The following is a 273279-nucleotide window of genomic DNA, read 5'->3' as shown; positions in this document are numbered from 1 at the left end:
GTATTACCACAGTGAAACTCAGACATTCCAGATCAAAAGCAATGCTCTCATCTCAGACACTTCAACATGTTATTAATTAATTTTGATCTATCATGTGACTAAATTGTGAGTTTTCATTGTTTTTGTCATCTGACCTGTCGAATACCTTGTCCAGTGTGGACAAGAACGAGGGCGGTGAGGTTGGTGAGCAAACTGCACACGGTACAGTGATGCAGACACAGGTCATAGGCAAAGAGAAGGTGAAAAGGAACGTAGTAGTAATTGGGGATAGTGTGGTTAAGGGTATTGACACTGTCCTTTGTCACAATAACAAAGTGCACAGAAGGGTGTGTTGTCTGCCTGGTGCTCGGATCCAGGATGTCGCATCTGGGCTGCAGAGGAACCTGGAGTGGGAGGGTGAGAATCCGGTCGTTGTAGTACATGTGGGTGCCAACAACGTAGGCAAAATGCGAACTGAGGATCTGGGGAGGGAGTTTGAAAAGCTGGGAATGGAATTAAAAAGTAGAACCGACAAGGTGGTTATCTCCGGACTACTGCCTGAACCGAGTGCAGACGGGCGTAGGGTTGATAAGATTAAGGAAGTGAATGGGTGACTCAGGGATTGGTGTGGGAGGAATGGGTTTGAATTTATGGGGCATTGGCATCAGTATTGGGGTAGGTGGGATGGGGTTGGTCTGAACTGTGCTGGGACCAGAGTCCTGGCTAATCGTGTAAATAGGACTGTAGTTAGGGCTTTAAACTAATTAGGGAGGGGAGGGTGTGAGGGTAGGTGACATTACGGGGTCTAAAGTAAAGGAGAGGGTGCAGGTAAGGGAGGAGGCCAAGGATGTCCCAATAATAAAAGGAGTAGGGGGCGTGAGTATGGTTGGTGGCGATCTGGCAAATAGGGTACAGGTGAAGGCTGGGATGAAGGCACTTTATCTGAATGCACGAAGCATTCGGAATAAAGTGGATGAGCTGGTGGCGCAGATCAGCACAAATGGATATGATCTGGTGGCCATTACAGAGACGTGGCTGCAAGGTGACAGGGACTGGGAGCTGAATGTCCAGGGGTATCAAGCGTTTAGGAAGGATAGGCAGGAGGAAAAAGGGGGGGGGGCGCGTAGCTCTGCTGATTAAAGATAGCATCAGGGTGGTAGTAAGGGATGATATAGGAACCAAAGAGCAGAACGTGGAATCGTTGTGGGTGGAGATTAGGAACAGCAAAGGGAGGAAGACGCTGGTGGGTGTCGTTTATAGGCCCCCGAATAATGATCTGGAGGTGGGGCAGGCTGTTAACGTGCAAATAAATGCGGCGTGCAGGAATGGGACGGTGATAATTATGGGGGATTTCAATCTACATATTGACCCATGTTGGACGCGGTGGGCTTGAGGAGGAGTTCTTGGAATGCTGCCGGGATAGTTTCCTCGAACAGTGTGTGTTGGAGCCGACGAGGGAGTGAGCTATCTTGGATCTGGTGTTATGTAATGAGGCGGGTAGAATTAGGGACCTTGTGGTGAAGGATCCTCTTGGGAAGAGTGATCATTGTATGGTGGAGTTCCTGATGCAGATGGAGGAGGAGAAAGTGGGTTTCCAGACATGTGTCCTTTGTTTGAACAGAGGGGAGTATGGTAGGATGAGACAGGAATTGGCGAATGTTGATTGGGGAAGCGCGTTGGAAGGTAGGTCTGCTGAGGAACAGTGGAGGATCTTTAAGGAGATCTTTCTTGGTGCTCAGCAGAAATTTCTTCCGATGGTTAAAAAGGATCGTAGGAGGAGAGATAATCAGCCGTGGATAACGAAGGAGGTAAAGGAAAGTGTTAAATTAAAAGCGGATGCGTTTAGAGTAACTAAGAGTAGTGGGCGAGAAGAAGATTGGGAGAGGTTTAAATGTCAACAAAGAATGACAAAGAAGTTGATAAAGAAGGGTAGGATAAACTATGAAGCTGGGCTAGCGCTTAATATAAAAAAGGATAGCAAGAGTTTTTATAAATACATAAAAAGGAAGAGGCTGGCTAGGGTGAACGTTGGACCCTTAGAGGATGAGAGGGGGGACTTAGCGGTAGGGGATGGGGAAATGGCTGAGGCCCTGAATAACTTTTTTGTTTCGGTCTTCACGGAGGAGGACGTGAATAATTTGCCGGGTGTTAGCAATGGAAAGATGGTAGGAGTGGAGGGCCTGAATGACATTATTGTTACTAGAGAGGCGGTGCTCGACAGACTGGAGGGACTGATTGTGGACAAGTCCCCAGGACCGGATGGAATGCATCCAAGGGTTCTGAAAGAAATGGCGGAGGTGATAGTGGATGCTTTGGTGATTATTTTCCAAACGTCGCTGGATTCCGGGGAAGTGCCGGAAGATTGGAAAACGGCTAATGTTACGCCGTTGTTTAAGAAGGGTGGCAGGCAAAAGGCAGGGAATTATAGGCCGGTTAGTTTAATGTCTGTTGTAGGAAAAATGTTAGAATCCGTCATCAAGGAGAAAATAGCGAGGCATCTTGAGGAGAATTGTTTGGTGGAGCAGACGCAGCACGGTTTCGTTAAGGGGAAGTCGTGTCTGATGAATTTATTGGAGTTCTATGAGGATGTGTCCAGGGCGGTGGATAGAGGAGGTGGATGTGGTGTTTCTTGATTTTCAGAAGGCTTTTGACAAGGTGCCTCACAAGAGGTTATTACAGAAGGTCGGGGGCATGGAGTTGGGAGTAGGGTGTTAGCGTGGATAGAGGATTGGCTGTCAAATAGGAGGCAGGGAGTGGGGGTCAATGGGTGCTATTCGGATTGGCGGTTGGTGACTAGTGGAGTGCCCCAGGGGTCGGTGCTGGGGCCTCAGCTATTTACCATTTATATAGATGATCTGGAGGAGGGAACTGAGTGTATGATGTCAAAATTTGCTGATGACACCAAGATTGGTGGAACGGCAAATTGTGCGGAGGGTGTGGAGACTCTGCAGAAGGATCTAGATAGGCTGGGCGAATGGGCCAGGAACTGGCAAATGGAATTTAATGTCGGCAAATGTGAGGTTGTCCACTTTGGTAGGAATAATGGTAGGAAGGACTATTGCTTACGTGGTGAAAAACTGCAGCATGCAACGGTGCAGAGGGACCTCGGGGTCCTTGTGCATGAGTCGCAAAAACCCAGCTTGCAGGTGCAGCAGGTGGTCAGGAAGGCGAATGGGATGCTGGCCTTCATAGTGAGGGGGATTGAATATAAAAGTAGGGAGGTCTTGCTGCAGCTGTATAGGGCACTGGTGAGGCCGCAGCTGGAGTACTGTGTACAGTTTTGGGCGCCGTACTTACGCAAGGATATTTTGGCCTTGGGGTGCAGAGGAGGTTTACTAGGCTGATTCCGGAGTTGAGGGGGTTGAACTATGAGGAGAGGCTGAATAAACTAGGCTTGTACTCGTTAGAGTTTAGAAGAATGAGGGGAGATCTCATTGAGATGTATAAGATGTTGAATGGGATGGATAGGATAGAGGTGGAGAGACTCTTCCCGCTCAGAAAGGATAGTAGGACTAGGGGGCACAGCCTCAAGATAAAGTGGGGGGGGGGCGGTTTAGAACGGAGTTGAGGAGGAACTTCTTCACTCAAAGGGTGGTGAATCTTTGGAATTCTTTGCCCATTGGTGGAGGCTGCCTCGCTCAATATTTTTAAGACGCGGGTTGATGGGTTTTTGATAGGCAAGGGGATTAAGGGTTATGGGGAGAGGGCGGGAATGTGGAACTGAGCCACGACAGATCAGCCATGATCTTATTGAATGGCAGGGCAGGCTCGAGGGGCTAGGTGGCCTACTCCTGCTCCTATTTCTTATGTTCTTATGAATATCTTGACTGTCCTCCAATGGACAGTTTGAGAATGGTAGAGAAAACTGCAAGATCAGAAAATAATTGTAAATGCACTTAACCAGCAAATGTTGGCAATCAATAGCACAGTGTGGATGGGCTTGGCTGTCCATCACCACTTGGAACCTTTTGAATGTAGATTCTTTTGAATGTAGATTCACTCACTTTCACTCTCAATGTAATATAAAGATCTGGCACACCTAGGGTTAACATGGGAGCATACAGAACTGCCCACACAGTGATGTAAGAGAACACACAACCCGCATCTAGGGGTCAGTTTAGCGTTTGATAGAGCCGTGTGCACAAGCAAGCATTGGAGACATCTCTTAGCCTGAACACCTTACTGTACCTATGTACAGAGTTCTTGCCATTAGTAAATACATACAGTTAACCTACTTCACACTATGAAGACTTCATTAAAATCTACTGAACCATATACAACACTCTACAACAATCTGGTGGCAGCTCTTGGAAAATAAAAACAAATCTCACAAAAGATGGAAAGAAAAACTAAAAGCCTGTAGGAATAAAGAAGAATTCGAAACAGCATTCTAACCTGAAGAAAAGCTCAAGAAGCAGACATATAGAGAAAAAATCACCAGGGAAAAGGCAGATGTTTTAAATTCCTCACTGCAGCAGAAGACTCCATGGATTTTGTGGAAGTCCAGCTTCAATTTCCAGAGTGCAGAGTCAGCAGACAAAACAAAGATGAGCCAAAACTTTTAAATTTCACGATAAAGCAAATCCTGAGAAACTTTAAATAGTTCAGTGATCAGAAATTGCCATTTAAAAACTCCATAGGAAAAATCAGATTCCCAAGCTGTTTCCTAAGCATGTGATGTCAGCACGCTCCAAGGGTAAAAGAAAATTCAGAAGAATCGCAACTAAATAAGCAACTTTAACGACCAGCAAATGCTAGATTCAATGCTTGTGTGACTCTAAGGCATAGTGGTAAAATAGAGAAATCTTCAACCAGTCAATTGTTTAAAATGTTTCAGGGCTGAGTGCAAGTGCCATTGCAGTGGGAGCCTGCTAGGGCCACTGGGCCTGCGTGCACCCTTTGTCTTCAAATGAATAGTGGTGCCATCTTGAATTTCATCAGATTCTTAAAGCTGGACCTACACTTCAAAATGTTTTAAGCATGGATCAAAAATCTACCCTTCCAGATAAATTTGGACTTATCCAAAGCCCAGATCAATTCCTTAGATACAAGTTTGCATCTGTCTGGACAAAGCAGCAGTAGGTGAACAAGTTAATAAATGACTTTCCTTGGTAGGCCCAATCGCCCGACATTACTGCCAACCAAGAAATCAACTAATCATGTGCTAAACTTGAAGTACTAAAATCATTCACTGTTTACTTTAACCAAGGAAGCAACAAAATCTTTGAAAGGTTAAATTTAATACAAGTGTCTAGCTGTCAGGGGACTATGTCAGCTCTTTTTCATCTGTACAGGATGGCTGAAGACTCAAATATGGAGACCTAAAATCTGAACTTATCAGGGGTAGAATAGTTGTAGGAGTAGCAGTCAATGCACTTTCAGATATGCTGCAAAAAGAGGAAAATCTAACCATCCAGAAAAGTATCAAGATTGTTAGTCTGCACTCCACATGCAGAAGAGGTCCAGTTTTTAGAGAGTAAACAAACTGTGGTACAAAGGAAACAGCACAGTCCAGTTAGTTAAACAGAACAGAAATAGAACACTTCAGGTCAAGAGAAGCAATACCCTAACAAACCAGCCGAGCAACTATTTCAGCGATGTGGATCAAAACAGGCGAGATCAGTGTCCTGTAACTTCAGCCCAACGCTTTCAATTTAACAAAATTGGACACTTTGGCAAAATGTGCAAAGCCAAAATATGTAAACAGATTGAAGAATCAAAGATGATTGATGAGGTCGAGACTGCGCACCAAGAAGCTGTGCTTCTTCATTGAAGTCAAAATCCTGGGTTTTCATTTTGGAATACATATGTTTTGGTTAACAGCCATCTCACCAACTTTAAACTTGATGTGGAGCCAGTGTTATGGTCTTATGAATAAAGAACTATGGCTGAGGGACCTCTGGCTTTAAATAACAGATACACCACTCTCTAGGTTCTGAGGAATTTGATTTTTGGTCATAGGCATGATTCTGGCAGCACTAAGTTTCACTGGTCAATGAAAAACAGGAGTGGGTGCCTTTTTCCTGAAGCCTGTATGCTTACTGGAGGTCTCCCACACAGTTTTGTCTCCCTGCCCTTGTCCACCCTTCTGCAAGCCCAACGTGCCTGCCACTCCCCTCATTGGGACCTAGCAGCCCAGATGTCCAGAATCTCCTGGGCCTGGGGTATGCATAGTTCGTCTTGCTTCTGGGCCTGTTGCATACCCGAAAATGGCCACCAATCCTGACATGCCCTAGAGCCGCTGGTCTCCAATGGGCTATCAGTTCAATGAGTTGGTATTTATTTCTGGAGATGGACAGAAGTCCTGCCTCATACTAATTAAAGGGCCATCATCCCAAAAATTAAATTAGGGAGAGCCAGTCAAGCAGAGGCAGACTCACTCCTGTAATTTATGTTGAGGTGCAGCGTCCACCTTCGATGTATAATCCAGCCAAAAGATTGATTGTTTTATTTCCGTGATGCCTGCACCTGCTTGGCGCATAACCACAATCAAGTTCGTTTCCCACAAATATGCCTCATAATGCTTCACATAATGATATTCCTGAAATGAGAACAAATAAAATAGGAGCAAGAGTAAGCCATTCGACCAGACTCCTTGAGCCTGCTCCACCATTCAATAAGATCATGGCTGATTTGATTGTGGCCACAACCCCACATTCCATCTACCCCCAGTAACCTTTGACACCTTTGTTCGTTAAGAATGTATCTATCTCTGTCCTAAAAATATTCAATGACCCTGCTCCCACTGCTCTCAGGGGAAGAGAGTTCTAAAGGCCTTCTGAGAGAAAAAAAATCTGGTCATTTCCATGGAAGATTTAATTAAATTTGATGTTGCTACATTGTTGCTGAATGCATTTTAGGAAACCCAGTACATACATTTAAGAAGTTTCTCAAAAATGTCATGGCCAGTATAACTATCCCAAGCAAGTGTGATTCTGTGAATTCAGAGCCAGGTACCACTGTATCACTTAAGATAGGTAAGTTTAATCAGTGTCTTTGCATGTTGTTTGTCTACTTCCCTTGTTGTAATATCAGCATGACTAATTTTGCTTGACATTTTGACAGACGTATAACATGATAACTATAGTCTTTGTCGTTGTCTTTTCCTCAGCTGTTGGATAGAGCAATAGAATATTACTGATCTCTGAAATTAGATTTACTTCATCCACTTTATTTACATTAAATGCATTGGAAATCAGCACTTGCCGTTATTGAATTAGTTCTGTAATTTATTTTTAGTCAGTTAATTTATGGATTTTATTGTACTTGCAATGACTATTATTTATAAATTAAGCAACTAAGTCTGTAAATTATGTGACATTATTTGGCATAATGTGACAGCATACAAAATTACATAAATAGATTTCAGAAAAGTCAAATTAAAATGCTGTCACTGCATGATTCCCATGTCTAATTATCTGGTTGGAGTGATGCAACAATATAACAAAATGCATATATGCACATGATTCCCTATTACTGGGGTGATTATCCAACATGTCAAATTAAATCAATTTAATTTGACAGAAGATAATTCAACTGAAAATGCAACATATGGGAATGATGCATGTAAGCAGGATAGTTATATCTTGCCACAAGTGACATAATTTAACTGGATGTAGTAAAATAGGAATTTTGACATATTTGGGTAAGTGGGGGCATTCACTATATTTTCTTCCATTAGTTAATGTTACTTTTTGATAAATATATGAAGTGGAATAATCTGGGTTTATAATCAACCTGACATTTCACTAACATTGATAAATGGAGGAAACCATAATTGTCTTAGGTACAACTGCCTTTGACAGCTGAGTGGTGAGGAGATTAGAGATATAAATTCAACCTGAGTTGGACACATGAAATATTCTAAATTTATCCATCAGAGAGATTTAAAATTTCCTCATTTTGGCTTCGAATTATACTGTTTCCCTTATTATTTTCTGGTTTGTACTTGCAGGATTAATTTTGGGTCACTGAATTCAAGTGTTGCAGTAACATAAAGTTGATGTTGATAATAGCCTACACTGGGAGAGGAAATGTACAAAGCAAGATCAAGGGAATATTCTGATCCACCACCATACTGTAAATATACTCCAGATAGCTACATTAAATCTTCAATTTAGATTTTTGATCACAAATTCAGGCCAGCTGTGACACATTATTTGTCTTGCTTCATTTTCAAGTCCTGCACATACAAGCCACAAAATTACTGCTTTTAACTGAAGAAGGTCTTTATACGATGATTAGAAACCTACTGTTAGTTTTAATATCTTTGAAATCCTTCATAAAGTTCCAATCAGCATCTTTTTGTTTTAGGCTCTATCTGTATCTCAATCAGTCACAAATCTATTAATACTTCTTTTCTCACTTGTGGAAAAGCTTTACTGTGTGCATTCCTCGTTCAATGTCCTCCACGCTCTCTTTATATCTTGTCACCTTTTCAGGAGAACAGGGCAAGCAACTAGATGCTAATCATCAAGTACTTTAATAGAGTTGGATGTTTTAGGTTTTTTTATTAGTGTCACAAGTAGGCTTACATTAACACTGCAATGAAGTTACTGTGAATATCTCCTCGTCACCATTCTCCAGCGCCTGTTCGGCACTCTGAGGGAGCATTTAGCATGGCCAATGCACCTAACCAGCACGTCTTTTGTACTTTGGGAGGAAACCAGAGCACCCAGAGAAACCCATATAGACATCGGGAGAACATGCAAACTCCACACAGACAGTGACCCAAGCCAGGGATCAAACCTGGATCCCTGACGCTGTGAGGCAGCATTGCTAACCACTGTGCCATCATGCTGCCCTGTGGGTACCAGAGAGAGCAGAGGGAGGCAGAAAGAAGGCACCTGAGAGCAATTGCCACATGGTCAGATGAAAAAGACTGAAGCTGGAGATGGAAAGGATTGGATCTGGGTTAGCAAATAGTGAATCTGGTCTATAAAGCCTCTGTCAGATGATCTTCTGATAGATCATGTCTCACTGATTTGAAAGGACTGTGGCATATTCAAGCAAATTACCGTATTGTTAAATAATCTCAAAGTGGTTTTGATGTAGCAGAAACACAGCTCCAGGTTTTAATGGAGATAAATCAAGGTATAGTACATGTCAACTACATAATTATTCTGTCAACAATCTGAACTGATTAAACCATCTGTGAATCACAATATTATTTTGGTATGTTAGTACCACAATTATGTATAATATCCTTTCATGAAAGTCCTTTTAAACTGTCTGTCATAAATGTTATCCTCCGAGTCTTTGAACACTTTATTTTAAATGTAGTTTATACATAAAGAACAAATATCTGGACAGAGTTGAAGATAGTAATCGAAAACTGCTATTTTTTTTGATCTACATCATCAAATCATAAGTGAATAATAGTCTTGCACCTCATCCAGAATAATTATCTAACGATATTTAGCTACCAAATGATCATTCTTGTACATTGTGAGCCTTACAATAGACTGAATTGTACTGTCTTGATTTGTCCGATCTAATTGATGTGCGTTATAATAGGCTCATTTACCACCTAATGCCAGCAATACTGAATCTTTAAAAAGTCTTTAAAATGCATTCATGTAAAATGTGCTTTTTTTTTTACCATTATGCTGAATTATGTCTGATTAGTACATTGGGCAAATTGCAACTTACTGGCTACAAATATTCTTTCTTTCGGAGTTTTAGCTCTTCACTAATGTGCTCAATTTCATAAGTATGTATAGAATGTGAAGTGATTCCTGATACAGTTATATCTAGCATATTTTCCCTAAAATTCCTTTCTATTGTAGTCAATATGAGAGATGAGCAGAGAAACCAATACTTCTGTCCACTAGAAGTAGCAAAACATGTATTAGCTCTCACCCATTTAGCATGCTGAAACAGTTTTTGTGTTGTTGCCTGATAGTCTGAAAAATCAGGCTGGTCCTGTACAAGTGGAATATATTACCATATAGCTAGTATTCCATTACAGATTGAAAGTAGTGTAACAAATTAAGCTGAAATCCTTTCTGTAAAACATATTCAGAAGTCATATTTGTACGCAAATATTTTTCCAGAGACGTTGACTATTATTTTTAGTAGCCAAAATTTCAGTATAATTAGATTATTCATTTGAAAAGCATTATAATGGGATGCTTGAGCAAATTCATGCAGATTTATCCCATATCTACACCACAATTAAATTAATTGAAAGCTCACACTTAAGTATATGAAATGAAAATTGGGAATGAAAGCTTCTTTTGCACCTGTGTATTTGTGATTATGATGTGGGCTTTAACAGCCACTTCATAATAAATAACTTGTATGATTACAAAGAAAGTGTTAAGAATGGCAGGTGAATATGTAAAGCATAAGTAATTGCATATCTTTATGAATGGTTACCATAGCTTCAGAGTGTGACAGTTAAAGAGTATTGACATTTACTGTCGAGACTGTGTTTCTTGGAATTAATATTTCATTTCAGTTCCATGGTTCACTTGCAAATTACTTCAATTTGGTATGTGTTTATTAGAGTTCCTGTTCGAATTTTAGCAATCAAATGTTCAACTAATTACAAGATAGTGTGTGTATTAATTTGAGGTAAATACTATATTTATAGTATTTCTTCAATTTGACAGCAGTAAATACAATTCCAAATAATTATGAATGAGCTCATTCTGATGCCATTTTAGAAAGAAGGGCCGCTTTATCCATATCATTTATTAAAATAAAGTGAGTTTATGTAAAACAGCAGTTGCAAAGAAAGCATAAAAGAAACTTCCTCAGATATTTATCAATAGTCCAAATTTCTGTGGAATATTATGCAATAAGAACATCGTTAATATATTTTGTGGAGACTCCACACGAGGATATAGATAGTAGAGTTTTCCTCCCCCTTTTAGAATGCCTTGGCACTTATTATAAGTAAATTGCTGCAAAATACTTGTAAATAACAATTCAAAATAATTTTACCACCTTGGAACAATAGTAACCATCTCACGTTTATCAAACTTACACCCTAATGCGACCGTTTGCAGCATTCTGTGACAGCATAAATGGACAGCTGTTCAATTAGTAAATATCTGGTCAATATCTAATCACTCAGGTGAATTACACTGACCCCCAGAGTAAGGTTACAAGGAGTATGGAAATTATTCCAGAATTGCCAGCTACAAAGAAATTCTGTATAAACTGAAGTTTGTGACAATCAATGTAGGCTAAGTATTTTCTCAGATTAACCAAACGTGTGTTATTTTCGATAACAAATTTTGTCCCATCTCCAGATCACATCTAAAATCAATGAATTATGCATTCTTTGCTCAGAAATATTCCAAAAAATTTACTATTTTTACAAAAGAGGTAGGTATTAAAGTAACAATTCCAAACTGCCGAGGGTGTTTTTGTGTATCATGACAATTTGGGGCAGCGTGGTGGCACAATGGTTAGCACTGCTGCCTACCATGTCAGGGACCTGGGTTCGATTTCTGGTTTGGGTCTGTGTGAAGTCTGCATGTTTTCCTTGTGTCTGCGTGGGTTTCCTTCTGGTGCTGTGGTTTCCTCCCACATTCTGAAAGACGTGCTGGTTCAGTGCACCGACCATGCTAAATTCTCCCTCAGTGTATCTGAACAGGCGCTGGAGTACAACGACTAGGGGATTTTCACAGTAACTTCATTGCAGTGTTAATGTAAATCTACTTAGATTTACATCTAATGTAAATATACTTAGAGATCTACTAATCTCTAATTAGTGTAGAGTAAAATCTACCCTAATCAGTAGATTATTATCTACTAATAATATTAGTATTTATACTAATAAAAATAAACTTTAAATTCGTTTTATGTCTAACTATTCATAGAACTTTCCTCTGCACTTTACACATTAGACAACATTCAATATTGTACATTGCCAAATACGAGAGAAAACGAGATAATCGCCTGGGGAAAGATTCCTTGTTTTAAAAAAATGTCAGGGACTGATTTAAAGGAACACCAATTCTGAATTATGGGAGTTACACGGAGATTGATAATGCAATGATGATTATCTCTTATTATAAACCACAGAGGTCTGAGGACTAAGATTTAGCATAGTTACTTAAATGGGAACTGGAAGGCTGAACACAAACCTGAATCAGCAAAAGATATTTTTAAGTTCACAGGATCATATTGTGATACAATACCAAAGGTGGTCATTTGGCCCATTAGACTTGTGCGGGCACTTTGGTACAGATACGCAATTAGGTCCACACTCCTGCTCTTTTTCTATAGCTTTGTATTGTTTACACCTTCAAGTATTTATCCAATTGCTTTTTGAAGGTTATTAATGAATGTGCTTTGATCACCCTTTCAGATGATGCATTCCAGATCACAATTTGCCACATAAAGAATGTTTTCCTCACATAACCCTGATTCTTTTGCCAATCACCTTAATTACAAGCCCTTGAGTTACTGATTGTTCTGCCACTGGAAAAGGTTTTCACTTATTTACTCTACCAAAATGCTTGATTTTGAACACTCCTTTCAAACTTCGTAACCCTCTCTGCTCCAAGAAGAACAATCATAAATTCTCTAGTTTCTACATATCACTGAAGACCTTTAACCCTAGTGTCATTTGGGTAGCATGGTTGGTGCAGGCTTGGAGGGCCAAAGGGCCTGTTCCTGCACCGTTATTTTCTTTGTTCTTTGTTTTAATTCTCTGCACCTTCTCCAATGCCTTAGCACATTTTTTTGAAGCGTGATTCTCAAAACTGAACACTACACCAACTGAGGCCTATCCAACTTTTTATGAGGGTTTAGCATAACTCTTTTTTTATCTTGCTTCTCTATTGATAAAGCTAAGGATCCTATATGCATTTTACGTCTTCTCAATTCATGTTGCTACCTTCAAATATTTGTACATGGACATTCCTAAGTCTCTCTTATCTCTCTTGTCATACATCTTCTTTAAAAATTGTATCATTTTGTTTACATTGCCTCCTCTCAATATTCTGACCAAAATTTATCACTTCACACTTTGCTGTGTTATAATTTATGGGACACATGTCTGCCCATTGCACCAATATACCTGAAATTTGTCACTATTCTCTTCATTGCTTACTACATTTCTGAGTTCTATGTTATCTCCAAACTTTGAAATTATGCTGTGCATACCCGAGTTTGGGTAATTAATACATATGAAAAATAGCAGTGGCCCTAATGGCATGCCTGGGGAATACTACTGTATACTTCCCTTCAAACTGAACACACTACTATTCTCTGCTTTGTGCCCTTAGCCAATTTCATTTCCATACTGCCACTGTTTAATCCCACAGGCTTTAAATGTGCTAACAAGTTCATCAAACATTTTTTTAGAAGGCCATATACATAACATCACCACAGAATACCAAGTAAGTAGGATTGGATTACCAGGGCTACTCAGGCAAGCCAAGGTAAGGGCATTGGGGATGGCAGTGATGACCTCTCAGTGGAATGCACAAAAATGAGGAGATACTCCCATCGCCATCCCACTCACCACCTCTCTCCTCTCCCAGACCCAGTTAGAGGCTCGATAGGGCTCCTAGCAGGCAGCTCATCTGCCAAACATCCCATTACTAGTGAAGTGGCATGGAAGTGGGAAGATGTTAAGCACCATTCCCGCTTCCCCCCCCCCCCCCCCCCCCACCTCTCCTGCCTTCCTGTGCCTTCTTGCCACCTCCCAGACTGAACCCAGAAGGCTGGTAAAATTAAGCCAATGTTCTGTAGATTATGTGGAATAATACAACAACAATATGTGTTTTTATAACATTTCATAACGTCTCCCTCATCACTTTTCTCCTCTAACTGGTGTACAACAACTTGTAAAAACACCCTAAAAGGCAAATGTTCTACAGTACACAGCTGATTTTTTTGTTTGGAAAGGGATGCAGCAACTTCCATATTTAATTTAAACATTGGCATGCTTTTGCAGAAAGTTTCAAGCTTCCTTGTGTACACCTACTTAATGATGGGAATTTTCAAGCACTGATTGCATTTCCTATTTCACACAATCGGTGCTCACTTCAGGATACAATTCTATACTTGACATTTTGAAGAAGACAAGGAGGGATTTTAGGATGTCAGGGTAACAATACTACGAGCTGAATTATATTTTTTTCATACCTTTAGGTACGTCCCCCTCCCTACAGAATTCCTTTCTACCTTTTAAACAGTTTGCTTAAAGCAACAGCCCACTCCTGCCTGCTTGCTGACACCAAGGGACAAACTTTCCTGTTCCACCCGCCACAGGAATTGTAGCAGCATGGGGTGGACCATGGAAAGGTCCATTGATCTCGGGCGGGATTTTCCAGTTTCTGGGCGAACATGGCAGTGTAATATTGGCTCAATAACAAGCTCAGGTTGCCAGGTTAATTATTTATTTTTAAGTGGTGAGAAGGCTGTTAACCCACCTGCTACTGTGTTCTGAGACCAGGTTGGGGAGTTGCTGTGAATGTGGTGGGTTAGCCATCATATTTCAGAAACCCTCGCCCCCACAAAGCATAAAAAGATCTGACATGAAACCATAAAATCCAGCTCTACACTTTAGAACAAGCTCCACCATTACACTGCAAACTGAATATATCAACCAAAACACAATTATCTTAAACTCACAGAGAAGCAATATGTGCAATGACCCAGATTTATTTGGCAGTTATGGCCTATTCGTGGCTCACACATTGAGGATACCTCCAGTCAGACCTGAAAGGAAACACTGCATTGTCACTGAAGGTCACAAAGGCCTTGATCATTTTTGCCTTGGGATTTTCCAGGCTGGCAGCAAGAACATTAGCAACTGTCAGTCTGCAATAGCAGGTGCATCAAGCTGATGCATTGTTCGTAAGAGTAAACAGTCATATTTTTTTCCCATGGGTAATATAGAACCACAGGAGAGAGCTGTACAATTTTTCCAAGTGGCAAGATTTCTTTGCTACTGCAAAATAGGAGTGGCTCATACATGACCTGCAAGCAGTTAATTAGTGCTCAGCTCATGCATGGCCATTCGTGTATGATAATACCAGCGAATACACAAGCTTGATAGCAACAATACCCCATTATTTGCCAATAATGAAAATGTCAAAGGTTGGATTCTGGGAAATGAGAGACACTCAATAGAGTATTGGATCATGATCCTTCTCTAGCATTTGTGGAGCACAGTAATGAGGAGATGCATGTCTCCTCCAACTGACTCATTATTGTACACAAAAGCATCCTCAAGTACTGATTCTAATGCCTTGACAGGTCAGGAGTATTCCTGGTTACAGCCCAACCATAGCTCTCACAATAATCACAACCTGTGTCATCTTCTCTGTCTTCACTATTCATATGCAGCCATGTGCATCAGTTGGAGCACAAACTCTCTTGACATGCCCCACAGCTCTTCTGGAAAAATCCAGTGGACAATTTCCTGCAGAGGAAACCACCTCTTAGCCAACCCATGCATCCTTTGTATTTTTTTTTAACAGTCTGCAATAAATCACCATCATCAACATTTTTACTGTTACCCCCCAGATTAAGAGTCAGATAGCCACTCTCCTTAATTGCATGTTTCTTTTTCACAGTCATACAAACAAAACTGTCTGCTGATATTGCGACTACAATGTCATCTTTTGTCTTTCAAAAAGATACGACTCTCTGGGCAGAGAGACCGGGCTCTCTGGGCAGATGGACATGGAGGTCTTATCCAGATTGCTCGGAACAGCTGATTTCACCTTCCCCACAAGATCACACACATTCACACGCGCACATACAAAGGGGGAAAAGAATTAGATTCATTTTCCGTTTTTGAAAGGAAATGCTGTGGTATGCAGGTTCCGTGGCACATTTCCCATTGTTCAGAGTAATGGGAAATTGTGCCCAGTTTCTCCTTGTAAGTTCACTAATTATGCACAGGCAAATAGCTCTTTGATGTGTGGGTCAAGTTGATTGGTCATGCTAAATTGTCCCTTAGTGTCGGGGGATTAACAGAGTAATATGTGGGGTCAAGGGTATAAGGCCTAGATGGGATTGTTGTCAATGCAGACTTAATGGGCTGAATGGCCTCCTGCACTGTAGGGATTCTGTGAATCATATGGCAGGTCATCCTCCTCAAATTTGAAGTTTTGTGATGTTGGCTATCACTCCTCCTATCTGGGCCAAGCTTTTTTGCATGAAGATGAAAGGAACGTGAGGAGAAAAGATGGAGCAGAAATATGGAAGTATGCAAACCCTGTGTGTGTGGTGAGTCCTCCCCAGAAAGGACTGAGGATGGAGATTGTGCAGCATGATAGCTGAAATAGGGATGTGAAAGTACCCGTGACCTTTAGTTCTGATGTGTATTTCCCATTAATATCATGCATGATCCCTTAAGAGTGTCACCCTTTTGTGCATAATGCATGATGAGAGTATGAGGTTGGAGATAATTGAAAGTTTACTTATCTTGGCAGTGCAGATGAGATCGTTCATCATCTTCCTATATTAGATGATATTTTGGGACAGTTGCCAGTCATGCTAACTTGGCTTATTGCTTCCCAGGCTGCAGAGATGAGGGTGGTGTGCTTCCTGGAGCTTTCCTATGGGTAAAGCACAACCCAATGTTGCCATTTTCCTCTTATAAATACCTTGTGGGAATCATGGCTAAACCTTGGGGTGGTGGTCTTCTTCTGCTGTCCAGATCTTGACAGGTCTTTTGAAAGTCAGCTGGGTTCGGGGGAATGAAATCTATGTGCATGATCTTTAAATACCATACCCAGAGCTTTGACAGTATTGGGTGGGTGGAAGAATCAGTTACTGAACTGCCATGTAATTCCGAGAGCTACTTGCCTGTGCACAATTAATGAGCTTACAAGCATAAAAATGGGCAAAATTTCTCGAGAGAAACATGCAGAGAGCAGAAATGCAGATCAGCCAGAAGATCCAGGGAGACAGGCAAAGGTTGGTGACTCCTTACCCTAAGCCTTTGGAGCAGTGGTGTTCTGCCAAGCATGGCCGAATGTCTGATACTGTGGAAGGTGAAACTTGAGTATGCGGAGATCCACGGGAAAGAAATATTGGAAGGAAAGATTGCGACCCTGAAGATGGATCCTTGTTAAAGGTATCTGACTAAAAGCACATTTGGGAGACAATTCTGGGCAGGTTCTTTGAGTGAGGAGTTTGGGAGCCTTTGTGAGAAAGGCAGAGTTTCAGTGAGACCAGTTAGCTCACGGTGTAATAAGCCTCTGGGGATGTGGGCATAGGTGTTGATGAGGAATCTATAGAATCTGCTTCAGTGGCACCTGTCACTCGGTTTTGGAGTGCATTGGGTCCAATCACATTTCCCTATTAATTCATTCGTATTGCATAGTTACCCTTAATAATAGGGAATAAAACAGATTTTGTAAATTATGTTATATTTTATGAATTTGTATCTGTAAGTGTATAATTGGGGTGAATGAATAATGTAATTTGACTTATTTACTGGTGTTTGTTTTTAAATCTTTCCAGTTTGTGAGTAGCATGTTCAATTTTCCTGTTTAATAAATGTCTTATTATTTTCTTGAAAGTTCATCAGCAGACTGTGAATCTGTTTAGCAACTACACTCCACGGTTTAAAAATAATAAAAGTTAGGATCCATCAAGCCAAGTTCCACTCTTGGATCTGACTTGTCCAGTAGTTACATCACTTGGGATTGAAGTATATTCATTTAAAATTTAACAGAAGTCAAGCTATTGATAAAGCTCCTGTTGAAAAAAAATGGGGGCCTAATATTCAAAAGTGAGTGAGAAGTCCCATGATATGGGAGTCTTCGCAGCAGATCCAAGATAGGAGGTGCCAACTGGCCATGGCAGCAGTTAAAAATATGCGCTTTTTCGAACTCCTTGTCAGCCAGAAGGATCAAGTGTGTCCCCTTTAGACCTCTCTAGACTTTTGATTCTCCTAGCAAGAATGATATTTACTTTCATCTTGTCTTTCCTCTAAATGGCTCAGCTACGGCCCTGTTGATTTCACCACACTGGCGTCTTTAATTATGGCACTCGAATTCCTCTTAATGTTGCTAGTTTGATCTGCAAATATTGGTAAATTTCATTAGGATTACCTCAATATTACTATAGTGGCCTGAAAAAATCCAAAATTTTAAGGCCCAGTGAACCTAGAGTTCAGTGCTGCTACTGTTTGAGCCAACCTGTTTGATTCTATTTTGCAAACATTCTACCAGCAAGACACCGCTTACCCAATGTTAACTTGAGGGAATTGAGCATCATGCTTATTCTGCTTGGTGCACTGATTTTTTACACACTAAAAGATTGAAGTCTTGAAATATTTGCTGAGAATTGCAAGAGGTCTAATGTCAAATGAACCTATTACTCAACTGACTGAGGCTCGGGAGCAGATTACTTGCTTATCCTTTCAGCTTGGGAAAGGTACAAATTAAGGATGGAACTAAAACTGAATAATAAGATACTAAATGATTCATTGAGTAAGTTTGGGCGAGTTTTTTTTTGGAGGAAAGAACACCTATTCTGTAATGGGGAGAACAGCCTGACCATGATGCTTACCCAAAGATAGGAATCAATGAATTGTGACCAATGCGCTTAGTTCTATAAGTTACTCTTGGTGATATCAGCAATCATGTAATGTGTTGGTCTGACAGTCTTCTGTTTGATATTTTAATACAGATATTAATCTAATTATTTAAAAGGGCAATGTGTTCCATACAGCTTCTACAAAATATGATATAACTGAGAGCAATGAATAAAAATATTTAAGTCTCAACCATCACTACAAGGTGAAGGACTCTAACTTTGTCCTACAAAGTCCCACATGGCAAATTTCTGATTTCAAGAGTGCTGTCAAGTGGCAGATGGTTGCTTTTGGGAAAGGAGTGAAACATACATCATCATGAAGCACTCTTGTGAAATTGCAAGTGGCCCAATGTCAAAAGTATAAATACTCAACTGGTTCAGGCTTGGGAGCAGATTATCTGCTTATCCTTTTCGTTTCGGAAAGATATATAAGGGAGCTAAAAACAGAAAAATAATGAAGTAAATCATGGCAAAAACACAAATAAAAACAGCACTGCTCTTGATTCAAAACAACCTAAAACCTTTTTTTAGTTTGAACTAATGCAAAAACTGCAACTTGTGTCTTTTGTTGTATGTCTAGGTGGGCTATGGAAAGGTGTATAGTACAAATCTACAGATTAAATATAATTCACACAATGCAACTGGGAATTTCTGCAGTGTAAATAATGCAGTTATCTGAATGTCTCAATTTGATTAATTTCAAAAGATAAGGGAGGAGCTGGTGAAAATAATGCAAGTTTGAAACAAATGAAATAGAAAATTAGAGCAATGGGTAGATCAAGGATGAAGAACGAATATAACTTAAGTAATAAAAGTAAAAGGATTAACTATGAACAAACTAAAACCAGTTGACCAACCTTAAAGCTTAAAGAAAAATAAAATTTGAGACACACAGACTCATTAAAATGCTTAAAAATGTTTCCATTTTTGTGAGGAGATTCATTATCCCAACTCCGTTATGCCTTTAGTTTACTCAACTCAACCTGCCCAATTTCGCTAGCTGATATTACCCACCTCCCCCCCCCCCAAAATGGACAGGAGGCCAGAGGATCTGGAGTTACAACTGCACAAATTACTACAAGTAACAACATAGTTTAATAAGATCATTGAAAATGTATCCAAATGTTGCTTTTTTAAAGAAGAGTTGAAAAGCAGAGCAGCTATGTTAAACTTATACATAACCTTGGTTTGATCACACTTGAACCATTAGGAACATTTTTGATCTCCATATTATAAAAATATAAACGGGGTGGAAAAGGTGCAAACAGGTTTGCTAGAACAATAACAGACCTGTGAAAAAATATGGCTCGGATTCTCCCAAGAAAATTCTAAGTTTGCAACATGTGGGAAAATGGGAGCAAATTCTGCTGGTTTTTTCAATGTGATTTCTAGAATGAATCTCTGACACTCTGTGCATCACAGAATCTCTCATTGGATTCATGCTGGAAATCTGTGACCCAAAGGCCAGCAGCATAGCATTGAGAGGGCCACTGAGCATGTGCCAATCTGTCAGCATGGAGATTGGCGCATGTGCAATGCAACCCCCCACCCCCGGCCAATCAGGGTGCTGGCCAGCCCTGCAAAATTCCAACCCCTATTCACTGGCCATCCGATCCCCCCACCCCTGATTCACTGGCCTCCTGGGCCAGCCCCAATGTTCCCCCCTCCTCTTCCCACCCACCAGCCTGATTCCCTGATCTACCCCCTCCCCCAACCAACAGTCCTAACCACAGCCTACGACCCAGCAGTCTTACTACCCCGACCTCCCCTCACCCTGAACCCCCAGATGGCCAGCCCCAATCACCCTCCCTCTACCGGTGATCCCAATGCAGAGTAGCAGTGGGTGCCCCCTACCTCACAATCACTCCCAATAGGCCCCACCCACTTGACTGCCTGATTCCCAGTGGGTAGTGCCAGTCTGGCACTGCCCAAGGGCCACCTTCCCCTTACCATTGACTTCTTGGGGGGGGGGGGGGGGGGGGGGCCTCAATGCCCTTTCTTCCCTCCTGCGGGGTCAGGCTGTCTGTTCCCCATTAATGGGGAGCAGGAGTAAACCCCGCTAGAGTGAACCACTTCTGGCAAGATGTGGTGGGGTGGGTTGGAAGGCGGTGGGTGACACTAATGGGCACTTCTGGCAAGAGGTGGTGGGTGGGATGGGGGTTGGGGGGAGGTGGAGTGGACAGACGCTAATGGGCCTGGAGAATTCAGTCCCAAGCCTGCTAATCAAATGAAAATCGTGATTTCCCTATTGTAATCAACTCCGTGCTGATTTCCAGTGTGGAGCTGATGGTGCTGAAAAACTTGGTCCCAGAGACACATGGATACCACGATACCCAGCAGGAAGTTTGCTAAACTGATGTCTCCCAGCTCGCTGTGCTACTTGGGAGAATCACCACCTGTATCTGTCAGGATACATTGAACAGGCTGGAGTTCTTTTCTCTGAAAAAGAGAAGGTTGAATGGTGAATTGATAGTGGTTTTTAAGATTATTAAAGGATTTGATAGGATAGTCATTGAGACATTTCCACTTGAGGATGGCACTAGAACTATGAATCATAAATAGTCACAGTGGCATAATTGTTAGCACTTCTGCCTCACAGCATCAGGGACCCAGGTTCTATTCCAACCTTGGTTGACTGTCTGTATGGAATTTGCATGTTCTCCCCATGACTGCGCGTGTTCCCTCCAGGTGGTCTGGTTTCCTCCAAGTTCAAAGATGTGCAAGTTACATGGATTAGCCATGATCAATGGACATGGTTCTGGGCATAGGGTGGGGATGAGTCTCGTAGAGTGCTCTTTCGGAGGCCTGGTGCAGACTCAATGGGCCAAATGGCCTCCTTCTGCACAGTAGGGATCCTATGATTCTAAAATGCAATTGAGAGTTCAGGAGAAACTTCTTTACGCAGAGAATTGTTAGAAAGTGGAAATGTGACCACAACGAGTAGTTGAGGCAAATAGCATAGACGCATTTAAGGGAAAGCAAGATACAACACAAATGGAAAGGAATAGAAGGATGTATAGGATTAGATAAAGAAGGTTGAAATAAGGCTTGTGTGGAATGTGAACAATGTTGTAGACCTGTTCAGCCAACTGTCCAGTTTCTGTGCTGTAAATACTTCATAATGTTTGGAACAAAGGTAGAACTGTCATTTTGTTCAGCATTTGCTCAATAATTAAGGGCGTGATAGCAGATGACACTGTGGCAGTAGCTAAAGAAAAAGTTTAAGAATAGCCATACAGCCAATACAGCTCGGAATAGCAGGCAGTTGAAGTTTTGCCATGACACGTGCAACCAAAGGGGCAGCTTAATGAAATAGTGCGTCAAAGAGTTTGGCAGGAGGGAAAATGAGGAATTTGCTTCATATTCTGCAAAGTCTTTCAATATGACACCCTTGAGTTGAAGCACAATAGTCTTACTGAATGTGATGTGGAGCAATTTCAGAGAAAAATAGAAATCTATTTTATTTTTAGACGCATATTGTTTACGCACAGTACAAAGAAAAATTAATCTTAATGTACTTTGCATCATATCTGTTCCATAGTTTTCCATTTTAAATAACATGTTTCCGATTTAGTAAAATATTTTTGTGTAAGTTTCTCCTGCTCATAGCAATTCTTATGGCTTGTACTTAAACTTATTTGTCGCCTGCAGTTACAAATGTAATTCATAAACTTGTAGCTTAGGTGAGAAATGTGTTATAAATCATGCTATACAATGCTAGTTGAATTCTGTTGTATCCAGTGCAACTGATAAACGCCAGAAGTTTAAAGAATGTTTAGTGATTTATTGTAACAAATTAGTTGCAACAACAAATTAATGATTCAAACTCTCTCCTGGTTTAGAATTCCACCTATCACTAATGTTCGAAATATTACTTTATTCCATGAGTTTAGGAGTAATTTTTGTAGAAATTATAACTGTAAATATCTGCATAGAACTTTAATAAATTTGATAGGGATTATTTACAATTTATTTTCCACCGGTCTTCATGTAAGAAGAGGAGACTGGGAAGGGTGAGTTTGAAATTGTTAAAAGCAAAGTGAGAGACAGAATAATTAAAAGGGAATTATTTAAAAAGTTGGTTAAAGTATAAGGACACATTTCTGGGTTCCTGCTAGGATCCAGCAGGCCCATGAGGGGAATGATGGAACAAACTGGGTAAAAATTATAGAGTTTTTTTAATGAATATAAACGATAACATTACTAAATACATAAACGAAGATAAAATAACTAGTGTGGAGACAAAATAATTAGCGTGGGCAACGTAGATTTTAGAAAGGAAAGTTTGGCTTGACAAAACTAATAATGTTCTTTGTCGTGGTGATGAACTTGGTGGAATGGAGAAATGCAGCAGATTGGATGTGCGGGTACTTTCAGAGATCCTTTCTCAAGGTACCATTAGTAGGAAACTATTAGAGATAATTGGAATAATCTGGAATAAACAGTTAGATAAGAAGAAGTATAGAAAAGGAGTCAAATGCAGGTTCTCAGATTGATTAGAAGTGGGTAATGTTAAGCCACAAAGTTCTGTTTTGAGTCCACTTCTGTTCACCGTGTACATCAATAAGTTACATGTAAGGCTGGAGAAATTGAAGCCCAAGTGTGCACATGATGCTAAAATGCATACTAAATTATTTTGAGGATTAAAGCAAGCTTTGAGGAGATATTGATAGGACAGGAGGGAAGACCAGTAAAACTTGGAAATTTAACTGGTACTGGTTCAAACTGAAGTTTCATTTTAAGATATACAAGACCATTACCAGTCATTTCCAAAGTTTTACTGGCTTTCCTCACTGAGTTGGAGAAATGGGGCAGATAGGGCTGGAAAATTGGGTGGAGAAATGGCAGATGGAATTTAATCCAGACAAATGGGTAGTGATGCATTTTGGTAGATCCAATTCAAGTAGGAGCTATAAACTAAATGGCAGAAGCATCAGGAGCATAGACACACAGATCTGGGAGTACATGTCCACAGATCCTTAAAAGTGGCAGCACACGTGGTAAAGGTGAAGATAGCATATGGCAACTTGCCTTCATCGGACGGGACTTTGAGTATGAAAGTTGGCAAATTATGTACAGTTGTATAAATGTTCATTAGGTCACATTTGGAATACTGGTAACACCCTACCAGAAGGACGTGGAGGCTTTGGAGACTACAGAAAAAGTCTACCAGAATGTTGCCTGGTATAGAGTGTTTAGCTACAAAGCTAAATTGAATAAAGTGGGATTGTTCTTCCTGGAAAGACAGAGACTGAGGGGCGACCTGATAGAAGTTCATAAAATTATGAGAGTTATGGATGGGGTGAACAGTTGGAAACCTTTTTCCAGGGCATAAATGACAATTACAAAGGGGCACAAGTTCAAGATAAAGGGGGGGGGGGTGGGTGAAGAAGGGGGTGAAGAAATCATTTTCCAACATTTTCATCTTTGGTTTCAGATTCCAGCATCCGCAGTAATTTGCTTTTATTAAGTGGAGAAAGGTTCGGTAGAGATGTGTGGGGGAAGTTTTTAACACGGATGGTGATGGGGGCCTGGAATGCACTGCCAAGTGAGATGGTTGAAGCAGTGACGTTAGCACCATTTAAGACTTATCTTGATAGACATATGAACAAAAGGGGAATAGAGGGATATAAACGGTTGGTCTAGATAGGTAAGTGTGGTCGGCGCCGGCTTGGCGGGCCGAAGGGCTTGTTACTGCACTATACCGTTCTTTGTTCTTGAAAATCATTTGAAGTCTAGACCTGGTTTTTCTCATGTAGAGTTTCTTAATAATGTCTACAATAATGGAATATTCAGTATTACAAGTACAAAGATTATAAACATTATAACTTAGTAACAGCACCTGAATGGTCAGGCCTGAGGTACATGGAATCTTCAGTATTGGATTTCAACACCACTGCAAATGAAACCAGGTAGCTTGTCAAAGAGCAACTGGAGATCAGACATTGTAATGCCAGCACAGGAAAGTATTTAAAAAGGGCAAGGGCATAAATCAGAAGAAGGGGCTACAGAAAAGGGTGACAATGAGAGGGAGTAGAGCAGTGATCAAGAGGGAGGGCAGTGATGATTTGGGTCGAGTGATGGTGTCTGGGATCAGCAAGTGTGGGTAGAGGACAGCAACGACTGTGGTAGATGGCAGTCAGCATTGGAAAGGGCAGCGTTGTTCATTTGGGGGCATATAAATTCAATGTAGAGGAGGTGGTGGAGTGCAGTAGCTGATAGCATTTCTACTCCTATATTTCTACATTGAGCTAAGCAAGTTTTGAATGTTTTGTTAGTGGTAGCCTGCAGTGACTTCTTTAAGAGCAAATTGTAGACTCCATGTAGATGTTATTTCTTGAACACAGTCAGCCCACCACTGGCTGTGTCCATGGCTACTCAATGGTGCAGATGTGACTTACATCAATATAGCAGTCAATGCACTTCCAGCTGAGAAATGAGCATGGCTCAACCAGTTGCAAGGCTCACATTCTAAAGCAAGCAAATGAAAATCAATTTCTAAATTTAGTTTGAGCCTTTAAGGGAAATTGCTTGAGATGCAAAAGAAGGGAAAGCAAAAAAGTCAAAGCCAAGTCACCCGAGGCTAATCTTGTGCGTGCCTTAACAGCTGAAGAGAACAACGTTGGCAGCAGCCAAGGAGCAAGCTTGTTAACACTCCTATGACTCGCAAATGATGTCTGATGTGATGGGGAAAGAGCAAAGGAAGGCAAATACCATTCTTAAAATTGCTTATTACTTTAGTAATTAAAGAGTTAAAAGGGCACAGCACTTCGCTGTCATTTTCATTATAGATAAACTAGATATTTCATTCAAAAACAAGTTTTTGTACAATGAAGCTGTTTCTGAGCACAATCTCAATGAAAGGTTATTAGACTTGTTCATAATCTATTTGTGATTATAGGTGGGATTTCCCAGCCCCATCCAGTCCTGCTGAAAGTCAACTGCTTGTCCGAAACATCCCCTGCCATGGGCCAGCCATGACGGGGCTGGAAAATCCCAGCCTATGTTTCATTGCGATTTACTTGTTTTCAAGAGGTCAAGTGTGTTATCTTTAATTTAGCCCCATGGTAGGGTTACCAAAAAAGTAGTTGCCTTTTTAAGAAATTAATGACATATTATAATTCTGTGGTATCATTGTACAATATGACAAGAATTTCACAGGGTAATGGGATAGCTGATCCAGGGAAATAATATAAAGGTGAAAAGAATGCATTGTAGGTAAATGCAGTTCATTTGCCATCATGCAGTTATTATAAAGCTAAATTGTTTCAACAAAAAAATGTGTTAAGTAAAGTCAACTAAGTCTGCTCTTCAGTGACGTATGTGATTTAATACGAGGAGAAGCATTTTATACCTCTCAAAGTTGTTTTTCACAAAGGATAAAGGGGGGTGTACAACGACTGTTTGTATTGCAGGAACACACTGACATGGTGGCAGCACAGATTTGATATCAATTCTTTTTTATGAATTAAGGTTAAGGTATTTATAGCTGCTTTTGCCTAAACCATAAAGGATAGAAATGTTTAACCAGAAATATCAAATATAATTTTACTTTAAATGAAACTAATTTTATGTTTTAAAAAACTATTTACAGATTCTATGCATTATTTTACCTTAAGCAATAATCACAGTTTTTACATAAAAGCTTTGCTGCGATAAAGTTATCATGTTTATTTAGCTGACCTGATAACAAGTTGTATCACAGATCGTAAGGATCACATGGATCTCTTTATTAAGTTAGACAAGAAGAAAAAGGAGTGTTGTTATAGCTGAATAATAATTAGACTAATGTCTTAAAACAATGACTTTTACCCTCACTAGATCTGTAGTAGCTCATGTCCATATGAACTATCTGTCTCTTTAAAGTTCACCATTGAAACGACTGCATTCCAAAATACTGTACTTCTAGGTCAATTTGTTGTGATGATATTTCTTTTTAATAGACCAAAATATTTGGCATCCCTGTTTATGTTTACAAACAATGCCATCATTGTCGATCACACTGATATAATTTATGAGATGTTAGGTTCTGGCTCTATCACTAGAGGAGAAACAAAGGAACCAGCACTGCAGTGTTGACGTTGCCATGATAAGTAGAGCTGCTGTGCTGTTTGTAGACAAAGCCACTCACTGCAAAATGTCGAAGTCTGATATAAAGAAAATCATGCCTTGAGTTTAGCAGTGAACTTTAAAGTTGATAACAGTTAATTATATGTTACTACTGTTTTAAATAAAGTGCCTTATTTTTGCTCCCTTTCCTCACAGCCATAATACACTTAAAATGATTTCATCTGCAATGTCAGATACAATTTGTGCCAGCAGAGTACTGAAATGCTATTGTTTGGGTTGCACGCTTAAGGCAGTAGTGAAAACATAAACTGAAAAATATTATTGAATTCTTCATTGATGATTGAATTTGAATACATTTAAAACTGGGGTCTTGTTAAAACATTAAATTATAATAGGTCTTAATCTCACTAAAATGTTGAACTAAGGAATTACTTTCATTATAAAAGATTATTTTATTAGTGAGCTCTTATTTTGAATCATTGTGTGCCGCTTGTTCCTGAAATCTGACATGAACAGTTCATTATTTATTCATTTTTCAGGCTCTAGATAGATGGAGTGTAACACTGGAACAAGAATTGTGTTCCTTTTGGAGAAAGCTTTGATGAATTTGTGCTCTACATCTATCTTGGTTTGCCAAATGACAAATACACTGGCCTCTGGGGGTTCATGCAGCCCACCCCCACCTGAGCATTCTGCTGCCTGCATACCATTTACTGTTTGTTGCAAAGCAGCACACAAATCCACATTTTGCAGTTATTGATTTTAGTGCTTGTTCATTAGTTGCAGAGGGAACTAAAGCTGCATTGGTAATCTATAATAGATAGGGATAGTCATGTGAGAAGTACAGGCTATCGTTTAAACATTAGAGGGCTTTATCTTATCAAATAGGCAGTAACCAGCTTGTCTACATTGCATTGGCATCACTGTGTGCCACCTCTTCTTTCTGCTAGACAGTTGTTTTCTATTTATGAATGTGTTGGTCTCTGTGGAATCCCCGCAGTGCCCTTAGAAGAATTAGAAATCAGTTCAGCTAATGCATTCACCCAGCACAATTGAACACAATAAACAATACCTAGCTCCTGCAAGCTACATGTTTGCTTAATTTAGAAATATTATATGGAGCCAGATATCATCTAACCTTAATCGACTGGAGAACTCTTCAAGGTTTCTTTGCTTTAATTTGTTGAAACTGCAGAACGGTCGCTAGTGTCAATTGGTGGTACGTCAGAGTAAAAATGATAAATTAATTTCAAATCAGACAATTTTTCTCCAGCTTTATCTATTCAGGTAAGAAATATTGTGCCATATAGATACTTGATAAGACATTTTTAAATCCCAACAAATCAGAGAAAATCTGATCCACAGTAATTTGTAATTTATTTTAAGTGTGCATTCTTATTGTATATTTGCATTCTTTCAATCACAAATTCTTCAGTCACGTTTAAAACCATTTAGATTGAGTATATACTTTTTTGAATTTTTTTTGTGATTGGTTCTTATGATAAGTTTACCTTTTGCACTAATACAATGCAAAATAAGTAATAGGAAAATTAATAAATAATTTTTTACTTATTAATATTCCCATTATTTTTAAATTATTTTATCCTATTCTCTTTTTTTTAGGGCTTAGTGTGTTTTGCACAATCCTAATGGGACAGGCAGCTTGCCATTAAGTATCTATCAGTGCTACTCCAAACACTTAGCAGACATCCTCCATCTTTCCTTTCTTCAGTCTGAAAAAGTCATTAACTTGCATTTGATTCTTTCCAATGATTGTGCGACCAAAATTCAGAAATTTTCTGTGTGGGAATTGAAAACTTGAACTGTCACTCCAAGGAACAACTAGGTTGAGCACAAATACATTATATTACCATGCCAATGCTGCAGCTTATTTTAAAGTTGTCCCATGAGCTTGGTATCTGGCCTGCCTTTCTTTGCCACATTCAAAACAACAATTTAGAAGACATTGTTAAATTGCTGCTTTTTCAACTTGTTCCCTTTTTGTATATAAATATATACAAAATATCTTTCATTTAGTTTCCTATTGTAAAACCTATAACTTAGCTGGCAAACAAAATAGTGTTCACTTCCATATTTTTTAAACAATAAAACACATGTTATGATGCTAATAAGTATATATAACATTGTGTTTGAAACATTAATTAAAAATTTGAATCTTTGAGCAAAATTTGCAATTGGAGCCAAACTTATGCAGAAATCTGAAAATGCTGGAAAATCTCAGCAGATGGGCAGCACAGTGGTGTATGTCAAATCTACAGACAGTTTCTCAGAGAACTTAATCTAGATTCTAAAATGTAATTCTCGAAGAACGTACATGGGTTTGCCACGCTGTGATAGTCATTCACAGTGCTGATAGTGGCTCCTTGAGAATGCAATTTTATTTGTAATTAAATGTCTTTGCTATTTCAAGTAGATAACTGAAGTATTTTTCACTATCAGTAAAATTCAACAATGTTACTATTTCATAAAACAATCGTGTAATATGTTTGTGTGTGTATTACATGTTCATCTTTGGGCTGTTGATTTAAGCTAAAAATACAGAGGTACAAAATTTTCATAATTTAAAGTATAAAAAAGTCAGGAAAACATTTTTAGCAATTAAAGTTCATTGCTGTATAGTTAATAAATTATCTTCAGGTGTAAAGAAAATGAAAATCAGTTACATCTGCAACTATACCACATATTTGTATTGAAATTGACAGATTTCTTTATGATTAGCAGTGGGATTCTTCTCCACACTCGAGTGATATTTCAGTCAAGATGTGGTAAAGCTGATGCTTTTCACAGATGTCAGTCAACTGAATTCTCTAGGAAAGTGTCCACTCACCAGCACCAGTGTACCTTGTCCACATAGAGACTGCTTGAAAAACTTTTGAAAAAGTTACCCACTGAGAGCTTACAACAAATATAATAAATCTCAGCAGGAATAAAATTGAAAAAAAATCTTAAGTACTTTACAAATAAACTTGTGAAAATCAATGGTGACTAGCAGACAAATTCCGTGATGGTCCCTACTTGTATTGCTAACTTCATTCCAAAGTCAATGAGAAGGTTTAAAGTTTTTTTTAAAGTTTATTTATTAGTCATAATTAAGGCTTACATTAACACTGCAATGAAATTACAGTGAAATTCCCCTAGTCACCACAGTCCGGCACCTGGTTGGGTCAATGCACCTAACAAAGCACGTCTTTTAGAATGTGGGAAGAAACTGGAGCACCCAGAGGAAACCCACGCAGACATGGAGAGAACATGCAAATTCCACATAGGCAGTGACCCGGGTCACTGACACTGTGAAGCAGCAGTGCTAACCACTGTGCTACTGTGTCACCCATTGCTAGCCTGATAGCATAGTGCAAATCAAATGTTTGCATCTATGACTGTAATATGTTGTATTTCTGTTTGGTGCAAGAAGGATGCAGGACAAGAAAAAAATTGCACAGAAAGTAATCCTGGATTGTTTTGTGCATCTTTTAATGGGCATTTCAAGATTGTTGTTGGCAGCAGCCTTGGAGGTCTTGGGCACGATCTGGAAATAAGTCATAAGTGTAGAACAAAAATGATTTTCAAAAATTTAAACAGCTTGTCATTGTGAAATCTTATTTTGTCACAGTTGAGCTATACAAAGTAGAGAGGCCCCAAATCATTGCTAGGTGCTGTTACTTGATCTCAGCCATGCTTTGTAATCGGAGTGCTGCAATTAGTCTCAGTACTTATGGGTTAGGAAGGTCTTGGATTTTGACTCCTGATCGGTATACAGCAATCTCAGCTGAAAGGTGCACTAGTATGATTATAGTGTTGAGCTTAACTATGCTGCCCCTGCGATTGACTCACATTGACTGCCAAGTTTCACAGGCATAATGATCACCTGTGTGAAGTATTCGAGTGTGATTGGGACCTACATAGCACAGGAAGGAGTCGATGTTTTCCAGAGAGGAGGTGAAAGGAGAGCTGAAACTCTGCAGAGAAATAAAAAAAAAGAAAAATTCAATGGAATCATTCTTATTCTTTTCATATTCAAAGAACCACAACTTTGTTGCATATTTTTTGCCTAAACTCATGGAACATTTAATTATAGAAATCTCACTCATATAGTCTGGCACTTTGATCACAAGGTTTCAATTGTGAAAGTGAGAGGTTTTTAAAATAACCTAAAGAAAAATGTTATGTCATTTCATTGTTTCAACAGAAAGACATTGGCTGCGATTTTCTGGGTCCATTATGGCTGCTAAGTCTCACACAAGGACCATTTTGGAATTTGTGGTGGCAAAATATCACTTTGAGATCTCCCAATGTAATCAGATTCATGCCCAGCAATGGTGGCAATCTGATTACCATCAATTTGAATACATTTAAATATTCTTAAATGGTATAATGCCCTTGCCTTTGGAGTCACTTGATGTCCCCCCCTCCCCCTCACGATGTAACATCCAAAAAGAAAACCAATCTTGATGACCATACTGAGATGTGGAGAGGCACCCTGGCAGGCACTCTAGTGAACCCCACAGAGTGGTGGTTATGGTGGTGGTTGGGTGGGGATTGCACTTGCATTGCGATGGGGAATGGGACAGGTACTGCTGCCTCAATGCTGGTGATGATTGGGGGGTGGGGAGGCATTGGGTCACCTGATGCCTGCATGGTGTGAAGGTGACCCAAACATCGAGTATGGGAAGGGGGGGGGGTGGGAGATTGCCCCTTTATGTTCGAGGGTTGGGGATGTTCCCCATGTCTTCTAGGGGTATCGATGGTGCCGGGGAAGAGTGGAGCCTTCGCTTCGAGATTTGGGGCACCGATTGTGGAGCTGGGCTTGCCAGAATGATGGTGCGAAACGTGTCCCCTCCCCGTGGTTTTTCTTTTGACCAAGTGTCTGAAGATCTGGAGCGAAAATCTGCCTGTGTAGCTGGGGAGAAACAGGCCGGTTTTCATTTGAAATCCAAGATATTTGCCAATTTTGTCAAAGGACAAATCTGCCCCTCGTCAATTTTACAAATTCAAGTGTGAGGCTAAGAGCTCTGATGAGGCGAGCATGGGGCTGGAAGCAGTATTTCCCAATGACGTGTGCTGCTGCAGCACAAGGAGGGGTGCCAATTCAGCTGTAATACATTTGAGTTTGATTGGGTTATTTCACCAGGTCGAATTAGATGAGCTCTGTACCTATTAAGCAGATGAAGTCGAGCTGTATCAGATCATGTACAATTGACAATTACTGGGTCATTTGTATATGTTGGGGACAGGCTTATTTGTGGTTGGGCTTTTCTAGCTGATTGGGTGGACCAGTTACCAGGGCAACCAGGCATGAGAGGAAGCTGGTCACGTGCCTCGCAGCGGCCTGGTTGGATCTGGAGTGAATTTGAGACGGGCATCGCAGCGACAGCGGTGTTTTATTTTCTCAAGTTTCATCATTATGTATTTTAAAAACATTTTTTCTTCCTCGACTGTTTACCTGGTGGCTCCCAGATAGCGATGTGTTTCACTCCCCTACTCCCAGCTGTATCATTTTTATTTTTTAAAACATTTTTTCTTCCTCGACTGTTCACCTGGTGGCTGCGTTTTTTTGAGGCGGGCCTCCCAAAAAGCGATGTGTGTTGTGTTTCACGAGCTATTTATTAATTATAAACATCAATTTTTCTTCCTCGACTGTTTACCGGTGACTTTATTCTCTCGCTCTCTGCGTTTATGCGGTTAACGATAATTTTGGGGGGGGGGGAAAGAAGTCTGAATGAAACATCTCTCCCGGTCTGTCGCTCACCCGCGCTGCCGGGCGTCTGAACCTGGAGCCGAGAACCGTTTTGTTTTTTTGAATTTATTTGGGGGGGGGGGGGGGGGGGGGAAGAGAAGAGAGCCAGAGTGGCGATCACATGATACGTTGGCGCTCGAGTTATAGGTGGGAGCAGTTGCCGGGCCAACGGGGGGAGGAGGCGGGACGGTTGGGCGCGCAGAAAGGGGCTGGAGAGGGGAGGAGGGAGGCTGGGTGGATGTTTGGCTGTGATCACATGTCAGCCAGACAAGGGTCAGGGGTCGCGTTTTCCTCAGCGCGATTAGCCTTCTCAGTTAGAACAAAATGGCTGCTGCAGCAGCACCGTTACCGACAATTCACTGACGGCGAGAGCGGAGAGAAAGTAGCTCAACTTTTCCCTTCCCTTCCCCTCCCCTCCCTCCCTCTTCCCAACAGCACCACCACTCTTAACGTTGTTTTTGTTTTGTTTCCCCCCTCCTTCCCTCGCTCTTGGATATTTTTTGCCCCTTCTATTTGCACTTTAAATTGATGAGGTTTGTAATTGTTGGCGGTGTGGTTGCTAAGGGTGTCTGTGTCTGTGTGTAGTGTGTGTGTGTGCGCGCTGTGCTGTCTGTTTAGGGGCTGCTGTTGGTTTGGAGGGAGGGAGGTGAGCGACGCTGCTGCTGGTGAACCCTTTACCCGTGTGTTTGTGTACAACCCGCCGCTGCTTCCCGTCGCCCATCCTGACCGCAGCTGTCAGCCGCTCTCTTGCGTGTTTTCAGAGTCTTGCCAAATTTATGGGTCTTTTAAAAAAAAGGCTTTTCTCTTCTTCCCCACCACCACCACCCCCCCTTCACCCCTGACCTTTCCAGAGAACCCGAGTTTAAAGCTGCCAAAGAGCCTCAGGAAGAAATTAAAAGGTAAGCCAGATGATTTGTGATTTTATGCCTTATTTTCCTTTATTTTTGTAAATAGTGGCGCAGGTTTTTATCTTGTAGGACAAGGCGGGTTTGAATATGTAGAGACGGATTGAATTGTAGAATTTTTTTTTCTATGTTGGAGCTGTCAGCGGCATGAAATGGCCAAATACTCTGTGCCCTGGTTTTTAGCCGAGCGGTCGGTGGAAGGCAACCTCCGGTTGGAGTTTAGCCTCTCTTCACGAAGCGGGACCTGAGGATCGTTCAGTCCGCGAGAGTAGGATTTGAAATCGACTGATGGAAAACGGAGCTTTTCGGTCTCCGTGCAATTTAGATCCAATGACAGCAGCACCGCAATGAGATGCGGTAACTTGTAAATTGACAAGCCACTACAAGATGGAATTAAAGTCTACAACATATTGCTGTACTTGTTTCACATTGAAATGCATTTTATTTCTCTCCCGTACAGAATGCAATTCACTGAAATGCCTGTACATTCCTAGTGGCTCACGAGTAATTGTATTTCTGTTTTTTATGCGTAGTCTTGAGCTTCAGTGTTGACTGGCTTGTGTTGTGCCAAAGCGCTGGCATTTTTGGAGCGCTGCCCACGTTTTCTCCCCTCTCCCTCTCCATGCAGTTCTACTGTACTTTATCATCCTGATGACTTCGGATGTGGAATTTGCCTTTGACAACAGCTGCCGTGTAGTGGCTTGTTCCAGCTATGAATTTTTTTATTATAAGCAAAATATGATTTAAAATATATGCGGAGGATTTCAATCTTTTGAGGATCAAAAGATTTTTACGTTTTTGAAACGTTTACTTATTTGCTTGTAATCTTTGGCGCATACAATTACAAATACAAAAAAAGTAGTAAGGTTAAAATATACATGGATAGGACTTGTCTGTTATGCACCAGAGCTGTTTAATATTGGTACAGAAACAAGTTGTATATGTTTGAATACTCATCTTTTGATTTTTTTTAATATCTTACGTAGAATAGATTATTAAAACTATATTTTTGTGATGTTTGCCGCAACTTGCATTCTGCAACAACGTGCAATTGGCACCAATCAATTTTAGAAACGTCATTGAGATTGCCCTATGTGTGAGAACTGTTCAGGAAATTCCTGTGACCCCTAATTTTTCATTGAGTTTGTATAATCCTTATTTTAAAAAATAAACTTTTGCTACATTTTATAAGTAACATTTAGACGTAATAATTGTATGTTTATAATTAAATGTTTTGTGTAATCACCTGCCAAAAATCCAAATAAGCTATTAGGATTTCCTGAAAACAAGTCACTTTCTTGCAATAATTTAGTAAACAGAGGTTTAAGGAAGTTATTGATTGCTGTACAGAAATTCAGTCAGTGTTTGGCACAAAAACAGTACATGGGCACAATCTTCAGAAAAAGCAGAGCAAACGTGTCACTTTTTTAATGAAATCTGAAGTTACTTTCTAGAAATTGATCCCCACTGACTTGAATGCAGTGTAAAACACTTCTTCTGTTCAGGGAGTTTGTGTGAATAGAAATTATATGTGCAATATTTTGGTGGATCAACGAGCAGTTTAGTTGGAATTCGGAATGTTCTGAAGTGATCTCTCAGGTTGTTTTATTGCAATATGCTTCAAAAACTCATGAATTATAGAAAGGAAGTTGGACCAGGACTCTGAATAATAATAATTATTATTATTATCGCCATCTTCAGGTGTAGGTTTGGGGATTGAACTTCGATAAAAAATTGTTTTCCAGTATTCGCCAATGGGGCAAAAGCAATTGAATGAGATGCAAACAGTAAATGGTGGCTATGCAACTGTAATCCAACAAGGAGTCCCTTCCTAAAGAGATGCAGAATGTGACAGACGCAGGATATCTGAAATATAAACGTGTTGGAAATAATGTGTGTGTGGTGGTGGTGGTGGGGAGAGAGAGAAAACCAGAGTTAACATTTTGGGTGAAAGTCCTTTTGTTAGAAAGTTCTGAAGAAAGGGAATTGACTTGAAATATTAATTGCTTCTCTCCACAGATGTAAAATACAAATTAAAATTATAGAGCAGCGTTTTAGATCATAGAACCCTACAGTGCAGAAAGAGGCCCCTTCAGCCCATTGTGTCTGCACCGATCACAATCCCACCCAGGCCCTACCCCAATATCCCTATGTATTATACCCACTAATCCCTCTAACCTACGCATCCCTGGACACTAAGGGGCAATCTCCTAGCATGGTCAATCAACCTAACCCGCACATCTTTGGACTGTGGGAGGAAACTGGAATACCTGGAGGAAACCCACGCAGACACGAGGAGAATGTGCAAACTCCACACAGACAGTGACCCAAGCTGGGAATTAAACCCAGGACCCTGAAGCTGTGAAGCAGCAGTGCTAACCACTGTGCTACCGTGCTGTTTTGAGTCTCAGATTCAAAACATTGGCTCTATTCTCTCCCCACAGATGCTGTCAGACCTGCTGAGCTTTTCCATCATTTTCTGTTTTTGTTTCAGATTCCAGCATCTGCTGTATTTTGTTTTAATTTAAAATTGTGTTTAATTAGGCCATACTTGTATTAAAAACCAAGCTCTGTGCCATGAAGGTAGCTAAAAGTATGATGATTTTAATGTGTTTGAATTTATTTTTAAAAGTAAATTACCTACCAAGAATCATTTTCTTTTTATAGTGACACCTTCGGTCTTAGCTGAATCCTTTTCTTTGAAGATAGAGATTTTGCAGTTGAGGACCTTCATGCAGCACATACTGTTTTTAACAGTTTCTATAGCGCAATGATCCCTGCATTTTGTTGATAAGTTGGGAGTTTAAAATATACCAGTACTTTAAGAATCTGTCCCATTTTGATATTCTGTACGTGGTAGTAAGTACATTGAAAATTTGTGTTTGGCATTCCCCCTTCTGTATTCCATTGACTGGATTAACTTTTAAACCTAGAATATAAGAAATAATAGCAGAAGGCCATTTGGCCCTTCAAACATGCTCATGAAGATGATGGCTAATCTGATTTTAGCCTCAGCCCCACTTTACTGCCTGTTCCTCGTAACACTGCAGTTCAAAAAAATGTCACCTGAATCTTTAATGTATTAAATTACTTGGTTTCCACAGCTCTATGGAGTATAGAATTCCAAAGATTAATGACCCTCGGAAGAAATTTTCCTCATCTGCCTTAACTAGGAGACTCCTCATTCTGAAACTCTGTCCCCTAGTTTTAAGTCCCCTACAAGGGGAAACATTGTCTCAGCGTCTACTTTATAAAGCCCTCTCGGAATCTTTTCTGTTTTACTAAGATCAACATTTATTCTCCCAGACCTCACTGAGAATAGACCCAACTTTCTCAACTTTTTCTCATATCTCCTTCATTCCTGAAATCAACATGGTGAACCTTTGCTGAACTGCCTCCAGTGCAAGTACATCTCTCCTGTGATCAAAATTGTATTGATGTCTGCTCCGATGATATTGTCCAAATCTGATTTGAATAGAAGTTAATTGAAAAGTTAATGGTAGAACATTGTCCATTATAGATATCAATTCTGAGCAGGAATATATGGATTAACTTGAAAATTAAATATAGTTCAATAAAGATAATAGTTTAAAATACTAGAATGGTTGAATACGAGTTCCAGAAGAAAAATATTTTACTTTTTTTGAATTAAAAATCTGTCAAACGTAAACCCTCTGCATTTGTTTGTGAATCACTAATATAAAATGTACAGTTTGAATAAAAATTGAAAATGGGTAAAATGTCATTGTATCTATAGGAATTCAGAGCAATATAAACAATCAATTTTAATAAAAACAGTGTGGCTCCATCAATGTGTTTGTGCCTTAATTGGTCTGATACAGAACATAAATGGAAGGTGAACTAGGTACTTGAGTTGGTAATAATTCAAACTTATGAATATCACCAATTAACCATTGCAGGGGTGATATTTTCTATTCAAAGTTTTTGAGATCTTCCCACTAGGAAATTCTCAACATTGTTTGGGAAGAGTGTTATGATGTTCTTTATTCCATAGATATGCAGAAAAGATGAAGATAAATTACTTTGAATTCAGGGAGGGACTATGCTGGAGCGAAATGCAAACAGAGTATGTAATTGGAAATTCAGTTCAAGTGGGAATTTGGTGTATGGGGCAAAGAGGTGCTTTTTTTTTACTTTTTCAGCCTCCAGTGGTTAGTAAGTCCTGCTTTTGTCTCCAAGCTAGCTGAGGCGACCAGTATTACTTTAAACGTGTAAACTATTAACCAAGTTTGGACAGAAATGGCAAGCCTAGTGATGTGCTGTGGCTACAGCATCTGGGTGTCTGTGGCATGCACCACAATGATGTGGAAATTCTGGTGTTGGATTGGGGTAAGCACAGTAAGAAGTCTCTCAATCCCAGGCACTAAATGTGCAGTAATGTCTGTGACTTAGACAACTTTGGCTTGGTGTTGATGAGCTAGAGTCTGAGCAGTGGAAATTGTGGGGTATCAGGAGGGTTACCTGGACATTTGTTCCAGGGGACAGTCACACCCTGTAAGTTAAGCAGAACTTTAGAGTTGGTCTATCATCAGAGACAGAAGGGTCTGACTGCAAGTGAGGCAGGTTTGGGCAACCAGCCTTTAAGAACATAAGAAATAGGAGCAGGAGTAGGCCATCTAGCCCTTCAAGCCTGCCCCGCCATTCAATAAGATCATGGCTGATCTGTCGTGGCTCAGTTCCACATTCCCGCCCTCTCCCCATAACCCTTAATCCCCTCGCTTATCAAAAACCCATCAACCCGCGTCTTAAAAATATTTAGCGAGGCAGCCTCCACCACTTCAACGGGCAGAGAATTCCAGAGATTCACCACCCTTTGAGTGAAGAAGTTCCTCCTCAACTCCGTTCTAAACCCCCCCCCCCCCCCCCCCTTATCTTGAGGCTGTGCCCTCTAGTCCTACTGTCCTTTCTGAGCGGGAAGAGTCTCTCCACCTCTATCCTATCCATCCCATTCATCATCTTATACGTCTCAATGAGATCTCCCCTCATTCTTCTAAACTCTAACGAGTACAAGCCTAGTTTATTCAGCCTCTCCTCATAGCTCAACCCCCTCAACTCTGGTATCAGCCTAGTAAACCTCCTCTGCACTCCCTCCAAGGCCAAAATATCCTTGCGTAATTGCGACAACCAAAACTGCACACAGTACCCCAGCTGCGGCCTCACCAATGCCCTATACAGCTGCAGCAAGACCTCCCTACTTTTATATTCAATCCCTCTCGCTATGAAGGCCAGCATCCCATTTGCCTTCCTGACCACCTGCAGGCTGGGTTTTTGCGACTCATGCACAAGGACCCCGAGGTCCCTCTGCACCGTCGCCTGCTGCAGTTTTTTTGCCACGTAAGTAATAGTCCTTCCTACCATTATTCCTACCAAAGTGGACCACCTCGCACTTGCCAACATTAAATTCCATTTGCCATTTCCTGGCCCATTCGCCCAGCCTATCTAGATCCTTCTGCAGAGTCTCCACACCCTCCGCACAATTTGCTGTTCCACCAATCTTAGTGTCATCAGCAAATTTCGACACCATACACTTGGTTCCCTCCTCCAGATCATCTGTATAAATGGTAAATAGCTGAGGCCCCAGCACTGACCCCTGGGGCACTCCACCAGTCACCAACCGCTAATCCGAATAGCACCCATTAACCCCCACTCTCTGCCTCCTATTTGACAACCAATCCTCTATCCACGCTAACACCCTACCCCCAACTCCATGCCCCCTTACCTTCTGAAATAACCTCTTGTGAGGTACCTTGTCAAATGCCTTCTGAAAATCAAGAAAGACCACATCCACCGGCTCTCCTCTATCCACCGCCCGAGACACATCCTCATAGAACTCCAATAAATTTGTCAGACACGACTTCCCCTTAACGAAACCGTGCTGCGTCTGCTCTATCAAGTAATTCCCCTCAAGATGCCTCGCTATTTCCTTCTTGATGACGGATTCTAACATTTTACCTACAACAGACATTAAACTAACCGGCCTATAATTCCCTGCCTTTTGCCTGCCACCCTTCTTTAGTGTAGGAAAACCTCAGCCCATCCCCTGACTTTGTCCAACAGGTAATAGGTGCTTGCTGTCTGTGTGGAGAAGGAGCAGGACTGCAAGTGGATGACTGGACTTGTCATGGGACCATGGTGAAGAACGTGCTTCAAATAGGAGAAGTGAAGAGAAATGTGGTTGTGATAGAAGATGGTGTAGTCAGGGAGAGAGATGCTGGTCTTTGCAGCCATGGCGGTGAGTTTTGAAGGTTGTGTTCTCTGCTCATCGCCAGGTTTAAGGACATCTCACAACTTTGAGGAGAACTTTGTGTAGGAAAGGGAAGATCCAGTTGTCATGGTCCACGTAGAAATCAATGACATAGTGATATTCTGCTAAGCGAATTTGGTGAGTTGGGTCCAAATTAGAAAGCAGACCACCAAAGCTAATCACCTCTACATTGTTACTGTAGCTACACACCTATTGGCATAGGGTCAAGAGATTAGAGAATCAAATGCAGAACTCAAGAGCATGGTGTGGGGGGAAAAAGGGGTTTTGATTCATGAGGCCAAGGCTTCACTACTTGGAAATAAGGTTTTTATTGGGATAGGCAGGTAATGAAAGCAGTTGCAGGACAGTAACCATTGGAGTACCACAGAGATCAGTGTTCGGACTGCAACTTTTCACAACATATATAGACGATTTGGAGGAAGGAACAGTGTACTGTGGTCAAATTTGTGGATGATACAAAGGTAGGAGGGAAGGCAAAGTGTAAGGATGATCTATTGTTTAGAGATATTTACAAGTTATGCGTGGGCAGAAAACTGGCAAATGGAATTCAATGTTGGGGAGAATGAGATTGTTCATTTTGGAAGAAACAAGTGGATTACTATTTAAATGGAAAGTGACTGCCAAGAGCTGCAACATAAAGGAAGTTTGGAGTCCTTGTTCATGAAACCCAGAAAGCTAGCATACAGGTGCAAAAGGTGATAGAAAAAGCAAATTGAATGCTGGTTTTATTTCAAGGGGCTGAAGTATTAAAACAGAGGTATTGCTGCAATTGCACATGGTACTACTAGTGAAACCACTTTAGAATATTGTGTACGGTTTTAGCTCCCTCATTTAAGATAAAAGGTGTATTATCATTGGAGACAGTACAACTCAGATTTACTAGGATGATCCTGGCACAGAGAGACTGCTACATGAGGAAAAAGTAAACAAGTTGTGTTTGTACTCCTTGAAGTTCAGAAGAATCAGAGGTGATATAATTGAAATGTATAAGGTTGGTACAGTGGTTAGCACTGCTGTCTCTCAGTGCCAGGGCCCAAGGTTTAATTCCGGCCTTGGCCTGTGAGACGTTTACCCGTGCTCACTGTGTCTGCGTGGGTTTCCTTTGGGTGTTCTACTTTCTTCCCACAGTCCAAAAATGTGTAGGTTAGGTGGATTAGCCATAATAAATGTGCAGGGTTACAGAGATAGGGCGGGGGGAGGATGGACCTGGGTATGAAACTCTTTTGGAGAATCAGTGCAGACCCTGTAGGGATTCTAAGCTTATAAGATTCTCAGGGATGAGGCAGGGTAAATGTTGGGGGGATGTTTCCACTTGTAGGAGAGTGAAGGACCAGAGGACGTAGTCGCAGAATAAGGGGTGCTCATTTAAGACAGATTTGAGGAAGAATTTATTCTGAGTGGTGAAACTTTGGAATTCTTTGCCCCGATGAGCAGTGGAGGCTGAGTCCTTGAAAATTCTTAAGACTGAGATCGATAAGTTTTTAATCAGTAGGGGAATTAAGAGTTACGGAGATGAGACAGGAAAATGGACTTAAGTGAGTGTTAGATCAAGCAATGATCTTATTAAATGGTGGAGAAGGCTCAAAGGGCTGAATTGCCTACGTCTGTTCCTATTTCTTATGATGGATGCGCTAATTCTGATTTTCCGAATTGCTTGGATTCGAAAATGATCCCATTAGATTGGAAGTTGTCAAATGTTACACCACTTTCAAAAAAGAGGAACAGCTAGTCTAACATCAATTATTGGAGAAATACTGGAATCTATTAGTAAGGAAGTTCCATGTGTTCAGAATGCTAATTTTTCTGTTGAGAATAATACTAGACAAAACTGTTTGTATCAGTTTGCTAGTAGAGTATTACTGAAAAATGAAGCTTTTCGTCTTGCACTCAAGGACAGACGTGAGAAAATATAATTTCAGAGGGAGCAACCATTTATCATGTATTAGGGAAAAAAAATGCTGATTAGTTGACAAGTGGATTCTGATTGAGGAGTTTCCATGGGGAATGCACCAGGGAACTTTGTCCCCCAAACATGTTTTTTTATTGGAAAAGGTGCAATAACTGGACATGGGCTTTCTGTTTTGGATGGAACAGAACTCCCTGCTTCTAGCACTGATAAGTAAACCACATTGTAAGCCAGACTGATGATCTTAAATAGGTTGAGCCAAAGCAAAGTCACATCAACAAGGCATTATGTCTGCTGCACAATTGAATAAAGTAGTGTATGAATTTCAGCTGTTTGTAACAGAGTACTGATTGTATTCAATCTGCCTGTACGTAGTGCCCAATATTAAATGTGATTCTGCAATTGAACAACAGTTATGAACATTGATTATACTAAGAATTACACTATCAACAAAGGTTACTCCACTGCAAGATTACCTGTTCACTTTCTAGATCTAGTTTGATATATATAGAGAATGCACAGTGGGATGCCAACTTTTACTGTTAGGTTACTCCATGTAAGACTTCCTCAGTTAGTGTTTATCTCACTTGCATGTAATTAAGTTGATTTTTATTTCTTTTATTAATCAATTTATTCATGGAATGTGGATATCACTGGCTAAGTGAGCATTTACTTCCCATCCTTAATTGCCCTTAGAGATGGTGGTGAACTGCCTTCTTGAAGCGCTGCAGCCTATGGAGTAGGTACATCCACAGTGCTATTAAGGAGGAGTTTTGACAGTGGTGAAGGAATAACTATAATTCCATGATGTGGAGGTGCCAGTGTTGGACTGGAGTGGGCAAGTAAAAAGTGAAGGAGTAATGCTCAAAGCTCGTGATTCCAAATAAATTTGTTGGACTTTAACCTGGTGTTGTGAGATTTCTTAATATAATTCCAAGTCAAGATGGTTTGTGGCTTGCTGGAGCGTGTCCAGGAGGTGATACTCCCATGTGTCTTCTGCCCTTGTGCTAATAGATAGTAGTTATCATGGGTTTGGAAGGTGTTGCCCAAGGAGGCTTGGTGAGTTCCTGCAGTGCGTCTTGTAGATGTTACAGTGTGCCTCTGTGGGTAGAGGAAATGAATGTTTGTGGATGGCATGTAAATCAAGCAGGCTGCTGTGTCCGTGATGGTGTTGAGCTCCTTGAATGTTGTTAAAGATGTATTCATCCAGGCAAGTGGAGAGTATTCCATCACACTCCTGACTTGTGCTTGATGGTAATGCCATTGAATGTCAAGGGGTGAAATCTATCCATATAGAGCAAGGTTTAAGGCTATAATTAGTTGTCACTATAGACGATTGCACACATTTTAGGGCATTGGTATAACAAAATTCTTTACAGCCCAGTCTAAAATTAGATTCTCCAGAGGTTCTTTTTTTTTGTAGCTTGTAACACTTGTTAACTTTTTCAGTAGGTATACTGCAGCTAACCAAAATCGGTAAAATTGGAACATAAGTCTTTTGACCAAGCTATTTACCAAAAGGTTATCATGTAGCAGACTGAAAGAATCAGGGAAAATAATCACCTCTGCCACTGAAAGTGGGCAGAGTTAATGTTTTCACACATCAGTCTCTGTCTGGACAATGCACCTTAAAATATAATGGCCTATTTCAGTGCAACTAAGTACAGAGGCTATGGCCTAAGAAAGAACTGATAAGCTTTTGGCTAAGATCGGAACTGGATCCTGACTTTTAGAATTTTGTGGATTCTCAGCTGCTGCTGTGATATTTGTCAGAGGTCAAAATATGAGCAGAATTTTCAGATTAGTTGGATGTAGGTTGATTTGTAGGGAAATAAAAGTTCTCGATAAAGCAATTTATTTTTTCAGCTTTGTATTAAGTAGCATCAACCTGGTGGGGGAAATCTTCAGGTGAGAGCTGTGCAATTGTAACATTGAGTTAACACGTTGTGGGGAAGTAGGTAATGTGCTCATTGTTATTTTTTTGCTTGTTCTGAATATGAATAGCTAAGCTAGAGAGAGTATTTTTCATTATGTATTTATTTGCTGTCTGTTGTAATTTGGGCCCACTCTGCCCGTTCAAGGGGATGTCAGAGATCTTCAGATGACTTGGTCTCTTGGCTAACTTTCATCCCTAAACCAGTGGCAGCAAATGAAGCAAACAAATTGTTATGCATAAAGCGTTCTTGGGATTTCAACTGCAGACATTAATGTTTTTGAAGACAAAAGTAATTGGAAGTGTTTTGGGATATCTCAAAGGCGTACAAGATCATAAGAATTAGGTACAGAAGAATGCCACTCAGCCCGTCGAGCCTGCTCTGCCATTCACCAGATCATTTTCTTTCCTGTTCCCCATTACATTTTGCGTTCCTTGTCAGCCAAAAACCTGCCTAATTACTCAGCGTTGAATATGTGCAACCTTGGTTGCTATCTGGGGAAGAGAATTGATTTGATTTGATGTAGTGCGGTCTAGTGTCTCAAAATGTCTGAGATTCAATTTGGCACTAGACCACAACCAGGTCAGAAGAGAGGTGACAAAAAAGTGTCGTTCACCAGGCAGGTTTTATGGAGGATTTTCCAGTTGCTGATTTAGGAAGAGATTTGGAGTCACCTGGATTAAGGGAATTCTGAGTCGATCAGGGTTTTAAGAGCAGGGTTTTAAGAGCAGGGACGAGTCCACTTGAACATATGCAATATGAAGTTTAGTTTAAGATTGCAAAAACCTTGCTTTAATTATGAACAAAAATGAAAGCTGTTGACCTAGTTTTCAATTCACAGCTGTTTTTGTTGATTTGAAGATGTGGGTAGGGCTAGTGAGGTTATGTTTGTTGCCCATTTTTATTCACCCCAAGAATACAGTGCAAGGCTGCTTTTTTTTTCCCTGTGATGATGCTAGTCCACGAATACTTGGTAGAAAATTTCAGTAATTTGACTTGGCACCAGTTTTTTTTGTGCTAATGTATTATTTGAACATATATGGTCTCCAATTTGGCCACTTCTCTGCAATTGCTGCCTTCAGAGACAGGGTAAATTCTTGCTGAGGCGGAATGGTAAATGTGGCACATGGCCTCTGTTGAGATGTCAACCTTTCTGCCCTTAAGTTATCTATCACTTGTTCCGTTTCTGTCACAGTTGGCATGAGATCATGCGGCTATAATTGGTTCAGTATTTGTATGTTGGTTTGGTGTAGATAGTAGCACTCTTAGTTGTGTGTCAGAACATTTTTGTACAGGTGTGGAGTTCAACGTCAGTGGCTGGAACACTACCATGGCACGGAATTGACGTGGGCGAGGGCCTGACAACAGAAATCTCCGTTGACCTCAGGCAGGAACTTCCTGTCTCGTCTGAGCGAGATTGTAAAATCCCGCCCATTGTTTCACCTGCTACACAAACGTGGCTTTCAACTAACACTAAGATGTTTGTTTATTTCATTGTCATTTGTTGCTGACTTGTGCCTATGCGACAAATATTTCATCCTCAAGGTAATTCATTATGTTGAGGTATTTGTGTTAAATCGTTAATATATTATTTTGAAATATAAAAGTGCGCTGAAAATTAAATCCTTTATCTGCTTATTGAATGGGTGCTAATACCTATCAGAACACAAAAATAGTTTACTGAGTTTAATTGGAATTAGCATAATTTATGTGCTAATGACAGGTTTTAACATTTCATGCTATGACTCAGTTTTTCTTCTGGAAGTTATCAAGTAATAAATGAAAACCACCTCTGTCATAGATCACTTCAGGGTGAAAGAGGGTTTAAAATATAAATCCAATAATTATGGATACAGCAACTATTATTTGAGAGCCAATATAGAATAGTTTAAAATTGGAACACTTGCTGCACGATGAATGTTTAAGAGCATAAATAGGAGTAGGCCATTTGAGCCTGACCACCTCCCGTAAGATCACGGGTGATCTAATTGTGGCCATAAACTTCAATTTTTTGCATGTCCCCCATAAGTCGTTGACTCTGCTGTTATCAAAAATCTGTCCAACTCAGCTTTTAATATATTCAATGACCTAGCCTCCACTGCTCGCTGAGGAAAGGAATTGTACACACTAGGTCAAGAAAAGAAATTCTGGGAAGAAATTCTTTGCTGTCCTCATCTTAAATGGGATACCCTTTATTTTAAAATGTGCCCCTCAGTTCTAGATCTCCCCACAAGAAGAAGCATCCTGTCAGCATCTACCTTAAGCCCCCTCAAATCTTTTACGTTTCAATAAGATTCCCTCTCTTCTAAACTCTAAATGAGTATAGACTAAACTGCATAACTTTTCCTCAACACAAACTTCTTATTGTTTGTGACTCATGTAGGGAATAGTGTATGTGGGAAGTGTCTTGTTTCTTTCCTCCTTTGTTTTTGCCCTCAACCTTTTTGATTAAATGTAGATCAGATGCAAATATGGGTATAAAACCCTTTTGTTCTTAATTTTTCATACTTTGTGTCTTATACGGCCTAGGACCAAAATATTCCTGAATCTGGCAGACAACTAGTCCCAAGCTTCTTGGCTATGGCATCCAATAACTGTATTCACTGGAGAAAAAAATTCAGACCTCTTGAATAGCTCCTGGAAAGAGAGATTTTTGTCAGCCTTTCCTTTTATAGCAGGCCTTATTTACAAGCTTGGATGGAGGATGTAATGGTAATTCTTCCCAAGATTAGCAAAGTTACAGAAAAGCTCAGAAGAAGGCTAATTTGTTCATTGTTCCTTTCTAATTCTCTTCAACTTTGACCTCGCTTCCCATGAAAGGTAAAAGTTGATGGATCACACTACCTTTTAAATGATAACAACATTCTACTCCAATAACTGGCTGTGATGAAGCATTCCATGCTTCAGAACTCCTGTGAAAAAATAACTGTTAACCTGTTAATTTTATGTTCCCCTGTCTTTATGCCTCTTTTTTCCCAATTCACCATTTGCTTCCTCGGTGACTAGCTGATATTGATGACCTCTTATTTTGCTCCTCCCTGCAAGTAGAAACATTTTTTGTCTGCCATACCACAGCCTTTTAAAGACCTCTATTCGATCATCCCGCAGTCTTCTAAGTGTTCTTTTCTGATGTATCCTACCTATTTCAAGAAAGGATGAGCAGGTTGTGTCTCTCTTCACATGCAAAACTCCGTCTCGTACAAATCCAAAATAATTCCCATTTAAAAAAAAAAGCTGCCTCTGTGTGAAACCTAAAATTTCGTCCAAAGTAGTTGTGTTCCCACCACTTTGAAGATCAGTATCTGCACCTCCAGATCTCTGATGCTGCACTGCTTTGTCATATTTAATTGTATACTCCTTTTCACTATTCTGTTTCTCAAATTGCACAGATTCACATTTCTCTGAATAGTATCTGTCACCTATGCGCCCAATCCGTCAACATATGTTCTGTACTTTCCTCCTTACAGTTCGCCTGGTCTTAATTTGACATAAAGAATGATATAACCAAGAAAGTTCCAGGAAAGATTTTTGAGGCATATTAATATCCATATCCTGCCAATATTCAAAACTTTAATTTGTCCCTCCTCTATTATCCTTGCACTTGACTCTTTCCACTTGCACCTCCTCCCCCTCTCTTTCTCTCTATTTCTCTCTCCTCCCCAGACTGCCAAACAAACACTGACTCATTTCCTTTCCTTTTTTAAGATGTGTGCTTTAACTCTTGTAGTGAATCTTTAACATGCATGCAGCAATGTTGGTCGCTTCTGTAAACCATTTAAGTATCTTGTATTTAGGACTGAGTGTTTAACTGCAGTAGCATAATTGCAGAATATACTGGATTGGAAATGGTTAATCATGTCTTTTGCAAGTGCCAACGTGCATGCTTGTGTAATTTTTTTGAAGGTAAACTGTGAAAATATTTGGTGAAGTAACATGAAGTTCCATATACGTGTGAATGTACAAAACAATAGATATGATCAGGCACACTTGTCTTTATAGAGTGATACAAAATAGTGAACACGTTAACCTCTAAAAAGTAAGGTCGCCATAGTGCCAGATTGACATAGGCTGCTCTCTCCTTTAACTTGAGAATCACCACACCTCAGGTGACGGGCAAGGTCGAGAAGGCGAGCTTCCATGTGTTAGCTACATGCTGATTATCTTGCTCAACTTCCTCCTATGTACTAATCTCCTTGTGTTCATAATAAGGGATAGAATCACCTGCTTGAGGACCTGGATCTGAGCACTTTCCAACACAATGGAAATAAGACATTTATTGATTTATCCAGACAAGTTAATAAATTTCTTATTGTTTCTGGACTTTGAGTAAACTGTTTCAATTCCTAGTTCATTAACATTTTAGCCAGCTTTTCTTTCTCTGTTGTAGGAACAGTACCATGTTAAATTGTCTCAAATGGTTTCCTTTGTGATTCATAATGAAAATATATCATTTTTTGGTGATGCCCAAATGATGTAAAGTTCAGCTCTCAAAAGGAATGCTAGGAAATAAATAGTTAATACAGGCTTTTGTGGGTTCCTTTACAAGGGAGAACACTGCTTCTGCACTGACTTGTTGGAGATGTTTGAGACATGGGTAACTGTTTGGTAAAAGTAGCAGTCTTCCTCGATTTCTGTCGTAATCAGAAGATGACTTGTTGAAATACATTCACCTAGTAGGTGTAAGTGCTCTATGTAATCAGTACAAGGTATGACATTGTCAGAATTTAGAAGCTAAATTATGGCTACACTTAACTATTGTTTGCACTGCTGCATTACTCACTTTCTTTCCTTGGGTCTCAACAGTTAATAACAACATGAAGAAAGTCAGCACTCCTAACGACAGCATGAAGAAACTCAACAACTCCACTCCAAAAGCTGAGAGTTTCACTAAATGTGAAAAGCCTTGTGTGAAAGGCAAGTTTAGTCAGATCCAAAGATCAATGTTAAATACAGCTTTTGGAGTGCTGAGTTGATTAGTTTCTTCATGTTGTTGCTAATGGTTGGGACCCATGGAAAGAAAGTGAGTGATCCAGCCATGCCAGCTATGAGTATGAGATTCTGCTTGCTCCGAACACTACTAATCACATGCAGAGCTATTTGATAGACTGTCTATTTAAAGCTGTGAGTAATCTTAACTTCTAATCTCTGACTCTGGTCACTATTATAGATGATATTTGTCCATTAGTACACATTGGTGGTCATGCACTAAATTTCCTTGTAATGCTGCCTTTCTAAATAACTGTCAATTAATATTTTTCTACTCAGCTGGTAACTGATTATAATTATGCATATCCTGTGGTCTGGCTCATTTCTTAACTTTTGGTAAGAAAGAGATAATTCACTCAGTAGTAGAAGAGTAACCTAATCAAGAGAGAGAAAATTCATTTTGATCCAAACTGGTTACTTGAAGTCGGTTAGATAAACTGACGGTGGAATTATTAATCCCCAAACCAAAGTTTGAATGTTAAACTCCAGTTGCTCCCTAAATTAGAGGGAATTAAAGATCTGTCTGTTTCCTCAGCATATATTTGTCAACTTACCTAATCCAACTTTCTTATGCTTTTTTTCAAACTTGTGTGATTTTGCTTTGTTTTAGAAACCTAATTTGCCAAACTCTTGTTAGTGGAAAAATGATCAAGAATATTGCTATTTGAAAAGCATCTTGTCAGATCCTTCCAGAAATCTATATGTACAGCATCTAATGTACTTCTTCTATACAGTACATTTTGCTCTGAAACGATCCAGTCAAATCTGAACAAAGCTTGATGATCCTGGTATCTTTCCAAGTGTTCACTAACCTTATGCTATATTATATTCACTAGGAGTTTGCCCGCAACCGAACTGTAATATCCTGACATTTTTTGCACGTTTGCATTTGCCGTCTCCTATTCCTTTAGTACAATTACATTTTCGCTGGAAGTTATGAGCACTCAGCTCTATCCAGACTTAACATCGTTGTGTATTGTGGGCCGGTAATACCTGGGATTGGTTACTGGTCATCATGTGGATGTGCTGGCGTTGGTTACTGGTGCCATTAGACAAATTCATTAAGGTTACTTGGTAAATTGATCTACTCTTCCTGACTTAAGGAAGATCTTTCTGAATACCATATAGGAAAGCTTATTGATCCAGTTGAAAATCAAATTTGGTGCGTGACCCAATGGATGCTTTCTGGACAGCGTTGCTCCCTAATAAAACAGCAATGATTTAATGACCTGGTTCTCTCTCCCAGACCGAGTTTAGCTCGTCCTGGTGCTTGAATACCAGTCAATAAACACCTAAAATTTTAAATTCTCATTTGTAACCACGCCACTTGCTATCTCTACAACATACTCTAGTCCCGCAACCCTTCTGGAATTCTGTATTTCTCCATCTCTAGCCTCTCGTACATCCTCCAAGTCCTGTCTTCCCAGCATTGAATAGTATATGTCTGAGTTTCCGAAATGTGTCCTGATAAGCAGTGGTCCCTGCAAAGTGTACTTTGTTCCGATAATGTTGAATGGAAATGCCAAGAACACTACTACAATCTTCAGACACATAATGCAATGCTGTCAGATGCTATTGACTGAGGGCCATTGAATTAGCTATAGCTATTCAATGCAACCATTATCGGTTTGTGGGTGTATCATGAAAGAATATCAAAGGTGTTTGTGTGGGGGGGGGGGGCCATAAATGTCCTAACTCTTTGGGTTGCATAAATGTCCTAACTCATTGGGTTGCTTCGGTGTATAGCTGCATAAACTCTTGAGTCATTTGAACCATTTTTAAAAATCCTAGCTTCAGCTTGTACCTGTATGGAAAATTAGTGACTTAATTTCTTTTAGATTCCTATAATTGTTCTTGCAGGCCTTGCCATCTAACTCATACAAAAGTAGTTTTTGGCTTCCATTGTGAAGCAACAGGAGTAAGGTTTTATTCATCTCAGACTTTCATTGTTCCCACAATTATAATATGGTTGATACTTGTGGGCATTTGCCTGCTGCAGGTACAGATTGAAAAATGTTTGGTTCTGTTTTCATAGAAGACCTTGGGAAAGAGGATGGATCATAAAATGCATCTACTTATGTTGCTTTCTTATCAGGAATCACCAGGAACAGTTAACACATCTTATTTAAAGGGTGATACATCACACAGAAGATAGTTTGAGGCATTACCTGCTTTTTGTGATTTATAATGATGGTGAAACTATTGGTCCTCACTACCACTATAACTATGCAAAGGCAGAAACCTTTGTTCGTACATGTGCAGTAACTTGCGGAAATCTGCTGTCAGTGATCTGTTGAATTTCTAAGATTTAACATGAATTTCTACTTATGTTATTAATCACACTGTAAAAATCCTGGAAAAAGTTATGCCTTGTTGAATGAAGTGTAACTGCACTAAGATTGTGTCACAGTAATTATGACTTTCTGGCTGTGAAACAAATTTCTATATTTGTGTAATGTCAGATTCTTCCATTATGATTTAATTCTGTGGATTTTTAAAATAATTGCACATTTTTGATGTTTATGATATTTAAACTTCTACTTTAATCCCATGTATTTTATTTTAGTTTTATTTATTAGTGTCACAGGTGGGCTTATATTAACACTGCAGTGAAATTACTGTGAAAATTCTCCAGGCGCCACCCTCCAGTGCCTGTATGGGTGCGAGAACGGAGAATTTAGCATGGCCAATGCACCTAACCAGCACATCTTTCGGACTGTAGGAGGAAACTAGAGCACCCGGAGAAAACCCACGCAAACATGGGGAGAACATGCAGATTCCGCATAAATAGTGACCCAAGCTGGGAATCGGATCTGGGTCCCTAGTGCTGTAAGGCAGCAGTGCTAATCACTGTGCCATCATGCTGTCCTGCCCAATCTTTAATCATTTTGGAGAGGAACAGGAGCCACCAAGAACACTTAACATGTCTTTAGGCTAGTACGTCCCGCACAAGATAGCCTAAAAAAGTGAAGGATAATAAGCTTTTACTTCCTGCTTTATTGTCTGAAAATTTTTCAATATAAACAAAAAGCGGCTGCATTTATATGGTACCTTTCATGACCTGAGGACATCTTAAAGCGTGCCACAGCAACTACATACTTGTGAATACAATCACTTTTATAACCTAGGCTATACAATCATACAAATTAGGAGCAGAAGTAGGCCACTGAGCCCTTTCAGCCTGTTCTGCCTTTTGATAAGATCATACCTGATCTGATTGTAACCTTAATTGCACATTCTTGCCTACCCTGACCAACTTTTCATCCCCTTGCTTATCAAGAATCTATCTACTTCCACCTTGAAAATGTTCAACAACTCTGCTTCCACGATCTTTTGAGGTCGAGTTCCAAAAGTTCACTGCCCTTAGGAAAAAAAATTCTCCTCACCTCAGTCTTTTTACCCATTATTTTTAAATAATCTCTAGTTTGAGATGCACCCATGAAAGGAAACATCCTTTCCATGTCCAACCTGTCAAGTCCCCTCAGGATCTTAGGTGTTTCAATCAAATCACTACTTATTCTTCCAAAATGCAATGGTTACAAGTCTAGCTTGTACAACCTTTCCTTATAAAACTACCCAAAAATGTGTAGGTTAGGTGGATTGGCCATGCTATCTTGCCTCTTGGTGTCCCAAGTTGTATAGGTTAAGGGGAGTAGTGGGGTAAGTGCATGGGGTTACAAGGGTAGGGTGGGGTCTCCTTTGGGTAAGATGCTTTATTGGAGGGTTGATGCGGACTTGATGGGCTCAATGCCCTCATTCTGCACTGTAGGGGTTCTAAGTTGCTCATTCAAGTTTTTAATCTTATAATTTTTTTTCTGAAATACATCCTTAAGTAAGGAGATCTAATGCTGTACAGTGCTCCATCTCTGAGCTATGCAATCTCTCACAATTTAAATATATTTTTTATTCTTCCTGCCAAATGGGCAATTTCACATTTTTTCTCAATACTCCATTAAATTGAGCTTTGCCTATTCACTTAACCTTCCTTCGTAGTCTCCTTATGTCTGCTTCACAACTTACTTTCCAACCTATCTTTCTACCATCGGCAAATGTAGCAACAAAGCGTTCCAAGTCATTTATATAAATTGTAAAAGGTTGAGGGTCCAGCATTGATCCACAGCACATTGACAGCAAATTCCTTTGAAAAGTTGTGTGATAATGACCAGATAAACTGTTGTTTTTAATGTGGATTAAGGGATAAATATTGGCCAGCACACTTACCTCAGTCTTCAAAATAATGCTTTGGGATCTTTTACACCCACCTGAGAGGGCAGGTGCAACCTTTGTTTAACATTACATCAAAAAACAGCACTTGTGACAGTGTAGCACTGGAGTGTCAGATTTAATTTCTCTACTCAAGTCCTGGAGTGGAACTTTAACCCACAACTTTCTAATTCCATCGGTGGTGCTATCAACTGAGTTACAGTTGACACAGCTAATGTGATTGACTATTTGACTTCATAGTATCATAGAATCCTTACAGTGCAGAACGGGGTCATTTGGTCCATGGGGTCATTGGTCTACACCGGCTTGCTGATGACATTACTGTTGCTGGATGTCACAGATTCCCTTTGACTGATACCAGAGTGAAATGAGTGCCAGAAAAGTGCAGAGCTCAAAAGTGAGTGCTGTCAGTTTGTGCAGGTTGAACTTCATTCACAGAGCAAGAAGAACCTGTTATTTCTTCAAACTTTCAAGAAAATTCTGAAAATTTCAATGTTAAAAAGAAGATAGAAGTGAAAATGTAGACTGAGTATTTTGGACATCCTCCTTGTTCTTTGATCCACTTACGATTTACTCCACGTTCAAGATGTTATCTGTTGGGGATCGGGTATCTTTGTACAGTACATTTTGCAGATGATTGAAGGGACTAGTTATGAAGGGCAGATTCTGCCACAAGCATTGCATATATGGTGATCAGGTGTCATTGTGGGTTTTTAGTGTTGGCACCTGTTGCCAAGGCACACAGATTAGAAAATATTTTTCTCCTTATAGTGGTATACAATTGCAATAGAGTACTTAGCAACATGTTCATGACATGTTGCAGCCTTCTGCCATTTTAACTTTTGGGTATTTAAAAGTGTATGAGACATTCATCACAAGTGGATGAAGGCCGAATGAATATGCTAAAGTCAAGGCTTTGAACAAAGAACAATACAGCGCAGGAACAGGTTCTTCGGCCCTCCAAGCCTGCACCGATCGTGTGTCTCTAAGTAGACAATCCGTTTGTACCCCTCTATTTCCAGTCTGTTCATGTGGCTATCTAGATAAGTCTTAAATGATCCTAGTGTGTCTGCCTCAACCACCTTGCTTGGTAGTGCATTCCTGGCCTCCTCCACCCTCTGTGTAAAATACATCGCCCATGTATCTGTATTGAATCTTGCCCCCCTACCTTGAACTTGTGATCCCTTGTGTTTGTCATTTTCAACCTGGAAAAAGCTTCCAACTGTTCAGTGCCCTTCATAATTTTATAAACTTCTTTCAGGTCGCCCTCAACCTCTCTCTTTCCAGGGAGAACAACCCTATTACTCAATCTCACCTCATAGCTAAGACCCTCCATACCAGGCAACATCCTGGTAAACCTTTTCTGCACTCTCTGCAAAGCCTCCATGTCCTTCTGGTAGTGTGGTGACCAGAACTGGACGCAGTATTCCAAATGTGGCCTAACCAACGTTCTATATAACTGCAACATCATATGCCAACTTTTATCCTCTATGCCCTGTCCAATAAAGGCAAGCATGCCAAATGCCTTCTTCATCACCTTTTCCACCTGTGCTGCCATCTTTAAGGATCTGTGGACTTGCACACCCAGACCCCTCTGTGTGTTTATACTCCTGATGGTTCTGCCATTTATTGTATAGCTCCCCCCACATTAGATCTACCAACATGCATTACTTTGCATTTATCTGGATTAAATTTCATCTGCCATTTCTCCACCCAATTTTCCAGCCCATCTATATCCTGCTGTATTCTCTGACAATGTTCATCACTATCTGCAACTCCAGCAATCTTTGTATCATCTGCAAACTTGCTAATCAGACCAGCTACATCTTTTTCCCAAATCATTTATTTATATATATATATATATATCACAAACAGCAGAGGTCCCAGTACAGAGCCCTGCGGAACACCACTGGACACAGATCTCCAATCAGAAAAAGACCCCTCCACTGCTACCGTCTGTCTTCCACGGCCAAGCCAGTTCTGAAACCATGTAGCGAGTTCAGTCTTGATCCTGTATGATTTAGTCTTTTACACTAGCCTGCCATGAGGGGCCTTATCAAATGCTTTACTAAAAACCATGTAGACGACATCCATGGCCCTTCCCTTGTCAATCGTTTTTGTTACTTACTCAAAAAAACTCAACCAAGTTTATGAGGCATAACCTCGTACAAAACCATGTTGTCCATTGCTACTGAGACTATTCAGTTCTAAATGTGTATAGATCCTATCTCTAAGAATCTTCTCCAACAATTTCCCTACCACGAATGTCAAGCCCACAGGCCTATAATTACCTTGATTATCCTTGTTACCCTTCTTAAATAATGGGACACATTTCCTATCCTCCAATCCTCTGGGACTTCACTTCTGTCCAATGAAGAAACAAAGATTTCTGTTAGTGGCCCAGCAATTTCATCTCTTGTCTCTCAGTAATCTAGGGCAGATGCCATCTGGCCCTGGGGATTTATCTACCGCAATGCTTCCTAAAACACCTAACATTTCCTCCCTTGTAATTGTGATTTGCTCAGGAATAGAGGATATGGTCCCAAAAGGCTAGGGGGTTTTTGTTAGATCTGGCAGCATGGTTGGTGCAGGCTTGGAGGGCCAAAGGGGCTGTTCCTGTGCTATAATTTTCTTTGTTCTTTGTTCTTGTTCTTCTTTGTTCTTGTTCTTCTTTGTTCTTGTTCTTCTTTGTTCTTGTTCTTCTTTGTTCTTGTTCTTCTTTGTTCTTGTTCTTCTTTGTTCTAACGGGTCTACACATCCCTCTGAGACACTACCAATCAACGTGCCCCTCTCCTTTGTGGATACTGATGCAAAGTACTCATTTAGGATCTCATCTACTTTCTTGCGTTCTAAGCATAATTCCCCTCCTATGTTCTGAGAGGTCCGACTCTTTGACCATTCTCTTGCTCCTGACGTTTGTATAAAATGCCTTGGGGTTCTCCTTAATCCTGTCTGCCAAGGACGTTTCATAACCATTTTTTTTTGCCCTTCTGACTTCCTCTTTGCGTTCTTTCCTACTTTCTCTGTATTCCTTCAGTGCTTCCTCTGTTTTTAGTTGCCTGGACCTTATGTATGTCTCTTTTTTTTCTTTTTGATCAGACCACAATTTCTCTGGTTATCCACGGCTTTCGAATCCTACCTTTCCTATCCTTCCTTTTTACAGGCACATGCCTGTTTTGAACTCTTATCAACTGCTCCTTAAAAGACTCCCACATGCCAGATGTGGATTTACACTTGAACTGCCTTTCCAAATCAACAGCCACCAAATCCTGCCTAATCTGGCTGTCGTTAGCCTTCCTCCTTACCCATTCAGCACCTAACCCATAGGACAACACTCATTCTTTTCCATGACTATCCAAAAGTTATGCTATGGAGATGCTCGCATTGGACTGGGGTAAAATAGAAAGAAATCCCACAACACAAATTTGAAGTCCAAACAGGTTTATTTGTAGCAAAAGCCGCAAGTTTTTGGGACAGCCTGTCTATTCCCCAGGTGACCGGAAGTTCAAGGACAAGCTGTCCCCGGTTGTGACTTTGCACTGTTTGTGGTCTTGTTTTCACCTGTCTGTCACTAGTGATTTGTATAGGATTAGAGCAACAATCTGTCATTCAAGTTGTTTGCCACTCACCCTGGTGCCACATGCCCAAGATAAAATGAAGAGTGTTACCATCAAATATAGGCCAGATATCAATTGGGTAAATATTCTGACCTATCAACATGCATTAGCCCAACCTCGGGGACACCAAGCTGTATCTGAGATTGTCCATTAGTGTCAAATAGAACAATTTTGTATTGCACTCAACGCATTCTGCATAGGAACTTTCTTGCCAGCCGAGCAGGCTTTCAGCCCATCAGTGGGGGTTGGATTGAACACGGATGCAGGATGTGAAGGGCCACAGTCTGATCTACCACGTCTCCTTGGTTCCTCCTTTACTTTTTAAAAGGGCTGAATTTTATTAACTTGAAGTGCATTGTTTGAACTAACATGCACTGCCTCGAGTTACTAATTAACCTATCCAGTGAGTCAGTGTCATTTTGCCTGCTGATTAAATATTTATGAGGGCATTGTAATACCATTGGACTGACATGGTAAAGGTGTACTGAGTTAATACAGAGGCTTGTACTTCTAATATTCCATTGAATGGCTATTTCCAAAAGCTTTAGAAAAGAAAAGCATTTGCCATAAATGTTTCTCAGAAAATATCATTGATAGTATTGCATTACTGAAACCCCCTAACCTCCCTCTTAATTACTTAATCTTGTTTCTTAATTCTTCTCACTTTATTATTTCTCTTCACATCCTTAGTTAATCGCATTGAATTCTGGTGCCTTTCTGCTCTTAAGACTTTATTGGAATGAAATGTAATTTCAACTTCTGTAGCTGATTTTTAAATTTGTAAGCCTGTTTTTCTATTTAGACTTGAATAGTTTTTAACTTGGATGAAATTAAATTAGTTGAAACTTGGCTTAATTGGTTGTGCTTTTGCCTCTGCGTCAGAAGATCCTAGATTCAAGAACGTAATGATTTGAGCATAAAATCAAGGTTAACACTCCAGGACAATACTAAGAGAGGGCTCCACTGTTGGAGATGCTGTTTTTCAAATTGCAGTGGATCCTAGATGCTTCCTGCTCGCCTTATTTAGTGGCTCATTTTCCAAGATTAGGCCCAGAATAGTTTTTGATTTTGTGTGTTCAAACTGGGTCAGAAAACAATCCTATGGTACCTTTCTTAAAATATCCTTAATTTTCTTTTCATGTCTGACATCACAGGTTTACAGCATGGAAACAGGCCCTTCAGCCCAGCCTGTCCATGCCGCCATTTCTTTTCTAAAACTCCTAAGCTAATCCCAATTGCCCGCATTTGGTCCAAATCCATTGTACCCATGTAATTGTCTAATGGCTTTTTAAAAGACAAAATTGTACTCGCTTCTACTACCACAGGCAGCTTGCTTCAGACACACACTACTCTCTGCATGAAAACATTGCCCCTCTGGACACTTTTGTATCTCTCCCCCTTCACCTTAAACCTATGCCCCTTAGTTTTAGATTCCCCTGCCTTTGGGAAAAGATATTAACTACCTAGCTCATCTGTGCCCCTCATTATTTTATAGACCTATATAAGATCACCCCTCAGTCGCCTATGTGCCAGAGAAAAAAGCCTCAGTCTATCCAGCCTCTCCTTATAACTCAATCCATCAAGTTCCAATAGCATCCTAGTAAATTTTTTCTGCACTCTTTCTAATTTAGTAATATCATTTCTATAATAGGGTGATCAGAATTGCGCACAGTATTTCAAGTATGGCCTTACCAATGTCATGTACAACTTCAACAAGACATCCCAACTCCAGTATTCAATATTCTGACCAATGAAACCAAGCATACTGAATGCCTTCTTCACCACTCTGTCTACCTGTGAATCCACTTTCAAGGAGCTATAAACATGTACCCCTAGATCTTTGTCCTGTAACTCTCCCAAACGCTCTACCATTAACCGAGTAAGTCCTGCCCTGGTTCACTCTACCAAAATGCATCATCTTGCATTTGTTTAAATTAAACTCCATTTGCCATTCATCAGCCCACTGGCCCAATTGATCAAGATCCTGTTGCAATTGGAGATAACTTAGTTCGCTGTCCGCTATGCCACCAATCTTGGTGTCATCTGCAAATTTACTAACCGTACTTCCTGTATTCTTATCCAAATCATTAATGTAAATGACAAATAACAGTGGACCCAGCACTCACCCCTGAGGCACACCGCTGGTCACAGGCCTCCAGTTTGAAAAACAACCCTCTACAAACACAACAGAAGCCAATTTTGTATCCATTTAGATACTTCACCCTGGATCCCAAGAGATTTAACCTTATGCAACAACCAACCATGTGGTACCTTGTCAAAGGCATTGCTAAAGTCCATGTAGACGATGTCAACTGCACTGTCCTCATCTACTTTCTTGGTTACCCCTTCAAAAAATTCAATCAAATTCGTGAGACATGATTTTTCACTCACAAAGCCATGCTCAGTGGCCCTAATCAGTCCTTGTGTCTCTAAGTGCCTGTAGATCCTGTCTCTCAAAATAACTTCCAACAATTTATCCACCACATGTGTGAGGCTCACAGGCATATAGTTCCCAGGCTTTTCCCTGCACTCCTCTTTAAACAAAGGCACAACATTTGCCACTCTCCAATCTTGAGTCATCGATCGTCGCGAGTGAGGTGCCTGAAGTAACTCGGTTAGGGGACCCGCAATTTCCTCTCTAGCCTCTCACAATGTCCTGGGATACACTTCATCAGGTCCTGGGGATTTATCTACCTTGATGTGCTTTAAGACTTCCAGCAACTCCTCCTTTGTAATATTTGCAGCCCTCAAGACATCGCTAAGTTCTCTAACATCCATGCTCTTCTCAACAGTAAATACTGATGAGAAATATTAATTCAGGATTCCACCCATTTCTTTTGGATCCACACATAGATGATCTTGTTGGTCCTTAAGAGGCCCTATTCTCTCCCTTGTTACTCCTTTTGCCCTTTATGTATTTGTAGAAGCTCTTTGGATTCTCCTTTGCCTTATCTGCCAAAACAACCTCATGTCCCCTTTTTGCCCTCCTGATTTCTCTCTCAACGCTGCTCCTACACCCTCTATACTCTAAGGGATTCACTTGATCCCAGCTGCCTATGTATGTCATGTGCCTCTTTCTTCTTCTTGACCAGGGCCTTAATATCCCGAGTCATCCAGGATTCCCTGCTTCTGCCAGCCTTGCCCTTCACTCTAAGAGGAATGTGTTTACCCTGAACCCTGGTTAACAAACTTTTGAAAGCGTGCCACTTAGCAGATGTCCCTTTGCCTTCCCACAGACTCCCCAATTAACTTTTGAAAGTTCCCGCCTGATAGCATCAAAATTGGCATTGCCTCAATTTAGAATTTTAACTTTTGGGCCAGACCTATCATTCTCCATAGCTATCTTAAAACCAATAGAATTATGGTCACTGGTCCCAAAGTGATCCCTCACTAACACTTTTGTCACCTGCCCTTCCCTATTCCCCAAGAGGATGTCAAGTTTTGTCCCCTCTCGAGTCAGGCCATCCACATACTGAATGAAAAATCCCTCCTGAATACACAACAAATTTCTCTGCATCCAACCCTTTAATACTATGGCTGCCCCAGTCAATGTTGGGAAGGTTAAAATTTCCAACTATTACCATTCTATTATTCTTGGAGCTATCTGTAATCCCCCTACATATTTGCTCCTCAATTTTCTGCCGACCATTTGAGGGCCTATAGTACAACCCTGCCTTGTCCATCAGGCCTCTTGCATTGAAATAAATAGTTTAATCTGGATTTCTCTAGCTCTCTGTCTTGCTTTTGCCTGATCTGTCTGGTACTAGGATTATTGAAACTGCCTTTACTACTAAATGTGCTCTCTTTAACTTCTGTGCTTTCCTCACACTTCTATCTCCCTGCTGCTTTGGATCCCACTCTCCTGCCAAACTAGTTTAAACCGTCCCAAGTGGCTCTAGCAAATCTCCCTGCCAGGATGTTAGTTCCCTCTCCAGTTCAGGTGTAATCCATCTCTCTTGAACAGGTCAGCCTGTCCCCAGAAAAGATCCCAATGATCCAAAAATCTAAATCCCTGCCCCCTGCACCAAGCCAGGCATTCATCCGCCTAATCCTCCTATTCATGCACTTGCTAGCATGTGGTGGTAGTAGTAGTCCTGAAATTACTACCTTTGAGGTCCTGCACTTTAGTCTTCTGCTAACTCTCAGTATTCACATTTCAGGACCTCATCCCTTTTCCTACCTATATCATTGGTACCAATATGTACAATGACCTTTGGCTGCTCATCCTTCCCCTTAAGAATGGTCTGTAATTGTTCAAAGACGTCTTTGACCCTGGCACCAGGGAGGCAACACACCACCTTGGAGTCTCGATTGCGGCCACGGAAACGTCTGTCTGTGCCTCTGGCTAATGAGTCCCCTAACACTACTGCTTGCTTGCTGTTTGCCTGACCCTGTCCCACAGCCAAACCAGCTGTGGTGTCACAGGTCTGCCTGCTGCTGGTATCTTCCCCTGACAGGCTATCCCCCTCAACAGTATCCAAACCGATATACCTGTTTGAAAGGGGAATAAGAACATAAGAAATAGGAGCAGGAGTAGGCCATCTGGCCCTTCGAGCCTGCCCCGCCATTCAATAAGATCATGGCTGATCTGTCGTGGCTCAGTTCCACATTCCCGCCCTCTCCCCATAACCCTTAATCCCCTCTCTTATCAAAAACCCATCAACCCGTGTCTTAAAAATATTTAGCGAGGCAGCCTCCACCACCTCAACGGGCAGAGAATTCCAGAGATTCACCACCCTTTGAGTGAAGAAGTTCCTCCTTAACTCCGTTCTAAACCGCCCCCCCCTTTATCTTGAGGCTGTGTCCCCTAGTCCTACTGTCCTTTCTGAGCGGGAAGAGCCTCTCCACCTCTATCCTATCCATCCCATTCATCATCTTATACGTCTCAATGAGATCTCCCCTCATTCTTCTAAACTCTAACAAGTACGGGATGAGTAAGCGTCTAACGAATAAGCGCAGGAGATTCCTGCACTACCTGCTTTGTGTCCTGGAGGTCACCCATCTACCTGTCTGAATCTGTGGTGTGCCAACCTCCTTGTAACAAATGTCTATCACACTCCCTCCTGTATGCTCTGCAGTGCATCCACCTGCTGCTCCAACCAAAGAATGCGGCCTGTGAGGAGCTGCAACCGACACACTTCCTGCAGACGAAGTTGTCAGGGAAACTAGATTGCTCCCTAATTGCCCACATCTGGCAGGAAGAGCATGCCACTGCCCTAGCTGCCATATTGCCCTTACACAGGTAAAAGGATAAAAGAATCTCAACTCACCTGTCCTTTCACAGCAGCTCCTTCACAAACCACCTTGTGGTCGCAGTGACTGCACTTATGCAAATGTATCTGCAACTGCCAATCACCTTTGCCGCTTTGCTGCCCTCACCTGTTCACGTGCTAAGTATTTCCAGCACTGTTTATATTGCAAATCTCTAACATTTGCAATATTTTGCTTCTGATCAAATAATTATTTCTGGCAGTAGCCACCTGCTCATGGTATTTAGAAAGCAGGCACTCTATCATGTGCCATGTTGTATTTCTCTTAAAAACTGTGCCCTGTTGTCCAAACATGCAACTTAAAACCCGTACTATTCAATCTGCCACTTTTTTAAACTTGTGATCCTGCTCCGGTACATGTCTCTAATTGTTCAGTTTAGCTTGGCCATTGGCTGGAAATTCATGATGGAAATTCAGTCGTGGGACAAATCCTCTACCAACTCTATTTCATGGAGGTGTCCAGCAAATTAAACTAATCTGATGCAGCCAATTCTCTTACTTCTATACCAAATGTGTCCTCCTGGAGTCAACCTTCTTTGTTACTCAATTTTTCACTTTTTTTTTGCTGTTCCCTGCCCCCACCCCCAACATGTTATTGAATTTGGGAAAGAGTGAGAGATCAGACAGTAGTGGAATAATAGCATAACACAAGGTCCCTCATTTGAGCAGTTTTTATATTGTGGTTTTATTTATCCCAGAGTTTGAAGTTTCTCTGCCTTTCTCCTTCATCTATTCCTCTGTCTGTCTATTTTTCTCCTTGGTTCTTTATTTCCACGTAACTTACATTTCGTCCCTTGTTCTTTAGCCTGGGTAAATAAGTTGTTTTTCGTACAGTTGTAGGTGAAATCTCTGTTCCTGTTTCTCTAGTATCTTGTAATATTCCCAGTCTGATTGTATTTGTCAGTAAAATGATTGGTAAAAAGAAATAAAGAAAACTAAACATTTATAAAAATGCACGAGGGAAATGTGGAACACAAGCGAGAAAGAAACAATTATAAAAATGTGACAAGTAGTAAAAAAAAACAGTAATTTAAGACATCTGATTGTGATCACCCATGAGTCAGAAATGCAGAGCATTTTGGACCAGCTGTTTAACTATCTGCGACTGCTCATCTACCAACCTGTATCTTAGCTTGTTTACCCAGTTCACCTTAAACAACTCCTCCCTCATACCATTATATATCTGCCTTTACTTAATTTGAATAGACTGGTTATGGAATTAGTGTTCAGCCTCAAACTGCACCTCAGTTTGTTCCTATTGTATGTCACTGCATTCTGCCTTTCTTCCTTTTTGAACAATCCTGAGGGCAGGCTCTGCAAGTGAGTGAGGCTGCTCCCAGTTAAAAAGGGAGAATACTCAGAGGCAAAATCCATGGTTGACAAAGGAGTCAAGGGTAATGTTAAATTGAAAAGTAGGGTATGCAAGGTAGCAAGGATAGTGGTAGACCAGAGGACTGGCAAGTTTGTAGGATCCAGCAGCAGAAGACTTAAAGAGCTCAAGAAGGGAGAAAATGATTTTTGAGAAAGAACTTGTATGCAGCACTAAAATAAGCAGTAAGAGTTTCTATGGATATATAAATAGGAAGCAGGTGGCTAAGGTAAATGTGGGACCAGTTCTGATTGAGGCTGATGAATTGATAAGGGCAGACAAAGAAATGGCAGTTATGCTACATTTTTTTTTGCATCAGTCTTCACAATGGAAGATATTGCAAATATCCCTAAAATGTCAGATGGGCTAATTTCAAATAATATGGCAAAGCTTATTTTAGAGAAACTCAAGGGGGCTAAAGCGGACAAGTTGTCAGGGTCTGATGAAGCGCATGCTAGGGTTTTAATAGAAATGGCTGCAAAGATAGTGGATGCATTGGTTGGAATGTTTTTGTAACTTCCTAAATTCTAGGAGGGTACCAGAAGATTGGAAAACAGCCAATGTGACTCCCTTGTTCAAAAAAGGAGGAAGGCATAAAGCAGGGGACCATTGGCCAGTTAGTTTAACATCTATTAATGGCAATATGCTGGAGTCAATAAAGAGGAAATAACCACTCACTTAGGAAAGCTGAATATAATCAAACCTAGTCAATATGGTTCTATGAAAAGTAAATCACGTTTCACAAATTTGCTTGCATGCTTTGAGAATGTAACAGGGAGTAGATGGAGGAGAACCTGTAGATGTAGTGCATTTAGATTTACAAAAATTACTTGACAAGATTCTGTATAAGAGACTGGTGAATGAAGTAAAAGCCTGTAGAATTGGAAGAAGTGTTTTAGCATGGATTGAAAACTGGCTGTCAGATAGAAAACGGAGTTGGAATGAATAGGTCCTTTTCAGAGTGGAAAGATGTAATTGAGTTGGTGACACAGTGGTTAGCACTGCTACGTCACAGCACCAAGGACCTGGGTTCGATTCCAGGCTTGGGTCACTGTCTGTGTGGAGTTTGCATGTTCTCCCTGTGTCTGTGGGTTTCCTCTCACAGTCCAAAGATATGCAGATTAGATTGGTCATGCTAAATTGCCCTTTAGTGTCCCAGGATGTGTAGGTTAGAGGGATTAGCAGGGTAAATGTATGGGGATAGGGCTTGGGGTGGGATTGTTGTTGGTGCAGACTTGATGGTCTGAATGGCCCCCTGTACTGTAGAGATCAGTTCTTGGCCTGCAATTGTTCATTCTTTAATAATTAATAACCTGGAGGTAGGAACAGAATGTAAAGTTTTCAAATTTGTTGATGGTGCAAAGATAGGTGAAAGGGCATGTTGAGTTGAGCACGTTCTGCTTATGCATTGGGATAGATTGGGTGACTGGGTGAAAACCTGGCAAATAGAGTTTAATGTGGTGTGAGATCATGCACTTTGGTAGAAGGAATCAAAAAGCAGATTATCTAAGTGGAGAGAGACTGAGATGAGTGAAGTATAGAGGGATCTAAATGTTCTAAAAAGCTAGCGGGCAGGTCCACAAGTACTTAAGAAGGCAAACAGTGTTTTGAATTTTATTGTAAAGAGATTGGAGGTTTTGTTGCAGTTGTGCAGTTTGTTGCTGAGGCCTCACCTGAAATACTGCGTACAGTTTTGGTCCCCTTTCCTAAAAACGGATACAGTAACACTTGAGGCAATCCAAGGAGATTTGCCAGGCTAATTCCTGGGATGAGAGGGTTGTCCTATCAAGAGAGATGAAATAGTCTGAGGTCTGCATTCCTTGGAGTAGAAGAGTGAGGGTGATCTTATTGAAATACACAAGATCCTGTGGGGACTTGACACAGTAGGTGGTGAGATGCTTTCGCTGGTGGGAGAGTCAAACGAGAGCACATAGCGAGAAGATAAAAGATGGTCATTTATAACGTGTAGAAATTTCTTCTCGTGGAGGGTGGTGAATCTCTAGAATTCTCTACCCCAAAGGGTTGCAGAGGCTGGATCATTAGAAGTATTTAAAGTGGAGGTGCATAAATATTTGAGAGATCAAGGACTATGGGGAAATAGCACAGAAAAAAAATTGAGACCCGATTAGATCAGCCATGAATGTGCAGAATGGCAGGGCAGGCTTGAAGGCCCTAGTGGCCAATCCTTGTTTCTGTTTTATGGGAGAGCTCTTTGACATGCATCAAGCTGCAAGGAGAGTCAGTCTTAAGTGAGTGCCTGGTTTAAATGGATGAGGAGTAAACCTAATATGCAATATTGATTTTGGATTTGGGTATTAAGAATATGAAAGCAGTTAAGAACATAAGAAATAGGAGCAGGAGTAGGCCATCTAGCCCTTCGAGCCTGCCCCGCCATTCAGTAAGATCATGGCTGATCTGTCGTGGCTCAGTTCCACATTCCCGCCCACTCCCCATAACCCTTAATCCCCTCGCTTGTCGAAACCCATCAACCCGCGTCTTAAAAATATTTAGCGAGGCAGCCTCCATCACCTCAACGGGCAGAGAATTCCAGAGATTCACCACCCTTTGAGTGAAGAAGTTCCTCCTCAACTTCGTTCTAAACCGCCCCCCCTTTATCTTCAGGCTGTGCCCCCTAGTCCTACTATCCTTTCTGAGTGGGAAGAGTCTCTCCACCTCTATCCTATCCATCCCATTCATCATCTTATATGTCTCAGTGAGATCTCCCCTCATTCTTCTAAACTCTAACGAGTACAAGCCTAGTTTCTTCAGCCTCTCCTCATAGCTCAACCCCCTCAACTCTGGCATCAGCCTAGTAAACCTCCTCTGCACTCCCTCCAAGGCCAAAATATCCTTGCGTAAGTACGGCGACCAAAACCGCACACAGTACTCCAGCTGCGGCCTCACCAATGCCCTATACAGCCGCAGCAAGACCTCCCTACTTTTATATTCAATCCCCCTCGCTATGAAGGTCAGCATCCCATTTGCCTTTCTGACCACCTGCAAGCTGGGTTTCTGCGACTCATGCACAAGGACCCCAAGGTCCCTCTGCACCGTCGCCTGCTGCAGTTTTTCTCCACATAAGTAATAATCCTTCCTACCATTATTCCTACCAAAGTGGACCACCTCGCACTTGCCGACATTAAATTCCATTTGCCATTTCCTGGCCCATTCGCCCAGCCTATCTAGATCCTTCTGCAGACTCTCCACACCCTCCGCACAATTTGCCGTTCCACCAATCTTGGTGTCATCAGCAAATTTTGACACCCTACACTCGGTTCCCTCCTCCAGATCATCTATATAAATGGTAAATAGCTGAGGCCCCAGCACCGACCCCTGGGGCACTCCAGTAGTCACCATCCGCCAATCCGAATAGCACCCATTGACCCCCACTCTCTGCCTCCTATTTGACAGGCAATCCTCTATCCACACTAACACCCTACCCCCAACTCCATGTCCCCTGACCTTCTGCAATAACGTCTTGAGGTACCTTGTCAAACGCCTTCTGAAAATCCAGAAAGACCACATCCACCGGCTCTCCTCTATCCACCGCCCTAGACACATCCTCATAGAACTCCAGTAAATTTGTCAGACACGACTTCCCCTTAACGAAACCGTGCTGCGTCTGCTCTATCAAGCAATTCCTCTCAAGATGCCTCGCTGTTTCCTCCTTGATGACGGATTCTAACATTTTACCTACAACAGACGTTAAACTAACCGGCCTATAATTCCCTGCCTTTTGCCTGCCACCCTTCTTAAACAACGGCGTAACATTAGCCGCTTTCCAATCTTCTGGCACCTCCCCGGAATCCAGCGACGTCTGGAAAATAACCACCAAGGCATCCACTATCACCTCCGCCATTTCTTTCAGAACCCTTGGATGCATTCCATCCGGTCCTGGGGACTTGTCCACAATCAGTCCCTCCAGTCTGTCGAGCACCGCCTCTCTAGTAACAGTAATGTCATTAAGATCCTCCAGTCCTACCACCTTTCCATCTCTAACACCATCTCTAACAGTATGCAAGTTACTCTGGTAGGCCCTCTAGAATGTAGAAAGCAAGTGCCCATTATGTACCTTCAATGAAATTTGAAATCCATACTGATGTTTGGCCTCCAAAAACACACAATGCCACTGGGGCACAGTATCTCTCAAGTGATGGAGCCAAAAAATAGTTGGGTATGATGTGCCTGTTATGGCTAAGAGGTTGGTGTTAATGCACTTGTACATCATGTAGTCAAGTTGTAGCACTTGACAACTGTCATCCTGGTTCGTTGTTTAGTTGAGTGTTTCTAGGGTTGTGACAGCCTCAAGATAACATGTCTGGTGATCCCAAGCTGCAAGAAGTCTCACAACACCAGGTTAAAGTCTGACCAGTTTATTTGATAGTAAACCCACAAGCTTTCGGGGTTTGCCCCTTCGTCAGGTGACTGGAGAGTTCTGGTCTTAGACAGAGCATTTCACAGCACTCATGGTTAATTTACTGGAGTTCTATGAGGATGTGTCTAGGGCGGTGGATAGAGGAGAGCCGGTGGATGTGGTCTTTCTGGATTTTCAGAAGGCGTTTGACAAAGTACCTCACAAGAGGTTATTGCAGAAGGTCGAGGGACATGGAGTTGGGGGTAGGGTGTTAGCGTGGATAGAGGATTGGTTGTCAAATAGGAGGCAGAGAGTGGGGGTCAATGGGTGCTATTCGGATTGGCGGATGGTGACTAGTGGAGTGCCCCAGGGGTCGGTGCTGGGGCCTCAGCTTTTTACCATTTATATAGATGATCTGGAGGAGGGAACCGAGTGTAGAGTGTCGAAATTTGCTGATGACACCAAGATTGGGGGAAAGGCAAATTGTGCGGAGGGTGTGGAGAGTCTGCAGAAGGATCTAGATAGGCTGGGCGAATGGGCCAGGAAATGGCAAATGGAATTTAATGTTGGCAAGTGTGAGGTGGTCCACTTTGGTAGGAATAATGGTAGGAAGGACTATTACTTACGTGGCGAAAAACTGCAGCAAGCGACGGTGCAGAGGGACCTCGGGGTCCTTGTGCATGAGTCGCAAAAACCCAGCTTGCAGGTGCAGCATGTCGTCAGGAAGTCGAATGGGATGCTGGCCTTCATAGCGAGGGGGATTGAATATAAAAGTAGGGAGGTCTTGCTGCAGCTGTATAGGGCATTGGTGAGGCCGCAGCTGGAGTACTGTTTGCAGTTTTGGGCGCCGCACCTGCGCAAAGATATTTTGGCCTTGGAGGGAGTGCAGAGGAGGTTTACTAGGCTGATACCAGAGTTGAGGGGGTTGAGCTATGAGGAGAGGCTGAATAAACTAGGCTTGTACTCGTTAGAGTTTAGAAGAATGAGGGGAGATCTCATTGAGATGTATAAGATGATGAATGGGATGGATAGGATAGAGGTGGAGAGACTCTTCCCGCTCAAAAAAGACAGTAGGACTAGGGGGCACAGCCTCGAGATAAAGGGGGGGCAGTTTAGAACGGAGTTGAGGAGGAACTTCTTCACCGAAAGGGTGGTGAATCTCTGGAATTCTCTGCCCGTTGAAGTGGTGGAGGCTGCCTCGCTAAATATTTTTAAGACGCGGGTTGATGGGTTTTTGATAAGAGAGGGGATTAAGGGTTATGGGGAGAGGGCGGGAATGTGGAACTGAGCCACGACAGATCAGCCATGATCTTATTGAATGGCGGGGCAGGCTCGAAGGGCTAGATGGCCTACCCCTGCTCCTATTTCTTTTGTTCTTATGTTCTTAACAGAATACTGATTAGAATGCGAGTCTTTACAGCTAACCTGCTATTCAAGTCTTAAAGATGCAGACAGTGTGAGTGGAGAGAGCATTAGGCATAGGTTAAAGAGATGTGTATTGTCTCCAGATAGTACAGTAAATGAGGCTTTGCAAACCCAGGCAAGTCATGGGGATTACAGATAGTGCGACATGAACCCAAGATCCTGGTTGAGGCCTCCTCATGTATGCGGAACTTGGCTATCAGTCTCTGCTCAGCAACTCTGTGCCGTCGTGTGTCGTGAAGGCCAACTTGGAGAACGCTTACCCGAAGATCAGAGGCTGAATGCCCGTGTTGGTGAAGTGTTTGCCAACAGAAAGGGAACAGTCTTGCCTGGTGGTTGTAAGTGATGTTCATTCATCTGTTGTCATAGCGTCTGCATGGTCTCCCCAATGTACCATGCTTCAGGACATCCTTTCCTGCAACGTATTAGGTAGATAATGTTGGCCGAGTTTCAAGAGTATGTGCCGTGTACCTGGTGGATGTGTTCTCGCGTGAGATGATGTCATCCGTGTCGATGATCCGGCATGTCTTGCAGAGGTTGCTGTGGCAGGGTCGTGTGGTGTTGTGGTCACCTGAAGGCTGGGTAGTTTGCTGCAAACAATGGTCTGTTTGAGGTTGTGCGGTTGTTTGAAGGCAAGAAGTGGGGGTGTGGGGACGGCCGTGGTGAGATGTTTGTCTTCATCAGTGATTATGTTGAAGATGTTGTAGCTCCTCCGCTCTGGGGAAGTACTGGATGACGAAGGGTACTCTGTCCACCATGTCCCGTGTTTGTCTTCTGAGGAGGTCGGTGTGGTTTATCGCTGTGGCGCGTCAGAACTATCGATCGATGAGTTGAGCGCCATATCCTGCTCTTATGAGGACATCTTTCAGCGTCTGGAGATGTCTGTCACAATCGTCCTCGTCTGAGCAGATCTGTGTATATGGAGGTCTTGCCCATAGGGGATGGCTTCTTTAACATGTTTAGGGTGGAAGCTGGAGAAGTGAAGCATTGAGTTTATCTGTGGACTTGCGGTACAGTGAGGTGCTGAGGTGGCTGTCCTTGATGGAGGTGCATGTGTCCAAGAATACAACCGCAAGCCCACGGAACCTCATGATGCTCCACTTCTCCAGCTTCCACCCTAAACGTGTTAAAGAAGCCCCCCATATACACAGGATCTGCTCAGATGAGGAGGATTGTGACATACATCTCCAGTCACTGAAAGATGCCCTCATAAGAATAGGATATGGCACTCAACTCATCGATCGACAGTTCCAATGCACCACAGCGATAAACCACACCGACCTCCTCAGAAGACAAACATGGGACATGGTGGCCAGAGTACCCTTCGTCATCCAGTACTTCCCTGGAGTGGGGAAGCTAAGACATCTTCTCCGGAGTCTTCAATATATCATTGATGAAGACAAACATCTCTCCAGGGCCATCCCCACACCCCCATTTCTTGCCTTCAAACAACCGCACAACCTCATAACAGATCATTGTTCGCAGCAAACTACCCAGCCTTCAGGAGAACAGTGACCACAACACCACACAACCCCTCTGCAAGACATGCTGGATCATTGACATGGATGACATCATCTCACGTGAGAGCACCATCTACCAGGTACACGGCACATACTCTTGCAACTCGTCCAAGGTTGTCTACCTAATACACTGCAGGAAAGGATGTCCCAAAGCATGGTACACTGGGGAGACCATGCAGACGCTATGACAACAGATGGATGAACATCGCTCAACAATCACCAGGCAAGACTTCCCTTCCTGTTGGCGAACACTTCAGCATCACGGGCATTCAGCCTCTGATCTTCGGGTAAGCATTCTCCAAGGCGGCCTTCACGACACACAACAGCACAGAGTCGCTGAGCAGAGACTGATAGCCAAGTTCTGCATACATGAGGACGGCTTCAACTGGGATCTTGAGTTCGTGTCGCACTATCTGTAACCCCCTTGACTTGCTTGGGTTTGCAAAACCTCACTTACTGTACTGTCTGGAGACGACACACATCTCTTTAACCTATGCCTAATGCTCTCTCTGCTTGCATTGGTTGCATTTTTAAGACTTAAATAGCAGGTTAGCTGTAAAGATTCGCATTCTAATTGGTATTCTGTAAACTGTGTGTGCTGCTATACGCTCTGAGACCAGAACACTCCACTCACCTGACAAAGGGGCAAACCTTGAAAGCTTGTGGGTTTACTATCAAATAAACTGGTTGGACTTTAACCTGGTATTGTGAGACTTCTGTGTTTACCCCAGTCCAATGCCGGCATCTCCACATCCAAGCTGTGAACCATATTATCAATCCATATAAGGGCTAACTTGTAATTCAACAATTGAACCAAGCAGGTGAACAGTGCTCCATGACAAGACTGATCAGTTGGCATTTGTGGAGGAGCAAATCTATGTAGAGAAAGGAGATACGAGCAGGATTCTTCTTTGGAGGTTGCAAGACAGTGCTTCACTCTGTTTTGGGTTCTTTGTGGGGAATAAATGAAACCTCAGGTGGACAGTGTAATCTTAGCTTTTAAACCCCAGTAGTAATCATGAACATGCTTGAGGTCGCAAAACATTGGTTCTGCACGTAAACTTCCTGGATGTGGGTAAGCGGATCATCTTACTGTGACGGAAGGATATGTGCTCAATATGCAGTGCACATTGAAATGCCTAGAGTAAATGTCAATTTCTCAGTCTCCAATGTGATTTGGAGACTTTTAAACATGGTTTCTATGTGTTAGCCATATGACTGGCACTTTCTTTTTAAGGAAAAATTAGTAGACAAGATTGAGGACACTGGTGAATCAGTGATCTCTTTCTCTTTCTCTCCTTACAAAGCAATGGTACCTAGGCTAAATCGCACCCTCAATTTGCTTTCATCAAGCAATGCTGATGTCAGCAATGGGGCCCCTGTAGTCTTGCTGTATGCCACCACCATGTTTACACTAATCCTTTTGGCAAAATTATCCCTCAGTGCAACTCTCTCCGTATCACTTTTCCCTACTTCAAATAACATTCCCTTAAAAGATGCAGTGGTCGGATGTGCAACTTCCTTACAACTATAGTTCACCATTCCTAGTATTCTCATGGATTTACACTTTTCTATTGATTTAATGGCCTTTGTGTGGTGGAATGCCCAGACAGCACAGTACTCTGATGTCTAAGCTTTACCTTGCATGCATTTATTATATCCTCTTTACTTCTGTGCTCTTTGTCTAATCTACCAAACACTACACGTTGGGTATTTAGTTTACTTGCATTTTCAGGGAATTAAATCCTTATTCACCGAGGCCTATCTTGTTTATTTGGAGATGAGCCTTTCTATTGCGTGCTTTCTCCCATTCCTTGGTTTCCCTACTAAAATCTACTGTCACACTTTGTTACACAAAATTCAATTACCACCTGTCTTTCCATTATACTATGTATGTCTAAAGTCCTTTACTACTCTCACTGTTTGCCAAGCCAGCTTAAATTGTTACAATTTCAAAGTGAAGGATTATGTAGTTTGATCTTAAATTGAACAAGAATGGGTAATAGAAAATGCTCAATAATTTGGGTAAATAATGTTATGTTCACAAATTGAAGTATACGGGGATTTTCTTGTCTTTGGATCTGATAACATTCTAGTGAGGCACGATATTTTTAACTCACTTCGAAGCAGAATATCTTTTTCATGTTCTCGTTAAATGCATTAAACGTGATCAAAATATTTGTTTGCAGGAATAAAATCTGAAATGTTCACAATAATGCTACTACTTTTGATGTATTGTGGATAAATGAAACTGATTTATTCAGCAGTGTCCATAAAAGCTCACTTTACTGTATTGACCTGTGTTTCAATGAATCCTTAAAAAGATTGCTGTTGCGCAGTTTGGTCCTCTTGTTTAAGTACACAAGTACACACATTGCCTGAATGTATGGTTTTGATCAATGAAATACATCAGGATTGGGAACTGAGGTAATTTGCCGTAGGCTGGCACTATGCTTTTGATTTTTGCACTCTTGATGTGAGTTGTTTCACAACATACTGAGAATGATTGATCATTTCTATGATACCTTTCGAACAGTTTTGACCAATTTCATCCTGGGACTATGTCAGTGCTAGATTTGATTTATTATTGTTGCATGTATTATTATATAGTGAAAAGTATTGTTTCTTGCATGCTATACAAACAAAGCACACCGTCGTGGAGAGGGTGCAGAATGTAGTGTTACAGTCATAGCAAAGGTGTAGAGAGACCAACTTAATGCAAGGTAGGTCCATTCAAAAGACTGATGGCAGCAGGGAAGAAGCTGTTCTTGAGTTGGTTGATGCATGAACTCAGACTTTTATATTTTTTAGCTGACAGAAGAAGGTGGAAGAGAGTATGCCCAGGGTGTGTGGGGTCCTTGATTATGCTGCCTGCTTTTCTGAAGCAGTTGAAGTGTAGATGGAGTCAACAGATGGGAGTCTGGTTTGCATAATGGCCTGGCTTCGATCACCACCCTTTGTAGCTCCTTGCATTCTTGGACAGAGCAGGAGCCATACCAAGTGTGATACAACCAGAAATAATGCTTTCTGTGGTGCATCTGTAGAAGTTTGAGAGTCGTAATGGACATGTCAAATTTCCTTAGCCTCCTCAAAGTAGAGGAGTTGATGGGTCTTTTTAACTATATCGTTGACATGGAGGGACCAGACAAGTTGTTGGTGATCTGGACGTCTGGAAACTTGAAGCTCTCGACCATCTCCATTTCGTCTTCATTTGATGGAGAAAGGGGCACGTCCTCCACTATGCTTCCTGAAGTCGATGACTATCTCCTTCATTTTGTTGACATTTTGAGGGAGAGATTATTGTCAACGCACTAGTTCACCAGATTCTTTCTCTTTTCTGTGCTTTGATTCATCATTGCTTGAGATCCAACCCACTAAAAAGGTTGGCAGCAGTCCAGGTAGAAAAGTCGCAAGGCTTGGATGGGATGCATCCTAGCTTGCTGGGAAAGGTGAGGGAGCAAGTTGAAGAGTCGTTGACCCAAATTTTCCAGGTGTCTCCAAACCAAACGTCAGTCCTAGGGGAGTGGAGGATTGCAAACGTGACACTGTTTAAGAAAGGGGCAAAGGATAACCTATCAGCTTGACATCAATAGTGAGAAAACCTGATGGAGGGATAACAAAAAGATACACTTGGTCAAAAATGAATTAATACTAGATGGTTAATAAGGGCACGTCATGTGTGACCCATTTAATTGCGCTCTTTGACGAGGTGATACAGGCAGTGGATGTTGTATATTTGGACTTTCAAAAAGCATTTGTTATAGTGCCGCATGGCAGGTTGGTTACCAAATTAGAAATGTTTGAGATTGATCCTTGGTAATGTGGATTAGAAGTTGACTAAGAAATGGGAAAAGAGGGTAGGTATATGTGGACATTTCTCAGACTGGCGATGAGCTGGAAATTATATTCTTCAGGGTTAGTGTTGGGATCCTTGCTTTTTCCGATTTACACAGAAGATTTAGACCTGGGTGTTGAGGGCAAAATCTCTAAATTTGCATCTGATTCAAAGTTAGGGAGAACAGTGAACTGTGAGGATGACATAGAGTGACTTCAGCGAGACGTTAACAAGTTGGCCAAATGGATAGACAGCTGGCAGATGAATTTTAGTGCAGCAAAATGTGAAGTAATGTATTTTGGTAGAAGAAACGTGGAGAGACGATACAGGTGCATCATTGGTCAGACCACATTTGCAGTATTGTGTTCAGTTCTGGGCATCTTATTTAAGGAAGAATGTTAAAACCCAAGCGAGAGTGCAAAGAAGATTTACTAGAATTATACCAGGAATGAGGAATTTGAGATACAAGGAACTGGGCTTATTTTTGGATGAGAAAAGATTTAAGTGGTGACCTAATTGAAGTGTTCAAAACTTTGAACAAATTTGACTGGGTAAAGAAGGATATTCTGTTTCCACTAGTTGGTACGCCAATGACTAGGGGTCACTACTTAAAGATGGTCAGCAAGAGAGCTAGGAGTGAGATGAGAAGAAAATTCTTTACACACTTGGAATATGCTGCCTGGGAGACTGATGGAGGCAGATTCCATTGGAAGTCTCAAAAGAGAGCTGGCTACGTATTTGAAAGTGTTTTAATTTAGAGGGCTGGAGAATGGGACTAGTTCTTTTGGTAACCGGTGCAGACATGATGGGCTGAATGGCCTACTTCTGTCCTGTACGATTCTGTTATATGACTCTGATTCTAAAAACTCTGCAGGTCTGACAGCATCTGTATTGTTAAAATTGAGTCTGTCAAAACGGTAACCCTCCACAGATGCAGTGGGACCTGACTTTGTTTTTGTTTTTAGTATCGTTCAGCTGTTCAACCAATGTTTTTTCAGTGTAAACAATTACTTTGTCTACCAGAAGCTCAAAAAGTAGATACTAAATGCACTTTTAATCTATATCAGATGAGCGAAAAGCCATTTAAAGTGGTTTGCCTTAAGAGGTTAAAGGCATTGCATAATACAGGTGCACATCTTCAGTCAGATTTTAAGTGCAGAAAATGACATGTAGATTGTGCAGCTGTCTGATTGCTGAAGGTGTGACTTTTCATAGCAGAAGATAAATGCCTGAGACTGAGTTAAATATTGTCTAAAATTAAATATTTCATTTTTAAACATTTCTCAGTATTTTGTGTTTGTAAGCATTTGAATACATCTTTAATTGAGGGAAACATTTTAAATTCGGGGCACTTGTATTTGAAATTCCAAATCTCAGTGAAAGTGGAGCATAAAAGGACGGTGGGGAGAGGGGGGGGGGAAAGCAAAACGTGAGGGGAGAGTTGAAGATGTGAAGAGGCAGAAATGGCAACTTGAAGACGTCAAAGACTGACAATAGAGTCCGTGTTCTCTAATGTACAATTGTAAGAGGCAGATGGTGATGTTATGTCTGAGCACATCTCCGGTCAACATTTTTGTGATGCATTCTTGGATCTGTGATTGTACTGGAAACTGCCTATAAAACCTTTACTATCATTTAAAAAGGACAAATGGTCAAAAAAGGTGGAATAGTTTTTAGTATTGTAGCATGGTTGACTAGCATTGTTGTCCAATTGTAAGCAACTTTAGAATTCAGGTTATGGCTTTGTTCTGTGACCTGGAGGAGAGGTTTTCCAGCTTTTGATTACTGCTTCACATCTAGTGAGTCTGCTGACTGTCCAATTGCCCACATTGCCTTGGATTGCTGCAGGATAAGTCGTTCAGGCATCTCTATTGCTACAGAAGGTCAATCGACCTTGTCCCATTTTGGGATTATTTGCAGTTCTTTTGTGTTCAGTGTCACTAGTAACTTCAGTCAGCAAAATTTTATTTTCTGTAGTGCAATGTGTATCTTCACTTGACCAGTATCTGGATGAATCATGACAAAATACATGGAGGAATAGAATATAAAAAAAAACTAGTTCAGCCGCAACTAGAATATTGTATCCAATTCTAAGCGATACACTTTAGGCAGGATCTGAAGATTTGAGAAGTTTCAGAAGAGATTACTTGATTGATTCCAGGGGTGGGAACCTCAGTTCCACAGACAGACTGAAGCAAATCATGTTGTGCTCCTTGGATAAGACAAAGTGAGCACTTGCATCCTCTCAAATTTCATGAGGGTTCTTGATAGAAGTTTATTAGTGTTACAAGTTGGCTGACAACACTGCAATGAAGTTACTATAAAAATCCCCCAGTTACCATACTCCGGCACCTGTTCAGATAGACTGAGGGGGAATTTAGCATGGCCAACACACGTAACCAGCAAATCTTTCGGATTGTGGGAGGAAACTGGAGCAAACCCACAAAGACACGGGGAGAATGTGCAGACTCCACACAGTTATCCAAGGCTGGACTCGAATCTGGATTTCTGGTGCTGTGAGGCAGCAGTGCTAACCTAAATTCTAGGATAGAAATTGTTCACATTGGTGTAAAGACGAAGGATATGGATTTAAGGTGATTGGCAAAAGAACCAATGCTGATGTGACTAAATCTTTTTTATGCAGCGACTGGCCAGGATCAGGAATGATGCGGTGATGGAGGCATGTTCAGTCGAGGCTTTCAAATGGAAAATAGACAAGAATGAAATTCCAGGCGTATTGGGAAACGGAAGGGCAGAATAGTGGAACTAGCTGGATTGTTCTTGCAGTGAGCCAACATGTCAGTGACTGACTAAAAAGCCTTCGGTGCTGTAACCATCCTGTTGTTCCATAACATTCATGATGTGGGTATGCCGGCGTTGGACTGGCGTAAACACAGTAAAAAGTCTGACAACACCAGGTTTTAGTCCAACCTATTTATTTGATAATATACTCACTAGCTTTCGGGGTTACCCCCTTCGTCAGGTGAATGGAGAGTTCTGGCCTCAGACAGAGCATATAAAGCACAGACAGTTTAGAGATTACTGATTAAAATGCGAATCCTTACACCTAACCTGCTGTTCAAGACCTGAAGTGGCTGATAATGTGAGTGGAAGGAGCACTGATCACAGTTTAAAGAGATGTGTATTGTCTCCAGACAGTACAGTAAGTGAGGTTTTGCAAACCCAGGCAAGTCATGGGGGTTACAGATAGTGCGACATGAACCCAAGATCCCTGTTGAGACCGTCCTCATGTGTGCGGAACTTGGCTATCAGTCTCTGCTCAGCGACTCTGCGCTGTCGTGTGTCGTGAAGGCCGCCTTGGAGAATGCTTACCCGAAGGTCAGAGGCTGAATGCCCGTGACCACTGAAGTGTTCGCCAACAGGAAGGGAACAGTCTTGCCTGGTGACTGTCGAGCGATGTTCATTCATCCGTTGTCGTAGCGTCTGCATGGTTAGGTGTAAGGATTCGCATTTTAATCAGTAATCTCTAAACTGTCTGTGCTTTATATGCTCTGTCTGAGGCCAGAACTCTCCATTCACCTGACGAAGGGGGTAACCCCGAAAGCTAGTGAGTATATTATCAAATAAATAGGTTGGACTAAAACCTGGTGTTGTCAGACTTTTTACTGTGTTCCATAACATCCCCATGTCATTGACAGTGGGATGCAATTGTCGTGTGGCAGTTTTATAATTGGCGGTTTTTATTATAGATTGAATATAGATTTGCATTATATAAATGCCAAAAGGTAAGGACAGAAGTATGACTATGATGGGGACCTAAGTAAATCTGCACACCTTGATCCAATGTTTCCTATCAAGGCTGCACTTGAGTTACCATATAAAATGCTGTGGAAAATTAACCAATTGAAGACAATTTTATATTAGGGGCATTTAAGATCAGTATCCATATGCTCCCATTTAGACAGGGTTAACTGACAGGCAAGAAAGGAGTTAAAGCTGCAATCAGATCAGCCTTGATCCTTTGAGTGATGAAGCAGTTTGAGGAGCCAAGTGGCTTACTCCTGTTACTAATTCTTATACTTGTATGTTAATTTTTTATACAAATGTGGCTTGCTTGCTCCTATCAGCATCATTCCCGCACAGTGTGATAAAACATTATGGGAGTCAGGTAGGAAAGTGGACTCGAGACAAATTCAAATTGGGCATGATCTTATTGTGTGGCAGAGCAGGCTTGAAGGGCTGAATGGCCTACTTCATATCCTAAGTCCCATGTTCCTGTGTTCTTTGCACTTATAGCAAGTTTGTTTCATGGGAAAATGACAAGAATACTAAAAAGTTTAGAGCATTTTTGTAGTTTGTCAAATTAGCCATTTTGTGGCATTCAAGTTGTACATTTCCAGGCTTACTGAGCAATTCAGTTCTGAGAAAACCACATCCTGTTCATGCTCTTGTATTTTTCTCTGTACCTCTGCTTGAAATCTTCAAATTGGCATTATCCCTCCCCTCAGGGGTTTTTAAATTTTGTATCTGAAGTTCAGCACTTTCTGCATGATTCCCTTGTTAGCTATTTACTGTAGAGGGTCTTTATACAAGATACATGGCTATCACATCTCTTATTAGAAAGAAATGTATCTATATTTTAAACAATAGAAATTACGTAAGCAAAAGCCCAGCTTGAAATGTCCGGTTAGTTGGACCCTTCATGCTTCAGCTTGGAAGTAGTTTGTACCACAGATTGCTGCAAATACAAGTTGATAATGGCGTGGTAAGGTCAAAGGGGCTTCTGGAATCTTGATGAATGGTAGCTCAGATTGCCTATCTATTTAAGATTCGGAAAGAAGAAGGATCAGCACAGAAGGATAGAGCGTATGTACTCTGCTACACTGCATTAACTCAATGTTATAACTACAGAGATCTTCCTTGAGGTTTTTCCCTGCCTGGTTGATGCTCTGTAGCTACCAAACTCAAAGTAAAGTTTTATTAAGCGCTCAAACCTCACTGAGGAGGCTTCAAACCAATTTTCATCCAACACCCTGCTCTGAAAACTTTGCTCACATTGTGACAGCTGAGACAGTCAACAACATTGTAAGTAAATTGATCCACATTTTGAAAAAAGTCAGCTCCTCATGTACCCCAATGTTAACAAATCCTTTAAACAATTTCAGGATCTGGATCTGCATCTTTGGCAAAAATGAATCTGTTCTTCCTTCAGCCACACCCTATCTGTGTGTCCAGTTTCATTGAACTCTGTTCATTAGTTTTTGAGAAGTAGTTGTTTACTAATAAACTAACAAATGGGCAAAAAGTTCTTCATGCAACTCATCTTCAGTGGCAGAGATGATAAGGTGAATTGGTATCAAATCACATACAGAAAAGAAAATAGAGAGGGTAAGATTGGATTGCAAAAGAGAACAAAAAAGACAAAAGCATCTGTAAAAACGGTTTGCTTGTACAGGAATGAGTTGGCACAGTTTCAGTTGTTTGCTTTTTGCATGGGAGAGGTTAAGTGGCATGATGTCTATTAGTTCCATCATTGAAGTTCTTAATGCTGCTAAGTCCTAACTCAAACTTTCAATGGCAAATTTTGCTGTTAATTAAGGTGCAAAATTTCAGCAATTTTTTTGAAACTCTGGTTTGGGGAGCTACTGTCTTCCAAAGCTAATGGCAAAGAGTGACATTTGTGCTGTAATTTGAGTGATTCACAACTCTCGGTGTTTCTCCTTCAAATTGCTGGATGGCTTGCATGCTAATAACATCATACACATTAAACCTGATTTATTTTGTGGGCAAATTCTGGCATGTGAATGTACTTTATAGAAATGCTAATCCCATGGCACAGGCTTCAACTTTCTGGGTTTTTTATGTCAAAAAGTGCATTGTAAAGAAAACAAATGGCACAGTTTATTTAATAATTCAAGGCTCTACTTTGCAAATTGAAAGCCAATAATTTACATTAAATGAGAGAACGAAAAATAGTGGGAATTCGCTAGAAACAATTTTAATAATTTTGAATGAAGTGGTGTAGACTGCAATAAGTTAACAGATGCTGAAAGCTGCAGAAAACATACAGCACTTGCCTCAAGTGGAATGCTCATTGGGTTATGTGATCTGTTACTTCCTGTAATTCACAAAGGATTGGCATTCTGCGCGCCTGAGCAGAGAGTGTTGTGTATGTTTAAGAAAAAAAATGCCTACCCTTCTTTAAAAAAAATACATTTAGGTATGTTGAACTGTGCATTTCAGAGTGTTTGGGATTTTGGGGGAAAAGGGTGCAAAAGCTGACCCCCAAAGGTCTAACAGCTTATGTGTTAGACAATTAATAGTTAAGATATTTTCATAATCTACAATAACTTTCCAAAAACAGTAACCCTCAATCTTCTTGAATGATACTATATTTTTTCTGCCTGCAAGCATAAAGATGAATTCCTTGAACCATGTCTCTTGACACATGTAGCAAGCTACTGACAATAATAGTTTAATGTATTGGGATAATGGTTTTGTGAGCTTATTTTCTTAAGAAAATACATTTGGATACTCTATAGATTTATCAGACTTAAACAGATAGTTGTATATTTTTGGAACAATTATGTAAGGCAGTATATTCCCATTTTTAAGTCATTATATTTTTCCAAGTGCATTTCATGGAAGTGTGCATTCCTGTACATATTTTATGAAGTGTCAACATGTCTGATTGCATAGTGCTTCCAAGGGAATGTAGTGAAATACATCTGGATTTTTTTTGATTTGCACTGGGAACATTGTGACTTGTAAGCCCGAGGCAGTTTAGTTCATCTTTGGTACTTAGCATTGGGGTGCAAGTGGTCCTGATGGTCCTGTCAGTTGTGATTGATGCTTCTCCTGACCAATTTGCTGTGCAAGAGAACGTGCAGAAGGAAGAAGAGTAGCAGTTTTTGTATGAATCTCCAAGTATAGATTGTAGGCAGCTCAAGTGGTGACCAAACGGGGAATGCATGTCTTTGTATGGGATTAAGAAATGATCTTTTTCAATTACAAATCTTTAAAATAACTTTAAAGTAGAAGTTTGTTTGCCTACTGTAATGCAAATACTTACACATTGAAGAATTTCTTTACTTCCATAGCTGATTATTAGAGCTATTTCACTGAAGTCACACATGCTTAGAATTAATAATAAATAAAGCATTAGAAATGAAATGGCTGATACTTAAAGGTGGATTATACTTTAGTTTTATAATATAGAACAAGTAGCTCAAAGGAATCTGATAACTGGTGTGGAAAATGAAAATAGTGACAAAGTAAGCGTCATTAAATCTCATACCATTTTAGTTGCATAGAATTTACAGCATACAAGCAGGGATATTTATAGTCCCAGGAGCTTCCACTCACTTTATTTACTTCATCCCTCATTATCAACCTGACCTTCTATTTCTATCCCATATACTTGAACTTGACTTTATAGCCATGCTATTACTTCATCCACATTCTGACTAGAGGTTTTTCCTGAATTACTTCTCACTATTTTTATTTATGACACTTATGAGAATGTTAGTGAAACTGAAACCATCTTCTGTCATTGAAAAAAATACAAACTTTCAATTTGGATCACTGCATTGAATAATTTTGAGCATCAATCAGAAGGAAAATTAATTGCTGCAATATTGAACAATTCATACATTTGTAGTACTGAAATTTTCTGGCAGTGCCCAGTGATTAAAATTTTCATTGAATCCCTATAGTGCAGGAAGAAGCCATTAGGCCCATCATGCCTGCACTGATGAGAATGCCAGCCAGGCCATACCCTTGTAACACAAGTATTTACCTTGCTAATCTCCCTGACACTAAGGAGCAATTGGACATGGCCAATCAACCTAACCTGCACATCTTTGGACTGAGGAAACACCCGGAGGAAACCCATGTAGACGTAGAGAGGACCTGCAAACTCCACATGGTCAGTTGCCTAAGGCCAGAATTGGACCTGGGTCCCTGGCGCTGCAAGGTAGCAGTGCTAACGCTGTGCCATAAAAGTAAAGTACTGTTTGTTCAATGTTATACAAAGCTAGATATGTAGCAATAATTTAAGATTCTTGTGGAGGAGACCAGCAGTAAATCTTTGAAACACTGATTTTTATCTCCATATGGCAATTAGTGGTGTGAGCTTCATTGTTGTAACTCTGACTTGATTTGGGATTTTATTTACTTTGAGATTTTTAAATATTTAATTTTTCCATGTTTTTGTATGTTTAATGAAATAGTGAGAAAGAACAAGAAACTAAAGGAGAGGACCGTTTGATGGAAGAAAAGAAAAAGAAAAAGCAAGAAGAGAAGAAAAAGAAGGAAGCTGCTCAAAAAAAGGTGTTGCATTTGTCATTGGTCACCTTCGCACCTACTTAGCAGAAAAACAACTTTTCTACCAAGTTGATAAAATGAACCTAGTTCTATAACTTCTTTTCTCTGTTTTTGCAGGCTGCTGAACATAAAACCAAAGGTTAGCTATTATTTGCTCCTAATTCTCCATAGAGGTAAACTTGTGCGAACTTCTTTCTCATCAGAGTTACAAGTAAAATATTATCTCAATGATTTTTTGAAAATAGTAGATGTCTATAATACTTGTATTTTGATCAAAAGTATTTGGTCAATTAAATGGACTATTTTCTGCTCCCTTTAAAAAGGATAAATGCAATGAAGTGATTTTTGAAAATTTCCTCATTTGTTGTATTTCATGTTTCTTCATGTTTTGATTTGATTTATTTTTGTCACATATTGTTATACAAACAAAGCTTACTATTCAGAGTACGTAGGGGAAAAGGAGAGGGTACAGAATGTAGTGTTGTAGCCATAGCTAGGGTGTAGAGAAAGATCAACTTAACATAAGGTAGGACTATTCAAATGTCTGACAGGGAAGAAGCTGTTCTTGAGTCAGTTGGTACATGACAACAGACTTTTGCATCTTATTCTTGACAAAAGAAGTCATGCCTCACAAATCTGTTAGAATTCTTTGGGGAAGTAAAGAGCAGGTTAGACAGTTAGTAGATGCTATCTACTTGGATTTCCAGTAGGCCTTTGACAAGTTGCCGCACAGGAGGCCGCTGAATAAGATAAGAGCCAGTGATGTTAGAGGCAAGATACTGGCATGGATAGAGGTTTGGCTAACTGCCGGAAGACAGAGTGGGGATAAAGGGGTTATTTTCAGCATGGCAGCCTAGTTCTGCAGGAGTCAGTGCTGGGACCACAACTTTTAACTTTATACATCAGTGATATAGATGAAGGAACTGAGGGCATCGTGGCTAAGTTTGCAGATGATACAAAGATAGGTGAAGGGACAGGTAGTATTGAGGTGGCAGGGAAGCTTCAGAAGGACCTGGACAGGCTAGGAGAGTGGGAAAATAAGTGACAGATGGAATATAATGTGGTAAAGTGAGAGGTTATGTGTTTTGGTAGGAAGAGAGGGGTAGACTATTTTCCAAATGGGGAGAGAATTCAGAAATCGGAAGTGCAAAGGGACTCGAGTCCTAGTTTGGATTTGTTGCATGTTAACTTGCAGGTTGAGTTGGTAGTTAGGAAGGCAAATGCAATGTTATCATTAATTTCAAGAGCACTAGTATACAAAAGCAAGATGTAATACTAAGGCTTTATAAGGCTTTGGTCAGACCACATTTGGAATATTGTGAGTAATATTGAGCCCCATATCTAAGGAAGGATGTGCTAGCCTTGGAGAGGGTCCAGAGGAGGTTCATGAGAATGATCCCAGGAATGAAAGGCTCCTCATATGAAAAGTATATGAGGACTCTGGGTCTGTACTTAACAGAGTTTAGAAGGATGAGAGGGGAATCTCATTGAAACTTAGAAAATACTGAAAGACTTAGATTGGACATGGAAAAGGTGTTTCCATCAGTAGGCGAGACTAGGATCCAAGGGCACAACCTCTGAGTAAAGGAACAACCTTTTTTGATTTTGTTTTGAGGGGGCAACTAAGAAGGTAGATGAGGGCAGTGCAGTTGATATTGTCGACATGGCCTTTAGCAAGTCTTTGACAAGGTTTGGCATGGTCGGTCGGTGCATAAGGTTAGATCTCATGGCGTCCAGGGTGAGGTCGCTAAATGGATGCAAAATTGGCTTTGATGACAGAAGCCAGAGGGTTATTTTCAAACTGGAGACCTGTGACCAGCAGTGTGCCTTAGGGATCGGTGCTGGGTCCATTGTTATTTATCATTTATATTAATGATTTGGATGAGAATATAGGACGCGTGATTTGTAAATTTGCAGATGACACCAAGATTGGTGGCATAGTGGACAGCAAAGAAAGTTATCTCGGATTGCAACAGAATCTTGATCAATTGGGTTAGTGGGCTGACAAATGGCAGATGGAGTTTAATTTAGATAAATGCGAGATGATGTATTTTGGTAGATTGAACTTGCTCAGTTAATGGTAGGGCGTTAGGGAGTTACAGAACAAAGAGATCCAGGGGTTTAGGTTCGTAGCTCCTTGAAAATGAGGTCACAGGTGGATAGAGTAGTGAAGAAGGCATTCAGCATGCTTGGTTTCATTGGTCAGAACATTGAATACAGGAGTTGGGATGTCTTGTTGAAGTTGTACAAGACATTGGTAACGCCATACTTGGAATACTGTATACAGTTCTGGTTACCCTATTATACAAAGGATATTATTAAAGTAGGAAGAATGCAGAAAAAAATTCACTCAGATGCTACTGGGACTTGATGGTTTGAGTTATAAGGAGAGGCTGGATAGACTGGGACTTTTTTCTCTGCGGTGTGGAAGACTGAGGGGTGGTCTGATAGAGGTCTATAAAATGTTGAGGGACATAGATCAGCTAGATAGTCAATACCTTTTCCCAAAGGTGGGGAGTCTAAAACTAGAGGGCATAGGTTTAAGGTGAGAAGGGACAGATATAAAAGGGTCCAGAGGGGCAATTTTTTCAGAGGGTGGCAAGTGTCTGGAACAAGCTGCCAGAGGCAGGTACAATTTCTCTTTTAAAAAGCGTTCAGACAGTTATATGGGTAAGATAGTGTTGCCAGCCGCACAGTCTGTTTTTATCCTTAAATGGTGGACAAATAACTACGAGTAGACATCTTATTAGTCCAACCAATATTTATTTAAACCCTCACAATCAATAATCACCCACCCAACCAACAATAAGTTACCTTACAGGAAAATACTAAAGTTCAAGCCCAATAGGAGATCTTGACTTGACTTTGCGTGACTGGCAGGTATCCAAGTAGATATTGGCCTTTTATCTGTGCGCTGATCCCGTAGTCATCTGCGTAGTTTGGTCCTTTGGTCTGGTCTGGCACTCTGGTTCTGTCCTTCCTTCCTTCCTTCCTTCTCAGGTCATGCTCGTCGTCGCTGACGAGGTTCACAGCTGTTGTAGCTTGTTCGTGGGGTCAAAGTAAGAGAGAGGTTCCTGGTTGCGCAGCACCCTTTATGCCCCGTTGGGTTTCACGCCCTTTTTGGCCATTGCCAATCATCAATCAGGACTTGATCCCCCTGAACGATAAGAGTCCAATCAGGTGCTGCCACACTGATCTTTGGGTGTGTCCCCAAGGCCATGTTTGTAGGTGCTGGAGGCACATAGGTCACATACCTCCCTCCGAAATAAGGGGTCACGGTGCCCTTATGTCTGGTAAACAACCCAGTGTGACCAGAAAGGCTCTTTCATCCTGGAGATGACCGATATCCTGTTTGTTCACTCAGGGTTGCAGCCTGTTTGTCTCTGTCTTTAAACTGCAGCCTGTTGTTGTAGTTCTTGCTCAATTATCCCAAAGTGCTTTACAAATTGCCACTTTAGAAGGCCATTTGGCTACAATGGGTATAGAGGGAGATGGGCCAAATGCAGGCAATTGGGACTAGCTTAAGGATTTAAAAAAAAAGGGTGGATGGACAAGTTGGGCCTAAGGGCCTCTTTCTATGACTCTAACCCTTTAGAACTGAGATGAGGAGGAATTTCTTCAGGCAGAGGGTGATGGATATGTGGAATTCATTGCCACAAAAGGCTGTGGAGGCCAGGTCATTTAACGTATTTAAGACCAAGATACGTCCTTGATTGGTAGTAGGATCAAAGTTTACGGGGAAAAGGCAGGAGAATGAGGTTGAGAAACATATAAGTCATGATCAATGGCAGAACTGACTCGATGGACCGAATGGCCTAATTTCGCTCCTATATCTTGTGACCTTATGGTACTCTTGTGTTGCTATTAATAAAGCCCAGAATACCATATTCTTTATTAACTGATCTCTCAACCTGTTCTGCCATCTTCAGTGACGTGGGCACATATACACCTAGGTTCCTCTGCTCCTGCACTCACCTTTTGAATTGTGACATTTGTATCTTATTTCGATTTCTTCCAAATTGAATTTCTCCCCTTCATCAGGAATAGCACCGGTATTTGAAAATGGATTCTTCACGTTGTTTCTTCTTTATATTCTACATTCGCTGCACAATGACCCAAAGTTGATTGCCATTGCAACTTTTTGCCACTGCTTACTCATAAAATATAAAATGTCTTTGAAACCGCCTGAAGTTTCAACATTTCCAGGGCTAAATTAACTTCCATTGGTACATGAGTTGGCCAGTAAGCCATTTTGAGGATATATGGCTATTAGTATAAAAAATGAAATTGAGGATAGTTTTAAGGTAAAGTTAGGCTTTTGTGAGCTTAAGGCAATGGATATATATGATGATGTTGGCAATGCAATACTATTGCAGTCGATAGCCAAACTCCAGTAAAATCAGAGACAGTACATTGTGGGAGAATGGTTAGCATTGCTGCCTCACAATGCCAGGAACCTGCATTCAATTTTGGCCTTGGTGAATTTTTGTGGAGTTGGCATGTTCTCCTCATATGTGCACCACGTTGCCTCCATGTTCCGGTGTCTTCCCACAGTCTAAAGATGCGTGGGTTAGTTTGCAGGGGTGGGGTTTAAATGCAGTACATGTGAAGGGTTATGGGACAGGGCAGGGAAGAGAACCTGGGTACAATGCTGTTAGAAAGTTGGTGCAGACTCAGTGGGCTAAATGGCTGCCTTCTGCATTATAGGGATTATGTCATTTTAAAGTTGATCCATTATGATGCTTTAGCTGCCACCTCAAAAATGTATCTTATTGCTTACTCTTGCTGAAATGTGAGTACAAAACAGTACATTCAGGCAGTGTTGGCTGATTATATTGCATCCTGATTGTGTAATTTGTTTGATAAATGTTGACGTTACTGATCCTTTTTATGGTTTCTTCAGGCTCAGCCTGAAAAGCTGCTTTGAATACTTGCATTATTAACTAAAATAAAGAATTTTGTGCAGAAGTTCATGATTTGCATCCTATGATTCTAATGGTGTGGGAGCCCACTTGTAATTTTGGCTTTACAATTGCTTGGGATCAGTCTCATGAACCTCTGCCGAGGTAATAAAAATGCTAAGTCTAAGATATTGTTCAAAGGTTAGTTTGAATCTTCTGGTATTTTAGACATGTTACCATTCTTTGTATCCCATAGCCATCGGCAGTCTCTTCACAGGTGCATTTGTTTTCTGGGATAGGTTTTTGAACAAGGATTCAACTTTTTTCTATAATATTTTGCAATTTGTTGCCAATGTTGTTACATATAGGTACTGATTTTCAAAAGGAAAACATTGATCTTGGAGAGTAGAAGTGATAGATGAGACAATCAACCTTTTGTCCTGTAGAATGTGGCATCATAACATTGCCATTTTTTTATCTATTCAAGTTTAAATCAAACAGTAAAAGACTAAGCAGTTAGTTAAAATAATGCACCATATTTCAACAATTAGAAAACGGGAGTTTTGCAAATATCATGCCAAACTGTCATCCATCACGTTTAAATATAGCAATTTCTCTCCTCCTGTACTAATTGTCTCTGGAAGTTATCTAGTCTGATTATTATTGCTCTTTCAAAGGTTTTGGACAGAATCATTGAATGAGGAAACAAAAATTTGCTCATAATTTCCACTTGGTTACAAAATGAACCACCAATCAAATACATTGAACAAATTGCATATTTTGGTGCATTTTCTGTCAAGCTTAGCAAGATATAGACTGTATCCAACCAGCGGTGTTTGAAAAACTCAAGTGTGTCCTCCAATATTACATTTGATTCCAGATTGCACAACATTTGCTACATAATCTTCAGTATGCTAAGAATTATACTGACAGCCAAGTTAAAATTCAGTCAGTTGCATTTGTGTGTACTGGAACCGCCATATATCAATACACAGAATCCTGTTCTTCACAGAGCATGTACACACATTGTGTTTGTTTTAGCTAAACAAAATAAGTGACAGCTAGTTGTTTCATTCCCAGGGCAATGTCTTGACCCACCGGGGTTCAAAGTTCCTGGTTTAAACTATAAACGATGCTTGACCGTTAACTAACTCAGTCCCATGAACTGATGCATTTTCCTCTATTAATTACTTTCTTGTTACAGAGGATAAATTGTTGTCCCTTTTACATTTCATATTGTGAATTGTCCTGGTGAATGCAAGACAAAAACTTTGACAAAAAGTCTTGTTTTTTTTAAAGCAAAAAGAAATTGCACGTTGTTTGGATTAAATGGTTTAGTTTCTCCATCAGACACCAGATGTTGTCTGTCTTGTTATTTTTGAGGGTAGCTGCCACTGCTAACGCATATTATTTAGTGTTCCCTGTTATAACGAATGGATGGTAAAACAATAAAAGTTGTGGAAATAAAACACCCTCTGGAAGATTCAGGGTACTGTGGACGATGACAAAGTGATTGCCCAGTCCCCTTGTAGAGGAGACTGTCGTGAACATTAAATGCAGTATGCTAAATTGAAACCAAGTACAAGTAAATTGATATTTCATTTGGAGGAGTGTTTAGGGCCCTGAATGATTGGAAAGAAATGGATTTCCATGTGTATCTGTTACTCTTCCATGGGAAGGGGAGCCTAGGGGTGCTAAAAGGGGCAGGGGAAAATGTTTGTTGGCATTCTACTAGTGATGGTGGAGACTACTCAATGTAGAGTAGAAGAAGAGGATAATGAGTGACCTATTATGCCCCTAGGAAGGAGAGAAGATGCTAGAGCAAGTGTGTGTGAACTAGGACGGACATACTTGAGGGCCCTTTTCAACCACAGTGGAGGGAAATCCTTGGTTGAAGAAAAGGAAAACATATCAGAAACATAGATGTCGAAGGTGGCATGTCAGAACAAATGAGACAGAAAATGAAATTGAGTCCCGACTGGAAGCGAATTGGAAGGAAAGTGGTGTGGGAGTCCACGGTAAGATGACCTAAACCCCAGAAATGGAGATGGAAGGGTTGAGGAAGGGAAAGGCAGAGGGTTGAATTTTCTGTTCTGAGTGTGGTGGTGGGAAGGAAAACTGATGTGGTGAGTTTCTGCACCTGCAGGACCAACTATGCGTTATGGTCCATGCTACTGTTGCAAAACCGCCCAGAACTGTCTCTGTTTTGGCTTTGACTAATTTCCACTGTCGCACCCCCTAGTCATGTGTTCCTGTTTCTCTTCACTTATCACCTCCTATCAGTCAAGCCTTTGCCCTCCAACTCCTACCCTTGCCTTTGCCATCCAGTACCTTCAACCTCAAATGGCTCTCCCCTGCCTTCCCACTGGTCATTCATAGTAAGCTGTGACCCTGAAGCCCTTGCATGCCTCATTGCTGGTCTTGCTTGTACAGCCTTGGCACAGTGCCAGAAAGGTGGGCAAACATATCTCGAGTCACGTGAAACAATGCCCACCAGGTTCATATCACTTGTTTCTGGTCGTGAATCAAGCATCTGGAGTGGGGAGGTGTGATTCTGGTGAACCGCCCTTTTTATGAGTATTCATGATATTTGAATGTGACTTATGGCACAATGCGCTATCCAACCACCATGAAAGGCCACAGTGGAAAATTGAGTTTTTTTCCTGCAGTGGGAAATTGACCATTGCCCATTCTCCATTTTCCCAATCTCCGTTTTACCACCCCACCTGCCATAATGCCAGTCTTTGGGACCATAATATCCTGCCTAGAGCCTGAGATGGACCAGGTGACGGTAAGGGAGCGGTGGAAATTTGAAGCAAAATTAATGAAATTTTCTAGTTCAGGACAAGAGCAAGAAGTGACCCTGATTGTCATCAATATGCTTTAAAGAGAAATGAGAAAGAGGACCTCAGTTGGACCTGGAACTAAATGTTCCACGTATCCCATAAATTCATCATTCTGGTTTTGATTTTGAATTATTTGACCAGAAGTTAACTGTATTTTCTTATTTTCCTTCAACATAGGCATATTTTAAAATATTTCTGAATGCAGCTTGTCCTTGTATCATTCTATTTTTAATCATATATAGCAGATTCTATAAATTTTTGTCTGGGGAGTATTTTGTTTTTTTTTGAAGAGTGATAGTGACCATTAATGGAAAATACAAAAAAAAACTGTGAAATACAATAAAAGGGATTTTGCAAATGAAAGATTAATTAGTTTTTGTGGTCATTAGCATGAGACATCTTGAGGGGAATTGCTTGATAGAGCAGACGCAGCACGGTTTCATTAAGGGGAAGTCGTGTCTGACAAATTTATTGGAGTTCTATGAGGATGTGTCTCGGGCAGTGGATAGAGGAGAGCCGGTGAATGTGGTCTTTCTTGATTTTCAGAAGGCGTTTGACAAGATACCTCACAAGAGGTTATTGCAGAAGGTCAGGGGACATGGAGTTGGGGGTAGGGTGTTAGCGTGGATAAAGGATTGGTTGTCAAATAGGAGGCAGAGAGTGGGGGTCAATGGGTGCTATTCGGATTGGCGGTTGGTGACTAGTGGAGTGCCCCAGGGGTCGGTGCTGGGGCCTCAGCTATTTACCATTTATATAGATGATCTAGAGGAGGGAACCGAGTGTAGGGTGTCGAAATTTGCTGATGACACCAAGATTAGTGGAACGGCAAATTGCGCAGAGGGTGTGGAGAGTCTGCAGAAGGATCTAGATAGGCTGGGCGAATGGGCCAGGAACTGGCAAATGGAATTTAATGTTGGCAAGTGCGAGGTGGTCCACTTTGGTAGGAATAATGGTAGGAAGGACTATTACTTACGTGGCAAAAAACTGCAGCAGGCGACGGTGCAGAGGGACCTCGGGGTCCTTGTGCATGAGTCGCAAAAACCCAGCCTGCAGGTGCAGCAGGTGGTCAGGAAGGCAAATGGGATGCTGGCCTTCATAGCGAGGGGGATTGAATATAAAAGTAGGGAGGTCTTGCTGCGGCTGTATAGGGCATTGGTGAGGCCGCAGCTGGAGTACTGTGTGCAGTTTTGGTCCCCTACTTACGCAAGGATATTTTGGCCTTGGAGGGAGTGCAGAGGAGGTTTACTAGGCTGATACCGGAGTTGAGGGGGTTGAGCTATGAGGAGAGGCTGAAGAAGCTAGGCTTGTACTCGTTAGAGTTTAGAAGAATGAGGGGAGATCTCATTGAGACGTATAAGATGATGAATGGGATGGATAGGATAGAGGTGGAGAGACTCTTCCCGCTCAGAAAGGACAGTAGGACTAGGGGGCACAGCCTCAAGATAAAGGGGGGGTGGTTTAGAACGGAGTTGAGGAGGAACTTCTTCACTCAAAGGGTGGTGAATCTCTGGAATTCTCTGCCCGTTGAGGTGGTAGAGGCTGCCTCGCTAAATATTTTTAAGATGTGGGTTGATGGGTTTTTGATAAGCGAGGGGATTAAGGGTTATGGGGAGAGGGCGGGAATGTGGAACTGAACCATGACAGATCAGCCATGATCTTATTGAATGGCGGGGCAGGCTCGAAGGGCTAGAAGGCCTACTCCTGCTCCTATTTCTTATGTTCTTATGTTCTTAGATACTTAGTTGATTCGGCATGAGGATTTGATTTTTGATTTGATTTATTATTGTCAGTCCAGGAGGTGAAACTTGAAGTGTCCAGAGGTTCTAAATAAGATAAACATTAATGTGCTCGAGTTACTACTGTTGCAGATAAGATTCCCAATGAGTGCAAAGATAATTTAAGGGGAGTACCCTATGAATCAGTGAAATAGCTGTTGGCTGACATTACTTGGGTAGAGTAATGAGATATCTACAATGATTTTGGAGGGACAAAATAAATTTAAACTATAAAGTCTAAGTAAATCAAGTGACATTATGCAATAATGGTGTCCTTTTCAGTGGAAGAAACTGACTTTGGAAAAAGAACTAAACAGCTCCAAGTAGGATAAATCGATTGACATATGTGACCTTGCACTACTCTAATTCTCAACACAAATCCAAGTTTGATTGGCAAATCATGATTTTTCTGACATTGTGAAACGATAGATTGTGGATCTTTAATTCTTTCACGGATGTGGGTGTCACTAGCAAGGCCAGCATTTGTAGCCAATCTTTAATTGATCCTTAAGTGGCTATTGGGCCACTTCAGAGGGCAGTGAGGAGTCAGCCATTTGGCATGGGCTCTCACCTAGAAAGGAAGGCAGATTTCTTTTCCTAAAGGCCTATTAGTAAACCAGATAGATTTGGAATAAGCAATGAGACTCTCAATGGTGACCACAAAACATTTCAGATTTATTAATTAAATTTCAATTCCACCAGCTGCCATAGTGGGATTTGAACCCGTCTCTCCAAAGCATTAGCCTGGGCCAGTGACATTACCAGTCTCCCCTGTAGCTTGATAAAATATTTACTCAGTTTCTGTTGTCAGATTTTTACAATGGTATGCCAATTATCTGACAAATAGCTATAAAAAGATAAATTAACTTGCACTGTTAATTTCAATCTTGTGGAAAATCTGAGCTGTGTTGAGAGCAGAGAAATCTGTTTTTATTACCATGATGTCGTTGGTGTTTCTTGAATGAATGTTGCATGTCATGTATAATAGAGTAGACTTAAGAGATTAGCTTGAGAAATTTAAAAACACATCCAGTTAGTTTTTAATTTTGTTCATTGCCTTGATTGAACATTTAGGCAGCAGCAATTTTTAGCCCCCAGTGTATTGAAGCATTGAAAGAGTGCATGTGAAGTCCGTCAAGCTACCAATATTATGAATGGTTTCCTTTTCTCTGAATTGTTGGGAATGTTTGCTGATCTTTTTGTTATTTGTTGTTTTTGTGCCATGAATTCTCATTCAAGTTCAACCTTCTCTTTACACCTAGATTCATACAGTAATCTGAATTAATATGTCAACCCTTCTGCACAGTGCAATCTATTAATCCAGTTCCAATGCTCCACTGGTTTGAGCCATTTAGCCCTTAGCAGCTGTTTGTATCTATAACTGATATCTGGACTAAATTTATAACATACCATTTAACTGTTGGTATAAGTTTTACTTCTGCTGTTTGGCTTATTTGCTCTCAGTTGATGGTATCTTACTGTTGTCCAATGTACCTGCCAAATTATTTTATATTTTGTTCACTATTAACTTTTTTTTCCTTTTTATGAACTTCCTTTTCTACCTTTGAGAGTTTCATACAACTTCAAAATATATACTGAACGGATAAGTTGCAGCCCTTTTCTGTTTAAAAAAAATGTATAAAGTATTTTGCTGATGTAGATACCTTTGGAATCTTAATTTTTCAAATAAATTCTCAAATGAAACTCATCTTGATTAAATCTCAATTTGGGTTCTTATTACCCCAATAAATATTTATTGTGTTCTTCTAATCAATTTTTTGAAAAATCAATTATTGGGTTCTCTATGCAAGGTAAGAGCCCATGGTATGTTGGGCAATGTATTAGCATGGACGGGGGGGTAGTTAGCTAACAGGAAGCAAAAAGTCAGGATAAATGGGTCTTTTGCGTTGGCAAGCTGTAACTAGTGGAGAGCTAGTAGAGTATAACGTAGGAAAATGTGAACTTACCCGCAATGGCAGGAAGAAGAGAAAAGCAATATACTATTTAAATAGAAAGCAATTACAGACTTCAGGTAGTGAGAGATCTGTCTCTCCTGCTACATGAATCACAGATTATTAATATGCAAGCACAATAAGTGATTAGAAAAGCAAATTGAATATTGGCATTTATTGCAAGGATAATAGAATATAAAAATAGGGAAGTTGTATGCAACTAAGGGCATTGGAGTACAGCTTTTTGGTCCCCTCATTTGAAAAATGATCTAAATCCATTGGAAACAGCTCGGGGGGGGAGGGGGGGGGGGTGATTCTTTCAACTCATTCCTGTGATGAAGAGGGCACAGATTTATGGTGAGAGGTGGTAAATTTAGGACAGAGATGTGGGGAAACTTTTTCATACAGAGAGCGGTCGATGCCTAGAATGCACTGCCAATGGAGGTGATGAAAGTAGGCACGTAAACAGTGTTCAAGGTGCATTGTGATAGATGCATGAAAGAAAACCAGGTCAAAGGGCCCTGGGAAAAGCGTCTGACTATCCACCCTGTCTATGCCCCCCGTAATTTTGTAGTCTTCTATCAGGTCATCCCTCAGCCCCTGCTTTTCTAGTGGAAACAATCCAAGTTTATCCAGCCTGTCTTCATGCCTAAAATCCCCAGACCAGACAACATCCTTTTAATTTTAAACCTTCTTTGCACTCTCTCCAAAACATCCACATTGTTCTGGTATTGTGGCGTCCAGAACTGCACGCAAAATTCCAAATGCAATATAACTAAAATTTTATATAGTTACAACATTACTTGCCAACTTTTATACTTGATGCCCCACCTGACAAAGGCAAGCATGCTGTATGCTTTTTTTGACCACTTTATTTACCCCTGTGTTGCCACTTTCAGAGATCCGTGGACCTGTTTGCCCAGATCCTTCTGTATGTCAATGCTCCAAAGGGTTCTGCCATCGATTGTATAATTTGCACCTGAATTTGACCTCTGAAAAGGCATTACTTTGTATTGGTCTGGATTAAACTCCATCTGCCATTTTTGAAGTGGCAGTGACCGTACCATGATATTAAGTAGAGAATTCCAGGACTTACTGAGGATGAAGATAGGACAGATATGTCCAGCTCAGAATCGAATATGACTTGGAAGGAAATTTGGAAATGATGGTTTTCCCCAGAAGATTTTTTTTTTGCTCATTGTAGAGTTTGCGGGGAGGGAGCACATTCTTAAAGTTAAAGTTTATTAGTCACATGTAGGCTTACATTAACACTGCAATGAAGTTACTGCGAAAATCCCCTAGTCGCCACACTCCAGCACCAGTTCAGATACACTGAGGGAGAATTTAGCATGTGCAGTGCACCTAACAAGCACATCTTTTGGTCTGTGGGAGGAAACCCATGCAGGCACTGAGAGAACATGCAGACTCTGCACAGCCGGGAATGGAACCTGTGTCCCTGTGTGTGAGGCAGCAGTGTTAACCACTGTCACTGTGCCACCCCCAGAAGCCTTGTTGAATTGCGGTAGGGCATCCAACAAAGAATGAAATAACTTGCATTTATGTAGTTTCTTCAATTACTTTGAGATGTCCTAAACACTTTTCAATTAATGAAGAACTTCCCAAGGATAGTTAATCTAAAGTGGATTGTGCATATTGAAGTTACACTGCATTGGTGGCAAAGGGGATGGATACTTCATCAGGAGTACCAATCAAATTAATTGCTCTGTTCTGGATGTTCGAGTTTCTTGATGTTGCTGCATCCATCTAGGCAAGTTGTAGGTATGTTGGCAATCCTCCTCTTGAGCCTTGTAAATGATGGAAATTTCATTTAAATGCATGTATTTAAACAAAAATCCTAAAATATTTGTGTCCTACATATAAGAACATAAGATAAGAAATAGGAGCAGGAGTAGGCCATCTAGCCCTTCGAGCCTGCCCAGCCATTCAATAAGATCATGGGTGATCTGTCGTGGTTCAGTTCCACATTCCCGCCCTCTCCCCATAATCCTTAATCCCCTCGCTTATCAAAAACCCATCAACCCGCGTCTTAAAAATATTTAGCGAGGCAGCCTCTACCACCTCAACGGGCAGAGAATTCCAGAGATTCACCACCCTTTGAGTGAAGAAGTTCCTCCTCAACTCCGTTCTAAACCACCCCCCCTTTATCTTGAGGCTGTGCCCCCTAGTCCTACTGTCCTTTCTGAGCGGGAAGAGTCTCTCCACCTCTATCCTATCCATCCCATTCATCATCTTATACGTCTCAATGAGATCTCCCCTCATTCTTCTAAACTCTAACGAGTACAAGCCTAGTTTCTTCAGCCTCTCCTCATAGCTCAATCCCCTCAACTCCGGTATCAGCCTAGTAAACCTCCTCTGCACTCCCTCCAAGGCCAAAATATCCTTGCGTAAGTACAGCAACCAAAACTGCACACAGTACTCCAGCTGCAGCCTCACCAATGCCCTATACAGCTGATTCAATCAAAATGAACACACAATAGGAAAATGGCAGTAGAACAAATAATGGTTCATTTATGTCACAAGTTAAACTAGTGTACAAGATGGTAACCATACGCCCTTCTATGACTAGTTTCCACTCCCCCCTCATCACACCCTGTCAAGTATTCTGAACAGTTTGATTTGTAAATTTATGTATCTTGCTGAACTGGCTAATATCAAGTGTAGCATCTACATGTTGGTTGAAGTCATTAGGTTACTTTTAAGCTTCTTTTGCTGCAATTTTTAAAAGCAGCATCTCGGCCTTTTGGCAAAGATGCAAATGAGATCAAGCCTTGGAGGAGGAGCTATGCCTACTGCAATCAACTTGGATCATGTAGATCAAGTCTAAGACAGGAGGTGAGAGCCCTGCCTTGTCAGCTTGGATCGGAAATGTCTCAACTTGTTGAGACTCTGAATTGGACTTGATTTGATTGAATTGGAATAAAAAAGCAATGATTGGTGCCACCTGGACTTTTCACATCTTGTTGTGATGAAAGGTGACTGTTTTGTATGGATTTCTAACACCAGTGCAAGTATCAGGATTGTTGTGTAGCACTGATGTAGAAAGCAATTTGTATTGAGAAGTTTCAGATGACCTTTTGAGGCTGTAAAATATTTTGTTAGGAAAAGTATACCTTATGATTCACAAGTTTTTAATAGCTTGGCTGACAGTTGAAGGAACAGTGCCTAGTAATATTCCAGACTTTGCTGGAATTCATACCTGACAAGCATGGCTCCTTGTAATTTTTAAACTGCTGAAGTTGTAAAGTATGAGATCGTGCTGTTCCATTGCCTCTTCCCGCCAAGACTGACAAAGCAGCGTTTTTTTTCCTTAAGAATTGAGCAACAGTCAGCTTTTGTTTTGGACCTATAATGCTTCAAGGCAGACTGTAAAATGACACCAACCTCCACATACCTGTACACCATTTTCTGAAGAGGGAGAGAATAAGAATGTTGTTTCCTGTGTGAGTGCTGTATTGCTTCTAAGATTTACTTTGGAGCCTTCAACCCTGCTGAACTGATACCCCATAGAAAGCTGTCAAAGTAGCAGATTAAACACAGCTACAGTTGTTTCATAAATAACAAGTTGATATTAGAAGTTTGGCTGAGTTAATGTAAATGGAACTATAGAAGTGATCAGGAAACTAGCCTGATCTACATACATTTACGTGAATATATAAAATAATTAGTGTTGCGGGGTGGTGGTGGTTTGCTTGAGTGCTTAAATTCTTTGAGGAAAAAATCTTCAGTTGTTAAGTATTTGTATGCAATTGAAGACCATTTTCCCTTGTACGATTAGAGTAAATAGCAATTGTTCTACGCATCCAATTTATTCCCGTTTGCAATATTTTCTTACAAAAAAAATCATAACTAAGCACATTTTAGTATTGTGTATCCAAACTGCTGAGATGAAGAGATAAGGTACTAAAGTCAAATGAAAGTGACGAGTAAAACAGATTGGTGTCAACCTGCCCCTATTACTACAATTCAATCAAACGTATTGCAAAGCTCACTTTTGCTTCTTTGTTCCCTGCAATGAATCCAAGTTAATTGTACTAAATTGTGTAGTGAGTTCCTTCATTTCTAAAAGCCTAAGGATACCCAGTTTTATGATTTTTGTCTGTAACGTGGACAAAATGCTGTGTTTTTTCTTTTGAAAATCTAGAAACTGATTCATTTTTTTGCAACTATTAATCCTTAAATTCACCATTTATATTTACTTTTTGATGTTTTAAAGTGAATGGACTGCATGCAAGTTTTGGACTTATTTTCATTTCAGCTCGTACTGTTGTTGAGAAGTTGATGACTATTTGATTAGAACAATGCTTAAGAACTTAGTTATATAGGCATTTAAATCCACATTAAAAGGTGCACTGCAGGTTGCTGCACCCTGAGACTAATTAACTAGCCGTGAAATAGTAGAAAACATCAGGGGGCATCCAATTCTCTTGATCTGACTATCCGTATGTAATTGAACGTGTGAGGTTCTGCAGTTTGATTATAAGAGTAGAAAAGCAGGATATCTTTAAAAGGTATGAAACTTGTAAATGTTCAAGTTGGTGTGCTCCTGCAATCTTGTTGTGTCGACGTGCTAACAGGAAGGAAAATGGCGTATTAGATTTATTGCAAGGGGATAAGATTCTAAGAATAAAGAAGTCATGCTATACTTGTGTAGGGCTTTGGTGAGACCACACCTGGAGTACAGTGAGCAGATTTGATCTTAATACAGGTTTATGAAACATTGTAGGACCTATATAAAGGAGTATTTTAAAACACAATCAATCACCAAGCCATATAAGGAGATGTTTGGTCAAATGACCAAAAGCTTGGTCACCAGGTATGATTTGCTGTCTAAAAAATGAAGTGGAGGGGATGAAATTCCAATGGTTGGGGTCAGGACAACTGAAGACAATGATGGAGCAGTTTATAATTTGGAAGGCCAAGAAAGCTAGAATGTGTGCAGTTGTCTCCAATCTTATGGGATTGGAGGAGATTACAGAGAAAGATGGGGAAGGCCATGGAGGTATTTGAAAACAAGGATGAGAATTGTAAATTGTAAATAAGTGTTATTTGACTGGGAGCTACTGCAAGTCAGTAAACATGGGTGACGGTTAAATGGGACTCTGTGCATATTAAGGCATGGGCAACAGCATTTAGAATAACCTCCAGTTTTACGGAGGTTAGCATGTGGGAGATCGGACAGGAATCAATTGGAATAATAAAAAAAATTTAAGGAAGGAGATATTTGCCTTAGAAGTTGTCCAGAGAAGGTTCACCTAGATTGGTTCCTGGGATGAGAGAATTATTGTACTGTGAGATTGGAGTTTATATGAATGAGTGATGCTCTGATGTAAATGTAGAAGGTTTTGAAGGGGCCTGACAGGGTAGAAACTGAGGTAATTTGCCAGGCTGGGAATCTATTATGTGGTCACTTGTCTCAGGATGGAGGACTGATTATTTAGCGTGAGATGAGGAAAAATTGTTCTTATGTGGTATTTGTTACTCATGTGAATTGTAGGTGCTCATTCATTGAATGTATTTATGACTGAAATAGACACATGTTTGGTTTCTTTGGGATTTGAGAGGTGTGGGAAGCAGATGAGAAAGTGGAGTTGAAGCCCAAGTTCAGCCATGGCATATTAAATGATGGAGCAGGCTTAAGTGGCTGTATAGTCAACTACTGCTCCTATTTCTAATGTTCTTGTCTGTTAGCAGAAATAGAATAGAGGTTTTAACATAATCGGTCTTGTCAGTGGGTAACATCCCTTTATCCCAGCCAGAAGCTCCAGGTTCCAGTTCCACTCCAGGACTTGATTGTGATGGAAGGTGCATTCACAATATGGCCAAACAGATTGATTATCAACTTGTAAATCCTTGTCATAGGCATATGTTTGGTGGTAAAAGTGGGCAAGTCTCTTGGTCACTCATGCTTGATGCAGAGAGGCAGCCTTCAAGCTATTGACCTGTTCCAGGGAAAAACTCACCATGGAACAGTACAAAGTTTGTGCTTTGTTGGCTTCATGCACCACCTAGGCGCAGGGAGGAACTAAGTCTAAATTTGTCAGCTACTTTTTCTAGTAATTTTACTTTTGTTTGCTTGCTGGAAAACTTAGTGTTTTGATTTTGTAAATTTGTGGAAATTAGCAGGTAGAAAAAAATAATAGTCTTGGCTCATCATCTGTTTATATTCTTGGCAGAAATAGTTTCCTAGATTTTATGTCTGTGAAGTATTTATGTGCGCAATCGTATTTAAAAAAAACACATTAATAATTTATAGCGTGAAATGTTAATTGATATTGGTACAGTTATTGCCTGAAGCATACTGTAACACCTGCCGGGGACTCATTATAAAACAAGTAATTCACATTTACTTTGCTGTTGTTTTGGGATGTGTTGTGAAGCATTTTGTATTATTTGAGGTATGCTGAAAATTCAAAGGTCATTTATTAACGGTTTCTATCCCTGTACAACGTCTGCCAGGATGATTCATATGCAGATATGATTGTTTACTTTTGGTCAGTGGATTGTATTTGAGTTTAAACACTAACAATTGCTGGGAGACAGATATTTAAATCTTACTTGATTTAATAAAACTTGTATCAATCTATAAGGTTAATGCATTTATCTTTTCATCCACTATATGTACTTTTTTTGGTCTGCTACTTGTTGGCATGTTTCTGTGTTTAAACTATTTGCCTGTTCCTGCCTTGTTGATGCTTTCTGATTTTAAAAAAAAATCTGTATTAAATAACACCATTGTGATGGTTTAGCCCAAATCATAATTACTGGCTTAATTTTCAACACGGCTGTCTCATTTTTACTATAATGTTTTAACTGTTATGGAATTTCAATTGTACTCTTGAAAACTGATTTATAACTGACTAATGCCATGGATATCCCCAAGGGCTTTGGAGTGGCATGTTTATTTCACATCTGAAGATGTGTATATTGCTAGCAAGGCATTTTTTCCCCTTATCCCTAATTTCCCACGGGATGGTGGTGGTGAGCTACTTGAACTGCTGCAGTATATGTGGTGTGGGTACATTGGAGGGAGCTGGCAGATTTAGTCCAGCGATTAGTGAAGGAATGGCATTGCAGTTCCAAGGTCAGAATGGGTGGACTTGGACTTGGAGCAGAACTTGGTGTTACATCTGTACCCTGTCCTTCCAGGTACAAGAGATCAAGGTTTGCAAAATGCTATTGAATGAGTCCTGGCAAGATGTTGAAGCGCATTTTGTAGATGACCCACGTTGCTGCCAATCTGTTCCGGTGTTGGGAAGATTGGATGTTTAAGGTGGACTGATGCCTATCAAACAGGCTGCTTTGTTCTGGATGGTGCCTAGCCGCTTGTGTTGTCGGAGCTCCATTCATCCATGAAAGTATTCCATCACGTTCTTGATTTGCACCTTGTTGATGATGGGACAGGCTTTGGGGAGTCAAGAGGTGAATCGCTCAATGCAGAATTCCCAGCCTCTGACCTGCATTTATAGTCTCAGTATTTATATGGCTGGTTCTCTTCAGCTTTTGGTCAGTGATGATCTCTGTATTGATGACTGGGCATTCAGCAATGGTAATGATATTGAATGTCATGGGGAGATAGTTTGATTCTCACTGGTTGGAGCTGATTATTGCCTGCCATCAGAGTGACCCTGATGTTGTATGTCACTTATTAGCCCAAGGATGAATGTTGTCCAAGCCTTATTACATACTTACATATGGGCCTGGATTGTTTCGGTCTCTGAGGAGTCACAAATGCTGAAGAGCACTATGCTCATTCGCATACATCCCCAAATCTGACCACGTTGCAGAGATCATTGTTTGTTGGAGTGAGCAGAGAGAAGGTTAAAGAGAGTAAAGGTAAGTGATTGACTTTGTAAAGTTTTTCGCAGGCTTTTTAACGGATATCCAGCTTTAAAAGTTAAACAGGAAGTGGGCCGTGAGGTCTTCTGGGAAGGGATTTTTACCTCACAAAGTATAAAAGGAGGGTTGCAGTAGGCAACGGAGTGAGAAGGGAGCAGAGTGAGCTGTAAGGCTTTGGCTCACAGGGCTTGGGTGGAAAGGGCAAGGTAAGTTTAAATTCTTTACTGGGTCTAGACAACACTTGGTGACTGAGATGGAGGGACATGTGATGTGCTGTTTCTGCATGATGTGGGAGCTGGTGGACCCCAAGGTCATTCCCAGTGAGCATGTCTGCAGTAAGTGCTGGTTGCTTGAAGAGCTCCAGGTCAAAGTAGACGAGCTGAACTCTGAGCTTCAGACACTGAGACAAATCAGGGAAGGGGAGTGTAACCTGGATAATGTGTTACAAGAGAAAGTCAAACCCCCTAAACTGACAAACTCATGAGGGTCAGGAACAAGAGGGAGCATTTGAGGGGAAGGAGGGGGGTGGGGGGAGACCCAAAAGCCTCAGCCCCTGAATCTGCACAACAGGTTTGAGATTCTTGCTCCCAGTGTGGACAAGAACGAGGACTGCGTGGTGGACGAGTAATCTGCCCACGGTACAGTGGTGCAGGGAGAGGTCAAAGCGGAAGGAGTGAAGAGAAATGTAGTGGTAATTGAGGATAGTGTAGTTAGGGGCATAGACAGTATCCTTTGTGACAAGGATAAAGAATACCGAAGGGTGTGTTGCCTGCCTGGTGCTCGGGTCCAGGCTGTCTCATCTGGGCTGCAGAGGAACCTGGAGTGGGAGGATGAGAATCCGGTCATCGTGGTTCATGTGGGTGCCAACGACATAGGCAAAACAGGAACTAAAGATCTGCAGAGGGAGTATGATAAACTGGGAACCAAATTAAAAAGCAGAACCAACAAGGTGATTATCTCTGGATTACTACCTGAACCAAGCACAAATTGGCGCAGGGTAAATAGGATTAAGGAGATGAATGCGTGGCTCAAGGATTGGTGTGGGAGGAATGGGTTCGAATTTATGGGGCACTGGCACCAGTATTGGAGCAGATGGGACCTGTTCAGATGAGATGGTCTTTGTCTGAATCGTGCTGGGACCACAGTCCTGGCGAATCGTATAACGAGGGCTGTAGATAGGGCTTTAAACTAATTAGTGGGGGGGGGAGGGTGCAGGGGTGGGGGAAATTACAAAATCTAAAGTAAAGGAGAGGGTACGTGTGCAGGTTGTTGTTGAGGATGTTCCACTAATTAAAGGAGTAGGGGGCACGAAAGAGGTTAGTCGTGTTTCTACAAATAAGGTCCAGATAAAGGCTGGTATAAAGACGCTTTACCCGAATGCATGAAGCATTCGGAACAAAGTGAATGAGCTGATGGCGCAAATCAGCACAAATGGGTATGATCTAGTGGTCATTACGGAAACGTGGTTGCAGGGTGACCGGGACTGGGAACTGAATATCCAGGGGTATCAGGCGTTTAGGAAGGATGGACAGGAGGGAAAAAGGAGGTGGGGGTAGCTCTGTTAATAAAGGATAATATCAGGGCAGTAGTAAGAGAAGATATCGGCTCCAAAGAGCAAAACGTGGAATCGTTGTGGGTGGAGATAAGGAATAGTAAGGGGAGAAGGACGCTGGTGGGTGTGGTCTATAGGCCCCCAAATAATAACTTTGCGGTGGGGCAAGCTATAAACAAACAAATAATTGATGCGTGCAGAAATGGAATGGCGATAATTATGGGGGATTTTAATCTGCATATTGATTGGATGACCCAAGTCGGACACGGTGGGCTTGAGGAAGAGTTCTTGGAATGCTGTCGGGATAGTTCCCTTGAACAGTATGTAACGGAACCTAGGAGGGAGCGAGCTATCTTAGATTTGGTACTGTGTAACGAGGCAGGTAGAATTAGGGATCTTCTTGTGAGGGATCCCCTTGGGATGAGTGATCATAGTATGGTTGAATTTCTGATGCAGATGGAGGATGAGGAAAATAGGGTCCTGAACCTGTGTCCTCTGTTTGAACAGAGAGGAGTATGATAAGATGAGGGTGGAATTGGCGAATGTAGATTGGGGGCGCAGATTGGTTGGTAGGATGGCTGAGGAACAGTGAGGATTTTTAAGGAGATCTTTTTCGGTACTCAGCAGAAATATATTCCGATGGTAAAGAAAGACTGTAAGGAGAGAGATAACCAGCTGTGGTTATCGAAGGAAACAAAGAGTATTAAATTAAAAGCTGATGCGTTCAGAGCAGCTGAAAATAGTGGGCAATTAGAAGATAAGGAAAGATTTAAAAAACAACAAAGAATGACTAAGAAAGCGATAAAGAAAGGAAAAATAGAGTATGAAGCTAAACTAGCTCTAAATATAAAAAATGATAGTAAAAGTTTTTACAAATATGTAAAGAGGAGGAGACTGGCTGGAGTGAATGTTGGACCCTTGGAGTTCGAGAGGGGGGATTTAGCGGTGCATAACGAGGAAATGGCTGAGGCTTTAAATAAGTTTTTTTTTTGTGTGTCGGTCTTCCTGGAGGAGGAATAGCTTGCCGAATATTAAAGATAGAAGGATGGTAGGAGATGAGATCCTTAATGCAATTACTGTCACTAGAGCGGTAGTGCTTGATAGACTAACGGGACTGAAGGTTGACAAGTCCCCAGGACCGGTTGGAACGCATCCCAGGGTTCCGAAAGAAATGGCAGAGGTGATAGCGGATGCCTTAATAATTATTTATCAAAATTCGCTGGACTCTAGGGAAGTGCCGGTAGATTGGAAAACAGCTAATGTTACGCTGCTGTTTAAAAAAGGTAGCAGACAAAAGGCAGGGAATTATTGGCCAGTTAGTTTAACGTCCGTAGTTGGAAAAATGCTAGAATCCGTTATCAAAGAAGAAATAGCGAAACACCTCGAAAAGAACGGTTTGATCAAGCAGATGCAGCACGGATTCGTGAAGGGGAAGTCGTGTTTAACGAATTTATTGGATTTCTAGGAGGATGTGACTAGTGTGGTAGACAGAGGGGAACCGGTAGAAGTGGTGTTTTTAGATTTCCAGAAGACGTTTGATAAGGTGCCTTGCAAAAGGTTGGGGTGCACGGAGTTGGGGGTAAGGTGTTAGCGTGGATAGAGGATTGGTTGTCTGAACGGAAACAGAGTTGGAATCAATGGGTGCTATTCTGGTTGGCAGTTGCTGACTTAGTGGAGTGCCGCAGGGATCAGTGCTGGGGCCTCAACTGTTTACCATTTACATCAATGATCTGGAGGAGGGGGCTGAGTGTAGGGTAACAAAATTTGCTGATGACACGAAGATGAAGGGAAAAGCAAATTGCGTGGAAGGCGCGGAAAGTCTGCAGAGAGATCTGGATAGGCTGTGTGAGTGGGCGAGGACCTGGCAGATGGAGTATAATGTAGGCAAATGTGAGGTTATCCACTTTGGTAAAAATAATAGGAGGGATTATTATTTAAAGGGCGGAAAGCTGCAGCATGCTATGGTGCAGAGGGACCTGGGGGTCCTTGTGCACGAATCGCAAAAGCCCAGTCTGCAGGTGCAGCAGGTGATCAAGAAGGCGAATGGACTGTTGGCGTTTATAGCGAGGGGGATAGAATATAAAAGCAGGGAGGTCTTGCTGCAACTGGAGTACTGTGTGCAGTTTTGGTCACCGCATTTGTGAAAGGATACATTGGCCTTGGAGGGAGTGCAGAGAAGGTTCACTAGGATGATACCGGAGATGAAGGGGTTAGCCTATGAGGAGAGATTGAATAGACTAAGTCTGTACTTGGAGTTTAGAAGGCTGAGGGGGGATCTTAGCGAGACATATAAGATAATGAAGGGGATAGATAGGGTAGAGGTAGAGATTCTTCCGGCTTAGAAAGGATAGCAGAACTAGAGGGTACAGCCTCAAAATAAGGGCTGGACAGTTTAGGTCGGCGTTGAGGAGGAACTTCTTCACTCAAAGGGTGGTGGGTCTGGAATTCTCTGCCCATTGAAGTGGTGGAGGCTACCTTGCTGAATATATTTAAGTCACGGGTAGATTGGTTTCTGATAGACAAGGGAATTAAGGGTTATGGGGAGAAAGCGGGAAAGTGGAACTGAGCCACTTCAGATCAACCATGAACTTGTTGAATGGCAGGGCAGGCTGGAAGGGCTAGATGGCCTACTCCTGCTCCTATTTCTTACGTTCTTCTGTAGAAGGTCATTGATGAAGCTGATCGAGATGGTCGGGCTGAGGACACTAGTGGAATAGCCACACTGTTGTCCTTGGACTGAGATGATTGGCCTCCAACTGCTATTGATGACTCAAACCAGTGGAGAGCTCTCCCTTCACTCCCATTGACCAGTTTTACTCTGGCTCCTTGATGACACGATCATTTGAGAGCTGCCATGATGTCGAGGGCAGTCATATTCTATCCTGGAATTCACCTCTTTGTCCATGTTTGGATCAACATTAATGAAGTCTGGTGCTGAGAAGCCCTGGAGGAATCCAAACTGAGTGTCATTGAGCAAGTTATTGCTAAGTACATCTTAACAGCAGTCAGTGACACCTTCCACTGCTTTGACGATTGAGTGGTCATTGGTGACCTTGATCTTGTCATGCTTTTTATGGATAAGATCTAATTGGGCAATTTTCCACATTGTCAATACCATTGTTGTACGGGAACAGCGTGGCTAAGGCGCAGCTAGTTTTGAAGTAATTGTCTACATTCCTACTACTGCTGTGTTGTCAAAGCCTTTTGTCTTTGCTGTATCTGGTGCTTTCTGCTGTTCCTTGTAGCCTCCTTTGGTTAGTTGTTTAATTTTCCAACATTATTCATAACTGGATGTGGTTGCCTTGTACTGCTTTGATCTGATCTGTCAGTTATGGGTCACTTATCTCTGTTCATGGCATGCTGCCTCCACTGTTTAACATCCATGTAATTCTACATTAGAATTTCAAAACGTCGGCACCTAATCTTTGGGTATGTTCGATGCTGTTCCTAGTATTCTCTCCTAGGCTCCTTTTTGAACCAGGGTTGATGGCAATAGTAAAATGGTGGATATGCTGGGCTACGAGATGACAGATGCACTTCTGAATAAGTTACCCGCATCAGTGTTCTTGATTCCTCTAATGAGCATTTACTTGGGCTCTTGACAGTGGTGACAGCACAGAAGAAGGTCATTTGGCTCGTCATGTTTGTGCTGGCTCTCCAAATCATCAAATTACCGAGTTTGATGATGGTTTGCTATTTATATATTTCATGTTTAAGGGGAATGTTTTGAAATTCAGCTTTTTTTCTACAGGCGGTCGGTACGTTTGGAGGAATGCTGATGCTGCGAGAGCAGGATAATTACTCATTTTAGCTATGTAATGTTTATTTTGGAGTGAGCTAATGGAATTTCATTTATAGATGAGGATTTTCTCTTTGGCTTTAGATTGATAGGTTGGTAGGTTCATGTGATAATTACAGTTAATGGGAGGAACTAGGTATGTAGCAGACAAAAAACAGCTTTCAAGTCTGGCTGAGTTTCTTCTGAAAATGAGATTTTCTACAAGTTGCTGTTTATGCGCAAAAAATTCTCTGAAAGCTTCGAGGCTGTTTACATTCCTTATAGCAAGTATATTTATGGTTGCTAACTTTTTAAAATAGAATTTTAAATCTAAGAATATTGCTTATTTGGAACTGAAACAGTAAGTTAGAAATTAAATTTGTGTCCTTTTCATTTTTTTAACTATTGTTCAACTATTAAGAGTTAAGCTGCTTCATTGTGTTAGTTATACTTTGTTATTAAATAAAGTTTGCTTTACTATTTAAAAAAATGCCTAATTTGTTGATGGAATTATTCCTGAAGTGAAGCACCCTATCCTCACATTTATGCCAATATAGAAAAAAAGCTTTATTTTAATAAAAGCTTGCCATGCATCAATAGAATCGCACCCAGAATGAAATGTGCTCTCTAATGCCAGAATCAAAAAATAGTTGGGATCTATGCTAACTTCTTCATGTACGTTGGAGTTTTTGGACTGGTTCCTTACACTAGTCTCTCTTCATATTCTGTCTTTGCTGACTAAATTCCTCTCTGAACTTTTATGTTCTGCTTGGTTCTATAATCCATCTGACATCTGTCTTTTATGGGCCCTTGCTCAGCTACATCATGTCATGATCATATGAATCACCCTTGACTGCTCATTATCCAATCCTATTCTCTTTACATGAATTCTATTTCTACGAATAGAAATACATTCCTCAGTGCTCATAATTTCAGATCCTGCATTGCAATAATACCTGAAACACTACATTTTGATCACTATACTTTTGAATGCAGCATTGACACTTAGCCCAGTTGTTCAAAGATGCAGTTCCTTTGTGTTCCTCAAGTCAAACTACCGAGTCTTGTCTGAATGACTTCACCTTTGTTCCTCAGCCATTTACCATCTTTACTTTGTCTCCCAACTTTAAGTAGTAAAATGTTGCTAATCTGTCTTCAAAAAGCCCAAGTTCTTTACTGGCAAATATTGGACATGTCTTTTCCTGAAGGACGTTGGATTTTGCATGAGCAGTCATTGCCATTTTGTTGTGGTGAAAACCACAAATTAGAAACATAGAATTAATCCGGCAATTTGATTTTAAAACCACACTATTGCAAAATCCAACTTTAAAAAAAATTAAGCCTTGCTGTGTTTGATACAGTAGTATAATTACCTTGAATTTTATGGTGTTGATGTCCAACAGGTCTATGCTGGTATTCATGCTCCAAAGGAATCTCTTCTATTCTATCTTGTCTAACCCAATCAAAATATCCTCCTTTATTTCTTCCTCATGTACTTGGATGTTGACTTGGTATGGTGCTTGTAAGTTTATGTCTGCAGGTTAGAAAAGACCAGTGTTGCCAAGTTAATATATTTCCATTAGCTGTAACAGTATTCAAATCTTGCAATTGTGCACACTTCATGTCCACAAACCTTGGCATCGTCAAGATTTTTTGGCACACTTTTTATGTTGACATTTGTAATGGGAACATTATCAACAATTGAAAGACAGTGTAACATGCCTGTCAATAATTTGATGTAGTTGCAAGCCTGTGGCCACTGGATGGCCCTTTGCAGCTTTGTTTTGTTTCTGAATACTGGCTGGAAATCTGAACATTGTCCATTTGACCTTTAAATGTCGTCATACTGGAAACCTCATTTCAAAAATTAAAAATAAGCTTCTGAAAGCTTGCTTCAGCCTCTGGTTCCTGGTTGGTTATAGCTGTTTTTTTTGTGGCTGGAAGCCTTTTAATACTGTTTAAATGGCAGTCCTGCTGCTCATTTAGCAACCCTTATTACAGCCAAGTCAAGTAAGTCTTTGCTGAACTGTTTCCTAATTGTTGTTGCTTTTTGCAGTCACTGCTTCTCCATTCCTGGCCCTGAATCCTACTTGTTCTGGCTGTACGCATCTAAGGCCTCACTTATTTTAGTTTGCTTCCCACCCCAGATTCCCCTTTGACTTTAGCTTCCAATGTTCTTCCATCTCTCTAACCGTACAACAATAATTTTTCCCTCTCTGGCTTCCAGTGATACTTTCCTCTGACCTTAAGTCTCATGTTCTGCATCAGGTCCTCCTGATTTTAAGGTACTACCTGCCTCCAGTGTTAAAGTCATTAGTTTCCAGGATTCCATTTAGCTTTAAATATTGTATAAGACTTTCTGCCTTGTTCAGACTGCCATACTTCCAAACCCCCAAACGTTCCCTGCTGCCACCACCACTTGCAATGCAAAAACATTTAAAAGAAACCAACAAAAGATGACAACTTGAAACATAAGAGAAAATGAAATGAGCAGAGCAGAAAGGATGGTAAACAACAGGAAAGAGAAGGGAAAAACCATATTCTAGATTTACCATTAACAATGCCATAGGAGATTCCCTATTGGATTCATTTTTTTTAATCAAATTATTTTACACTTTTTTGATTTAATAATGAACTTTGTGGTTTGCTTCCAGGTTAGCTGAAAATAGTAAATTCTAAGCCTACTTTCAATTGTAATTCAAACCTCCTCTAAGTTATCAGAGAAAAGTGATTACAGTAATTAAACTGTCACAATATCTGAAACAGTTTTTTTAAGAGGTCAAGGAGAAAAGTTTTACTATGTGTATTTTGCAAATAAAGATTTGATGATTTTCAAGACCAAAAATTGTTATTTGTCATGGTGTTCATACTGCAAACATTGGAGAACATGACAATTGAAAGGATATTACCAGAATTGAAGATGCCTCTATCAGGGACGATTGAATAGACTGGGGCACTCCTCAAGCAAAAGAAGACTAAAAGGAGACCTGATTAACACACATTCAAAGTTATGATGGAGTTCAGTTAGGTGAATGTGACAAAACTGCCACGTGGGGTGATGTTGAACAAGGTGGCATAAACATAATGTTACAACTAACTGATCGAATTAAAAACTCAGGTGAAATTTGTTTTATCATACTCATGAGAATGTGCATCTTGCAGCTATGTGGAGTGGTTGTAATACATAGGATTAACGCATTTAAGACAAAATTTGATGGATCCATCAGGGAATAGGAAATAAATGTGAGACAAGGGGTTGGGGGGGGGGGGCGGAGTTGGCGGGAAGGTGAGATGAGATAATTGGAGTAGCAGAAGACTTGTATGGAGCATGAACCCTTGGCTTGGACCAGTCAGATTTTGCGCTATGAGTGAAATCTAGTGAGGCTTCTGGGGGTGGAAAACAAGGGGGAAACTTAATTGTGCAGGAGGCAATGTCAGCTTTCTGACGATGGGAAGCAAGTTGGTGAGCTTACAGGTGGATTGTCATTCCCGAAGGCAAGTGGCAGAAACCCATTATAGCATTAGCATGTCAGGCACAGTCATTGAAACTTGGTTGCATGGTTAAATTGTACCTTAACGATTAACGGCTGCAAATCAGAAACAAGTGCCTTCAGTTTCACAGCTGATTAAAGGTGGCGTGCAACAGGTGAAGTAATCTTTCAAGTGTATTTGGAGTGAATGAGAGCTGCTTTAGTATAGCAAACCTTTTTGGACTGGTGAGAGGAGTTGAGTTGTGCATCGAGCTCAGGTGGTGGCTGTCCAGGGAGCCCCTGATATGGTCGTCTGTGGAAGTGAAATGGGTGATAAACAGGCAACCTCAAACGAAGACAGCACAAGCATGATAGAGGTAGATCAAAGATGATTGAGCGTGGGCAAAGGTAAGGCTAGGAGGGTCAAGGATAACCAGGAGTAGGTCAGGGATGATAGAGAAACAGGGATGACAGTTGGCTGATCGAGGGGGTGGTTTTTTGGGAGGACAGGTCGACCTTGACATTTGGTCACGATTGATGCTGAGTGGCCTGAGGATGATGAAGAGGGGAGAGTGAGCGTTAATGCGAGTAGGTCAGAAGTGACGAGGTAGGGTGCAAGGTGATGACTTGCAGCTCTAGGGATCCATGTGTGGCAGGTGGGGAGGAGGCAGCAGCAATTCAGCTTTTAAAATCTTCCTCTCAGCAAAAATAATGCTGCTGACTTGCAGGTAATAGGTGCCTGTCTGAGTGGTATTTAAATACGGCACCCAAAACTTTTGACTACCATGAGATAATAGTCTCTGAGCTAAAGTCCTGCTCGCTTCTGGTCCTGCCATCGGGGCACTCGCTACTGTCCTATGTCATTACAAAGTGTGTAGCTCACCAGCATCTTCTCGAGGGAAGAGTAATGATGGGCAATAAATGCTGGCCTAGCCAGTGACGTCCAAACCCTGTAAATGAAGTATAAAAATAGCAGCAGTAACTGCATATTTACAATGACAGTTCACCTTGCAAAAAATCAGTTGGCAAGTAGTGTTCTATTTGGTCAGGAAAGAAAATAACTGAATAGAGAGGCTGGTAAAACATGCAAGGCAAGCAGAAATAAAAATCGTATTAGTAGAATTATGTGAAGAAGTTTGGGAGGAGACTTATGTGAAATATTAATAAAACAGGGTTAAATAAGAAAGTCTGAAGAGAAACAATACAGGCCTCGTGCTATCACTAATTATGGAACAGAATGAGGAGAGAATATGCAGCAGACTTGAATTCTGAGAATGTAAAGGTATAGGAAGGCGTGTTCACTGGAGACAATTGCAGAAGTAGGTTGGAGCAATCTGCAAAGGGGATCTGGGATTTTTTTGGAGGAGGGAAAACCATTAATGGTTAATAACTGGGGCTTTGCATAGATTGTGGAGCAAAACATTCTGTATGGTTTTTAGTTTATGTAAGAGGGATGTTGAACTGCGGGTGGCACGGTAGCATAGTGGTTAGCACTGCTGCTTCACAGCTCTAGGGTCCTGGGTTCAATCCCTGGCTCGGGTCACTGTCTGTGTGGAGTTTGCATATTCTCCTCATGTCTGCGTGGGTTTCCTCCAGGTACTCTGGTTTCCTCCTACGGTCCAAAAATGTGCGGGTTAGGTTGATTGACCATGCTAAGAAATTGCCCCTTAGCGTCCAGGGATGTGTAGGTTAGAAGGATTTGTGGGGATATGGGAGTAGGGCCTGGGTGAGATTGTGTTTGGTGCAGACTCGATGGGCCGAAGGGCCTCTTTCTGCACTGTAGGGTCCTATGATTCTATGAATGTTAAGGACGCTGTGATGTTAAGAGCTTTAAAATATCCTTTTAAAATCGTAGCTGTTGAACAAAAAAAACTAAGGATCTGAGTGATTATTTAGATCAGTCTAGTTGGAGAGGGTTTCGGATCTAAGTCATTACTTTTCCTTTCTAAAATCATTCTTAAAAAACGCTGGAGTATTGTAAGATATTTCGAACCACATTTTTAGTGTATTTGTTCCTCTTCCCCCAACCCATTTTTAAAGTACTGCTGAAAATATAGTTTCCATTTAGCTTTGAGCAAATTCACTACAACACACATACAGATTATGGTACTGTAGGCTACAATTATGCTGCAACTTGAATGGAGGATGATGAATGGTTAGAATAATTAGATCAGTGTCTGAGTTGAAAAGGTGCAGTGAACAATTGTGCAAACACCTTGTCCATCCGTTCAAGTTTAAAAATATATATATTCGCTTACTGAGTTAAGAGCCGTTTGGTTAGATTAATTCTGGTCATCACAGAATGGTCAGTCCCATGGGGAGCATTTGAGCACTTTGTAGGAAATTCCTTTTTTATTCCGCATGTACAAGGGGTTATGATAACAACTTGAGACAGATTTGGATCGAGTCCTTTTTTTTGTTTTGCGTGATTAGTCTTGAATGGTCACAAAGCTGCTTGAGCCAATACAGTATTAAAATAACAATTCAAATTGCTTTGTTTCCATATGAAGGCTTATGTTTTCTCTGCTTAAGTTTTGCAATATATGTTGTATTGCATTGTTTCTCTATCTCTACACATTAAATCCTTTATGAAAACAGTAATAAACCTGGCCTGGCTGAGTGAGAGCTGCTGATATTGTGGCAAGTGATCACTCAACAAGATGGCTGAATGCTGGCCAGTGTACTAAACCTCGAAGGGAAGTGGAAACCTTAAACCATCTGGGTTCATTGAAAGTGAGGAGGAAACTTTGAATAATCGTGCTACATGAAATATGTGAATGCTTTTGTAATTGAAGCTGAGAATTTTTTTTATTCCAGACATTTTGCCTCATTCTGCACTTTAAAATAAGTCATTTCCTGTGGAAAAGCATATCATTGTAAGATGCTGTTAGGCATAACTCAAAGTACTGGACATGAGTCTGTAGATAGGACTGAGCTGGTTACTTTAATTAAAAGTACATGTTACATTTATTACAAATTTATCTTTCCAATTATACATCTTGAAGTTGAAATATCTGAACTGTTTCAATGTTTTTTGAAAAAAAAGTCACTTTTTCAACTTATTCTCAATTAACATTTGATTTTGTTTTCAGATTTTTTGGAGAAATGTTGCAGATGAATACCATGTCTGTAATTTTCTTGCAGGAACGTGACTAGGCCATTTTTGCTTCTTGAGTCTGTTCCATCATGACTTATTGAGAGTGTAACTGATCTGCAACAGAACTCCAAATACTCCTCTTTGCCTCATATGACTTAATACTTTTGGATAAGTCTCAGATTTAAAATTTAATGAATGATCAGTCATCAATTGCCATTTGTGAATATTCCCAACTTGTGCCATCCTTTGTGTCCTAATTGTTTCCTAATTTCATTCCTGAGTTTTACCGTGCAACGTCTCCTAGTCCGAGACTTCTCAACCAGCAGAAAAGCCTTGCTCTACGTCCATCTTAACTGTTCCCTTTATTATTGTAAATTTTGTTTAAATTGACCCATAACCTCAACTTTTAGGGAATAAAACTTTAATGTGCCTAACCTTTCACGTAATTGACCACTGGAGGCATGGTACCATTCTGGTAAATCTACGCCGCACTCCTTTCTAAGATGTCGTGCCTATATTCGAGATGTGGTTTATGCAGGTCATGGTGTAGCTGAAAGATGACTTCTGCTCCAGTACCCATGCCACAGTGGCATGTTATATTTCCATCTACATTATTCACAATGCTGCTTATTTGTGTCATTGACAAATTCTGTCAAGTTTTTCTATTCTATCTTATATTATTTGTTAATACGCTAAGTAGTTGAAGCCTCAACATAACTTTGCAGGACATGATTAGTTACATACTGCCAGTTAGGGTAGTGATTATCACTAGACCCTGTGCCCTCTCCCTCTTTCGCTGTCTCTCCCCAGCTCTCTCCATCCACCCCTTTCGCTCTCTGGCCTCCCCTGGACTCCATTCTCACTCGCTCTCTGGCCTCCCTGGACCTCCCCTCTCTCTCGCTTGCTCTCTGGCCTCCGCTGGACCCCCTCTCACTTGCTCGTTCTCTGACCTCCCCCAGACCCCTCTCTCTCACTCGCTCTCTGGCTTCCCCTGGACCCCCACACCTGGCTCGCTCTGTGGGCGCTCTCTTTTTCCTCTCCCTCCCCCCCCCAACTCGCACGCTCTCTCCCTGGCCCGCAACCACTCCCTCACTTGCGTGCTTACTGCCCCCACCGCCACCATTGCTCGCAATCTGGCCCCCACCTCTCCCCGCTCACTCGCTCTCTGCTCTTCCCCCCACCCCTGTGGCTTGCTCTCTGGCCCCTTCTCCCCCTCACTCGCTCTTTGCCTCCACCCTCCACTCTCTCTTCTCCTTCTACCCATTCCCTCTTAATCCTTCTTCCTCCCACTTCCCCCTCGCCCTGTCCCCCTTTGCTCCCCCACACCCTCCCCCTTTGCCCCCCATTTTTCTCACTTTTCATATCCTTTTATATTTGATTACAAATCCGTTATTGGTCATAATTTAGTCACTTGAGGTTGTTTCTAAGCCTGCATTTATCTTGCATTTTAAGTATCAGTCCTTTAAACGGATTCCACTTTTTCCAGATTGAATTGTGGTTGAACAAGCACTGCAAATTTCTATTCCACACTTTACTAAATTTAGCCTGTTTAAAGTTAAATTAGTGATATTCTTGATCTTGTGTTTTTATGATTTCCAATTCATACTGAACTTAAATAGCAGTTCAAGATGAACTCCTTTTTGCCTGTTTTGTTTTTCGTGTTCTCTGGGTATTCCTCTTCAGTCATAGTAAGGAACTTCTTTTCAGTACTGTCTTATTGTACAGGAATCTATGCCACAGTTGGAATTTTGCATTCTATTTTGGGCATACCAGCTGTTGTATGTTAGGTGCCTATTCAGTTGGTCTGAGGTTCTGAATCTTGATTGGTTAAACATTAAGGGCGGGAGTTTCCGGCCGTGCTTGCCCCAAGGCCAGAAATTCCTGTCCGAGGTCAATGGACATTTGCATGGTCCATCAAATTTTCTGTCTCAGGCTCTGTGATTCCCTTGGCAGGCAGGCAGGAAAATTCCAGTGTACATGTTTATTGGTAACACAACTATGTACGTATACACTGGGTTTGGCCCAAGCTATGAGCTAACTGCATGCTTGCTTTTTACACAGGTCTCCGTCCAGTTCGCAAGCAATTCTAGATTCGGGTTATCTGTCTCCTTACATTACGCTGGGATGCTCTGTTTCCTGGATTTGCATTAACCTCTATTAAGCCAGTTACCTTTCACTCAGAGTGGTGAGGTTGTGTACTTGGCTACAACAGAAAGCCGTTTAGGCCAAAACATTTTGTTTTCGAGGAATTAAATGTGGCTCTTGGGAAGAAGGGGGTCAAACAATATAAAGAGTGGGCGGTGTGGGGGTGGGGAAATCAGGCTATGGAGTTGGATGATCAGTCCTGATGATAATGAATGGTGGAGCAGGCTTGAAGGGCCGAATGGCTTCCTCCTGCTTCTATTTTCTGTGTTTCAATGCTACATTACCCCCGCCTCCCCCCACCAAGTCTTATCCACGTATTTATGTTACAGTTATGCTTACCCTTCTCTTCCCCTCCAGTCTGAATTTATAAAATAGATGGTCCACAGGTTTCACAATTTCTCCAGATCTTGTTTTGGTCACGTTTGGAAGAACGATAGGCTCCATTGATTTGAGTAACCTAGTTGATTCTGAGTTTGAGTTGTAGTCTGTGTGGTCTGCCCTGCTTTTTATGTGAGCTGAAGATATGTTTCCCTATTGTCAGGACATACTTCATCAGTAGGTTCACTTTACAGTTTGGCTTTTGTCTTGACTCTGTTCTTCCATGTGTTTCCGTTCCTCATTGAGGCGTGCTTTGACAAGTTGATAGTCACTAATTCCTTGCTCCACATTGTCTTGCAGCTTTGCACGTTGGCTGGAGTTTGGAGTGTCTCTGCTGTACAGGTAGTGTGACAGCAATCAGTGGAGCCTGGGTTTGGGGCTCATTCTTCTGTTCCTGGTCATTTTCCTATGTCTTCACTTGAGATACCATGGTAAATATCTGAAGGTTTGCCAGTCTGACCAAGGAAGAGCTTCTGCTGCCTGCAAAGAAATTGGACAAACTGACTCTGTGAAGACTGAAGACAGTTTCAAGTTGAAGTCCAGTTGAGAATTTTTTCTGGACTCCTCGGGAACTTGCAGTTCCATGTTTTTGGTAACAGATGTTGCGGTTTTAAGATGGGTAAGGGCAACACTCACACCTTTGCTCAAGAGAAAAAGATTGATTTTGAATGACGTACATGATTTTGCATATCCTTTGCCATACCATAGTGGTTCTAGAGTCAAACCAATGGCTGCAATTTGGATTCCCCCAGACCAGTAGAGTGTTGTGTCTTGTTTGTGGCCAGCGATCTTTCATCTGAGGACCATTACGTGGCTCCCCTTTCTCATTCTGAAGTTGGTGAGGTGACCATTTACTGATGTCCATGCAGCCCAGACATATTCTTTTCCACTTTCTTCCTTTGGGAAAAAGATAAAAAAACCAACCAACTCAAGAACAGCTTCTTCTCTGGTGCTATCAGACTTTTGAATGGACCTACCTTATATTGAACTGATCTTTCTCTACACCCTGGCTATGACTGTAACACTACACTCTGTACCCTCTCCTTCTCACCTTCTACTCTATGAACGATATGCTCTGAATAGCGCGCAAGAAACAATACTTTCCACTGTATACTAATACATGTGACAATAAATCAAATCAAATTCCAAAAAGAGAATCCAGGATCTTTGACCTCATCCAAGAAGTTCAGTTGGATCTCTTCCTGGTATGGTATCCCAATCTCATAGTTGCCTTGGGATCCTCTGTCTGGCTGGGTGTCTTAGCTTTGCATAGCCTTCTGACTTGTTTCAAGTGTTTGCAGTTGAAACGTTGCGCTATATTGCTGCGCATTGTTCTTGCATGTGATGTTGTTTGGTTCCATAGTGCTAACATGGTCACCCACCCTCTTGTGGTTGGTGTGGGTGTTTCCTTCCCTGGCCTGGAGTGTCTCTGCCTTTTTGCTGCTCTATTAGCTGGACAGTTGGGATTGTTCTGTGCATGGCTTGATTTTGTCCTATAAAATAGATCAGTGCTGTTGGTGGATTTCAGACTGCCTGACTGGATGGCCTTTTCTAGCATCAAATCCACCTTGGCCTGTAGCATGTTTGAAAGGGTGTCATTAACTACTTTGATATCAGTTCTGTCCCTTATGAGTTCTGACTCAAGGTAAATTTATTCATAGCTATTATGAGTCAGAGCAGAAGCTCCAAAGTGCTTAATGGAAACCGCCTAAACCATAAGATTTTTTACGTCGAATTTGTCTAGGGTAAGCATGATGTGTTTCACTTCAGGTATGATATAACAACCCACTTGGAAGCTTTTATCGAAGCTAATTTAAGAATATAGTTAACATCTATAGAAATAAAATTAGCAATACCTCATCAATTACAAAAAAACTAATTACAATAATGTATTAACCCATAATTAAACATTAGAGCTGTTCCGACAAACCAAAATCTTTCGTAGACGGACCCTATTCATAGGCTTAATACAGCATAGATTAAAATCTCACTTGACTGGAATTGAGCCTTTTTAAAGGCTGCACTTTCCTTCCGGAAGGCAAAACACTGCCTTGCGATAACCAGCAGAATTTCCATATAGAACAGGGAGACAGAGAGGAAGACGTCAGCTTCTTTCTTGCTTGATACCCCTGTTAAAACTAAAAAGTAAACTGGAGCCCTAGAACTCTAAAAACTGAAACCTTAAACTCACTGGGGGGAAAAAACTGTGCAAAAACACAACCTTTTCTCCTAACAATGCAGGATTGTAAATCTCATCCCAGAGTAAACACACACAACCCCACTTACCACTTAAGAAGCAATAAAAGGGCAATTCCAGTCAAGTCAGCAACAATAATGACATCACCAAAGCTGTGAGCTGCAGAAAACATGTTTTTTAAAAAAACTTTCATTAAAGGGACACTGACATTATATAGCCTTCTGTCAACCTGTAAATTTGTTTATAAGAGTCAACTGGTTCCCCATGCCATTGAACGCATGAGTTGAATTTTGCCCTTTAAAATTTTGTTCCTCCTTAGACTAAAATATGTATCAAACAATTTTATAATCGGAGGATTTGTTTATTCCTCACCTCCTGATATCAGCTATCAAACCTACTGAATAAAGTAGTCTATGCAAGTGATCTTTTTATTTAACCCTGGAGCAATCATCTATCTTGAGAATAGTTTCCGTTGAAGTTCCCACTTGTGTTTCGGCTGATGATGTTGATTTGTTGTCCATGGTTGCTTTAAAGTTCAAGGGTAGATAGCTGTAAGAGCTGTGCAGGTTTTCAAGGTGGCTGTGCAGCAACAGTTTTTTTCCCACGCTTGTCACATTTTGGTTGGCTGCGATGGCAGTCCCAAACTTGTTGTCTTTTGTGCAGCAATTTATTCAATCAACTATTCGGGACCTTGCCTGCAATATTGGAAGATTGTTGGATGTTTTACAATTGATTCCTGGATTTGACTTAAGGTTTCTTTTTTTTTACCCCCCTCACTTAAAACAAGCTCTGGTACCATGTAGTGTGGCACCAATTCTGAACCTGGGCTGGCTGTGGTGCTTTCAGAAACTGACTGCTCTGATTCTTTTATAGCCCTGAAGCTTTTTAAACTAGCCCTGGCTTAGAGCTGAGTATTTTTCTCACCCTTGTTGAGGTCCTTTTGACTCTTCACTCTTGTCAGCCTTCACAACAAACCTCCAAGAGATCTTGTGGAGTCCTCAGCTGCACAATGGAGTTTTTTTCTTCTGCCTTTCTATTTCCAGTTCTGCAATAGAGCTTCTTTCAGGTGATTTTCCTCTGTCTTCACAGAGGTGCTTTCAGTCAGCTCAGAATGTTGCTCCTTTAATTTTCCAGTTTTTGAATTTCTGCTCCAGCTGCTCCTGAGGTTCTTAGTTTTTCCCAGGACTGCCGCATTATTGTACATTTTGTCTATTCAGTTGGCCTCTGAGGTTCTGAGTCCTTGTATGATTGTACATTAAATGTTTATTGATATAATTATGTACACGCATATGCTTGGTTTCATTGGTCAGAATATTGAATGCAGGAGTTAGGATGTCTTGTTGAAATTTGCAAGGCCACACTTGGAATACTGTGTACAGTTCTGGCCATCCTTTTATAGAAAGGATGTTATTAAACTAGAAAGAGTGCAGAAAAGATTTACTTGGATGCTACCGAAACAAGATGGTTTGAGTTATAAGAAGAGGCTGGATAGACTGGGACATTTTTCTCCTGGAGCGTTAGAAGCTGAGGGGTGATCTTATAGAGGTCTATAAAGTAATGAGTGGCACAGATCAGCTAGATAATCAATATCTTTTCCCAAAGGTAGCGGAGTCTAAACTAGAGGGCATAAGTTTAAGATGAGAGGGGAGAGATACAAAAGTGCCCAGACGGCCAATTTTCTGTCTGAGGGTAGTGAGTGTCTGGAACAAGCTGCCAGAGTTAGTAGTAGAGGCGGGTACAATTTTGTCTTTTAAAAAAATGTTCAGACGGTTGCATGGGTAAGATGGGTATAGAGGGATATGGGCCAAATGCAGGCAACTGGGACTAGCTTAGGGTGCTTAAAAAAAGGGCAGCATGGACAGGTTGGGCTGAAGGGCTTGATTCCATGCTGTAAACTTCTGACTCTCTATACAGGCAGGATATAGCTCAAACTACGAGCCAATTTCATGCTTGCTTCTCTGCCCAGACTGCACTCATTCTAGTCTCTGATCATGTGTTTCTTTACAGCACACTGCTGGTGGTACTGTTTCTGTTCCCACATTAATGCTTTCTATGTCAGATACCTTTGTACTACAAAAGCATGGAACAGGTGCAACAATGGATTTTTCAAGGATGCAGGGTTAGTTTTGAAGAGACTTGAAATATTACAGCTTGTTTCATTTGCTCATTTTGGCTGACTTGAAGATTATGAAGGTTTCAGAGTAATAGTCAATTGTTTGTGTTTATTGAGGGCTGGATTTCACATCACAAAAAAAATTTAAGGGACATTTCTCAAAATACCTGTTACTATGGAGGTGGTTGGAACGTGGAATTCTTTGTCACAAGCCATTGTTATATTTTCCTGAAGTCTTCCAAATAAGTCTCACTGCAAACTTTTGTGGGGGCGCAAAAGCGGATCTTTATTTTGTTTCCTAGACTCTGGCTCATGTCATCCCTCTATATTGAGCACAAAAATTAATCCATCACCTGCACCTGAAGTACCTTGGCTGTGTCCCTCCTTCTATCGGAATAATATTCATTAATTCCTAACTCCTGCTTCCTACCCATCAACCAACTTTCTGCCGTGCTGCTGTATTTTCCCTTTTATCATGCTGAATTTTTGTTACCAGTCTCCCATGACAGATACTACATATGTCTCCAAACAAATCTGACTGGGGTCTGCCTGCCACATATCTTTATTCAAATCTACCCAAGAGCAGCAGGGGGCTAAGCAACCATGTTGCTAATAATAAAAGCAGGAAATGCTGGAAATACTGAGGTAATCTGGCAGCATCTGGGGAGAGATATTTCATGATAGTGACCTTTCAATAGAACTGAAGTACATTACCAGCGGAACAGATTATAAATGAATACAGAGGGTGGCGGGAGGGAGGAATGAGTGGGGAGATGAACCAAGGAGAAGGCCTGTGATATTGAAGGCGGGAATAATTTAAAAAGCAGTAGGAATAATAGTAAAAGGCAAAATGGGACAAATAAACCAAATTTATCCCATTACCACCTATCTGTTACTTTGCACTATCATCCCATTTGTCACTGTATTAGAGGCCTTCTGATTGCAAGGAATAGTGCTGAAGGACTGGCTGTATGACCTCTTGTTACATGCTTTCTGTTAACACAATGTAACATTAAATTGGCAAGTGCCAATAATGCTCAATGTTCATACTTTAGGCAGCCGCCTTGTTCTTTAACTATCTGCCCCAAGTTACAGTCTTCCCCACAGGAGGAAACATCCTTCCTGTATCTGTCCCATCAAGTGAGGATTTTGTATGTCCCCATAAAATTGCCTTGTATGCATCTTAACATCATTTGGGTATAGGTTCAACCTTTTATCATCAGGTAAGCCCTTCATCCTAGAAATGAGCCAAGTGAACCTTCACTGAATCGCTTCTAATGCAATTATTAAAATAAAGGAGATCAAAACTGAAAGCAGTACTCCAGAAGTGGTCTCAAGACCCTGTACAGCTGCAATAAAACTTCCCTACTTTTATATTCCATTCTTCTTGCAATAAACATCAACATTTCATTCGCCTTCCTAATCACTTGCTGTACCTACATACTAATACACTGGGCACCCAAATTCATCTGTTCCCGAATTCTCTAATGTCTCATTAATCTTCAGAAAATCCAGAACTTTGCTTTTTGTGTATTTTCTAATTGATTAAAATCTGATGATTTGCTGTGGGCATATTAACCATGGTATGTTAAATATAGTAATATGCCCCAAGATATTTCTAGCATGTGCAAGCTACATTTACAAGCTGAGGCAGTCATTAATTTGAAATTCTAGAAAATAAAACACCAAAGATGTGAATATTTCAAATTATTTTGTACATTGCTCTTAAATATGTGATGTTAATTTTATCTTTTGACAGTGCCAGAACCTACCAAGACCAATCAAAGCCAGCCACAGCCTGCCAATTCCTGCAACAGCACTTCCACCACCACTATAACTAACAGCAGTGGAAGCAATGGCAAGCGAGCTTCTACCAATTGTCAGCAACAGGCCTTGTCCCGTTACCCTCCTCGCGAAGTGCCACCACGCTTCCGGCATCAAGAACAGAAGCAGCTATTGAAAAGGGGTCAGCCACTGCCACCTGGGACTGCCATCAGCAATAGTTTAGCACAAGGTACAGGGCAAGTGGCAGCAAACTCTTCTCAGCACAGCATTCAGCAGACATCAGGTGGACAACAGCAACTCCAACATCCTAACAAAGGACAGACTGGTAAGAGTGCTTGTCAAACTGCAAATGAGAGAACAATTAAATAACAAAATGAGTTAAATTTAATTTTTTTTAAGTATTGCTGAAAAGTGTGACATGCTGTCAGTGCTTTTCACCTTGCACTCCTCAGGACAGACTAAATAATTCAATATTCCAGGAAGAACCATTTATACTGCCTGATATTCAAAGGGAGAAACCTGTCCTCTGTACATTTTTTGGAATAAACAAACGGGGGGCAGGGGGCTAGCTCCTCAGTGCATTTGTCTTGGGAGAATCTTGACCAATCAGAATCAAACTTGCCAAATAATCAGCACCCCTTTTCTTGTGCAATATAAATTGTTGTATTGAAAATTTGGCATCCTTCTGTCTGTACCAATGAGTACAAGATGAAAAGCTTCACCAGCCTGTCCCTTTTTTTTCCAACAATAATCGAGCTAATAGTAAGGGGCAACCTTTTAGTGTTGATCTGGTGGATAGTATTTGTTCACATTGTTTAAACATACAATTCAAGATTTATTATTGAATTCTGGATATGTTGTGTGTAGAACATCTTGAGTACTGGTTAAATGCATAATGCATGAGATTACAAAAACAGTAATCTCTTATGTTTCCATCTCTTCTCCTCTCCAGAGGAAAAATCAAATCAGATTGGAAATTTTAAAGTCTTGTCAGGTTGCACAAAATTGTTCAGTTACATTAGTTGGATGGCATATTGATTTTTTTTTTAGATTTCCAAAAGGCCTTTGACAAGGCCTTATTTGTTAAATAAGTTAAGTGCCCATGATGGTAAGGGTAAGATCCTGGCATGGATAGAGGATTGGCTGATTGGCAGAAGACAGAGTGGAGATAAAGGGGTCTTTTTCACGATGGCAGCCGGTGACTAGTGCTGTGCCTCGAGTCAGTGCTGGGACCACAATTTTCACAATATACATTAACGATTTTGAGGAAAAAACCTGAAGGCACTGTTGCTAAATTTGCAGATGATACAAAGGTATGTAGAGGTACAGGTAGTATTGAGAAAGCAGGGGGCTGCAGAAGGACTTGGACAGGCTAGGAGAGTGGCAAAGTAGTGGCAGATGGAATACGATGTGGAGAAGTGTGAGCTTATGCACTTTGGATGGAGGAATGGAGGCATAAATTATTTTCTAAATGGGGAAATGCTTAAGAAATCAGAAACACAAAGGGACTTTGTTCAAGATTCTCTTAAGGTTAACATGCAGGTTCAGTCGACAGTTAGGAAGGCAAATGCAATGTTAGCATTCATGTATTCCAGCCCTCTCAACAAGAGCAGGAATGTTTTTCTGAGACTGTGTAAGGCTCTGGTCAGACCCCATTTGGAGTTTTGAGAGCAGTTTTGGGCCCTGTATCGAAGGAAGGATGTGCTGGCCTTAGAAAGGGTCCTGAGGAGATTCACAAGAATGATCCCTGGAATGAAGAGTTTGTTGTATGAGGAACGGTTGAGGACTCTGGGTCTGTACTCATTGGAGTTTAGAAGGATGAGGGAGGACCTTATTGAAAGTTACTGGATACTGCGAAGCCTGGATAGAGTGGAGAAGATGTTTCCACTAGGGGGAAAAACTAGAACCAGAGGGCACAACCTCAGACGAAAGGAACTGTCCTTAAAACTGGGATGAGGAGGAATTTCTTCAGCCAGCAAGTGGTGAATCTGCGAAACTGTTTGCCACAGAAGATTGTGGAAGCCATGTCATTAAGTATCTTTAAGATAGAGATAAATAGATAGATTCTTGATTAATAAGAGGATATGGGACGATGGAGAAAAGGCAGGAGGATGGGGATGAGAAAAAGATCAGCCATGATTAAATGGTGGAATAGACTTGATGGGTCAAGTGGCTTAATTCTGCTCCTGTGTCTTATGGTCTTGTGTTAAGTTTGCTGACTGTAATGAATTGAAATTCTTGACGTTCACGGTGAATCAACAGTCTGCACACCTTTTATAGAGGTTATCTATTTCAATGTAATAAGGTCAGCTTTCAAATCAAACTTGAATCTTTTGAGTGATTTGTAAACTGAGCATTCTTTCTCCTGTATCTTCCTTACCTTAACCGTTGAGGAAGATCGGACCTGAGTGATTTTCTTCTGACATTTGAAAAAGGTGCAGGAAAAAGGGTCTTCAAATGACTCGGTGCAATATTGAAACAGTCTAAAATGTTGTCAAGTATAAGGTTTTTAATTTCCGTGGTTTCTAGTAATGCAGCACGTGTCCACTTTGACAGAGAGAATAGAAAAACAGGATATTATTTAAATACAAAGTCTACAGCATGTTGTAATACGGAGGCATCTGGGTGTCCTGATATCCTTGTGCACACATCTCCATAAGTTAGCATGCAGGCACGATTAATTAGGGAGGCAAATTGAATGTTGGCCTTTATTGCAAGAGGGATGGAGCATAAAAGTAAGGAAATGTTGCTGCAAGACAGGAAGTTGGTGAGCCTGTCTGAAATATTGTGTACAGTTCTTTACAGTGAGATAAACCTGTCAGAGAAGGTTTGCGAGACTGATTCCATTGAAATGTTGTCTTATGAGGAAAGGTTGAACAGATTGGGCCTAATCTCATTGGTGCTCAGGAGAATCAGAGATGACCTCATTGAAACATTTACATGGTAGATGCTGACAGTAACTAGGAGCACTGTTTAAAAATTAGGGGTCTCCCATTTAAGTTGGTGGTAAGGAGGAATTTCTCTTGAGGGTCATCTGTGCTTGGAATGCTCTTTCACGGAGGCTGGGCTATTGAATATTCAAGGCTGAGTTATGCAGACATTTGATTGACAAGGGAATTGAGGGTTATGAGGGAGAGGCAGGAAAGTGGAATTGAGACCACAGCCAGATCAGCCATGATCTTTCTGAATGCTGGAGCAGGCTAATGCACCAAATGGCCTATACTTGCTTCTCTTATCAAAATGGTTACCTTTCTGTAGCTCATAAAGTATATTTAATTTGCTGTGACGGTAGTAGGATCAAGAAAAGCCTCAAGTTCTTTTGGATTCAAGGAAGAGTTGCTGCACTGTCAGTAGCGGCACACTGTTTGCATTGCTGCAGAGCACCAGGAACCTGGGCTTGATTCCAGTCTTGGGTGACTGTGGAGTTTGCATGTTCTCCCTGTGTCTGCATGGGTTTCCTCTGGATGCTGTGGTTTCTTTGCACAATCTAAAGATGTGTAAACTAAGTGGTGCAGCTATGGAAAATGCATGGGGTTACAAGAGTAGGGGAGAGCCTGGGTAAGATGTTCTTTCAGAGTCAGTGTAGACTCAATGGGCCAAGTAGGAAGGACTATTACTTACGGGGTGAAAAACTGCAGCAGGCGACGGTGCAGAGGGTCCTCGGGGCCCTTGTGCACGAGTCGCAAAAATCCAGCCTGCAGGTGCAGCAGGTGGTCAGGAAGGCTAATGGGATGCTGGCCTTCATAGCAAGGGGGATTGAATATAAAAGTAGGGAGGTCTTGCTGCAGCTGTGTAGGACATTGGTGAGGCAGCAGCTGGAGTACTGTGTGCAGTTTTGGTCGCCGTACTTACACAAGGATATTTTGGCCTTTGGAGGGAGTGCAGAGGAGGTTTACTAGGCTGATACCGGAGTTGAGGGGGTTGAGCTATGAGGAGAGGCTGAATAAACTGGGCTTGTACTCGTTAGAGTTTAGAAGAATGAAGGGAGATCTCATTGAGACGTATAAGATGATGAATGGGATGGATAGAATAGAGGTGGAGAGGCTCTTCCCGCTCAGAAAGGACAGTAGGACTAGGGCACAGCCTCAAGATGAAGTGGGGGGCGTTTTAGAACGGAGTTGAGGAGGAACTTCTTCACTCAAAGGGTGGTGAATCTCTGGAATTCTCTGCCCTTTGAGGTGGTGGAGGCTGCCTCGCTAAATATTTTTAAGACGCGGGTTGATGGGTTTTTGATAAGCGAGGGGATTAAGGGTTATGGGGAGAAAGCGGGAATGTGGAACTGAGCCACGACAGATCAGCCATGATCTTATTGAATGGTGGGGCAGGCTCGAAGGGCTGGATGGCCTACTCCTGCTCCTATTTCTTATGTTCTTATATTAAGTGGCCTCCTTTTGCACTGTAGGGATTGTTTGGTTCTATGTTAATTACTATTGTTAAGCCATATTTTGTTACCAATGTCTTTAGCAGGTGCATGTTTCAGAATTTGGGGTCTGAGAAATAGCAACTTTAAAGAGTATGTGAACAGAAAGACTAATAGGTTATATAATATTTGAAAGGTGACAGGACAAGTTGGTTAGGTTGCTTTAGAAAAAAGTATTGTCCCATTTTACACCTTGTGGTGACTTCTAACAGGGTTTGTTTTTATTATAACAACATCTGTTCCCTCAAGGTTATTGTCTTTTTTTAATCAACTAATTTTTGACCATTCAAAAATAAAACTTAAAGAATGTTCCAAAAATATCAGTTATAGAGTGTGGTTGTAAATTGTCTTTCATCACTTATTTCTCTCTCATGCAACTATGGTGTCAATTTCTGTTGTCCGCGCAACCTACATTGCATCCGCGAACATCTACCAAATTTCTCCATGTATCTTCATCCTCCCAACAAACAGCATGTTGCTTTGGTTGTTTGCACTAAGCCAAGTACACACTGTTTTCAGTCAGTGCGGACTTGCAAGATCCAGAATGAAGTATTTACTGTTTGATGTGCTTCTGTGTTGGGCAGCACTTGCTGAGCAATGCTGAGTGTGCTCATAGCTATACTAACAACCAGTTTAAGAAATCAGTTGACTCATTTACCCGTGCTTGAAACAACATATATATTCACTCACTGCAAATAACAGGAATATGTTTAAGCTTTGTGCCTCCTTTTGATTTAGCTGAGAGCCTGAAAGCCTAGGGTTTCTGTTACTTTCTCAATGGCACTGCCTCAACCATCAGAGTCAACTTGCCAACCAGTCATTACCCTCTTGTCCTGCAGTATAAATTGTGATAGTTTGAAATTGAAATTCCTGCATTTGTTTTGATGAGCTCAAGATGAAAAGTTTTGGCAACATGTCTCTCTTTTTGGCAAAATACAAATATGAATATTCAAGGCATGTATTGTTGATGTTAATTATTTAGTTTCTATTCCACACACATCGCTTTAAAGGCATGGTTTCAGTGGAAGATAGATTTAGATCCACAAAATGTGCTATGAGATCTGTTGTTCTTGGTTGCTGTTTGCCTCCTTTATTCCAACCCACGTTGTGGTAACTGCAGTCACCAAACTTGGAAGATAGTTAATGAGAGCTGAAGGCAATCAGTGCAAAGTCAAAAGCAAATAAACAACATTGCTCAGAAAAGGAAAAAAGATTCAAATATTACTCAAATTTAAACGAAAATCTGTTGCTCTTAAAACAGTTGGACAAAAAAGCTCTCTAGTTATAACTGGTAGTTATCTTATTGCTGTTTGTGGGACCTTGCACCGCACAAATTAGTTGCCTTTCCCCAGGTTAGCTCAGTGATTATGCTTCAAAAGTATTTTGCAGTCAAGGGAGGTCCTATGATCATGAAAGACACAAATGATTTTTGAGAAATTTTTACATTTTTGGAACTTTCTGATTTTTGGCTAAAAAATAATCTTCCCTTTCACCAAGAATATAATTATTTGAAATTTAGTGTTACCTCAATATAGGTTCAGTGGATAAGTGACAGTAAATGTGCAGGTTCATGGGGATAGGGTGGGGAGGTGGGCCTGGGTAAGATGCTCTTTTGGAGAGTCAGTGTAGACTCGGTGGGTTGAATGGCCTCCTTTGCACGATAGGGATTCTGTGGAAATCTTTGAATACCACTGTTCTAATTAATATGAGAAATATCATTCAATTGCTGGCTCTTACTTTGGGATGCAACCATCAAATCTGTTGACCCTTTTGAAAGTGTGCTACGTTCTTTTTATATTCGCATCTTTCTGCTATTCCTTGAACGGTATGTGTTTTGAAATATTCCACCTTCTGGTTAGAATTAAAGGAAGCCATTCGGCCCATGTGCCTGTGCCAAATTTGTGTTGGAGCAATCCAGAACTAATCTCACTAACCTACTCCTTATAGCTCTATACAAAACCACAGAAAGAAATCCATCTACTGCAAAAGTGGATTTAAACTATTAAATCTAGTGAATAAATTTTAATTTCTTGTATGCTGATTCCCATATTTGTCATTGTATTTTATTGAAACCTTTGAAAACTTGTGACATGACTGTTTCAGTGGCTCTTTTATGTTCCATTTGGAGGTGCTTATCCTTTCAATGCACTGTGCAGTGATGTTGAGGATAATTTTCACTGGTGCTTTGATGAACAGCTGGTGCTTGGAGCAGAAGCTGATGCAAGGGAAATTGAAATAAGTAACTCAAGAATCTAGCTTCATGTGTCCAGTTATGATTGAACTGCATGACACGAGTTGCATCATGAGACTAAAGCAGATTATTGGCTTGGTTAATTAACCATCTGTTCTTTTAAGGGGGCAAAAAATGACCAAGCAAAAGTCTGCAGTTCTGTAATATGTGATTTCTCCCCTCCCAACTGTTTTTTGTGAATCACATTAATGATTTTAACTTTACCTTTATCACAGGAGCATTTTTTTTTTGATGTTGGCACCTTTTTTCACTTAAATTTTCTGCACTTTTTTCCACCCTTCACTTTGGCTCCAGAAATGTATTCGTTCGTTGCTAGGCCAATGTTGCAGTTAGACTGATTCTTTGGACATTCAATCCTATAGCTTTGACTATAAATGATAATAGGTCACATGACCATCAGTGAAGCTTAGTCCTATCATCAGGTTGCCTAAGTGCACTTCCAGCAGTAGTTACAGGATAGTGATCACTTTTCTCTTTAATGCCAGTATATTAACAGCTCACTACTACTGCTGTCCTTCCAGTGATTAACTCCCAGGATCAGTTCAAGCTCCTCATTTTGGAGGATCAAATTTATGTGTGAATTATGCTGTAAATGGCAGAACCCGTAGGAGCATTAAGATAGGGAGGAATCTGGGTGTGCAGAGCAGAAGGTTTTTTAGTTTAGTTCTGGCATCAGGATTGATGCAGGTTTGGATGGCCGAAGAGCCTGTTCCTGTGCTGTACTTGTCTTTGTTCTTTTTATTGGTCAAAATGGCTCGAGATCCTAAGTTATCAAAGATTTGTGCACCAGTTTATTTTTAAGTGTGTTTTACGTGACGGATTGCAGCATCTGAAATGGCGTTGTGATTTAATCTTTGAAAATGATAATGCTTTTGAATGTTCAGGGGATGGAGTTAGATTCTTGATGGATTCAGTCTTTGCTTGTCACTTGCGTGGTGAAAATGTTACTTATCACCTGACAGCATCCAAGCTTGGACTGGTTAAGGTGTTTTTTTTAAATGTGGGCATGGATTGCTTTTATTATCTGATGCATTTTGGTTTTGTGATAGCAATGCAACCTCATAGTTTCAGGTCCACATTTTGTTTGGAAGAGATTGGGATACATCAGTACTTTGTCTCAGAAGTCCTGAGAATGTGAAAGATGTTGCATCAATGCAAGTTTCTTTTTTCTTTAAAACACTTTCAAAAACTTACCTATATATCAAGCGCCTATCCATTAGACAGCAAAAAGAAGATATCATTGACAAGAATTTGAGATAAAGCAGCAAACAAGTGTGTCTTCAAGGGCTCTTAATAAAATTCAAGTAAATGGCGATCATAGAACTCTTCTTTGCCTCTGGTCATACGTAGCACAAAGGAAGACATTTATAGCAGTTTTCTATTCCTTAATGGGACCTGGGCATTGCTGGCAAAGCCAGCATTTGTTGTCCACCCTTAATTGTTCCTGTGCAGGTGGTAGTGAGCTGCTGCAGTGAACTACAGTATTCCATCTAGTGCAGCTACATGAGCAGGGCTGTGAGGAAAGGAGTTCCAGAATGTTAATCCAGGGACAGTGAAGGAAGGAATGACTCACCATAACCTTTAATTCCTTTACTGTTCAAAAATCTATCCATCTTTGCCTTAAAACCATTCAAAGTGATAGACTCCATTGCTCCACAGATTCACAACTGTTTGGGTGAAGAAGTTCCTCCTCAACTCAGTTCTAAATCTGCTCCCTCTTATTTTGAGGCTATGCACCCTAGTTCTGCTTTCACCCACAAGTGAACACAACCTCCTGCTTCTATCTTTTCTATTCCCTTCATAATTAAAGGTGTAAAGTTTATTCATTAGTGTCACAAATAGGCTTACACTGCAATGAAATTACTGTGAAAATCCTGTAGTTGCCAAACTCTGGCGCCTGTTCGGTTACACCAGGGAGAATTTGGCATGGCCAGTGCATTTAACCAGCACGTGTTTTGGACTGAGAGGAAACCAGAGCACCCAGAGGAAACCCACACAGACAGAGGGAGGACACGCAGATTCCCCACTGTCAGAAATCGAGCCTAGGTCCCTGGTGTAGTGAGGCAGCAGTGCTGATTCTTTAGGGTTTCCATCAGTACTCTTTGGAAATCAAAGGAAGACGTTTGTAACGGATTTTTTATTCCTTCATGGGATTTGGGCACTGCTGGCGAAACCAGCATTTGTTTCCCACTCTTAATTGTTCTTGAGCAGATGGTAGTGAACTGCAGCAATGAACCACTGTATATGTGGCTGGAAGGATTTGACAAACCCTGTCATACTGCACTATACAAACGCAATTGTTTAATTTAGTAACTTTTAGTCTAATAAAAAGTTCTGACATAAAACTAAGTTTTTGTCCCATAAAGAAACTTGAGGGAAGGCAGCAGCAGCACTTTCCAACTGTTTCATAAAGCTCAACACAATGGCATTGTTAACCATTCTGTACAACAATAGCAATATCACCTCAAGAATTCCTGATGCAGTAGGATCCCACATATTCTTGCCGTTCCAAACTATATTCCTTTGTGCCCTTTCCATATCCATTTCCAATAAGCACTATCAAACTAGATTCTTTGCTCCATGCTAGTTATCATAAATAGTCCCATGGGTTAAGGTACTGTTCTCTCATTTTTAAATCTATGCTGACACCCCTCCTCAGGAAAGCCATCCTCATTTTCCTCTGCCTTTGCAACTACCGTCTCATCTTTCAAAACTTCCTTTTCACTCCAAAAATCTTGAATATCTTGTCACTTCCCAATTCAGTCCATCCTTGCTACATGCTGTTTGAATCTTTCCAAGCCAATCTTTCCTGCATTTAAGGAGCAGTGACATCATGAGACTTAGCTTAGCTATGGAAAAGGAGCAATCTAGAGTAAAAGTACTTAATTGGAAAAGGGCCAATTTCAGTGGGTTGAGAACAGACCTGTCTGGGTAATGGCAAATGGAATTTAATGTTGGCAAGTGTGAGGTGGTCCACTATGGTAGGAAGGACTATTACTTACAGGGTGAAAAACTGCAGCAGGCGACGGTGCAGAGGGACCTCGGGGTCCTTGTGCATGAGTCGCAAAAACCCAGCTTGCAGGTGCAGCAGGTGGTCAGGAAGGCGAATGGGATGCTGGCCTTCATAGCGAGGGGGATTGAATATAAAAGTAGGGAGGTCTTGCTGCAGCTGTATAGGGCATTGGTGAGGCCGCAGCTGGAGTACTGTGTGCAGTTTTGGGTGCCGCACCTGCGCAAAGATATTTTGGCCTTGGAGGGAGTGCAGAGGAGGTTTACTAGGCTGATACCGGGGTTGAGCTATGAGGAGAGGCTGAATAAACTGGGCTTGTACTCGTTAGAGTTTAGAAGAATGAGGGGAGATCTCATTGAGACGTATAAGATGATGAATGGGATGGATAGGATAGAGGTGGAGAGACTCTTCCTGCTCAAAAAAGACAGTAGGACTAGGGGGCACAGCCTCAAGATAAAAGGGGGGCGGTTTAGAACAGAGTTGAGGAGGAACTTCTTCACTCAAAGGGTGGTGAATCTCTGGAATTCTCTGCCCGTTGAAGTGGTGGAGGCTACCTCACTAAATATTTTTAAGACGCGGGTTGATGGGTTTTTGATAAGAGAGGGGATTAAGGGTTATGGGGAGAAAGCGGGAAAGTGGAACTGAGCAGCGACAGATCAACCATGATCTTATTGAATGACGGGGCAGGCTCAAGGGGCTCGATGGCCTACTCCTGCTCCTATTTCTTATTATGTTCTTATTAAATGAAAGATTGACAAAACTGTAACAAAGCAATGGACCCTCTTTTAAAGCAAGATGGCTTGATATGTTCTCAATGTGGAAATGTAGGATAAAGAAAGCCAGAGCTCTCTAGATCTCTAAAGACAAGCGAGAGTAAGGTATAGCAGGAAAAGGATGCATGCAAGAGATGTCAGATTGGTACAGAGAACACCAGATTGAATAGGGCAATTTCAGAGAGGAAGTGAGAAAGGAAAGCGGAAAGGCAAGGAGATAGTAATTAAAAAGATTAGCTAGCGTAAAGGGAAATCCAAAAAGTTTTGGCAGACGTGGAAATAGCAGAAAGAAAGGAGGGGTGAGGCAGATTGGAGACCAACAAAAGGAAGTGAAGGGAATGGCTGAGCTGCTGAATGAGTACTTAGCATTATTACTTCGGGAAAAAAAACTGCTGGATTCACAGTGAAAGAGGAAGTAGTTAATACCTCTCTCAATTGTTTGCCCAGCCAGGGTGTTATTTGTTTGAATGTGACAGTACTCGTGTATTTCAATGTCCCTGGTTTTTCTGGGATCGGCACATGATGGCTTAAAACTGTTTTCAGTTCTTTGGGCAGGGGTGCTTTGTAAAAGGTAAGAAGCTTCAAAAATGGGTGTCAATCAAAAGTTTAGGGCACTGTTTTTTGGTAATAAAGTTGACCATTAAACCATGGTAATAGAATCATTGAAAGAGTTTGACAAACGTGTATATACTTGGATCCATGTTATCTGAAGTTTGCATTGTGTCACTCAGTGCATTGCAGTTTAATTTTATAGTGCATGGAATGTAGAGAAAGAAAACTTGGGACAAGTGTTTACAGCAAACAGCCAATTCGTTGTAGACACACCAGAACTGCGAAGTTTGGTGTTAGAGTTCTTGTGACCTTTGAGCTCTGCAATAAAGAATCTTAAATGTAATTGTGTTGTGTGATTTAGCTGAGCACTCGTATTGGATTGTGAAACGTGAACTTGTTAAAGACAAAAATCTGATTCTTCAGTTATTACAGCTGATGTCTGTGTTTAAAGAAACAAAATTAAATAATGTTAAGTTACCTGGTCCAAATGGAATGTATCTGAAGATGTTGAGGGAGATACAGGAGAAATTAAAGTATTGGTCATGTCCCTTCAATCGTCTTCTGACTGGAGACAGTGCCAGAACACTGAAATATACGTGTAAGGATAAATGGAGCAACTGCAGGCCAGTCAACTTAATCTCGATGTTGGAAAAGTTTTCAGAAACTTTAATCTGGGACAAAATGAACAATTATTTGGACAGTTGTAGATTAATTAAGGAAATCTAGCAAGTATTTCTAAAAGACAAATTGTGTTGAATCAATCTTTGGGGAGTAGCAGAGGAAGTTGATGAGGATAATACAATTGATTTGGTGTGTGTAGACTTGCAAAAAGTGTTTTCTGAAGTACTATATAATAGACCAGGGCACAGAAGGGACAGTGACAGTTTGGATATGAAGTTGGTTGAGTGATAGGAAACAGTAGTACTGAAGGGTTGCTTATTGTAACGGATATGTAGCAGGGATTCTGTAAGAATCAGTCCGAGGGCCACTATTTTTTTCTTGAAGTGTACTAGTGACTGAAAATTTGGATGTTCAAGGTGTAATTTCAGAATTTGCTGATGACACAGATGATATTGTTATTCTTCAAGAGGGCATAGGCTGGCAGACTAAACAGATATATGGCAAGGAACATTTAATATAGAAAAATGTGATATATTTTGGTTGGAAAAACAAGAAAACAATATAAAGTAAAAGGTACAATTCTGAAGGGGATGGAGGAAAAGTGGAACCTGGGGGTCCTTGTGCGCAAATCATTGAAGGTGACAGGGAATGCAAAAAAGCGATTAAAACGGTATTCATGATCCTTGGCTTTATAAATAGATGTAGCATAAAAGCAAGGAAGTTATGACTAACACTGGTTTGGCCTCAGCTGGAGGATTATACTCCGTTCTGGGCACCACGCTTCAGGGAAGATATGAAAACTTTAAGGAGAGTGCAGAAATGATTTATGAGAATGATTTCAGGGATGAGAAGGTGAAGTTATACGGATCAACTGGAGAACATAAGAAATAGGAGTGGGAGAATACTATCTGGCCTGTTGAGCCTACAGTATACCATCTGGCCAGTTGGCTAATCTTGGGTTTCAGTTCCACTTTTCTGCCTGCTCCCCATTTCCCTTGATTGCCCGAGAGAACAAAAACTGTTTGTCTGAACTTTAAACGCATTCCATGATGACACATCTACAACCCTCTGGGATAGAGAATTCCAAAGACTTTGAGTGAAGTAATTTCTCTTCGTCTCAGTCAGTAATGATTGGCCCTTTATCCTGAAACTGTACCTCTGTGTTCCTAGATTCTCCAGCCAAAGAAAACAATGCCTCAGTATCTACCCTGTATAGAAGGCTGCTTTCTTAAAAGTATTTCAATAAGATCACCTCTCATTCTGCTAAACTTGAGAATGTAGACCTAACTTACTCGATTTCTTATCACAAATCAAACTTCTCATCCCAGGTACCGATCTAGTGAACCTTTACTGTATATGCAAGTATATCCTTCCTTAAATATGGAGACCAAAATTGTACACCCCTCCAGATGTGGTCTCATTAAAGCCCTGTACAATTGTAACAAGAGCTCTTCACTATTAAATTTCAATCCCATTGCAATAAAGGTCAACACGCCATGTGTTTTAATAATTTCTCGCTGTACCTGCTGCTAACTTTTTATGTTGCATGTACAAGTACATCAAAGTTTCTCTGGACATCAACATTTACGAGTTTTACACCTTGCAAAAAAAAGACCAAAGTGAATAATCACGACTTGCCCATGCTATCCTCCATTTCTGTCAATATCTCTTTGTAGCTGCTTTGTGACCTCCTCACAGTTTGAATTCCCACTTATCTTTGTGTCATCATCAAACTTAGATACGTGATTGTGTCTTTGAGTTATTAAATTTTGGCTGTAAGTAGCTGAGGCACCAACACTGATTGACTAGCCAAAGTGTGTCAACTTAAAAATGCCCCATTTATCCCTTCTGCCTGTTTACTGTCCATTGAGCAGCACCCTGTCCATGCTAATATACATCACTCCCAGCTCCCATGAGCTCTTAGTTTGCGCATTAACCTTTTGTCTGGCACCTTGTTAAATGCTTTTTGGAAATCCAAATATACTATGTCTACTTGATCTCGTTTATCTACGCTATGGGGTACATTCTCAAAAATCATGTAACCAATTTGTCAAAAAGGATTCCCTTTTCATGAATCCATCTTGACTTGTTCTAAATCATGCTATGCTTTTCTTAGTATGTTAAGACTTTCCTTAATAGATTTGAACACTTTCAGGAATTCTGTCAGGCTAACTGGCCTATAGTCCTGTTTTCTCTCCTTCCCTTGAACAGCAGTTTTTAACTTCCAATCTTCTGGGATTGTTCTAGAATCCAGAGAATTTTGCAGAATCATAGGAGCCTGGGCTGTTCTCCTTGGAGAACAGAAATATTAATGTATTATGTGCAGTAGGATAACAATTATTTTCAAATTTTAGTGATTCAGATATGTTGGTAGCAGTTAAGTTAGTCCAAACGTAACTGACAGGTCAAAGACCCTCTGGTCCACCCAGCCTGTCACGTAATTACAATATATGCTCACTATTCAAAATGTAAAGGTTTCAATGATCAGTCTCTCAACTATCAGTTTTAATTTTTATTTTCACTTACAAAGTCTTGAAATAATTTAATATTACTAATGGACATGGTGATGTAGAATAATACTTATTGAACAGTATATTTGCACTGCTCTTTTAATACCAATGGTGACAATTTATAATTCTATAATAGTCCAAAAGCAAGGATGGAGGTAGAGTCAGTCATGGCTTTCAGAAAGAAATTGGATAAGCACTTGAAGAGAAGAGAATGGGGAATGATAGTTGTTTACACTGTTGGATGCAGAACAGTGGATGGAAAGTTGAAAGAATAAGAGCAGATTGGGGAATAATAGGCACAATAGAAGAAAAGTTTTTGAGACCTTAAAAACAAATGTTGTGGAGAAGATAGAGGGCAGGCTAAATGTGGGGCCATCAGTTATGAAGTGAAAAACAGCAAAACAACTTGGTGTTGGAGAAATGGAGGCTGAATGCAGGAATTTCAAAAATAGGCCGCAACTCGCTTGGGCTTCTGTTGTGCCCTAGTCAAGAGAGTGTGAAACAGAAAGATGATGCAATCACTCTGGCCTCCTGGCTTACCATCTCCAGCCTTCCCCTCTCAAAATCACGAACAGCAGCTTGTGGCCTTGTAGCGCCACTCTCTGCAACCGTCACCTTGCACCCCTGAACCAATGTTAATGGCAGTTCCCAAGGTTTCACAGCACTCATGTAATTGAGGCTGAATTTGACCAAGAAATTGTTACTTTCTTAATTAATTTGCATGAGTTGGCATATCTGAAACCTTTCCGAACCCTGCAATAACTCTGCGATTCTTTAACTCTGGCGTATTAAATTTCTCAGTTCTTTCAACGCATCAATCGTTTCGATTCCATGCCTTGGAATTCCCTCCCTAAACCTCACTGTCTTCTCTCATCCTTTAGGACACCCCTTAAATCATTTCTCAGCCTTTTGGCTAAAATCAAGCCCATAATGGGGTGCAATACCATACCATGTTAGCTTGGATCTTGTTTGTCTCTCTTGTGGAGACCTTGAATTGGATTTAATTGGAATTTGGATTTGATTTTTGGAGCAAGCAAGAAATGGATTTGGGTTTGCCTGGTCCAACCTGAGCACTGGTTTTGTAACTTCCAGGGGAAAAAAAATGAAATAAAACCCAGCTCTGGCCAAGCTTTTGGTTACCTATCCGAATAACACCTTGCTGGACTCAGTTCTTGCCTGATTATGCTCGTTTCAAGTGCCTTGCATGTTTCACAGTTAAAGATATTATACATATGCAAGTTGCCATTGCATGGTATATTTTTGTCTGCATTATTGTACAAGTAATATGAATGTATTGTATTTGAATGTGAAAATTCCAAAACAATAGAAATTAGCCCACAAATTGTTGAACAAAGGTTCCTCAGTGTTTTCTATTTGTTCCAATGTGCTGCTTGTGTCTTGAGTGCATAAATTGTTTTCAGTTTCTTCTGCACCGTTGATTGATGTAGCAGCTGTGAGCTGCTCATAATTCTGCAGAACCTCATGGTGTCTAAAGCTTCAGGCTTAGTTTACACTGCAATCTGGATAACAAGGACTGTGGCCTAGCAACCAAGTTGCAAGTCTGTGCTCAGTGCCGATAAAGATAGGCAGCTTTCCATGACTTTCAGCTCACCTTGGCAAGTCTACAGCAAGATGAATTTTTCTGCCTGTGTCTGTCTTACAGACTCGGTGATAATTTACAGTCAGATAAGCAAAGAAGACATTTTGTTTGCCGAACTGTTTTCATACTAGCCTGCATGGACGTTGGCATATGTTGACAAGCTGTAGCTAAACCACAAAGCGTGGCTTTCCATCCAGGGACTTCAGAATATTCATGTGGGCGTGCTTTAGCAAGCACTAAATGTAACAGACATAACACGTTTTACAGTGCTTTTTTTAAAACTGCGTTTTTAAACAATAGACTTTGTGATTAATTTTTTTTATGTTTAGTTCCAATGTGGATGAGATTAGACAGCAAAGCTTGAATCTGGCATTAAGCCCATGTATGTACTAGTTCTACATTGAATGTAGGAGCTGTAGCGGTATGCCAAACGATGCCTGATGTTTTTAAATGGCATACAACAGAAGCTTATTTGCATGCAGCCAACCAATGAATGCGGTTGTTTTTTGGCTGACTTTCAAAAAACCAGCTAGTGCTAATTGCATTGCCAGAAGAAAATGTTTTGTGACAGTTAAAGAATTTAAAGAAAGGAAGATAGGTTTAATGTCATCAGTAATTAGATAATCAAGCTAGATTCTTTGTCGCTGATATCTTAATATTGAATCCTATCTCAGAAGGGCATTTCCAAGCAGGGGACGGCTGAGCAAGTGCAGGTTGTCAGCAGCGTACACTACACAGAGTAGTTTTTCTGGCATGTAGACAGGATGAGGCTTAAACAGTACACAGACGACATATTGAAACAGAGAGCACAGGCGAGCGTAGGTGCAGACATGAAGGCAACTTTGCACAAAATGTAGCGTTTCCTAGGATGGTTGGGCGTCACCTTCAGTCAGGTATTTTTCACAGCAGTCCCCTGTAGAGCAGAAAAATGCCAAATAATCACTGCTTTGTTCTCCGAATGTATTGCATTACATTAGAAAGCTGCTGCATACAATCTAAAGTAGCTGGCTGTTAAAACTGAGAAAATGGCGTCCTAACACTTGGTTGTTTGTTAAAGGGCTACTGTATCTTGCATAAACACAGTAATAAAATGTCAATTCACAAATGTTTTTGCTTAAATTGTGCTTCATTTTTGAAAATTGCTTCTTGTTTCACAAAGGTCCAATTGCCAATAATGTGCAGATAAAAGACCTGTCAGCCTTTCTGACCCTTTACTCAGACAAAAATGCATTTCTTTAAACTAACTAAAGCGGCAGTTTTGATACTTTATTATTTTATTAAGATTGTAGTGATGCTGTGAGTAGACTGATGAAAAATTATGTAAACCTTTGTACGTAGTGTTGCTGTCATGCAAGTTTGGTACGAATGGTGTTAAGTCGCTTGTGTTTCTCTATAAAATCGTGTAAGTTTGAGCATTACGTTTTAATAACATTGAGTTTAAAATATTTCTTATTAGTGGTCATGCTAATAAAGCTGTGTGATGTTTTATGATCTGCATAAAATGATGAATAATGTAGTTAATTAGAAAAAGATGCCTTTTTTGCAACATGCAATTAGGAAGAGGTATTAAATTGTTTTCCCAACTTTCGCTGTAAATGTTTATGAAACTGAATATTTTGATTCTATCCTACGAAAGAAAAGCATGGCTTGAAGCAAAAACTCTTTTGATACTGAACTAGATAAAACACAAAATCACAGATACAGTCCTTAGTTTGTGCTTAGTTAACGGATTATCGTTATTGCACTGCAATTGGTGTTGGTGTCCCTGGGCAATGGACAAAAAATAAATTGTTTCCCCCATTGATCATTATTCCAATGACCCATGTTGGAAAATAGTTGCACTTTTGGAGGTAACGAGTGAAACTTGTAAGTAATCCCCCCAACAGTTGAATAGCCTTTTAATACTCACTGGATTGAATTTCATGGCCCTGTTACAGAAGGGGTGGGGCTAGAAGATGTGGAGAGTCATTCAGAAGTCCATTGATTTCAGGATTGGAAAATCCAACCAGCTGAAAGTTCCACCCACTGTCTTCGTGTGCACTTGATTTAGACACTTGTGTGTAGTGCTGAAAAGCTTAGATCAGTATTCCACCATTCTTTCTTTGGGTGAGGAAAAGAGACAGTAGAGAAAAATTAAAATGACAGGAAGGAGAAGGAAAGCAATCCTTTCAAGCCCTCACTGAAACTTGAAATGGTAGATGAGGATGAGCCAGAGCCTAGATCAAACATATTCAGAGGAAGAGAAAGCTCAATGATGGGGATAAGGCCCAAGAGTTCCTTGTTGGACCCAATGGATTACTCCTGGTCCTCCTGGACTACAAGAAGCCTTAACATTTTAATGCACACTTAACTAGTCTCTTCCAGCTGATTGTTGACTGCCATCAAATTTTGCTGATGGCTTCAAAACCATGTGGGCATCTGATCCTAAGAGGTGAAATAGTATGCATGTCCCAATGATATAATTAGATCTTGATTTGAGGATCCCAGCACCCAAACTGGACCAGGCAGTTTTCCTGCATCAGATAAGATGGTGGGGCAGAAAGAAATGCAACCACCCCCCTCCCCCCGCTAACTTTGCTATGGCCCACCCTGTTGCAAATTGTTTAAACTAGCCTCTTTTATTTGTGCACACCATTGAGATGTCAGGATGAAGCAGTAAAAGGGGTTAATTTTCATTTCTTCTCTTTGCTGCCATGACAGTTTAGTGAATTGGTGCTGTGTCTGTTTCTCTTGAGGAACGGCTGTGTTTTTTCCACTCTTGGAATGTTCTGCTTTGTTTTGGAGAGAGCTTGCACTTAACCTCTGGGAATAGTTTATAGTGCTGAAGAAATGACCCTGCTAGGGCTGCTTTAGCGAGAATTGTTTTTGATGGCTCGAAATACTTGAACAGTCACATCTGTTTAGTTTAATCCTGTTTTCTTTTGATATCCATTCAAGGCTTACATGTTCTAAACATCAAAATCCTGTATTACATTTCCACATGGAAGAATAGATTTAAAGCAACTTCAAAGTCATGTAAATTAGCAGTATTGGTATTAAGATGCTGCTGCCTTATGACAATGCCTCAATAATTGGTTTTAGCACTTTATCTGTGTAAACATGTAATTTAATTTAAGTGTCTGAATATCTAAATCATCAATACTATTTTAAGATGCAGTCTGTGCTTACAAAACAGGGCAGTGCTTTGTCTTGGCACTTTTCATCTGAGTGCTTCCAGTGATGTATGGTTTGTCAGTGGGCCCACAGTCTGTCTTATTTCTTTCCCCCTATAAATTGCTGTGGTTTTGCTCATTATTTATTGCAGTAGGATTCAGAAAGGGAAGCTGATCTGATGGAAGAGGCCAGACGTTCTGTTGAGGTTTTCAATTTCTGAGAAAAATCACTGCTTCCCAATATCATTTGGTAGAGATTCGTTGACAGTGCAGTGTCATGAATTGTCTTTAAACCGAAAGCCTGTCCTTTTTTTCTTAATCTTTCATGCCTTTCTAAATCGAGGTGGAGGGCGGCTTTACTTCGTTTTTCTGTCACATTTTGAGTGTAACTTTCTTCTATGTTTTTGGTGCTGCTTTGCAACCAGCAAGTGGGAGGTGCATGAGACTGAGACATATATAGCTTAAAAGATATTAGGCTGCTGCTTTCCATAATAGATTACTTACAAGATTAGTTACCTGCCTTCCGTTGCTGCTTTATGTAATGTACAGCTCGTAAGATTTAAATGTTACCATACTCTTAATAGACTTGAACAAAGTTTCTAATTGGAAATGGAGAATTCTGATTAAGTATCAATGTGAAGATTCATAATGCATAAATGAACGTAATGAACAGAAATGACAATAGCTTTTGCCATATACTTCCAGGTCTGGAGCATGGATTGTACCTAGCATTTGAGTCAAATAAGAGCAGTACTGTCAAAGTCAGATGCAGCTATTTTGCTGACTGCAATTTAGCAGGCCAAAATTGGAATTTAGTTAAAGGATGAAATAAAAGTGAAAATCTGACTGAGCATAATATTGGATGGCCTGGATGCAAACAGGCCCCCTGTTGGATCAGATACTAAGTAATGACTAAAACATGGTAGAGTCTGAGATATTTGGCAATATTGATCATACGCTCGTGGAGTTTAGGGTCAGGTTTATGATGGAAAAGCATGCCATGAAAGTACAATAACTTGCGTTTAGATAACATCATTAACATTAAAAAACATCCAAAGGCACTTCTCAGAAGCATAATCAGGCAAAAATTGATACCGAGCAGAAACATTATGTACACAGTAATCAAAGTCAAGTCAAAAAGAGATATTTTAAGAAGGGCCATAAGAGAGCAGAATGAAAGGAAGAGGTTGAGCAAGGGAATTCCAGAACTTGAGGTGGAGATGTTGAAAGCACGCAGCCAATAATAGACTGGAGGGAATGGAGAACACAAAGAAGCCAGAGTGAAAGGGCATGCTGAGTTTTTAGCACGGTTGTAGGACATCACACACAGATGAGGCCACTAGAGGTTTCAAATTCAGAGTGAGAATTTTATGGTTAAGGCATTGGGAGACTGGAGGCAGTATTGGTTTGTGAACACATAGTCATGGGTAAGATTATCTTGGTATGGTGTAGGTTAGAGGGAAGGATATATCAGCATCAGATGGGTTTCAGAAGCTCAATTTTGGTCTGAAAGGACATCCAGTCATGAACCACCGAGCTAGGAAGGCAAATGTAACTATGATAAAAGATTGTGGCAGATGCAAAGACAATAGAGGAGATTCTCCCATCCTGTTGCGCTAATTTTTAGCCCAGCGGGCGGGGAGATTGCAGCGATGCCCCGATGTGCAGGGTGTCCCAGCCCACTAACATCTCCCAGCGCCAGATTTCCGATGGTGTCAACTCCGTGCCACAAATCAACGGGGAGGTGCATAAATTATGGTAATGTTCATTAATATTTTAAATCCTATTAGCGGGCCTAGGGCTGAAAGCTTTAGGATGGGTAATAAATGCTGGCCAGCCAGTGATGTCTACATCCCCCAAATAAATAAATCTTCCTAAAAGATCCTAAGTGTGAGAAAACTGGAGTAATTCAAGTGGGTTTTTTCAGTGGGAGTTCAATGAAGAATTGCCCACACTCTGAGGAACCGTTCAAAGATGGACTTGAGGCCTGCTCAGTGCACTGATTTCTAGTGGGAGTTGACACCGTCCTGTAGTTTTTAATGATATTCACACTGGCGACCTCTGCAGTGCACAGAGTGTGGGAGATTCTTCTCTGAACTCCCGCTGGAAAAAAAAAGGTGAATTACTCCAGTTTTCACAGGAATTCAGCACTTTGGGAGCATTCTAGCCAATATTTTTTGTCTTTGAAATATTTCAGTGGAGTAGATTGCAGCTCATGGAGGACTTGATGTGTGCAGCCTGACATCTCTTGGGTGATAGAAGTAGTCAAAGACTTTGTGCGTTTAAATGATGTTGAGAGGCACTATGGTGAAGAGGAACCATTCAAGGATGGACTTTTGGATGCCTTAGGTAAAAGGGTTCAACTTTAGCAGATTTAGGTGACTGAACTAAGGAAACTTGACTGGTCAGCACTATTGGGAGACGAAAGCATGTAATCCTTCACATTGTAAGTTGCTGATCTTAAGATCACATGTTTCCACATAAGGACAAAAAGACTGAATAGACTGGGCTTGTACTCATTGGAGTTTAGAAGAATGAGGGGAGATCTCATTGAGACGTATAAGATGTTGAATGGGATGGATAGGATAGAGGTGGAGAGGCTCTTCCCGCTCAGAAAGGACAGTAGGACTAGAGGGTACAGCCTCAAGATAAAGGGGGGGGGGGGGTTTAGAACAGAGTTGAGGAGGAACTTCTTCACTCAAAGGGTGGTGAATCTCTGGAATTCTCTGCCCGTTGAAGTGGTGGAGGCTGCCTCGCTCAATATTTTTAAGACGCGGGTTGATAGGTTTTTGATAGGCAAGGGGATTAAGGGTTATGGGGAGAGGGCGGGAATGTGGAACTGAGCCATGACAGATCAGCCATGATCTTATTGAATGGCGGGGCAGGCTCGAGGGGCTAGATGGCCTACTCCTGCTCCTATTTCTTATGTTCTTATGACTGAGACTGTTGATTCAGATAATTCTTGTACATCTATTAATCTCTTCAGAATAGAAAATTTAATGAACTAACAGAGACTGGTGGATGTACTGCATATCGATTTTCAGAAGACATTTGATACAATACCTCATCAAAGGTTTTTGTGTGGAAGATAGAAGTTCATGGTATAAGGGATAACATATTGACATGCATTGAAGATTGGCTAGCTAACAGGAAACAATAGGCATAAATGGACCATGTGCTGGTTAGCAGAGTGTGATAAATGGTGTACCACTGGGTTCAGTACTGAGATTAAATTTTTACAATTTATATAAATGATGTGGATGGAGGGACTGATGGGTGGGTGGTTAATTTGCTGATGACTCTCATTGGTAAGGAAGTACATTCTGCAGAAGGCATAAAAAGGCTACAGAAGGATAGGGTTAGGTTAAGTGAGTGGGTAAAGATCACTCACTTTGGCAAATTGAGTATTATGTGGGAAAATGGGGTCCTTTTTGTTATGAAGAATAAAAAAAATGCCATCTAAATGGTGAGAGATTGCAGAGCTCAGATGCAGAAGGATCTGGGTGTCTTAGTGCATGAATCACTAAAGATTAGTATGCAGGTGCAGCAAGTAATTGGTAAAGCTAATAGAATGTTGTAATTAATTGCAAGGGAAATTGAACACAATAGAGGTTATACTTCGATCACAACATTGGTGAGACTGCATCTACACTACTGTGTACTATACTGGTCTCCTTATTTAAGGAAAGATGTAAAATGCTGATACAGTTCAAAGGTTTACTAGATTAAAACCTGGTTTTTGTGTGTTGTCTTATAAAAAAGTAGTAGACAGATTAGCCTTGTATCAGCTAGCGTCTAGAAGAGTAAGAGGTGACCTGATTGTACGAATTAAGATCTTGAGGAAAGATTTCATAGAGTCATAGAACAAAATCCCTGCAAATCAAGCAGAGGTCATTTGGCCCACTGAGCCTGTGCCAACAAAAAGCCCACCCAGGCCTTATCCCCAGCATGCTATGTACTGATATCTTTGGACTGTGGGTGGAAACTGGAACAACTGAAGGAAATCTGCGCAGACTCTGGGAGAATGGGCAAATTCCACAGACAGACAGTCACCCAAGGCTGGAATTGAACCCGGGTCCTTGGTGCTGCGAGAGAACAGTGCTAGCCACTGTGCTGCCCATTTCTCTCCTGATAGACGTTGGCAGATCTGCTGAGTTTTTCTAGCATCCTCTGTTCTTGTTTCTGATTCCAGCATTTGCAATATTTTGCTTATTTATGATCGAGAGGACTTGAAAGTGTGAATGTGAAAAGGATGCTCCCCCTTGTGGACAAATCTCAAACTAGGGACCTCTGTAACTTTTTGACTAGATTTGTAAGGTTTCAGCTTGTAAACTAAAGCTCAATCTAAATGCACGATTGCAGTCTTAGTTTATAAATTGTTTACAAGCTTTTAACATGACTTTGTCTGAAGCTTCATCATGTGATTCTTTATTGTAATCATTTAATGCAAAATATGTCTTACCTTTTGTTTTGGTCTTTTCCAGATCTCAGCCACGGTGGTCTGGGAACTCATTATGAAAATTCCCACTGGGGACAGCCCCCCTTTAGAAGTGAACCAAACAGCATCTGGGATAAAGTGATAATAGACGGAAGTGACAAAGAGGCTTGGCCTTCCATTTCTGGAAACGAGACTGAAACTGCCTCAGAATGCACAGACACTGACTCTGCCTCAAACTGTGGCTCAGATAATAGTAGCATGGCTACAGGGAGTGCACCAGGCAACTTCAATGGACAAAACAAAAATTGCAATAATGGTGGTAATGGAGCACTTGTCCAAAGCAGTTCAAACCAGAGTGCCATTGGAGGTGGAGCAAATGGTGGAAATGGAAATTCATCCAGGGTGTGGGCTGTTGCCCCAGGGTCTGCCTCTAGTGTAGGTCACTGCTCTGCTACCAGTGGAAGTGGAAAGATGGACAATATTGTAAGTGTAAATCCAAACTGTTGGGGCACTTCTACATCTACTGCTGGCATTAACCTGAATCTTAATCCCAATGCCAATCCAGCTGCTTGGCCTGTAGTTGGGCAGGAAATTCAAGGAACCGTAGGAGGAGGAAACACTTCAAATATTTGTAATCCAAGTAATCCCATTGATCAGAATTATAGTAACCCTAATAATGGTCCGACAGGTACATTGAACACCTGGGGAAATTTGCTGCAGCAGGAGAGCACAGATACGCAAACGTCCGTTTCACAGAATGTGTCTTTCAGCATACAACCTCAGAACCTTAACACTGATGGACCAAATAACACTAACCCCATAAACTCTTCACCAAACCCTATCAATGCAATGCAAGCAAATGGACTGCCTAACGTTTCTGTACCAGGAGGCTGGGCAATGACAGTAGGCATGGGTGCAATAAACCCATCCCATCTTCAAAACCTTCCTGGTGGTAGTGGGTCATCTACAGTTTCTCAGCTCAGTGGACGTAATGGTGAAGGAATGAATAATCCTTCATGCAACTCAGTGTGGGGAGTGCCACATGCTAATTCTACAGCCACCAACAGTAACTCGGCATTTAGTCAGGGGAATGGAGACACTGTGAATTCTGCATTAAGTTTAAGTGCTAAACAAACATTAGCAAACAATTCCAATAGTGCTGTACAAAAGGATATTGGAAGCAATGCTTGGGACTCCGGTCCCCCTACCAGTCCCAGGGTACTGCCATGGACAAGGGCTGGTACCATTGGGGGCTTGCACTCTGGTCCCAGTAGCATCGGAGCTTGGGGTAACACTCCATCCAACAGGAACACTAGTAATGGTGTAAATGGAGAATGGGGCAAACTCTCTAACCAGCATTCCAGTAATGAAGCAAATGGCAATGGAAAAGGATCATGTGGATGGGAGGGTCTTTGTGTTAACAGCCAAACCCCTGTTTTGCAGCAAGGTAATGAACAAATTAACTCTTTGGCCAAACCTTCTGAATCAGGTACCACTGGTAGTGAGGGGAGTAATGAAAGTGGCGGTAGCCATCATGAAGGAAGTACCGGAAGAAATGGAGGAAGGCATGGGAGCAGCCGACGAAAGACTGATAAAGGAATAATTGAACAGCAAGGGCTGGTCCAAAATGTTATGTCAAAGCCAGATCATGATCCTAGAGTCTTGTGTAATTCTGGATGGGGACAGACACCAGTAAAGCAGAACATTTCCTGGGAAATTCAAGAATCCCCTAGGTCTGAGCGAAAAAATGACAATGGAACTGAGGCCTGGGGTTCAGCTGCTGCCCAGTCTTCAAACTCAGGGGGGAGAAGTGATGGGTCCAGCATGAGCAGTACTAATACCTCTTTAGTATCTGGTTGGGGAAATCCTCCACCAACAGTCATGTCTAATAACACAGGATGGGGAGACAAAGTGTCTAATAGCCAAGGGGGTTGGGGGGATTCTGCTAATTCTACTGCTGCTGCTACTGCCAAAAGTGGCCATGCCTGGGGTGGGATTTCTAATCCGGAGGAGAAGCCACAAACTTGGGCAGACTCTCAGAAATCCAAATCTCAAAATTGGGGTGAAGGACAGAAAAGCAACCAAGGCTGGACATCAGGAGGAGCGGGAATAACAGTAAGTGGTGGAGGAGGGGGAGATTGGACTGATTCTGCTGCAGGACCGTTAGGTGAGGGGAAAAAAAATGGATCTAGTTGGGATAGTGAAAACAACCGTACTGGGCCTAATTGGAATGAGACGACCAGATCACAAACTAGTGGATGGGGTAATAATACCAACAGCAAGCCAAGTCCAAACACAGGCTGGGGAGAATCTACAAAATCAAGTGCACCACAGAACTGGGGAAATAAACTTCAGGATAATGGTCTTAGCAGCTGGGGAGGAGCTGCCTCTGTTAAACAGTCTAATTCGGGTTGGGTTGGTGGACCTTTGCCTACAAAACAGAAGGACAGTGAACCCACTGGCTGGGAGGAGCCTTCCCCACCATCTATTCGTCGAAAAATAGAGATTGATGACGGTACCTCAGCTTGGGGAGACCCAACCAATTACAAGAAGACTGTAAACATGTGGGATAGAAACAATCCTGTGAATCAAAGCAGTAACAACACCGTGGCTGAACAGCAACCATCTCAGCCTCATCAGTCAAGTGCCACACAAAACCGGTCTCCACTACTTGGTCCAGGTAGGAATTAGTAACATTTCAATTTTTTTTAAAGAATGATGATACTTAAGTTGACCTAAATAATCGTTTGATATTTTTGCTGTTTTGGAAACATGATTGGAATCCACTTTAATGCCTGACACTGAAAGAAAGCATGCAATGTGCATGTAGTGTCCAGTGTTGTTCGAGTTATGGCTGAAATGCCTTCGTATGGAATACTGAAGTATTAATGTCCCTCTGGTCTGGAGAAGAGGAAAGCTTATTGACGGTAGTAATAGACTTAGGAGAACACAGGTCGACTGGTGTACTGGATAGGCACATGACAAATGAAATTTAGTGCCAAGTGTGAAGTGATTCAGGGGGGTGGGGGGGGTGTGGTTTATGTACATAAGTCTTTGAAGTTAGCAGGGTAAGTAGTGAATACAAGAGATCCTTTCCCTTTATGTACAGAGGCTAAAAGTACAAAAGCAAGGAAATTATGCTAAGCATTTATTAATCGCTGGTGTGTTTTGGCAAAATCTGGGCACTGCACCTGTTTGTAGTATGTCAAGGCCTTGTGGATGCAAAGGTGATAATTGAAGCGTACCACAAATGGAGCAGTTCAATAACATGGACATAGAGAAACTGCAGCATATTTTCCATTGAGCAAAGGTTATTAAGGGGAAATTTGATAGAAGTGTTCAAAGTCATTAAACAATTTGGAGCAAATAAGTTAAAATTGTTCTCCTTGACAAAAGGGTAAATAACAGTGGACAAAAAAATTGAGATATTTGCCAATAGAACCATTTCAAGTTATGATTTGGAATGCCGTGCCTGAAAAGGTGCATTTTAAATAATAACTTCTGAAAGGAATTGGATAAATAATTCTGTGCAAGTTTCAAGAGAGGAGTAAGCGGACAAATGGAACTAAATGGATAGCTGCAGGGGCCATGGCCCCCTTCCACGTCATATCACTTTTATACCTCAAAATCAATTGCTTTGGGACACTGCATTACAAAGGTAATTAAATGGCACATGTGGTTTTAAGGACAGAATAGCACAAATATTAGAGGGTTTCTAGCGAATAGACCAGTGAATATACAAACTGTGGTTAAGAAATGGGAAATGAAAGAAGTTTAACAATAGCTCCAACAAAAAAGCTGCATACTTGGCATGTATTAGTAAGATTGGTGACTTTCAAACCAGGGCCAAAATTTCTTGAACAAATTATTCCAAAATATATTATCACAGGGGCTGTTCCGTACCATTAAGTTACCTGGGTGGAAACGAGGGTTTCTGCCTTCCATTGATGCAAAAGTGACAGTCTGGTCTGGATTTTCACCCAGTCAGGATGATTTGGAAGCCCTTTAAAAATGGCAGGCATCTCCTGATTCCTGACACCAGTCCCGGGCTGTTTAATTTTCAGGAGTGCCTTTAAAGGGTGTGGGCTGGTTCCTTTCAAAAGCCTGCATCTGACACTTCTGACTTGGCCAGATCCATTATGGAGTTAGGCGTGTCCTAATGTCCTACTTTGTAACTTTTATTGCCTTCTCATTTTTTTAAAAGAACAGTGATTCATGATTTCTCTGAGGAGTTGTGAACCCATTTCTGCATGAGGGGGTCTTCTACCCTTCCACCCATCCCATATGGCCCTTCAGCCCACCCTCATCCATGGCCGCCCATGTCTCTATGTCAAGGTATGGTACTTCCATGCCCATTGATCCAATGCACATAGTTTAGACCGATTCACCCTACAGTGACAGTAGTGTAAAGAAAAAGCTTTTTTTTAGAAGAAGCAATTCATTCATAATTTCCTCGCATGTTAAAAAAGTAATTTCACTCAGAGCTCTTAACATTTCAGTCATTTAGGCAACCATACGAGTGAGACACCTGCCCCCGAGGAAACATTTTTTGATTGACAGCTCAGTTTCTGACCTTTGCTGTCAATTTCAGTGTTTGACGCACCATTAAGCGGTTTCAAATGTTTGTGGTTTTGTTGCTGATATTGCCGGAGTGTACCTTTGACCAAGTGTGTTAGGAGTTAGATGAGGGTGGGAAGTTTAATTTTTTTTCAGAAACCTAATTTTGTTTGTATTCAATATTTAACATCTAAATTAAATTTGCTATTTAAATTCTAAATTTCACCTAGGCTTGACTAGGGAAGCTGTCCATTGGAGAACAGCTAAAAGTTAATTAAGGAAATTAGCTTAAATAGTTTTTTTTCCCTATATCTGGACTGAGGTAAGTCTTTAATTTCAGAGCACATAAATATAGGCCTGTTGGACTTCACACTGAAATGTGACTCTGAACAAGAGCGCTGTGAGTTGGGTGAGTGAAGGAGGTGCTCCTTTGCTTTCTTAGTTTTTCATCCTGGAGGAATTGGCCCTTTAGAAGAGAAGGAGTTAGCTACTTGGTGAGTATCTGGTAAGTGATTCATAAGGTTTTAAAATAACATACAAACTGGTGGTAAGGTTAATAAAGTACATAAGAAAGAAAAATAATTCAACAAAATAATTAAGTAGCTAATTCAAATGCATTAAGGATGGCAGGGCAAGTGATGTCATGATTGTGGCATCTTTTAGAGCTCTTGGATGCCATTTTGATCCAGGATAAACATATCTGTAGCAAGTGTTGTGGCTCAAGGAACTTGAGTCGTTGAAGAGGAGGCCAAGCTGCGGACACTGATGCATCAGTAAGGAGGAAAGTTACCTGGACACTTTTTGTACCAGGAGACAGTATATCCCTTAGGATAAGGCCTTCTGATTTGGTCAGTGGTCAAGGATAGATAGGAATGTGTGGCTGCAAATAAGACAGGTAAAGGGACCCAGAGGGCATGAGTGCAAGAGCCTCAGCCTTTTTAATTGTCTGACTGGGCTGAGATTCTTTAAGCTAGTAGACAGTATGGTGTGGTGAATTGACACTGTTCTCCGCAACAAAGAGCGTGAGTCCAGAAGACTCTGTTGACTGCCTGCTGCCAGAGTTTGGGGATGTTTGCTCAGGGCTGGAGAGTGAGGGAGGAAGTACCAACAGCATAGACAAGACGAGGTTCTGCAGAGTCAGTATGGGGAGCAAGGCACCAAGTTAAGAGGAGAACCTCACAGATAATCCCTGGAATTGGTGCCTGAGCTAGTAACAATTTGGCATAGGGCAAATAAGATCAGACAAATAAATTCATGGCACAAAGATTGGTTTGGGAGGAGTGGGCTCAGATTCATGGGGAAACTGGGAGCTGTACCATTGCCACAATCTGCAGCTGAACTGCGCCAGGCCCTGTATTCTAGCAAGCCACTAGTTAAATAGTGGGGCAAGAAAACAAATTTGGAAAGAGGTGGTACATCAAAGAGTGGAGTCAAAGACAAAAGAGGAAGATACTAATGTGCAAAATGTTAAACAGACTGTGTGACAAAAAAGGATAGAGAGTATGAATAAAAGTAAACCAGATAAGGCTAGAGGTTACAACATAATATAAGGACGGAACTAAAGGCTCTGTATCTGAATGCACGAAGCATTCAAAATAAAACATGAACTGAGAGCGTAAATAGAAATAAGTACAATCTGAGACGTTAGAGATACAGCTGCAGGGTGACATTGATTAGGACCTGAATATTAATGGGTACATGACATTTAAGAAGGACGGGAAGTTAGGAAAAGGTGGAAGGGTAACTGTTAATTTATGGTATTAGCACAAGAGCGAGAGACAATGTTGAAGCGGTTTGGGTCGAGATGAGAAATGATAAGAGCAAGAAGTAACTTCTGGGATTAATGCACAGGCACCCGAACAGTATCATCATGGTAGGATTGAGTATAAAGGAAGAGATGATGGGAACTTGTTGGAAAGGTATAGTAATAATCGTGGGGGCTTCTAATCTATATATAGATTGGAATAACAAAACGAGTAAAACTAACATAGATGAGAAGTTCATAGAATGTTTTCAGGATAGTTTCTTAGAACAGCATATTCTGAAGCCAGCCAGAGAGCAGACTATCCTAGACTTAGTATTTTACAACGAGGCATGATTAATGACCTATAAGGAAAGCAAACTGGTTGAATTTTTCATTCAGTTTGAAGGAGAGAAGTGTAAGTTAATTTTAAAGTTAACTTTAAAACTAAGTCTAAAAGTTCAGTATTTTAAACTTAAATAAGGACAATTATGAGGGTTAGCTGACAAATTAGGTTCAGAGATAGAGATGCAGTGGCAGCCATTTAAAGGCAGATGTCAGAATACACAGAATAGATGCATGTGAAAGGGAGGACCCACCATGCATGGTTAACTAAAAGTTAAAAACAGTATCAAACTTGTAGAGAAAGCATATAATTGCACAAGGATAGATGACAGGTCAGAAAATTGAGCAGAATATTAAAACAGCAGAGTATTACTAAAAGATTAATAAGGAAAAAAAAGCACAAGACAAAGCTATCTAGAAATGTAAAGGCAAAGAGTAAAATGTTCTATAGTTTTTTTTTAAAGTTAATGGACTGGAGCGTTCCAGTATTTTGCATTGGTCTTCATTATGGAGGATGCAAGTAACAGCCCAGAAATAGCTGTAAATCAGGAAATGGAGGGGAAGAAGAAATTCAAGGTAATTAAAATCACAAGGGAAGTGGTACTGAGAAAATTGCTGGTGCTGTGGGGTGACGAGGCCTCAGGTCCTGGTGACTTCATCTTAGGGTCTTAATATAAGTGGCTAGTGAGATAATTGATGTTTGTATTACTTTTCCAAAATTCATTAAATTTGAAAATAGTGAATGTAACTCCTTTGTTTAAAAATGGAGAGAGAAACCAGGAAACTACAAGCCAGTTCGCTGAACATCTGTCATCAGGAAAATGTTAGAATCTCTTATTAAAGACCTTAAAGCAGGGCTTTATATAAATTCCAGGTAATCAGGCAGAGTCAACGTGGTTTTACAAGAGGCCAATCATGTTTAACAAATTAATCGGAGTTCTTTATCCACAACACATCTTGCTTCTTCAAACAAGAACCACTGAATGTAATATAGTTGGATTCCCAGAAGGCATTTGATAAGGTACCTCATGAGCTTTTATTTTCCACAATAACCTTTGATGAGGCACCTTATCAAATGTCTTCTGGAAATCCAAGTACATTACATCCACTGATTCCCCTTTTATTCACAGCTAATGTCGCCTTGGAGCGGGTGGGTGGGCCTCTGAGTGAGCAGGCCTATCTCGAAGCAGACAGGCATCCTTGGAGCTAGCGTTTGTGCCGGATATGAGAGTCAAATGTCCAGATCATTCCTCCCATTAAAAATGACAAAAGCTAAGACTTTTTTTAATGAGAACTTTTTAATTGTCAAGTTAGTCACTCCTCAAATGGGGACTGCTTCCAGGGGATAATGTTATGGGACCATGGGCGAGTGGCTTAGCCAGGGGTTAATATGAGGGGACCTTGTAGCTGGCAATTCTATTCATGACTGTTCCTCTTCCTAATTCCCAATGTATGCATAGATATAGTTAGAAAATATTTTATATACTTGATTTCTGGTTTCGCATCTATTTAATGGTTATGAATAGAGTCTTCAACATTCAGTTTGTCTGGGGTTGGGTTCCCTGATACTTTTGGAAGGTCACTCGGTTCTGCAGCTCAAAGTCTAGGAAACCTTAATTTGTTCAACTGTACCTCAAAAATAAAAACATTTTCACTGAATATGACACCACTGAAGTCTGTGCTATGACAGTGATTTCTGTTTAATGGAATGATGCCTACAGTACAAATCTGCAACCAAGATGAAAAAGATATTACAATTGTTTCCTTAGTTTATAACTTGTCTTTTAAAATATTGAAGTTTATGGATTTGCTATATGCTAATACTGAACATTTGCTGTAAAGAATTACTACTGGTTCAAGTACTGACAGCAAGTATTTGTGTATGGAAGCATGTATTTCCTTGCAGTAGAATGAAATTTTGATCATTTGCAGTGTGATGTTTGATAATGACACTAGCTTTCAAAAAGAATGATTTTGCTGAAAAACTTGTGTAAATGACCCGAGCATCTTGGTTTCAAGGGCACATTTCCCTTATCTAGCAGTGCCTTTTTTCAAATAAAATAAAAAGGTAGAATTTATGGAAAATGCTCTAAGGCAACATGAGTTCTTAGTGTGACTGATTTTAAAACAGTATTTTTGAATAAAGATTGGGTGCTTTTTGCAATGTTCAATTGTTCTCTGTTTGATTATAAGAGCTTGAAAGCATACGTTTTAAAGCACTGTTGGAGGGAGTTGGGGGAACCTGTTTTTCTCATAAGTTGATGTGTCATCTCAGCACAGCTCCAAGTTATAAAATAGACAATAAAGAAGTTAGATGCTGAGTTCAAGCAGTACAACTTATTTAAATTAGAACTTTATTCACAACTGCATATTTATAACTGAATCATTGAATAATATTGAGCTTATTGAATAATTTTGCACACTTTTTTCACTGAGATTTTTCTGGTTGACACTAAAATATGGACTAAGTGTGGGCAGCCTCCTTGTCTGGCTCTTTTCCAGGGATATTAGTGATGCATATAGCACATGGTGTTAATCTGGATGTCGGGTGTGGGACAGTGCATTAATACACTGGCAAGAAGGAATAATCCTTTCAAAGTCAATTCCATGAAAACATGATCAAGTACTAGACACGTTAACATTTTTGAAAGACTTGAGCTACTGTAAAATATAATTTTGGTTTAATTTCAAAAACTACAAACTGGTTTGAGCAACCATCAAAACATTGTAATTGGTCCAAATAATTTTCTAGTTGCAGTGTAGGATTTGAACCAATTTTAAAACTAATATTGTTTAGAACAGTATTAACGAAATAGCTTTCCTTTCAAATGTAAAACATTAAATTGTGCTCAAAAGGGACTGAAACTGAATTATAGTTAACACTAGAATATCTGAGGAAAGTGGATGCCCATTAAAATGAAAAAATAAATACTGAACAAATTTGGATCAGTTGAGTATCTCATATAATTTAAGATGAGGTAGACTGAGTGCCAAGAAGCACAAAAAAAATTCAAAAATAGGGGTATTCATGTTTAAATAAAACATTTGCCCCCTGGTGGTTAATCACTGTTTAAATGTGCTTTCATGAAATGTGCTCATTTTATTTAACATGAATGTCTATGATGTAAATTTAAGAAATGAAGATAGAAATATATAACTTGAATTCAAATTTCAATGTATTTAAAATATTGTATTTAAAAATAATTGGATTCCTTGTCTTCAAATCTGAGTACGTTTTTTGTGTTCAATACACTGCAATTCTGATGCTTGCTAGCATTTAAAATGTTAAAATTAATGGACACCCACTTTCCTTAGATATTCTAGTGTTAACTATAATTCCGTTTCAGTCCCTTTTGGGCACAATTTAATGTATTACATTCGGAACAAAATCTATTTAGTTAATACTGTTTTGAAACAATGTTAGTTTTAAAATTGGCTCAAATCTTGCACTGCAACTAGCAAATCATTTGGACCAATTACAATGTTAATGATTTGTATGAGACAAAAGGGTCAAATATTCTTTCAAATTAAACATCAATGCACGTTTTATATATATATGTATATATTATATATATATATATATATATATGCACAGGATATAGGGCACAGAAACAAGCCAGTTGGTCCAGCCAGTCAATGTCGGTGTTTATGCTCCACTTGATCTCTTCGCATTTTCTTTTCTAAATGCTTGTTTAACTTCCTCTTAAATGCACCTAATATTAGCTTCAACCACTCCAATGGTACCAAGTTCCCCATTCTTATCACTCTACGGGTGAAAAACTTTCTTTATTGATATACTTAAGGTGCAGACACTTATCACTACAAATTAAGTAAGATTTTTATTTGCTATGGCATTTTCAGCCTAAAACTGATATATCTGGACCTGAATGTGAGTTACTACTTTGAGATGTTATGGATTATTGACAAAACTATAAATTTAAAATATGCAGTGTAGCCATGATTTTGGATCAGAGACAAGGCTACAATTCGTATTAACCTTCAAACTTCAAAATTCACTAGAATAGTGTCAGAGTTTAGAAAGTTTATTTGTATGCTTGTATTCCCTTGAGTATAGAAGATTGCATAATGACCTGATCAGTGTGTTTAAAATGTTAAAAGTAAATGAGAAACTATTTCCTCTGCTGGGGCAACCAAATATGAGGGACACAATGTTAATATTAGAGCTAAATCACTTGGAAGAGAAATTAGGAAACATGGACTAAATTTTACAGCCTTGTTGCAGTGAGCTATTCAAAACTCTGTTGACTTCAGTGGGACTGTAAAATGCCACCCTATAGTTCTGGACCCGAGGATAATTTTCCTAGGAGTTTTAGGAATGAAGTTGATAGATTTTAATTAGGTAATGATATCAAGAGATGCTGAGTTAAGTAGTGTAAATAGAGTTGAGGTACCAATCAATCATGATCTGATTGAAGGACAGAGTGGCTCGAGGGGCTGAATGATCTACTCGTCTTGTTATCTTCCTAAACTACATTTTCTCCCTCAAGAAATCAAGGTAACCTGTCAATACACATTACCAACCAGATGAGATTTACCAAGGCAACAAGAAAAAATAAAAGTCAGCCAGAACTGCATTTTTTGATTCATCACTTGTTCTTGACTACTGAGGGAGAACATTTGAGAGAATATAAATAGGAGCAAACTGAGGTCAACTATCTAAAAAGGATGCAAAACTGCCCTGACGTCTTAGATTTAAGTGGTTCCAAATCAGACCTTCAACTTTGTCACCTTCAGTTATCTTAACTAAAGATACTGAACCATCAGACTGTCAAGCATGTTTAAACTAAAAAATTTAATTAATTGATATGTATACTGTTAGGGGTGCATTATTTTCATCAAAGTCATATAGCTTTAATTGCATAATCAGAAATCAAATTGGAGAACTTTTGGACTATGTGCAGTCTATTTGGATTCATAAGTTGAGGACTTTAATATTTTCCCAGGCTGGGGAGAAACACTCAGCGTTCCTACAAAGGCTGAGAACTCTTGGGGTGAGCCGCCACCTCCATCTACCACGGTCGATAATGGGACTTCAGCATGGGGCAAACCTCCCAACGGCAGTTCAGGTTGGGGAGATAATGCTGCAGAGTCAACGGGGAATTTTGGAAGAGGGAATGCTCCAGCTGCTGTCCCAGCAATGTGCAAACCAGGTAACAAAATACAAGAACATTTTTATTTTGTATAAGTTGTTGTAGTCAGGTACTTAAATGCAATTCACTAACTTCTGATAGTTCACCAAAATGAAGTTGTTGATAGCATTTTGATGACAATAGGTTCAGACTATTGAAATCGCCCATTATTGTGGTTTGTGGGATGAATGTTGCAAATGGGTGCATGTAGTGTTTATATATGTTGCGGACATAAGTTGTTCTATGCTATAATCCTACAAGGTTTTCATTAAATGAGTAAACTAATTGTTTTAAATTGTCAAACTTAACTAAAAACACCAAAATCCAGATGTTGACTTGAATTTGATGAGATTAATTCACTGTTTTCTGGAAAATACCCTTCAACCTCTTATGAATCAGCTAAGTTTATGAAATGGCCATTTTAAAGTAACTTTCAATCCTAGTTGGCATGCACGAAGAACAGTGCAGCACAGGAGCAGGCCCTTCAGCCCACCAAATCTGTCCCGACTCAGATGCCTCTCTAATCTAACATTTTCTTGCCTCCACGTGGTCTGTATCCCTCTATTCCCTGCCTATTCATGTGTCTATCCAGATGACTCTTGAGTGTTACAGAGTCTGCTTCCATCAACACCTCCAGCAGCACGTTCCAGGCAATCAGCACCGCTTGTCTCAGACCTCCAGTTAGAAAAGTACCCTTCCACTGCTACTGTCTGCTTTCTATACCTAAGTTATGTATCCATCTTACCAGATCACCTCGGATCCCATATGACTTCAGCTTCTATACCAGCCTGCCATGAGGAACCTTATCAAAGGCTTTACTAAAGTCTATGTATACAACATCCACTGCCCTGCCCTGGTAAATTTTGCTCGTCACTTCTTCAAAGAACTCAATTAAATTTTTGAGACACAACCTCCCCTTCGCATAATCATGCTGCCTATTGCTAATAAGCTGATTCTCTTCCAGATGTGAATACACCCTGTCCCTAAGAACCTTCTCCAATAATTTCCCCAACACTGATGTGAGGCTCACAGGCCTGTAATTTCCTGGATTGTCTCTTCTGTCCTCCTTAAGCAGAGGAACAGTGTTAGCTACTCTTCAATCTCTGGTACCTCGCCTGTGGCTAAAAAGGATACAAAGATTTTAGCCAAGGGCTCAGCAATTTCTTCCCTCACCCCCCTCACTATTTTGGAAAAGACCTGATCTGTCCTTGGGGACTTGTCCACCTTAATGTTTTTCAAAACCCCCAACATCTTTTTTATCTCAACATGCCTTAGAATGTCAATGTCCTCTTTTCTACACTCACCATTCACCACATCCTTCTACTTTGTGAATACTGATGCAAAGTGCTCGTTAAGAACCTCATTTGCCTTTGCTCCACACAAAACTTCCCTCCACTGTCCTTGAGTGGATCTACCATTTCCTTAGCTACCTTCTTCGGACTTATATAATCATAAAAAGCCTGGGATTTTTCCTTAATCCTGCCTGCCAAGGACATTTCATGGCCACTTTTTGCCCTCCTAAATCCCTGTTTAAGCTCTTTTCTGCTATCTTTGTAAGATCTGTTTTCAGTTTCCTCCTCCTCCTTCACTAAACTCACAGTCTCTCTTTTTGCCATCCAGGGTTCCTGAATCTTGCCATTTTTATCCTTCATTTTCATGGGGACATACTTGTCCTGAATTATTTAACAACTGACTTTTAAAAGACTCCTACATATTGGATGTGGATTCATTCTCAAATAGCCATCCCCGGTCTACATTCTCTAGCTCCTGCCTAATGGTGTCGTAGTCTTCCCCCAGTTTAATACTTTATCTCCATGACTACTTCTATCCTTTTCTACAAGGATCTTGAAACTTGTAGAATTGTGATCATTGTTCCCAAAACTGCCCCCCACTGAGACATTAATCACCTGTCGGGGCTCATTTCCCAGACCAAAGCTAAGATAGCTCCTTCCCGAGTTGGACTATCTATATATTGCATCAGAAAGCGCTCTTGGATACTCTCAAACTCTGCTCTGTCCAAGCCCCTGGCACTAAAGGAATCCCTGTCTGTTAGGGAAGTTAAAATCGCCCGTCACAACAGCCCTGTTGTTTTTACCCATAATTTACTGTCCCATAATTTACTGTCATATCAGTTTTTCCACTTCACGCTGGCTTTTGGGAGGCCTGTAGTACAATTCCAACACTGATTGCTCCACTCCTGTCCTGAGTTCTACCCATATGGCCTCACTGCATGATCCCGCCAAGGTGTCCTCCCTCTGACATTCTCCGCAATCAGTAAAGCAACACCTCACCTCTATTGTCACCCCCTGTATCTTGTCTGAAGCATCTAAATCCTGGAATTCTAAGCTGCCCATCCTGCTGTCCTTTCATTCAATTCTCTGTAATTGCCACAACAACATAGTTCCATGTAGTAATCCAAGCTTTAAGCTCATCCGTCTTACCTGCCATATTCCTTGCATTAAAGCAAACGCACCTCAGACCATCTGTCATGTCATGTTTTGTACACATTCCCTGTGTTTTATTTCTCTTAGCCTTACTGGACCCATTCACTGAGTTCTCCACAGACTCTCTATTCTGATCCCTTTTGTCTATGGTTTCTCTGCCTTCCCCTTGTCCCCTTAGTGCTTTTTGTTTCTGTCCCCACTTACTTCCTTCTGACTTACTGCACCAGTTCCCATCCCCTTACAGACTGTCCGATTTGTGCTGGACAACTTCCACCAGAACCGGTTCCAATGTCCCAGGAATTTGAATCTCTCCCTCTTGTACCATCCCTCAAGCCAAGTATTTATCTTAGCTACCCTGGCATTTCTACTCTGATTAGCAGGTGGCACTGGTCGCAATTCTGAGATTATTACTTTTCGAGGTCCTACTTTTTAATTTAACTCCTCCCTAAATTCAGCTTGTAGGATCTCATCCCGTTTTTTTTTGCCAGTACTGTTGGTGCCTATGTGCACCACAAGAGCTGGCTGCTTACCCTCCCCCTCCAGAATGCCCTTCAGCCGCTCCAAGGCATTCTTGACCCTTGCACCAGGGAGGCAACATACAATTCTTTTAATTGGTCAGAATGGTTCTGGGGCATTCATCTTTTATTCTTCGTGAGAAAGATGTTAAATATTGAAGCATTGTGAAAAATAATATTGCTATAAAGATTCCTATAATTCGATATATCCTCATCTGAGAGGTGCAAAATCTGATTATTATTATTAATAACATGGTTATTGAAACATTCAGCAAACTTAACAAATCTACTTAGGAGTGAATTAGATCAATAAGATAAATGTAATTGGAAACAGAATGGTTTTGATGTGTAGTGTGCTATTTCATTGGGACTTGAATTTTTCTGAGTGCTTGATTTGAAAAATTCCAACAAAAGAACAGTTTCATTCAATAACAACCATTCAACTGGTGAACAGCATAAAGAAAATGTCAGCACTCAAAACCCATTATTTTATGCATTTCATTTTCACTCATTTGAGTGTTATGCCTGTATACCCTGGATTGTTTTCATGCAGGAGGGAGTGAGGCACTGAGAACTGAATTTGTATTTAATAGTCTAACAAAATGCATCAGCCAAGTTTTTAAAATATAAAATATAGATTCCAAGTAGGTAATTCAACTTGGATGTTGAACACAAGAGTTGAGGGCAAGAGCAACCTTAACGAACTGCAAGTAAGTTTAGAAAGCGCAGTCGTCTGTAAGATTAGTGGTTATAAATAGACTGGACTCCCAGTAAAGCTCTTTTAATAACACTTCAAATAAAGATAATCCTTTTAGAACTAGAATGGAAAGATGCAAGGTTAAGTGGTGATCAAGTACTAACCAATGCAACTAGTTAAGAATTCATGTAAATGTAAGGTTGAAAGATTGTTGTGGACTATCACTGCATACAGTTGCAAAGGGATGGATTTTTTTCTTGTGTGTAGCATGATGCTTGTAAAGCTGTATTTAATTTTCTTTATCCCGTGTATCCTTAGAAGTGCTGATGGAACACTTTGAGTCTTGATTCTCTGAAATGGAAAGAAAATCACTGTAATGAATCAAACAAATGTACTGTCTTAACAGTGCACTTAGAAAAACATAATATGAATAGAACAAGTCAAATGGTTTGCTTTTTGAGGATGTGACTTGTCGGGTAAATAAAGGGGAACCAGCAGATGTAGTGTAGCTGATTTCCCAAAGGCTTTTGATGAGGTGCTGCACAAAAGGTTGATGTAGAATAAGCATGAATCAAGGATTGGTTAACAAAAAATCTCCACCTTAAATGGGAGACCTCTTATTTTCAAACTATGCTTCCCTGTGAGGGGCAGTAATACTACCAATCAAGTCTTGGAACATCCCCGCTGACTTTTCAGGTGGCATGGAGAGAAACACCACCACTCATAAAATTATTGTTATATTTTTATTTGTGAAATAGTATTTAATTGTTATACATTTTAGTTTGGTGGCTGTGCCACAGCTGACAGAGGGCATCAAAATTGCAAAACAATATGCAGAATTAAACTTTTTTTTTGAAATTAACATGATATGGTTGCATAAGAACAAATAGTTTGTATACTTACTTTTGCCAAAAAATACTGGCTTCTTTACCCACATCATCATCTTTTATTTCAGCCTCCAAATCTATGCAAGAAGGTTGGGTCAGTGGTGGAGATGAAATTGGCCTGAATAGTAGCCATCATCCTAACTGGGAAGAGGATGAGGGAGAGATGGGAATGTGGAATAATGCAGCTTCTCAGGAGAGCAATTCTTCCTGCAATTCCTCAGGCTGGGGCAATGCCAATAAGAAAGTGCATCAAAAGGTACTTAATTTTTTTTATTTGCTGCATAGCTTGGGGTAATGGTGGGAACCAAGAGTTTAACTGCAGTTAATGATATTGGAAAAAATCTAAACAAGATGCTTACCTTTCTCAGGGCATTAAAGTATCCAGTAAGCAAGAGGAGACTTGGCTTATGAACCGCCTGATAAAACAATTGACTGATATGGGCTTCCCTGTAAGTATGTTTTTGTTAAATTTGGTAGGTTTCTAAAAAGTTTGTACAAGAAAATCTTGCCTCTTGCATATAAATTAGCTTGTTTTTGCATTTTGCAAGCACCTTTAGTTTGAAGTTTGATTGCAGAATCTTTCTTGTTTAAATCTGAGGTCAAAATAAACACTTTCTCCTATTATTGCAATATGGCCATCAGTACACATGCACTGTCTGCACCCAAAATATGTAGTCTGAAGGCAAGAAATGCATACAGTTCTCAATAGCTGCACTCACATCACGACTGGATCTTTTCCCAATTATACTGAATAATAGTCAAAGAGCTTTTATTAACGAAAGGAGAGAGAAAAATACTGTTGATGCTGCAACTTGGAAACAGGAAACTCTGAAGGCTTCAACACGAGATGCTGCCTGAGTGTCTCCAGCATTTTCTGATGGTTTGCTGCTTCAAATTATCAACTTCTGCACTAAAATGATGCAAAAGCTTTTTTTCTGATAATGAATGAATTTCAAATTAACAGCGTCAGTATGAAATTCTGTTATGTTGCCTGTCATATGCAATGAGCTCACAGCTGCACAAGTATGTAAAACAGTAAACATGGCAGAGAAATACTAAAACTGTGCATGCACAGGTGGCAGGAAGAAAACGCAACTGAAAATAAAATATTGACGTGGGGTCAGTCCCTTTGTTCTAAACTTTCATCAGCACAAACAATTATTTTCACAACTATTACAAAATGGCTGAGATAAGGAGTGAGTAACTAGTGGAAAGATTATGACACTGTACCTATATTTGGCTTTAAGGAAACTTCAGACTTATGAGGATATAATGTAAGCTGTAACAAATGGAGTGCCACAGCAATTGGTGCTAGGGCCTCAACTGTTTACAACTTAAATTAATGGTTTGGATGAAGGGGCGGAATGTATGGTAGCTACATTTGCCACAGACACCAAGATAGGTAGGGAATTAAGTTGTCAAGAAGATGTAGTGAGCATTCAAAGGGATATAGAAGTGAGTGGGTAAAGATTTGGCAGATAGAGTAGAATGTGTAAACTTTGCCAGAAAAAATAAAGCAGTATAGCGTTTAAATTGAGAGAGATTGCAAAACTGTGTACAGTGTGATCTGGATGTCCTTTAACATGAATCTCAAAAATTAGTATGCAGTTACAGTAATTGATCAGGAAGGCAAATGCACTGTTGACATTTATTGTGAAAGAGATAGTCATCAAAGTCAGGAAGCATAGCGGAGAGCATGCCCCTGTCTACATCAATGGAGATGAAGTAGAAATGTCGAGATCTTCAAGTTTTTAGGTGTCCAGATCACCAACAACTTGTTTTGGTCCCTCCACGCAGATGCTATAGTTAAGAAGGCCCACCAACGCCTCTACTTTCTCAGGAGATTAAGGCATGTCCACTACAACTCTCACCACTTCTACAGGTGCACCGTAGAAAGCATTCTTTCCAGTTGTATCAGAGCTTGGTATGGTTCATGCTCCGTCCACGACTGCAAGAAACTACAAAGAGTCATGAATAAAGCCCGGTCCATCATTCAATTTAGCCTCCCATCCGTTGACACTATCTACCACTGCGTTGGAAAAGCAACCAGCACAACCAAAGACACCACGCACCCGGACATACTCTCTTCCACTTCTTCCATCGGGAAAAAGAAACAAAAGTCTGAGATCACGTACCAACTGAATCAAAAACAGCTTCTTCCTTGATGCCACCAGACAACAGGGAAGAATGGACATACCTCACAGAAAGTTGATCCATCTGTACACCCTAGCTATGAGTGTAACGCTACATTCTGCATTCTCCTTTCCTATGTACAGTGTGCTTTGCCTGTATAGCACACAGGAAGCAACACTTTTCACTCTACATGTGACTAATAATCGTATTGCAAGAGGCATGGAATATAAAGGTTGAGAAGTTTTACTGCAGCCATATAGGACCTTGGTCAGACCACATCTGGAATACTGTTGACAGGCCTGGTCTGCTTGTTTGAGAAAATATATAATTACATTAGAAACAGTTCAGAAAAAGACCTCAACTCTGTGGAACTGGGTGTACACAGATGTCAGTTAGATGGATACCCATGCAGGTTCCTCAGTATTCTAATCTCTTTGGAATATTGTATACAATTGCAGACTAGAAGCTGTGAGCACAGTAAAAATAAGGAGTACGCTGAAAATAAAACCAAATGTCTTGGTCAGGCAGTACCCAAACAGGCTGAATCTCAACAACTGTTGCAGGAGTCGTGTTTAGACATGCTGGAGCACATGTAGGGCAAACACTTTACACTGGAAGTAATCTTTTTAGTAAATGAATCAACTTCCTGGCTGCTGTAACGGTTTGCAGTTGCTTAGCAACAACATGCTTGTTATTCTATGTAGCTTCTTTACATATATTATCTCAAATAATCAGAAACAAGTTTTATTTTGAATTCTAATTATTAAATAATTAAGTATTGCATACATTTAATTGACAGAGGGAACCAGCAGAAGAGGCCCTGAAAAGTAATAACCTGAATCTTGATCAAGCTATGGGTAAGTCTCAGAGAAGAGTGCTAAAATGGACTGAATTCTGTTCTTGTGGAAAATTTATTCACTAGACATCCTAATTTCTGCTTGAGTATCATCTGTTATGCTAGATTTGGGCACCATTACCAAGTGTGTCACTCTGATCCCTGAAAGACATTGCCTGCTACCTTTTAAACAGAAACATATGCAATGAAATTGTTTACTCCCCCACTGGATTTTGGCTCCAGTTTTGTTAGATTATTAGTCCCAGTACCCAATTATCTTCAACTCCTTCATAAATTTTCTGTGTTAAAATAAAAAAAATCCATAAAAGTGGTTTTGCACTTTTGTAGCTGACCTAACTTGATGAAAGAAAATTAAAACAACAGCTATGGTAATCTTGCTCCATAATGCCCAGTCAGTGGGTCTTGGAACAGACAAGACAACAAGGGATTGTTATCAACAGTTGCCCTCACCTTGACTTTTAATGGCTTTGCTCTCATAATTGCTGCCCTGACTACCCAAAGCCTGGTGAAAAAGGAACCTGGGCAACTTATTTGACCACAATAATAAAAGCAAAATAGTGCACATACTAGAAAACTGAATTAAAAACAGATGATTGTTTGTGTGGAGAAATGTTGAAACAAACTGGCCAGGCCGCAAAGCCTCATTCCCTGTGTTTCTATGTTTTCTGATCATTGACCATTGATTGTGGCTGTTCCATTCAATCTTGTTCAACCTTGGTTTAAAGTTTATCAATTCAGCCATAAATGTTTTTGGAACTGCTCTTTGTTAGTCTTTTAAAATAAAATAAGTGGGCCTCCTGGACTCAGCTGTCTGCTGTAGCCCTGACAAAATAATGTGAAACGCAGCCAGCAAACCAGCGGTGCTTGGGCTGTGATGAAAAAATTAAAACCATGGGCCTGTTGGGCTTCGCTTCATATACGTCACATTATTTCCATCTCACTTCATGTCAAACTTGAATTTTAATTTGTTTTGAATTTAGATGTTTATTGTTCTGAACTGTAATCAAGCCCACCTGTCTTAAATGGACACCCCTTATTCTGAAACTATGTCCTCTAGCTCTAAGTTCCCCATGAGAAGAATCGCCCCCTCTCAAGCCTCCCCAGAATCTTTTATTTCAATAAGATCACCAGTTATTCTTAACTCCAACTAGTATAGGTCCAACCTGCTCAACCTTTTCTCAAACCATCCCTTCACCCCAGGAATCAACCTAATGAACCTTTTTCTGAAGTGCTTCCACTGCAAGTATATTTCTCAAATTAGGACACCAACGCTGTATGGAGTACTCTCGGTGTATTCTCACCAACTTTTAAAAATGTAGAAAGCGACAAGTTTTGTTTAATAAGAGTGTGGAAAGTACCAGAAGCTTTATTTCGAACGAAAGCAGAGAATGCTGGAAATTTTATTTTTAAAAGTCTGGGACTGTGCCGGAGACTTCATTTTGAAAGAGTACAGAAGGGCCAGTCTGAGAAAAATTGAAATATGATGTCACTGGGGAATGGGTAAGTGAATGATAGGTGAGTATTTCTCTCAATAATCTTTTGGAACTTGGGTTATTTCTTAATAGTTACAAGATTTTATTATTAGTAGTAAAATTTACTAGCAGTAATAGGGCTTAGGACTAGTAGCGATTATTATTTTATAAATAAATTGAATTAATTAACAAAGTAAGGATTGCAGGGCATATTACAGCTGACGTATGAGAGATTTCTTGGGTGCCTGTGTGATCCCGGGCAAACACATCTGCAGTAATTGTCAGCATCTTGAAGAAATTCAAGAGTTAAATGAACTGGCATCCGAGCCTCAGTCGCTGTAATGCATCAGGGAGGTGGAAAGTTACTGGGCATTTTATTCCAGAAGTCAGTCATACCCCTCAGGCTAGGGTCTTCTGGCTTAGTTAATGGCCAGGGACAAGAGGATGTGACTACGAGTGAGGTAGGCAAGAGAATCGAGAAGGTAGAATTGGAGGAGCCTCAACACACTGCAATTGCTTGACATGTTTGAAATTCTTGAAGTTTGCACGGATGAGAGTGGGGGCTGCAAGGTGAGTGAAAAGCCATTCGAGTGAGGGCGTAAATGTGATTGTTGTGGTAATAGAGAACTGTATAACCAAGGGCATAGACAACAGTTCTCTGTAGCTGAGATCAAGAGTCTTGAAGGCTCCTACATTAAGTTACTTTATAATATTGTTTTGGAGTATGATTGTGGACCCATTGTAGAATTTTTAGGCACTTCTCACTGATATTAGCCAACAATCCACACAGACAGTGATCTGAGCTGGGAATCGAACCCAGGTCCCTGGAGCTGTGAAGCAACAGTGCTAACCACCGTGCTACCGTGCCACCCCGGGTTTAGAACGGAGGAGGAACTTCTTCACTCAAAGGGTGGTGAATCTCTGGAATTCTCTGCCTGTTGAAGTGGTGGAGGCTGCCTCGCTAAATATTTTTAAGACATGGGTTGATAGGTCTTTGATAGGCAAGGGGATTAAGGGTTATGGGGAGAGGGCAGGAATGTGGAACTGAGACACGACAGATCAGCCATGATCTTATTGAATGGCGGGGCAGGCTCGAGGGGCTAGATGGCCTACTCCTGCTCCTATTTCTTATGTTCTTAAGGCTGTTGCCAGGATGTCTGCTTGGGGCTGAGATAAGGCCAGATGTTGCAAAACCTTTTTTTAAAAGGCAGTTAAAAACTCTATCTGAATAGGCATAGCATTCGTGAAATGATTAAATTATTAGCACAAATAAATGTAAACGTATGACAGGATAGCCATTGCAGAGACTTGGGCCAGAATTCTCCGGTCGTTCGTGCAGTGGAATTGTCTGGTCTTGCCAGCAGCACAGCCCAGCCCATGTGTTTCCCAGCAGTGTAGAGTGCCTTCAATCGGAAATCCTACTCACAGCGGCGGGACTGGAAAATCCCACTGCAAGCGAACAGCGTGCCACCATGCACCACTGAGAAATGCATGGCTAAGAGAATCCTGCCCACAGTTGAAAGATGACTAAGGCTAAGAGCTGAATATTTGGAGGTATTGTACATTTCAGAATGACAAAGCTATGAAAAACTGGTGGGGTTAATTATAGATGACATTTGTAACCTTAGCTCGGAAAAACATGTATAATCAGTTTGGGAAGGAGTAAGAAATAAGAAAGTGGAATGCAATATAAAAATAAGGAAGCTTTACTGCGTCTGAATATGGCCTGGGGCGATCGCATCATTTGTGCTGTGTACAGTTCTGGACTCATAATTTGTAAAAAGATACAGATGTATGAGAAGTGGTTCAAAGAAGGATCAGTTAACTCATTCTTGGGATCAGGGGCTTTTTTAATAAAGGTTGAACAGGTTTGGTCTATATTCACTACAATTTAGAAGAATAAGAGCTGATCATGTTGTAACATACAAGATTCTGAGGGAACCTGATAGGGTAGATACCGAAAGGATGTTTCCTCTTGTGGGGTGACTATAATTATGGGTAAATTTTCAAAGTAAGAGGTCTCCCTTTCAAGATAGACATGAGAATTTTTTTCTGTGGTATGTTCTTCCCCAGCAAACATTGAAAGTTGGACCATTGACTTTATTCAAGGATTGTATTTTGGTTGATAAAGGGGTTCAGGGTTATAAGAGACAGACAGGAAAGTGAAGTTGACCATTCGGATCAGTCATGATTTTATCAAATGGCCGAGCAGACTCAAAGTTCCAAATGGTGTACTCATGCTCCTAAATCCTGTATAATTTCCTATACAGTTGTAGCAAAACTTTCCTACCTTTATACTCCATTTCCCTTGCAATAAAATTAACATTCCATTTACTTCCCTAAATACTTGCTGCATTTTGCTTTTTGATTCTTCCTACCAAAATGGGTAATTTCAAAGTTTCCCAAAATTGAATTCCATCTGCCAATTTTTTGTCCAATCACTTAAACAACTACATCCCCTTGCAGACTCTGTGCTGTCCTCACAACTTGCTTTCCCATCTATCTTTCTACCGTCAACAAATTTGGATACAATGCATTTGTACCCTTTATGAAAATCAATATTGATTGTAATTAGTTTAGGTCCCAGCACTAACCCATGTTATCTACTCTTCACCTGAAAATGACTCATATATACTAATTTTTGGTTTTCTAATAGTCAGTCCTCTACACAAGCTAATATATTGCTCCCAATACCATGAGCTCTCATCTTGTGCAGTAACCTTTTTATGTAGCACTAGAGTATATTCTTCTTGGAAATCTAAATATGCTCCACCTTCCAGTCCCCCTTTATCCACTGCAAATGACTCCTAATAAAAACGTCAAACATAATTTCCGTTTCATAAAGCTAAGTTGACTTTAGTTGATGTGTTAAATTTTGTGAATGTCCTTCCTTAATAATAGACTCCAGCATTTTCCCCAATTCCAGAAGTTAGGCTAACTAGCCTCTACCTTCCTGATTTCTCTCTCCCTCCTTATTTAAAATTGGGACGATTGTGATTTTTCCAATCCGCTGGATCATTTTCAGCTTCTTGGGAATTTTGGAAGATTACATACAACGCATCTTTATCTCTGCAGCCGCATCTTTTAAGACCATAGGATACACACCATTAGGTCCGAGGGATTTATCAGCTTTTAATACAATTAGTTTGCTATGCATTTTTTATCTAGTGAGTGATTACTTTAATTTCCTCCCTCCCCTATTTTTCTACTATTTCTGGGATGCTTTTAGTATCTTCTGTCATGAAGACAAATGTATTTGTTCAAAGTCCTTGCCATTTCCTTGTTTCTCTGCGACTACAGTGCCCAGCCTCCTCGTCCTCTGATCCACAAGTCGTGGACTATTCCAGTCCATTTTTACCTCTTGCCAATGAAAATAGGCAGAGGTACTACTTTTTGCCCATATTAGTCTATTTGTCTGTAAACAATGTGTCTCAAAATCTAATGGACAGTTTTAACTGAAATTTGATACATAAATAGGGTAGGGTATGGCCCAAGGAATACATAATTAGTTTTAGGCAAAAATGCAGTTTAGAGCCTGCAATTTTTTATTAAAGGTTCTGTGGATAGAATAACTTTGGGGAATAGAATAAATTCACTTTTATTTAAGAATGCTGTGGGTTGTTTTACTAAGAATTTTTTTCATTGTATCCTGACAGTGCAGAAAGAGGCCATATGGCCCATCCAGGTCTGCACTAACTCTCCAACAGAGTGTCTTACTCAGGCCTACCCTATCCCAGTAACCCCACATATTCACCCCACTAATCTCCCTAACAATATATCTTGGACACTAAGGGGCAATTTATTGTATGCCAGTCTACCTAACCTGCACATCTTTGGAGTGTGGGAGGATACCTGGAGGAAACCCATGCAGACACGGTGAGAACATACAAACCCCACACAGTCACCCAAGGCCAGAATTGAACCCAGGTCCCTGGCGCTGTGAGACGGCAGTGTTAACTACCGTGTAAGCTCTGCTGCTATGTTGGAATGTGAGCAAGAGTTTTCAGAGCATGTTGTTGGATGTGGCTTTGGTTTCTTCAAAGGGAATAAATGGTCTGCAAAAGAGGAAGTTACGCCACTTATTTCTTTTGAAGAAACCAAAACTTTCAGTCAGGCTAAGTCAACGCCAACATTGCCATTAGGAACAATGGAGGTACTTGAGATGCATTCAAGGATGAAGGGAAATGTAAATAAACACAACTGACTGGAGCCTGAGTAGAAATCCATAAGCTGTCAATGGAAGCCTCTTTCAAAGCTCTGTACTTTGAAATCAACAGAGCTGAAAGGTTTCCAATGGGATAGAACGGGTTGCAAAGGTTTCAGCTTGCTCGGAAGGCTCAAACTTCAAATCAAATTAATTTCCTCAACCCACTTCATTGCTCTCGCACCCCTCCCAAATTCTTAAATAACATAAACAGCTTGCTCCCAAAAACCACATTCTCCCTTACCATAAACTATCCTGTAACATGTTTAATTACAAAATAAAATCTTCATTCGTGCTAACGCATTTTATGGAATGTACCTTCTTGCAGGTTGTTTGTTTAATTTGGGGTCACCAGAATGCTGGTTGACTAACATTCTGTATCTTTAGGATAGCCATAAAACATTAGATAGGGGTCATGGGTAGAGAGGTGGACTGGTGGTGTTGAGATAGCAGCGCGGGCTCGTTGGGCCGAAGGGCCTGTTTCCCGGGCTGATTTTGTTCTTTGTTTTTTGTTCTTTGTTTTTTGTTCTTTGTTCTTTATCTCCTGTCAATATCCATTCCCCTTCCAATTCTTCTACACTTGAGTCACTTGTCACCAGATCTTTCCACCTGGTTTTAGGCCTTCCTGTTCTCCTTGTTGGCAGTCTCATTCCATCACACATCTTACTGCTTGTCCTCTTTCATGCCACAATAGACCATACCATTTGAAGCTGTCCTCAATTGCTTTCTTTGATGCTTCCGTACTCTTCACTGACCCCCTCATACACTCCTTCCTGATCTTGTCCTTGTTTTGCCACTCAACAGATCCACCTCAACGTCCACATCTCATTAGTGGCCAGTCATGGTTCCCCTCTCCTTGATACCCAAATTTCTGCAATATTTAAGAAGACGGATATCACGACTGTCTTCTAGATTTTTCCTTCCAGTTGTAGTAGTTCTTTTCCATCATAGGGTATTTTTTAATTTTTTATGTAGAGTTGATGCTGCCCATCTTCTTTGTATTACCATTTAGTTGCAGCGTGGTTAGACTTCTGGAAGAACAAAACTCAGGCCTCAGTAAGATTGCATTTGATGTACATCTTGTACATCTGTTTTTCCTGCTAGATGTTAAGATCATAAATTGTTGCAGAGGCTGTTAGAAAACAAGAATAAAATTTATGTTGAACATAATTCGGGGAATGAGCTGTAATTGAATAAATGGGAGATATTTAGTACAAAATGTCCATTAGCTCAATTGGTAGCTCTGTACTCTAGGTCAGAAGGTTATGGGTTCAAATGTCAACTTATAAATTAGGCTGACACACTCGTACAATCCTAGCAAAGTGCTGCATCATATTTTACATGAAATGTTACAGCACCTGTTTAACTTTTGGCTTAGGAAGTTGTTAAAGATCATATAGTAATTTTAAAAAATTTATATAGTGTTATGATCCCTATGGAGACCAACAAACCAAAAGTAGTGAATTTACCAAATGACCCCAAGGAGTAAATCAACGGACAAGATTCCACTCCTGAATTTTATTGTAACAATCACATCTAAAATCAACATAAACTAAAGAATTAACAGGCAAATTATAAAGAACACAAGTGGTAGTTATGCAACCAAGACAGTTCTTAGAAATTTACTGAACAATCCCTCAGCATATTTGTCATCAATCTCAAACCCAAAGTCCTTCAAACCTCTTATCATTTTCACTAAGAATTCCAGGTCCTTCACTCAGGCTCAGGATGTGATCCCCAACCTAGGGCAGCACAACTAGAGTTCCACGGATATGGTCTTCACAAAAATTGCACTTACAATGGTCTTAATAGACTAATGCTATCTTCAAGAAAAAAACTACTGCTGCAAAAACTATATATTTCCCATCATCAGCTCCTGGATCCAGCCTCCATCTTTTTCAGCCTGTCTGTACTGCAGCACTGGGATCATCTGATTTCGGATGATGCCGTATATTTTCATATGGTTTCAGCCAGTTTCAATTTCCCACAAGTATTGATTTCCAATCTCGGTTTAGTACGACTGAGAACCAGAAGGTGCTCAACTGGAAACCGGAAGGTGGACTTCCCTTTTCAGTTTCTTTTCGGGCCTTACACAAAAAAGTACAAGCTTTGAAACCACAAATTCCATCACAATAGCAGCTTCCTTTACTTCAGGACATTACTCAGTGTATTATAGTCAACAAAGTACCTTTCAAAGTGCAGTAGTAGGTTTTCTTGATAACTTGACCTTCATGCAGCTATGTGGCACATGACTTCATTTTTCAAAGAAGTCTCCTACGGTATGGTTTCTCAAATGCTTTCTGAAAATTTATAAGTACAAATGTTATCTATGCATGTTATAATTCCACAACACATTTAATTAATTTAATCAAACATGACCTTTCCTTCAGAAAACTTACTAACACTTTTGATTGGTCTATGCCTTTTTAGGTGATTTGTTAATTTCCATCCATAATACAGTTTCTAGGAGTTTTATCTGCGAACTAACTAGAACTTAATTCATCTACAGTTTTTCAGTTTGCTTTCCTGAATAAGATTTTACCACCCTTACATTCTTGGGGAAAAATATTCCATTTGCAAACATTTTTAGAACAAGTATTGTTTGTGTCTCTTCACATTTGGGCAGTGTTCTGGAATGCATACTGTACTAGGATTAATGACTGTTATGCTTTGGGGTTTCACAAACTTTAACTATGATTTCCTTTTGAATGTTAAACCTTGGTAGTAGTTATTTGATACCTTATGTAGACACCTGCACAGTTCTTCTTTTCACCTTCGTCTATTCTCTACCCTCCCAAGAGATTTCTTTGCTTATTCCACTTAAAACTCACCAGGTGACCTGGCATAAATTGGGATGTCAGTGTATGGTGAATTATTAACAATCACACATTTTCCCATCTGTGTTTCATACTCCACGACCACTTGTTTCAGTTTCTTTTTGTGTGTATTTTTGTTGTTTTACCTAGTCACCTAGCAATGTCTTTAGTTAAAGTTAATGTTTGTCTTCTGTTTTTTTCCTTTTCCTTTTTGTTTTATGTTAAGATGGATTTTCCCCTTTTCCAGGTGCTCTGTTGGAAAAAAAAGTGGAGATGGACAAACGTGGAATGGGAATGTCAGATTACAATGGAATAGTTTCTAAACCACTTGGTTGCCGACCACCTTCTATCCCCAAAGAGTCTTCCATGGATCGGCCCCCCTTTTTTGACAAGGTTTGTTTTGAATAAGTAACAGAAAAAGAACAAAAAGGTGTGTTGCCTGATGACAAGTTCCCCAGACTAGTGAACGAAACTGATCGATATTTTTAAAATGTAATGGTCAAGTTTAGGGGTTCTGATGGAATATTATGCGCTGTTCTACACTGAGTAGAAAAGAATTGGCTGGGAAATGCTTGCACCTCATGGTAATTCAAGTAACATTCGGATCTCACTTGTAACGTGTAGGAAAAATCAAGTTTAGCTCCAAAAGTAAAAGTGTAAAGTTTTAATTTGGACTTATTTTTTAAAGAAATTTATTCACTCAAAGTCAAGTGAATCGAAAGGTTCTTTTGTCCCCCGCCCCTAGTTAAGTTGTCCTGTACTGACATCAAGTTTGAAGTGAAATTTAAAAATAAAAGCACATGGGCTCTAAAATGAGTTCAAGCTTGCCATTTTCTGCTAATGCAGAGTCAGTGCGGGCGATTCTCCATCCCACTGCGCTGCTTTTGTAGCACATGGGGTGGGAAACTCGGGCGGAGGCTGTTTCATGGGCCACGGCTTCCGCGATTCTATGGATGCCGGATTATCAAAGCCATCAGCTCCACGATAGAAATCATAATGTATGCAAATGGACATTTGAATACAATTTCAATAGCATTAGCAGGCCCAGGATTGAAGTCTGCAGGCCTGCTCGTGTTCCCACCACCACGCCTAGAGAGATTCTTTCCAGCGCAGTGGGGTTTAGTGTAGCTCACTCCGTTGCAGTGAAAGAGGGGGTAGGAGGGGGTGCAATCAAGCAATGGGAGAATCAATCACCCCAATTTTTCTTGTCTTAAAAATTTGGAAGTCTTATTTCATTGGTCTGTGAATTGATCAATATCCCCTTATGCTAATTCTCAGAATATCACTTCAAGAAGTCAAAGCATGTTGCTGACTTGTATTACTAACCTATAACTCCACTTGCAATGATTAAAATATTTAGTTGCGTGTGACCCCAGTAAATTTCTATCTTGTGATGCAATGAAAGATTGTTAATTACTCATGATTTCATGGCGAAAGAGAAAGCTCTAGTTTTGTCAAACTGCAGTTTGACTCATGTATACTGATGATTGTAGTCGGCCATAAAATGGGGAGGCTGATGATTTTATGGTGACCAGATTAAAGTAAGATGGATCCTCTTTACACTAATCACATTATGCATCTTTCTCAAAGTGATTTTGTTCAAGAATCTGAACATGCAGAAGTCAAAGCCCTGAAGGATACCAGTAGAAGCTGTCTGATATTTTTAGTGCTTTGAGTTTTGGTGTTTGTTTCTAAAATCATGCATTCGTTTGTCAATAAAACCTCAGTTTTCACTACACATTAGGGTGTTACTTGGTACCTAGTATGCACGTTCTATTGTCTCAATTATTGACTTTAATTAAGTTTTGCTTCATTGCAAGAGCTTTAGTTCATCTGATTTTGGGTATTTGATGTATTGACCTTGGCTTGAATGTAGCAACATTTGGGTGTGCAGCTGTTGCTCTTACTTCCTGTATTCAATAGCATCTGTTCCCTTGCCTATTGCTTTTTTTTCACCTTTTCTTTAAAGTGCCATAGGAATGTTTTCTATGTTGAAAGCTCTCTATAAATGCAAGTTCAGTTGCAGAACTTAATCTTTAATAAATGTGGTTGTTTAGCTAATGCTTTGGAAGAGATTCTTTAGATTTTATGTGCAATCATCAGTGTGTTCATTAACTGTTGATGATTTTCTTAGCGTGGATCAAATACAGAAATATTTATTTAATGAACCATGTCAATATCATTCAAGTAAGCTTTACGCCAAGTTAGCCAAAGAAGAACATTTAAGATCTAAAGACAAGCATATTTTGATTTCTCATAGGGTAGTTTGAATGTTGCAGGAGGAATTTCATGAATTGTTTTTTTACTTAGTGTTTGTGCCTACGTTTAACATTTGGCTGGTGAATTTTGAAGCCCATACCAAAACAGTTTGTCAAAGGAATATAATATTTGGTGTTTTATTTAAATAGCAGATTAATATATATAACCAAACTTATTGAAATGTAGGTTAAATGAATTACATGGTGTCCCTTAAAATTGACACCCGGACCTTTTGGTTTGGACATAATGTCCATGTTATGAAAGAGATCATGAATGCACTGTCATTGTTATTCTATCTTGCCTGCAAGGTGTTTGTTTAATATTGCAATAATTGCTATTTTTAATCTTTGCACATTTATCTTTGGCATGAAAAAGATTTTTAGCCATGCAACTTAACTCTTTTTTTCTCTTTTTTTGTTTCCTTCTCTCTTTCTCTCTTCCCCAACCACTCCTCCATCACTTTTGTCTTTGAAACATGTTTCCATCATCCCTTTAACTAAAATTATTTCAAACTATGAAATCCCTGTTGTGTTATTGCTGTGACCCCCTTCGTATTTCACTGAAAATTGGTGCCATGCCATGGTTGGCACTGCATAGCTCACCCTATCTTTCTCCAATCAGGATGGCGGCCCAGTGGAAGAGTCCCCTACTTCACCATTTTTGCCTTCACCAAGCCTGAAGCTTGCCCTTTCAAACAGTGCACACCCTAATCAGGCCCTTGGTGCCATTGCCTCGGGGCTGGGCATGCAAAACTTGAATTCTTCTAGACAGGTAAGGCTGGCCATTAATGAATTATTGCTTGAGCCTCCACAATGTTAAATCAACAGACTTTTGGAATTTAGAGGAGAAGTGGTCTTGTTCTGCCCAGAAACTAAGAATTCCACCTGCCATGCAATTTTTTTCCCAACTCAATGTCATCAACTTCATTTTGTAATTTGTAATTTTTTTTTCAGAAGGCCTGCAACCCCCATTTTCCTCTCCAGATACGACCACTTGACCAACTTAGAGGGAAATGAGCAGGCCACTTCCTTCCATTTCTTTACCTGTTTCACACAGTGATTTTGTGTTTGGATTAACAAAATTACACTTTCATCCTTTTACTTGTAAAATTTTTCCAACGCAAGCTACAGAGAATAGCATCTTGTTTGAAGATCTGACTGATGATTTTTGTGGAGGGCCTCAACGTTTGTTCCATTTGAAGAAGCAATCAGTTCATATGTACTAACTGCAGGTTAGGTAAATGTAATTATTTTTTGCTACTCACCAGGATACACACAGCATTGTAGAGAAGAATACTACATTGGCATTGCAATATTCCACCTTAAGTGACAATCTTGCAAAATGTCATATTGATCTTTGATGGATCTGCCATTTCAAGATGGTTGCTTAGTCTTGTAGCTTAAGGTTGCCCTTCCAATATTTCCAAGATGATGCTGAAGTCATGGAGTTGTGCAAAACCTTTTCAGGAATTAGGTTTGTAAATATCATAGCATTTGCTCTGCATCTTTAAATTTTGCACACTAAGTAAGAAGCTCACATTTAGTCGCTTCCTTTAATCATTCGTTTCCGTTTTATAGTCTGTAACACCAGCATTTTTTTCAAGTGTTTTTAAGGGTAAGTTCAGTTAGAGCTTTAGAAAGTAAACGAGTTGAAGGATATGGATTGTCAGAGGGTAGGAGGGTGGAGGTGAGGAACATCATTAACCACAATCTTTATAAATGGTCTAACTGGCTCCAAAGGCCAAATGGCCTACTGCAGCTGGTATTTCTCAAGTTTATAATGGTTAGGATTCTTTTAACTTGTGTAGAGTTGTATATTTGAATAATTCAGGCCAACGCTGGTAAAATTGTTTTGTTTATTGGATTAGCAACACTCTGCTTTGGTTAAAGGGCAGCGTAATGGCGCAGTGGTTAGCGCTGCTGCCTCACCATGCCAGGGACCCAGATTCAATATTGGCCTTGCATGACTGACTGTATGTGTGGATTCTCCCCATGTCTGTGTGGGTTTCCTCCATGTGCTCTGGTTTCCTCCCACAGTCCAAATATGTGCTGGTTAGGTGGATTGGCCATGCTAAGTAGGCTGTTGCGGGAGGCAAGGGAGAATATAGCAGGGGCTATGATCCAAATTTTCAACTTCTTTCTGGCCAAGGGAAGTGCCTGACGACTGGACAACAGTGATTCTGCTAATTAAGACGGGGTGTAGAGATAAATCAGGGAACTACAGACCAGTGAGTCTCACATCAGTAGTAGAAAACTATTAGAGAAACTTCTGAAGGAGAGCATCTATCTCTACTTGGAGCAGCAAAGCTTGATCAGGGATAGTCCGCATGGCTTCGAAAGAGAGAGATCATGCCTAACAAATTTGATTGAATTTTTTTGAGGAGGTGACCAGATGTGTAGATGAGGGTAGTGCTCTCAATGTGCTTTATATGGATTTCAGCAAAGCATTTGACAAGGTCCTATGTGGGAGACTTGTAAAGAAAGTAAATTCATAGAGTATTTTGATAAAAGTGAATTCAAAATTGACTCAATTGTAGGAGACGGAGGGTGATGACAGAAGGCTGCTTTTGTAAGTGGAAGCCAGTGTCCAGTGGCATACCCCAGGGATCTATGTTGACCCCATTATTATTCATCATTTTTATAAATGACATTGACTATTTGGGGAGTAAGATTAGTAAGTTTGCGGGTGATACAAAGATTGGATGGATGGTTAACGGTGAGGCAGAGTGTCTTGGGCCACAAGAAGATATAGACAGAATGGTCAAATTGGCAGGGAAGTGGCAAAGGAATTTAACTCTGAAAAGTGTGAAGTGATACTCTTTGGAAGGAGTAATTTGACAAAAAAAAATTCAATGAAAGGTAAGACGCTAGGAATTTCTGTGGAACAAAGAGACCTTGGCATGTTTGTCCACAGATCTCTGAAAGTGGAAGGATATGTTGGGGTGCTGAAAAGGGCGTATGGGACACTTGCCTTTATGTGTTAAGGGCATAGATTACAAAAGCAGGCAAGTCATGTTGGAGTTGCATTGAACTTTGAGGCCACAGCTAGAGTACGTGTGCAATTCTGGTTGCCATATTACCAGGATGTGATTGCACTGGAGGGGGTGCAGAAGAGATTCACCAGAATGCTGCCTGGGATGGAACATTTAAGTTATGAAGAAAGGTTGGATAGGCTTGGATTGTTTTTGTTGGAGCAGACAAGACAGGGGAAACCTGATTGAGAGACATGAACAGAGTGGATAAGCTATTCCCCTTAGTTGAAGGGTCAGTCACAAAGGGACATAGGTTCAAGATGAGAGGCAGGAGGTTTAGGGGAGATGTGAGGAAAAACTTTTTTACCCAGAGGGTGGTGATGACCTGGAATGCACTGCCTGGGGAGGCTAGTGTGGGCAGATTGCCTCACATCCTATAAAAAGTATCTGGATGAGCACTTGGCACATCATAACATTCAGGACTATGGGCCATGTGCTGGCAGATTGGATTAGGTGGGCTTCAGGTGTTTCTAATGTGTTGGTGTGGATCTGATGGGCCGAAGGGCCTCTTCTGTGCTGTATGATTCTATGAAGATGTAGGTTAGGGGAATTAGTGGAGTAAATATGTAGGATAATAGGGATAGAGCCTGGGTGGGATGCTCTGATGGAGAGTTGGTGCAGACTCGGTTCAAATGGCCTCATTCTGCACTGTATGAATTCTGTGATCAACAATAAGTTAAAAGTACTATCACACGCTCATTATATAATGTCCCAAAATGCTCACAAGTTTGAAATTCCCATCCTCCTGTCCAACAATAGCAATTCAAGGTTGTTTATTTTCCCTGATGCAGGAGTTGCTTGATTTAGATAGCATGGTAACCATTTGCAGGACAGCACAAATGATAGTCTTGTACAAATTGTCGGAAACCACTTGAAGGGATCATCTTTTCTCCTTTTCTGTGCATCTGCACCCACTGCATAATAAACTTTTCAAGGTTTGTTTTTAATGCACTCTTGGTTACCATACTACTTTGCATTTCTGTCAAGAGCTGAATACTTCTTTAGCTCTTTTCCATCATTGAAAATGTTATAAGTAAGAAAAGTGTATTAATCTGCATGTGTGTATTTAATTAAGAACAGAGGCTGGAATTTCGGGGTGGGTGTGCAGAACGGAATTCTTTGATCTCGGGCGGGATTTTACAATCTCACCGGAGTGCAGTTGTAAAATCCTGCGCAGAGTTTGACTTTGACTCATGAGAACGACAGCTGTTTGTTCACATGGCTGTGAAAAATGCCGCGATTGCTTTACCACAGGAACTGGACAACCTTTAGTTGCAACCTTAACTTAGCATACTCAACAATGTTGACCAAGTTTCCCTTGAAATTCTGTCAGCCTTTAAAACCATTTTTAAAAAATCCAAATTTGTTAAACATCATGTATAAATATGTGCTGCTTGGAACATTTGAATTAAATATATTAAAGGATTGAGGTGATTCTTTATACATTTACGGGATGTAAGCATTGATGGCTGGGCCAGCATTTATTGCCCTCTTGCTGCCCTTAACTGACAGAAAGCAAAGAGTGGGGTAAATGGGTGTTTTTCTGGTTGGCGATTCAGTTTTGGGACCGTGATTTACATGGATGATTTGGAGATGGGGACCAAGTGTAGTGTGTCAAAATTTGCAGATGACTCTAAGTTGAGTGGCAGTCCAAAGTGTGCAAAGGACACAAAGTCTGCAAAGGGATGTAGATAATCTAAGTGAGTGGGCGAGGGTCTGCAGATGGAGTACAATGTTGGTAAGTTCCATTTTGGTAGGAATAACAGCAAAATGGACAATTATCTAAATGGTAAAAAAATTGCAACATGCTGCTGTGCAGAGGGACCTGGGTATCCTTGTATAGGAATCTCAAGGAGTTGGTTTGCAGGTTCAGCAGGTAATTAAGAAGGCAAATAGAATTTTGTCCTTCATTGCTAGAGAGATGGAGTTCAAAAACAGCAAGGTTATGTTGCACCTGTATAAAATACTGGTGAGGCCATGTCAGTTTTGGTCTCCTTACTTGAGAAAGGATATTCTGGCACTGGAGAGGGCGTAGAGGAGATTTACTAGGTTGATTCTGGAGTTGAGAGGGTTGGCTTATGTGGAGAGGCTGAGTATACTGGGACACTCATTGGAATTCAGAAGAATGAGGAGAGATCTTATAGAAACATAAGATTATGAAGGGAGTAGATAAGGCAGAAGGAGGGAAGTTGATTCCACTGGTGGGTGAAACCAGAGCTAGGGGGCATAACCTCAAGGTCAGGGGAGGCAGATTTAGGACTGAGTTGAGGAGGAACTTCGTCACCTAAAGGGTTGTGAAACAGTGGAATTCCCTGCTCAGTGAAGCAGTTGAGTCTACCTTATTGAATGTTTTTAAGGCAAGGATAGATAAATTTTTGAACAGGAAAGGAATTAAGAATAATGGTGAGCGAGCGGATAAATGGAACTGAGTTGACAAAATGATCAGCCATGTATTGAATGGCACAGCAGGCTAGAGGGGCCAGGTGGCCTACTCCTGCTCCTAGTTCTTAGGTTCTCCATTTCACAGGGCATTTAAAAGTCAACCACATTGCTGTGGCTCTGGAGTCACATGTAGGCCAGACTGGGTAAGGATGACAGATTTCCTTCCCTGAAAAACATTAGTGAACCAGATGGGTTTATGATAATCGATATCTGTTTCATGATCATCATTACACTTTGAATTTCTTTATTAAATTCAAATTTCACCATCTGTCATGGTGGAATTTGAATGTGGGTCCCCAGTTCCTGCCCTGGGTTTCTGGATTACTAGTCCAGTGACAATATCACAATGCCACTATCTCTCAATAAGATTGGTTATATATCATGAAAATGACTACTGTTGAAGTTATAAAATAAATGAAAGAATGGTAATGTTCCACTGAAATTTTAGTGTCAACCTTCAGATGTATGTATGATGAACAAGATATATGATTGTTTTCCTATGTGATTGTCTGGTAAAAAGGTATTTTTATGAATTTGCAGAGTGGCAATCTAGGTATGTTTGGCAATAGTGGAGCAGCACAAGCCAGGACCATGCAGCAGCAACAGCAGCCGCCAGTGCAACCTCTAAACTCATCCCAGCCTAGTCTTCGTGCTCAAGTGCCTCAGTTTCTATCCCCTCAGGTACGTAAAGTTACTCATCATGAATAGCCAACTGAAGCATTCGATTCATACCTACCACTTTTTCTAAATTCATAAATTCGCTAGCATCCATCTAATGCTAGTTTTGGAGGCCATAGGAAAAGAACAGTATATACTGCATAAGATCTCTGAACCTCGATACCGATGTATAATTCATTTTAATTGCTTACTTTACTTATTGCTGGAGTAAAGAATGAATAAATCTGGTTTTGAGCCACATCAATAGCCTCACAAATAGAAGTCATTAAAATTTTACTGTTACATTTCATTGGATTATCAAGTTAATGAAATTAAGATAATTGGGCTGTGCCAAGGATTTGAAATAGCATTTTCTGTAGCACTGTACCATTGATATTTGAAACAAGATTTTAAAAGCTGTGCAAATAGTTTTAAAAATGCTCATAAAACTAAAACTTTTAAATGCTAAGCTTTCAGGAAATTATGAAATTCCTGGGCTCAAAGATTTATAAGTACTTAAATATTTTTGTGTTCATTGAAGGTTCAAGCACAGCTCTTGCAGTTTGCAGCAAAAAACATGGGTCTCAACCCTGCACTATTAGCCTCGCCAATTAATCCTCAGCATATGACTATGTTAAACCAACTCTATCAGCTGCAGCTGGTAAGTAATGTTGTGACAGTCATTTTCCTGGATTGGAACCCTCAACCACAGTGATAATTTATGGTAATTAGAAATTCATTTAAGTGCCAATCACATGTTTTTTGGGTTCTGCAGGATCAATTCAGTTTTCAAAATATGTATATGTTTTCCATGATGACACGCCATAAAGGGATTCCATGCACGAGTTTGGATTCTCTTCCATAGTTTCCCACCCCATTGTATTTCCTTTAGTCAAAAAAGAAAATTGACTTGTACTCCATACTTTCCCAACGTCACTGCCATTGGCAGGCAGGCTGGACATTTTAACTGTCACCAAAAGTTCTGAGCTTCTTCAGAATTTTCCTTTTTTTCTGAGATACAGCACTTCTGTCTAGTTACAAAGATGCACTTACCCATTTAAGGGAGTTGGAGTATTTTGAGCAAAGGAATCTAAAATTCTAGTAGTATTAGCTAAAGAGGGTGGCACAGTGGTTAGCACTGTTGCCTCACAGCACCAGGGACTCAGGTTCCCTTTTGGTCTTGGGTGATTGTGTGGAATTTGCACGTTCTCCCCATGTCTTCATGGATTCCCTCCACGTGCTCCAGTTTCCTCCCACAGTCCAAAGATGTGCAACTCAGGTGGATTGGCCATGGCAAGTGCTCAGGGTTATGGGAATAGGGTTGGAAGCAGTGAGGGGGTCCTTGGGGAAGGCCTGGAAGGGTGATGGGTGGTCAGTGCAGACTCGATGGGCCGAATGATGACCTCCTGCATGATGGGGATTCTATTGTTATTTATTGGAACAGAATATGCCACTACCAAGTGTGCTGTTTTTAAAAAAATTATGCTGTTGTAAAAATAAATATGCTGTTGCAGAATCTTGTATTGGAATCTTTGGAAATATTAGTGTTAAGAAATTGACCTAAGCATTTTCTTCATAAGGAAATCATATGACATTAATTAAATCCATTGATTCCAAAATAAAACGGAGTTTGTCTTCAATTAATCAGACTTTCAGCAAGAATTTGGGAAAGAAAAGTCAAAGAAGCAATAAGCATAGAAATGCCCTGTTACAAATATCAAGTCAGAAATATTTTTTGTTAGATTTTTGAAGTGCTTCCTGAATTCACTAGTCTCTCACTTTGAAGATTTTACTCATTTTCATTTTCCATTTTGTGCTTGCAGGCCTACCAGCGTTTACTCTTCCAGCAGCAGATGTTACAGGCCCAACGTAATGTTTCTGGAACCATTAGACAACAAGAGCAGCAAGTAGGTATAGTTAACTGGCAGCCATTTGCTCAACTTGAAGACATTTCACAGACCATGATACTAAAAGGAAACTTTTTTTAGTATAGCCAACCTAAGATCTGGAATTAGTCATCAGAAAACAACTATGTATTCTCTGCACAGCATGGATTAATGTAATGAGCAGTTTTTAAAGTCGCTAAATTATCTTTACTTCAAATTTTTCCCCTATTTATGCATAGGAGAATATAATATGCAGCCTGCTTTTCTTCACTGTTTCATTAGTATTTAAATAGAAAGGATTCACACTAGCTAGCCAATGGTACAGCACAGTTGAATCGATGCATTCTTGACAAGGGATGGCAAAACAAATTTTTGTGTTTTAAACCCCTTGGTTCCAAATCATTCATTAAATCTGTGGAATCAAATAGAAGACAGAATTGAAAATAAATCCTACCCAAGTTGATTTTCTTCTTCACTGCACCCTGAAGAAGTCTCATCTGGAAATGTGGCTTTAATCAAGAAAACAACACACATAACCTGTAGGAAATATAATATGAAACGTCAAAATTTCAGACAGAGTTCTACTATCCATTAAATATATTAAATTGCAAATTAAAGATTTCAGCCCTTCATGCATGCAAGTATAAAAATGTTCTTAGAAATCCATGGGAAGCAATTGAGTCCTTTGCTCATTCTGGAAAATATTCTGCAACGTTTTGCCATATTGTACAGCTTTTTCAACCGACCTGAAGCTCTTACATGCACTAACAGCAGCATATTTTCTCATGCATACGTACTAGCTGTAATAATAATGATGGGGCTGACTACGCTCACCATTAATACTGGGCAAATCTGGTATCAACTTTTGGAAATCAGGAAGTGTTATCAGTGGCACCCTGCTCCTCCAGATGTGCAATTGCATTCTTCACTGATAGACTAGGCATAGTAAGCACATGAGCTTGGGTAATTACTCACTAGTTTTGGTTGAAAAGTTAGGGCTTCTGCATTCAGACGTAAGCGTTCTTAACAGTGTAATGAGTGATGATTATCATTAAACAACCTTTAGCTCTGAAAAATTAAGTTTGCTAATGTGACATTTTATTCAAATTAACGTTGCAATTTTTTAATAAAAAAACCACGTAAAATTTGTTTATCTATTTACCTTTCATCACTCCTTTGTGTGTCCCAATATTTATTTAGAATCCTTGCACAATAATTTACAAATGATGTTTGTCCTTTTTTTGCTTGTGTTTGTAATGAGGATTCTTCAATCTGATTGTTTGAAACGATCTCATGTCTTGACCCCTCAGATCTCTCAAATCCGTTGTAGCAGACAATGCTGTGGAGCCACTTTTAGCTGAAATCCCCACTTAATCCTCTGAAAAGTCTCTGGACAACTGTACATGACCTGGAGGATCTATTAAGCAAACCAATAACTACCAGGCCATGGCAAAAACTGTGCCTTGTAACGGAGAAGAAAATCTGGCCTTGTATAACTTCAAAATATTAGATTTTTTTCAAATGATTATCAACCTTCCAAGAAACTACATGAAACTGCTTATTAAAAATAAGATCACACCATGGCCTGGTAGTTATTGGTTTGCTTAATAGATCCTCCAGGTCATTGTTCCACATGTACAAATTGTTAGATTAAATCTAAATTCAGCAAGACATCTTTGTTAATAGGCCACAGCTGGCCAAAAAGACAGGGCAGTCACAGGGAGGCAAAACTGCTGGGAACAGTCTCCGATTGACAATGGGCCCATTCATGGGCTGGCAACCCATAGGGGTACATGCTAGACACAGATCTCCTATCACCTGTTAAACCAGAGTGGTAGTGGGATGAGGCCTTTAATTGGGCATTGATTGTCCACTTGACGATCTCAATTTGGCCAGGTAGAGACCACCCACCCAGTGCTGCCTCTGCCACCTGTAAAATTGATGTGGGCATAGGTGCCCTATTTACAGGTCCGCCTACACACAGCCTGTAAAATTCAGCCTAAAATTCAGAATGTGTGACCTACTTAGCAAATTTAATGTAGGTGACAATTCAATAAAATATATGTAGCTTTAGAAAAATGGTCTCTCCCATTTTATTAATTAGCTATGCTTAAAACTGAAACATGTTAGGAGGGAATTGCAACTTCTGCTCACAGCTGGTATTCACACTGCTTCTAAGTACTTGGTTTTCTTTCTTGAAAGGTTGCACGTACAATCAACAACATGCAGCAGCAGATCCAACAGCACCAGCGGCAGCTGACCCAGGCCTTGCTTATGAAACAGCAACCACCACATCCACCATTACACCCATCTGCAGGCAAAGTAACCATTGATAATCTGAGTCATCATCCGCCTCCCAGCCTTTCAGACCTGCAGACCAAAGAACAGCAAACATCACCCAATTCTTTCCCTGCATATTCCTTGGGTAAGTGCATTGCTAGAACAAAAAATAGTGTATTAATATTAGTAGAATTATTTTCTTTATAAATATACTTAAAACAACATTATAGTTTCAAGGAAATTACCTGGACATAAACTAATTATTGGGATCTGGTTGTGGATGTATTGGCTGTCATCTTTGCCTACAATCGGAGCAAATTACTTGAGCTGTATTGCAGATTGGGGTGTTTTAAGGATGTGCAACAAATGCAAGCACATTCATCCTGTTTCATCTCTGGTTTTAACATGCCATCTTTCAACAATTGTAAGTTCCATTATTTTTAATGTTTGTGTTTTGGCAATTCAAGCTGTATCTCAAATTTTGCTCCTAGTCATCATAGTTACCCTTTTCCAAAATCAGATCAGTCGGCTTACACCAAAATTGAGACATTTGGTAACATTAAAGATATTCTACAAACAGTTCCGTGAAGTAGAGATGTTTATGGCTGTATTATATCAGATGTATTCATTTGCTCATATTTGCAACTGGAATTGTTTTAGAAAGATAGGGCATAATTCTTCCACTTGGGCACCAAGCTCTGAAGGTGGAGTTGGGGCATGGCATGTTTCTTGCTGCAGAAGCCAGCGGGAAAACATGCAAAATCTTCTGGCCCCAACCTCATTAATTATGCAACAGTTTGTTTTGTGCCATGTTCCATGGCAGGGCAGGCCTGATGATGCATAGTACACCCTTGTATTTTCAATGTGCCACATTGAAAAGGCGCCCAACATCACTGACCGACGACTGAAAAAAGATGGTGGACCTCCTGACAATGAAGATGAATCTTCAGGAGCACTCAGGCTGGCTGATGGACTGCCTGAAAAAGATAGATCTCGAGGAACGTTGTGGCTGGAAGATAGAACGGGCGGCATGGTGGCACAGTGGTTAGCACTGCTACTTCACAACACCAGGGACCTGCGTTTGATTCCTGGTTTGGATCGCTGTCTGTGCAGAGTCTACACGTTCTCTCCGTAGCTGCATGAGTTTCCTCTGGGTGCTCCAGGTTCCTCCCACAGTTTGAAAGATATGCTAGTTAAGTACATTGGCCGCATAAAGTCTCCTTCAGTGTACCTGAAAAGGTGCCAGGGTATGGCAACTAAGGGATTTTCCTAGTAACTTCATTGCAGTGTTACTGTAAGCCTGCTTGTGACGCAAAAAAATAAATAAACCTTGTGGACACCTATACTGTTGTGGTGTTCCAGCGTTGCTGACTTGTGAAAAATCTTGGTTCTGGTATGAAATGAGTTCCAACATTGAATTGTATTTTGCTCAAAGAAAAGTTTTGCGACTACTTGGAAGCTAACCTCTGACTTTCTCAGTTGATTAGATCAGAAGTTTACGATGAACAAAGTGTAGGTGGTTTGTGAAGGGAATTATTTAAACAATCTCATCTCTCATGTTTTTCACTTACAGCTGGATTGATCCCGAATATGAATGTAAACAACATGGAACTAAGTGGTGGTTTATCCTTGAAGGATTCAGCTCAAGCCCAATCTCGATTGAGGCAGTGGACCCACCCAAACTCTATGGAAAATTTAAGCGGCAATTCTTTATCGCTGGACCAGAACCAGAGCAAGCATGGTAAGAGCCCTAAAGGGCAGAGTACTTGCAAGCCAAAATTCTTCATTGGTCAGTTGGTTTTAAATTCTTGCAGGAGCTCAATAGACTTGCTGGAAAATGCAAGAATGTAACAATGAAAATAGGCTCAGTTGCACTTTGATTGGCTGTCTCTTGAAAGGCTCTACATGTACATGTTTCAAATTCTGAGAACATGCTACATCATTTTAAAATTAATTAAACATCAAACTGACTTCAATGTCAGGTTCAACACAACAGTTCGTTTTCTTGTCTTGCACATTCAGCTAAAACAGAGGACAAACTTGAAAGCATGCGATGATGTCTTTTAGCCCTTTGAGTACTGAATTTTCTTTGCAAATTTCAATTGGGACAATAGACCACAGAACATTTCTTCAGTTGTGATATTTTCTAAGTTAACTGTGATAAATTGTTTTACTTTTGTTTTACCTATGAAATTTGTTTTAATATTGTAATAAAGGAAGCAATAGATCATCAAAGTCTCATTCTGACTTACATCAGCATTTAGTAAACTAATTGGGTCTAATTTAGCTACTGTTGAGATTCAGAGTCAGGTCCATAGCAAAATGTTTTTATATCCATGACCTTGCCTTTCTGTCCCACTTGACGCATATTCAGGTGCTATCCCTGGAGGTCTCAATATTGGTCCAACAAGCAAGCCCTCCCTTGAGGACTCCTACAGTCCATATGATCTGATAACCAGCAGTGAGTCACCAGCCAGTCCACCGGTACCAGTCAGTGATAGCTGGACACGTGCCAAATCCCCTGCCGATAAGATCTCAAATGGCTCCAACATTAACTGGCCACCAGGTAAACCCCAAAGACTGGCAAAAAGAAAATAGGTGTTAAGAATGTTGTGTTTAACTGAGACCTGTATATTTATTACACATTGAAAGAAATTAGTAAATTGAAAACAGCTGCCAACTGTGTTAAACAAGATTTGCTAATTTAGTGCACATATTACCTAATAATGTCAGTGAAAGATGTCAGTCAATTGGACCCCTTTAATATCTTTGGGATTAATCTGCACCAGAGGAGCTTAAATGCGTAACAAGAATTTTTGAGTAGAATTCTGAAGACAAAGCTGCACTATATTAGGGAAGTTGATGTAGTGATAATCTAACATTTTAGCTCTGGTCTTAACAGCTGATGTTCTCTCCTGGATTCCAGTGCATGCCATCTCATCATAACATAATCACACATGTTTTTTTTAAAAATCCTGTACCTACATATGGGTATGAATCCAGGCATTTGTTGGGACATATTTCCACAAAGAACAAGCTAGGTATAATGTGCACAACCAGGTTATGTTTTCCACACACCTATTTGATGCTTCATTTTTCTCAGTAAGTTAACATGCCATTGCACCTGTTGAGGCACGGGTATTGTGACATTATAAGTTGGAGGAAACTGAACCAAAGTGTGCAGTAAGCATTGCCTGGTAAGCATGTGTAAGCAGTGTTTTTTTTCCTACCAACTTTGGATTGACTTTTGAGTAAAGTGATCTTATGAAATACACTTTGCCTGAATGCCCCATTTTATTATTTCCAATGCAGTTTGGCCTAGTTAATTTTCTGATCAACTTTACAAAATGGAATATTAATATACAGCTTTTCAGTCTCGCAGTGTGGAATTTGCTATCATTTTGATTACCAATGTTTATTTCACTGATGCATTAACAAAAATTTAAAAGAAAAAAGCAACTATCTTGAAAAAGATTAAACACAACTGTAAGGTTATTAACTTGATATTTAATGTGTAATGTGGTCCTTTACCACCTAACAGATGTTGCATTCATAAGGATAATACTGCTTCAAAAGGCCACTGTGGTTGAGCATCATTTTGAAATGCAACCGTTTGTATAGGTTAATTTCCAAAATGATAGTTAAAAGGCAGATATATTTTCAAATGTGTTAAATGTATCTGCAAAAGATGTTGATTGCAGTAGTTTAGTATTGATTCTCAATGTTGTTTCGTATAAAGGGCTGTTATGGGGTGCCAGCAGTGGCATACTTCCTACTAGCTTGAAAGGTGTTCTCAAGTTAGCATTTCTTTTACGAGTCAAAATGAGAGCTCCACTGTGACCATGCAGTATTATAATTGCATGCACATCTGTTTGGAAAAGACATTGTGCTATCAAATGATGTGTGGCTGGCCTTTTATTTTGCAGTAATGCTTAACAATGTATTTCTGGATGAGACATTTCATTGCCAAATATTAAAGCAATAAAGATTGGTAATGCATTCCAGTAACTAAATCTCAAGGTTTAAGATGTTTTGTCCAATAAATATATACCAGCATCTCACACAAAAGAAAACACTGATAAAACGTTAGTTGTCAGAAATTTTAGATCCGTACTATCAGAAAAATGGACCGTGATGTCAAATCCTACATCAAGCAATTGTTCAGACCTAAAATAGCCATTTTCATTTTAGTTTTTGTCATGTTTAAAATTGTGAAGGAACAATTTGACAGCCTTATTAGAATAAAAAAATCACAACCTAATTTTCCATGCATTTCTAGTCGGAACTATGTTATGTGGTATTTTAGAATGTGATTATTGGGTTACTCACTCAGCTTAATAAATTTGCTTAGTAATCTTATGAACAGCTGATTGGAACAAACTACAGTGGTCGCAGCTTCCATTCCCAGTGTTTGTTGAGTTACTGATCTCCGCTGGGCTGGCATTTGGGTTCAGTGTTCAAGGAGTGGCGAATCAGCAGGTGATTTTTCTCCTGATTATTCTCCTGCTGGTTGTAATTATTTTAATGGACTTTAGGAAGGACCGAATCAGACTTGGCTAAAGTGCCCTTCAGGTTTGAACGTTCTGTTGATGCTCACTTAAACAATAGTCACTTGGTTGAGGTGTCAAAGGGCACCAGGAAGCTGACTAAAGCCCAGCAAGGAGCCAATACCTTCAGGAAATGTGGGAATGAAAGCAAATTCATAAAAACACAAAATATTAGCTAGTGGCATCAATGTTATTAGTGTAGCATCTTATTTTTTAAACTTTAGACAAAACTACTCTGTAATTAAGTTGTAGTTTTAACATGTGACTACTAAACTGCTAATAGTGATTTACTGTTCTACTGCCTACTTCCTAACTACTAAAGAATTTCGTCCTGGAGAGCCATGGAAAGGACTACAGAACATCGACCCTGAGACTGATCCTAATGTTACACCTGGAAGTGTCCCCAGTGGACCTTCAATTAATACTACTATCCGGGATGTGGATCGCTACCTGCTCAGGGACAGGAGTGGAGGTAAGACAGAATAGACTGAAGTATAGTACACAAAACAGACTCTGCAAATTACACTTTTCACACGGTGATTATTTTCTGGTTTCCTCAAAGAAAAATTACAACACGTTCTGCTTTTAGGGAAAGATGTCTTTAAAATGCTCAACATTCCTGATATCAAATGGTCCCATTTTCTTAAATTTAAGCTTTCTTTTGAAATGTATCTGTTTTATTCAATTATTTAAGTCCTGGTTTGGAAATTAAAACTAATTTGGTCCTAGTTTGTAAATGCACTTTCAAGATTTGCTACAATATGCTGAAGTAATTTGCATGCAAATACATCCATTTCTGTCTGTTTTTACGTGTGTGCCTGTATATATATTTGTATAATATGGATGTTGTTAACTTTCAAATATGTTAAAGAAACTGGAATCTATACAGAACATCCGAGCACTGTAGTTCCTTAGTCATGTGATGACTTAACTATATTTATAGATTTACTTGTGCGACATAAAGTGAATTTGAGGGAGAATATCATCCACATTCTCATTTAATGGCAAACACGCAAAGGCCGGTTGACTACATGTAGTTATGTTTTTAAGATGTAATGATCTCGGCAATAATATGTTTCTTGTAGAATCTGAAAATCCAGGAGTAGAATTTTGCTAGGCATATGCGCACCCAAAACGAAGTTTGTTAAATAGCGGGTGATGACGTTGAGCACATACTGATGTCATGCACTCACCCAGTATTTCACAGGTGCAGATTGGATGCGCACCCTGCCATAATTAGAGAAGTGACGAAGGGTATTAAAACACCAATTGATCCCAATTTCACTTTGCCTGTGCCATTTTAAGCTTGTTGCATTGGCAATGCAGGCAGGTGAGCCATCTGCAATTGATCCTTTTTAATTGAAGTTCGGGATAAAAGGCTCCGACTGGCAACTGTAGATGAGGACTTAGGTGTTTTAGGGGTGAGGTGCTGTTCTGTGGTGTGTCAAGTGTTGTTTTGGTGTTGGGCACATCACTGTGGAGGTCCAGTGAAATTTTTGTTAGCTGGCACCTGAGATTTGGATCCCTCTGACACTCTCTTGTGCATGGTGAGCCCCATTAGTCAACTTGCTGATGAGGCAAGGTGGTCGCAGGCATCCCCCATGGGAGACATTCAGACACAGGATGATCAAGGCCATCAGAAGACTGCCTCAGGAGAAGACGTGACTACCCAGCTGCCAAAGTGGACAAGCAGTGTTGCAACTGCCTTGACGTGACAGAGATCCAGTGCCACAGGAGACTTCAGCTTTCAAGGGAAACAATAATGAGTATCTGGAAGATCTTAAGGCCCAAGATAACTTCTATTTGTGTGACTCTGAAGGCACTCAGATCTTTTTGCCTCGATCCTTCTAGGGCGCTGTGAGTGATCTCTGTCGAGTCCTGTAATCAGCTCCGTGAAGCTATGTCAACCTGGTCACTGACACACTGTTCAGGCATATGAGCAGATTCATCCATTTCAGGACAGGTGAGGTCTGTTTGGCTGAGTAGGAGAGAGGTTTCATAGCCGTAGCTGGGTTTCCCTGCATCCAAGGAGCAATTGGTTGTACTCATGTGGCCATCAAGCCGCCTTCTGGCCAGCGAGGACCCTTTGTGAACAGAAACGGCTTTCGCTCGAACATTCAGATTATGTGACCACAGGGTCCAGGTTCTGTAGGTGTGCTCCCATGATTCGTACATTCACTGTCACTTGCAGGTGCCCAGACATTTTGCTACTCCAGCTCATTTGGTTGACTGGCAACAAGGGTTGGCCACTGAAAAGGTGGTTGATGATGCCTTTCAGATGACCAAGGACTGACACAAAGGAGCGATATAGCCACTGCCATGTACCCACAGGGGTGGTAGTGGAAAGAGCTATTGGCCTGTGGAAGATGGAGCTATGATAGCCTGCTGCCCTCTTATAGTCTCGCTGTCTCAAGGGAAGAGCTTTTTGAGCAGGAGGAGGATGATAATGCAGTGCTACCAGCTTCAGACATGGACACAGACAAGTACTCCAATGCTGATGTTGAGCAGCCAGAAGGTGAGAGTGACCAGGATGCAATGAGAACTCAGAAGAGCAGGGACAGGAGGAATGTGCTGATTCAGATGAGCTGGCATGCTCTTTCTTCCGGCAGTGTCAGTGGGCAGTTGCATTGTCCCAAGTACTTAATTTATCCATTCTACGGGGCCAATAAATTTTGATACCTTGGATATCTCTGATCAAGCAATGATTAATCTGACACCAATGCAGCACAGGACACATCCTGACTTAAATGGAGCGTGATATTTAAGGTGATAAATTCAGAGATGAGCAAAAAGAAGGTGGTTACACACAGATCATAAATATCTCCATTTCAAAGTGTGTGTTGGACCCTGCTTGTACCTAGTATCTGTAGCTTGTGTTTTTGGGTGCTACTTATAGATGCCTTCACCATCACCCCCTTGCTTACAGTAGCATTAGAGACAGGTTGCTATTCTTGTTGCCCTGGTGGCAGAGATGACCCTGGTGTGGCCCTCTTCAGTGGAGACTGTGCAAGTAGTGCCAGGAAGACTTGGCTCTATGATATGGCCGGGCAACCCTCAGTTGCTGTGGACTCCTGGGATGAAATGGAGACTTTCAGAGAGATTGAGGAGCTGGTGCCCTTGCCCGGGGCTCAGAGACGAAAGGGATCCCAGAGACAGTGGCTACCTCATCCACCATTCCGAGGTGAATCCTCAGCTCACTGCTCACAAGTGAAGAATGGGTAACCATGAGTGACACTTGTTGGCTTCTTGTTCTCCCACACAGATACTGACCTCAGGAGGTCAGTGTCTGTGTGAGGGCTTAAAGGTCCAAGTACAATGCCAATAGCACATGACTAAACTTGTGGAGCTGTCTCTCTGAGAGTCACCAGTCTCTCAATGGATAAGGCTGTGCACTCAGAGCTCAGGGTCAACACAGTGCTCATGCTTCACAAGGACTCCCCCATGACAGAGACCACAGCACGTAGATAATCCGGGCTCGCCATCGGATCTCCTTGTGTTTTCAGCCGGACATCCAGCATTTGCCACCTTGTGGAAAACTCCAGAGGCTCATCGTCTCTCTCAGACTCAGCATGGTCCTTGTCCCTAGCGGATCCAATTGCTGGCACCTGAAACATTCCCTACCTCCCGTATAAGTGTGAAGTGCCCTCACCACTGTGCCCGAGCAAGTCTTCTGACATGGTAGCAGCCACCTTCATGCATGTATCTGCACTGGTGCTGAGAACTGGCCTACCGTTTATACATCCCAGTGTCTCAGGTGTCAAGCCAGTGTGGCGGGGGAATTCGTCGGTTAGCTGGCTCTGAACAGCTCATCTGAGGGATGGGAACAAAGGGTAAGATTCATTACTTGTATCACAAATTTACATTTCTGTGCATGCTGGACATCGCAATTGGCCTCCATTGCATCTAGACTTCTCAATGCCTGGCATTTAAATGAGGTTGTTCTGATGGAGCAGAGCTTCCATCATCACCTTCACCCTAAATGCCACATGCTTCAGCCTAACAAGCTCTTAGCTTAGAAACACTTGCCATTCCATGACTTTGTGACCCTCCTGCTCCTGGGCTCCCAACTCATGGCTATTGAGGATCACTAGGTTTGGCACCCTCTCACCAGTAGCGAATTGCTCCCCATTATTGTTGCTCCGTTTCTCCTGCAGATCTATGTAGAGCCCCAATGAGTGCTGAAACTTGCACCTTGAACACCACACTGTCCCCCCACCCCAACTCAAAACGCCTCCAAGGTTTAAGAACATTACCATCTGTCTGAACCTTTGAACCAGAGGCTACTGCTTGATATATATATATCCAGTCTAAGGAGACACATGCACATGTGTGATCCAAGACTACTTGAGATCCGTACATGACCACAGATGGCCACCTTCCTCACTGCCTCATTGAGTACGATGCCCACTTGGGACTCATCCGTGCTGAGTGCAGAAGATCATTGAACCTTTCCTGGCACTGGTTCTAGATTCTCCAGACAAGGTTATTGCCACTGACCTCCACTGCTACGTACACACAAGCCTTCTTGCTGAGGTGTAGTGGCCTCATCCTCCCATCCCTCCACATCAGAACATCCCTCCTTTGGCTGACTGTCTCCACCAGGGCTCCAAAGCTGCCACCTGAGAAATGGCATTTGTTGGCCGCCCAAACTTCCGTCCTGTCTGCTGTGGTCCCCAGCTTCTGCCATAGCTCTCACAGGCCTGTGGAGGCCACTTTTGAAGTTTGCAGTGTGGGCTGCTGTTGTCACAGTACCTGCCCCAGCAGTTCTGCTCCAACAGCGATTCACAGTGGTGGAGCAGTATGCGAGTTACATTTGATTGTGAGCGGGAACAGGATTTGCAACCACTTCCACTTCTGCCTTCAAAACGTACCCTTAAAGGCTAAAATTCTACCCCAGGAATTTACTGAAGGAATAAAAGTTTCTTCAAGGTTCATGGTTTAAAACAAAAAAATTTTACCACAACAAAATACACTATTTTAAAAGTCAGTTCGGTGAAGATATTCGAAGTACAAGGAACACAGAAGCTTAATATTTTTGAAAGCTTCTTAACTCATTTTTTTCTTCTGCATCCATTGACTTGCACCCCTAAAACAAAACTCAAGTCAAAAACTTAGCAGAAATTGGAAGATTAACCACTTCGCCTGAATAGGGTTTAAAGATTTGTGTAAAGGTTGAGATTTCTTGAGCTTTGCTGCAAAGTTTTATCTCCAAATCTCATCCAGTCATCCCACAGTTGTAGCACAGGCATCACTAGCATCTTGAGCATAGCTACCTTGGTCCAACTTTGCTGTTCTGATCATTAAATCTGGAGTTTTGCATCTCAAGTTCACTCTCTCTCCCTGTCCCCACCACGCTGTCTCATCCCCTCCACCGTCCCTCTTTCTCCTTCCTCTCTCTCGTTCCACCCATCCTGTGTTGCTTTCTTGCGTCCTGTCTACCTCCCTCCCTCCCATCCTGTCTACCTCCCTCCCTCCCGTCCTGTCTACCTCCCTCCCTCTCCCTCCCGTCCTGTCTACCTCCCTCCCTCTACCTCCCGTCCTGTCTACCTCCCTCCCTCCCCCACTCTCCCGTCCTCCCGTCCTGCCTCCGCCCCGTCCTGCCTCCGTCCTGCCTCCCTCCCTCACCCTCCTGTCCTGCCTTCCTCCCTCCCTCACCCTCCCGTCCTGCCTCCCTCCCTCCCTCATCCTCCCGCCCTGTCTCCGTGTCGTTCTCTCTCACTCTCTCTGTCAGCTTGGCTATCCCAGAACTCTGACTTATTATTAGTGTAGTCCTTCAGTTTGTAAGAAATTTTGTAAAAAAAATTTTAGCCTGCACCCAGAAATTGAAGTGAGTTCTGTTGGGTGTTCCATGCATGCATACACGCACAAAGTTCTCAGGTAACTGAGGAGCCTGGTGCGCAATATACAGTCTCAGTCACGTATGGAGCATGCAGTGGTTGGAAGCATGGCTGGGTGGGGTGCCCATGCTTCCTTTGCCTTTGACACTCAATCTCCCAGAGAACTTACTACTTAAAAGGACCACCAGCCAACATAAAATGTAATGTTTCTTTCCTCTTCAAAAGCAGATGAATCACTGTAGAATGATATATGGATAATACCATTCTGTGTTGTTGGAATATATAAATGCTTGGTCCTTAATGAAGTATGATTGTTGTCTCTTTATATGGAGTGTTACTACTTCCTATGTTCAGTAATGTTCTGCCTTTTGTTGCTCAGTTTTGTATTAATGTGACAATAATGGCTTAAGTTGTCTTTTACTATTTGTTTTTGTGCATGTTTTTATCTTGGTCTGTACAGCATTTCAAAGAATGAAGACTTGTCAGTAATTCCTTAGTTGAGTGAAGAAGAGATTTTCTGCAAACTTGAATCTATGTAGGTCTGTGTCAGCAGGCAGGGCCCATGGCAGATTTTCATTTTGGACAAATAGAATGAATTATTTTGTGAAGCTGTTCTGCATTTTCATAAATGTGACAGAGACGTGGCTAAATTCAAACAGCCTAAAAAATCTCCATTCCTAGGAAATGTTGGAATTGAATTTAATATCTGATCATTGAGAGTCATCCTTCATCCTTTGTTTTTTTTTCTCAAGCTTTTCATTACAAAATGCAACAAATGTTATCATTTTAAGATTTAAGTTAAATCATTTTCCATTTCCTTAGTTGCTTTTTTGCTGTTTATACAGGGTCATCCCCAACATCATCTCAGAACGCCACGCTGCCTTCATCTAGTGCCTGGTCCTTCAGTGCCTCTGGCTATACTAGCTCTTTCAGCAGCTCTACATCTGCACCTAATACTGCAGGTAGGGATCCTTTTGCTTCCATTGCTGACCATGCTGAATTTCTTCATAAAAACGAGTGGGATTGTAACAGTCTTAAAGTGGTTTTAGAATTGGTGTGCAGCTTTGTGTAGACAGTGGGCCTTCGTAATGCCTGGTGGAATTTAGTACAGCAGCAAATACACATTTTACTTTTTGTAAATTTTTTGACAATATCCCTCTTTCTTTCCTTTTTGTGAATTATTTAATAATATCCCTCATACTTTGTGATTGTGCCCAGTGTAGAGCATCACAAAATTCCAATTTTTTTAAATTACTGCTGTCATTTAATTTAACATTAATGCCTTGGCATTTGTCAAACATATTTTGAGAATTTCTTTCCTCCCATTGGATGCATGTGAACAGTTTTCCCTTTCTACCCCAGAATGATTGATGCCTGACTATTGTTTCTTCATGGAAATGACCTTTTTACATATGTAAACCTAAATACTAAGAACAAACTGATGTGAGTGCAATTAAGTCCTCCAGTTTGTACTTGCAAAACTTTTGGTTCTAAATGCTCACTTACAGAAATGTAAATAGATACTTATAGAGACCAATCATAGCTACCAAATTTGTACGCAGCCTTTTTATTCAATTCATTAATCACATAAAATTATCATTTTACCATTTCTCACATTCATGAAAGGAAACTTATTTTCATTCGAGGGTTAGAAACCTACTTTTCAGATCTGACTATCTTGAGACATTAGCGTCCAAAGGCAAAAATCTATAAACTCACTAAGTTCTAATATTCAAAGATCTGTTTCCTACTTGTAAGCAGTGTAAATATTAAAGTCATATGTTGAGACACAAAATGTCCATTTTTCTGTTGGTTTGTGGTACTTTATTGAAACTATTTTTCCCCATCATTGAACTGGTGACTTTGTCCATTTTACTTGTCCATTGATTCATAAGTGCTGCACAGATTTGACCCTTCAGGTCTTTTTTCAATCCATGAGCATTCTTCAGCCTGGCTAAGGACAAGACAAGTTGATGTACTTTTATTTTGATTTGCACAACTCTTTATTTTGCACAAAACTGTCTTCTATCTTGGTCTGGATGTTGAAAAATAACTGCCCATTGGGTAATGTTTACAGAAACAAGATTGTGTTGTTGCAAACCTCTGTGCCTTTCTCATTCAGGGAACAGAACAAGAAAATTAAAACCATAGAATCTCTGCAGTGCAGAAGGAGGCCTTTCAACCCTGTGAGTCTGCACTAACTCTCTGAAAGAACATCCCATCCAGACCTTCCTCTCCACCCTATCCCCATAACCCTGTGCATTTACCATGGCTAATCCCCCTAATTTGCGCATTTTTGGATATAAGGGGTGATTTAGCATAGCCAGTCCACCTAACCTGCCAGTCTTTGGACTGTTTGGAGGGGAAACTGGAGCACTCAGAGGAAACCCAAGCAGACATGGGGAGAACGTGCAAACTCCACACACACAGTCATCTAAGGCAGGAATTGAACCTGGGTGCCTAGCACTCTGAGGCAGTAAAGCAAGCCAAGGTGCTGCCCCTTTATATTTTCACCTCTGGATTCAAATGTAGCCAGGCATCCTGCGTTGAAAGTCTCAATTCTATTTGAAATCATTTTGGGTAACTTCAATCTAGTTTCTAACGGATATAGACTAGTTGTTAACTACATTGACAGTATTTGAAAAATTATTATTGGACCAATAAAGAAGGACAATTGAAAGACAACCAAGGTTAATCAAGAGAAATCTAAATAAATATCAGCTTGGGTAGATGAGCAGAGTGAAGACCTGATTTGCTGGAGAATAAGAAAATGTAAATACAAACACATTGCAACAACAGATGCAATTTAATCCAGAGAGAGAGAACAATGAAAGCAAGAATAGCTTAAATGTTAGGACTCCTAACAGCAGAGAAACAGACATTTTGACATTCAGATAAATTGTTAAAGGTGGAAGACAGCAATGAAAAGGCATTTCCTATTGAGAGTTTATTAATATGAGGAAAAGCTGCATAGATCTGAATAATTTTTATTAGCTATTCCTGGTTGGAGGTAGGTAGGATCTCATTGAAGCTTTGAGAATTATAAAAGGTTTGGAGATGTTAAATAATGAAAATAAAAACACATGTTGATGCATCATTAACCAAAGGGGTTTAGATGCAGGATTTTAACTTAATGATAAAAGATTGAATAGGCTGGAGAAAATTAAAAAGGAATGTGATAGATTTGCAATAATGAAGTTTTGATTTTGGTCAATTTAGAGAAGCTGTTTCCTGTGATGGGCCAGACCAGAGCAAGGAGGCATAAATACAGGATAGCCAGTAACCAATCAAATAAAATTTTAGGAGCAATTTCTCTACAGAGAAATTGGTGAAAATGTGGACCTAACTGTAACATGGACTGGTTGAAGCAGTTAGCATTGATACTGACGTGAGGGATAAAGAAATGGAGAGATTTGAGGACAAGCAGGGAAGGGAGAATTAGGAAGAGGCTCATATGAAGTATAAACATTGATATCTACCAGTTGGATTCTTTGTCTGTGCTGTAGATTCAATGCAAGGCTGTTGCAGAATTGCATGGTTTACAGCATTTGGCTATTGATGCAGAGATTATGGAGGACAATTTAAATCTGCAATGGGAATAACAGAGACATGAGTTTAAGTGCACATAGGGGTAAAGAAGAAAATAATTGCTGGCATGTCGGCAACGTGATATGAACCTGCCTACTTCCTAATTTGACCGGTGCGCTTTTCAAGACTAGCTGAAAATCCCCATGGAACGGGTGGGACAGCCATGTTAAATGTAGAGAAATACATTTGCCTGAAGATTTAAGCCTGCATTCTTCAACTGCCAGATTTCCCAAACTGTCTGAAACTTGCCAGGGTTGACAGTGAGAGCACAGTGGGAAATTGATGGGGCTGTAAAATTGGCAGGCTGAAATTTTTTTAAATACTCAATCAAGATTGATGTTTCTTGCCTAATTGAAAGGCATTTACTCATAGGACTTGTTCTAAGATTGTGCTTTCACTGTTTTGGTGGTAATTTCTGCTATCTTAAAATTCTTCTAACTTTAATCTGTACTTCCCAACTGCTAGCCATCACAGCAGCATGGAAGCAACTTGCACATCTCTACTTTGGACCTCTGATGAGGACCATGACCAGCAGGAGAAATAGCACCAGACCAGGGGAAGTAGCAGCACCTGCCTTCTCAGCCAATTGCTGCTCCACATGGCATCGTGGATGAACACACAACTCCAGCTCATGAGTGATACCTCCTAAACAAGGTATACAGATGAAGGATCAGCGTTTTGGATGTGACTAAACAGCAGTATCTGAGGAGGTTCATACTTTCTCGGCAGATCATTACTGACATCTGCAGTTTCCTGGAATCAATGGACCAAACAGGCATGCTTTGCAAGTGGCTGTCAAGGTCACCACAGTCCTGAATTTCTTTGCCTCTAGCTCCTTCCAGGGATCTGCCAGTGCCAGATGTGGGATTTCTCAAATTTACTGCCACAAGTGCATCTCCCAGGCAACTGATGCCATCTTTGTCATGTCCACTTTGCAAACTGATGGGCCTTCTCTTTCAGACTGGCCACTTCTATTTGCCCCAAAGGCTGGATTCCTGTAATTCTGAGGAGTCATGTGATAATCAACATGTCCTCCGATCAACCAGGAGTAGCTGTCGAGCAAAATTTTCTACTGGTATATAATTTACAGAAGATAATTATTCATATTTATATAAAATATTTGGAAACCTTCATTTTACTTTAGTCAGTTCTCCCACAGTTCTTCAAGCTCCAAACAGATTCAGTGAATGATCCCTTGAAGACTAGGGATACTCTGAGGATTGACTGCGGAGCCCAATCGTTGAAGCACAACAAAGGTACAGAGGCCACGTGTTAGTGAGCAAGCCATTGCACTGTTGAAGGTATAATTCAGTGCCCAGATCTATCTGGGACGCCCTTCCGTTGTACTCCAGCAAGGATATCCAAAAATTAGTAATAGCGGTATGCTGTGCTCGGCTTAGCAGAGAGGACAGGCGAAAACAATGGTGAGCACTCTGCAGAAGTGGAGCTTTGTGTGTCCAAGGTCCCTGCAGTTGCCTCTGAAAATGCTGGCTCTCTCTACTATTCAGAAAAGTCCTCATGATCCCTAAGGCTCAGCATCTCTTGTCTAGTTGAGCACAACATTCAGCAAGCTCCATCAGATACTTTACTACTATTGTCCTAGTCTTCAGCCCTGGCCCTTGATTACATGTGACGTGTGGGTCACCTTGGGACAAACCAGCTGCTTGCATTTGGAGGCCCCTCGAGGCATTTGTACATGAGCTGCTGGAAGGTGCACTTGAATCGTGTGATGATGCTTTCTCAGTGTTCAACCAATTTTGAGGATTCTTCTGCCTCCTCATGCTCAGTTCCTATGTACATTTGAATAAACAGGGCAAATGAAAGAGATGCCTTTAAGAGCTTACAAAGGGGAAGGCTTCAAAAGAATCATTGTGCAAATGATCCTATTTCAGTTATAGGTGACAACCCATATTAACATGGATGATTGTTGGGTGCCATATGCCTCTGTGATATTTGGTTCTGTCACTTGATGTCTAGGAGATACCCATCTCTACCATAACTGATTACTTGTGCCTCACTCTCCACTGCAGTCAAGGTTGCAATTGCTGGAGGGCTGCCCCTAACTTCCCCCTCTCCTTGAAGTCCTGTGCTGTTTTATGCAAACTGAGCTCCATATGGAAAACGACGGCAAAGGTGCCAGGTGGTATTTCGGCTGATTTTTATTTTGTCTGAAGTTTAACTTAAATTATTCTGCTGTTGGACAAGACAAAAAAAAATTGTTTTGGGGAAATGAACATACAGCAGCCCCTCTCCCTTTTCTCCCTCCACCTGCTTTTACCACTTTCCTTCCAACCTCAAATTCCCCGTGGACGTTTAAACTTGTGCATTTCCTCCTTGTTGTGGACTTTGGCTCACTCCCTCATTCTCTGCTCAATTTCTAATCCTTCCAATTTTGTGATTCTTGTATGCTCTTGTACTTGAGCTGTTGTACCTTTGTGCCTTTATTCTCTTAAACATGCACTCTTTTATTTTGCATATATTGTCATTCTTTCATATGTATGTTTGTTCTCACTGTCTAGGAATGTGAAACAACCTCCAGGCAAAAACAATTAAAGATTGAATAGCTCGTGAGGCTGAGTTCTAAAGTTGCACTAAATTAGATTTTGAGGCTTACGGATAAAATTTGTAGAATGTTCCATCAGTGAATTAAGTTGTGCAGAGAACACGAGCAATTTGTTGGTTTTTGAAAGGAAGGCATTGGAATGCATCCAAATTCTAGCACATGAAGGGAAGATGGGACCAATTTTATGAAGTTGTGATCTCGGCTGGTAGTTTCAACCACAGGAGCAAATATCTGTGATTTGGCTTGTATGTTCACTACAATTTTGCATCCACAAGAATGCACGTGAGAATTCCTGATAACTCGTGAGCACTGAGGCTCCCTGCTGGGTACCTGATTGTGTAAAACCTATTCCAATGTGTTTTCAGATGTGGTTTTGGTAGCTCTGTTCAGTGGATATAGTTACCAACTCCCCAGTGTCAGACATTGTCTTGTATGGTTTTCAGAACGTTCTTTGAGATTGGTGAATAAAGCTTTTTAGGAGTCTTTGAATGCAGAAATTTGCGTATCTATGTGAAATATCTTGGGGTTTACTGGCTTGTCCACAGGGTTTACCAGAAAAAACAGTGCAGCAAAAAATTCAGTTTTTCTTGTACAAATTAGCAGGAAAATTTAAATTGTCCATTATGCATGAAAATCTGCATTTTGGACTATTTGGATTTGAGTGACCTGAGTTAGTTCTGTGAAGATAGAACACACAGATGTGAGCAACTTGGATGTGTGCATTCGTTTCCTTTTCCCTGGTACCTTTGTTACAGGCCCTGCATAAATATTTCTGATTGTCTCTGGAATATTTTGCTTATGTGCCAATCTATCTTCTACAAGGATTTTGATTCAGGACTTTTTTTAATGAAAAGTTGAATAAATCTCAAAAATGGCTTGCTTATTGTAACTTAAATTTTCCTGATTATATACAACAAGGTTATGAATTTAAGCACTACTGCATCACAACATTTATCAAGTTGATAAATTGTTGATGGACAAATGTTTTCCATCATTTCTCTGGTGGCACACATCCTATTAGTAATAATGAGAGTTTTAGCCTTTGAATTGATCAACTAAAGCCACAATAAACTGGCAGCAGTTTTTCTAAAATTTTGGATTATGGTAACATTCTGCAGTGTGTATTAAAATATGTTCTGTGGTTAAATACATTTCTTCTTGTACAAGTATGGTCTGCATGCCTCTGTTGAAAAAGTTCTAGAGGAGCTTTGTATTTTGAGAATGAAGAAGACTTTCAGTGCTCAAAGGCTAAATGTAAAGATGCTTAAATTAAATGCAGTGTTTATAGATGCAAAAATCTAAATATTTAGAAGAGATGATACAGAATGAAAATGAAATAATTAAGTTTCTTTAATCTGATGCTTTTCGTCTAAAGCAGAATATATTTTCTTTGCATTTCAGCTAAACTGACAGATAAATCCACTTGGTCACCTGGACCCATTGCTCAAACTCAACCATCACTATCGCACGAATTGTGGAAAGTGCCGCTAGGATCCAAAAACACTAGGCCACCACCAGGCCTGACTAACACCAAGCCATCACCGTCCTGGGGTGTCAGTTCACTCGGACTCGTCTCAAGCTGGCCAAGCTCTTATTCCTCCAGTAAGATTTAATTTATTGCGTTGCCTTGTGCTTCAGACATTTGAAATTTGCCCAGCATCTGAATTTTCAGATTGCTTGTGACTGGCAAGCTTTTGGGTGCTAACATTTTATAATAATGAATGATATGTTGGCTTAGCTTGAATTGACTGTCAGGTGTAATTGCCATTCATGTTTGAAACAAGAGATGGAAATCCATAGCCAGAGTTTCCCTAAATACTATTCCATGTGTTGTCAGATATTTGATGGATTTGGAATCCCGCATTGTAATTTGGGATAATTTTCTGAGTACACACTCGAAAATGATGACCCTGTTCTGCCACTAGTATATACTCAGTAAAATCTAGGGTAATGCATCCCCTCTCCTGCCAGTTTTCTTAAAGTTCTTCCTGCTTTATTGTTTATCTCTTTGTTTTAAAACTTTTTAAAAAGGATTGAGGGAGGTGGAACTGTAGTTTCCCACCAAAACTGCAAAAGCATGGGAATAACAGAGATGCAGCAGCTGTGGCAGTTAAAAAAAAAAGTTCTAAAGCAGTCATGCATTTCAAGAGATAATGCATTTAAAGTTGTGCAACATTTAATGCAACAGCCATCAGAAGAAATAAAGGACAAAGGGACTGGAAAATCAGAAGACCCCAGTTAGAGGCAGCTCTAGAAAGGGAGTCTGTAAACAACATGGGATCTCAAAGGAGGAAATTAAGCCCTCAAACAAGAGGTAATGCCAGACTCAGAGTAGGCAATAATAGTCCCCTGAGCAAGAGTACTGAGAAACCACGGACAGGGAGAATGCCTGAAAGAGGGCAATGAAAGACCTGAGGAAGAAGGCATCAAAAGACCTTAAATGATTAAGTGACTTCTCAAGCTCATTTGTGTTTTCCATATGACTGGTAGTTCAATCATTCAATTGGATCTCTTAAGAATTCCCAATCTGGCTCTGGTGAATGAAAGCTCTGTAGTGAATGACTAAAAGCTGAAAGCAAAACTAAGTCGCGTCCCCTTAATATTATAATGAGATATTCCTTGAAAATTGGAGCAATAAGTTGCAAGAAAATGATAAGGCTGTAATCAGTGCAAGTAAGACAAGGCACAGCAGAAGAAAAACTAAAGAGTGAAGAGAAAAAAATTGGATAAATTTCACTGAGAACTATAACAAATAGCAAATGACATAAGTTTGTGACCTGTAATCTAACTAAGAAGCAGCCCAGCTACATCAAAGCTCAGAAAAAAAAGTAGCTAGGAAATCTGGGGTCAAAAAGAAATAGAACATTCACCAGCAAGTGGTGAAGGATCTGGAGTGAGAGAATGAATATGTGAATAAAAGGTAAAAAGAGTTGAGAGAAAAAAAGACACAAGTGGAACTCGAGAAGAGTGAAAGCAGTCTCAGGTAATGAATGCTGTCAGTTTTGTGATTGGTGAGAAAACTACGAGTCTGAGTGAAACACATCAAAGATTTGATCCGTGGTACTCGTATACAACATCCTGTATTATGTACTGAAAGAGTCACCATGCTGCTGAAGCAGAAGTTAAACTATATTAGAAGCTGTGTATAGTTGAAGTTTTCTGGAAGAAGTATTATGTTAAACGGAAGCCTCAAGATCCTTCCACTGAACAATCACTACACTGATTTACAAATGTCTAACTGGTGTCTGTAGTGTTTACTTAGAATATGGGTTGACTACATTGATTTTGAAGATTGTAAAGTAAGTTAGAGGAGGGATATTGTGCATGGTGTTTGTCACTTTAACACAGTACAACAGAAATGAGTTACCTGGCTTGAGGAGTCAATGGAAACAGTGAGTGATCACACCAGAGAGAGTGAGTCCTCTCAGGCATTTTACTTCTGGAACCATGTTGTAAGCATGAAGAATTGTGGCTCTGCTCCAGGGCAGTCTTCGTGCAGCATAAACTTCCTGTATCCAAGTTTCTCTTATCAATAAATACCTTCTGTTCTTAAAATCTGAAATATCTTGATTACACTACAACAGCCACAACATAACACAGAACATAAGTGAGTAGGATATGACATGATCCTTTGCTTATTTTAGATTCTGCTTGGAGTACTGACAGCTCTGGAAGGAACAATAGCTGGCTGGTTCTCCGAAACCTCACACCCCAGGTAACAATTGAACCAAGAAAAGCAGTAGCTTTCCTCCATTGTAATGTGAATGCAACTTCAGCCTTGTCCGTGCCATTGTTTGCAAATGAGCTAGAACATCAGAATACCTAAAATTTCTAAATTCAATCTATCTGAATTGAAAATGTGTAGTTTTACGTTTGTAGAATTTAATTGGCATCCAGTGAACGCTTAAACCTGTAATAGTATTATAATCTGTCACCTGATCTTCATGTTTCTACGAAAATACATTTCAATGTGTGTTTCTCAAAAGTGAGGCTGAGATTCCAGTTATGTCTAATGACTTGCGCAATTAGAAATTTTGCAACATTGGAAGAAATAAGTAGGTGCTCATCCATTTTGGGTAACATCTATTGCATTTAAATATTTTGTGTTCATGTAGGTTGATTTTTCAAAAGAGACACAACTTCGAGTAGAGCGTTTTAAAAATACTATTACTCTGTTATTATTACGTGCAACAAAACTTCCTGACCTTATATTCCATTCCTTTAGCTATGAGTGCCAACATTCCGTTCACTTTCTTTATTTCCGGGGAAGTGCCGGAAGATTGGAAAGCGGCTAATGTTACGCCGTTGTTTAAGAAGGGTGCCAGGCAAAAGGCAGGGAATTATAGGCTGGTTAGTTTAATGTCTGTTGTAGGTAAAATGTTAGAATCCGTCATCAAGGAGGAAATAGCAAGGCATCTTGAGAGGAATTGCTTGATAGAGCAGACGCAGCACGCTTTCATTAAAGGGAAGTCGTGTCTGACAAATTTACTGGAGTTCTATGAGGATGTGTCTAGGGCGGTGGATAGAGGAGAGCCGGTGGATGTGGTCTTTCTTGATTTTCAGAAGGCGTTTGACAAGGTACCTCACAAGAGGTTATTGCAGAAGGTCAGGGGACGTGGAGTTGGGGGTAGGGTGTTAGCGTGGATAGAGGATTGGTTGTCAAATAGGAGGCAGAGAGTGGGGGTCAATGGGTGCTATTCGGATTGGCGGATGGTGACTAGTGGAGTGCCCCAGGGGTCGGTGCTGGGGCCTCAGCTATTTACCATTTATATAGATGATCTGGAGGAGGGAACCGAGTATAGGGTGTCGAAATTTGCTGATGACACCAAGATTGGTGGAACGGCAAATTGCGCGGAGGGTGTGGAGAGTCTGCAGAAGGATCTAGATAAGCTGGGCGAATGGGCCAGGAAATGGCAAATGGAATTTAATGTTGGCAAGTGCGAGGTGGTCCACTTTGGTAGGAATAATGGTAGGAAGGATTATTACTTACGTGGCGAAAAACTGCAGCAGGCGACGGTGCAGAGGGACCTTGGGGTCCTTGTGCATGAGTCGCAAAAACCCAGCTTGCAGGTGCAGCAGGTGGTCAGGAAGGCGATAGGGAGGTCTTGCTGCGGCTGTATAGGGCATTGGTGAGGCCGCAGCTGGAGTACTGTGTGCAGTTTTGGGCGCCGTACTTACGCAAGGATATTTTGGCCTTGGAGAGAGTGCAGAGGAGGTTTACTAGGCTGATACCGGAGTTGAGGGGGTTGAGCTATGAGGAGAGGCTGAATAAACTAGGCTTGTACTCAGAGTTTAGAAGAATGAGGGGAGATCTCATTGAGACGTATAAGATGATAAATGGGATGGATAGGATAGAGGTGGAGAGACTCTTCCCGCTCAGAAAGAATAGTAGGACTAGGGGGCACAGCCTCAAGATAAAGGGGAGGCGGTTTAGAACGGAGTTGAGGAGGAACTTCTTCACTCAAAGGGTGGTGAATCTCTGGAATTCTCTGCCCGTTGAAGTGGTGGAGGCTACCTCGCTAAATATTTTTAAGACGCGGGTTGATGGGTTTTTGATAAGAGAGGGGATTAAGGGTTATGGGGAGAGGGCGGGAATGTGGAACTGAGCCACGACAGATCAGCCATGATCTTATTGAATGGCGGGGCAGGCTCGAAGGGCTAGATGGCCTACTCCTGCTCCTATTTCTTATGTTCTTATTATCTGCTATTAATATCATTTTGTAATGTTATACTATAATCTACGTTTTCTACAATGCCATCTAACTTGGTGTTATCAGCACATTTGGAAATGTGACTTACTGTGCCATTATCCAAGTTGTTAATAAATAATGTGAATAATTGAGGCACTAACACACATCCTTGTGGGACGTCACTCGTCACATCATGCGAATTTGAGTACCTACGCATTATCCCAACTTTCTGTCAAATGCCATTCAACCAGTTTCCCAGCCATGTCAATAATTTGCCCTCAGTTCAATGAGCTTCTACCTTAGTTAATAGTCTTTTATATAAGACTTCATCGAATGCCCCCTGAAAGTCCAACAAGAACAACATTCATGGATGTTTCCCTGTCCACTACCTTATTTAACTTTTCAACAAGTTCAGTGAGATTTGTCAGGCATGACCTATCTGTCATGAATCCATGATGGCTCTCCTTGATTAACTAAAATATTTTTGAGGTGTTCAGCCACCCTATCCTTGATTATCGACTCCCCCACCACAGATGTTAGGCTAGCAGATCCATATTTTCCTGATCTTCCTCTTTCGTCCTCCTTAAAAAGCAGCAAAGTCGTGAGCAATTTTGTAATCCAGAGGGACAACTCCAAGATCTAGTGAATTCTGAAAGATTATCACTAGTGTGTATACAATGTTCTTCCTTTAACACCCTTCAGTGGAAACAGTCAGGTCCTGGGGATTTGTCACCCTATGCTTCCATTAATTTCCTCATTATTGAAGTTTTATTTGTGTTACTTTTATTTAGCTTCAATCCCTAATCAGCTATTTTCCTCAGGACATCTGGCAAGTTATCCTTTTTTAATGTAAATCTGCCCCCTCAGGTGAATGTAAAATACCCTATTCAAGCATTTTGAAGAGCAAGAGAGTTCTCGAGCAAAACACACTATGCAACCACAGTATGTTAGAAAGAAAGTAAGCAGCTAATTTGGTGTTTCCTCCTTTGTTTTAGTGGAGTTGGGTGAGGGATAAATATAGACCAGGCACCATGGAGAACTCTCTTGTTCAAAATACTTGAAAGGGTATTTTACATTCACCTGAGGGGACAGATTTACAGTAGAAAAGAAGGATAGCTTGCCGGAAGTCCCGAGGAAATTAGTAGCGGATTAGGGACGGGCTAAATGAAACTAACACAAGTGAAACTTCAATAATAAGGACATTAATGGAAGATAGGGTGACAGATCCCCTGGACCTGATTGTTTCCACCAAACAAAAAATATGTAGCATCCCCTGTGACATCACTCAGCATTTAATATTCTTCATAGGGCATGGGAGTTCAGATTTGCTCAGTTTGGAATATGTGCTTAAAAAAATAGATTCAAAGTGATTGACAGTGCTTCATGTGGTCTCCCAGCTTCTGTAAACCCCTAGAATGAAAGTTGCTCATGCGCCAGAGGACCATAAACTGCTGTCCCCCTTTTTGAGAGAGAGAGCGCTAACTGGTGGTGATTTAACCTGAGAGTCAACACATCTTAGATGATGGGCAACATTGAGAAGGTGGAGTCTTCTTGAATAACCTCGGCTGGCACAAAGATTGAAAAAGTCTGACAACACCAGGTGTTGTCAGACTTTTTACTGTGTTTACGCCAGTCCAACGCCGGCATTCCCACATCATGACAAAGATTGAACCCATGGTGTTGGTGTTGCTCCGCATCACAAACCAGACAACCAGCCAATTGAATCAGCCAACTCCTTAAATCCCCAGGATATGCACTATTGCACCCTTTTCCTTCCCTCTCCATTTCCGTCTCTCCTACAATTCTGCTTCTTAGAGCACTGTAACCTTTGGACGAGATCTTCAGTTGCTCCATCAGATTAGTTATTTTTTCATTCTCAGCTATGCTCCGTTTCTGCCCATCAGAAATACAGATTGCTTATCTTGTCAACTAAATTTTATTCGTATTGTGTGTTTAGTGACCAAAATTGTACCCAACCATACGCTCAGATTCTGCAAGTTTATAGGGTTTTGAGGATATGAATCACTATCTAGTCAGCTTCAGTTTAGTTAAGAATTAGAATAAATTGGCACAATGTTGCAATCTTAGATAGTTAAGAATGATTACCATATAAGGTATCTAATTGATCATCTTTACATGTAATGTCTGCCAGGCAAGCTTGTAAAATCATTGAGGTTAATGCATAGTATCTGCATTAAGGTTTGAAAATATTACAAGTTTTGATGGTTTGCTCTTTTGCTACAGATCGATGGTTCAACTTTGCGGACTTTATGCATGCAACATGGTCCATTGATAACATTCCATCTGAACTTAACCCAAGGAAATGCTGTAGTTCGCTACAGCTCCAAGGAAGAAGCAGCTAAGGCCCAGAAGTCTCTGCACATGTAAGTTTCTTTATATGACTCTAAGTTTAAGATCTTACCATAATTTAATCTTGCTTGGGTATTTATCAAGAGCTCTTGTTATAATTCATTGAACTGACTTAAACCTCTTTGCGTTTTCCTAAAGTTCAGACAAAGAAAGAATAAACCTTCCCGACTCTTCCTACAGCTCATCAGCACTGATTTGTGAAAACATTTGTCACTCTCACTTGCTTTTCCCTCTCCTCTATTGATGTACTGGATCCATTGGTGGCTACCATCCACAACCTCTCAGCCCATGGAACAACATCTCTGATCAACTCTTCATTTCCCCTCAGCCCTCTGTTTCCATTGAGCATTCCCCAGAATGTGCCACTTACAATCTACCCCTCTAACAGCTCCTTTATTAAATCTCTTTCCAAAGCTATGGCTAAACCTTGGACATTGGATTGTTAATTTGTAATCTGCCCTGTCTAGGCAGGACAGAAAACAGAATCCAATCTTGTATTTAATTTATCTCCAAACCAAACAGCTAAAAAAAATCTATACCTAAAATTTCATGATCCAATGAAGCTGCCAGACCGAGCACTGACCAAGCGTACATTGCTTAGTGTGAAGTCCAAGTTATGTCATGAGGTGAGCCTAGATTCTAACTTTTCCATTTGATTTTGGCATTAGTGCAAGCATAAGGTGTTTCACTCCAGATATATGATTCAAGTGACCCACTCGGAAGATTTTATCAAAACAAATTTTATTGAAGACGACAGTGAGAATATTACACAAAACGAATTAAAATACTTAAACATTACAAAAGATAATTCTTAACTGCTAGCCATCTCTATTTTTCCAATTTAGCAGCATCCCCACATAGACATAAATTCATCCTTTAGAGTCAGTTCGCACAGAAAACAAAAATACTATGTGGCTACTCAATTTCTGGCCTTTTTATACCTCTGGAGAGTGACCCAGACAAATACTTGTCTTCTAATTCTCATGTAGCAACCTCCAGAAAAAACTCCACCCCCAAACAGAATCTCAGAAAAAGAGGCTTATTTCTGGGCAAATTCCAGTCTCCACTTCAGACACAGCAAAAGATATAGAAAAAGTGACCTCTGTCTAAAGATCCCAAAAAGCAGACTGTCTTGAGTTCTCTGTGGAAGCCTAGCTGTACCCAGTCATATGATCTTACTTGTCAGTCAAACTAACCAATCCCTGTTCTTCAACATCTCAGAGGGAAAACACAAAACAGCAAAACCCTGCATTAGTTCAGATTAAAACCAACATTGTAGCAATTAAGATAAATTGTGCTGCTGCAACAACAACAACACAGTGCTGCTGTATCGAGACAGAATGGCTCCAATAATAAAAACAAACTGCTACAACAGATCCTGCACAAAAAAAGACAAATTCCTTAAAGCCACAGTATTGTCACATGAGAAACAAAGACTTTTGAGTTCAGTTATGAATTTTATCCCCAAAATTAAGGGAATATATTGAATTTAAAAAGAATATGTGCCAAATAAGAAAATAGCATATTTGGAAAGCATTTTAAGCTTTGCGACGTTATTGCAGATACATGGTGAAATTTAATGACAAAAATGGAGTAAACACAAATGAAGCAGTTCCTTCACCTCCCCGTCGTCCCACCAAAATCAGGCTTTTTTAAAAATACAAATTGGAACTACTTTTGGCTTGGAATATACTTAAAGGGAATGTGATATAAATACATGCTGAGACACAGCAAGTAAATACACTTTAAATCAGGAAAAACAAAGTCTTGAATCCGTTTGTGCGTAGTTATGAACCTCTTTAACCAGCTTTTTTTCTTGCCAACAATAGAATTTAGAAAAGTTTAGCATTCTCTGCAACTACCAAAAAATTAAAAGTCACAATACTCAAAAAAACAACAAATTTAAATTGTCACAAGAAAGCAAGTCATGAATTAGCAACACAGGTATATTTTTAAAAAGCTAAAAAACATTCATGCACATCTTTACACACTCAAAGCTACCATTCCAAATTCCATTTCAAACTTTACGTTGGTTTGTGGTGTGTTGCGTTTTAGAGGTCCCAGGTTGGCTCCCAAACAGTGTATTGGATGTTTGTAAAAGCTTTTAGTAAATTAAAAATTGTGTATAATGCCGTTGAGTACACCTTTTGGCACAGTCTGTTTTTCAGTTAATAAGCTTAATTTCTAATGTTTGACATTTCCCTTTGTCCAGGTGCGTTCTGGGAAACACTACCATCCTCGCTGAGTTTGCCAGTGACGAGGAAGTTAACCGTTTCTTTGCACAAGGTCAAACACTGACACAGACCTCTAGCTGGCAGTCTAACACAGGAACCAATCAGAGCCGACTTGGGTCAAGCACCAACTCTCACGGATTGGTCCGCAATGATCTGGGTCACTGGAATACTACAAGCTTGAGTGGCAAAGGAGCCAATGACCTCCTATGGAGTGGCGTCCCTCAATACTCCAGCAGCCTATGGGGGCCTCCTAGCAGTGATGACACCAGAGTAATCGGCAGCCCTACGCCTATAAACACCTTGCTCCCTGGTGACCTTCTGAGTGGAGAATCCATGTAGGGAAAACAATGATCTTGTGGAGCTAACAATCAGCACTAAACTCAATTTCGGGACATTTGACCCTTGATCCACCACCTCTTTTGGTTGGATAGGGAGGATGGGCAGGGAAATGGGAGGGAGGGAGAGGGGCATGGAAAGTCTACTTTTGTGAGCCTGGGTTTAGTATGCACATTACCCTTGCTTTCATTATTTCGTTTGATCCCAAAAACATATCAACACAAATACTTGAATCAAGCAGGCCAATAACGAAATGTGAAAACCGTCTAATTTACACTTCCGAGATGTTGTCATCACAAATAGGCTCAAACAAAAAATGTTTGTTGTGTATGTATGTGTGATGGTGCAGATGTGTGCATCTGTGTGTGTGTGCGTGTGTATGAAATCAGTGTGGTTTTGTTTCTTTATACAGTATATGCTTTTATTTGCTTGTCAGTCAAATTATTAGCTTCTAACTTTGCACTGAGTGTCTGCAGCCCCTCCAGCTAATCTTACAAAGGGGGCCAGCAGCAATTCATGTGTAAATGTTTACTCAAGGACGCTCTTAAACAGTGTGTGCTCTGGAGATGATGTGTATACCTACCTTTAGTGGCTTTTTTGTGGACTAATGCAAGAGAATTATTACAGGAGTATTGCACCAGTTTTCTTTCAGAGTATAAAATTTAAAAAAAAAATAAAAAAAAAAATTGCTCTAGTTGAACTGTGGCCATAGCTACACAATAGAGTGGCCCATCCTGCAAGCAGGCAATGGGAAGCACTTGGACTGGATATTTTTGTGACTGATTTGGAGGTGCCTATGTCTGGCATCCTCCTGTTTACAAACTTTTCGGAACTTTAAAAAAAGGAAAACTAAGATGAAAAAAAGGACAATTACTCTTCCATCGAAACCTATTTTCAGAATGAAGATGTGCTACTTCAGAACTCTGGGAATGAACAGTGTTGTATTTTTTTGGCCATTGTTGTGTATTTTTTCCTTCGTAAATGTTTGCTCACTTTCTTGCACACAGTGGATGATGTCTCAGGAAGGCCTGAATTTTCTGGGGAGCTACTCCACGCCATTTCATGTATTTTAACCCAACTTCTAGCACTGAAGAAAAGAAGAAAATACCTGTTTATTCTGTAGCAGTTACTTATTTACCAAATAATGGACACAACAATGTTTGAAGAGTGCTTTATGAAATGCTTTATGTTTTAAAAAGAAATCAATGCTTTTGATTGTGTTAAAGACAATTGACTAACATACTGTAAAGTATGTTCTGTATAAACTCTCCTTGTCCCAGCCTGCTTGGATCAGGTAACTTGTGCATTAACTTTGGATAGGTTTTTATTGGTTTTATCAAGCTAATGTTGGTAAGAAAAAAGCTGGTTTAAAGAGGATCATGAACTATGCACAAATGGGTTCAAGACTTTGTTTTTCCTGAGTTTTAGTAGAGTGTATTTACTTGTTTCTTCTCAGAAGGTATTTACATCTCATTGCCATTATGTATATTCCAAGCCGAAAATAGTCTTGAGTTGTAGAAAAGGCCTGACTTTAAAAGATTTAGGGGGGGATGGGGGAAAAGGGGGAGTGAAAGTCTGTGTTTATTTCATTTTTGCCTTTGAATTACAAATGTTGATAATCCAAGATTTTTTTCAAAAAAGTTGGTGGCTTTTAACATTTTCTCCTCCATAGAATGTGATTGTAAAACATATGCACAGAATATTGCTTTCTCGACCTTATTGGGCTCCTTGAGAACTCTCAATTACAGTTTGCCCCTAGCGGTTGAACATGTTCAATGAATGCATTATTTGTTTGAAATGAAGGATACTTTTATTCTTTTGCACTGAGCAGATCCAAGAGGTTCAGTACATTGTGGTGAAGCTGCTTTCCTGCTCCATTCATTGTTTACTATGAAATAAGCAGATTACCATGGTGCATTGCACTAAGTGGATATACTCAGCAGACTGATGAGGTCGTCCTGTTAGATCTACAAAGATGTTGCTTTGTCAGAGTGGCTCTGAAACATTTAAATGTTGAAAATTTAAAGAACTGCATTAGAAACAAACCTCTTAAAGCAATTCTAGGAAAGCTTGCAAAAAAAAAAATTTTCAAAATATATAGTGATATGTTGACTATCTTTTGGTGAGATTCCCTAATTAAAATAATCAGCAAACCATTCCACGAGTTTGACAACCTGGTCTGGTACCAGTGAATGTGTGTGTGTGTATATTTGTTGGCAATTTATATCCACCCACTTGCTCGTCAGGTGCTGCCTATACAAAACCCTGTGAGTAAATGAAATAATTTAATTTGTAATGACAAAGTGACACCAGCATTCCAAATTGGTGTAGTCAGATTTGAATAGTAATTGTACTTCTAATCCTGAGTTGTATTGGAAGTCTTAATGAAGAATTTTGTCTGCACCTCCTCTCTGGAGGAGGGGGGAACACATATGGTGGCAGTATCTTTCAGTACACATTGTGAAATTTGACTATCCTAGGCTGCCAAATGAATCTTGGAGGTTTGCTCACCTCTAACCTTGTATTGAAGAATTAAATTGCTGTACTGTATAAATGACAGGCTTTTGTATATAATCTACTAGGGTTCAAACTCAAGATGCATAAATGTTATGTCAAAGCACTGGTGTAATCTGAAAAACAAAGTTGCTCACTTTTAAGCAGTTTCAGAGCCCAATGGAAGTGTTCAATGTGGGTGTGAGATATCAAATGTCAATGCCACCTCCAGCACTTAGAGGAATTTGTGTTTTTGTTAAAGAGTGGAACTTGTTTTTAAAAAACTGTCCAAGCTTTACTTTGTTGAGATAGCAAAGCACAATTAGCCACATTAAATGCAAAGTAAAAACAAACATTTAAAGAAACAAGGATTTTTCAGGTGAAACATTTGGATGTTTAAATGCATTTGAAGTTGAAGCTTGATTTGGATTAACAACCACATGTAAACAAGTTTGATCCATTTGTTTATATTAATGGACTCTCCTCCCTTTCCCATGTTTCTTTGTACCAGAATAAGGGACTGAACTGACATAAGCCCAAGCATTGAAAAATTGTAGCAAACATTGTGTGCGCATACTTTGTGCAGCAAATATTCATCCAAATCAAGTTTTCACCTTGTAATGTTAAAACACATTTTCATTTTTGCTGGTACAGTATGTATTATTGAATCAACAATGAATAAAAGATTATGCCTCCATTTGTCTCTCTACTTCAAGATGTATGCTTTTGCTTGACACACTTCACACTTCCATAACTTAAGCACTGGATTTCAAAGCAAGAATTTTTTTCTGACACAAACTAGGAAATGAACGCCTTTTTTGTTGGAACTTCATTCTTATCTATAGACTCCGAACATTGCAAGCTTTGTCCTTATCTATGGACTCCAAACATTGCTAAGTGTAAGTAGAATACAGACTCAGCATGCAGTTTGTGAGCTGCACTTCAAAGTTACAAACATTTTTATTAAAATCTTAACCTAATGGTCAAATAAGATTGTGCTATTTAAACTTGAAATACTCATATTTCAATGTTCTTCAAGCAATCAGATGAAAACAAATAAGATGCATTTTAATGTTGCAAGCACATGCTAGAGAGTTCCACAGAATAATAATTTATACACATTAATATTGTTCAGCATCATTATTGTGATTAAATAGAATGTGCTGGGCAGTAGTGTACAATTTATATTATACCTATATGGCTGGCAAAGTGTTACTAGCATGAGACTTTGTTATTATGAACACATTTCATTGGAATTGTGGCCTATCTACAATAAAGAATAATTGTTTGATTAGTTCTGGTAATAAAGTAGAGCAAAGAGCTGATGCAGTGGTAGAGAATTGAGAAAATAGCAACTGCAACTTAGATTAACTGAAAATGTGAAATAAACGGGTAAGATTTTACAGTCAGCAGCCAATCTACGACACTCAAAGAAAATTGCCCACAAAAATTTAGTGATCTTTGTGGCGAGGTGTTTTTCCTTTTTCTGATAACAGATTAAAACTGGTGCTAAGATGACTTGGTATGCAGCAGCAATGCTGTCAGCAGTGAAAAAAGCAGTCACATTGAAGTATTCTCACAAACCAGGAAATTAAAAATACTCAATATCCTTTACTTGGAATCAAAAATTTCAGGTAGTAAAATAAATGATTATGATTGGATTAAGTTGGTAAATAAATGAAGATAAATTGCTTTAAAACATATTTTAAAAATGTGGGCAATTTTTTAGTCTTTTTAATTTTAAAATTTGACGTTCCACTATTACAAAATTGGCTTCTTGGGTGGCAGTGAATGTGTTTAGCAGCGATTTATAAAGTTGGCATGCTGTTTAAAAACCAGTTGCACAATATTCAACAAAGTATATTGCAACAAAGGCATTTGCAGCAAGAATAACTGCAATAATGCAAGTTCTCATTATCGTTTATTGCAGTTTGAGTGTACTTTAGTCGTGCACCCTCCGGAGAAGCATCGATTCATTGACAGCAGCCGCTGCATTCTGCTCATGTGCACAGGCCTTGCCATCATTGCCATCTCAATGTCCAGACTCTGTCCTGGACTGGAAAAGTAAAATATTCATTCAGATTTAAAATAACTTGGCAGAAAAGTTCAAGGGAAGCTTGAACTAAAGAATGTTGAAGTAAATAATCAAAAGCTAAAAGACAATATGAAAGTAAAGGAAATTGTCAGCTGTGGATCTGTCGGTAGCACACTCACCTCTGAGTCACACTGTGACAGGTTCAAGCCCTATTCCAGAGACTTGAGTTTTCAAATCTAAGCCAACGCTCCAGTGTAGTGCTGAGGGAAAGCATTGCTGGGCAGGAGGTGCTGTCCTTTTGATATGTTAATCAGAGGCTAGATTTGCTCTCTGCTTCAGTTAGATGATTCTGTCACAGCATTTAGAAAAATAGGGGAGTTGTCCCTGGTGTCCTGGTCAATATTTATACTTCAATCAGCATGGAAATAACTGATCATTTTCACATTGTTGATTGTTGGAGCCTCCTGTGTGCGAATTGGCTGCTGTATTTCCTGTATTATAGTACTGACCATATTCAAGTATTTAATTGGCTGCACGGCATTTTGGGATGCCCTGAGTGTGAACGGCACAAAATAAAAATATATTCTGAAAAGTTTTTAAGATTAGGGTAGGATTGCTTGGGAATGAAGGGAGAATCAAATTGTGGAGTGTGACTGGTGAAGTCATTTTAGGTTTTCAATTTTTGCAAATGGTGAAATGAGAAGGTTAGACCAAACTTAGAATCATAGAATCTTTACAGCACAGAAGGACACCATTCAGGATCAGGGTGTTTTAACAATTGTTAAAGATAACTAGAAAAGGGAATTGCTTCACAGTAAAATGAACAGCATTCCAAGTGGATAAGCTATCATGTCCTGTTGAAGGACACTTATTCAATCCTTGTATATACAGATAATGTTAGTGGAGAGTAGCTAATGTGCTATTATTTGTTCAGGACAATAAAAAAAATGAAGCAGTTAATTATAAACCAGTTGCTCTAATGAAAATTGGAAGGAAATTCTTAGCATCCATTAAGTCAAGATCAAATTAGTGAGTGGTTAAAGATGGATGAGCAAAGCGAAGAAAGCCAGCATATTATTAATGGCAAGTCAACCAGTTTAGTAGAATTTTTGAATACGTTAACGAGTGAAAGTGTGATGAGTTCACTTGTATGGTGTTTGATAAGATGCCTCATGAGCCTTATAAAACAAATAGAATAAAAGTTGCTCGGAGCCCAGTTGGAATCAGTGGATATTGTCAGTGCTGGTCTACTTTTGCTTTTGAGTTAATGTACAATATGAGTATCATGCAGAAGTAGGACAATTAAGAAATAGCAAGGAAGATTGCAAAAGACTAAATATTCAGTCCAACAGAGTTGCAATGTGTGTTTCCACTCCATTAATTTTTTTTTCTTGGGAGTGTGTTTATCTAAAAATTGTTTTTTTTTGTTTCAAAATATCAAGCTTTTTTTAAAATAGCATTTGAATCAGTATGAGTCATTTCTTCTGAGCCACCTCTTTGGCTTATAGCAGTTCTACTCTGTATTTTCCAACATTATTTTAAGAAATACCTGGGGACAAATTTAACCAGGTACTATTGTGTTTTTCGAGGAGGGTGTTAGCGCATATGGTCAATGTGTACAAAATAAAAGTAACTTATAACTCAAACTTCAAGTGGAAATGGGCTGTCTGTGTTTATACTAATAGTTCCATTTTCAATATCGTTGTCAGTTGAACTTCTAATTTAATATCTCATTGGTGTTTTATTAATATTGTAAGTAATAGTTAGTGAAATTATAGTGAGCGTGCAACAGGTAGCCAATCAATATAGACATAATTTCCTCGTCCTTTCTTAAATTATTTTTGAAAGTAAGCAAAACCTCATCAGACAGCAGGATTTTATTATGCAGTATGTTCTCTCCATTAACATTAATGCCTGAGGAGCTGTATTAATTCTCCGAATAGTCTAATTGTTACTAAGGATGGTAATTGGTGCTTTATTCTTTAACTTTCCATGTGTAATTTTTTTTTTAAATGTGGTCTGGGTGTATGGGATGTTGTATGTTCTATTAACAGCATATATTTACACATCCATTATAAAACTAAACTACATGAAATGTAATTAGGTAGTGTTGCAATAGAATATGAAACAAATTAAAATGTTACACATCTGGAAACCGTGTTTGAGAAAGTGTAAAAATTGTCATACTACAAATGTTATCTTACAAAGTTAATCATGTAAATAGTAACTTATGAAGACACAAATAAAAGCAGTTTCGATCTGTCTGAACATGTGAAGAACATTCCAAGTCAAGTAAAAAGCACAGTGGATCATTAACATTGTAATCAATCTGTCAGGTACTGCAACAAATTTAAATAGCTCAATTAAGTTTAGAGGCTGAAACCAAAAGAGATAATGCTGGAAAATCTCAGCAGGTCTGGCAGCATCTGTAAGGAAAGGAAAGAGCTGTTATTTCGAGTCCAGATGAGCGTTTGTCAAAGCTCTTGATCAAAGCTATAAGTTTAGAGGCTAATCCTTTTTGAGAAAGAGACTGTGAATTTTGAAAGTAAAGATCTCTTAAAACAGTTGATGATAGAAATAAAACTGAAGCTACCTACATTTAATTTGTAAAACTTGGCTAGAGTGATTTTTGCCATGTTACTGCATAATAATGCCATTGTGCAGAGATGTTAGTTGATGAATAAATTCAGAGCACAGGAATTGGTTCATTCTGGCTAGGGAAGTGATAAGACTACAGCAAACTGAACTTCTTTATTAATAACCGATGATACAAAAGTGAAATTTCCAATTTTGCCCATTTTTTATTTACTGCAGAGGTGCATTTCACTTTAATCACACCTATAGGCCTTGGAAGTAACACACTTAATCCCAATGATTTGAGCTGGACACCAGGAGGCATAGTTAACAATGATTTTAAATGAGGCAAGCATTTCCCCTATAATCCATTATATGTATGAGAGTCAGACTTCAACTTTCAAAATAAGATAGTATTATGAATAATTTTCAATGGGTAGTGATTCAGTATTAGTAATTAAATTGTATTATTTTCAAATTCTATTTGGCACAACTGCATTTTTTTGCTTCAATTATTAGTCATTATATGTATCATGCATCTTAGTACGTTTAAGTTCATAAGAGGCGCTTGAATTGGCTTCAAATCTTTCCTTAATGCTGCCATTGGCCTTATTTGTTAACAAAAGCACACTTACTTGCAAATCTTCTGCTTATTGGGGTTATTTTTGCACAATTTGTTTTCATTAACTTTAATCCATTCCATAAATGAAAATACAAATACCCAGTTCACTTAAATGGGTTTTGAGGATTCATGTGTTAGTGGCTATTGTACATCATGGCAGCCACTGGTCCAGTGATCAATTCTGACACATTTAGGTCAGATATCACTGTTTATTGCTAATTCTATTTCATCTTTGATTCACATGCTGTTCAGTTTGCAATGCATCTTTGGACACTCAGCTCAATGTCAAGGGAACCTGGAGATTAAAATTAGCAGAATTATTCAGCAATACGTTTGGTGCACAGTAATTTAAAAGTTAAATATTCAAGATGCGGAACATTTGAAAAGCAATTTAATGAGTCTTAGTGATGTGACTATCAAGGGAATTTTTTTTTAAAACAAAGCATTTCACTGTCAAAAGAGAATGAAATTGCACAGTAATTTACTGAAAGAAATAAACTTTAAATGTCCAGAAACACAAGCAAGTAATGAAGATAATCTCCCAAATGGGAAGTGCTCATTAGAATAATAACTCCAGCATCAATGAAGTGAATTTTATTACGTAAATAAATGTTGGCCATTTAATTAAACAACCATCTCATTATAAAACAACTGAACAAATTTTCTTAAGGTTTTACAAAACTTATTCGGTGCCGAAGCACATTGCATTCATGCAAATGAGCTTTAACCCTTTGTGAGGAATGAAGTTTGGACACCTGTATTTAAATGCTAATTTCTGTGCTTGCAACTTTTAGAAAAGTTCTATAATTTTATGTTCTCCAAACTTTGCTTTAAGCTGACCGTTTTATACAGAATATGTCGCCAGAACTGTCACTTGTTAAAATTAGTTTTTTAAAGTTATGATTCACATATATAGAACTGCCCATACATGACTGAAAATTTAGTCATTTGATACAAATTCAATAGCATTCAAACGTAGGTGCCATCAATACCAAGTACCTCAATGTATTTGATACTATCACTTTGATATTGAAATTTAATTTAGTTCAAGTCTTATAGAAGAATAAACATGTGACCTTAGATACACAGCAAGTTGAAGGCTTGACCGACACATAAGGTAAGCTCACACGGTCAGTCGCATTGGGAAACTTGATTACACAACAGAGTGATTCTGGTTAGTTTTTAAAGACTGACATGGCACTATTCTACAAAGACTGCTCCACATGCTGATTTGTTTGGTGCTGAGGCATGATGCATGCAAAGTGATAGAAACTCGGACAAATATTTTTCAAGTTAAAACTTAAATGTAATTATGTAAAAAGGCAGCTATAGAAAATACAAAATAATTAACTGGAAACTGAAAAAGTAAAAATTTAAGACCCTGCTCTGAGAACATGTTCAAGCATTATATGATTCTAAAAATGACACATTCTTAAAGTTTTTTTGTGAACTTTAATTTTTGAGACCAAGTACTCATAACTTTTCAGTTACATTACCAAGAGTGACTACTCAATAATCGAAAGTTTAGATTACAAAGCAATTGATGTTGGTATTAAGGGAATTATTTTTCTTTGGTGAGCAGTAGTCAACATGAACTACTAGGTTTTATGTAATTTTCCGTCTGGGCTTTATGTAATGTTAATCACCTTTGTGTCAAAAAGAAGCTGTTAATATGTCATCTGCAAAATGTTATATTGCCAATTTTTCAGTTCTGGCAGATTGTCTGGCATAGATCACAAATAGTATACGTTGTTCTTGCCAGAGATCATCTCCATGGCCATCTGTTACCTGATGAGCTTCTCTGTATCTGTATTGGGGGATTTCAATTCTTGCAGTACAAGTAATTAAATTATTTTGTTTGCCACTTCATGATTCAGGACAGCTGCCAAATGTGCAATGCTTCAGGCTGAGTTCACAGTTATTAAACCAGTTACCATTACCATGTAAAAAATGAGCACTGTTCACCCAGCAGCAGATTTATTCTGGGTAACAATGAAAGAAACATTGTGGTAGATTCTATTAAACATTCTGGATTGCTGCTGGTGTACTATACAAAAAAAATTGAATGCTGGTAGTTGTATTGAATAATAATACCCATTAGGTCAATGATAAATGATATAAACTCTTCTCCAGTCCGTAACCAGGGGAATTCTTTATTGCTAATCCATCACAGTTTAAATTAAATAAATACAATAACAGCAATGAATTTGAACTGTCTAGTTTCACTGTACAGATAAATGTATCCTGCTGTGAGATTTGTCCCTGTCTCTTGTGTCCCCAGAGCTTATCCTGTGGGCATGTAGCTACTGTAGAATTCAACTGACCTTACGTGCAACATATAAGTTTTGATTCTAAGAAAATATTGAATATTTTGAGTACAAAGCTTTACTGTGAAAATGTATCAATACTTGGCTTTTATTGCATTCTGCAGCTGGAGTAAAAGTGCAAAAGCTGTTGACCATCTTTTTTCGCAGTATTCTTGTTGCAGATAATTCACAACTTTAGTTCTTCAGTGCAATTACCCTCCCCTGATATACAGATTGTAGAATTTGACAAAAGTTCCACCAGAGTGTGTATAAAATTACTACTTGCATCCCAATAGAGGGAAGGGTCAACAATCTTAACAAAATGATTGATTCTGCACTTCTTAGCTGTCGGTTATAGAATGGTATTAGTTGACCTGAGTCTCCAACTCGTCTTCGTAACCAGAGATCAAGCGAAGATTAATGCAGGACAGCAATGTTAATGAGAGTAAATTCATTTTCTGAAGCTTTTAGTTCCAGGCAATTTTGCAGTCTTTTAGTCGCAGATATTGTTTATTTCAAAGGTGGAAATGATGGAGGACTTGCAAGCCAAAGGAAATTGCTCATTTATGCAAATTTGTCAATTGGCTTAATGATTGCACTCGTGCCTTCGAGGTAGAAGGTCATGCATTTAAGCCCCATTCCAGGTTTCGACCGCAGTCCAGTCAGTTGAATCCGGTGGCACCACGTGAAAAGTAGTGGCTTAGTTCTCCTGTTCTGGCTACCACCATTGAAACAGATTCATATTGTTGCTTGTGAAAGTTTGCTGTCTGCAGTTTAGCCCCATATGTTCCTAAACAACAGTGGCATTTACACTTCAAAATAATTTAATTGCCCTGAGCATATAAAAGCAATGCATTATCTTTGTTCTCTGTCACATAGATGAGCAAAGTACATCTTCATTAAAGATTTCAAAGTGAAACCTAAGCATTGAAGAGAAATTGTTTGTGCTCATCAAATTGAAATATATCCACAAGTTATTGATTAATTTCTAATTTTGGATTTTAGAGCTATTCAACACTTGTAACATCAATTTCTTAAGTTGTTTTAGGCTATAAATCTATCACTGGGCTCAAATTGTGCCTTTTTGAAACAACTTCATTTCAACGTTGAACACTTGTATAGAAATTAATTAGAAAAACCCATCCATTACTGCTTGTAAAATATCCAAACCATGTACAACTAAGCTATTCCATTATGTGTAATGTAAGTCACATCAAGCTTTGTTGGTTAAATAATATGAAGACCAGAGAGCAGCCCACTAAAATAAAACTGAGAAAACTTTGGTCAGGAGAGACAATATTGTGTGAAATTCTTCCATGGAATGTGGGCACTGGATGTTGCCCATCCCTAATTGCCTTTCAATTTAGGCGTGCTAAGCCATTATAGAAGGCAGTTGAGCAAAAGGAGCATCTGAAATTTCCCTTCAATACATTTATGTATTAAAGTACGAAGGATTTACTATACAGATTTGTGCCTGTGCTTGAGTGGCTGGGATTGGCAACCTTCTGCGCCAAGAGAAGTGGGCCTTCACAAAATCCCACAAGTCTTTGGTTTATCAATTTTAAAAGAAGAAAAACAATTTGTACTAAAACCTTATTTGAATTATTGTCATTAAAATAACCAGTTAATTAGATGCTGGCAGCTAAAAATTGATAACATGATATTAATTAGCTAGTAATTACAACTGAATGTTGATTCGTAGAATAGAATCATAGAATCTCTACAGTGAAGTAGAAGCCATTTGGCCCATCGAATCTGCACAAACTCTGACGTAGTATCTTACCAGGTCTTCACTCCCACCCTATCCCTGTAACCCATTTCCCATAATTAATCCATCTCACCTACACGTCTTGGGACACTAATGGGCAATTTAACATGGTCAATCCAATTGACCCGCACATCTTTGGACAGACGGACATACATTGCCCCCCTCAAAGCCTGTGTTTGCTCTAATGCAGATTATAATAATTTTTTTAAGATTTAAATGTACCTTAATAAATTCCACTTGATAAAATTTCAGGGCCAAAAAATATGTACATCTTAGTCCTCATAGTTTATGAACCTCTGACATTTTAAAATTGTACTTGTTTTACTCTTTCAGCTTTCTCACCTATATTCCCTTGGTGCTGTTAAGAAGGTGGCCAGCTGAGGTAACTATGGCATTCTGCTGGAAAATTTGTAAGATTGGAACTTCCTTCCTGTGAGGTACAAAATACAAAGCCTTTGCAGCTGGGACTGAGATCAGGAGCAAATGCAAATCTACAGCACAAAACAATGGTACTCGTGCATGATGATCACTCCTGGTTTTAACTAACTACAACTGTAAGCAGAGGAATGGTGCAGGTTTTGTAATAGCCAGATGTATTCTCCCTCAATTACTCTTAATAAATTGGCACTGTTACAAATTGCAGATATGCTATTTTATTCTAACAGGTTTGACAAAACCAATCCATATAAGTGGGCATAAGTAGGTACTTCTAATAGACATCCCAATGTCTATTTAAACAATGAGGGCACAAAGATTTCTTACTAAGTATATTGTGATTGAACTCTTACATATTCTGCCAAATGGGCAGCACAGTGGTTAGCATTATTGCGTCACAGCACCAGAAACCTGGGTTTGATTCCCGGCTTGGATCACTGTGTGGAGTTTCCATATTTTCCCCACGTCTGTGGGTTTCCTCTGCATGCTCCAATTTCCTCCCACAATGCAAAAGATGTGCTGGTTTTCTGCATTGGCCAAGCTAAATTCTCCTTCAGTGTTTCTAAACAGGCACCAGTGTGTAGCATCTGGGGATTTTCACAGTAACGAAATTGCAATGTTAATGTAAGCCTACTTGTGACGATAGTAAACAAAATGTGCATTCCTACATTTTTGGAAAGTGGGCCAGTTAACACTTGAGTCTGACGAGTCCAATTGTAAATCTATCAAACTGGGTTGTATTTTGTGAAAATCAATGAACTGAATACAGTTTTGGAATGATATTTGATCAATTCCTAATGTTTTTCTCCTCATGTTAAATTATGTCTTTGCCTTTTTGACATGGGCATAAGTTTCTGAACAGGGTGACATTGGAGAATATGATTTGCATGTCTCATTCTGACTGCCAGACTTGAAACTAACCTGGACTGGTTACTTTATGATCATGTTACCTTAATATTTAAACACTTACAGAACTGGCAAGTTCATGCTTTTAAATTTAAATATCAATGAATTTAAATTTAAATTCAATGTTGAATCATTTCCAGAAAGCAAAGAAAAAAGATGGGGTTGAGAGAGAGGACAAAAAAGCATTTTTTAAAACGTTCAATAATTAATACAGGCGTGATTAAAGATGAGTTTTCGGTACCAGAGAGATTTCTGGTAACTAAGGCTTATCGTGCTGTTGAGGTTTATTTGCACTGGAATGGGAAAACTTTTTGGAGTGTTCAGCAGATATCTAATGGCACCTAGAAAAACCTGTTATCCCACATATTTCAATGCTAAGCCTCTTGGTCAGATTTTTTTATAATACCTTTTACCAGGTCAGAAACCCCAAGGTATGTTATAAAATCAGACTAGACCCAACAATTTTCTATTTTGGCATTAGTGTGGGACTATAATGTTTCACTCCAGACGTGATTCTACAGCAAACTGGCAAGCTTTTATCAAAACAAACTTTTGAGGGAACGGATCTACGGGCATTTAGAGATGCATGGATTGATTAGGAACAGTCAGCATAGTTTTGAGAGTGGAATATCATAACTCTTAAATTTGATTTTTTTTTGAAGGGGTAACCAAGAAGGTAGATAAGGGCAACGCAGTTGATGTTGTCAACATGGACTTTAGCAAGGCCTTTGACAAGGTTCCGCATGGTAGGTTATATCTCATGGGATCCAGGGTGAGGTAACTAAATGGCTACAAAATTGGCTTGGTGACAGAAGCCAAGGATGGTTGGAAAGGATTGTTTTTCAAACTGGAGGCCTGTGACAAGTGGTGTGCCTCAGGGATCAGTGCTGGTCCACTGTTAATTGTCACTTCTATTAATATTTGGGTGAGAATATAGGAGGCCATGGTTAATGAGTTTGCAGATGACACCGAGATTGGTAGAATAGTGGACAGTGAAGAAGGTAATCTCAGAGTGCAATGGGACCTTGATCAATTGGGCCAGTGGGCTGAGGAATGGCAGATGGAGTTTAATTTAGATAAATGCGAGGTGATGTATTTTGGTAGATTGAACCAGGACAGGACATATTTATTCAGTTAGTGGTAGGGCATTGGAGAGCGTTACAGAACACAGATCTGGGGTTGCATGTTCCTTGAAAGTGGAGGCACAGATGGACAGAGTGGTGAAGAATGCATTCAGCATGCTTGGTTTCGTTGGTCAGAGCGTTGAATACAGGAATTGGGAAGTCTTGTTGAAGTTGTACAAGACATTGGTAAGGCTACACTTGGAATACTGTGTACAGTTCTGGGCACCCTATTATAGAAAAGATATTATCAAACTAGAAAGAGTGCAGATAAGATTTACTAGGATGCTACTGGGACTTCAAGGATTGAGTTAAAAGGAGAGGCTGGATAGACTGGGACTTTTTTCTCTGGAGCATAGAAGGCTGAGGTCTTATAAGGTCTAAAAAATAATGAGAGGCACAGATCAGCTAGATAGACAATATCTTTTCCCAAAGGTAGGGGAATCCAAAACTAGAGGGCATAGGTTTAAGATGAGAGGGGAGAGATACAAAAGGGTCCAGAGGAGCAATTTTTTCTCTTACAGGCTGGAACAAGCTGCCAGAGGTAGTAGTAGAGGTGGATACAATTTTGTACTTTAAAAAGAATTTAGACAGTTACATGGGTAAGATGGGTATAGATTTGATTTATTATCACATGTTTTAACATACAGTGAGAAGTATTGTTTCTTGTGCACTAAACAGACAAAGCAAACCATTCATAGAGAAGGAAACGAGAGAGTGCAGCATGTAGTGTTACAGTCATAGCCACGGTGTAGAGAAGGATCAACTGAATGCAAGGTAAGTCCAGTCAAAAGTCTGACAGCAGCAGGGAAGAAGCTGCTCTTGAGTCAGTTGTTACGTGACCTCAGACTTTTGTATCCTTTCTCCGAAGAATGAAGGTGGAAAAGAGAATGTCCGGGGTACATGGAGTCCTTAATTATGCTGGCTGCTTTGCCAAGGCAGCAGGAAGTATAGACAGAGTCAATGGATGAGGGGCTGGTTTGCATGATGGATTGGGCTACATTCACGACCTTTTGTAGTTCCTTGTGGTCTTGAGCAGACAGGAGCCATACCAAGCTATGATAAAACCACAAAGAATGCTTTCTATGGTACATCTGTAAAAGTTGGTGAGAGTCACAGCTGACATGCCAAATTTCTTTAGTCTTCTGAAAAAGTAGAGGCGTTGGTGGGCTTTCTTAAAAATAGTGTTGGCATGGGGGACCAGGATTGTTAGTGATCTGATCACCTGAAAACTTGAAGCTCTCAACTCTTTCTACTTCATCCCCATTGATGAAGACAGGAGCACATTCTCCTTTACACTTCCTGAAGTCGATGATAATCTCCTTTGTTTTGTTGACATTGAGGGTGAGATTATTGTTGCTGCACCAGTTCACCAGATTCTCTATCTCATTCCTGTACTCTGTCTATGGACCAAATGTGCGCAATTGACACTAATGTCGGGATTTAAAAAAAGGAACACGTGGACAAGTTGGGCTGAAGGGCCTGTTTCCATGCTGTAAACCTCAATGATTCTATAACACTGCCTCTTAAAGCAACCCCACTTTTAAATGCTCAATATATCAACATAGCACACTGTCATCACACCCTTAACTTTTGAGGAACTTTTTTGAATTTAAGGAATTAATGTTTTGAATGATCACTACGCTTTGGTGAGATTTTGTTACCAAGTCTTCTGGTCTTACCACACCCTGGTGAGGCTTTGCTTCTCCTATGATAGACTTGAGCTAGTTGGGATAATTTTAATTGAAACAATATATAAAGAATTGTTTACAAAGATCTCTGAGCACACGATTTACAGGACACAGACTATTTGCAGACTATTGCAGACTATTCTGCAATTACTTCTTTTGGACATCTTACTCCTGATGTCACAGTCACATCATTAATATCAGTGTGGACTCATTAGCATAACCATGAATGCATTACTCTACATCTCCCCCTCCAAGTATAAAATCAAACTGCTACGTTCTTCATTAAACGATTTACACCTCCGATATCCATAAACCTTCTGTAATACTTAGTTTCTATCCAGCTACTCCCCTTCCCCTCCCTCCACAAGTCATGTCTCTGAAGGCTTTGACTTCCAACAGTGTTCTGGAATCTCATTGAGGACATTGTGGACATGTGCATTGCCTTCTCCTTGGAAGGCAAACAGATTGATGGCATAGGATAGCAGCTCCTGACAACTGCTGACATCTGAGGTGTTACCAGTATGATGATGACTGCAAAGGTTGTGAAACCCGTTTATGAAAGACTGATTAAAGAGAGAAAACTTAAGGATGTGCAATTGCAATTCTTGAATAGGAAGAGAGTAAACTGACTTTCTCATCTGTTTTGCACACAGGGAAAGGCCTGAGAATCTGAAGCATTTGGAATGTCAAGGAAGAATGTTACAGCCTTACCATTCACTGCTGCATCAACGATGGAAGAAGTATTTGATAGCTATCATCACACTCTTCTATATCTTTTAACTTTGATGGAGGGTCATCTGGACTCAAAACGGCAGATCCTTTCTCTCCTTTACAGATGCTGCCAGATCTGCTGAGATTTTTCAGCATTTTCTCTTTTGGATTCCACAGCTAAGATTTGAACAAATCTGGAAGACAAGATGATAGAGGAATTACAACGTTCCAGTCGTGCACAGTGTAGGTGAGGGCCAGTTCAATTTAGTTGGACTGAGCTCTTGCTATTGCTACTTGTAAGGTGGTAAAAAGGTAGAGTGCTTGTGCTCAGTTCCATAGAACACTATTATAAGTACTAACAGCTTTCAGGAGGTCATGTGACATACCTCCCACTTCTGGTTTTTGAACACAGAATGTATCCTTCTAGCTCTTAAGATGTTTAAGGAAGGAGTCAGAGTTCTCTTTGTCCTTCCATATGTACCATCTCCGTTGGCAAGAGCTGTAAGATAAATGTAAAGGATGTTGGTTCATGTCGTTGGAATTTGCTTCTCTGCATTCATAGGAGGCATTGGTGCATCTTTAAAGATCATGAGGTCCCTGCTGATTTTCTGAAGGTTAGAAATTTCGTTTCAGTCATGGTTAGTTAGGTATGTCAAGGTAAAGCCTTTGTTCATAAAATAAAATTTTATAAAGTAACCTGAATGATATAGGTATATATTTTCTTTCCTGTCTTCTGGAAGAGACAAATGGAATAAACCTCTAGACCTCAATCTAGGTGTAATTTCTGTGTCAGAATGTTTAGCCGTGTTCCTGCACAGAAAGACAATTTGCACGTAAGCATGGCTTGCTGGCAAGACTCCAACGTGGCCTGCAGCTCACAACTGTTCAAACCAATAAGCTCTGAACTTTCTCTCATGGTTTGATCCCATTTGGAATCAAGCTTTGCTTTCTGTCTGGCTAGCTTATTGTGGTCAGTTAGCAGTTAATGTGCATTACTGGTGGGTTCAATGGAATAAGTCAACAAATTCAACTTTTCAGTACCATTTTCAATAAAGAGCTGACACTCCTTAAAAAAATGCAACACAGATTTCTGATGGAATCTGAGCGTAGCAAGCTCTAGGATAACTTTGTGACAGATCATCGACAACAGCTTTGTTCCTGTGAGCTTTGTCAGGAAAGAGTCAGTCAAGCTCTCGAAGCTCCTCTGACCATGGTCATTGTCTTTTTCAGTGCCTTCAATTTCCATGCCTTTTAGCCTGTTTGTTAAAGGAAGTGAGAGATCCTCCTGTGGACCAGTGAATCGTTCTTCAATGATAAAGAACGCCTCAGTGTGTAGCAAGTGAACTTCAAGTATCAAAGTCCCTCTGCCCGCTAACCAACTTCAGAAATTCATTCCTGTGTATTACCTCACCGTTCTATCCCGATAGCTTGTTGAGTATAAGATCAAGGAGGGAATTTTCCTGTCCCACCCGCTTTGGGATTAGTGGTGGGCGGGGTGCGGTGGTGGACTATGCAAAAGACTGTTGACTTCAGTGGGGATTTTCTGGTTTTGGAGCAAGCGTGGCTGGAAAATTCTGCCCCAAGTCTTAAACACACTGACCAAAGAATTTGACTGGTTCTGTAAGATTAAAAATAGGCTTTCTTAATTTATTTTTCTTCATGCCCAATAGTTGTCGTGAACTGATCCTTCACTTGGAAATATGTCTCTCCAGGCTCCTGTACGTCTTATGATATGACAGGTGATGATTGCCAGGCTGACCAAATCCCAAAGGGAAACTTGGGGAACCTATCACAACCATTTACAATTTGTATTTTGGAGATTTTAAGTATTAAATCAAAATATTTATTAACAGAAGTAAACCTAAACACAAGATTACATTTACACAGTTAAAAATTAGGCTTACAAACAACCCTCAAAAAACAACTCTCAAAAAACAACTCTCAAATAAACACCCTTGTTTTTAGGCAACAGTCCCTATAAATACTAATATCTATGAATAATCCTGACACTGTTGTCATGGGGTAGTATTTCACAAATCTTCTCTCTCACTCACTTCACAGTGAAAATCCAAGGTATTTAAACAAAACCCTGCTTTCTGGAACAGACATTTCTCTAGCATTTGGAGACGACTCCCTTTGCTCCTTCCACAGCTCTCTCTTTCAGCTTAATGCACTGCAGGATCTCACATAGCCACCCATCCCTGGGAGGGCTTTCCACCTCTCCTTAAATATGTTTTTATCTCTTTCATCTTAGAGTCATAGAGGTTTACAGCATAGTAACAGGCTTTTGGCCCAATTTGTCCATGCCCCCTTTTTTTAACCACTAAGCTAGTCCCGATTGCCCACATTTGACCCATATCCCTCTAGACTCATCTTACCCATGTAATTGTCTAAATGCTTTTTAAAAAACAAAATTGTGCTGCTTCTACTACCACGTCTGGCAGCTTGTCTAGACACTCACCACCTTCTGTATGGAAAAGATTGCCCCTCTGGACCCTTTTGTATCTCTTCCCTTTTAACTTAAACCCATGCCCTCTAGTTTTAGACTCCCCTACCTTTGGGAAAATGTGTTGACTATCTACTTGATCTATGCCCCTCATTATCTTATGGCCCTTTATAAGATCACCCCGAAGCCTTCAATGCTCCAGGGAAAAAAGTTCCCTAACTCCATTGTTCTCCTTCTTTGGAAGTTACCTTTCTGAGGATATAAAAATACTTCATGTATTCCTAATGACCATTACTTTCAGGTAAAGTAAACTTAACTTTGGTTTATTCCATTATGATCTTTGCCAGTTATAAATCCCATTATTTCTCTTTGAAATCCAACAGCTAAATGTCCAGATCCTCTCATATCTCCGAATGCAAATCTCTACCCAGATTTGGATTTACTTGTACCCAGCTTAGTTTGGTCACCTCCATTTACAATGCCTGCTTTTTCACCAAGCTCCCTAGATTATTTAAACCTTGTAGCCCAACTGTCTTCAGCTTAACTAAATTAATCACTGGTCCTGCCACACAGGAAACATTCAGCTTCCACTGATGAGCAGTCTTCCTAGAGGCATTTTCTGCTAATGCTGTACCTGGAGCATTTGAACCTATGTGAGGTTTTCTCCCTGCCTCCTTCAGTGGTTTTGGTGGATATTTCTCTGGGCATTTTGTTGGGCAGAGCTCCAAAGCTTGGGCCTACGTAATGGATTGACCCCTCCTGAGCCTCGGCATTTCCCAGAATTACACCCCTATTCTAGTGTTGCAGTTCCATCTGACTCGTGATCTGTTTGGCATTCTCTAAAGTCAAATCCTCTATGGATCATAATGAATTGGCAAGCATGTCATTGAGCACATTGACTGCAATATGGTTTTGAATCAATTCATGTTTTTAAGGTTCCATAACTGCAGCTACTATCCAATTGGTATATATCACCAATGAAGGAATTAATAGATTTTCCCAGCCTTTAGCTCATCTGCTCTTTTTGTAATCAAATTCTTCCTATGGAAGAGCCCCATAATCTCATCATCTGATGCCAAGGTCTCTTCAAGGCCTTGCCAAGCACCAGGACGCCATCAGCTTTGACATTCCACCACCACCACCACCACCACCGACCCCCCCCACCCCACCCACGCCACTGCATATTAAAGTGTACGTACCTGGTATTTGAGTTGTGCTTCGTAAATTCAAAGCCATTTGTTAAAATTTTGCACTGTCTCTTCCAGAGCGCGCTCTGTTGTCCTTGCTGTGGACCCTGTGTGTTGGAAAGGCATTGGGAGGGGTCGTGGCTGTTCTGTAGCTATTGATATCCTGCTTTGCTTACTCACTACCCACCACTGCTCTTTTCAGTTTTCATCTTCGCTGTAACATCAATCTGTTCACAGGTCATCACTTGAATCACTGATCTGCGGTTTCTCAAATTGTGACTCTCTAGCATTGCCACCATATTTAGTGAGCTTTGGGGAGGTTTTACTGACACCATGTCTTTTTACCACACCTTGATGAGGCTTTGATTCTCCTATGACAGACTTAAAACATATGCAGTTCTACGTGAAACAATTTATTAAGGTACTTGCAGAGACTTCAGGGTAAGCACATGGTTTTCAGGGCATAAAGAAAGATAAGCTGGATTATAAGAGTAAACTAGCTCAGACTATAAAAACATAACAAAAGTTTGTACAAATATATAAAACGAAAGAGTGGTGAAAGTAAACATTGATTCTTTAGAAGACGTGAAGGGGGATGTAATAACTGGAAATGAGAAAATGGCTGAGGCATTGAACAGGTATTTTGTGTTGGTCTTCACAGTGGAAGAACAAATAACATGGCAAAAATTGATGACAGGAAGGCTATGGCAGGTGAGAACCTAGAAACTATCATTATCACAAAAGAGGTAGTGTTGGGCAAGTTAATGCACTGAAGGTAGACAAGTGTCCTGGTCCTGATGGAATGCACCCCAGGGTACTAAAAGTGGTGGTGGGAGAAATAGCAAATGCACTAGTGGAAATTTACCAAAATTTGCTGGACTCTGGGGTGGTTCCCACAGATTCGAAAACAGCAAATATGATGCCACTGTTTAAAAAAGGAGATAGACTAAAGGCAGGTAACTATAGGCCAGTTAGCTTAACTTCTGTAGTAGAGAAAATGCTTGAATCTATTATCAAAGAAGAAATAGCGAGACATCTGAATGTAAATTGTCCCATTGGTAAGATGCAGCATGGATTCATGAAGGGCAGGTCATGTCTGACTAATTTGATGGCATTCTTTGAAAACATTATGTGTGCCGTGGACAATGGGGAACCTGCGGATGTGGTGTATCTGGATTTCCAGAAGGCATTTGACAAGGTGCCGCACCAAAGACTGCTCCGTAAAATAAAGTTGCACAGTATCACGGGTAATGTATTAGCATGGATAGAGGATTGGTTAACTAGCAGAAAACAAAGAGTTGGGGTAAATAGGTGTTTTATCAGTGACTAGTAGTGTGCCTTAGGCATCAATGTTGGGACCGCAATTGTTTATGATTTACATAGATGATTTGAAGTTGGGGACTAAGTGTCAAAATTCGCAGTTGATACAAAGATGAGTGGCAGAGCAAAGTGTGCAGAGGACACTAAGTCTGCAATGTGATTTAGATATCTAAGTGAGTGGGTGAGGGTCTGGCAGATGGAGTACAATGTTGGTAAACGTGAGGTCATCCGTTTTGGTCGGAATAACAGCAAAATGGACAATTATTTAAATGGTAAAAAATTGCAGCGTGCTGCTGTGCAGAGGGACCTGGGAGTCCTTGTGCAGGAATCTCAAGGAGTTGTTTTGCAGGTGCAGCAGGTAATTAAGAAGGCAATGAAATTTTGTCCTTCGTTGCTGGAGGGATTGAGTTTAAAAACAGCGACGTTATGTTATAGTTGTATAAGGTGCTGGAGTACTGTGTGCAGTTTTTTGGTCTCCTTACTTGAGAAAGAATATACTGGCACCGGAGGCGGTACAGAGGAGATTCACTAGGTTGATTCCGAAATTGAGAGGGTTGCCTTATGAGGAGAGGCTGAGTAGACTGGGGCTATACTCATTGGAATTCAAAAGAATGAGGGGAGATTTTATATAAACATATTCCCTTCATAATCTTATAAGATAGAAGCACGAAACTTGTTTCCACTGGCAGGTGAAACTAAAACTAGGGGGCATAGCCTCAAAATAGGTGGAAGCAGATTTAGGACTGAGTTGAGAAGGAACTTCTTCACACAAAGGGTTGTAAATCTGTGGAATTCCCTGTCCAGTGAAGCAATTGAGGCTACCTCATTGAATGTCTTTAAGGCAAGGGTGGATAAATTTTTGAACAATAAAGGAATTAAGGGTTATGGTGAGCGGGTGGGTAAGTGGAACTGAGTCCACAAAAAAAGCAGCCATGATCTTACTGAATGGTGGAGAAGGCTCGAGGGGCCAGATGGCCTTCCCCTGCTCCAAGTTCTTATGTAAAGGGTCCTCACACCGCGATCTCATGGAACCTCTTGGTCATCTGATTCTGAATTTCGCAGATACATCATTAACGTGACCATTAACTCATTTTTCTCCAGATAGCGTTCATCCAATCAACTTCACTCTGTTATGGCAATGTCTAGCACAGAAGTCCAACAGACAAAAAAGCAAGTAGATGATCCATAACAAAAACCTGCCTGATGTTTGATCTCACATTCATGGACCTGGTGACATGTTAATTTATTCGTGTCACAAGTAGGTTCACATTTATGCTGCATTGAAATGACTGTGAATATCCCCTTGTCGCCACATCCCAGTACCTGTTCAGATACACTGAGGGAGGATTTAGCATGGTCAATGCATCCAACCAGCACATCTTTCAGACTGTGGGAGGAAACCAGAGCACTCGGAGGAAACCCACGCAGACATGGTGAGAACATGCTAACTCCATACAGACAGTGGCCCAAGCCGGGAATTAAACCCAGGTCCTTGGGGTCTGAGAGGCAGCAGTGCTAACCACTGTGCCACCATGCTGCCAGTGTAGTGTCTTTAAAAAAAAATTAAAGTGTGTTTTGCACAAATTGGAATATATTATTCCATTCCCATGTCAAAGCTTATATTTGTTATAGTTAACTGTTTCTGTCCTATTTAAGCAGACCTGAAAGGATCTCGCTATTTATTTGTCTTGGGCACACCTGTCCCTTTACCTCCCCCATCTCCCCCTTTTCCTCAGTCAAGGTCCGAGATACTGCTTTCAGATTAAGCAGTGTTTTGCTTGCACTTCCTTCAATTTGCTCTGTTTTATCCACTACCCCCAATATTGTCTCCTATATGATGGGGAGAATAAATGCATCTTGGGTGACCGCTTTACAGAATACCTTTGCTCAGACTACAAGCATGACCCCCAACCGCCTTGCTGCGTGCCATTTTAACTCAGCACTTTTGCTCTCATGTCTACATATTTGTCCTTGGCCTGCTGCAATGTCCCAGTGATACCTGGCACAAACTGGAGGAGCAGCATCTCCTCTTCTGGTTGGGAGCATTGTAGCCTTTGGGACTCGACATTCAACAACTTTAGATTTTGAACTTTTCCTTCCATCTTGAACCTACTTTATAAAAAATATCCCAGACAGGTGTTTCTGGAATACAAATCACACCCCCACTGCCCCCTTTGTACCAGGCCATCTTTAAATTGCTACTTTTTGTTCCAGTTTCGACAACTCTAAAAGATTCTCCTTCCCTTCAGTCTTGATGAAGAGTAAAAGTACTCAATGTTAAGTTTCTCTCCTAATAAATGCTGCCAGATTTGCTGAGTTTTTCTGGCATTCTCTGTGCTTATTGCAGATTCCAGCATCTACAGTATTTTGCTTATTTTACTGTTCAGAAGCATGTTTACTGACAATATAATTTGCAACACTGACAACATTTGGTTTGGTATTGGAACATGCAAGATTCAGGTACTTTGGTGCACTTGAAAATAGCTTTTTAAAAAATTTACCTTAGCTGAATCAATGGTAGCTATATTCCTCATCTCAATTATTTTCATTCTTCAGATGCGGTGTTACATTGTCTGTCTTCTTAGGTGGATGTAAAATATTCTCTGGCATTATTCCAAGAGCAATCCTAGTCGAAGGTATTTTAAAATTGTTAAGGTTCAGAAGGAGACCATTTGGCCCATCATGTCTGTACTGGCTCTTCAAATTAGCAAAATGATTCCTGGCTTGGGTCCCTGTCTGTGTGGAGCTTATATGTTTTCCCTGTGTCTGCATGGGTTTCCTCCAGGGTGCTCCGGATTCCTCCCACAGTCTGAAAAGACATGCTAGTTAGGTGCATTGACTCGAACAGACGCTGGACTGTGACAACTAAGGGAATTTCCGAATAACTTCATTGCAGTGTTAATGTAAGCCTTACTTGTGACCAATAAATAAACTGAAAATTTAACTTATAACTTTGTGCCATTCCCTGTACCTCTGCACATTGTTTCTATTCAAATAATCATCTAATGCCTTCTTTACTGCCTCAGTTGAACCTGTCTCCACCACACTCCAGTCAATGCATTCCAAACTGGGTGCTGGGTGAAAAGCATTTCCCACAGCATATTTGTGGAGTTCAGTCAAATCTCCTGCCATTTTACATATTGTGTGCAATTTTGGTGCTAAATTAAAAAAAACAGTTAAGTACCCAGTTGAATTATCATATTTAAGTGAAATTATGATCGTCATTCTGACATGCATGTGATTTTCCAATAATAGCATCTTCTTCACGGAACGATTGACTTAACCATTGCAATGCCTTCCCAAGGCTGCCAGAAACTCACGTGTGAAGTTTAAATTTAATTTAAGTAATTAGATTCAGAGGACAATTTTCAGGTTATTTCTGCAATATTTTTGGTGAAGTTTATTTTTCCCACTTCATTTTGTCACAAAGGCAGCTGGAGGTTTGTGTTGTGATTGTGGTAGAAACGAATGACATTTTGTTTTGTTTTGGATGTAAGAACATAACATAAGAACATAAGAAATAGGAGCAGGAGTAGGCCATCTAGCCCCTCGAGCCTGCCCCGCCATTCAATAAGATCATGGCTGATCTGTCGTGGCTCAGTTCCACATTCCCGCCCTCTCCCCATAACCCTTAATCCCATCGCTTATCAAAAACTCATCAACCCGCGTCTTAAAAATATTTAGCGAGGCAGCCTCCACCACCTCAACGGGCAGAGAATTCCAGAGATTCACCACCCTTTGAGTGAAGAAGTTCCTCCTCGACTCCGTTCTAAACCGCCCCCCCTTTATCTTGAGGCTGTGCCCCCTAGTCCTACTGTCCTTTCTGAGCGGGAAGAGTCTCTCCACCTCTATCCTATCCATCCCATTCATCATTTTATATGTCTCAATGAGATCTCCCCTCATTCTTCTAAACTCTAACGGTTACAAGCCTAGTTTATTCAGCCTCTCCTCATAGCTCAACCCCCTCAACTCCGGCATCAGCCTAGTAAACCTCCTCTGCACTCCCTCCAAGGCCAAAATATCCTTGCGTAAGTGTGGCGACCAAAACTGCACACAGTACTCCAGCTGCGGCCTCACCAGTGCCCTATACAGCTGCAGCAAGACCTCCCTACTTTTATGTTCAATCCCCCTCGCTATGAAGGCCAGCATCCCATTCGCCTTCCTGATCACCTGCTGCACCTGCAGGCTGGGTTTTTGCGACTCATGCACAAGGACCCCGAGGTCCCTCTGCACTGTCGCCTGCTGCAGTTTTTCGCCACGTAAGTAATAGTCCTTCCTACCATTATTTCTACCAAAGTGGACCACCTCGCACTTGCCAACATTAAATTCCATTTGCCAGTTCCTGGCCCATTCGCCCAGCCTATCTAGATCCTTCTGTAGACTCTCCACACCCTCCACGCAATTTGCCTTTCCTCCAATCTTGGTGTCATCAGCAAATTTCGACACCCTACACTCGGTTCCCTCCTCCAGATCATCTATATAAATGGTAAATAGCTGAGGCCCCAGCACCGACCCCTGGGGCACTCCACTAGTCACCAACCGCCAATCTGAATAGCACCCATTGACCCCGACACTCTGCCTCCTATTTGACAGGCAATCCTCTATCCACGCTAACACCCTACCCCCAACTCCATGCCCCCTTACCTTCTGCAATAACCTCTTGTGAGGTACCTTGTCAAACGCCTTCTGAAAATCAAGAAACACCACGTCCACCGGCTCTCCTCTATCCACCGCCCTAGACACATCCTCATAGAACTCCAATAAATTTGTCAGACACGACTTCCCCTTAACGAAACCGTGCTGCGTCTGCTCTATCAAGCAATTCCCCTCAAGATGCCTCACTATTTCCTCCTTGATGACGGATTCTAACATTGTACCTACAACAGACATTAAACTAACCAGCCTATAATTCCCTGCCTTTTGCCTGGCACCCTTCTTAAACAACGGCGTAACATTAGCCGTTTTCCAATCTTCCGGCACTTCCCCGGAATCCAGCGACGTTTGGAAAATAACCACCAAGGCATCCACTATCACCTCCGCCTTTTCTTTCAGAACCCTTGGATGCATTCCATCCGGTCCTGGGGACTTGTGCACAATCAGTCCCTCCAGTCTGTCGAGCACCGCCTCTCTAGTAACAATAATGTCATTGAGACCCTCCTGTCCTACCATCTTTCCATCACTAACACCTGGCAAATTATTCACGTCCTCCTCCGTGAAGACCGAAACAAAAAAGTTATTCAAGGCCTCAGCCATTTCCCCATCCCCTACCATCTGAAAACCCAACTATTTACAAAAAGATTGATGCCACAATGTTTACTGTTTTGAAACAAAAGAATTGAAGAACAAGAGTATCAATAATTACACTCCATCTTAAAGTCAGTTGCATTAAAGATATTGAAACTACAATGAATAAGTGACTTAGACCCTATATTAAACTTCTTAACATAAAATTTCCTTTTGCACAATTTGACTTACGCCCATGAAAAGTTCAAGTCAGATACTTATCAGAAAGGGGGAGAATAGTCACTTGGTCAGAGTACTATTTTACATTGTCATATAAGGGTTGCAATTTCTTGGGGCTTCCACTTACTTTTAGTAAGGTTTTCTATTCAAATCTCCAACCATCCCACAGTTGTAGACTCCCAGTTCAATGCAGGTGGCACTCATGTCTTAAACATATTGAGCTTGAGTCAGAACTTTGCTGATTCTAATGTTCTTTACTTCTCTTGTGTTCACTATGTTTGCAAAAGCAAATATGACACAGATTTATCATGTGCTTCAACCAGGCTAAGAGTCACAAACCAACACATGCATGGTACCGCTGGTAGCTGTTAATAATGCACCACCTGTAACAATTTCTGGCTTTCACTGGGGGAATAGTAGAAAGCCAATGAAGGTTGTCTGGGGCTGTGAATACATTGTGATGTCTCAGGTGAATAGGAAAGGGCTCCATTTGAAAAGATATTCAGTTTGTCTGTGACTAATGGCACTAGATTATGCAAATAATTCCTTATTCAACAGGCCTACAATTTGTGCTGTCTGTGGATGCAAAGTAGCTGATTTCTCCAAATAACCCAGGCTATTCTCTACATAATATGCAGCCTGCAACCAAAAAGGATAAATTAATTGGGCCCCAATTTGGTTTCTGGAAAGGAATTACAGGCTTACAACACAACTTCTTCCTGAAAACTGCATTGAAAGTTGAAATGTCGTAAGTCAGAATTGTTTCTCCTGTAGGGTAATGTTATTAATGGGGGCTTGGTTCCTGAACCAAGGCTGGAAATCACAGTGTCTGGCAGTGTTAAATGCTCTCACTTGTCCTTCTGTGTCACTGAGGCTACTGTTAATGCCTGCGTGTCTTAGCACAAATTCCTCCGTTAATGTGGGAGATATAGTGAAGCCATCGATCATTGTCAGTTACCTGCTTAATTTTTAACTTGTAACTTTGAGCTTATGTTAAAAGCAACATAAGTTGATAAGTGCATTAAAATCACAATACCGAGCCAAAGTATTTTTTAAGCAAAATAAAATTGTTTTCAACCTAATAAAAACAGTTTGACCTGTCCAATCATGCAGGTGGGCGGTACAGAACATCATTGCGCACATGTGGACATGCTGATGTGGTGTTGTCAAGTCAAAACTGATGTTGTGAAGTCGAAACGGGACATCAATTAATAGACAATGTAAGTATTGTTCATCACAATTCAAGTGTCATAAAGTCAAGGTCTTCCTGTGATCTAGAATAAAAGAATCAAGATTTATGTTTGGGTGATTACGTGAAAATGCCAGATCCAAGATGTACTTCCAGTGGACATAGCTTCAATGCCAATGGCAACACTTAGAACATATGGAAAGTGGAAAGCTACCTAAAGAGATATTTCTTTTCCTCTAAACTTTATACACAAGCTCAATGTCATCAATACAGTAAATATTTTAGGTGCTTTCTGGATTGTATTGATTTGCCCTTCATGTTACATATGAAGATTCTTTGACATTATGGCTACCGACACTTGTAAGATTAGACATTCGGACCTGAAGTATGTACAGGACACTAAATATGAAATTATTATCAGAACTGGGACGGTGGTAAAGGGCAGAGAGGAGCATAAGTTCCTAGATTGTGTTCAGGACGATTTTCTTCAGGAGTGTGTGCAGTCCAATAAGGATATGGTTCTTGGAAATAGGTCAAGTAGATCAAGTGTCAATGGGGGAGCAATTAGGAGACAGTGATCATTGTATTGTAAGTATGATAGTACAGAAAAGTAGACAATCCAAAGTAAAAATTAATTAACTAGGGGTCAGCCAATTTCAATGGTGCAAGAAAGAAACTAGGTCAATTAGACTGGAATGAAAGGTTGATGGGGAAAATCTATAGGTAAACAATGGATTACCTTCAAAACAGAAATGGTCCAGACACAGTCAAGGTATACTCCATTAAAAGGAACAGTAGAGCAAACAAATTTAGAGCTCCCTGGTTGAAAAAGGAGATAGAAATTAATGTAAGGAAGAAAAAGTGCTTATGATGTCAGGTAGAATATACAATTGTGACCTAAGAGGACAGAGGTTCAGAGAGAAGGTGAAAATGTACATTAGAGAAGTGAACTTGAGAAAAGAATTGCAGCCAACATAAAGGGGAATCCCAAAGTCTTCAATAGGCATATTAATAGAAAAAGAGTGGTAAAAGGATGATTAGGGACCTAAAAGGGAATTTACACATGGAACGTTGGGGTTAGGTTTAGGAATTAAATGAATATTTTGCATCTGTCTTGACCAAGAAGGTATAAGATGCTACCCAGGTGACAGACGAGGAAACTCTGTCCCTAGAAAGGTATAAAATTGATAAGAAGGAAATGTTGAATAGACTGTCAGTACTGAAAATTGACAAAACACCAGGACCAGATGAGATACATCCAAGGATATTGAAGGAAGTGAGAATGAAAATTGCACAGGTGATAGGCAATATTTTCCAGTCTTCTCTGGACTTGGGAGCTCTTTGAGGGCTAGAGAATTGCAAATGTTACACTCTTGTTCAAAGAAGTTTGTAAGGACAGCCCCAGGAATTACAGGTCAGTCCATTTAACATCAATGGTGGCAAGCTTCTAGAAACAATTATTTGGGATAGAATTAGTGTAGTCACGAGGAAAAATGTGGGTTGTTTGGGAAGACCCAGCATGGATTCCTAAAGAGAAAATCATATTTGACTAAATCGCTGAAGTTTTTTGAGGAGGTAACAGTAAAGGTCAATGGGGGTAATGCTGTTGATGTAGTGTATACGGACTTTCAGAAGGCATTCCATACAGTGCCACACAACAGCCTTGTAAGGAAAGCTATAACTCATAGAATAAAGAAAAATAAGCAATGTGATCACAAAATTAGCTGAAAAATAGGAAGCAAAGAAAAATAGTTAATTTTTTTTCAGACTGGAGGAAGATTTGTAGTGTTGTTCCTCTTGCTTTTCCTGATGTATATTAATGATCTAAATCTTGGTGTGCAGGAGACAATTTCAAAGCTTGATGATGACACAAAACTTGGAAGTACTGTAAACTGTGAAGACTTCACAGAACTTGAAAAGAATATCGACAAGCTGGTGGAGTGGACAGATAGGAGGCTGATGGAGTTCAATGCGGAGAAGGTGAGGTGATGCATTTTGGGAGGAAGAACGTGGAGAGGTAGCATAAAATAAGGGGTAAAACTAAAGAACGCAGGAGCAGAGGAACCCAGGTATATGTGTGCACAGATCATTGAATGTGGTAGCACATGATGAGAGAGAGCAGTTTAATAAAATATATAGTGTTCTGGGCATTATTAATTGGGACATAGAGTACAAGAGTAAGGAGGTTATGCTGAACTTATAAACAACACTAGTTAGATCTCAGCTAGAGTATTGCCAGTGAGCACCACACTACTGTCAGGTAGCTGATAATATGCTGCTATTTTGGGACTATGGTGTACAAAAGTCAGTTAACATTTGTAAATGACGTTGGTCATGAAGTTATAAGCAATTTCCATGTTTTTAAGGTATTATAAAACCAAAAACTAAACCACGTTCATCAAGGGCTTTTTCCCTTGATAAAAGGAACACATTGAAGTGAATGCAATCGAGGCTCACAAAATTGGTTCCAGAGATGAGAAACTTCAATTATGAAGATAGATTGGAGTAGTTTTCTCCTTACAGAAAAAGCAACTAATAGGAGATTCAATGGAGATGTTTAAAATCATGAGGGGACTGGACAAAGTAGATAAGGAGAAATTATTGCCACTCATGAAAGGATCAAGAATGAGAGGGCCCAGATTTAAAGTGATTTGCAAAAGAAGCAAATAGGAGGTCAGAAAAAACTTTTTCACTCAACAAGTGGTTTGACTGTAGAATGCACTGCTTGGAAGTGTGGTGGAAGCAGGTTCAACTGAGGCATTCAGGAGAGCATTAGGCGATTACTTGACAAGAAACAATGTGCCACGGTATAGGGAAAAGGCAGGAGAATAGCACTAAGTCATGATGCTCATTTGGAGAGCTGGTCCAGAAGCAATAGGCGAAATGGGGTCTTTCAATGCCATAACAATTCTATGATTCTGTAACCTTTACAGCAATCACAATAACATCTTGCACAGAAGAATAACTGACCACAATGGGACTAACAAATTATAGCATTTAAAAAGCCCTTGATAAATGTGGTTTAGTTTGTGGTTTTATAATACCTTAAAAACATGGAAATTCTTATAACTTCATGACCAACCTCATTTACAAATGCTAACTGACTCCTGTACTACTTAGTCCCAAAATAGCAGCATATTATCAGCTACCTGACAGTATTTAAATAGTGAGTACTTATTACACAGTGGACATTCAAAATAAATTATTGGGCAGGCAAACACCATGTAATTCAAAGGAGATGACCTGAAAAGCATATAATTATCAATTTGTCCAATGCACCATGACTGTTTTCAGTGTGCAATGCTAAGAATGCCTTGCAGACATCTATTTTTCTTTCCACTCTCTTTTAAGTAAACAACACGTTTAAAAAAAAGCTTGATAGCCTTCTGGGAACAGTAGGATTTAAGAGTATCACTTTACAGATTTTTAAAAATTAGTTTGTCCCTTCCTTTCTTGTTGACTCCTAGTGATGCCAGGAGTGAATTACACAGACAGTTAGTACAAACTGATATGTGAATCCACCACTGAAGCATGCAAACATATTGTGAACCTTGTTGACTCTCAACTAGTGTACAATGTTCTCACAATATAGTTCATCTCCTCAGTGAATAGTGATGGCCTTCTGTTGTAATTGCTTTCATTTATAGTAAGACAAAATGACTTAAATTTTGTTTCAATTGCTTGGCGTTTGACTGTGTGTGTGTTTGTTGACTGCTCACTGTGCTGAGGGTCAAGCCTGCAGATGCAGTGAGAGAAACTGAAACCTAGCTGTAAACTTGTGACAGTTTGACATTTTAAAAGTACTTGTAAAGTTCCTGTTCAAAAATAGAACTTGGTCAGAGTCATTTCTGCATCTCTCTGAGCCTCAAAGCACAATATTGTTCAACAGCAACAAAATCCTTAATTTATTTCCAAGGGTTTGATGTATAAAAAGAAAGTTGAAGTTCTTCATTAATGCAATAAGGAACCCACGCCTTCTACCTAGAGGTCAGTTAGTGGTATAAATACCTAGAGTCGTCATTTCAGGCTTGGTTAGCAACTAGTGAAACACTGGTTTGAACATTGACTTCCAACTGGAATTGAGTCTACGCAAGCGCAGTGAGAATCTCCCCTTCCTCTGCTGATTTCTGAATTAATTTGGGAATTTGCAATTCACTTGAAATGTACAAGATGGCACTGGAGCATGGCAATTTCTTCTGAGCTGTCCCTAGCATACCCTCTAATTGTATCTTTTACTCTCATTCTATGCTTTTAAAACTTTACCATGCCCTAGCAATGAATGTGATGGTACAAGCTGCACCCTCTCCTTTCTGCTTTGCCTATGTACTCTATGAACAGCATGTTTTGTCTGTATGGCACACAAAAAACAATACTTTTCACTGTATCCATATGCATGTGATAATAAGTTAAATACTTGTGTATAGAAACCCTCAAAATGCTCAGTTTGACACAGGACACCTGGCAGCTGAAAGAAAGGGAGGATAGCTTGGGCCAAAGGCTTCCCCTTGTTCCACCCCTCACCCTCCATGACCTACACCCCACCCTAGATCAGGAATCTGATAACCATAGAATAGAATTCCTACGGTGCAGAAGGAGGCCGTTCAGCCCACCAAGCCTGCACCAACCACACTGCCATTCTGGCACTTTTCCTGCCACCCCATGTATCTGTCTTGCTAAGCCCCTTGACACTAGGGTCAATTTAACACCGCCAATCAACCTAACCAGCATGTCTTTCGATTTGCATTTGCCCCTAGTGTTGCATCCGCCCACCTGCTGAGCTTGGAGATCTGGCCACACTCCCATTGAGGGGTGCTGTTGGTGGGGGCGAGCAGTGTTGGTTATGGGGTACTCCTTGATGTTGTAGCAGATACATCGCTGCTTTTTTTTCAGATATGTTTTAAAACCTGGTCGTGAGCAGTGTCTGCTCTTTTTGGTGCTCCGGTTGTAGTTTACAATTGAAAATCGATGTCCCCTAGCCTCGAAGATTAGGGAGGCGTGCCTAATTTCTGGCAATAATATCGGAGCTCTTCACTACACAGAGTTAATTTGAGGATTTTCAATCGCTCCCTCTTGTCAGGAGGATTCTCTGCAGAATAGTGCGGTGTAATGTGCAATCGAGTGCTACTCCCTTAACTTAAACCAGCCGAAAGTATCATCAGTAAAATATTTCATATTGATTTGTCTCAGAAAATAAAATTCCAAAAGGGGGCGCCATGAAAACACTCCAATTCATTACAGGAACATCAGTGCAAATCATTGATATTCCGCTAGGTGGATTAGAAATTAGGAAGTGGGCTGAGTCAAAGAGACAAGAGCACGACCTGACTCCGGGTAAACCTGGGAGAAAGTGGACGGTGTACTCCCCATACAGAAATTAATGTTAATACATCCAACGTTTGTTAAAGTCTGGATATTGCGTCCTGGTGTGTGTGTACCCATACCAAACGCAGGTTAGACCCTAACTAAATCCTTAATAGCATTCAGATAAACTTAACAGCGGCAGTGTGTAACCAAAAGAGAAAATGCTGGAAAAATCTCGGCAGGTCTGGCAGCATCTGTAAGGAGAGAAAATAGCTGACGTTTCGAGTCCGGACGACCCTTTGTCAAAGCGGCTGTGTGTGTGTGTGTGTCTGCTCTGTTACTTTAGCCGACTCTAGATGCCAAGTTCCCAGCAGATTTAGCACCTTCCAGCCTCACTGGGTCATTGCGTGGGCTAAAGGGAACTGCAATTTCGTTAACTCCAGCCTTGGGACAGTGGATCCTGTGACATTACCAGTGTCAACTCATTCTGCTGCAGCTGTGATCAAAGAACGATTCAGTTAAATGTCTAAACTCCCTGTTAAGAGATGAAAGTGGTTATATAAAGTGCATCCCCGGCGTAATCTATACTCTGCGACTCAGAAATCCTTCCATTTTAATCGCGGTTCGCAGTATTTGTCTGCCACTTGGCGGGTTCTGTTCAATTACATGTTAATCTATCGCAGTTTATTAGAAAGTGGACTAGTTTTAAGAACTTCTGGTTAAATCGGCGCTCTTTTAACATTCCCACAAAGCATTGAAGCATTTAAACTCCAAGCATCTGCTCAGTGTAGCTTCGCCACAAACTGGGTTTTTTTTGCCGGATTATCTCTCCCCACGCTCGTTCATTTAACCCTGAGATGCTTTCCTCTCCCTTCGACTGCCTCCCCATTTATTCTTGCCGGGGGGGTGGGGGGCAGGGGAGAAGGACACAGAACCCACTTTTCCTTTACTTTTATGGAGGTTGAGCTTTCATAAGAGCATGTCAGTTCACGCACAAATATTAAAAAGAATTGGCTTCACAGTTCCAGCGTGTAAAAGGGAAATTGCAGATGTGCCCAAGGCAAGTGGATGGGACAAATCAGAGCCAGCAAAACCGTTCGGGATAAAGTCTTTTTATTCATAACTTCTATAAAATAAATATACAAAAGAATATGCATTCTATTTCTCAGTAACAGTGTAAGGATTGGATCTGATAACATTACATGAAAGTGCAAATAAATGTTAATTCCCCCCCCCTCCCCTTCCCCTTCCCCAATGTTAACAAATAAGGGTGATGATTTGGACACTGTAAACAAATCTCAGTCCAGGGTGCACACTCATGTTTACAGGTTGAGAATAAACTCGATTTGAAACCAGGCTGATGTTGACATGTAACCTGCTGTAGGATTTACCTTCAATGCAAATATCAATTGTTCAGTTTTGCGGAAACACATCAGCGTCTTAAGCAGAGATAATTCAATTGGTTTGGATGTGCGTCCTCAAGGACTTCTTTTTTAGCACCTTATTAAAGTTGTTGCAACAATTTGCAGCCTCCTTTAATCCGCCCCAAAACCTGGTTTTTGAGCGGGGACAGTGTTTGATCGGATTGATAGGAGGGGAGAGAGGGGGGGAAGAGGACACAAGCAGGAGCAGCTCTCTGCGCTTTAGGAGATGCTGCAGCTGTTGGTCTTGTTCATGGGGGGCCGGCAGTTGTTCTCGGTGGGGAAAGTTTCGCGTCTCCTCCGGAGTGCTGGGCTCAGGCGGCTCGGCAGGTTGGCTTGCTGCAGGAGCTCCCGGAAAACCTCCAGCACGTTGGCGTTGTCCTTGGCGGAGCTCTCCAGGTAGCGGCAGTTCCACTCCAGCTCCACCAGCGACATGATGTCCTCGCCCGAGACCTGGCGCTGCCCCCGCTGGTCCGCCTTGTTGCCGATCACCACGATGGGGGTGTACTTGTCCTCCTTGATGTCCAGGATCTCCTCCCGCAGGCTCCGCACCGCCTCGAAGGATTGCGCGTCGTCCACGGCGTAAACCAGGGCGAAGGCGTCGCTGCTCTGGATGGACAGTTTCCTCATGGCCGGGAAGGAGTAGCTGCCGCTGGTGTCCATGATCTCAATCCTGATCCTCATGGAGCCCACCTCGTACTCCTTGCTGTGCAGCTCGTCCACCGTCCTCTTGTACTTGGACTCAAAGGTGTCGAGTAAAAACCTCCGGATCAGCGAGGTCTTCCCCACTCCCGCCGCTCCCAGGAACACCAGCCGGACCTGGCTCTTCTCCTTCACGGCTAAAGACATGATTCCTCCTCTCTCAAACTCGTCAAACCTAACTTTCAACTTAATTCAAACTTGAGAGAGAATGCCTGAGGTTTCTCTTCCCCCTTTTTTTGAAAAAAAAATCTGACGTTGAGAGCTGTTTTATTCTCTCTCCCTGCCCTGTGTCTCAGAGCGGCGCCTGGATTCGAAGCTGCTGCTTTTCTGATCTCAGGCTCCAGTCCCCATGAGGCCACTGCTCCAGTCTGAGTGCCTGTCTCCGCCCGCCCTCCCCTTTATCAAGCGAAGCGATGCTGGCCACTGCCCACCGCCCTCCAATCACAGATTCCCAGGCAAATGAGCAGCCACCAGGCATCTATCTCACTCACTGAGTAGCAAGACTTTCCCTGCTTGTCAGCCTGACACACACATAGTGTGCACTGACATTGATTTCACTGTCTACATGATCTCTTGACTTAATTATGTACATGATCTCTGTCAGTGTGCGCGACCTTGCCTCATTAAGCTGATCTTTCTCTTCACCCTACCTGGAACTGTGACATTCTAAGTTAAGTTTTATTTATTAGTCACAAGTAAGGCTTACATTAACATTGCAGTGAAGTTACTGTGAAATTCCCTTCATTGCTACACTCCGGCACCTGTTCGGGTCAATGCACCTAACCTGCACATCTTTCAGACTGTGGGAGGAAACTGGAGGAAACCCACGCTGGGGGAATGTGCAAACTCCACACAGACAGTGACCCAAGCCAGGAATCGAACCCAGTTCCCCGGTGCTGTGAGGCAGTTGTGCTAATTGCTATGCCACTGTACCCTGTCCTATTTAGGTTAGGGGCAGCACAGTGGTTTGCACCACTGCCTCACAACACCAGGGACCCAGATAAACCCAAAATACTGCAGATGCTGGAATCCAAAACAGAAACTGCTGGAAAATCTCAGCAGCTCTGACAACATCTGTGGAGAGAGAATAGAGCCAACCTTCTGAGTCTAGATGATCCTTCATTGGAGCCGAGAGCAAAGAGAATCAACGGAGATTTATTCTATGAAGCTTGGGGGAGGGGTGTGGGCGGTGGAATTGGACAAAGGGAATGTAAATGAGGATACAGAAGGCTGAGAAGGTGCTAAAAAGTGTCCATTATTGCATGAATGGCAGAGTGACCCAGGTTTCGTTCCTGGCTTGGGTCACTGTGTGGAGTCTCCCATGTCTATGTTGGTTTCCTCGGGGTGCTCTGCTTTCCTCCCACGGGTTAGGTGCATTGGCCATGCTAAGTTCTTCCTGGTGTAACCAAACAGGTGCCGGAGCCTGGCGACCAGGGGATTTCACAATAACTTCACTGCAGTGTTAATGTAAGCCTACTTGTGACACTGATAAATAAACTTTAGCACTGTTGCCTCACAGCACTAGGGACCGAGGTTCAATTCCGGGCTCGGGCAACTGTGGAGTTTGCACATTCTCCCTATGTCTGCATGGGTTTCATCCACTGCTCTGATTTCCTCTTACAGTCCAATGATGTGCAGATTAGGCCAATCGGCCATGCTAAATTGCCCGTGAGTGTTAGGGGAAATTAGCAGGGGAAATACGTGGGGTTATGCAGATAGGGCCTGGGTGGGGTTCTTGTTGGTGCAGGTTTGATGGGCTGAATGGCCTCTTTCTGAACTGTGGCGATTCCATGATTCGTTCCCTGTTCCCCATGCACTCCGTGAACATGTTTTTTGTTCGTATAGCGCATGAAACAATACTTTTCATTGTATCCCAATACATGTGACAATAAACCAAATCAAAGCAAAAGTATCACAATGTAGAGCCTGTGAGTTTGTTACTTGATTGGAACAGGATGGAAAGATAATGAAAATCACTTCTCAGCCTCTTAGCCAAGATCATGTCCAAGATGGGGTGCAGTGCCTGATCTTGTCAGCTTGGATTGCATTTGTCTGTCTTGTGGGGACCATGAATTGGATTTTGAATTTGGTTTTTGGAGCAAGCGAGAATGGACCTGGGTTGTCTGGTCCATTCTGAGGATTGGATTTGTAACTTTAAGGATGGAGTAAAAACTTTTTTAAATGTTTTGTAAAATATGAAAGGGAAGCATAAGAAGTTCAGCAATGTAATTACAGCCTGGCTGTGGGTTGTGCAGCGTGTTTTGACTACTATTGAATTTAATTCTGTGGTACGATTACATGTTTTACTGTCATTTTCAGTTTTTGTTATGACAAAGAAAAGGAAAGTAGACTACTCAGCTCCTACCACACAGTTAGATTTTTGTTGATGTGTACCTCCATTCCATTTACCTGCTTTGCTTCCGTATCCCTTGATTCCCTAATCTTAAAAAAAATCAACCTTAGTCTTGCAAATGGTGGGGAAAAGATTGTTGTCCACCTCTTTGTGTAATGTTTCTTTGCTCTGAAGGGAGAGGAAGTGGTTTTTGTCAAGGTTCGTCCTGAGCACGGTGCAGGCTTCTGTGCTCCATGGGCTGTTCCCAGGGATGCACACTGAGACAAACATCAACTTTGGCAGTGCAGTGGCTCAGTGGTTAACACTGCTGCCTCTCAGCGCCAGGGGCCCAGGTTCACTGTGTGGAGTATGCATGTTCTCCCCATGTCTGCGTGGGTTTCCTCTGAATGCTCCAATTTTCTCCCACAGTCCAAAGATGTAGTGTTAGGTTGGTTGGCCATGCTAAATTGACCCGAGTGTTAGGGAATTAGCAGGTTAAAATGTGGGTGACAGGAATAGGGTCTGGGTGGGATTGTGGTCACTGCAGACTTGATGGGCTGAATGGCCGCCTTCTGCAAAGTAGGATTCTATGATTCCATGAACTGCTGCTGGAGGATCATCAACTCAGTGAAAGATGCTCTTTGATCTGCCCAAAACCTATTGGTCCTCCATTAACACTGCAATGAAGTTCCTGTGAAAAGAATTGTCCCTGACTGAAGCACTTCAAAGTGCAACTTGCTATATGTAGAAAACCTGAATCAAAGAATCCCTAAAGTGCAGAAGGAGGCCATTCGGCCCATTGAGTCTGCACCAACCTCAATCCCACCCAGGCCCTATCCCCATAACCCCATGCATTTAGCCTAGCTAGTCTCCTGACACTAAGGGGCAACTTAACATGGCCAATCCACCTAACCCTCACATCTTTGGACTGTGGGAGGAAGCCAGAACACCCTAAGGAAACCCATGCAGACACGGTGAGAATATGCAAACGCCATACAGACAGTGTCCAGTGAATATTATTGCACTTCCTGTGACGATCATTTTGAAATGTTTGTAATGTTCCTTCAGATATTTTATTAGAAAGGTATATGTTTGCAAACACAACCTACTGAGGAGATAATTCAGGATTTCTATTTTCTGGTTTCACACTGGTTCTAATTTCAAGGTATATTCTCTCCTTCTGTTTGTGTCTCTCTCTACACCGCGCCCCCCCTCCCCCCCGCCACCAGAGGAAATAGTTTATTTTTTTTACCAAGTAAACCTAATCATTTTAAATCCTTCAAGAGAGATTCAATGCAAGTTAATGCAGTCTGTCCTCATAATTCAAGTTCATCTTATTAACCCCTTGTTCAGAGTGGGTGCCTTAATTAAGAGTTTGAACGTGTCCTTAATTGTAATGTAAATGACTTCATCTATTAATCATGAACTGCGCAAGGACATAATGAGTGTAGAATTTGCCTTAACCGAGACTGGGGACCACAGGTACAGTTAAAATGCCAGTTTCACATCAGTGTGAAACTGTTCCAAGTATCTATTGACATGAAACTGAAAGTACATCTCAGGAGCAATGTTGGTACGCTGGCTCTGAAATAAGATTACCTACTAGAGGTCAGACTTGCACCATATAACCCAGCTGCCAGTAAAGATGGATTTGAAATGTGTTTAATTCCAGCCATTGGGTCTGGCTGGAAAGTTTACAAAGTTTATTTTTCAATGCTAATAAACTAAATGCTTACACCGGTGCATTCAAAACATTAAAACATTTCACGCCAGTGGACAGACCTTTTTGTACGCACGCACAGTCCTTCACTATCATCAATATTTGTGCACTACGGTGCCCCTGTCCACGTAACTTATGTTTAGTTTGCTGAGCGTCACGCTGTATAGATAATTATCGGGGGTGAAATGTAACGCGGAACCATTTAATTGTTGGATGTGGTTTTTGGGTAAGTGTTACTTAATTTCAATGTCCTTCCCCACAATTCAATTGTCCTCTGAAGCTTTGCTCATTATGAAGTGTAGCGAGTTGACATGTCGAAGATTCAGCCCCTGTGCAGCCACACAGAAAGCACAGGAGAAAAAGGAAAGCAAAGTAAGCAAAAAACAACGTAAGTGAGCGAAAGAGCAGGCTGCAGCTCTCTCTCTAATCTGTTGTGTACAGTGGTCAGGATACAGTAATGAGCCACTCTGCGAGTACAGGCTGAAGAGAAACTGACCTTTTATCAGTGACAATTTGTACGAGTTACCAGAAACAAGTGCTTGAGCCCTTTATTACGCACTACTCGAACGCAGTTCATTCATGACACAGATCCACGTTAAATTTAAAAACACGCAATGCATTAATTTGCACCTTTGCCGCTCCATATGTTTATTGAGAGATGTGAAGAGCTTACTGATTGTGGGCTTGGTGAACCTCCTCCTACAGTGAACTCAGTAATGCTGTTAGCACTGACGCTCTCAGCTCTCTTTTGCAGACCTGTTGTATATTTACCCTGGGGTTTTTCCGGCAGTTGCAGGCAAACAGACTTCCCTCCCATCCCTGACCTCTTCCACCAAGACCTCCAGCTCCAGGGAGTCATTAGGAGAGCTAGAGGCAGTGCTTTGACGCTAAATGTCACCCACAGAGCTGTCTCCGCAGCATTGCAGAAAATTTGGCATCAGAAAATACAACCTTACGTCAGGAGGTACATTTCCCCCTTTTAAATAAATAGTGTGTAATTTAACACTCATGTCCCCGTACATAACAAGAGTCTTTGTACTTCCAAGCAATTCATTGTACAGAAATTAGTTCAAGATATTTCCAAGAGAAGACTGTGGATGTTATTAATGTAAGTCTTCCCTCTCAAGATGTAGTAAAATTGCTGGAAATTTGCAGTTGCATCTTTCTGACTTTTGTACTGCCAGCTAAAATTATCCTAGCATTGATGAAAGAAAGTCCTTAGTTCGCCAATAATTTGGGCCCATTTGTGTCCACGAATCACATTAAAATGTGCTTCAGGAATCCCTTGCATGTTATTAGTGACTTCCCGGAGAAACATCACTTGTCCTGAGCTCTTCTGCTCTGAGATTAAATGCTAGTTTCATAGAACAAGGCAAATAAACTACTAGAGCTTTGAATATATCAATTCTAGCTGTATCTTATGAAAAAAAAACAATAATTAGACCTCAATTGGCTGAGACAGGAGTTGAATTCTTTTCATCAATACCAGAATAATATCAGCTATAAGTACAAAAGTACAAAATTTCCAACAATTTTACTACATCTTAAGAGAGATGATAATTATATCCTCAGCCATCTCTCTCAGAAATATCTTGAACTAATTTCTGTACAACGAGTGACTTTGAAGTACAAAGGCCCTTGTTATGTAAGGGAACATGGATGTTAAGTTACACAATATTTTACTTAATATTTTAAAATGAACATTGGATTTGGAAAATTCAGAGGAGGGACTCTGGGGTGGGGGGAGGGGTGTGGGAAGGTGGCTTTTCCCAAAAAATGCTAACTACCTAATGGGTGGGAAAATGGGAGATTTTTCTGCCCACTTTGTGGGCACATTTAGTCCGTTGAGGCCACCGGGGATTCATGCCGGGAAAGAGGGAATGGGTCCAATGCTGCCTGAGAGGCTGACATCAAGGTGCAGATCAGGCCACTGAGCATGTGCCGTTCTTTCAGTAGGGAGATCAGTGCAGGCGCACTGGCCCCCCCATAGCCGGCCTCCCGATCGTCAGCCTCCTGATGACTTCCACAACCCCTCTGTTCCTTCAGGGCCCACCCCCTTGGCACTGCCCAATGGGCAGTGCCAGTGTGCCAGGCTGGCAGTACCAGGCTAGCTGCCCAAGAGGCAACCTCCTGCCTCTGACCTCCTGGGGTGGGGGGGGGCCTCAATGGCCTCTGCCCCACCAGCAAGGCCCTTATTGATGGGGATTATATGTGGGGACTGTACGTGATCCTCAACCTATTGGCAGGGTGGGAAACATTAGTAAGCCTGGAAGATACTGTCCTGGGCTCGCTAATAACATTCAAATGAATATTTAAATATTGGAATCAGCCTCACGCTGTTTTCTGGTGCGGGGCTAATTACACTATAAAAAATAGGCTTGGAAAGTCACGATTGGCTGAACACCATCACGAGTCCTGCTACAGTCCTCCCAGCCTACTGCGCTACTCGAGCAATGCAACGGACTGGGAAAATCATGCCCCAGGTGCCAAAAGATAACTAACGTTTTGAATTTTAAGGTTCAACATCCTTTGCAGTTTGGAAAATACTGTGTGCTGCCTCAATATTTCTCTACCCCTCTGCCCTGATGTTGGACAGGTTGAGTACTCGCAGAACCCACTCATTCCATAAGAACATAAGAAATAGGAGCAGGAGTAGGCCATCCAGCCCTTCGAGCCTGCCCCGCCATGCAATAAGATCATGGCTGATCTGTCGCTGCTCAGTTCCACTTTCCTGCCCTCTCCCCATAACCCTTAATCCCCTCTCTTATCAAAAACCCATCAACCCGCGTCTTAAAAATATTTAGCGAGGCAGCCTCCACCACTTCAACGGGCAGAGAATTCCAGAGATTCACCACCCTTTGAGTGAAGAAGTTCCTCCTCAACTCCGTTCTAAACCGCCCCCCTTTATCTTGAGGCTGTGCCCCCTAGTCCTACTGTCTTTTTTGAGCGGGAAGAGTCTCTCCACCTCTATCCTATCCATCCCATTCATCATCTTATACGTCTCAATGAGATCTCCCCTCATTCTTCTAAACTCTAACGAGTACAAGCCTAGTTTATTCAGCCTCTCCTCATAGCTCAACCCCCTCAACTCCGGTATCAGCCTAGTAAACCTCCTCTGCACTCCCTTCAGGGCCAAAATATCTTTGCGCAGGTGCGGTGCCCAAAACTGCACACAGTACTCCAGCTGCGGCCTCACCAATGCCCTATACAGCTGCAGCAAGACCTCCCTACTTTTATATTCAATCCCCCTCGCTATGAAGGCCAGCATCCCATTCGCCTTCCTGACCACCTGCTGCACCTGCAAGCTGGGTTTTTGCGACTCGTGCACAAGGACCCCGAGGTCCCTCTGCACCGTAGTGAACCCACTCATACTTCTTGATTCAATTTGTGAGCTCAGTGCTGACATGCTCCTTCCAATGCACCAAGGGCTTTGACAAACAATTGGGTAAGGAAATTCAACAACTGACGCAGGAAGGGGTGATGACTGTTTGCTGTACTACCTATGGAAAATAGCAAAAGATTTCCAATTCAAAGAACATCCCGGCAGGCCACCCGAAAAATTGCCGTGTTAATCCTTTTCACCCTTTGTGGTCTTGCTGTTTGCCCCTCACAAATCTTTTGTTCTGAATACAGCTCGAGTGATGGGCCTAATGCCTACATCATCTAATTCTCTGCTAAAAATGAGTGCCCACCCATCAAAGGAAGAGCAAGATGGGGCAAAGCAACTCTATGGGTTCCTTTGCCCACGATCGTCGCATGTACACCCACCTCAGTTGCAAGCATTCTATTCTCCTTCTGTGGTGTCACCACAAATCTCAAAGTATCAGAGACAGGAGACCCAAGGATCTCTGGCCCATTCTCTTCTGCTTTGTAACAAGATACTAAGGATTCATAGGGTACAAGAGTGAGGAAAATCAGATCCATATGGAATAAAGATGGGATCAAAGTGCGTAAGAAGACTGAAATTTTAGGAATGTTTCAGCTGACATCTAAACAATTGGATTGACCAGCGGTGCCTCAAGAATTCCTAATTTTGTATAAGGTAAAGTATGCAATAAAATAAAAGCATGACTAATAATTATTTAAGCTCAAAATACACAGATTGAAAAATATTCTGTTACCACGTCTGCAGATTAATGTAAGAATAACATTCATAAGACAGTATAATTAGTTTGCAATATTACAGAGGATATTAAACATTTGCCATATATTAATGATTATAAATTTGGGAATTGCAAAATAAACAATGCGAATGATTCAAAGGCTATTTAATTTATTTATTGCAACCTTTAGATAATAGAACAAAGTCACTTTTTACTATGGTGATTAAATTCTGTTGTCAGTTAAAGTAGATTTAAATGAATAATAAAAGGTATGACTTTTTATTGCATTGCAAAGGGACTTTAGTATGATGGGCAGCAGAGTGCAGGAGCTTAACTTTATCTATGTCTCAGAAATTCCATCTTTAAAACTTCAATTTAAACCTGCTGAAATTGATTTTGAAATGATCATGGGTATTTTGATTAAATACCACACAAAATCATTGCGCAGAAGTGACCCGGACTAGATTTTTTGCATTCTTCCTGGTACAGGCCACAATCCGATATTTTTATTTTATTATCCTTTCTCTTTGTGTAACAGGTTGCCTAGGTTACACAAGTATTCAGTGTCTCACCCTGTTTTCTAATCCAAGTACCATTTAAAAAAAAGTTGCATTTAGGTCTATAGTGTTTTTCAAATATAGTTTAGAATTTTAAACCTTCAATTGAATTTTTTTGGGGAACCGAGGCTACCTCTTTTCATTCCAACATTGATCAGAATTTACTAGGGAAATAATGGCACTATTACTGTGTAAGGAAGAGTGAGTTGCGCATTGCTTTGAATAACTGGATGATTTGTGGCCCTCAGTCATTCACCTCACAAAAAAAGGTCAGCTCCCCAGTAAGTGTGATTTGTGAATTGCTGCATTTGTGCTGTAAAAACAATTCAACCATGACAAAAACTTAAGGCTGTTACTTAACAATGCAAAGACCCTTTTCATGAGAGTATGCATATGCCTGAAATGCCACGGAACCTGTCTGTTCAAGAAAGGGAATGATTGTGATGTCTCATTCGTGCAGGTGGTAAATGTTACCTCTTCTCCTTCCTCCACCTCTTCCCCCTCCTCCTCCAGGCAATATGCCTCTCAGAGGACATTGACAACCACGGGCTTCCATTGGATTGAGTCATAATTATGCTTGACAAAGTACTGCAGTGGTTTGGCTTACTAGGAATCACTCCCATTCATACCGCTTGCCATCAGGCATATTGGAAGGAGTTACAGGCTGATAATCAACCTGTTCTGCCACTTTGTAAATGCACTTTCATTGGCCATCAAGTCCTGAAGTGGGGCTTGAACCTGGAGTTTCTGGTCCAGCGGTAGGAACACCACATTGTATCACAAGACGTCAAAGTTGCACCAAGGAAATATTAAAATTAAAAAAAACTTATTCTTTCTGTCTTATACTCAGTCTATTAATCTGATCTTTCTGTCTATTTCTCTTCCTGCATTTAATGTGACTCTAATTCATACCATTTTCCTTTCCATTAATGTTAGTTGCTTTCCTACCCTTAAATCCCATATTGGTCCTATTGTTTACAAAGTTCCCAGAAGATCTGGTGTCTGTGCTAAGCTGTTAGCAGCTCACATCTACTATAATTCGGGATGCAGAAATCTTTGAGGTGATGGGGAAGGACAGGAACCTAATAAATAGGGCATATTGCATCAGGTATGTTGCATTTTGGAAATTCTGAGGTGGATGTACAGTGAGAGCCTTCAACTGTGCCAGAAGTGAAAAGCAACGGTACGGGAACAGAACAGAAAGGAAAATCAGGAAGGGTGTGCAACCGGCAGCCAATCTGATACGTCAATTCTCAGCTCATGCTGGAGATTTTTTTTCAAAGGTTGAGAACTGAAGTCGAGAAATTGGTGTTTGCAAAATTAACAAACAAATGCTTGATGTATTTGCATTCTATTCCTCTCCCAAATATTTTAAAGCATGTTCATTTTAGGTGGACAATGCCCCCACTGAAATAACCGGAAGAAGAGTGAACGCTTAAAATATTTATCTGCTACTATCAGCCACATTAATTTCCAGGCAATATAGAGAAGAACAGATCAGGTTTGTGGATCTTTCATTTGAGTTCCAATCCAGTGAATCACACTCAATGTTGTCTTAATACTATTACTTTACACTTAACATATGAAAAAAGATGTTGTAAAATGACATAAAAATGGGTAAGACATATGAGACGACACTGTGCCTTTAAGAAATGCATTTATACCATGTTTCTTGTCAAGATAATGTTTTACACTTCAGTTCTGATTACTGTGCAGATTGGTCTGCTACAGGTTGCCCACATGCTGAGAATGTAGAAGCAGAATTGATCTTAAATATTGTGGTGTTTGTTTTAATCTGAGCTAATGCAGGTTTACTTATTTTTGGGCTGCCCTCTGGGGTTTAAAAGTAAGGTTTAATTAGGTTGACTAGCAATAGTATGTCATGTATTAATGGGAGAAGCTAGACCAATAGAGGGGAAAATCAGGCAGTCTCTGTTTGAATTTGCAAGGAGCAGCAGCTCTTTTCTCTCTCTCTGTCTGTCTGGAGATTGAAGTCTGAGACCTACTAGAAAATAGGTGTCTCTCTCCAGGGGTATTCTGAAGGTCTGAAGACTAGCAGCCCACATACCAAGCCTATTGTTTCTAACCGATTTTGAAGAGGAGTTTGCGTCTATGAGGAATATTGCTTAAATTGGAACCAATAGAGCTAGCAGTTAAGAATTATACATTGTCATGTTTAAGTATTTCAATTGGTAAAAGTTACACTCATTATTTTTGTTTATAGTTAAACTGTATTGTCAAACAAAGTTTGTTTTGCTAAAAGTTTCCTAGTGTGCCAATAGAATCATACCTGGACTGAAACACTTTATGCTCACACTAATGCCAAAATCACAAACAGTTGGGGTTTAAGCTAATTTCAGAATTAACCTTGAAGTTTCTGCTCTGGACCCTAACACATATCTTTACCATCCAGCAAGATGCAAAACAATTGATTTAATTTGATCAAAGTAGGAGCTCAGCTTTCACAGCGAATAGCTTCCATTACTTATTAGTAATAAATAAAAATAACGTGCACATTTGTAGGTTTCATCGGAAGTCATTCTACAGATAGTTTGGGCATGATCTTACCAGCTATTCACACCACGCTCCTGCTGCAGCGAGGTCGGAGAATTCGGCGCCCAGCCAATTCTCCGCTCACTGCACGGGGATGGGAAAATCCTGCTGGCACGAACAGCCGTAACACATTGACCCATGACTTTTTTTTAATGAATCAAGCTTCAGAAATACCTATTGTTAGACTAAACATTACAGCACACAATTTACATTAACAGATTTGTGTCGTTGAACATAAATACACCAAACTTTAAATTACACATGTTTCTTTATGGACAAAATATGAATCCTAGCTCTCTATGGCATGCTGTGAGAACAAATATGCTTTAAAATTAATATTCCTTGTGTAGACTGAATAAGCACAAATTCAATACTGCCTTTCTATTGCTTTGGAAATAGGGTTTTCATTACTTTGGAAAGTGGAGTATAAACAGTGACCTTGCTTTTGGACCTTTTGCTGACACTGAAAGATTTGATGCCGAGGGCAAGTGATCAAATTCAGCCTTTCCTATCAGGCAGGGGGAGATGTTCAGCAGTTCCCAGCCGGACAAATGGAAAAGGTCATTAAGAACTCAATCAAAGTAGAGGAGGAAACCAAATCTGGAACTATCCCGCTGAATCGCACAGTGATGAGAGGCAGAAAGCTCCGAGTCATGGAGTCTGAAGATTCAGGTCATTTATGTCTCTTATTTTTAAAGGTCAACATTAGCTGTAAGAGATTGGAAGGGAATGATTCTGTACTTTGTGACCCAGACAGGTTATGTGTACAATCAACTAGGGATGGACAATGAATACTAGCCTTGACAATGGCACCCATATCTCCAGCATGAATTACAAAATGCGTCTATATTCAATTAGGTTGCTCTTAGAGATTGGTGTTGTTGTGACTGTATCAGCAGAGTTCAGGGATATTTGTGTAAGGCTGGGGAACTCGCCAGAAGACGGAATCTTGCTTCCAAAAGACAGAATCCTTCCCCAAATATCTCAAAAAATCAACATTGCAAAACTTACGTGACTAGTTCCTGTGATAGATCTTCTGAAAATGTGAATTATTTACATGTTACCAGGTGCCATTTTATCACAAGCCAGCGTGATAACTGCACTAAGCTGTGCAAGTGCACAGAGTAGAACGGTAGTGCACCCTACGTTTCACCTAAGGAGCGAGCTGGAAACATTGATTTTTGTCAGCAAGCAAAGACAGTCGATACAACTCTGCATATGCTGACAATCGATACATATTGGGACATGTAAATAATAGACATGACCCAATCCCAGATATGTGTTAATGAGATTTAATACCCTTGTTGATCATACATTCACATTTGAATGGGGATCAAATGATAAAACTTAAGCTATTTTGAGCTATCACCCAGAGAGCTGTTGTGTAATTATTGACACTAGTATTTCAGTATTTTGTACCTCTGCGGATTTGGAGTGGAGTTGCTTGGTGCCGAGTTCTATGTTGACCTTTAAATGGTTGAAGCTATATCATTAACTTGTGTTCTGCAAGTGTACAGGTCAATTAAGCTTTACTCCGTTTGGTATAATTCAATGTAGACAGGAACCAGCAGCCCAGGACCGGCAACTCATTAGTAAGGCTGGGATTTGAAAAGTGGGGTGAGCGGGAGGTATGTCAGCGGAGAAATCGTCTTTTAATGGGAACCCTATTAATAGTAAGTTAAAGAAAACACACGCACAATCCTCGTTTAGGATTTTTATAATGGTTAGTACCATAACAAATTGCAAAAAGAAAAATGTATTTATTCTTTAACATTTGTGTCAAGTTGTAGTGAATAACCCCAAGAATAAATACCTAAAAATGCACAAACAAAACAAGGTCATCCACGTTACAGTAGCTTGTGATAACCACATGGATGAAATTAAGTGGCTTCATATCTAAAAATGAGGCGTTGCCCTGGTGAAGCTACAACACGGGATTAATTGCGTGCCAAACAACATAAGCAGCAAGTAATAGACAGAGCTAAGCGAACCGGCAACAATCGGATCAGATCTAAGCTTTGCAGTCCGTTCACATGCAGTGAATGGTTGTACATAATTAAACAACTCAATCAAGAACAGCTTCTTCCCTGCTGCCATCAGGCCTTTGAATGGTCCGATCATATGTTAAGCTGATCTTTCTCTTCACCCAAACTGAGTACATTCTGCACCCCCTCCTTTCCCTCTCCCCTACGTCGGGCATGTTCTGTCCGTAAAGCACAAGAAACAATACTTTTCAGTGTATCCCAATACATGTGACAATTAATAAATCAAATCTAAATCTAATCAAACTGGACTGGCCATCTAAATACAGTGGCTACAGGAGCAGGTCAGAGGCTAGGAGTACTGTAATAAGTATAACTCCTGACTCCCCAGAACATGTCCACCATTTACAAGGTGCAAGTCAGGAGTGTGATGAAATATTCTCCACTAGCCTGGATCAGTGCAACTCCAGCAACACTGAAGAAGCTCAACACTGTCCAGGACAAAATGGCCCACTTCCACAGTCAATCCCTCTTCCATTGATGAACAGTGGCAGCAGTATGTACCATCTACAAGAAGCACTACAAAAACTCACAAAGGCTGCTCAGACAGCATATTCCAAACCCACAACCACCACAACCTCGAAGGACAAGGGCATTAGACACATGGGAACGCCACCACCTGGAGGTTCCTAGTCATTCACCATCTTTTTCACTGTCACTAGATCAAAGTCCTTAAACTCTCTCCCTTTGGTTCAAGAAGGCAGCTCACCACCACCCTTTCAAGGGCAAGTAGAAATGAGCAATAAATGCCAGCCTAATCAGCGATGCCCACATGCCATCAATAAATTATAAAACATTTCACAGCATGTCACAATCAGTGATGAAAAGTAAATCCTGCATCTTCAAAACTTCACTAATCAGATAAGCAAATCTCAGAAAACGTTTACATTTCATCTAAACTTGTCTTCACTGGATTTTGTAACTGTTTTGTTTCTTTCCCACTATCAGCATTGTTGTAAATTATCAGTTCTCTAGAACTAATTTATTTAAAGTTGATTCATAATTCTTATTTAGGATTCTTATTATTAGGACGGCATGGTAGTACAGTGGTTAGCACTGCTGCTTCACATCTCCAGGGACCTAGGTTCGATTCCTGGCTTAGATCGTTGTCTTTGTGGAGTTTGCACATTCCCCTCACGTCTGCGTGGGTTTTCTGAGTGCTCCGGTTTCCTCCCACAGTCCAACGATGTGAGGGTTAGATTGATTGGCCATGCTAAAATTGCCCCTAGTGTCCTGAGCTGGTTAGATATGTAGGGATATGGGGATAGGGCCTGGGTCGGATTGTGGTCGGTGCAGACTCAATGGGCCAAATGGCCTCTTTCTGCACTGTAGGGTTTCTATGATTCAGTTTCAGGGATAGACAACCAGGTCGGGGTTTTAAACTTAAATAAAGGCAATTATCAGAGTATGAAAGCAAAGCTGGCTAAAGTAAACTGGCAAATTAACTTAAGGGATAGATCTGTTGAGATGCAGTGGCAATCACTTAAGATGATATTTCAGAAGACACAAAATATGTATTCCAATTGCTGCTTTATAGAACCTTGGTTAGGCCGCACTTGGAATATAGTGTTCAATTCTGGTTACCACACTACTAGAAGAATGTGAAGGCTTTGGAGAGAATATGGAGAAGATTTACTAGGATGTTGCCTGGTATGGAGGGCATTAGCTATGAGGGGAAGTTGGAGAAACTTGGTTTGTTCTCACTGGAACAACAGAAGTTGAGGGGCAATCTGATAGAAGCCTACAAGATTATGATGGGCATGGACAGAATGGATAGTCAGAAGCTTTTTCCCAGAGTAAAAGAGTCAATTATTCAGGGACATAAGTTTAAGGTGCGAAGGGCGATGTTTAAAGGTGATGTACGAAGCAAGCATTTTACAGAGGGTGATGAGCACCTGGATCTTGATGCTGCGGGAGGTAGTGGAAGCAGATATAATAGTGACTTTTAAGGAGCGTCTTGATAAGTACATGAATAGGATAGGAATACAGGGATATTGTCCCTGGAAGTGTAAAGGGTTTTAGTTCACGTGGGCAACATGATCGATGCAGGCTTGGAGGGCTGAAGGGCCTATTCCTGTGCTGTAATTTTCTTTGTTCTTTGTTCAATGAGTAAGGAAAGGTTTATTGGTTGGGACACACCATCCATGGTTAACCAGAAAGGTTAAAGATAGCATCAACCATAAAGAAAATGCATATAATTGTGTAAAGACAGGAGGAAGGTAGGAAAATTGGACAGAATATAAGAAACAGCAAAGGATGACCAAAAGATGAATAAGGAGAAAAAAGAAGAATACAAGAGAAAGATGGCCATAGAATAAAATCTGGCAATAAGAGTTTCTATAAGTATTTTAAAAAGATATGAGTTAATAAAATGAGTGTTGGTTCCATAGAAAATAGAGTCTGGAGAATTGATCATGGAAAACACGGACAAAATCATAAAATGCTGGAAAATCTCAGCACGTCTGACAACATCTGCGGAGAGAGGACTGAGCTAATGTTTCGTGAAGAAGGTTTATCTAGTTTCAAAACATTGGCTCTATCCTGTCTCTGCAGATGTTGTCAGGCCCCCTGAGATTTTCCAGCATGTTCTGTTTTAGTTTCAGATTCCAGCATCTGCAGTAATTTGCTGTTGTGAAAAACAAGGAAATGGTAGATGAATTGAATATATATTTTGGGACTGTCTTCACTGCAAAGGATAAGTGTAACATCCCAGGAGCAGCTATAAATGGAAGAGAGGGAGGAACTCAGGAAAGCTGTATCACCAGAAAAGTGGTGGAGTAGATTGTTGGAGCTGTGTGTAGACAAGTGCAAATGGACTTCAACTTAGTGTCTGAAAGGAAACCCTAATGGGATTGTTGACGCATTAGGTTTAATTTTCCAGAACTCCCGATATTTGGGGAAGGTTCCATGAGATTAGAACATAATAAATTAACTCCATCATTCAAAAAAGGAGGGAGACAAAACACAGGAAACGACAGTCAAGTTAACTTAATATCTGTCATAGGCAAAATATTCAAAGCTATTATTAAAGAAGCTATGGCACTTGGATAAGCTCAAGGCAATCAAGCAAAGTCAACATGGTTTTGTGAAAGAAAGCCAACTTACTTCTTTGAGAAAGTAACATGTGTTGGGAATGAAGGGGGAAGTACTGTACTTAGATTTCCAGAAGGCATTTGATAAAGTGTCACATCTAAGATTGTTGCAGAAAATATAAGCTCATAATATAGGGGCCGACGTTGGCATAGGTAGAGGATTGAGTGGCTAACAGGAAGCAGAGAGTAGGTACAAATGGAACTTTTTTGGGTTGGCAAGATGTAACGAGTGGTGTGCCACTGCAATCAGTTCAATTGTTTACAATTTATATAAATATCACGGATGAAGAGATTGAAGGGATGACTACCAAAGGCATAAAGATAGGTAGTAAAGTAAGTTGCGAAGAGGCCATTATGGGGGTGATCTTTGATTTAAATATTATTATGGAGATTTAAATATGATTAGTGAGTCCAGGACAGAATCGACCAGCTCAGTGAGAATCAAGTATGGTCCCCATCGACGGGTAACTGTTGTGATGGTTCTGCTGATAGGACCTCAGGCCTCCCAGGAGGCCAGGGGGCACAGACAGACTGACACCCTAGCACGCCACTGGGCTAGCTGGCACTGCTAGCCTGGCACACTGGCAGGGCCCACCAGGGACCTGGCAGTGCCATGGGGGATGGTGACAGGGGATGGAGCATAAGGGAAGGTAGAGGGTGACGCTGCTCACTCTACAACCAGCAATCGACTGGGGGGAGGAGATCATCCAGGGTGGCATGAGACATGATCCTTGATAAGCAAGGCGGGGGGGTGAAAGATTATCAAAGGTAGGCAGGGTGCAGATTTGAGGTCTTAATCAGATCAGCCATGATCTTATTGAACATGGTGTAGATTTGAGGAGCCAAGTGACCTAACTCTGCACCTTGTTCATATGTTTGCACGTTCTATTGGTTTTGAAACTTGTTTAGTTCTGATCTTTGCATCAAAAGACATATCTCTGTTTCTTACATCAATCTTGCTTCACTTGCCTATACAAAAATGTGCAGAATGTTAACCATTTGTGTAGAGTTGTACAACATGGAAGGAAACTATTTGGCTCATTGTGTCTTATTGTCTCTTTCCTAAAACAAAGTCCATTGCACTGCTTTCTCCCCATTGCCTTCCAATGCTTTCAGCATTCATCCAGTTATCTCTTAGTAACCACCTTCAATTGGTAACTCCTTCTCCCTGATTCCCCAATCAAAGAAGTTAAAATTTTCTGATTCACCCTATCCAAACATATCGGAATTTCAAAAATTTCAAGTAAATCCCTCAGCCTTTATTTTTGCTGGTGAAAGTGCTCTCGGTATCCAAATCTCTGCAGATCCATTCTTAGCCGAGGAGCAGATGGTGCCTCCTCCACATATCAGAGGAAGACATCTGCTATCTCCCAGAGGCCCACCTACAGACAACTTGCAACACAAGAGACGCTATTCTCTTGGGCTCTAAGGTCAATACTGTAACACTGACACCCCTCGATCCTTCTAAATCTCCACTGGTAACAGATGCCAAAACAGTAAATGAGCTGTCCATCGAAGTAACAAACAAATATCATAGGCTTTGTTTTCAATGGGTTATTAGGTCAGGGTTTTACTTTGGAACAGGGATTTCACTTACGCACAGAGTTTATTCCTGGATGGCATTACATTTGCACAATGACAATCCCCAGGCACCTGTGCTCACAAGTATTTCATACATTATCCCGAGGGTGCACGTCCAAATACCCTAAAATTTTACGTTAAACTTCTAAACTCACCTGCCTTGCTCAAAAAGTTGGAGATGTGACTTTGCCTCAAGGATGTGGGGATTGAGGGGGTTGGCGAGTCTGGGAGCTGGCCTTGGATGGATATGATATTTGGGGGTTCATTGGTGGAGGAGGAGTGGGAGATGGGGTGGAATGATGGGGGCTGATTGTTTGGAGGCCCCTGAGATATGGGGAAATGGAAAACATGGGAATTGTGGGGTCAGAGACTTCAAAGAGGAGGTTGGGAGGTTACATGGAGAGGGACAACAGAGATTGGGATAAGGTTCCCAAACTCTAAGACTAGTCCAGGAAGGTGCTGGATCCAGTGGGAGAGATAAGAGGCAGTCATTTCCTAAATCAGGCTGCCCTCTCCTGTATTTAGCTGTCCGGCAGCTTAAGGCTTTCCATAGCTTAAGTTTCAATCTGAAATAATAGCGAGGTTTACAGCCTGATTATATTATTGAACCTCCTTGGAGCAGGTTGTTTGCTCACCCACTTTCCCACCTCAGCTAAAGCTCATTGTGGGCGGGTTGGGGGTGGGTTTGGATCGCAAATCCAATATTTAATCCTTCAATCTCCCACTTGACCCAAACCTGCCTATTTTAAAAGGTAAAGATTTCTGCAGTTAACTCTATATCACTCTCCCTTGATCTTACATGAGCTGCTGGAGGTTTACACATTTCCTGTTTTTATTTTCATTGATTTTGGGCTTGAGTCCTCTGTGTAAAACCAAAACGATCCACTTTTACCATTTCATTAACTTGACATTAACCCATCAGTGCTGTGTTGATGTTACTTCTGTCTAAAATAGTGGAACAAAAGAATTTCTACATGAATTCCATAAAATCTGCACAATTGATAGTGTTACGTTCCCTGCTGATGTGAATACATTGGACAAGTCACATCTCAGAGTTAAAGTTTATTTGATAGATTCTAAACTTTCATTTTTTTGTTTAGAAACTGTTGAGATAAGTTACTGAACAAATTCATAGGAGTCTGCTGATGAAGTTTTAACAAAACGACTAAAGCATTTCTTAAGTTAAATGAACTGCATTACATGAAACAAAACGGTTGGAAAGATCTCAATATAAATACAAGAAGGTGATTCAAATATTCACTGTTCCTGCATCCCAGCTACTCTTTCACTGCCACATACAAATGTGGAATAATAAATGTAATAAGTCAAGGGCAATTCGATGAAGCATTCAGAACAAAAAGGCTTTTTTGTCAATGCATCGATTAACTACATACAAAAGTAGAGTCCGACAGAATAACTATGTGACTGTACAGCACTCCTCCCTGGCTGCTGATCCTTCCCAACCCAGGATATGAGCCCTTGCACTTATTTGGCTAAGCTTCCTTGGCTACTCCCAAGGGTGCAGATCAGCCGGTGACAACTGGGGCATTGACTAACCATCCTTTCTATTTGTGTATCAAGGCCAGGCCACCATACATAATTTCTGGCTAGTGATCTCATCCTGCTTTGACCCCGATGTGTAACTCATGCAACAATAATCAATTTCCTTCTGGGATTGTAATCTTAGCACCTCCCCCCCCGCCCCCGACCCTCCCCCTCCCACCCAACAACACTATCTTTTCCTCTAATATTCAGGGTATGTGGTACATGTGAACCAACAGGCAAACTAGACAGATACACCACATCTCTAAAGTAAATGGCAGACGCAACCAAAGCAGATACTGTGGATTTCTCAATAACCATTCTGATGCTTGTCACATCTCGAGCTAACCGACCTCCCTGATCTTCTGTTTTTATCACAATGATGTCTACGGATTTGAAGAATCTACCTTGGAAATGTATCCAAAAGTTGCTCTCACTTGGATGGCTTTAATAAGAATCCAAGCCCAGGGTTTTAATCTCACCCTCTGAAATTGTTTTCCCTTGAATCTCCAAGTATGTTCCAAACTTCACCTTCTAAGCATAATTTCACATCTTTGTCCATGCAAGCAGAACACCACTGACCTTAAGGCATGCAGCACAGAATCTCCAATGTCTGGCTGTCCTCCCGAATCTTATGAACTTCTCTCGAGCTACTTTGTTTCAAGTCTGCTCTCCAAGTTCTCCCTTTAACTTCTGTTCTTTTGCTCTGCTCCTGTTGTTTCTATTAACTCAAGGGAATATATCTTTGATCCCTATCTTTGTCTCTGCCTGGGACCTTCTCCACGTTCCTCTCCTCATGCCCTGCTCCCTGGGATACCTTGTCTCGAATGGTGCTCCAGTTCCAGTCACCTGACCTGCAGTTTTACACTATTTGACTCATTTTCTTCTTCTTCTTCTGTGTAGGTGCGTGGGGCTGGTTCCCGGTCTAAAAACGGTGAAATTGCTAACTGTGCGTATGCGGCCATTTCCCATGTGGCAAATGAGTAGAGTTCCCAGGACCCCTAGGAACTGCAACTCGTGAGTTCAACTTAAGGTGACTATTAATGTTTATTACAACTGATAGTAAACTAGCTGTCTGTGACTCATCACGGTGAGTGCAGTTTAGTCCCTCATTACTTTCTGTTTCCTGCGAAACATGATAGGCACCAGCAGATACATCCAACCAAAAGCTTCTTAATCATCGATAGCGAGACCAACAGTTACAAACATGGGACTTAAGATAAGGAAAAGGCCATTTGGCTCTTTGAGAACCAAATCTTTGTCGCGTACATTACCTCATGCTCAATCACATGACCAAACGTTAAAACAATGGTATCCCGTTCATTGGATTTGCACGATGTGCTAAATACTGGATTTGGTCTACAAGTTTTCTATTATGTCAAGCCATTTAGGAAATGTGGAAATTTTCAGCACAGAAGGAGGCCATTTAGCATGGTTAGCACTGCTGCTTCACAGCGCCAGGGACCCAGGTTCTATTCCAGCCTTGGGTGACCACCTATATGGATTTTTCCTGTTCACCCTGTATCTGCGTGGGTTTCTGCTGGGTGCTCCAGCTTGCCCTACAGTCCAAAGATGTGCAGATTAGGTGGATTAGGCATGGTAAATTGATCCTTCGTGTCTTGGGATGTATAGATTAGAGAGATTAGTGGTGTAAATGCATGGAGTATGGGGATAGGGCGAAAGGTAAGATGCTGTGTTGAAGAGTAGATACAGACTTGATAGGCTGAATGGTCTCTTTTTGCACTGTAGGGGTTCTATGATTTGCTGTGTCGGTCAAAAAGAGATACCCAAATTAACCTGCCTCCCAGCTCCTGTTCTCCAGTCCTCTAGGTTACAGCATTCAAATGTATATCCAATTATTTTGTAAATGCCGTGAGGATTCTGCTTCTATCAACTTTTCAGGCAGTGAGTTCCAAACCTCAATGTCATCCAGGTGAAAAATAATTCTCCTCAAAGCCCCTCTAATCCTTCCAGCAATTGCTTTACATCTATGTTTGCTGGTTATTTCTCTCTCTGGTAAGGAAAATAAGCCCAATCTATCCACTCTTTCTAGGCTTCCCATAATTAAATCTCACCTCAGCGTCCTCTATCCCAAACAAAATAACCCTGACTACCCAATCTAACCTCAGGCAGAGCAAAAAAAGTAACAAGCAGGTGAAGTATGAGAAGGGAGGTGGTCAATGCAGGACTGAGGGTGTTGTGCCTAAACGCGCGCAGTATACAGAACAAGGTAAATGAGCTTGAAATTGGCTGGTACGATGTTGTGGGCATCACAGAGACATGTGGCTACAACAGCATCAGGGCTGGGATCTAAATATCCAAAGATATGTGTCTTATCGGAAGCTTAGACCTGGTGTTGTCAGACTTCTTACTGTGTCCTATTGGAAGGGCAGGCAGATGAACAAAGGGGGCGGGCTTGCATTGTTAGTAAGGAATGAAGTTAAATTGATAACAAGAAGCTATATAGGATCAGAAGGCATAGAATCTCTGTGGATAGAGTGGAGGAATTGCAAAGGTAAAAAGACCCTGATGGGAGTTTCGTACTGGCCCCCTAACAGCAGTCAGAATGTGGGGCTGAAGATAAATCAGGAGATAGAAAAGGCATATAAAAAAGACAATGTTATAACAATCATGGTGGACTTCAATATGCAGGCAGATAGTGGATCCCAAGAAAAGGAATTTGTGGAATATCTAGGAGATTGTTTTTTGGAGCAGCTTATGACAGAGTCTACTAGGGAACAGACAATTCTGGATTTGGTGATGTGTAATGAGGCAGACTTGATTAAGGAACTTAAGGTGAAGGAACCCTTACGGAGCAGTGACCACAATATGATAGAATTTACCCTGCAGTTTGAGAAGAAGAAGCTGAAATTAGATAATTAAATAAAGTTAACTATAAAGACACGAGGGAGGAGATGGCCAAAGCTGATTGGAAAGGGAGCCTAGCAGGGAAGATACTGGAACAGCAACGGCAGGAGTTTTTGAGAGTTATCCGGGAGACACAACAGAAATTCATCCCAAGGGGAGGACGAGGCATCCATTGCTGATGAGGGAAGTCAAGCATAAAGCAAAAGAAAAAGCATACAAAGTGACAAGGATTAGTGGGAAACCAGAGTATTGGGAAGCTTTTTAAAGTGAGCAGAGGACAACTAAAAAAGCAATAAGGGGGAAGAGGATGAAATATAAGTGTCAGCTAGCTAGTAATATAAAAGAAGTTGGAAGAGTTTTTTCAATATATAGAAGGTAAGAGAGAGGCAAAAATAGACATTGGACCACTGAAAAATAAGGCTGGGGAAGTAATAATAGGAAACAAAGCAATGGCAGAGGAACTGAAGAGTTACTTTGCATCAGTCTTCATGGTGGAAGACACCAGTGGGATGCCAGAGCTCCAGGAGAGTCAGGGGGTATAGGTGGGTGTAGTGGCCATCAATAAGGATAAGGTTCTGGGGAAACCGGAAGGTCTAAAGGTGAATAAATCACCTGGATCGGGTGGACTACAGCCCAAGGTTCAAAACGAGATAGCTGAGGAAATTGTGGAGGCATTGGTGGTGATCTTTCAGGAATCACTGGAGGCAGGGAGGGTGCCAGAGGACTGGAAAGTAGCTAATATAACACTGCTGTCTAAGAAGGGAGGGAGGCAACAGACGGGAATTATAGGCCCGTTAGCCTGACTTCGGTAATTGGCAAGATTTTAGTGTCCATCATTAAAGATGAGATCGCAGAGTACTTGGAAGTGCATGATAAAGTCGGACTGAGTCAGCGCAGCTTTGTCAAGGGGAAGTCATGTCTGTTAGAGCTCTTTGAGGAGGAAGCAAGGAAGTTAGGTAAAGGAGAACCAATGGACATAATTTATTTAGATTTCCAGAAGATCTTTGACAAGGTGTGGCATAGGAGACTGTTAAATAAGTTAAGTGCCCATGGTGTTAAGGGTAAGATCCCAGCATGGATAGAGGATTGGTTGACTGGCAGGAGATAGAGAGCGGGGATAAATGTGTCTTTTTCAGGATGGCAGCCAGTGACTAGTGGTGTGCCTCAGGGATCAGTGCTGAGACCATAGCTTTTCACAATACACAATAATGATTTGGAGGAAGGAACCATAGACACCGTTTCTAAGTTTGCAGATGAGACAAAGATACGTAGAGGGACAGGGGGAGGGGCTGCAAAAGGGCTTAGACAGTTTAGGAGAATGGGCAAAGAAGTGGCAGATGGAATCCAATGTAGAAAAGTGAGAGATTATGCAATTTGGAAGGAGGAATGGAGTCATAAGCATTCTCCCATTTAGAAAATAGTCTAGGAAATCAGAAACACAACGGGATTTGGGAGTCCTTGTTCAAAATTCTCTTAAAGTTAACGTGCAGGTTCAGTCAGCAGTTAGGAAGGCAAATGCAATGTTAGCATTCATGTTGAGAGGGCTAGAACACAAGAGCATGGATGTACTTCTGAGGCTGTATAAAGCTCTGGTTAGACCCCATTTGGAGTATTGTGAGCAGTTTTGGGCTCTGTATCTAAGGAAGGATGTGCTGGCCTTGATAAGGGTCCACGGGAGGTTCAGAAGAATGATCCCTGGAATGAAGAGCTTGCTGTATGAGGAACAGTTGAGGACTCTGGGTCTGTACTTGTTGGAATTTAGAAGAATGAGGGGTAATCTTATTTAAATTTACAGGTTACTGCGAGGCCTAGATAGAGTAGACGTGGAGAGGATGTTTCCACTAGTAGGAAAGACTAGAACTAGTGGGCATAACCTCAGGCTGAAGGGATGATCCTTTAAAACAGCAATGAGGAGGAATTTCTTCTGCCAGAGAGTGGTGAATCTGTGGAACTCTTTGCCGCAGAAGGCTGTGGAGGCCAGGTCATTCAGTGGCTTCAAGACAGAGATGGATAGGTTCTCGATTAATAAGGGGATCTGAGGTTAAGGGGAAAAGTGCAGGAGAATGGGAATGAGAAAAATATCAGCCATGAGCAGACTTGATGAGCCAAGTGGCCTAATTCTGCTCCTACGTCTTATGGTCTTATGATCTTTCCTCAGACTAAACTTCTCTAGTCTTGGCAACACCCTTGTAAATCACCTCTGGAGCCTCTCCAGTCTGATCACATCCTTCCTATAGTGTGG

General features: G+C 40.6%; 2 protein-coding genes across 13 annotated transcripts; one reads left to right on the top strand and one right to left on the bottom strand.

Moving 5' to 3' along the window:
• Positions 1 to 32224: 32224 nt before the first annotated feature.
• On the top strand, positions 32225 to 216146 carry tnrc6c1 (trinucleotide repeat containing adaptor 6C1). Of its 12 annotated transcripts, none has more exons than XM_080208907.1 (24): positions 32225 to 32242; positions 33184 to 33231; positions 82153 to 82252; positions 82364 to 82385; positions 122067 to 122417; positions 145466 to 148099; positions 157027 to 157233; positions 161824 to 162011; positions 162124 to 162204; positions 164688 to 164745; positions 173463 to 173629; positions 176093 to 176266; positions 181509 to 181649; positions 182167 to 182286; positions 183449 to 183532; positions 185714 to 185936; positions 187365 to 187532; positions 188166 to 188357; positions 190661 to 190810; positions 197021 to 197137; positions 203728 to 203928; positions 205971 to 206041; positions 210261 to 210400; positions 212599 to 216146. In XM_080208907.1, exons 3-24 carry the CDS (start codon positions 82190 to 82192, stop codon positions 212957 to 212959), a joined length of 5913 nt encoding a protein of 1970 aa, XP_080065033.1. In that variant the 5' UTR covers positions 32225 to 32242; positions 33184 to 33231; positions 82153 to 82189; the 3' UTR covers positions 212960 to 216146. The 12 variants fall into 12 exon arrangements, with proteins under 12 accessions (XP_080065033.1, XP_080065030.1, XP_080065026.1 ...); XM_080208900.1 differs by lacking the exon at positions 32225 to 32242 and adding an exon at positions 32603 to 32865 and having other exon boundaries at positions 173484 to 173629; positions 176117 to 176266; XM_080208898.1 differs by lacking the exon at positions 32225 to 32242 and adding an exon at positions 32603 to 32865 and having other exon boundaries at positions 173484 to 173629.
• Positions 216147 to 247763: 31617 nt separating this feature from the next.
• rasd4 (rasd family member 4) lies at positions 247764 to 249012 on the bottom strand. The gene has a single exon (XM_080209211.1). The coding sequence runs from the start codon at positions 248792 to 248794 to the stop codon at positions 248168 to 248170; it is 627 nt and encodes a 208-aa protein (XP_080065337.1). The 5' UTR covers positions 248795 to 249012; the 3' UTR covers positions 247764 to 248167.
• Positions 249013 to 273279: the final 24267 nt, after the last annotated feature.

Source organism: Carcharhinus amblyrhynchos, chromosome 21 (assembly GCF_965287045.1).
Source record: "Carcharhinus amblyrhynchos chromosome 21, sCarAmb.v2.hapA, whole genome shotgun sequence".
Classification (NCBI taxonomy): domain Eukaryota; kingdom Metazoa; phylum Chordata; class Chondrichthyes; order Carcharhiniformes; family Carcharhinidae; genus Carcharhinus; species Carcharhinus amblyrhynchos.
This window is presented reverse-complemented; position numbering and strand designations above follow the sequence as displayed.

Coding starts and splice junctions, on each gene's coding strand:
- tnrc6c1 (XM_080208897.1), top strand. Junction 164,746..173,462: donor GAATCTTGATCAAGCTATGG/GTAAGTCTCAGA, acceptor TTTTATGTTAAG/ATGGATTTTCCCCTTTTCCA. Junction 197,138..203,727: donor ATCTGCACCTAATACTGCAG/GTAGGGATCCTT, acceptor TTTGCATTTCAG/CTAAACTGACAGATAAATCC.
- rasd4 (XM_080209211.1), bottom strand. CDS start 248,794: ATGTCTTTAGCCGTGAAGGAGAAGAGCCAGGTCCGGCTGGTGTTCCTG.